At 40.6% G+C, this 288,358-nt stretch overlaps 5 protein-coding genes across 9 annotated transcripts; 2 read left to right on the top strand and 3 right to left on the bottom strand.

The window, feature by feature from the left end:
* Positions 1-7,061: 7,061 nt before the first annotated feature.
* On the bottom strand, positions 7,062-31,157 carry narf (nuclear prelamin A recognition factor). 3 transcript variants are annotated; one of them, XM_072558435.1, is made up of 13 exons: positions 31,045-31,157; positions 30,447-30,503; positions 30,094-30,193; positions 29,860-29,940; positions 29,636-29,779; positions 26,141-26,273; positions 25,296-25,430; positions 20,422-20,540; positions 19,028-19,157; positions 13,469-13,541; positions 13,240-13,377; positions 12,576-12,733; positions 7,062-9,476 (listed from the first exon to the last, which is right to left on the bottom strand). In XM_072558435.1, the coding sequence occupies exons 3-13, from the start codon at positions 30,118-30,120 to the stop codon at positions 9,235-9,237; spliced, it is 1,380 nt and encodes a 459-aa protein (XP_072414536.1). In that variant the 5' UTR covers positions 30,121-30,193; positions 30,447-30,503; positions 31,045-31,157; the 3' UTR covers positions 7,062-9,234. The 3 variants fall into 3 exon arrangements, with proteins under 3 accessions (XP_072414536.1, XP_072414534.1, XP_072414535.1); XM_072558433.1 differs by lacking the exon at positions 31,045-31,157 and adding an exon at positions 30,606-30,777; XM_072558434.1 differs by lacking the exon at positions 31,045-31,157 and having other exon boundaries at positions 30,447-30,599.
* A 36-nt stretch (positions 31,158-31,193) lies between these two features.
* cybc1 (cytochrome b-245 chaperone 1) lies at positions 31,194-62,327 on the top strand. The gene is made up of 7 exons (XM_072558437.1): positions 31,194-31,325; positions 43,700-43,851; positions 44,358-44,399; positions 45,610-45,683; positions 47,298-47,394; positions 53,020-53,164; positions 60,348-62,327. Exons 2-7 carry the CDS (start codon positions 43,764-43,766, stop codon positions 60,493-60,495), a joined length of 594 nt encoding a protein of 197 aa, XP_072414538.1. The 5' UTR covers positions 31,194-31,325; positions 43,700-43,763; the 3' UTR covers positions 60,496-62,327.
* A 6,796-nt stretch (positions 62,328-69,123) lies between these two features.
* On the bottom strand, positions 69,124-93,201 carry LOC140463944 (hexosaminidase D-like). 3 transcript variants are annotated; one of them, XM_072558429.1, is made up of 13 exons: positions 93,062-93,201; positions 91,748-91,907; positions 88,001-88,110; positions 83,854-83,941; positions 83,177-83,341; positions 82,865-83,048; positions 79,611-79,682; positions 76,937-77,138; positions 74,508-74,590; positions 73,574-73,649; positions 70,954-71,058; positions 70,349-70,438; positions 69,124-70,192 (listed from the first exon to the last, which is right to left on the bottom strand). In XM_072558429.1, exons 2-13 carry the CDS (start codon positions 91,880-91,882, stop codon positions 70,018-70,020), a joined length of 1,485 nt encoding a protein of 494 aa, XP_072414530.1. In that variant the 5' UTR covers positions 91,883-91,907; positions 93,062-93,201; the 3' UTR covers positions 69,124-70,017. The 3 variants fall into 3 exon arrangements, with proteins under 3 accessions (XP_072414530.1, XP_072414532.1, XP_072414533.1); XM_072558431.1 differs by lacking the exon at positions 93,062-93,201 and adding an exon at positions 92,768-92,889; XM_072558432.1 differs by lacking the exon at positions 93,062-93,201 and adding an exon at positions 92,611-92,652.
* On the top strand, positions 92,798-242,483 carry ogfod3 (2-oxoglutarate and iron dependent oxygenase domain containing 3). The gene is made up of 9 exons (XM_072558436.1): positions 92,798-92,943; positions 102,311-102,525; positions 137,746-137,821; positions 151,734-151,776; positions 165,374-165,438; positions 165,902-165,958; positions 180,596-180,749; positions 203,158-203,281; positions 241,623-242,483. The coding sequence occupies exons 1-9, from the start codon at positions 92,858-92,860 to the stop codon at positions 241,757-241,759; spliced, it is 957 nt and encodes a 318-aa protein (XP_072414537.1). The 5' UTR covers positions 92,798-92,857; the 3' UTR covers positions 241,760-242,483.
* A 40,468-nt stretch (positions 242,484-282,951) lies between these two features.
* Positions 282,952-285,858, bottom strand: LOC140464220 (urotensin-2 receptor). Its single transcript, XM_072559067.1, has 2 exons — positions 284,654-285,858; positions 282,952-283,072 (listed from the first exon to the last, which is right to left on the bottom strand). The coding sequence occupies exon 1, from the start codon at positions 285,809-285,811 to the stop codon at positions 284,696-284,698; it is 1,116 nt and encodes a 371-aa protein (XP_072415168.1). The 5' UTR covers positions 285,812-285,858; the 3' UTR covers positions 282,952-283,072; positions 284,654-284,695.
* Between the last annotated feature and the right edge of the window lie 2,500 nt (positions 285,859-288,358).

A 288,358-nucleotide genomic window follows, 5' to 3' on the forward strand; every position in this document is an offset into this window, starting at 1 on the left:
GTTGTCAGTTCCAGCTGTCCGCTGCAGTGGCTGGTATATTGGGTCCAGGTCGTTGTGTTTGTTGATAGAATCTGTGGATGAGTGCCATGCCTCTAGGAATTCCCTGGCTGTTCTCTGTTTGGCTTGTCCTATAATAGTAGTGTTTTCCCAGTCGAACTCATGTTGCTTGTCATCCGCATGTGTGGCTGCTAAGGGTCGTGTCGTTTCGTGGCTAGTTGGTGTTCATGGATGTGGATCATTAGCTGTCTTCCTGTTTGTCCTATGTAGTGTTTTGTGCAGTCCGTGCATGGGATTTTGTACACTACATTGGTTTTGCTCATGCTGGCTATCGGGTCCTTCGTTCTGGTGAGTTGTTGTCTGAGAGTGGCTGTTGGTTTGTGTGCTGTTATGAGTCCTAGTGGTCGCAGTAGTCTGGCTGTCAGTTCAGAAATGTTCTTTCTGTATGGTAACGTGGCTAGTCCTTTGGGTTGTGGCATGTCTTTCCCTTAGGCATCTGTTGATGAAATTGCTGATGTCAGCTGGAACTGACAACCGGAAGCGGCAGAGACAAACCACTATAAATGCTGGAGGAAACACCACAGAAGCGCTTCACATGAGGCTCCCAAGCACTGAGGATGTCACCTAGACAGGGGACGAAACGTCTGCAACACAAATTCCCAGCTCAGCGAACAGAACCACAACAACTGGATTGGATAGACAAGAAAAGTATGTATTCAGCACCAGCAAGACTGCAGCAGAAATTACTCTTGATGCTTCAAAGTTATAATTTCACTCTCTATTACAAGCCAGGAGGAGAAATGGTTTGAACTGATAGTCTTTTGTGATTGGTGCCATAGGAAAAAAAAGAGATAAAAGATTTACAGGCAAAGGTCCTTCACTTAGTGAATGAAACACCATCAAAATGGAATCAAATTAGAGATGAGATCGGTAAAGAAGAAGAGTTACAGATATCCTCGGCAAGTGATCTCGGGGTGAGCTAACAAGATGAAGAAAACACAGCTAGCAATACTGCAGAGATGATATTTCACTTAGAGATGGTTCCAGAATAGTCATGTCCAAAGTGATACAAGAAGAGTTTCTCCAGAGAAACATGGAGACCACATGAGAATGGTGCAGTGGAAATTCAGAGCCTGTTCACTGGAAAGAATTCTACAATGTTATTGAAAGAATGGTGTCCACATGTAACGTATGCTGAAAATAGAAATATATACATCAGCGAAAGATGACAGCTACTGATGTACCACTGAGACCATGCCATACAGTGTAATTTGATTTAATCATACGTAACTAAGAATTGTATCTCATCATTACAGACTACTACTAAACATTCCCTTTTATCTGGAAGATTAAATACTTGAGAGCAGCAACCATCATCTCAACTCACTGGGCAGGGGATTCCTGAAAGGATAATATGGATGCCCATTCATCACCAGGGAGTTAATTGAATTTGCTAAATAGTACAGATTCAACATCATCATCTCATCACCACGTTGTTAGAATGAAGTTAAAAATCACACACCACCAGGTTATAGTCCAACAGGTTTAAGTGGAAGCACACTAGCTTTCGGAGCGACACTCGTTCATCAGGTGATTGTGGAGGGCTCGATCCTAACACAGAATTTATAGCAAAAATTTGCAGTCTGATGTAACTGAAATTATACATTGAAAAATTGATTATCTGTTAAGCCTAACCCTGAAACCTGAAAGGCTTAACAGACAATCAATTTTTCAATGTATAATTTCAGTTACATCAGACTACAAATTTTTGTTATAAATTCTGTGTTATGATCAAGCCCTCCACAATCACCTGATGAAGGAGCGGCACTCCGAAAGCTAGTGCTTCCAATTAAACCTGTTGGACTATAACCTGGTGGTGTGTGATTTTTAACTTTGTACACCCCAGTCCAACACCGGCATCTCCAAATCATTGTTAGAATGACAATTCCATACAGTCAAGAGAATTGTTTTGAAATGCTAAGAGATAAAGGAAGAGCAAAATGTGGACTGATTCCCATTTTTTTTGACACATCTCAGGCTAATATAAAGTAGCTTTCAGAGTAGTTTAATGGAAAAAAAGTATGAGATAGCACTCCGAACAAAGACACTTTCTCCAAATGATTGGGAGGACAGTAAGACAACTCACTGATGCATAGATATAGGAGGTCAACGCTTCAGGAAGCATGCCAAACCTGTCCCCATTCTGTTGGAAGACAACCTTTATGCATGCAGGATTCAAGCATGAAAATGTGGAACCCAGCAACAGCTATTAACAAAGATCATAAACCATTGAGACTGAAACCCAGTTAGCTGAGAAGGAACAAAGTTCATGTTCCACCTACACCTCAACTTTGCAAGCAGAAAACCAGGAACATTATGAATCAGTGAGATAACATCAACAACAACACCAAGTGACACAAAATTAGCAACATCCATCACGACTCCTCTGGCATGAGGAGCAACAACATTGCTTGTGTTACATGCCAGCTCATCACTGAGACTGATGAATACCGGATGCAGAGTGATACAATGAATATTTATATTTCTAAGAAAAGAATGCAAGATATAAAAGGCTCTTCAATCTATTTAGAAAATTCAGTTGCCAATCTTCTCTGGTTAAGAAAACAAAGTTAATGATTAGATCAGTAGTATCATTAAGAGGAATTATCTATTTTTTAAAAGAAAGTGGAATGTTATATTGTTATGTTCATTGTAAAGACCTAGGAATTAATTATTGTTATATCCTATGGTACTGCATTCACTGTTGAGTCATATGCTGAGTGACAATATCTCAGTCTATCACTCACTTGCAGAGCTGAAAGAAATACATTAAATCAAATAATAGTAATCTGATTATTTCTAATTTATGGGATCAGAAGACATAACACTGAGAATGCTCTTGTTCACATAACTCCACTATTCTGCAAAGTGCCAATTCAAACCAGAGATATAATTTATTCCCTTTCATAGTTTGATTTTAGTTAGAAGGCATAACAAATGTAACTGTTCTTGATTAAATAAATCCAAAGAGGATTAAACATTGCCCCAGAAATTTCTGTTCAATATTGTGACCACCATAACTTTAAGTGCTGCAGACATGCAGTGTGTTAACAGGGTTTGCACTGACTTCATAAAGTTATGATTCCACTACTTATCAGCTGAATATGCCTACTTATATTGTATTAAAGTGTTTCCATGTAACACAGGTCTCAACTTCATCTCTGATGTTTTGGCAGGTGGGTAGGTTTGGAACTTCAGTTGGGGATGCACTGTGCTAAATCTCATCTTTCTACTGTCCAGTTTCGTTGAGAGGGTGTGCCTGCCATTGTGAGCAGACACAGTGAAAAAATGCAATAAAGGAAGTGCATTTTCTGCTGCTTCCCTTCATTAAGTCTTTAAACATTAGATACTGAAATATCAGTTAGCCCTTGATGGCCGGTATTCAAGGACTGATGGAAAAGCAAACTGTATATGTTTACTCATCATCCATCATTTCCTAGCCTCGTCATTTGCTATCTTTAAGACCAAAATCATGAGAATGGTCTAATTTCCTGAAATTGTTATGGACTCTTTGGCAATCTCATGGAAAGTATTATGGTGAGGTGAGGGAAGCCGGATGGATTGTAGCATTGTTAAACCAATACCTCAATTAATAATGCGTCCAGTTAACCTTGCTAATAATCAGTTTTCAATTATTAAACATTAAACAATTTGTTTATAATGGGCATGATTGGATGCCTTTGCTGTTTTGAGATTTATTCCGAAAATAGCCACCTTGTTCATACCGGGGATAGATCAGTTCAAACATAGAAGATAATAGGCAGTATATATTCCCTAGATATGGAATCATTGTTAGGAAAAAATACCATTCTTTATCCTGTGTGGTTCAAATAACCAAAGACAAGTTCAAGTGTAGGCAAGAAAGAAGCTCATCCAGCTAAGCAAATAACATTTCAAAAATTCAGAGTATTCAGCATAAATTTATAATTCTCAACTTCGTGTGGCCCCCATGTCATCTCAATCCTAATCTGTGGATTAGTTTCCATAACAACTAAATAGATTTCTCTGAATTTTCAAATTGCCTTGAGTATATCCTTGCTCTGTTTAGCAATGAATAATCTGCTTTCACAGACTGTTATTGCTACAAAATGGAAAAGAGGAAATTGGAGGTGTAATAAAAACAAATTGTACAGAATTCCAACTTTAAAGTACTTGCAAGAGGCAATAATTAAACTCATGAAAAAGTGTAATGGATTGTCTCTTTTGGGCTTGTGGGTGTGAAGCTACTCTGTACCCATATGCCTTTGGCACTGGAGTGTCTACCAAGAACAGTTATAGCTGTTTGAATTCCCTTTGGTGCATCCAGGGCAGTTTTCAGGAACTTGCCCATATACTAAAAGATTAGTTTTCATTTCATTTTCAACTCTCACACTTTGCAGCGAGGAGTTGCACAGAAAGAGGAAGATAGACATGGAAGAGCTTTAGCACTTCAGTTCAAATTCTCGAGTTCAAAAACGTAAGCAGGGCTATTATGTCCACAATTTGGGTAATGTTGGTCTTCATGTCAAATTCTTTCTGAAAGTCCTCCAGATACATGACTCCAGCTGACCTCCCTGTTCCTTGCAAGTGGAGCATTATTATTGTTGTACCTAATGCCTTAAGCAAAATGCCCATTGTTTACAGCTTCATGGTATATTTATTTGGATCAAAATAAGCTTTTTAAAAAAAAATTACTTTTTTTTTGATCAGATGACCACTACTCCACCTCTCATCCTTACTTTGATCCTGCATTTTGGACATATGGTCAGGCACAACCTGTTCCATGTGGGTCATTCCCAGTATCATGTCAACATCTTTTTGAGGAAGGAGGGCAAGCCCAGTCTGAAGTACTTCTTGCTCCTTTAGCTTTTCCTTCTCATGCCGAGGTCAAAGTTTTGCTAATTAGCCCATATTAAGATAACTACACTCCTCCTTTCATTTGTCCTTAGTACACTATTCTTATCAGGAGTCTACAAAGAAACCCAGCTCTCCTTTGACAAAAAGCATAAATGGCTTGAGTTAATGGACTATCAAAAAGGTGCTCAGTGACCTCTTAGGTCCCCACTCCTGCTTTGTAATGACTTATGTTTAGTTTGAGATCCCTTTCTTGTGGGAACTGTTTTCTTCCAGTTTATGATAATATCCTTACTCCCTTCAGGAAACAGAGCTCTCCTCTTTTATCCAACAGCCATCCATTAAATGTCCTGATAATGTTATCTCATTACTAATCCAACAAACCATGAAACTAGCATGCCACCATCTTGTGTTCCTTCATACACAGATTCATTCGTTGGTTTGAATGCTCAAATTGGCCCTGTATTTTCTGTTCTGAAAGTGATTACTGGTTCAGATGGTGACGTATACTTACCAACCTGTCACTTAACATTAATGCTCAAACTAGGAACAGTAATTAAAGTTAGAGAATCCTGTTGACGCCAATTGCTGCGCTAAAGCAGACAACACTTCTGTCTGCATGGCTGAAGCCAAGGTTTATATCAGTGCGAGGCTACCCGAAGAATCTTTCGCAGCTTTCTACACATAAATTATGATTTTCAATCTCATGCAGGCTGCTGTTACCACAAACTTCAACCTTACATCTGCTAGATTCCATTGCAACTCAACCATTTGTCTGGATTCCCAGTTCTCATCTACTGGCTCTATATAGCAATGAGCCATATAGTTACATAGGCTGTTCTGTTACAATGTGGGAGAAATCAAGTCTAATTACAGCACTTTCAAAGCAATCTTGCACTTTAATTTTAACCATACTAATCCCCTCATTCCTACTTCAGGATCTTAGAATATCAGGAGCCCATTTGGCTCATTGTCTCTATTGTAGCACTCTGAAGGAATTAAACATTTTATTTTTAAAACTAAAAATTCTGATTAATAAACTGCATTGAACAGGATGGAAGACATATTTGAAGTGTAGACCCGATATCCGTATCATTTAAAGAAATTAACAATAAGTAATTACTGTATCTGGGTTCAAGTTCTGTGAAATGAATAATGTGCTGCAATATGCTGGGCCGACTGTTTTTGGAAGCAAAGGTTTCAGTGGTTTTCACTGCCTGAACTAAGACACTTAGAAGAAAAGCCTGTGGATGCTACAAATCGGAAATAAAATTGAAAATGCTGGAAAAAACTCAGCAAGTGGAGCAATTGCAGAAAAAGCAAGATTGTTTCAGGACTGTGATATATTCGGATTAAAAGCTACAGACCCAACTTAGATTTAACCACACAGCTGGTTCCTGCTCAGTATTCTCAATTACCAAAAAACACTGTCATTTAAATGGACCGCGTATGGAATTCGCTGAAATTTCACTCCATTTTTATAATACTACACATTCTGAAAAAAGTTGAAGAGTGTGGTGCTAGAAAAGCACAGCTAGTCAGCCAGCAGGTGAGGAACAGGAGAGTCAACGTTTCGAGCATAATCCCTTCATCAGGGCTGTGAGAGTGGAACTGAGAGATAAATATATCTCAGCCCTCTTTCACCCCCACAGTCCTAATGAAGGGTTTGTGCTCAAAACATAAACTCTCCTGCTCCTCGGATGCTGTCTGACCAGCTGGGCTTTTCCAGCACCACACATTTTGATCCTATGTAATCAGTGACAAGTAAGCCTGCCAATGAGTGTTTGGCCTCAAATCAGCTTGGTCATTGGAACTGAAATGTGCCTTTAAAAGGTGTCAAGCATTGCGTAAAGTCACATCTTTGTAATTGAGTAAGTGGACATATAGCCACAAGGATGGAAACTTGGATGTTTTGGGCTGAGCACCCATCACCATTCCAACTTATGGAAGCTGCCAGGAAAACAAGTTTGCATCAGATTCAGACCGAACCTTAAGAAGTGTGGGTCTAATCTATTGTATTTTATTGCATGATATTCTTGAAAGTCAACTCATACCAGAGCTGCAGCCAGGTGAGGAGTCTTTATCATAAAGCAGGAATGTGTTTATTTTCACGTGTTGTTTTACACAAGTTTACTTATACTAAGCATATTAAAAAATGCAACTACAGTTAATTTTCAAATTAAAATTTACAAATGAAAATCCATAAGTTTTATCACTTGGTAGCAAGACATGTACAACCTGCATGAGTTGAGCTCAGAGAATGTTACAGTGTTCACAGTCATATTTAAGTTGGGGTACATACGGTTACAGCTCCAACTATAATATTTAGCCGCAAAAGAAGAAATATGTCTGATATACTGAAGTGTCTGATTCAATTTCTTAACATTAGCACCAGTACAAGACTTCCCTGTTTTAATGCTCAGTTTCAAGGACAGAATGAGTTTATGGTAAAAGGCTAATGGTTGTAAACTCATTATAATGAATAACAAATCAATGGCATACATAAAACATCAATTTCTTTTCATAGGAATGTGGGGTTAGGTGGACAGATAAGTGTCTTATTTTCCTAAAAGGATGAAGCAAGTCATTTCAATTAAAAGTGACTCTAATATTAAAGTGGTCATATTTTAGGTTGAAGCAGTGCATTGCAAAAGCTATCATTTGTTAATATTCAACAACTGAAACCAAATTGCAACATTGCCTACTTTTAATAGCATATAGAGTCAGATGTACAGCATGAAAACAGACCTTTTGGTCCAACCCGTCTATGCTGACCAGATATCCCAACCGCCAGCACCTGGCCAATATCCCTCCAAACCCTTCCTATTTGAACAGCCATCCAAATGCCTTTTAAATGGTGTAGTTGTTCCAGCCTCCACTACTTCCTCTGGCAGCTCATTCCATACACATACCACCCTCTGCGTGAAAAAGTTGCCCTTAGGTCTCTTTTATATATTTCCATCTCACTCTAAGCCTATACCCTCTAGTTCCAGACTCCCTGACCCCAGGGAAAAGACTTTATCATAGAGGTTTACAAAATTGAGGGGCATGGAGTGGATAAATAGACAAACATTTTTGCCTCTGTTTCAGATATGCCCAATTTACTGGCATGTTAGATTAACGATTGTTATGGTAAGATGGTATGTTGATTATTATACCTTTTCTAATCAGAATTAGGAAGTGCAAGGAAGGCAGTGCAGAATTCACTGAAGCATTGTTTTTCATACCTGCCATATAAACAGGCATTAGAAACAGAACAATAGTATAAACAGAAATAGTTCATTTTATAGACTCAAGGCAAACTGAAAACATTTGAATTAGAAAAGATGAAAACAGGGAAAAAAAACACTTTACAAAGACAAACTTCTTTCATGAAAGAGCAGAAATTACTACAGTCATTCAAAACTGCTTTAATGAAGGTAATTGAAACACTACTCATTTTTGTTCCATTAAATATAAATAAATGTACTTGTTAGCATGTAAAGTGCTAGTCTGTTTGGAATATGCACCATTTCAAATGAGTTGGATAGATTTGAAGACTACATTCAATTGAGTCAGACTATTGCTAATGGAGTAGGTATTAAAACTTCAGAAATGCATCTTTACAATTGACATTATATAAAAAAAGGTCTACTACAGGAACACACAGGACTCTAAGATAAAAGAGTTTACCTTAAATCAACTGAATTTGAAAACAAATTCCAATAACTGAGTTACCCAGCTTAGATTTGCATTGTAATAAACAGACATCTTAACCACAGAAAAAGTCCTGAATGTTTTCAACTGTGAAGTGCTCTGTATTTGTAATTAAATATTTGGTGTGCACATTTCTTTTCATAGTTTCAAGGTTGAGCATCAATTTAGTTCCTTCAGTTCTAGACAACTCCCCCTTCTCAAAACCAGACAAATAAAACATTGAAATTGTATAATCTGTAAAGAGGCATTCTAAGGATGAAGAGCATCTGAAGAACTCTTCAAGTACTATGTTTACATCACTGATGATCCCTAATTTCTCCTTGAGAAAAACACAATTATGTATTATATTCTGGCCAAGTAATGGCTATATTCATATGGAAGCAAGCACAAAGAATGGTTACATCCATCAAGTGGCTTCAAAGACAAGCATATCCCAAAGATATCCATGAAGAACAAAGTCCTGGATAATTACATATTTTATGTCTGCATTCCTTACCATGAGAAAAGTGTTACATTTAGTATCTCAGTGGCTAAAGGTTTGTGGTTTAAATTGCACCTTTATTAGTACAAACCGTACCAACGTTCCCTGGAGAAATTCTGAATCCTGAACTGGGATTACAAAAATCTTATGGTCCAGAACCACACGGCCTACCACTTGATATCTATGCTATTTGACATTTCACTCAATGCATGGTACTGTCTATGCAGGACCTCTTGAACTTTAGTGGAATTTCTTCCCTCCAACCATTCCTGATAGAGCATTTGGACATGCATGTTAGTTTCTGGGACTTGGACAGGCTGACTGGTGTACACAGCCTCCATCTGGTGCAGCAAGTCCTTATCCATCTTCCTATCCTCTGTCATCGCTTGACCTTTTCCATTGAGGCATCCTTTTGAGTCAACCAAAGAAATAAAAGAATAGCGATGTTAGCAAGCAGTGAAAGCATGGCTTTGATTTTCAAAGAAAAATCGTTTAGCCAAAACCAAAAACATCTTCAATGTCAGATCAATCTCTAATTTCTTAATTAATTTGTTCATAAGCACCCAAATGTTTGAAAAATTTGATTGTTTAGTAGTTCCACTTCCAGTGGAGTCAATATTAAATGCAAAATTGAGAGGAAGAGGACAGTGAATGATAAAAGAAGAAAGGAGACAGGAAATAAAAGGCGGCAACTCCCTGAGCAGTGGGGAGGGTAGGTTGAACGGATAAATATTTCCACAATAGCCTTAAATGATTATGTAGGCAGTGACACAGAGCTGACACTGGCCCCAGTGAGAAGAAAGTTTGTATCAATCATTAAGATGAACATAAATTAAGGTTCCAAAAAAAAAGCTTTTAATCATTACTCCAAGTCTATGGAGAAACAAATCAAGTTGCCATTACAAATGACTTCATATAGAAGTTCTGTTCATGCACATAAAGAGATACTGAACCTAATTAGAATTTGTAATTTCAACTTCACTGCCTTTTTGCTTTAAAATCACAATGCTGCTTAACATTACATATAGGCAGACTGAAATACAGCTGTTCTAAGTTGACACTTTTCACATCAATTTTGCCACAGGGAGAGCGCAGTTAAGACCTTTTAATGATGCTTGAAGGGAAATATTTAAGTAATCCTTTGCTAGCTGCACAAGCTGTTAGTTTTAAATTTCATTTAAAGTTAAATGGGAAATGGATTGAATCCAGCACAAGATAAAAAGACCAGGATGAAAATCCCAAAGTGAAACTAAATGCTATTTAAAAAAAGGTGAAACCCACAACAAAACCCATTTCTAATCAAAACATTGACAGGTCCATTCACATTTTCAAAAACAAGTTTATTTATCTTTATTTGTTCTAGGAATGGGCATCACTGGCTCATCAGTATTTATCTGAGAAGTGGCTGGCCATGAGAAGGTGGCAGTGGGCCATATTCCTGAACAACTGCAGCTTTAGGGGTGGGTCCACCCACAGCACTATTGGAGAGTTTAGAATTTCATCCCAGTGGGGACACAGTGAAAGTACACCCATATAATTCCAAGTCAGCTGTTATGTGGCTTGGAGGGGAACTTGCAAGTCGCGGTGTGCCCTCATGTCTGTTGCTCTGCTCCTTCCAAGTGATAGAGATTTTGGATTTGGAAGGTGCTGTTGAAGCAGCCTTGCTGAGTGCATCCTACCAATGGTGCATGCTGCTGCCTGTGTGGTGGTAAAGGGAGTGAATGTTGAAGACGCTGGATGGATTTCTGATCAAGCCTGAAGCTTTTCCTGGATAATGTCAAGCCTCAAGTGGTGCTAAGATCTACATGCGGGTTCAACGACAACTGACACTCCAGTGCAGCAATTTTGATAGTTTTGCACCATCAGATACCATTTTGCATGAACAATTTAATCCCCTTCACATTTCACAAGTTGCGCATTGCATTGATATTCACATTGAGCAATGAAAAAAAAGCCAGAGCCACTCAACAACATAGACAATGGGGAGAAGCACAGAAAAAGAAAGTCCCATTTTCTCACCAAATGGAATGAGCAGCAAGTTGGGATTCTTACAATTGAGCGTGAAAGGCCTATTTCATGCATGAACATATTCATTGTCATCTTGCTTCATTGATATACAGCTTCCCATTCTCCCACCCCCAGATAGGAAACAGACAGTGATAATTCCCAATGTTAAATGCAGGGCAGGAGCTCACTTTGTTCCTCTGGCTTTCTCTTGGAGCCAGGTACCAACATCTCGGAGCACATTCCATGGACAGCACTCCCACCAAGCACCAGCACTTCCCTGTTTGCAAAGAGGGAGTGCCAGTTTCTCTGCCCAACAAGTTTGGGGTAATTGACAGGATCTGGGCAGAAATGGACCACCAGCACTTGGCCAGCTGCTCTGCTGAGCTTTAAGATGGTGCTGATGATACCTGGAACGCAGTGGCGAATACTCCCACTTGTGGCATTGGGGGCAGGGGGAGGGTTAAAGGAGTGAAATTCCAGAGGCATGGTGCATTGGTAATGTGGTGAGTTTGGGCAGGGTGGATGAGGTGAGGTGAAGTGAGGACAGAAATCTTGCTAGAGCTCAAAGCAAAACCCTCCAGGGGATTAAAAAAAAAAGTTAATTTCTGATAAGATAAGATATCACAGAGATCTAGTAGCCTTTAGAGTAAAGAATTATGAGATGGCTTCAGAAGTATGCAAATCTGCATAATGTGAAGGCAGCAAAACCATTATCAAATGCTTATTGTGCAATGAAAACAGTTATACAATTTATAAATAATTGATGCTAATGCATGGCCCAAGTTATGTGCAAGTTTATACAGTGAAGATAGACAGGGCATTCAATTCTTGGAAAGATTAAAAGGGAAAGTGCAATCTTGCTCCTGTAGTTCATACTTTTGCAATCCAGTATTTCTGTCTCGAATGCATTCGACAGCAGGGACAGTGGCTGATATTTCCATCAAGAGATTAGTGCTGAATGGCAGAAGAACCTGGCTGAAATTATCCAAGTCAGCAAAAGTCTATGATATCAAAAATTTGGGAACATCTGTTGTGCATTGCTGCTGTTAAAACCAATATTAACATGAAATTTGAAATTATATGCACTCTCTCAAAAACCAATTAGTGAATAGCTCAACCAGCCAAAAACAGCACAATTTAATTGTTAAGGATAACTCAGTTACCTGCTAATTACTTGTAATTTATTCTTATCTGCCTTTTCCTTCATCCATTATTAGAATATTCTGATGGGTTATTTATTTAATCAATCCTCTGCTTCCTCCATTAGATAAAATGATTCAGGGATGTTTAGGGGTTTTTGATCTGACCAGCACTGTTATCATCATATTCCAATTTGTCCACTTTAATTATTCAACTTCACACAAATTCTTACTCCCCACTAATAACTGCAATAATTCCTCAATTTTCAGCAACTTCTCCCACGCACTGGAAGTGGGTTACAAGCCACTGACTGCAGTCGCTAAAGCATTACATTGAAAGGCTGGAAGTCAAAAACCATTACCTCCTGGACATGCAAGAACTTCAACAAAGTGATAAGGAAACTTCCCTTTCTTCAGTTTGTAAACCATATTTTGAATGTTCCTGAATCCATAGGTAGCTGCAAATCGTAAAACAATCTCACCATCCTTTTCCAAAGCGACTTCCTGAAAGTCTTTATTCCTAAACCAGGATAAAGAAAAGTCATTTGCTTGTACAAAACCTGCATGTGAGCAAGACGACAGATTTGTGTCACCTTTCTTTTGCCTTCAAGAGGTTCAAATACAGTTGTTTTTATAAATCCATAACTGCACAGATGTGGGAAAACTGGACTCTTATTTTCTCGTGTGTATTGGCAGCAAGCAAGTGCGTAGAGTCTCGGCCTGTGTTTAAGTTTATGGTCCTTTAGCTCAGAAATACATCAAGAGTAATTAGATGCTCAAAAATACTATTTTGATGCTGATAGGATACATGTGCACAATACAACATCATAACCTCACTCAAGTATTTTAAATAACAGCTGAAATGCAAAGGGGAAAATACTGTCAAAAGATTGGCTTTTTCTCTGGTTTGAATACAGAATCCTTGACACATTTGCCAAGCCATTAAAATGAAAGCAATCTGACACTCTGGATAATAAATCACAATAGACCGAACATTTCAGAAAGTTTCTAAAAGGCTAAACCTACCTGAGTGTCTTGTATGTGATTTCTTTGACCTCGACCCCAAATATTTCTTTAGCAGCATATTTAAAAATGTGTTCAAGAAAGCCATCAGATCCTCTCCCATCATGCCTTGCAATGCACACATCACCAATTTCTTCAAATCTTTGCCAGATAAATTAAAGAAATTTGTGTTTATTTAAAAATATAGAAAACATTAACATGTTAAAAGTAAAATTAAAAATGAAGATCTTACATATTGTCTAAAGGTGCTGGCTCCACATTTGTCAAGAGGAGACCTTTTTGTTCCATCATTTGCATTATCTCACCTGAAAAAGATTAACATACAATTCTTTTGATAAGCACTTAAATCATTTCTGAAGAACAGAACCCACTGTTTTGTCTCCAGCTTAAAAACAGAAAAAATAGAAAGTTGGCACAGGGGGTCGTCATATGACCCATTGAGCCTGCAGTATGATCAGGGCTGATCCTGCAATCTCAGAATCCCATTCTGAATCTCCACCCCTCCACATACCCCTTGTTCCCTTTAGCTGCAAGGGCCATGTCCAGCACCCTCTTGAATTGGCCCTAAATTTTGGTAATTTCAAAGGTTCACAACAGAGTGAACAAATTCTTCCTCATCTTGGTGCTGAATGGCTTACCCCTTATGTTTTGACTGAATCACAGTCAGAGAGATGTACAGCACATCCCGTCCATATCCCAACCCAATCTAGTCCCACCTGCCAGCAACTGGCCTATTCCCCTCCAAACCCTTCCTATTCATATACCCATCCAGATATCTTTTAAATGTTGCAATTGTACTAGTCTCCACCACTTCCTCTTGCAGCTCATTCCATACAGGCACCACCCTGTGAGTGAAAAGGCTGCCCTTTGAGGCCCTTTTATATCTTTTCCCCTCTCACCCTAAACCTATGCTCTCTAGTTCTGGACTCCCTCACCCCAGGGAAAGACTGTCTTTTTATTCTATCCATGTTCCTCAATTTTGTAAACCTTGATAAGGTCACCCCTCAGCCTCCAATACTCCAGGGAAAGCAGCCCCAGCCTGTTCAGACTCTCCCTAAAGCTCAAATTCTCCAATCCTGCAACATTCTTATAAATCTTTTCTGAACCCTTTCAAGTTTCACAACATCTTCCGATAGGAAGGAGACCAGAACTGCATGCAATATTGCAACAGCGGCCTAACCAATGTCCTGTACAGCCTCAACAGGACCTCCTAACACCTGTACTCAATATCTTGACCAATAAAGGAAAGCATACCAAACACCTCCTTCATTATCCTATTTACCTGCGACTCCACTTTCAAGGAAGTATGAACCTGCACTCCAAGGTTTTTGTCCAGCAACACTCCCTAGGACCTTACCATTAAGTGTATAAGTCCTGCTAAGATTTGCTTTCCCAAAATGCAGCACCTTACATTTATTTGAATTAAGTGTCATCTGCCACTCCACAGCCAATTTGAGCAAGATCCTGTTGTAATAAGGTAACCTTCTTCGCTGTCCACTACACCTCCAAATATTGGTGTCATCTGCAAACTTACTAACTCTACCTCTTATGCTCACATCCAAATCATTTATGTAAATGACAAAAAGTAGTGCACCCAGCACCAATCCTTATGGTCCATTGGTCACAGGCTTCCAAATCTGAAAAACAATCCTCCTCCATCACCCATCTTCTACCTTTGAGCCAGTTCTGTATCCAAATGGCTAGATCTCCCTGTATTCCATGAGATCTAACCTTGCTAACCAGTTTCCCACGGGGAACCTTGTTGTATGACTTACAGAAGTCACTTATAGGTCACATCCTACCACACTGATCTCAATCCTCTTTGTGACTTCTTCAATAACCTCAATCAAGTTTGAGAGTCATGATTGCCCATGCACAAAGCCTGCTGACTATCCCGAATCAGTCCTCACCTTTCCAAATACATGTACATCCTGTCCCTCTGGATTCCCTCCAACAACTTGCCCACCACTGAGGTCAGGCTCACTGGTCTATAGTTCCCTGGCTTGTCCTTACCACCTTTCTTAAACAGTGGCACCATGTTAGCCAACCTCCAGTCTTCCAGCACCTCACCTGTGATGAATGATACAAATATCTCAGCAAGAGGCCCAGCAATCACTTCCCTATCTTCCCACAGAGTTTAGGGTATACCTGATCAGGTCCTGGGGATTTATCTACCTTTAACCGTTTCAAGACATCCAACACTTCCTCCTCTAAATGTGGAGATTTTAGAAGATGTCACCATCTATTTCCCTTCATACTGTGTCTTCCATGCCCTTTTCCATAGTAAACATTGACGCAAAATACTCGTTTAGTATCTCCCCCATTTCCTGCAGCTCCACACAACGGCCACCTTGCTGATCTTTGAGGGGCCCTATTCTCTCCCTAGTTACCCTTTTGTCCTTAATGTATTAGTAAAAATCCTTTGGATTCTCTTTAATTCTATTTGCCAAAGCTATCTCATGTCTCCTTTTTGCCCTCCTAATTTCCCTCTTAAGTGTACCCCTACTTTCTTTATAATCTAAGGATTCACTCGATCTATTTTGTCTATACCTGACATATGCTTCCTTTTTCTTAACCAAATCCTCAATTCTTTAGTCATACAGCATTCCCTATATCGTTCCTTTCACCCTGAAAAAGAATATACTTTCTCTGGATGCTTGTTATCTTATTTCCGAAGGCTTCCCATTTTTCATCTGTCCCTTTACCTGTGAATATTTGCCCCATCAGCTTTTGAAAGTTCATGCCTAATACTGTCAAAATTGGCTTTTCTCCAATTTAGAAAAATCAATTTTTAGATATAGTCTAACCTTTTCTACCACTATTTTAAAACTAATAGAATTATGGTCGCTGGTCCCAAAGTGCTCCTGCACTGACACCTCAGTCACCTGCCCTGCCTGATTTTCCAAACAGTAAGTCAAGTTTTGCACCTTCTCTAGTAGGTACATCCACATACTGAGTCAAAGTGTTCTTGTACACAGTTAAATCCCTCACCACCTAAACCTTTAACACTACGTTCTTATAGATTTTCTAAACATTGGAAACATTCGTCCCTCATCTAGCCAGTCCAGGTGTGTTTTTATGAGCTGCCCCCTACCATTCCTCTGAATGCCAGCAAATACAAGCCCAGTCAATCCAGTCTTCCCTCTAGTCAGTCCTGCTATCCTAGGAATCATGTGGAACCTTGGCAAAAGACTTTTGGAAGCCCAGATAGACAACATATACTGATTCACCACTGTCTACTACAGATTGGCCTCCAGCAAGTTGTAGGAGTTATGAAAGCCAATCTATTTGGTTAGATGTAATTTTGGAAATGACAAATAATTTGTGACAAACAACCCATGAGTAGAGCCATCACCTACCATGGTAACAGATGATTTAAATTTGCGTATGAGTCACTTATTTTTAGTTTCAAAATTAAAAGCTGCAAATTTAAATGTAGCGACAATTTGAGAGCAGTTATGTTAATGTTGCCACCAGAGAAAATAATGCAATTCCATGGATGATTCCAGTTGTTCTGACATCCCACCCAATTTCTACATGTCCAGGCTGACTCCAACAACTCTCCAGCTGTACGTGCTCTTTTTCCTCCAACTTTCCATTACTTTAGGTTTATTTCCCCATACTTTAGTTTTCAAAAATTTTCTTCAGCATTTTACACTCATCTCACCCAATTGTGCTCTTAACTTCAACTCTGGCCTCCTCCACTGTCAAAAAAGAAGAAATGTTCCTTAAAACCAAACTTCTCTCATGTCTTTTAAACAGAGCATAAAACTCATTGGTTTTTGAGGGAAAGAGTGATCATTCACTATTTTTATTTTGGAAACTGTACAAAATAACCAGCACAATGAATGGTACATTAAACCACAAAAGTTTCAACAATTTCTTCTCACAAAGTTAAAGATCACAACATCAGGTTACAGTCCAACAAGTTTATTTGGAGGCACTCGCTTTTGAAATGCTGCTTCATCAGGTGGTCCTTTGAAAGCGACTGCCTCCAATTAAACCTGTTGGACTATAACCTAGTGTTGTGTGATCTTTAAACTTTGTCCACCCCAGTCCAACACCAGCCCATCCAAGTCAGTCATTCTTTTTCACAAGTTGCTATCACTTAAACTTTTATTGCAGCCGAGTTTTCTCACTTATTTCTCTTTTCGGAAGCACCTCATTTCCAAAGAAGGTTGCACATATGTCGCAAGTCAGAAATTTTCAATACTTTCCTAGTGACAACTTGAATCCCTATCTCCAGTTTTGACAACCCACCCTCGCTGCCTGCGACCGCACCCTACGTGCTATCAGACCCCGCCTAAACAGCACCATATAGACCAAGCGGTGTGCATGATTACTATATGCTCTCAAGCAACAAAACTGACATATTTATAACCTGTTTCTCTTGTAATGCACATTATAATTTTCAACTTATGAGAAAGCCATGGCAGATGCATTACTAAATATAAAGTCTACAAAACCATAAGAGCTGTAAGTGTGTACTTAAAGTAAAACAGTTATAGTTGGAAAGTGAAAATCACATCCATCATGAAATGCTGGACTCAATATCTTTAAACTCTATGAACTTACCAATTGCACTTAAAAATAACCAAATACTTAGTCTGACTACTGGTTAGACTCTGAATAAAAGTCTTAGTGTGGATGTACTTAGTGTATAATTAAAAGTAATTAGCTCCATGTCATGTTGTTATCAGGTGCAGACCAAAATGCATAGAGCCCCACCTAATCAGCAGAAAATATGTTTGCGAGACATGGTACAAATTGAATTACATGCAATTGGAAGCGCTAAAACAGACGAGGCATAGTCAATATGGCTTCATATGTGGGAAAGTGTGTCAGATTAGGTCGGGTGAAGTAATCATAGAAGCAGACCCTTTGGTTCAACATTTCCATGTTGAGCAGGTTTCTCAAACGAAATCAGTCCCATTTGCCTGCACTTCACCCATATCACTCATCCTTTCCTATTCACGTATCTGTCCAAATGTCTTTTAAGTGTTGTAACTCTACGTGCATTTACTATTTCCCCTGGATCTACATTCCATATACACCAACCTGTGTGCCCTTCAAGTCCCTTTTAAACCTTTTCCTCTCACCTGAAAAATGTTAGCTGAAAATGCGCAGCAGGTCAGGCAGCATCCAAGGAACAGGAGAATCGACGTTTCAGGCATCAGCCCTTCTTGAAGAAGGGCTAATGCCCGAAACGTCGATTCTCCTGTTCCTTGGATGCTGCCTGACCTGCTGCGCTTTTCCAGCAACACATTTTCAGCTCTGATCTCCAGCATCTGCAGTCCTCACTTTCTCCTTAAAAATGTTACCCTACCTGAGGAAGAAAACCGTTGCTATTCGTCTTGTATATGTTCCTAATGATTGTATAAACCTCTAGGTTACCCTTCAACATCATACACTTCGTGAAATTAAAAAAAGTCCATCTCTCCCTGTAACTCAAACCCTCCAGTCTCAGCAATATTCTGGTATATCTTTTCTGAATCCTCTCCAATCTGGCAGACACTACCAAAAAAAAAGTAAAAAAAGTGTTTAATATATTATAAATACTGTAAATCTGAAACTAGTTAACCCAGAAAATTCCAAAATTTCTAAAGGGACAAACATTTTGCATAACATTTCATCAACTCATTCTCCACTTAATTACACCTTATTGTTTTCCCTTGTTTATATATTGACCTATCCATTTTCTGTTTCTGAGAAACAATTAATATTTTTCCATTTTTTTTTTTTACAAAGGGTTAGAAATTAAGCTTCCAAAAAACTATTGTGATAACGTTACCTGAAGTTAATACACAGTCAACACCTTGTATTTTGTAAATATTGCTGTAAAAGTCTTCTCCAAGTGCCTCCAATTTTTTATCATAACAAGGGGTTATAACTAGATGGAAGATCTTATCTGGGGTGAGATGCTGCAAAAAAAAAATTAAAAAGTTCAAAATAACTCAGTTCTGCTCTGTTGCCATGTACTGAAATGTTGATATATACCAACAGCTGTTAAACATGTACAGAATGCATGCTGAATTATTTGTCTCACTGTACATAGGCTGAGCTCCAAGTTAAAAACAATTAAATTAACATGTCAATTATCATTGTTAATATTTTCTACCTGCATTCAACCAACATTATTCAGAAAGAAACTTACAGCACGGAGACCATTTACAACTTTTGCAAAATCATTGCACGATTACAGAATTAGGTGGTGGCCATTTGGCTCATCAAACCTGTGCCAGCTTTCTGATGAAGGAACTCATCTAGGTGATACGCTTGACTTTTTCCTGTAGCTCTGCAATTTCCTTTTAAAAGGAAAATTGATCCTGCACCACTATATACACAGGCAATGAATTCCATAACTGAATTATTCGCTGTGCAAAGACTTGTCACGCTGCTATTACATCTCATGCCAACTACATTTGCTCTGACCATCTGGCTCTCAATCCTTTCACCAACTGGAAAGGATTCTCCACATTTTATCCTCAAAAAAAAAAAAAGGTGGTAGATATTTCTTTTGGCTCTAATTGCAAAGCGTTACATTCAGAATTTACTGTATAAAAACAAGACTAGTGGCAGTGCATACTGGGAAAAAAATCATGATTGAATAGTCAGACTAATGAGTTGCTGTTATCCAGCATTTTGATAATTCATTTTGTGTTTAGTGGGAAATAATGATCCATTACAGCTCTAATGCCTGCCTTTTCTCAACAAAAGTTCGTCAGTTGAAACCTTTCAACTGCTGGAAAGTACAGTGATTCAACCCTTCAGCTGATTATGATTGGTGCAAATGGACTGCCATCCATGGGAGCTCAGCAGCGTGCCATGAGCAATGCAGGTAACGAAGGTTGTTAGTCTTATAATAGTCTTGGTTGTCAAAAAGGTGCACAGCTCCGTAAGGGAATAGCAAAGCAGTTTCATACTGCACACGAAATCAAAAATGACTCATGGCCTGAAAGCAGTGAAATGTTGACCAACACAGTTGTCATTCTGTGCCAGAGCTCCATCACAGCAACTCAAGATGACTAAAGGTCAGTATGCACGTTGTGTTGTTTTTAAACATGTAGTTTCAATTGCGTGAGTGATATTGACCAGGACAAGAACAGGAGAAACCAAATGCAAACACTATGATTAACAGTGGTCAAGGTTAACAATATTAAACAAATAATGTCTTTACTCCCTTACCTGCTTTTTGGCAAAATAGTCCTTTATCAGTGAGCCCATGACCTGCTGTGGGGATTTAGCAGTGCAGATGTGGGGAAGTACAAGGCTGCCTAGGGCTTTTTCAGCATAGCGAATCCAGCCTGCAAAAGATTAGGAATACACTTGTTACATCAACAGCCACAGCGGTTTGTCAGATCAGTTTCCAAGGGGGGCACTTTAGCTCAGTTGGCTGGATGGCTGGTTTGCGATACAAAGTGATGTCAATTGTATGGATTAAATTCCCAGAATATTCAAGGTTACTATGAAAAATTCTCCTTCTTGACCCTCCCGTTAAATCTCTAAAAAACCAGCCCTATGACCTTGTAAAACAACGGTGACATTATCAGTTTCTAGTATCTCAGTCATGGTTGCAATATTCAGTGATTAATTGGAAAAGGCATTACTGATGCTCAAATATGGTTTTATATTGGCTGCTGACAAGTTATATATGGATGTGTCATATATTACTGTCTAGTAGTCCTGACAATTTTAACTGTCATTGTCTTAGATTGGAATTCCTGGGAAAGCTGGGAGTTATCTGGCAACCTCCCTGCTCCCTTGATATTTAGGAGGTGAAAAGTCTCCTGCAGACTGCTGGGATTGCCTGGTGCTTCAAAAGACCGAAACAAAGCTCCCCCAACATAGATATTTAAACATTCTTCAGGGAAAAAAAAATGCTTATTTTAAATGTGTAAGTCACACTGAAACTGAAAGACAATTGTAAAAGATCATAAAAGACAAAAGCCGAGTTGGAAAAAAATGGAGTCACTCCATTAGTAGGCATAAAATGACAAAATTAATTATCTATAATGAAGGAATTAAAATTTTGATTCCCTCTAAGCACTTCAATTCTTGTAGTACAATTGACCAGTTTAACAATTTCTTTCCAGCTTTCCTTAGTGTTTTGGCTCCAACCAAACAGTATGAGACCTGCATTGCAAACTACAGTCATGCTCTTTGGATATGTTATTATAACAAGAGTTATTGAGCAACACAAGCAATCATATGATGCTTAAACATTTAATAAAAATTAAAGTGATGCTGAACACCACAGGATATTTAAAGCAGAACTGAAATTTGTAATGCCTGTAAGTGTTAAGCATTGGTATGTATGCGATGAGCATAATCTCAAACAGTTCTTCTCAGTCAGCCCCTTCATCCATGAACGACTTGCTTCCACTCTGGTTCAATGCATTCTGATAGTCTGTAGATTGCAAACTGGACTGTCAAGTGATGTTTGAAGGGCTGGGTAGATGAATGTATTGGAATTTTACACCTCTCTCCAATACCTCAACTTCATCTCTACACACAATGAAACACAGGCTTGGGCATGGTCAAATGGCCAGGTGAGATGACTGGTAACATTGCTCCACTAAAATATTAGTGTGGCTTGTCTGTGACCACATACAGGCATGTGCATGGTCACAGGGTCACTTATGTCTCCCACCTTCATCCCACAACCTCCCCCTCCTACCGTCAGATTTTCTCCCTCCCCCTCAATATCACATCCAAGATTTTTGCTACAGTAGGCCTCACATAAAGCCTCCAACTCTTCCCCCTCAAATAGCACCTTGAAGTTCCTCACCCCAATTGTCCCTGAAGTCTTACCAATCCCCAGCCCTTTGCTCTAGTTCCAGGTCCCCGGCTGTCACACCCCTGCTCAGAACGCTTCTCTCGCCTCATGGTGCCCTTGCTGCAACAGCCAGCCACTTACCCTCAGATCTCAATACATTGAAATATGAAAACACTGATCCTAATACAAAAGGAGTTCTCTTAAAAACTGACTTCTTTGCAAATTTGTATCATAGTACAAACCAACCCAAACTTGATATTTTATTCAAGTGGAGATAGCATTTTTGTTTTAAAAGAAAAGTTGACTTTAAATATACTTGCTCACCAGACAGCTACTCTTGGTGTCAGAGATGAGCTGTACTGGATCTTTGTATTAAGATAGGAGTATTCCGAGATGGTATGTAATATATAGCTACTGATAGGTGGTTTCTGTCAGAGCAAAATGTTGAAAGAAAGACAATGTAAAAACTAAAACAATCTACTGCCTGGCCGATGATTTCTGGCAGTGTTTTGGTCCAGAGGCAGAGTGTTTTACTGAAAATGCAACATACCTCCATCAGAAAGCAAATAAGACCAAACGACTTTAGCCTAAATTACTGTTGCAATTCTGAAGTACAGCAAAGTACTTAATTTCTGACAGGGAAGTGAATTCTCCTTTAGTGTGCCATTTTATAGGAACACATTAAGGTGTTAAAAGAGGGGTAGCTGTATTTCCCTTCCCTCAACTGATTCTTCATAATTAGGAATGGCCAGGACTTTCAAACAGTACATTAAAAGTGTACGACTGTAATATTCGAGACACAGACCTCACTGAGGACACAGCTTATAAGCTGTAGCACAGCCATGTCATACTGCTTTCAACCTAATTGTTTTTCCTTTCACTCGTAGCGGTGTATCATAGAATGCCTACAGTGTGGAAACAGGCCTTTCGGCCCAACAAGTCCACCTTGACCCTCCAAAGAATAGCCCACCCAGACCCACTCCCCTAACTTATTATCCTATATTCACCTGAGTAATGCACCCGACCTAGCCGAGTCATGGTTCAGTTGATCAAAACTGTGCAGGAATGAGAAAACAAAATCCCACTTAAAAGGTAACATGATGGAATTGGTCTGTCAATTTGATTTTAAAAAACAATAATTATTGTAAAAGAAATCTTACTCTGTTATTCCCCCCACCCCAAAGTAAAAGATGCACACCATTTAAAGTACATTCTAATTGAGTGTTTCCATTTTAACAGAGCTCAAGAATCTGACTGCTACTCACCACCTGTTTGGATTCCCCTCTTCCCTCGCTGACCTACCATTTGCTACCCATCTCCAACCATCCTGCTCCCTTTTTCCCCATTGGCAGTTCCTCATGTTGTCTTGTGTTGTCTAGCTATGAGTGAGGGTTTGGATGATGAAGAGCATGAGTGAGATGACCAACCATGAGAAAGAGAGAGAGAGCAGCAAGGAGGGTTCCTGAAGGATGAAGTGAGTTAGTGGGAGGGCCAAGATGTCAGAAGGTATGGCAGATTGAGAACGTTGGGAAGGAACAGAATGTAAGTCATGACATGTGACAACTGAGTGGGTCAGACTGAAGCAGCAAATAAAGAGAGGCAACAAATGAGGGGCTGATTGGGAAGGTGGTAAGTGGGAGGGTTGGTAAGCAGTCGGTAAATTGAAAAAAGAAAAATTTTCTGGGTAAGTTAAGTTCACGATCGTTAAAGAGCCTTTCACTGTAAAATTACAGGCCAGGAAATGTAACCATTTCTGTTGGGGAACTGATTTCCACTTATCATGCCATTTCTTTTCAGAACACATTATGAGTGCCAAGGGGGATAGCTGTAATTCCCCTTCCTCAAGCAATTATTCATAGTAATGTCCAGCTCTTTGTGTGTTTGATCTTGCTTTGTTACATTTGAGAAATTTTGTCTTAAAATAATCAAGCTACATATATTTGAATCTTTCAGTGGACTAGGAGTCAGTGAATTACTATAGAGGCGAGAGGGAGCGGGAGCTTTAACACAGGACAATTAGTGACAAGGGGCCACACTTGTATTTACAGAGGGTGAAAGGGACTCTGATAAAAATTTCTTTCTGCACAGAGTTGTTACATTGTGAAGACCATTGTGAAAATTAGATTAATACTTGAAGCAGTGAAAAAGGAGAGAATCTGGAAAGGGGGTGGAACAAGGAGATCGGTTTTAGATTGCATAACAAAAATCTGGCAAATGAATTGAGTAGGCCCTTTGTTTGTGCAAGTTTCTATTATATTAGTTTAACACTTACTAAATAGGCCTTGGCAATAAATGGCAGATATTTTCCCCAAGAGCTTCAATTTGTATATTGAAATGGAAAATGAATAGTTCAGTAACAAGGTTCAAAATTAAACAGTACAAGCCATCATTTCCTTATAAGCTAAAAGGGTGTCACCCCATCAATAATGAACGATCACTATAGATATTAAAGTTATAAAACATACTGTCAAATTTTAAATGCATCTTGCCTGAAAATATACCCAATAGACACTAAACAAGTCTCATACCTCAGTGAACAGTGGAGGCTGTACCTTTATATATATTCAACTGAGTTGACATTTTTGATTGACCAAGACTCAAAAGGTAGTGAGAGGATTGGAAAATATAGTTACGATCTTAGTCAGATCAGCCATGATCTTTGTGAATGGCAGTGCAGATTTACAGGCCTGTTCATGTTAAGTATGCCATATTAGTCACCAGGACAAATTTCAAAACTTTTATATTTGAGGACCAAAATTAAATGTATACAGTGGGCAGAGGACAGAAGGATAGGGAACATGAATATACAGAAATTGCATTGATGACCACTGCAATAGAATGGGGCTTTCAATTGGAAAAAGGTCACCAAATGAATTACATAAAGTATATTCTAGTCGTAATGGAGATTGACTTAAAACTGTGATTAATGTACACTCAGGCAACCAGTGTTTATACTGATAACAAGGTGGCATATGTTGCAGACCTACTATAAAACAAAATCTATATCAGCACTATTTGTTAATTCAATTCTGAGACAGTTTGTCATTTTATAGGTGTATGGTCAAACCCTAAAAAAAAAATACATGTTTTAACAGAAATGAAACCTATAAGTTTCAAAACAGGTTGTAACTCATTGGCATCAGTGACTGTTTCTTTTATAAATGCAAAAGTCATTGATACATGGCAGAGAAATTAGGTGAAACCAGCAGTTTGAAGTTCAGTCATTTGGCTGTTACCTCAGCAGCTAAGGTAAAATTTAGTATAAAATACTGAAGTGGCTTACCTGGGCAAGCAGAGGCAAACATTGGTAAAGCATGTTGGTCTTGGCTTCTCTGGTAAAACCGCTGAACAAATTCTCTCTGGCTCTCGAGAAGACTGAAGTCAGCTGCCAATGTCATATTAAAGACATAATGGACTCCTGAAAAGCCAAGCATTTAATATTGATGGAGAGACAGTCAATCCATTTCTCAGCAACATAGTCTTCGGAACGTTTAGTTGAATACTTTGCTGCTATGCTGAAGCAGTTATGTAACAATTGGCTAGAAATATATCATCTTTACGTTCTCCACTCATATGGATTTGTTCACCAGTGTGAATACAAAGCATGGGAATGGCAGTTTAAAGGAAGATCCATTAATATCTGTCGGAGAGGCCTGTGACTACACTTTGAAAACCAAGGAGAGACTGAAATGCTAATAAAAAAGAGGCAACTTCACCTTAAAACTAGCTTAAGTACAGAAATTCAAATTACAGAGAGAGTGTACCAAATAGCAATGCTGTTGATCATTTAAACTGCTACAGAATTTTGTGGTGTATTGCTTTAAAATCAGTGCTTAAAGCAAAAAGTAAAAATAACTTGTTGACAACTGACAGTGAAATATTACATCATAAGATCAAAGGTAATGTTGAGACGTGGACATTTTTGCAAAGAATGTTTGTAAATTATTCATAGCACACAAAAATATCACAGATTTAAACTCTCAGGTTTGTTTTACTTAACCCAAAAAGAATTTATAATTTGCACTTCAAAATCAAAGCACAGATCTACATTAACGTCCACTTTGATCAGCTGATGGATGCAACATCAAAGACAAAAAGAACAAAACTATTAAGAACAATTTGACTTACCAAGGCCTTTCAAGAATCCAGAAAGTCTTTGGATTACATCAGTAACATTTATACAATGTTTAGCAGCAAAATAGGGCACCGACTGAGGGGAAATTGAAACTACCAGCACTTTGTGTTTGAACACATCACATCTCTACAAATAAAAGGACATATCCATTAGTCAAACCCATTAAATCAATAAGTAGCTATTTATACTTAAAGAGCAGCTTCAATTGCATCCCACAGGCTCAAAATGTGCATCAGGAGGTGGTTTGGGAAACTGCTGTCCACAGCATTAAAAAGAAGTGGAGTCTTTCAACAGCAAAATCATGGATAAAGCTTCCAGTAGCAGAGGCAGGGTGGTGATGGGGAGCAGTGGACCGGAGCAGCTGAAAGGCATGTCATAATGTGGAAGTAAAAATAACAGACAGGATCTGGGATCTGCAGCTCAGACTTTGGCAGATATCTACTGATTCAGACGAGAAGAAAATGGGTCAACAGTGCACAGATTTAGAAATATTTAATATTAACTGAAGTAGAAATTTGGTTAAAATGAAGTCAGGTTACATTTCTAAAACCTCAGGGTTGGCTCACCTCTGTGGGGCACTGCAAGTATCATTATATGATGCCTCTGAAATAGGCCCATCTATGATGCCCTTCACAGATAGTTTACTGACTCTCAAACCTCAGACCTGGGTGACAAAGAAGTCAGCTGCCAGATAATGTAACTCAGAAGTCATCAACTTTAGAGGGGGGGGGGGGAAGAAAACTGAACAAAAGTAATCTGCCATATTTGTGGCAGAATTGGAGGAGCTAATTTCAGCAGGACTGGAACAAGAAAAAATGTTCCACACAGCCCACAAGATACAGGTATCACTAATATTTATATAGGTAAATTCTTACCACCTTGATGTCACAAATAATGAATTTGGCATCTGGGAAGCAAAGACACATCTGGATGAAACTATAGAAAATTGTATTGGAATCAATTCATTGTAGGATCATATCCCAGACAGCACTTTCAAATCGGCAACCACTACCTCCAAGAACAACCAGGGTAGCAGATACAGGAGAACACCACTGTCTGCAATTTCTCCTTTAAAGCCATATAGCATCTTGACTTGCAACTATATCATTGTCCATTCAAGGTCATTGAATCAAAATCCTGGAACCTTCCTCTAACAGCGCTGTGGCTGCACCTACACCAAAAAAAACTGATCAACTTCAAGAGTGCAGAGGGATGGCCAATAAATAATTGCATTGATGGTGATGCTCACAACCCATGAATGAATTAAAAAAACCACAAGTTAACAAATCAACATTAATTGCAATCAAGATCTAGAGTACCTGTTCTGATGATATTTGACTGTACTAAGCAGGTATGCCACAAGGTAGGTTACAAGTGATGCATTGCAGTTTAAAGATCCATATGACCCAAAAGAGGCATACAATAGTAGTTTACTTGAAACCAACCTAAAACGAGCCCACTTACTTTATACTTAAGATTCACAAAATTCAAAACATCAACATATAATGCCCTTCAAATTCCAACATTCTGCAATTATCAGGAAAATCAATACAGTCTTTATAGTATTAGTTTGGGTAAATCTATTCAACTCATTTGCAATCCACGAATAGCACGCTAAAGAGTTGCAATAATTAAAGGTTGCATCTAACATTCAAAACATCTATTATGCACAGCTAGGACAACCAAATCAATTAATGTTATCGTCTCATAGGTACAGAGATAAAAAAAAGTTTAAAAAAAGGGGCGTTTAATTCAACTGAATGGTAAATCCCAATGGATGTTTTAATTTATTAATTTTACTGATTAAAATTCTGTAAAACAAAACAAACAGTTGAAATAAAATCCCAGTAGAAAGTAAAGTTTGAATTCTTGTTTTTAGTTTTGATTCAGATGCTGACCTATATAGCTTTCAATCCTCTTTGATGGTTCACCTGTTAATTCCCTCTAACAGTGAGTGAGTAAATATTACATTGACTTGTGCCCCATGGACATGAGAAGCTCTATCGTTTTCAACTTGATCACATTAACCTTTGAAGACAACCCACAATCTATGTAAATAAGTCGCCTGCAAAAAAACAGATTGTAATCTGTACCAATGATATAGGCAAAAATTTAACTACATTCAGACCTTTGTTAGTGGATCTGGTATAGTGAATGATACAATCACCTTTGCTCCATCAGCTCAGAGGAAGATTGGGTTGAGGGGAAACATGCAAGACATGTTGCCAGGCAGACACATGTGCACATTATATAAAAGGTCAAGCATTGAAAATGGAATTGATAATACCCAAATAAAAAGACTTCAAATAATTTTGTTGCTTAGTTGCAACATATATTACTGATTCCTTTGCAAATTTTTGATCCTTCAGTACACTTGAACTTGAACAGTGGAGTTGTACCACAGCATCCAAATACAGACATTGAAATTACCAGTTATTGAAGGATAAACTATGTTTTTGCCTGTACAACATGGGAAAGTAAATTTGGGACAAACACTGTAGCACAAATTGCTCATTTTTTCATAATACGGACATGGAAAATGATCAGCTATGTAAAAAAAAGGAGTCAATTTCTCAAATTGGCCAATGAAATTGCAATACCCTTTCTGAAACTGCTTCCTTATAAACCATCTGAAACCAGCCCAAATTTAACCATCATAAATTCTTACTGCAGGAAGTATATAAAAAGGTCACTTCTGCCTGACACTGTACTTTAGAAGTTAGATGTGCACTCTGGTAATTCTCAAGCATTAAATCGCTATCAAGACATTTGAAAAGACTATGGCCTGGAAGTCAGTGGTGTATTCTACTGCAATCGCAACTGAACACAGTTGGATTTTTTGCCCTTACTCCCAATTCAAGAAAGTTTTGAAGTGTGGAGTGATGATGGTAGTACAACAAGGGCAAAGAGGAAACTGGGATCTTTACAAATGATGTAATTAATAGACTTTTTTTCTCTCTTCCTTGTTTGAGAGAGTGTGTGTACAATGGGCAAACAAATAGGGTGAACTAATGTTAAAATACAAGCATGAATAAAATACAAAAAGATTGGGAGAAAATACAGAAAGTGACAGTAACACCACAAATATTTAAAACCATTGCAGGTAATTTACTAGCTAGAGGAGGCTACACAAAAAGTTAATTGTTCCTTTTCCAAATATTGAGGTTGAATATTATAGAAGGAATATAAGTTTTACAAAAAGGGGTCGTCAGACGATACAATACCAGCCATGACTTCCTAGAGCAGATTAAACTGTATTTACAAATACAGCAACTGCTTGAAATACACAGCGAGATTAATACATTAACGTTCACCAAGTTGCAATGACTGGCAACTCACCATCACTGCCTTCTGACAAAGTGCTGGATTTTTCATCCCAGATCAGTAAAAGGTACACACACATTCAAACCCGCCTATGTTTTGTCAACAAAGTCTGGCCCAACCTGCGCAAGACGGAGTTTAAGGGGCCGAACGGCGTTTGGTTTTACCTGGTTCAGGCTGAGGACGGAGAGAAACTCCTCCTGACACTGTCGGGCAATCTGCAGACTTTCTGCTGATGTTACACAATTATCACACGCCAAGCAGTCACTAAGAAATATTTTGGCATTTGCTAGTTTGTGAAATTCACTTTCCTGTAAGTAAAGAAAATGCATTTAGAAATCACGTATATTCTCGCCCATAAAAATATTCACTTCTCCCTGGGTGGCCTCACCTCATCATTGTCGCTGATGGGGCTTTTCCAGTCGTTGACCAGACTTTCGTTTTCTGTATTTTTCTGCTTTTTAGTGCATTTCTACATGAAAACATTAAGAATTCAGCGTCACATCCAATAATTCATACAAAAAAATCCCTTAAAAACGACTCCTATCAGCATTATCTCAACTCAGTCAAAAAGCTAAGGGGTCGGGGGAAACAAATTAGCCAAGGACAAAAGGATTTTTCTTACATTTTTAGTACATTTATCACACTTCATGTCTACAGAGGGGCCTGTTCCTCAGTGTTTTCGCTCCACCTCAACGCGGACGTAGCCGGAGTCGGCTTCAAACCTGCGGATACACAAAGAGAGAGAGACTCCGTTGAAGTTGGACAGCACACACGCGGGATTTCCCAGAGCTCGGAGCTGGGGCCACACAGACCAGAACAACCTCCCCAAAAACCCACCAAAAAATGCAGCAACTACCCCGATACGGTCCTCCCTTGTCAAGGGCTGTGACCATTCCCCGCGCACACAAAACCACACAGCAGTCCGGCAAATATTACCAATCAGACCCACGAAGGACACAAAAAAAATGACATTACCTTCGCGTGTGGAGGTCTCGCGAATTATTCCAGTTGACCGTGTCCACAGATTACAGCCTGCAGGAGGTAAACACCAGAAATTAAAGATCGTACCGGCATGTCAGAAGGAAGCGATGGCTGTTAAAATGTCATTTTTCCACCCTCCGTTCAGTTACTAACCCCTCCCTAAGCGCAGTGTCACCGTCTCCGGCACAGCCCCCGTTCTGAGGAAGTCTGTCTGTCTGTCTGCCGCAGTTAGACTGGTACCTCCTCCCCTTCGCAGCGGCATTGCGAACCTGACAAACAGCACGTATTGGCCACACAGCGTATCGGGGTGGGGGGAGGCTTCAGCTCCACTTACTTCCGCATGTCTCCCCCACCACTCCACTCCACTCCACACCACACCCTGCAGTTAGACTCTATACCCCCCTCTGTCTGTCTGACCCAACTTCAAGAAAACAATTTTCAGGTCGACCTCTCAGCTTTTGTTTCACTTTTTCTAGGAAAAAAAAGGCATGAAGTTAAAAGAATGTAGAGTGAACTCGACCTCAGTGTGTCCGCTTCACAAAAAAGTGAGGCACCCTCATCCCACTGAGTTTTACACTTCCCCAACTCTGACCTGTTATAAATTCACTGTAACTCCCACTTGTTAATTACTGAGTAGGAACTCTAATCCTGAAGATGGGGTGAAAGAGAGCTTTTGTAAAGCTTGCGTTTGGCGATCATTCCAGGGGGCTTGGAGATTTAATTTGAAACCACCCCTCCATTGGACAAAAGGCTGACGGAAGCTGAGCCAATGAAAAGTCACAAATCTCCAACAAGGAAGAGGAATAACACATTCACCAAGTTCCACGCCCTCCCAGTGAATGAATGCGTTGAGTAGGAGCTGCAGAACGCGTGGTATGGCTTTTGTTCATTTTTTTAAAATACAAAACGATCTCCAAAATCAGGATTCTAAGTTAGCACTGTAAAAGTATGTCGCTGTTGCTTTAGATGTGTATTTCCATCGAAAACTGATCTTGAAACCGTTTGCGCATCATTGAAGAAGTTCCGTATACATTTGAATTATAAACGTTTTTCTTTCTTTGTTCCCAAACGTGATTTAAAACACCATTGGTTTACCGTCAACATTTACATATTTGTCTTTAAGGAAATCTTCACTGTAAATTGTGGAGTACCAGGCGTAACATAAGTTTCGTTCAATACCTCAGTTGTTGGCACACATCTCAAGTCGATGCTCTGATTTCAGACTTCTTCCTTGATACCAACAGCCCTTTCGAAATCACCAGATCGACATAATTCAGTCAGAACAGACCAGGAAAGAGACATCGCAATGAACACAGATATAACTCAACTGTTTGGTCTTTTAGAATCAAGGCCAGAGACCATAAGCGCCCCTAAGGCAGGTTGCATTCTTGGAAGTGAAATTGCACATTGATTGCCATCGTCAAACATGCAGTACCTTCAACTCAACATGTTGTTAATATTATCTTGTTTGAAACTAGTTTAAGTAATTTCATTCATCAAATTGGCTTATGACTATGTAGTGTCATAATACTGTGAATGATCCCTGGAAACCCTTAGATTTTACTGATCTGCTGTTTACCAGTAATATTTACACCATTAGTCATGTTTACACCATTGATCATTATTTCAACAGAAAACCATAAATTGCTGTTTGGTGAAAATGAAAGCCTCATGATGAACACTGTAGCCAAGAATCATTAAAAATTATAATGTATTATTCCAAGCAAGGGTGATTAGAATTAAGAACCGAATTGAGATATCTGGTATATAGGAGTATCTTGTTAGTATCTTATTAGTAATTGGTATCTTATTAGTATTCAGTACTTGTAGAATGTGATCCATGCTATAAAAGGTGCAATGTAAGTTACGAGTGCTTTGATGGGTTAGAGAAACAAAATGGTTAGAGAGATGGACATTCCTGGTTAGACATGAATTGTCAAAGAATTGTTTTGGTATGAGCTAATCATCCATTGGGAAATTTCCAAATGTTGAAAATGCAATCTTTTCCAGTCAGTTGTAATACAATTTAAAAATAATAGACTTGTCTTTGTATCTCATATTTTACATCTGAGTAAATGGAATGAGTACCAGGATGGACAGTTGAGAAAGAACATAGAGTCAAGAAGGGCAGTTCAGGGACTAAATTGCAGAGTGCACAACCTATGTGTCTGAAAACTGAGAAATAATTAGGTGGGGTTGTGATGTACTTAGGTGGGTACCACAGGATCAGAGTCAGAAGGCTGTAGAGATGACTTGGTAAAAGGATTGATAGACATTGTACGAGTAGTAAAGCAACGCTATGGTGGTAATAGTTAATGAGAGCAATAGTTTTAGACTTGGTGCATTGGGGGACAGGAAGCTAATGCAGAACAGCAAGGATAGGGATTGAGGAGCAAATTGTTATCAAATGTGATTACAGTTATTCTTATATGTAAGGCGTTTGTTTGATTTTCGGACTATTTAAATGATAAAAAGAGTTGTAACAGAGATTTGATAGAGCTGTTCAAAATCAAGACCAGTGAGCATGACATCAGTAGTAGGCAAGTTTTTGGAGTGGATCCTGAGGGACAGGATCTATATACATTTGGAAAGGCAAGGACTGATTAGGGATAGTCAACATGGCTTTGTGCATGGGAAATCACATCTCACTGACTTGATTGAGTTTTTTGAAGAAGTAATGAAGAGGAGTGATGAAGGTAGAGCAATGTAAGTTGTCTGTATGAACTTCAGTAAGGTGTTCAACAAGGTTCTGCATGATAGACTAGTTAATAAGATTAGAACACATGGAATACAGGGAGAACCAGGCAGTTGGATACAAAATTGGCTCGAAGACAAAGGATGGTGGTGAAGGGTTGCTGTTCAGACTGGAGGCCTGTGACCAGTGGTGTGCCGCAAGGATCAGTGCTGGGTCCACTGCTTTTCGTCACTTATATAAATGTTTTGGATGGGAACGTAGGAGGTATGATTAGTAAGTTTGGAGATTACACCAAAATGGGAGGTGTAGTGGATAGCGAAAGAGGTTACTTCAGAGTACAATGGGACCTTGGTCAGATGGGCCGAATGGCTGAGGAGTAGCATATGGAGTTTAATTTAAATAAATATGAAGTGCTCCATTTTGGAAGGGCAAATCAGGGTGGGACTTATACACTTAATGGTAAGGTCCTGGGGAATGTTGCTGAACAAATAAACCTTGGAGTGCAGGCTCATAGCTCCTTGAAAATGGAGTTGTAGGTGGATAGGATAGTGAAGTAGGTATTTGGTATGCTTTCCTTTATTGGTCAGTGCATTGTGTATAGGAGTTAGGAGGTCATTTTGTGGCTGTACAGTACGTTGGTTAGGCCAGTTTTGGAATCCTGTGTTCAATACTGGTCTTGCTGTTATAGGATGTTGTTAAATTTGAAAGGGTTCAGAAAAGATTTACAAGGACTTTGCCAGGGTTGGAGAGTTTGAGCTATAGGGAGAGGCTGAATAGGCTGGGGGTATTTTCCCTGGAGTGTTGATGCTGATGGGGACCTTATTGAAGTTTGTAATATCATGAGGGACAAGGACAGGGTGAATAGTCATGGTCTTTTCCCTAGGGTAGGAGAGTTCAAAACTAGAGGGCATAGGTTTGAGAGGAAAGACTTAAAATGGACCAAAGGGGCAACTTTTTCATGCAGACGGCTCTGTATGTATGGAATGAGCTATCAGAGGAAGTGATGGAGGCTGGTACATTTACAACATTGAAAAGGCATTTGGATGGGTATATAAATAGAAAGGGTTCAGAGGGATACAGTCAGTTCTGCTCTAACATGTGTTTTTTCAACATGAATTGGATTTAATGCAATTGAAGAATTTGAACTGTTATTTGTAGAATGCGAATTTTCCTTAGCTGCATTGGTTAGATTTTTTGTGTTAGATTCCAGCCACATTAGTTTAAATGGCGAGGGTATTGTGCGATTTTCTTATAATGTGAGATTGCGCAAGAATGTAAGTATTGCGTTATATCAGAACAGACTGTATAGGTCAAATGCTGACAAATGGGATGATAATTTAGAATATCTGGTCGGCATGGACAAGTTGGATGAAGGGTCTGTTTCTGTGCTGTACCTTTCTGTGTCTATGAGAGGGTTGGACAGTGGAGGGAAAGTGACTGTTCCTTTTGGTCAGAGGATTTGATGTGCTGAAGGACCTCTTCTGTACTCGTTGACTCATATGACATCAAATTGAAGTTGTTTGGCAAAAGAACCAAAGGCTACATGGGGACAAGCATCTTACTCTGAGTTTATGATCTTGAACATACTACCTGAAAGGAGTAGCAAATTTCAAAAGTGAATTAGATAAGTACATGAAGGAAAAGGTTTGCAGGGTGAGAGACATGGAATAGGAGTGGGATTAACTAGATTGCTATTATCAAGAATTGGTACAGAGTAGACTGCTGAGTGATTTCCTTATATCCTTTGGAATAATTCTCTGATTTTCTTCCATGATTCTATAATATAAGTGATTCAAACAGACTGGAACCTGCAGAGAAAGTTAGAGTATTTAGCACCTGAAACTGGGAAATAATGCAAGAGAGTCACTGCATGCAAACAAAGTCATCTTTTTTGTGTTAGATTGCAACAATTTACCATTCTCATTCTAAACAGGTAACTGGATGAATTTCTGTGTGTTATGTGTTTGGATAGATATCTTAATTTGTTGTATCTTTCATGAAATCATTTTGCTTAATAACTCGGATTTAAACTGAATGTGGTGCTGTGATGTTTGTATTATTCACTGGATGAAGAGATTGTGGAGTTCAAGTATAGTTTCAGTTACTTAAAGAAATTAACAAAAAACATAGGCAAATGTTCAAGTCAGGAATTAATGTTCTCAATATTAGCAAATGAATTCTTGGTGTACTGGTATAAGATTTCTTCATCCTTCACTAGAATGTAAGCATAAACACCTTCATTTTAAACTATCTATAGCCTCTGCAAGGCATTTTGTATAAACATGCTAAATGCCTATCTCCTAATATCACCAACATTAGCTTCTAGGCTTCAATGTTAAACAAACTAAAATTAAAACCCTCGCCAACTGAAGAAGGAAAAAAAATCTTTATTTATTCCTGGAGCTTTGACTGATGCTATAGAACATTTTGATTAATGCTACAGAACATATAGACCAAATGCAGTAGTGGTCACAATAACTGCACTCAGTTACTAAATATTACATATATTATTTATGCCCTTTATTGGTTTAATTATGCATTTATATCGATAGATAGCTGACAATGAATACTGGCAATTATTTCATTAAAAATTAAAACTCTTGACCAATTTATTTGACAATTGTATCTTTGAAGATAATTGTGCAACTTAAGATAGTAAACCTAAATTGAAGCACGTGACCATGTGGGTGACACAGTGGCACAGTGGTTAGCACTGCAGCTTCACAGCACCAGAGACCCGGCTTCGATTCTAGCCTTGGGCGACAGTCTGTGTGGAGTTTGCACGTTCTACCCATGTCTGCGTGGGTTTCCTCAGGTGCTCCGGTTTCCTCCCACAATCCAAAGATATGGAGGTTAGATGGATTGGCAGTGCTAAACTGCCCATAGCATTAGGCAGGGGAAACGTAGAGAATGTCTAGGTGGGTTACTCTTTGGAGGGTCGGTATGGACTTGCTGGCCCAAATGGCTTGTTTCTACACTGTAGGGATTCTAAGCACCAGCTGGAGCATCACATTGCATCAACTGGAACTGTAGTAATGAGAAAGCTTGTAGCTTTTCATGTGACACATTTGCTACAGGATATGCAGGAAGCGCTTGACCATTGTTGTTGGTGGAGGGCATTTGTTCTGAAGAATTAAATATATGTTCTTAGTGTGAATGGATTGTTGTAAATAAGGTGATAACATTTGATCTCTTGTGGAATGTGTGGCAGCACTTCCTTTTGACCCTGAGGACTGAAAGCTGCGCATATTCAACAGTTGGATGTTGGTTAACTGAACTTCTGATTTATATTGAAGACTCTTAACAAAACTCATACTCCATAGGAAAATAACTTGCAATTTAATAAGCTGAGTGGAATATGCACGTAATAGAACAATCTGATACATTTTCGTTATACCACAATGAGCAGATTTGAATTTATGAAGCTCAACTCTTGACTATTCTGGAATGTGAATGTCTCATTACCAATACAGGCTAGGGCTAGGAAAACACAAAGGCTGAAACTAGATAGTAAGAAAGTTGGAAGATGTTCAGATGTGTGAGTGTGAGCGAGAGGGAGAGAAAGAGAGAAAACATTCTTCTGTAAATTACATTCACTGACCTAAGGGTTCAAGGGACTGTGTGTGTGTGTGTGTGTGTGTGTGTGTGTGTGTGTGTGTGTGTGTGTGTGTGTGTGTGTGAGAGAGAGGGAGAGATAGGATGGAAGCTGTGGAAAGGTTAACTCTTTGTGGTCTGATTTGAGTGTAGAGTCAAGAGTGTGGTGTTGGAAGATCACAGCAAGTCATGCAGCATCCAAGGAGCAGGAAAATCGATGTTTCAGGCAGAAGTCCTTCATCAGGAATGAGGCTGGGAGCCTTGGGGGTGGAGAGATAAATGGGAGGGGAGTGGGCTGGGGGGAGGGTAGCTGAGAATGCAATAAGTGGATGGAGGTGGGGGTAATGGTGATAGGTCGGAAGGTAGGGTGGAGCGGACAGATGGGAAGGAAGATGGACAGATGGGACAGGTCATGAGGACGATGCTGAGCTGGAAGGTTGGAACTGGGGTAAGGTGGGGGGAGGGTAAATGAGGAAACTGGTGAAATCTGCATTGATACCATTGGATTGGAGGCGGAAGATGAGGCATTCTTCCTCCAGGTATCGGATGGTAAGGAAGTGGCAATGGAGGAGGCCCAGGACCTGCATGTCCTCGGCAGAGTGGGAGGGGGAATTGAAGTGTTTGGCCACGGGGCGGTGGGGTTGGTTGGTGCAGGTGGCCTGGATTGCATGTTTGTGTGTTGTTCCCTGGAGCTCAAGATCTGGGAATGTTATGAATTTAATTTGTATTCTGGGAATCTAAGATGATTTTGTTTTTAAAAGCATTTTGTAGAACAATGGGCATGTTAGCTGAGCAAGGTTACCTATGACCTTTTTGACATAGTTTAGATCAGTCTCTCATTATGATGTCCTGTTAAAAGGGAGCTTACCTAGTTAAGGCATTTGGCCATTTGGCCACTTGGCCTGGCTTGATCAGGTTTCCCACTTCAATGTGAATGTAGCTTAATTGGTCAAGCGTACTCAGACTTGTCAACGAGTGTCTCTTCCTCTACAAACATTTGCCATTTTATTGTTGCTTATCTGATTAAGGACATGTGTCTTTGTAATCCCAGTACCAATTTCTGGATAAAGACAGCTGGTTTGCAGCAGTAAGGAGTGTAGCCTGAGAGCTCTCTTTGGGATAAGAGCTGAAGCCGCGACTCTGTTAATGGTTTTAGAATCTTAGCTCAAGTCTGGCTTGTAGGTATCTATGCTATAGCGTAACATTGATGCCATTGGTAAATAAAGGTAATAATTTAAACAAAACTGTCTTAAGAGTTTTACATTCCAGACTGCCAAAGAGTACGGTCTCTGGGACGAACTAAGAGAGGCCATTAGGGATTCCCTGAGCTGTCTCAAATAGATACTTTAACAATAACTGGCAGAAAATAATTTCCTGAATCTTGCATGAAGCTGTACTTGTCCTATTAGGGAAAAGTAACAGAAAAGGGCATAGGCTTAGGGTGAGAGGGGAAAGATATAAAAGAGACCAAAGGACAGAGATGATGAATATGTCACTGAGGAGCTGGTGCAGGGGGCACAGATTCACAGGGTCTGTTTCTGTGCTATATGACTCTATTTGGTCCAATCACTATTTGTTGTTGCCATAGTCCCAGAGGACTATAGGACCAAACTCTCATCAGAGACAACTGGTAGTGTTTTTTACTTGAGAGTCACCACGCCCCAGGTGAAGGGAGAGGATGAGGAGGAGAATCCTTAGCCAACAAAAATTGGAGGTGTAGTGGACAGCGAAGAAGGTTCCCTCAGATTACAACAGGATCTTGACCAGATAGGCCAATGGGCTGAGAAGTGGCAGATGGAGTTTAATTCAGATAAATGTGAGGTGCTGCATTTTGGGAAAGCAAATCTTAGCTGGACTTATACACTTAATGGTAAGGTCCTAGGGAGTGTTGCTAAACAAAGAGACCTTGACGTGCAGGTTCATAACACCTTGTAATAGAGTCGCAGGTAGGTAGGATAGTGAAGAAGGCATTTGGTATGCTTTCGTTTATTGGTCAGAGTATTGAGTACAGGAGTTGGGAGGTCATGTTGCAGCTGTACAGGACATTATTTAGGCCACTGTTGGAACATTAACGTGCAATTCTGGTCTCCTTATCGGAAAGATGTTGTGAAACTTGAAAGGGTTCAGAAAAGATTTACAAGGATGTTGCCAGGGTGGAGGATTTGAGCTATAGGGAGAGGCTGAACAGGCTGGGGCTGTTTTCCCTGGAGTGTTGGAGGTTGAGGGGTGACCCTGTAGAGGTTTACAAAATTATGAGGGGCATGGATAGGATAAATAGACAAAGTCTTTTCCCTGGGGTGAGGAAGTCCAGAACTAATGGGCATAGGTTTAGGATGAGAGGGGAAAGATATAAAAGAGACCTACGGGGCAACATTTTCACACAGAGGGTGGTATGTGTATGAAATGACCTGCCAGAGGAAGTGGTGGACACTGGTACAATTGCAACATTTAAAAGGCATTTGGATGGGTATATGAATAGGAAGGGGTTGGAGGGATATGGGCCGGGTGCTGGCAGGTGAGACTAGATTGGGTTGGGATATCTGGTCGTCATGGACAGGTTGGACCGAAGGGTCTGTTCTATGCTGTACGTCTGTATGACTCTATGACCCTAAATGGATCAGTTGCATGACTGATGCATCTTTTCTTTATTGGAAGCCATCTTTTTAGAACTCCACACCCTGTTTTCTCTACTCTTATCTCCTAAGTGTGAGGAACTCTCTATTTGACAATGATGTCTATTAAAGACTTTGTTTCCATTAAAACTGAAACCATCTGATCAGCTGCCTGTGCTACTTCCCTTCCTGTCCCTCGTTCACCAGACCAAACTTTCCGCTGAAGCTCACCCCACCCTAACTGTGAGTGTGTATCTTTTGTTTTTACAAACTCCCAAAAGGCCCTCTCAAAGTTCATTTTTTCCAAGAGTCCCTATTGCTGTTATACTACTGTCCACCCAACTTCCCTTTCTGGTTCCTTGTTAACACATATTGTCAACAATTCTCTTTCAGATATTGTCCCTCACGCTTCATATCTGCTGACATCATCTCTCTCCTTGAAAGCCAGTCCTTGACCTCTCCATCCTTGCAAGTTACTGCTCAATCATCAATTTCTCTATGAAGTTCTTCAACTTGTTGTCACCTCCGAATTCTTTGCCCATCTTTCTCAGAAGTCTATATTTGAATCCTTCTTATCAGACTTCCACTCTTTCCATAGCTGCAAAGACAAATGACATCCAATGTGACTGTGATGAAGGTACACTATTGTTCCTTGCCGTTCCCCACCTGTCTGCAGCTTTTGACATAATTCATCTCACCATCCTTCTTCCAGTCCTCTCCCCTGTGACTAGTTGGGTAAGAATGGTTTTGCTTGGTTTTCTTTCTTATCAATCTAATCATATCAAGATTTTTAACCGGCATTGGTTCCTCTTCTCATTCTTACCTCGTTCCTTACTGTTTTTCATCAACATGTTGCCCCTCAATGGCATCATCTGCACGTCTTGCATTATTTTTCACATGTTTGCCAACAACACACAGCTTTACCTCAAGAGGCTGCTTGTTGATGATCAGAATTCCATCCTATTAATTACTAGGAAGTTTGAAGCTGTTGTTTTTGGTGTCCACAACAAACTCTGTTTTCAAGCTGCTGACTTTATCCCTCTTCCTGGCAACTGCCTGAGGATGAATCTGATTGTTTAGAATCTTGGTGTTAAACTTGATTCAGTGGACTAGGCAATGTCTGGGATCCTGTTCCTGGGCTTGTCCTCTTTGTCCATTTTTTTTCTTTTTCATTTTTCTTCTTCCCCTTTTTTTTTCTTAAACTTACCTGATGAAGAGAGGCTCTTCGGTGTGAAGTTGACTTCGATGGACTCCCAGCGGCAGTGGTGTCTCAGAGGCAGCGTGGCTTCAAAGTTGGTCAGTGGGCCTGTGAAGTCTGGAGTGGAACTCTCTCTTCCATGTGGAATGGCCCCTGGCAGCGGCATGGGGTGGGCTGGGAAGCCCGGAACGGGACTGTGGCAGCGGAGAAGGAAAATTGGACTGTCTTTACATTTCTTTCGATTATTTTATTCCAAGTTAATGTGAATGGCGCCTATGTATGGCGACAGTACATACTTTTCATGTCACAATACATGTGACACTAAATGATTCAATTCTATAAGAATTGGGTCTCATATTCTTGCCATCACTAAGACTGTGTAATGTCACCTCTGTAACATTGCCCAGTTCCACCTTGCTTTCTCACCTGAACCCTCAACATCAGTTCCATAGCCAAGAAAGCCCAGCTGTGTCTTTACTTACTGCACAGGCTACCGCCACCACCACCACACCCCCCCCCCAATCCTCACCACATTCTACAGAGGTTTCATTGAGAGTACCCGGAGCTGCTGCATCACTGCCTAGTTCGGGAATTGCAATGTCTCTGATTGTAAGACCCTACAACAGATAGTGAGGATAACTGAGAAGATCATCGTGGTTTCTCTTCCCTCCATTACAGACCGTATACTCCACACACAGCATCTGAAAGCTAAAAGTATTGTGGAAGACCCTACACACCCCTCACTCAAACTCTTCTCCCTCCTGGCATCTGGCAGAAGATCTGGCATTCGGTCTCTCATGGCTAGAATGTGCAACAGTTTCTTCCCACAAACCATCAGACTCCTTAACAGAGAATAACCAGACTCTTTCCCTCCTGGAACCTTTTGCACAACTTCGAATTGCTGCGAGAAAAATGTCTGGTATTTATCATTCTTCTATGACTCTGTAATTTGCGTGTTTTGCACTTCTTATGCACTTTATTCCATGTACGATTGTGTAGTTTGTGCTGTCCATGTAACACCCCCGGTACTGGAGGAAAACTGGCTTGTGTTTACTGTATGGGTATGGGTAGACATGACAAATAAAAAGCTTTTCGTTTCTCTCTCTCTGTCAAATTAGCGAGGTTAGATCTCATGGAATACAGAGAGAGCTAGCCATTTGGATACAGAACTGGCTGAAAGTTAGAAGACAGAGGGTGGTGGTGGAGGGTTGTTTTTCAGACAGGAGGCCTGTGACCAGTGGAGTGCCACAAGGATCAGTGCTGAGTCCACTACTTTTTGTCATTTACATAAATGATTTGGATGTGAGCATAAGAGGTACAGTTATAAGTGTCCAGATGACACCAAAATTGGAGGTGTAGTGGACAGCGAAGAGGGTTACCTCAGATTACAATGGGATGAGAAATGGCAGATGGACTTTAATTTAGATAAATGCAAGGTTTTGGGAAAGCAAATCTTTGCAGGACTTACACATTTACACATTTAATGGTAAGGGGAGTGTTGCTGAACAAAGAGACCTTGGAGTGCAGGTTCATAGTTCTTTGAAAGTAGAGAGACAGGTAGATAGGATAGTGAAGAAGGCATTTGGTTTGTCTTCCTTTATTGGTCAGAGCACTGAGTATAGGATCTGGGAGGTTTAGAGAACATTGGTTAGGCCACTGTTGGAGTATTGTGCGCTATTCTGGTCTCCTTCCTGTCTGAATCATGTTGTGAAACTTGAAAGGGTTCAGAAAAGATTTACAAGGATGTTGCCAGGCTTGAAGATTTGAGCTATAGGGAGAGGCTAAATAGGCTGGGGCTGTTTTTGTTGGAGTGTCGAAGGCTGAGGGGTGACCGTATAGAGGTTTATAAAACCTTGAGGGGCATGGATAGGATAAATAGACAAAGTCTTTTCCCTGGGGTAGGGGAGTCCAGAGTTAGAGGGCATAGGTTTAGAGTGAGGGGGATATAAAAGGGACCAAAGGGGCAATGTTTTCACGTAGAGGGTGATGTGTGTCGCCATGTTGACTATCCCTAATCAGTCCTTGCCTTTCCAAATACATGTACATCCTGTCCCTCAGGATTGCCTCCAACACCTTGTCCACCACTGATTTCAGGCTCACTGATGTTCCCTGGTGTTTCCTTACCACCTTTCTTAAATAATGGCACCACATTAGCAAACCTCCAGTATTCTGGCAGGAAATAGTGTAGAGACAGAAATTTAGAGAGAATGACAAAAAGCATGTTGGAGGCAAGGAGCAAGATTGTAATCAATGAAATAATACAAGAGTTGCAGAATGTTTTTGATCAGGTTGCAAGGTTGCAAGAAGGGAACCATTATTTAAACAAAAATAACTTGTGGAGACGAGCAATGTGCCAGGAGATCCATTAGTGCCTCTAGAAAGAACTATAAAGCACAATGTTTCAAACAGCAGAGAGTCAGTCTGTGCAAGAAATAAAACACGTGAATGTTAATACAGTTTGTGAATCTGATTTCAGGATGCTTTGTAATTTAGATGGAGAAATAAGGTCGAAGAGAAGCAAATTATATTAATGAATGTAAGGTTTTCTCAAAGTATAAACTTCTTTTCTTGATTGATTAATTCACTTATTAACACTAGTATATACCTCTCAGTAGCTCACTGAGCATGTATAGATCTACGTTTTTGGAGTAGAGGTGGAATGATTCTCCAATGTAATATAAACAGTTTCTATAAAAATAACATCATTTGGATGGGTAGAAAATTAATGTGAAACTACTGAGTTGAACTGGCTGCATAATTGGTAAGTACCGCAGCAGGAGATAAATTGCATTGATTTGAGAATTGATATTTTATTTTACATTTTCTATATAATCTCTTAGTACAATGTGTTTTTTTCCTCTAAGTAATTTTTTTAAAGAAAATATTGTTTTAGAACTAGACTTACTGGTATGGATGCTTTCAGAAGGTACCGAATGATGTTAAATATATGAACTGTTATGATTAGTGGCTTATTGGAAGCATACCCCAATCATTTCTCAAAATGCAAAACGTTTTGGATTATTTAATATTGCTATTGTATGAGATTTTGCATCACTTGTGGAGACCTGTAACGATTGTTGCAATTGGTGTTTGTCATATTTTCTTTCTAATTAATCACTGGACTGTGATTTTGTTTTTTTTATTGCAGGTTCATTTGAATACATCTTATAAACATTTGTCATCTATACTTCTGAGTTCTGCTTTTCGTAGGAATGGCATACATGGTTATTGATGAGCAAACAGATTCAATCCTTCATCTTAAAAGATCTCCTGGTATTAGGTCCTGGTCTGTCTTAGTTGGTAAGTCTTTGAATTAATTGTAGGCACACTCATTTCTGCTTCTTCAGAGTATGGGTTCAAGACCCACAAAGTGAATCCATGCTGTGTTATTGGGTGGTGTTGACTACGATACATTTCAACCAGAATCTGATTTTTCTCTTCTGGTGGTTTGCATAAGCGTTAAGGATTTCACGTGCTTACTCAAAGAAGGGGAGAGAGTTTTCTGGGTGTCCTGATCAACACTTCTTTCTTAATACCATTTTTTCTTAGAAAAAAATCATTTGATAATTGTCTTATTGTGGAATATTGTTGGTTCAGTGCAAGTGACATTTTCCTTTAAATATTAAACAGAATTCATTGTGGGGAATATTTTTGAGATGTTTTTCTCTAAAGTATTTATTTATATTGGGCTGTAATGAGGAAATATGAGGTGATTTAACATAAGTTACTTAAATACACCATTACCATGCTTTATAAGTTCACAACAAAAAGTAGTTAACACTGAAATTCTGTTTTCAATTCTGTAGGAATTGGTTCGATTGGTCTAGCTGCTGCTTACTATAGTACAGGTAAGAATATTCAGAGCACAATTGTTCCACATTCTTCTGATTGTTGTAGCTCCTTTTACTGATTTAAAACAAAAAGCATGTATTTTCAACAACTTGCAATTATCTCTAAACAAAAGTAAGCTAAAAAAATTAGGTCAATGCACATAAATGCTAGTAGGAATTCACACAATTATAGCTGTAAGCTTAAGCAAAATAAAAAAAGATGCAGAAATGTGAAATAAAAAAGAGTAATGAACCTAAAGCAGGAAGAAACCTGATGTTTCACAAATATAACATTTCAAAATATTGGTTTCAGGGAGTAAAGGAAGTGAACATTGGAATTCTAATGAGTTAATATTAAAACCTCTTTGGCTTTGGTGGGCAAGATCTAACTCGATTTTTTTTGCACTAATTTAAATGCAGAAAAATCTTGGAAATTCTTTTTAAGTAAGCACTCTGGCTTACCTGCTTTTCTGATATTCCTTGTGCCCAAATTGTCAAACATGACTGAGTACATGTCCAGGATGATCTCAACTCACTTGTATTTTCAAATTTGCAGTTTATTATAATCACAAAAATGGTAAACTCCATACATGCAGTGTCAAAATATTGTTGGTGGGACGAATCAATCAATCACTGCTTGAGAAGATGCAGTTTTTAAAACTTTTTTTCTCTCCTGCCACCTCCAGCTTAAGAATTATGAAGCAGTGACAGTGCTAGATTGTCTATCTCTGAATACCTTTTAAAAAAATCAGTCTATTTGGGTTTACAATTCATTATTATATAAATAGTTTACATTTGGCAAAATTAGCCACTATGGTCAGTGTACCAGTAGGGCAGGAGTTTCTGATATTGATTAGGTTTTTGAGTGAAGTGGTTTACAGATTAGATAGTTTCTATTGAGAGAAAGCAGGAAGCAGAAATAGATGGTGAGTCTCTCTGGACTAATATTGGAATCTCCAAATGGTGGCAGAACAGTATAAATGGGACAGGACTCCTGTAAAGAATACTGGCCTAAACTTGATAACGTTATCTCAAGAAAAAACACAGATCTGCACCTAGACGTGAGGTTTCATGAATGAAAATATATTAATATGAGTTGCAACTGGCATACTAAATTGTGAAATCAAGGCAATCAGGGTGCTATGACTGAACTTTTGACTGATTTGTTCTTATAAGTGTGGGGTAGTTATGAGTGAATTAATCATACTTGTGTACTTATTGTTTTCAGACAGTTGGGGATGGAAGTTATTCTATGTTGTGGGCTGTTTATTTGTGGCTGTTCAAAACTTGGAAGACTGGGAGGTAGGCAAGTAGCTATCTACATAAAATTTGCTTTCAGTAGTAGTGATATTACAATGGCATGAATCCGTGTTAATAAATGATTTGTTTGGCTACTTATGAATTATGGAATGTGATTAAGTGTTTTATACTCATTTAAAAATGTTTCAAGAAAAGCTGCACTGTAGAAGTCTAACATGGTGTTAAACTCACTTCCCAACTTTTGAGGTGTCCATCAAGCTTGTTCCCGCTTCCTCAAGTTGTGGGCTTAATGACAGCTACTGTGCTGGCAGTCAGTCCATTGGATTCAAATGCATTGAGCTGTTCCAAGTTACTGTCCAAGAATTGTTACTGGAAAATCTTAACTCCACCATCTCTTTAACCAGTTTATGGGGGTACACTGCTGTATTGCTGGCCTAGTAATCCAGAAATCTAGATTGATAGGAGTTTGAATTCTACATCGCTTTAAAAACTGAATTCGGTTGAAATACAGCTGGGATGTTGTGGGGAAAAGAAAAGTGGTTCACTAATTGTCTTCATGGAAGGAAACCTGTCCTTATCCATTCTACTCTTTATGTAATTACAGCCCCAGAACAACATAATTCTCTGGTAATTGTGTTCTAAAGTGACCTAACCAGTCTGAGTTCAGTAGTCCATCTTCTCAGTAGCCAGGGACGGAGGAGTAGTACTGACCTTGTCAGTGATCCCCAAATGCTGAGAACTATTAGAAAATCTCAGAATGTATTATGGAAGAGAAACTCTGCTGGCCAGAATCTTTCTCTAGAACAATCCTTAAATTTAAAAGCTTGGAGTGTTGTGTTCATTAAACATCATGTTAACTGAATTAAAGAATGGCAGAGTGGCATAGTGGGTAGCACTGCTGCCTCACAGCGCCAGGGATGCGAGTTCGATTCCATCCTTGGCTGACTGTGCAAACTCCACACTGACATTCTCCTAGTTTCTGCGTGGGTTTCCTCCCACAGTCCAAAATGTGGAAGGTTGGGTGGATTGGTCATGCTAAATTGGCCATCATGTCCAGGGAATGTTCCATGGGAAATAGTGGGATTGGGTAGCGGGGTCGATCTGGGTGTGATGCTCTTCAGAGGGACGGTTCGACTCGATGGGCTGATTGGCCTGCATCCACATTGTGCAGATACTATGAATTCCACAGGAGGAAGATGTTCGTGTAGAGATTATTGACACATTTATAAGGCCAAACAACCTTAATGTGATTTCAAGTTTTTAAGCCTTTGTAAATCTGCCTCTTTGAGTAATGTTGGTCAATGTTTGACTCCTACCAGCCCTCAACTGAGTTTCTGTCTGCCAACTTAACATTTGGCAGTAGATGGGAGATGTTGAAATCTTCTTTAGTAATGGCAAAAAACAACAAATAAACAGGAAAAGCTTGAATGCTTTTACAGTTCCTGATTATGTGTACTAACAATATATTAAAATAACCCACAAAAGCTTAATAAAGAAAACTTAAACTCTGGGCAAAGCTTTATAAACCTTGATATATGAAATGAGAATTACAGATTAGCATGTTGTGAAACACTTATTTATTGGTAGGAACAAGAAGTATAAACTGAAATGTTATGTATTTTCATTCATTTTAAAGGTAGTTTTTCTGTTTTTTAGGAAGTTAGATTTGACAAGAATAAAGGGAATGCAGTTCTGAAAAATTTTAATCTTTATACAAGGATATTAACCATGTGGAGTAAAAGTCCAGAACAAGGTAAAGTGTAAATTTGTATTTCCTGCTTCACAAAATCATTCAGGTTGACTTTGGGGTGCCATGGTAAGCATGATGGGAGAAAGCTTAAACCAAAGCATACTGTTTGCAATGGATAACTATTTTTAGTACCAAATAGAAATCAATTTTTAATTCCTCCTAAATTGACACTATCACATGGTTTGGCTGAGATCAACAAATCAACATTTTCAAACTCACACTATCACTCAGATTAGGATTAAGGTTAAAGCGAAGATTTGACCTTTAATGAAAAGGTGAGCTTCCTAACATGAACCTTCGTGTGTGGAAAACTAATCTCATTCCCACCTGGATAGATGATCACTTGATAGCATGAGAGACGTGGTGCTGAACTTTGTTATTATATACTTGTCAGGATAAATGCAAGAATGCCAAGTTTCAAATGGTGACAACAATTTATGCTACAGGAGAAAAGGGTGATGATTGATTGGCAAATTGACTCAGATTTATGGTGTTTTCCGATGGGAAAGAAACAAGGGGCTACAGGGTCACTAAGCTCCAGAGTAATTTATAAAGAAAGGTGTAGGCTTGAAAATATTATTTTCATAGCAGAGAATAGGGACCTGTGTATGAATTCAGGTTGCCTCTCGCAAGTGTAAATGATTGGCAACATTAGCTTGACCGATTATCATAAATTCATTGTTAATGTAGCTATTAACACACTTGGGACTGTTCAACAAGTGCTGCCCAATCACAGAGTCCTACCTAACATTCAGGCAATGCATGGGTTCCAGGTTTCATTCTGGAGATTGTTCACAAACTGATTTGCACGGATGTCAGATCACAATGCAGGACAATATAAAGGTGCAATTCAAAGTGCATGAAATGTTCATATTGTCTGATCTTTTAAGTTACACCCCTGAATGAGATCATGTTCATAAATACAAGTGATCATAAGGTGGAGGCTCATAAATTGGGTACCATAAGACCATAAGACCATAAGACATAGGAGTGGAAGTAATGCCATTCGGCCCATCGAGTCCACTCTGCCATTCAATCATGGCTGATGGGCATTTCAACTCCACTTACTTGCATTCTCCCCGTAGCCCTTAATTCCTTGTGACATCAAGAATTTATCAATTTCTGCCTTGAAGACATTTAGCGTCCCAACTCTCCACTGCACTCTGCGGCACTGAATTCCACAGGCTCACCACTCTCTGGCTGAAGAAATGTCTCCGCATTTCTGTTCTGAATTTACCCCCTCTAATTCTAAGGCTGTGTCAACGGGTCCTAGTCTCCTCACCTAACGGAAACAATTTCCTAACGTCCATGTATTATCTTGTAAGTTTCTATTAGCTCTCCCCATAATCTTCTAAACTCCAATGAATACAATCCCAGGATCCTCAGCCGTTCCTCGTATGTTAGACCTATCACTCCAGGGATCATCCGTGTGAATCTCCGCTGGACACGCTCCAGTGCCAGTATGTCCTTCCTAAGGTGTGGGGACCAAAACTGGACACAGTACTCCAAATGGGGCCTAACCAGAGCTTTATAAAGTCTCAGTAGCACAACGGTGCTTTTATATTCCAACCCTCTTGAGATAATTGACAACATTGCATTCGCTTTCTTAATCACGGACTCAACCTGCATGTTTACCTTTAGAGAATCCTCGACTAGTACTTCCAGATCCCTTTGTACTTTGGATTTATGAATTTTCTCACCATTTAGAAAGTAGTCCATGCTTGTATTCTTTTTTCCAAAGTGCAAGACCTCGCATTTGCTCACATTGAATTCCATTAGCCATTTCCTGGACCACTCTCTCAAACTCTCTAGATCCTTCTGCAGCCTCCCCACTTTCTTAGTACTACCTGCCTGTCCACCTACCTTCGTATCATCGGCAAACTTCGCTAGAATGCCCCCAGTCCCTTCATCCAGATCATTAATATATAACGTGAACAGCTGCGGACCCAACACTGAACCCTGCGGGACACCGCTTGTCACTGGCTGCCATTCCAAAAAAGAACCTTTTATCCCAACTCTCTGCCTTCTGTCAGACAGCCAATCCTCAATCCATCCCAGTAGCTCACCTCGAATACCATGGGTCCTCACCTTGCTCAGCAGCCTCCCGTGTGGCACCTTATCAAAGGCCTTTTGGAAATCTAGATAGACCACATCCACTGGGTTTCCCTGGTCTAACCTACTTGTCACCTCTTCAAAGAATTCCAATAGGTTTGTTAGGCACGACCTCCCCTTACTAAATCCATTTTGACTTGTTCTAATCTGACCCTGCTCTTCCAAGAATTTAGAAACCTCATCCTCAATGATGGATTCTAGAATTTTACCAACAACCGAAGTTAGGCTAATTGGCCTATAATTTTCTATCTTTTGTCTTGAACAAGGGGATTACAACAGCGATCTTCCAATCATCCCGGACTTTCCCTGACTCCAGTGACTTTTGAAAGATCTCAACCAACACCTCCGTTATTTCCTCAGCCACCTCCCTCAGAACTCTAGGATGTAGCCCATCGGGGCTAGGAGATTTATCAATTTTAAGACCTTTTAGCTTTTCTAGCACTTTCTCTTTTGTAATGGCAACCATACTCAACTCAGCCCCCTGACTTCCTTTAATTGTTGGGATATTACTCATGTCTTCCACTGTGAACATTGATGCAAAGTACTTATTAAGTTCTCCAGCTATTTCCTTATCTCCCATCACTAAGCTTCCAGCATCAGTTTGAAGTGGCCAATGTCTACTTTTGCCTGTCGTTTGTTTCTTATGTATTGAAAGAAACTTTTGCTATCATTTCTAATATTACTGGCTAGCCTACCTTCATATTTGATCCTCTCCTTCCTTATTTCTCTCTTTCTTATCCTCTGTTTGTTTTTGTAGCCTTTCCAATCTTCTGATTTTCCCACTGCTTGTGGCCACTTTATAGGATCTCTCTTTTTCTTTAATACATTTCCTGACTTCCTTTGTCAGCCATGGCTGTCTAATCCCTCCCTGGATAATCTTTCTTTTCTTGGGGATGAACTTCTGTACAGTGTCCTCAATTATACCCACAAACTCCTGCTATTTTTGCTCTACTGTCTTCCCGGTTAGCCTCTGCTTCCAGTCTATTTTAGTCAGTTCCTCTCTCATGCCTTCATAATTACCTTTATTTAACTGTAACACCATTACATCCGATTTTGCCTTCTCTCTTTCAAACTGCAGACTGAACTCTACCATATTATGATCGCTGCTTCCTAAGTGTTCCCTTACTTTAAGATTTTTTATAAAGTCTGGTTCATTACATAGCACTAGGCCCAGAATAGCCTGCTCCCTTGTGGGCTCCATGACAAGCTGTTCCAAAAAGCCATCCTGTAAGCATTCCATGAATTCCCTTTCTTTGGATCCACTGGCAACATTATTTACCCAGTCCACCTGCATATTGAAGTCTCCCATGATCACCGTGACCTTGCCTTTCTGACATGCCTTCTCTATTTCCCGGTACATGTTGCGCCCCTGGTCCTGACCACTGTTAGGATGTCTGTACATAACTCCCATTATGTTTTTTTTTGCCTTTGTGGTTCCTCAATTCCACTCACACAGACTCCACATCATTCGACTCCACGTCATTCAGTGCCATAGATTTAATTTTGTTCTTCACTAACAAGGCAACCCCGCCCCCTCTGCCCACCTCCCTGTCTTTTTGATAAATTGAAAATCTTTGGATGTTTAACTGCCAGTCCTGACCCCCCTGTAACCACGTCTTTGTGATGCCTACCACATCATAATCATTCACGATGATCTGTGCCATTAGTTCATCTGCTTTGTTACGAATGCTATGAGCATTCAGGTAAAGTGCCTTAATGCTAACTTTCTTATCATTAGAGATATTGGAAGTCATAAGATGTCCTAAGTTATCGTTCCTTTTGGCTGCATTCCCAATCTGCCTTAAGTTTAGATTCACCTGCACACATGCAATCCTGCTGCTTATCTTTCCATTTAACTCCATACTCCCTGTCGCTTTCACTTTCCCTTCCCCCCAACTCAGAAGTTTAAAGTCCTACTGACCACCCTATTTATCCTCTTTGCTAGAACATTGGTACCTGATCGATTCAGGTGGAGACCGTCCCAACGGTACAGATCCCTCCGGTTCCAAAACTGATGCCAATGCCCCATGAAATGGAATCCCTCTTTCCCACACCAATCCCTTAGCCATGTGTTTACTTCCCTAATTTTCTTATCCTTATGCCAATTGGCACGTGGCTCAGGCAGTAATCCGGAGATTATGATCCTTGAGGACCTGTACTTCAATTTCCTTCCTAGTGCTTGATAATCCCCAAACAGGTCCTCCACCCTAGCTTTGCCTATGTTGTTAGTCCCAACGTGGACCACAACAACTGGATCCTCCCCCTCCCGCTCCAATATCCTTTTAAGTTGGTTGGAGATGTCCCGCACCCTGGCACTGGGCAGGCAACACACCATGCGGGACTGCCGATCCAGCTTGCAAAGGATACTATCTGTCCCCCTGATTATAGAATCCCCTATAACAACTACTTGTCATTTTGCTCCCCCCCCCCCGCTCCCGTCTTGAATGGCCTTCTGCACACCATGGTGCCGTTGCCAGCTGGCTCATCCGTACAGGGAGCAAGAATCTCATACCTGTACACCCTGTAGCTATTTTGTTTTGGGTTTTGCCAAGCTAGCTAGTTGAGTATGGTCTGTGCACTACCTGTATAAACAACCGAAAAAACATGCCATATTCATTCAATCAATCAGTCATTGGGAAGAACAGCATATCTGCTGGCTTTGCACTGCTTCTGAACTTCAGGCATAACATCACTCAGTTTTGTGGTAGGCAGTACATCTTTTAGACTGATAGCATCCTCTTAGTGGAAAATATCCCTGTGTATCTGTTGCACATTGACATTGTGAAATGGCTTCCTTAACCTTTTTGTTCCCATTTTTGAGGTTCTTCGCCTTTCCAGTGTAACCATCGCCACTCTATGTATTTTTCAGATCTGAAAGTGGCAGTCTTTGGTCCATTCGAGAACTTGCATTAGACACAAGGGAAGGCAATGCAGTGCTAGTGTGATTGGACTAATAATCTAAAACCCGAAGCTACAATATTTTGGAGACATTGACTCAAATCCATCATCGTGAATAGTGAAATTTGAATTTGACAAAAATCTAGAATTAAAAAAAGCTGGTTTAAAGACAATGAAATACCTACTTGCTGATTGTCATACAGGCCTATCTGTATCACTAATATCCTGTAGAGAATGAAATTTGCTGTCCTTACTTGGTCTGGCCTACATGTGACTCCAGACTCGGAGCAAGGTGTTTGGCTCTTACTTGTCCTTTGAAATGGCCTAGCGAGCCAATAAATTCCACAACAATTAGTGATGGGCTGGCCTAGCCAATGATAAACACACCTCATGAATAAAAAAAAACTGAATAATGATGTGATTAGGTTTGCCACAGTCTTGCAGAACAGCTTTCACATGTTCTATTTCTCCATTACGGCTTCTACATCTTCAAGTATAGAGTTGTGCTACCATTCTTCTCTTCTTGTTAAGATGTGTTCATTGCAATGTTGATTTGATGATCTTGTGTAATACTTGTTCTGCTCATTGCATTCGAGTGACTGTGTGTTCCATTTATAGTGGTGGCACAGCTTCAGCATATTCGTGCCGTTACTGTAGATGAGGAGAGAGTCCGCTATTTGGGAAAAGGATACCTTGTGGTACTGCGGTTTGCGACTGGGTTTTCACACCCAATTACTCAAAGTGCTGTGTTAAGTAATCGAAGGTAAGTAATTAAATTTTTAACTATCTTGATAAGGTTTGTTTTCTTTTATGTATGTTAACCTGATTTATAATAACTTTCTGGAGTTGTAGAATTACTGTACTGTTTGTATTTTACTTAATGTTATGGAAATTAATCAACAAATTCATTTCATGGATAAATTGTTACTGCTTAATTGCATTTTTGTTTTTCCAACACCAGCATGTCCAATGGTACAACTGACAAACATAGTCCACTGAGGCTAATTAAATAAATTGCATGTCTTTTAAAATCTGACAAAATGAAGATTGTGATACAACTCTATTTGGTTTGGTTTTATATAAAAATAAAGTAAATCACCATGTGAGGGAGGAAAGGAGAGAAGGATATGCTAAGGGAGTTAACTTAAGAGGAGTGAAGTGAACAACCATAAACCAGGGTGCAGACCAGATAGATGGTATATTGCCTCACCTATAGTGTCTATATATCTGTTGTATCAATGTTGTCAGATCTGCTCTTTCTAGCAGTTTCTGATTTTGCTTTCTGATTTCCAGCATCCACAGTTCTTTTGGTTATTTTTTAAAAAACATTGCTCATTGGTTTTGACTGCAAACTGTGACAAAAAATATCAGCCAATTAGGGGGCTGCAGGGAAGGTAAATTTTCCTGTTAAATACGTACCTCGAGAATAGGCAAAGCGAAAGAGCAACAGGAATGGGCGCAGACACAGGGACTGGTGGGTAAGTGAACTGATATATTCAGGCTATGGCTAAACCTGAGACACTACACTGTCCTCTAATCAAATTCAACCTGTGTAGAGGGTTGGTAAGGTCAGTTTTTTTTCAATCTCACTTGGTAATTTTGCGCAGAGGGGATGGAGGCAGTTGCATGCTCTTCTTGCAGGATGTGGGCGGTAAGGGTCACCACTGGTATCCCTGCTGACTTCACCTGTGAGAAGTGCACCCAACTCCAGCTCCTCACAGACTGCATTAGGGAACTGGAGCTGGATGAACTTCAGATCATTCGGGAGGCTGGGAGTAATTATAGGGAGGTAGTCACACTTAAGTTACAGGACAAAGGTAGGTAGGTGACCGTTTGGAGAGGGAAAGGGAATAGGCAGACAATGCAGGGAGCCCTTGTGGCTGTTACCCTCAAAAAGAAGTTGTTAGGGAGGGGTCCTACCAAGGGAAAGCCACAGTGGCCAGGTTTCTGGCACTGAGACTGGGTCTGTGGCTCAGAAGGGGAGGGAGAATAGGAGAGCGATAGTGATAGGAGGCTCAATGGTGAGAGGAGCAGACAGGAGATTCTATGTTCGCGAATGAGACTCCTGGGCGGTATGTTGCCTCCTGGGTGCCAGAGTCATGGATCGAGTCTACAGGATTCTTAAGGGGGAGGGAGAGCAACCAGAAGTCATGGTATACGTTGGTAACATAGATGAGGAATGGGTTGAGGATCTGAAAAGTGAATATAGGGAGTTAGGTTGGAAGCTAAAAGGCAGGACGAGCAGAATAGTAATCTCAGGATTGCTACTGGTTCTATGGGGTAGTGAGGCTAGGAACAGGGAGTGAGTGCAGATGAACACATGGCTGCAAGGCTGGTGTCGAAGGGACGGCTTCAGATATGTGGATCATTGGGATACCTTCTGGGGAAAGGACGAGTTGCACCTGAACTAGAGGGGGCACCACTATCCTGGGTGGGAGGTTTGCTCGAGCTCTTTGGGAGGGTTTAAACTAGATGGCAGGGGTGTGGGAAGCGGAGCTACAGATCAGATGATGGAATAGGTAGTGAAAAGCCAGATACAGCGTGCTCAGAGTCTGAGGAGGGATAGACAGTTGATAGGGCAAAGTACAGTCAGTGTGATGGGTTGAAGGGTGTCTATTTTAACGCAAGGAATGTCAGGAATAGGGGTGATGAACTTAGACCATGGATCAGTCCTTGGAACTATGACATTGTGGCCATTATGGAGACTTGGATGTCACAGCGGCAGGAACAGTTGTTGGATGTTCCAGGGTTTAGATTTTTTTTTAGATTAGATTAGATTACTTATAATCTTCGGCCCAACAAGTCCACACCGAACCTCTGAAGAGCAACCCACCAGACCCATTCTCCTACATTTACCCCTTCACCTAACACCACGGGCAATTTAGCATGGCCAATTCACCTAACTTGCACATCTTTGGACTGTGGGAGGAAACCGGAGCACCCGGAGGAAACCCAAGCAGACACTGGCAGAACGTGCAAACTCCACACAGACAGTTGCCTGAGGTGGGAATTGAACCCAGGTCTCTGGCACTGTGAGGCAGCAGTGCTAACCACTGTGCCACCGTGCCGCTCACTTATTGGGGATGGGGGAGGTAAGAGGTGGAGGAGTAGTATTGTTAATTAGTGAGTGCGTCACAGCTGCAGAAAGGGAGGTTGTCGAGCAGGGTTTGTCTACAGAGTTAGTATGGGTGGAGGTCAGAAACAGGAAGGGAGCAATCACTTTATTGGGAGTTTTCTATAGACTCTCCAGTAGCAACAGAGACCCTGAGGAGCCATTTGGGAGGCAGATTTTGGAAAGGTGCAGAAGTAACAGGGTTGTTGTCATGGGTGACTTTAAATCTTCCTAATATTGATTGGAACCTCCTTACTTCAAATAGTTTGGATGGAGCAGTTTTCATCAGATGTGCCCAGGAAGGATTCCTGACTCAAATGTAGATCGGCTGACTAGAGGGGAGGCCGTATTGGATTTGGTGCTCGGCAATGATCCAGAGCAGGTGTTAGAAATCTCAGTGGGAGAGCATTTTGATGATAGTGATCACAACTCCCTGACCATTACTACAGTCATGGAGAGAGATAGGAGCAGATGGTATGGGGGGACGGTGTGGAATTACAATGCTATTAGGCAGGAACTGGGGTGCCTCAATTGGGAACAGATGTTCACAGGGAAATGCACAACAGAAATGTGGAGGTTGTTTAGGGAACACTTGCTGATACTGCTGGATAGGTTTGTCCCACTGAGGCAAGGAAGGGATGGTAAGTTGAAAGAACTGTGGGTGACAAGTGATGTGGAACATCTGGTCAAAGAGGAATAAGGAAGCTTATTTAAGGTTGAGGAGGCAAGGATCATACAGGGCTTTAGAGGTTACAAGGTAGCCAGGTAAGAACTGAAAAATAGACTTAGGAGAGCTAGAAGGGGGCAAAGAACAAAGAACCTTACTGCATAGGAACAGGCCCTTCGGCCTTCCAAGCCTGCGCCGAACCAAATCCTCTATCTAAACCTGCAGCCTATTTTCTAAGGTTTGTGTCTCTTTGTTCCCTGCCCATTCATGTATCTGTGTAGATACATCTTAAATGACATCAGCGTTCTCACCCCCACCACCTCTGCTGGCAACGCCTTCCAGGCACCCTCTGTGTGAAGAACTTTCCCTGTATATCTCCCCTAAACTTTTCCCCTCTTACTTTGAACTCATGACCCCTAGTAATTGAGTTCCACACTCTGAGAAAAAGTTTCTTGCAATCCACCCTGTTTATACCTCCCATGATTTTGTAGGTACCAATCAGGTATCCCCCTCAATCGCCTTCTTTCCAATGAAAAAAATCCTAATCTATTCAACCTCTCCTCATTGCTGGCACCCTCCATACCAGGCAACATCCTGGTGAACCTCCTTTGCACCCTGTCTAAAGCATCCACATCCTTTTGGTAATGCGGCGACCAGAAGTGTACATTGTATTCTAAATGTGGTCGAACCAAAGTCCTATACAACTGTAACATGACCTGCCAACTCTTATACTCAATACCTCATCCGATGAAGGAAAGCATGCAGTATGCCTTCTTGATCACTCTACTGACCTGCATTGCAACCTTCAGAGAACAATGGGCCTGAACAGCCAGATCTCTCTGTATATCAATTTTCCCCAGGACTTTACCATTTACAGTATAGTTTGCTCTTGAATTGCATCACCCCGCATTTGTCAGGATTGAATTCCATCTGCCATTTCTCTGCCCAACTCTCCAATCTATCTGTATTCTGCTGTACTCTCTGACAGTCCCCTTCACTATCTGCTACTCCAACAATCGTAGTGTCATCTGCAAACTTGCTAATGAGGCAACCTACACTTTCCTCCAAATCATTTATGTATATCACAAACAACAGTGGTCCCAGCACAAATCCCTGTGGGACACCATTGGTTACAGGTCTCCATTTTGAGAAGCTCCCTTCCACTACTAGTCTCTGTCTTCTGTTGCCCAACCAGTTCTCTATCCACCTAGGCAGAACACCCTGGACCCCATGCAATTTCACCTTCTTAATCAGCCGGTAGGAACTTTATCAAACACCTTACTGAAGTCCATGTATATGACATCTACATCCCTTCCCTCATCAATTAACTTTGTCACCTCTTCAAAGAATTCTATTAAGTTTGTCAGACATGATCTTCCCTGCACAAAACCATGCTGTCTATCACTGATAAGCCCATTTTCTCCTAAATGGGTATATATCCTTTGCCTTAGGGGCATTCTAGGATTTAGCAGGGAGGATTAAGGAAAACTGCGAGGCATTCTACACTCATGTGAGCAACAAGAGGATGGCCAGAGTGGGGATAGGGCCGATCGGGGATGGTGGAGGGAACTTGCGCCTGGAGTTGGAGGAAGCAGTGGAGGTCCTTATTGAATAATTTGCTTCAGTATTCACTACTGAGAGGGACATTGACGTTTCTGACGTCAGCGTGAAATAGATTGATATGCTAGAACAAGTTGATGTTAAGAAGGAGGATGTCCTGAAAGTTTTGAAAAACATAAGGATAGATAAGTCCCCTGGGCCAGACGCGATATACACAAGGTTATGACAGGAAGTGAGGGAAGAGATTGCTGTGTCTTTGTGTCCTCACTGTTGACTGGAGTAGTGCCAGATGATTGGAGGGTGGAAAATGTTTTTCCCCGGTTCAAGAAAGGGACTAGGGATAATCCTGGGAACTACAGACCAGTCAGTCTTGTGTCAGTCATGAGCAAATTATTGCAGAACACTCTGAGAGATAGGATTTATGATTACTTGGAAAACCATAGTTTGATTAGAGATAGTCAGCATGGCTTTGTGAGGGGCAGGTCATGCCTCACAAACCTTATTGAATTCTTTGAGGATGTGACAAAACACTTTGAAGGTAGAGCAATGGATGTGGATCCCCATGATAGGTTCATTCAGAAAGTAAGGAGGCATGGGATACAGGGAAACCTGTCTGTCTGGATACAGAATTGTCAGACCCCTAGAAGACAGAGGGTGGTAGTTGATGTAAAGTATTCAACCTGGACCTCAGTGACCAGTAGGGTTCCACAGGGATCGGTTCTGGGACCTGTGCTCTTTGTGATTTTTATAAATGACTTGGATGAGGAAGTGGAAGTGGAAGGATTGGGCTAATAAGTGGCAGATGGAGTTTAACCTGGAAAAGTGTGAAGTGATTCACTTTGGAAGGTTGAATTTGAATGCCGAATATAGGGTTAAAGGCAGGATTCTTGATAGTGTGGAGGAACAGAGGGATCTTGGAGTCCATACCCATAGATTGCTCAAAATTGCCACCCAGTTGATTGGGTTGTCAAGAAGGCATATGGTATGTTGGCTTTCATGAGCCGGGGATTGAGTTTAAGAGCCATGGGTTTATGCTGCAGCTCTATAGAGCCCTGGTAGACCACCCTTGGCATATTGTGTTCAGTTCTGGTTGCCTCATTATAGAAAGAATGTGGAAGCTTCAGAGAGGGTGCAGAGGACATTTATCAGGATGCTGCCTGGACTGGAGGCATACCTTCTGAAGGAAGGTTGAGGGAGCTCAGCCTTTTCTCATTGGAGTGCAGAAAGGTGAGAGACGAGGTGTACAAGATGATGAGAGGAATCGATAGAATGAATAGTCAGAGACTTTTTCCAAGGACAGAAATGGCTATCATAAAGAGGCATAACTTTAAGGTGATTGGATGAAGGTTTAGGGGAGATGTCAGAGTGGTAGGTGTGTGGAATGCACTCTCAGCGGTTGTAGTAGAGTCAGATATATTAGGGACATTTAAGTGACACTTGGTAGGCACATAGATGATTGTAAAATGAAGGGTATGTAGATTAGTTTGATCTTAGAGTAGGATAAAAGGTTGGCACAACATCAACGGCCAAAGGGCCTGTACTGTTCTATATTCTACTGATAATGGAAATAGGAGCAAAATACTGCAGATGCTGAAGATCTGAAATGAATGCAGAAAGTGCTCAGTTGACTTGGTAGCATATGTGGAGAGAGAAATAATGTCAGACATGCTGAGCTTTACTAATATTCTCTGTTTTTATTGACCATGTAATCATGCCACCAAGGTACTGTTTCTCAACCTCACCCTCAGCTTAAACCACCACTAGTCATGTCTGTAATGAGACCGTGGCACTATGATCCTCCGAACTATGGTGACTTTACTTTCATAGAATGTTCAATGAGCTAACAAGCGTAAAATCTGATGTTTATACTACATTGGCTGGGGGTGGGAATAGAATAACATTTTGTTTATATGTCCAGGTTTTCCCCATTAAACACCATTTGCGTTTTGACACTGATTACTCAATAAAATATTGAAGTCACCAGTGCAGAAATATATCTGTTTATGTCTTTCAATGAGCATCATTTCAGAACTGATTCCAAAAATTAAAAATTGATGATGTTCTGGCTTCACGATCATTCACACCTTTGCATTACTGTGAAAGTATCAGCCTGGACCCCAGTGCTTGCCCATCCCATTCATCAGAGGAAATAGGAAAGAAAACTTCAGTTGTCCTTATGCATCTTTTATCTGAACACAGAGCCTGAGAAATCTGGCAGCAAACCCTTCAGCAAAACATAAAACTAAGAGGCAAAGATGACGCACATAATTGATTTTACAAGAGTAAAATGAACAGAGTGGTCTGGTAAAAGAAGAAAAGTAAGCATTTTAGCTTATACGGTATTTTGAAGCATTTCCATTCAATGAATTATTTTGAAGAATAAAGATTTTACCGTCTTGCGAAATTTCAGTTCACATTTGAGGGATGTCCGTTAATGACTCCATCTACAACATGTCTCATTTGCAGTTGATGTTACGTAGTGATATGACTTTGAGATTATGCAGGTGTGGGAGAAAGGATGAAAATGGACTGTGTCATTCCAAATATATTGTTTGACATGGTGTGTGCAATTCTAACTTGCCTCACGTTTTTCCTTTCCTTTCACAGTGACGTTGATGCTGTAGCACAACTTATAACTAACTTCCTAAACCTTAACAAACCATCCTTTGAAGATAAACTGAGATTGTCTCCAGACAGTAGTGATGGCACTGGCAGTGACAATGAAAAGAACGAAAGATTATCATCAGGAAATTAAGCACAGCGCCAAAAGGAAACAAGGGCTTTTAAAAATGAGTGAACATTTGAAGAACATTGAAGAGTCGGCCTTAAACAAACTAGTTGTGAAACAGCACAGGCATCAATGTCCAACTCTTAATAAGGTCTGCATGGCCAATTTCTTTCCTAACATAATCCACTTGCTTTAGCAGAATGCTACTTTGATCAAATGCACAAAACAAACAAGCTTTAAAAGACAATAGCTCGTTACGTTGGAAATATTGAATGGAGAATCTTCATTTCAGTTGTGTCTGTCCTTAAAACTTTGTTCTGTTTATAATCCTTTTCAATTCATTTTGGGTTTTCTTCTAAAGCAGAATTTATTCAACTGATTTTACATAAAGTGAAAGAATGCAATGAAAAAAGTGCAGCTGTTTTATATACTTCAGTAAAGCCAAAACATAGACACAGTGTTGTTAGTGTTCAAATGCTGAGATCTTTTGTAGTGTTTCAAAAAGTGTGTTTTGTACACAATTGTCTTATGAGGTTACTATCTTTAACAGAGATGGACAGATTAGTAAAAGCATGTTTCAATGCTGAACATCATGTGCAGCTGTAACTTAATTTTGTAAGGGATAGAGATGTGATACTGGCAGATTATTCAAGGTTTCGGGTATTGGCCTGCTGAAAAGATCAGAGGCTGACAATTTTACACTGAGCACCTCATCACCAAAGCCCGTGCATCGTCTAAAATGCACAATTCAGGAATATGATGGAACACTCTCTTAAACAGTGCAGTTCCACCAATGCTTGAGGAGCTTGACAACATCCAGACAAAGCTGTTTTGTTAATTGGTACCCCATCAATAACATCAAACATTGATTCCCTCCACCATTCCAGTAGCAGCAATGTGTATCATCATCAGGGTCACAGCAGCAACTTGTCAGGCCGTCTTCAGCAGCACCTTCCAAACCCATGATCTCTACGACCCAGAAGGACAAAGCTAGCAAATGCATAAGGAGACCACCGCTAACAAATTCCCTTCGAAGCCCCATACCATCCTGACTTGGATTTATGTAGTTGTTTCTTCACAGGTGCTGAGTCAATATCTTGGAACTCCCTTAGTGTAAGTGTACCTTCACCACGTGGACTGCAGCCAATGAGGAAGGTAGCTGATCACTACTTTCAAAGGCAACTAGGGACAGGCAATAAATGATAACTTTGTTAGTGATGCCATGTGTCATGAGGAAACAAGAAATTAAACATACTGTAAATTACATCTCTCTGAGAAGGGGATGGAGACAGTGAAATCTTGGTTTGATTAATCTTTTAAGTGTCAAAAATGGCCTAATCTATCCCTTTGGCAGAGATATGAGTTATGATCTTAAATAGGTACATTGGGTTTCACATTGTATGCACATGCTGGTTCTATTCATGTTGGGAGTGGTGTAAATTAATCATGTTTGAATTTGTGTCACTATTTTCAGGTCATTGAAAACCTGGAGTGTACAGAATTGAGGAATGGAGCCAGCTGCTCTGAAACTCAATGAGTTTGCATGCTGATAGGACAGTTGTATGTTAGTATTCTGGCTTATTGGGAGATGGAGGAGTCTGAAAGGCCCAGTTGACTCTGGGACTCGACTCACCTCCCGACATTTCAATCAAATGTGATTGAATCAATTGAATTGAAAAAGCTACAATAATAAGGAACCATTTCATACTATTTGCCAATGCGTGTAAATGATCCTGGCATGGAAAAGAAATAGCTGAAAGCCATTTGCATTATAAAGTACTGGGCTATTTTCACTGTCATTCTGATTAATCAATGTGTATATCTGTTACTTTTTATTAAAGCTATCTCAGTAAGGATCCTATCAGGCTCAAGTGTACTTATTTGTGGGTGGCACGGTGGTTCAGTGATTAGCACTGTTGCCTCCCAGCACCAAGGACCCGGTTTGATTGCAGCCTGGGTGATTGTGCAAACTCCACACAGACAGACATTCTCCCTGTGCTTGTGTGAGTTCACGTTCTCTTACCAAAGTCCAAAGATGTGCAGGTTAAGTATATTGGCCATGCTAAATTAGATTAGATTAGATTACTTACAATGTGGAAACAGGCCCTTCGGCCCAACAAGTCCACACCGCCCCGCCGAAGCGCAATCCACCCATACCCTTACATCTACCCCTTACCTAACACTACGGGCAATTTTAGCATGGCCAATTCACCTGACCTGCACATCTTTGGAGTGTGGGAGGAAACCGGAGCACCCGGAGGAAACCCACGCAGACACGGGGAGAATGTGCAAACTCCACACAGAGAGTCACCTGAGGCAGGAATTGAACCCGGGTCTCTGGCGCTGTGAGGCAGCAGTGCTAACCACTGTGCCACTGTGCCGCCCATAATTGCCCATAGTGTCCTGGGATGTGCAAGTTAGGTACATTAGCTATGGGAAATGCAGGGTAATGGGGTTAGGGTGAGGGAGCTGGGTTTGGGTGGGATGCTGCTTGGAGAGTTGGTGCAGACCTGATAGGCTGAATGGCTTCTTGCTGCATGGTAGGGAGTTTAAGAATCTAAAGTTTAGATCAACAAAGTTTCTTTTTAAAGCAAAGTGACATTCTGTTTTTAATGTACATTCCTGACACAAGTACTGTAAATGGTCAAGCAAGTTGCATATTCTGGCTATAGTTTATTAAAGGATTGCTCAGAGATTTGTTGGATATAATTTTGGTTTGCAGGGTATAACGCGAAAGCAGTAAATGGTTGCTATGTTCCATTTTATTGAAGCTGCTTCCACGCCCACCCATCAACAATCAAACCCTGAGTCACTATTTCTCTCTTTTTCCATATCCATCCCTTTCCACACCCATTCCTGATTATTGTTCCATCCTCATTCCTCCCTGCTTCCCTTTCTTGGGCCAATCATTCCTGCCCACCCAATGAACTGACCACTACCTGGTCTTGACTCCTTGCTTGCTATGTCGTGAAAGACCAATTATTCACTATTTTTTAAAAAAAAGTACATTACAGCAAGAACAAAACCAAATTGCTGAAGAAACTCAGCAGACAAAATGGGCTGAATGGCCACCTCCTACACCATAAAATGTCCAAGATTAAACCACATTATGATTAATGTAAACTCCATCATAAAAGGTGAACTTTAGCAGAGTTTAATGTGTGCCTTATACTCTGCACCAATTACTTTATTTTTACATTAAGGATTCTTCTTTTGCATATAGAATCATAGAATCATAGAGATGTACAGCATGGAAACAGACCCTTCAGTCCAACCCGTCCATACCGACCAGATATCCCAATCCAATCTAGTCCCACCTGCCAGCACCCGGCCCATATCCCTCCAAACCCTTCCTATTCATATACCCATCCAAATGCCTCTTAAATGTTGCAATTGTACCAGCCTCCACCACTTCCTCTGGCAGCTCATTCCATACACGTACCACCCTCTGCGTGAAAAAGTTGCCCCTTAGGTCTCTCCCCTCTCACACTAAACCTATGCCCTCTAGTTCTGGACTCCCCGACCCCAGGGAAAAGACTTTGTCTATTTATCCTATCCATGCCCCTCTTGATTTTGTAAACCACTATAAGGTCACCCCTCAGCCTCCGATGCTTCAGGGAAAACAGCCCCAGCCTGTTCAGCCTCTCCCTGTAGCTCAAATCCTCCAACCCTGACAACATCCTTGTCAATCTTTTCTGAACCCTTTCAAGTTTCACAACATTTTTCCAATAGGAAGTAGACCAGAATTCCATGCAATATTCCAACAGTGGCCTAACCAATGTCCTGTACAGCCGCAACATGACCTCCCAATTCCTGAACTCAGTGCTCTGACCAATAAAGGAAAGCATACCAAATGCCTTCTTCACTATCCTATCTACCTGCGACTCCACTTTCAAGGAGCTATGAACCTGCACTTCAAGGTCTCTTTGTTCAGCAACACTCCCTAGGACCTTACCATTAAGTGTAGAAGTCCTGCTAAGATTATGGTCCAAATTCATATGGCATGGTGACTCAGTGGTCAGCACTGTTGCCTCACAGTGCCAGTGACTTGGTTCTACTCATGGGCAACTGTCTGTGTGGGATTTGCACATTCTCCCTGTGGCTGTTAGGATTTCCTCTGGGTGTTCCGGTTTCCTCCCACAGTCCAAAGATGTGCAGGTTAGGGGGATTGGCCATGCTAAATTGCCCATACTGTTCAGTCGATGTTGTTGAGGACAATACTGAGAAACAGGCTACAATACTAGATGGGATTGAGGTTCACAAGGAATTCTGGAATGTGTGAAAATAGATAAATCGCTTGGGCTGGATGGGATTTATCCAATGATTCTCTGGGGAACCAGGGAGATGATTACTGAACCTTTGGCTTTGATCTTTATGTCATCATTGTCTACAGGAGTAATACCAGAAGACTGGAAGATAGCAAATATGGTTCCCCTGTTCAAGAGGGGGAGTAGAAACAACCCTGGCAATTATAGCCCAGTGAGCCTTACTTCTGTTGTCGGTAAAGTGTTGGAAAAGGTTATAAGAGATCAGATTTATAATCATCTCGAGAGGAATAAGTTGATTAGGGATAATCAACCCGGTTTTGTGAGGGGTAGGTCATGCTTCATAAACCTTATTGAGTTCTTTGAGAATGTGAGAAAACAGGTGGATGAGGGTAAAGCTGTTGATGTGGTATACATGGATTTCAGTAAGGCATTTGAAAAGGTTCTCCATGGTCTGCTACTACCCATAATATGGAGGCATGGGATTGAAGGTGATTTAGCGGTTTGGATCAGAAATTGACAAGCTGAAAGAAGACAGAGGGTGATAGTTGATGGAAAATGTTCATCCTGAGGTTCAGTTACTACTGGTGTACCGCAAGGATCTGTATTGGGTCCACTGCTGTTTGTCATCTTTATAAATGACCTGATGAGGGCAAGAAGGATAGGTTAGTAAATTTGTGGATGATAGTGCAGTTGTGGATAGTGCCGAAGGATATTGTAGGTTACAGAGGGACATAGATAAACTGCAGAGCTGGGCTGAGAGGTGGCAAATGGAGTTCAATGTAGAAAAGTGTGAGGTGATTCACTTTGGAAGGAGTAACAGGAATGTAGAGTACTGGACGAATAGTAAGATTCTTGGTAGTGTAGGTGTACATAAATCCCTCAAAAGTTGCCACCCAGGTTGATAGGGCTGTTATGAAGTCATATGGTGTGTTAGCTTTTACTGGAAGAGGGATCAAGGTTTGGAACCATGAGGTATAAACCTCTGGTGCAGCCGCACTTGGAATATTGTGTGCAGTTCTGGTCACTATATTATAGGCAGGATGTGGAAGCTTTGGAAAGAGTTCAGAGATTTACTAGCTTATTGCCTGGTATGGAGAGAAGGTCTTATAAGGAAAAGTTGAGAGTCTTGAGGCTGTTTTCTTTAGAGAGAATGTTGAGAGGTGACTTACTTGAGATATATAAGATAATCAGAGGGTTAGAGCGGGTGGACAATGAGAGCTTTTTTCCTAGGATGGTGATGGCAAGACAAGGAGGCATAGCTTCAAATTGAGGGGTGATAGAGGTAGGATAGATGTCAGAGGCAGTTTCTTTGCTCAGAAAGGAGTAGATGCGTGGAACGCCCTGCCTGCAACAGTGGTAGACTCGTCAACTTTATGGGCATTTAAATGGTCATTGGATAGGCATATGGATGAGAATGAAATAGTGTAGATTAGATGGGCTTCAGATTGGTTTCACAGGGCAGTACTACATCGAGGGCTGAAGGGCCTCTCCTGCACTGTAATGTTCTATATGTATAGGTTAGGTGGATTAGTCATGGGTAATTCATAGTTACAGGAATGGGATGGGTCAGTGGACTCAATGGGCTGAATGGCCTGCTTCCACACTCTTGGAATTCTATGATTTTATGTTAATGGGGATATTTTTCAAGCTTCACTTACAATGAAGGCTGGTGTGCATCCATACAATTTAAAGGCAGGCAATTGCCTGTTGCTCACCATCACACAGACTGCATTAGTTCAAGGTGGTGGTCCACCACCATAGCCTTCTCAAAGCAACAAGTGTCGCCTCTGCAGCATCATCCATTTACTAATAAATTAGAAAAGAATCCTTGAAGAACACAAAAACACAGATTGGAGACCGAATACCTCAGGTTCCAAGTTCTCACATTGCTCTGCACCAATTTGGAGATGTATCCAGAGGAGGCCAAATACCATTGCCATGGCAAAACAATTTCTTACGTATTTCCCAGCAGCCATTTTCAAATGAGAAGGGTGTTAGATCCCCTTTATTTCCAAAAGACTGCAACAAAATGATACAGAATCCTCAACATACAGAGGTACTAGAAAAATAAAAATTGAAAATAATAGAAAAAGTTTTTGAATTGCATGTAAATAAATAATGCTCTATGAATATGTGTGTGTGTGTGTTCAGTTTCCCTAGCTTTCTCCATTTTGCTTCAATTGGGCAAATAAGACCTATTACCTTAAAAATGATTAATCAGAAAACATTTCTTGGTATTTTACCTATCATTTCAATGTAGAAACTTGTCAGATATTACCAACTTTGAATTTTGCACAAAATAACCTGCACCAACATAAACTGTCACCCTTCAGATTACAGGAGTAGTTTGTGTCTATGAAATAGAATTTCATTGTCGAGACATATGATGGAAATGTAAAACAATTCCGTTCAATAGTTGAGTTCTGACAACTTATGTTAGTCCACAAATTCTGATCAGCTTCAGAAACTCTTTTTATGACACTGATCAGACTAAAAAATACACATTTACCTCCTGATGAGCTCTACCCAGGAATTTCCCTTTCTGAAAAAGAAGAGACCAATCCAGAAAACATCACAGCTAGTAGTGGATTGGAGCTGGCGTGGAAACCACATCCTTTGCAGTAGTGTTAACTGCCCTGATATTGTGTCGTTTAAATGCCCTGCAGCCACTTTGACAGCTGACAGCCAGAGTACTGTGAGAAGGAAATTTACTGATTTTTTTTGTTTCATGGGATGTTGGCTGGCGAAGCCAGCGTTTACTGCCCATCCCTTATGGCCGTTGAGCAGAGTGGCTTGCTCGGCCATTTCAGTGGGCAGTAAAGAGTCTAACACGTTGCTTAGAGTCTGGAGTCCCAGGTAGCCAGAGCAAGTAGCAACAACACATTTCCTTTCTGAAAGGACGTTAGTGAATTAAACTGGGGGTTTGGGGTGAGGGGGGTTGGTCTGAGAGTGGCAGATGTATTAGGCTGTAGATTGGTAGGTCTATGTGGATTTAAAAACTGGAAGAGTTGCAGATGCTGTAAATAAGCAACAAAACTGCTGGAACAGCTCAGTATGTCTGGCAGCATCTGTGGATAGAAAACAGAGATAATGTTTTGGCTTGAGTGACCCTTCCTCAGAACTGATGGTAGGTTAGATTAGATTAGATTACTTACAGTGTGGAAACAGGCCCTCCGGCCCAACAAGTCCACCCCGCCCCGCCGAAGCATAACCCACCCATACCCCTACATCTACATCTACATCTACATCTACCCCTTACCTAACACTATGGGCAATTTAGCGTGGCCAATTCACCTGGCCTGCACATCTTTGGACTGTGGGAGGAAACCGGAGCACCCGGAGGAAACCCACGCAGACACGGGGAGAACGTGCAAACTCCACACAGTCAGTCGCCTGAGGCGGGAGGTTGTAAAATGTCAGTTTATATGCAGAAGATAGGGTGGGGGAGGGGATAAGGAGCAAATGCTAGGTGGGGATAGAGCACAAATAGAGAGAAGAACAGCTGGACAGAAAAAGTAGTGGGTAAGCACCTAACTCTGATTTCGTTCCCTCCTTATCGCCTCACCCCACACTATCTTCATATAAACAAACATTTTTCTAGCTACCTTCAGTTCCGAGGAAGAGTAATTCAACCTGAAATGTTAACTCTGATTTCTCTCTACAGATACTGCCAGATCTGCTGAGCTTTTCTATACATTTCTGTGAAGGTTTAAGGTGGGTTAGGAGGCCAGCTGGATTGGGGGTAGGGCTGCACAGGGCAGTCAATACAGAGTAGTATTCCAGATGGCAGGTGGATGAGGGGGTAGAGTGACATGTGGGCGAGTATTACAGTAAAATGGGTGAGGGATTCCAGCATGTTCAGGGTGGATGGAGTATCAAGTCAAGTAGGTCTTGTCTGGGTGAGATGGGCACATGTTGCATTGAGAGGGGTCAGGGTGTTGGGGGTGGTATCGTTTTAGGGGCGTTGTGTCCCACAGGGTCTGGTCAGGGTTGGAGGGTGTCAGGTCTTGGGGTAGCTGGGTTCAGAGTGTAGTTGGGGGTTGCTGGTGAGTTAGGGTGAAGTTTATTAGACACTGAAGAGCTTTAGTAAGCTTTTTAATCCTCTAACATTTTTGGGGTAACTATTTAGTTTAAGTGAGTTGGAACCCTCTGGAATCTCGAAGGGACTTTCTTAGAGAGTGACAGACACAGTGAGTGCCTCTTGGAAATTTCATTTCCCCAGGCAGTTCCCTCAAAGTCAGCTCCATCAGGATTTCCAAAAAGTCCCAGTTCACAGCTCGCGCCTACCCTGTGGGAAAGACTATCTGATCACCAAAGCAATCTTGCCTATTTTGACCTATCTACACGGAATTATTATGAGAAGTAAAATAATGTTTTTTTTAAAAAAGAAATTGCATAAATGCTTTTAATAATGTTACATTAGTACAGTGTCTACATCAACATTTTAATGACAGTTTTTACAACTGCAAGTCACTCTCTGTTGCTGTATTTCACATTTATACTTAAAAGAGTTAATCCATTTCTAAATAAGCCAAAGAAATTAACTCTTCACTGATCTAGAGTGTTTGATAAACCTAATTATTAGTGATTTAGTTTTACACTATTCAAAAAAAAGGGCAAAATAATTGAAATTTTTAGGAATCAGTATTGACTGAGGTCAGCCATAGTGTTCTAAAATGGCAATGTTGCCTTAAATAGCCAAATGGCCTTTTGCTGTTCTCACTCACGTTCTTCTGAGATTACCAAATTGCCCATTGCTGAACAATAGTCTGTGCTGCTAAGGCTAGACATTACTGTCTGAGGGTTGAGTTGTGGATTAGATTAGATTACTTACTTACAGTGTGGAAACAGGCCCTTCGGCCCAACAAGTCCACACCGACCCACCGAAGCGCAACCCGCCCAGACCTGTTCCCCTACATTTATCCCTTCACCTAACACTACGGGCAATTTAGCATGGCCAATTCACCTAACCTGCACATATTTGGCTGTGGGAGGAAACCGGAGCACTCGGAAGAAACCCACAGAGTACAGCTTTAGTTGGTATTAAAGCTTCAATGCAGGACTCTCTGTCTCAAAAGAGATAAAGTAGCTAGGATGGATTGTAAACAATATGGATGCGATGGGTTTGAAGAACTAAGTATTTTGTTCTTGTTTCAAGCTAAATCTCCTGTCCTTGTTCATTACCTTGAATAAAGCTAACTATAAACCAAAGGAGGTCATGCATTCAAATTAACAACTTCAATGTGATGATCCTTAAAAATCAATCAATATAATTACATTTTTATTTCAAATGTCCTGATGCCAAAGCTTCATCCATGTCTTTCACAAACAGTTGCAACTTTGTCACGTTGGGGTAAACATGTTCTTCTAGCCACTCTTCCACAGTATCTGGGTAATAGATTTTCTCCAGCGCTGCACTCAGCTCACTTACAGCAGTCTTCCAATGTGCATGTACCCTAGAAGGTGGTCATTAGCCATTAGTAGCCATCACTGCAATCACATTTATCAGGTAACAGTTTTGCTGCAATTTCAGATTAATAACCATAACCCAATAGTTAGAATTTCAAGATTTTTGATGAATATGCAAAGTAGCAAACTTCATGCAAACATACCTTCTGACTTCTCCTTCAAAATGCCGAACTATAATGGGATGAACAAACTTCCTCTTTCTGTGATAATTACTGAACCATCCTTTTATGTATCTAATTCAGAAAAAGTAGGAGGGTTGAAGGATATTGTGTACTTTTTGTCATTATGTTTTCATGTCACTATATTATAAGCAGTTGCAAACTGAGGACCCAGCATCCAGATCATCAGAGGAGATCTTGGGCAAAAGAATTTGGAAGAAGGATGTGTGAAAAAACTATCCCAAAGGGTGACACCATGACGTGGAACAGACCTCAACATTTGTTTTCAAACAAGGCAGCTGGACAGCTACATTTTCCTGGGTTAGGCTGCAGCAAGAGTATAGCCCCAGTCTCGTGATACACCAGTGGAGGCTCCAGGCTCCAGTTTTTGCATGCAGATAAATTATTCATAAACTTGGTCAGGGTCAGAAGGTATTCTAGTGATGGACAAAAGTTCCACCTCCCTGAGGAGTCCACCCTTAAACTCACAAGGGAAGTAAAATGCTACACTTTGACAGAAAAAAAAATGATGTGTTTTCACTGTCAATATTATACAATTTTAAAAAAAGATCAAAAGGTCCAACCCTTACATATTTTCTTCAAGGAGTTTATCAATAGACTCCTGCATGAAGGTGATTATCTGAGTCACATGGTTGAATACATCACTGCCTGGAAAACTGCCAGCATCTTCGGTACTGAAAGAGAAATACAAAACCTTGCAATATATTTAATTGTTTAACTGGCTCTTGTTGCTGTTTTTGTCAAGTCTTATTTCTTTACAATAAATTTGTCCTGATTCTCATCAATATTGCATTGTATTAATCTGATGCAGCAACAGTATAGGAATATAATTACTGTACCAAACAAAGATTTTGATTCTTGTATAGCAGGTCCTTGTCTCTCTATAGAAATCAATGCAACATGCTCCATCATAAAAAAGTTTAAAGAAATTGGCCAATTTTACTGGGCGGAAGACTAGTTTTGTACCTTTGTTCAGTTCCAACACCATTAAATGTCTTTCACATTCTAAAGGTTAGAGATTTTTCTCGTGTGTGTGATGCCATCCATCAGAAAAATGGCTGTCCACAGTCAGTAGATCTGAAGTGGCACTCTGTCCCCTCATGTAATCCAGCTTCAGAGAACTTCTGGCCAGTCAGAGGCCCGTCTCCAGTCATGAGCAGCACCAGCTGGTACTACACTGTGGGTCTGAGGAGATAAGCTGAGCTGGGTTCGAAAATTGCATGTGCACGGAGGTCATGTTAGCCCCTGGCAAGGGTGAGAGACAGGGCTGGAGTTCAAGGAGGGCTGGCGCTAACCTGGTGAGCATTAACACTTGGGGAGGGCCCAGTGTATGCATTAAATAAGGCTTTCTAGCACACCCTCCCTGACTGACACAGCATGCACAGAGTAACATGCCATATGGGTTTCGCTGCCACAAGGTAATTGCTGGAAGTGGAAAGCTAAGACCCTTCAGTGGGCAGTGATTAAGTGTGTCCCCACTGGCTCACTGGTGACCAGTGGTGGATCTGCCACTTTCTTGGTTTTCTGTGCCACCTCCACAGCCACCACATTCATACCTGCCAAGTGGAACTGTAAATCTAGCCCTTTACCACATTAATCCACATTATTTTAATCACTACAAACTCATAACAACATACTGAACTAAAGTCTAATCATGAGAACAGAAATCCAATTTTGGTTTTAATAATAATTAGCATTTTAAGACACCTTGGAGTGCATGTTCATAGCTCCTTGAAAGTAGAGTCACAGGTAAATAGGATAGTGAAGAAGGTGTTTGGTATGCTTTCTAGGTCACAGTATTGAGTACAAGAGTTGGGAGGTCATGTTGCAGCTGTACAGGACATTGGTTAGGCCACTTTTGGAATATTGCATGCAATCCTGGTCTCCTTTTATACGAAGGATGTTGTGAAACTTGAAAGGCTTCAGAAAGGATTTACAAGGATGTTGCCAGGGTTGGAGGATTTGAGCTATCAGAGAGGTTGAGTAGGCTGGGACTGTTTTCCCTGGAGCGTCGGAGGCTGAGAGGTGACCTTATAAAGGCTTATAAAATCATGAAGGGCCTGGATAGCGCAAATAGACAAGGTCTTTTCCCTAGGATGGGGGAGTCCGGAACTAGAGGGTATAGGTTTAGGGTGAGAGGGGAAAGATAAAAGAGACCTAAGGGGCAACCTTTTCACATAAAGGATTGTGCATGTATGGAATGAGCTGCCAGAGGAAGTGGTGCAGGCTGGTACACTTGCAGCGTTTAAAAGGCATTTGGATGGGTATGTGAATAGGAAGGGTTTGGAGGGATATGGGCCGGGTGCTGGCAGGTGGGACTAGATTGGGATGGGATATCTGATCGGCGTGGACAAGTTGTTTCCGTACTGTACATCTCTATGATTCCATGACTCAATGACTTTTAAAGATTTGCTGCATCTGCGATACCACAAAATATTCTATTCATATTTCGGTTATCACCTCTGTATTGACATCTTTCTGCATGAGACATCTTTTCCATTCTCACTCTCTGGGTTGCTTCCCATGTACTTTAATATTTCTCTGAATGAGGCAACTGTCGGACTCCATTCTAAAACAGTTAATGGATTCACTTAACCAGCAGTTTGTAGCTATTCAAATGAAAGAGTTTCAAGCACTGTTCCAGGTTAAAACAACTTTCATTTAGGTCTAAGCTTTTCCTGTAAATACCAGAAAGTTATAAATTCTAACCATCATCCATGCTGAGATGTTTTTATTAGCTCCCTTTCAACTCCTTTTGTGATTGACTTGAACTTGTGCTCTATTGCTAATATGTTACTGACCAGTGAGACTAATCTATCGCTACACCAATCTATCTTTTCATAAGCCTTCAGAACCAAAAACCATCCTATTGAGTCATCTCTTAATAATGTTAGTCCAAATTAAAAGACTCCAACTCATAATTGCATCTCCTGTTTGATGTAAGATCATAGTAAATCTACAATTTCTTTTAAATCTTTCTCATAATAGATGTCTGCACATTAGCCTGTTTGAATTTGCTAAAGCATTAATAAATAATGTGGATTTAATTTCAAACTAAAACCAGATGAAATATATGACTTTTCATACAAATAATGTATGTATTATTGCTTCTAACAGTTAATCATTCACATTTTGTTACTGTATTTGAAATACAACAGAGTATTCAAATGAAGTCTGTTGGCCAGTTACCTTATGAAGTTAACTCTCAATGTTTTGAATCCAAGACATTTTTTCACAAAGTCCTCTTCCTTTTCAGAGAATACACCTGATTTGAAACACAGAGGTAATTTTTTTTTGGAAGTACCAAATGAAGAAATTTTGAGCAGCCTTCCAGGTTCAAACAATTTGATCTGAGTCTGAATTAATTCTACAACCACTCCTTTCTCCTAAAAGTCTGTTTGCAGAATAGTTAAGGTATAACAAAAATCTCCTTGTGTAACCACTTAAAAGAAAGTGGAGAGCATTTTTAATTTTGACCACATGTGGTATAGTTTTCACAAAATCTACCTCTGCAAGTCTACTGACCTGTTTTCTCAGTTCACCTGATGCAGCTTTGTCTTCATATATTCATTGTTACAGTACGTTTCTTGTCCAAACATACTCCCACCCTTACTGCTGCTCAATATGTACCTCAAATTTAAGGTGGTCCTACAGCAAGGACGATAGTGCTAAGTTGAAAATGTCTGATATGGAATGCATATTGTTGATGGCTATCTCAAGAATTTATTTCACTTTACAAAGTAGCCAGGATTGAAATAGCACTGGTAGTTGGTGGGACTGGCAACTCTTGTAAGTTTATTTAAAGGCATTAAAATCTGTACAAGATAATAGAGAATTACTGGTCCACAGCTTATGTTTGCAACTCAGATAAATGTACTCTTGAACTGAGCTTTACCTGAGCTGTTTATTCTGAACAAAGAACCAGGAATTATATCATGATAAACAGAAGTCATTCTGAATGATCCATATTTGATCATTTATCCTTGGAAAGCAAATCATTCCCTGTGTAGAAATCTGCAGACAATTGCAGATTAGATGGTAAGGTCTCCATAATGAAGTAGCTCAGAAAGCCACTGGTTACTTAAAAGATCTTTGTACATACATTTTTATGAATATGCCTTACCGTTTTTCAGAGCTTGCAGACAAACAGCCAAGGATGGAAGTCCCACAGGAAGTAGCTCACACAAAACGGAGAAATGATCATATCTTGCAAAGCAAAACAATGAAAATATGGAAGGAATTACTTTTTTTGTCTCTATTTTGTTTTTCAATCTTATTGTGATGAACTTAATGTCTCCATTTACCGAATGGAGGGTGTGAGGCAACAATGTCACGTTGGTGGGAGCCCTGAGGAGATTAAATCCCATTCAAGCATTTACCTGTCATCTATCATGGCTCTTAGGGCCTTCTCTTGAGCTCCCAGCCTCATTCTTGATGAAGGGCCTTTGCCCGAAACATCGATTTCCCTGCTCCTCGGTTCTGCCTGATCTGCTGTGCTTTTCCAGCACCATATTCTTGACTTCAGGAAGAGGGTCTCACGTCCAAGAGTACATGGCTAGCAGCTCATCAGAGCCAGCACATCCGCTGGAATGGCAGCCACTGCTATGACCACAGGAAGCCCTGAACCAAGAGTGAGGCTGAAGGCAATAGCAAAGCAGCAAATGGGAACGGCCTCACCAGGCAAAAGTGAGGACTGCAGATGCTGGAACTCAGAGTTTAGATCCTGCTTCTCGGATGCTGCCTGACCTGCTATGCTTATCCAGCACTTCTCTTATCTAGACTCATGGCTTCACCAGGGTCAGTCAGGCAAGACCCAGCAAGGGTGAGATGGGAGTGGTGAAAAGGGCAGGGTGTCTTTGTCACTGACACAGCTATCTGTTGGGACAATCAAATTATCTTTTACTGTGTCTTAAATCTCTTAATTTCTGCCTTGAAAAATATAGCCAGTTTTGCCAATTGCCTGCATTAAGATTCTTCACTTAAAAATAGCAAACTTCTGCATCAGTCTGAATAAATCACCAGAAATAGAACAAAAATAGAACTAGAATTTATGTGTTGTTAAGATCTCAGCTGATATTACTATCGAACAAGTCAGATACCAACTGAAATCTAGCTTAATTGATTTTTTTTTGTTTTAATGAGGTGATCGTTCACTGAAACACAAACATGCAATGCTATTGATCTGATTTCAAAAATAAACCTAGTTTATTACACACAAAAAAATAAACCAAACTAGTGACATATAATGTATGTATAAAAATTTCAAAACACACAGTAAAATACAATTCCATTAATCCCCATAGTATTTCTTTATAGTAATCACATGATAGAAAATCCCCCTTTCTATCACATTTATAGAGCTTGAACTAATTGTGACTCCAATTCCCAATTTTGAGATTGTAATGGTCTCTTCTTAAAATGAATCTTTAACTTTCTCAGCTTCAAATAACCCCTTCAGAATTTTAACCAAATTTTAACCGCTCTGAAAATTTCAAACTAAATTCCTTCTATTGAGTTAACCTATCTCTGAACAGTGCTGAACTAACTTGCTTCTTTAGAAGCAATTGCTTTATACATTCAGCTCCAGCCAAGACCTCTGTAAATCAGAAACAATAGGACTTTCGTCACGCTATGGGTGTTTGTAAAACTCTCCCAAGTTAAACAAAACCCTATTACAGTCCATAAAATCATTCATTCTCTGTTTTAAACATGTTGTCATGGCTACATAAATACACGGCAATAATAAACCCCTTCACAGACACAGACCAAACCCACATGCCACAATTTCAAAATCCAAACTCTAAGATAAATGTTCCTCAATTGTATATAATTCGCACAACTTACACCACAACATAGACAGATTTTCAATTTCTTGGAAACATCAGAATTATTTCACAGGGTCAAGAACTAATAAAAATGATCCATAAATCATGAAATGTGATGAGATGAATGTGGATAACAGCAATACTATGCTCTTGCAAATTGCTATTATCTCTAACTTCAAATGCTTTCTTTTTGTATAACTGTAAAACACACAATAATCTGAGTATAAATTTGGTTCTTCAGATGACCAAAACTGCATACATTTTATGCAGAAGACAGCACTGATGCAACTTTACCATTTGAAAGTTGAAAGTTGAACTATTTATAATATTCAGGTTAATATCTTTGTTTCTTTTATTATTTCATGGGACATGGGCATTGCTGGCAAGGCCAGCATTTGTTGCCCTTTTCTAATTGCCACAACTGAGTGACTTGGTTGGCAGTTAAGAGCCAAGCATTTTGAAATAGTAGAGAGCAGAATTATGTACAAATATATTCATCGATATTCTACCATGGAATTTCAATCAAAATGTATTTGTTAAACTAGTGTTTTCTCTTCAGATTCATTACATCCTTTAACATTGTTTGGCAGAATAAAGATAATCACAAATCAATTAAAATGATTAAACTGAACCACAGCAAAACACAAAGATGGTAAGTGTACTTGTTAGACTGTGGTGAATACATAGCAACAATGGCATATTTATGAACCTTTTCTACTTCACATACCTCTGCCAACCGGTGAGTGCTATCCCATGCAACTGTATTGAATCCCTTGGAAGAGCTTCTGTCACTTTCAGCCACTGCAGGTGATTAGCCAAGTGATAGTTAATGGGTGTTAGAGACTGGGCTGCCCCAGTGGCTCCTTTAAATGCACTTGCAAACCACATAACAGAAAATCCGGAATGTTGGTACTTTTGAATTTGAAGCACTAAGTGAATATAAACAGAATATCATTGGTGTATGAGACATAACTTGTCCTATTTTATTTACATAGATGAAAATCAATTTTCAAAATCTTTAAGCATGAAATCTAATTGGGGGAAAGCTGTTCTCAACCTATTAACAGGCAATATGTTGGACAATGATTTCAGATACTGCTGGGTGACTGACATTTCTTATTACAAATTAGTTGTCATTATTACAAGTGCCATCAGAAATCACATCTCCAAGGGGTTCATTTATTTTCAAAATCAGCAAAAATGCACCAGTAAAGTGCACAAAATGTTAAACTGCATTAAACATGATAAACGTAATTTCAACTTTTCACTTTAATGATATGTCAAAGCGGAAAATACTCAGCAGGTCTGGCATTATCAGTAGAGAAACAAACAGCTACAATTTCACGTTGACGACCTTTCATCAGAATTGGAAAAAGTCAGAGATGTCACATGTTTTTGAACAAGTAGAGAGATTCAGTAAAGGTTAGTGTAGGGAAAGAAGAAAACTGACCTTTTAAAAAAAAAGATAAGTGCCTATCAAAAGGGGCAAAAATGTAAGCACTGTTTCTCTCACTAGTCCTAGTCTTAGAGTTATACAGCAGGGACAGTAGGGATACAGATCCTTTGGTCCAACTTGCCCGTGCTGACCAGATAGCCTAAACCAATCTAGTTCCATTTGCCAGCATTTGGCCCATATCCCTCTAAACCCTGCCTATTCATATATCCAACCAGATGCCTTTTCAATGTTGTAATTGTACCAGCCTCCATTACTTCCTCTGGCAGCTCATTCCATACATACACCCACTCTGTGTGAAAACGTTGCCCCTTAGGACCCTTTTAAATATTTCCCCTCTCACCACCTCCTTTGGCAGGTTGTTCCATAGACGCACCATCCTTTGCACGAAAAGCTGCCCTTCAGATCCCTTTGAAATCTTTCCCCTCTCACCTTAAACCTGTGCCCTCTAGTTTTGGACTCCTTTGCCCAAGGTAAAAGAGCTTATCTATGCCCCTCATGATTTTATAAACTTCATTAAAGGTCACCCCTCAGTCTCTGACCCTCCAGGGGGAGAAAAGTCCCAACCTGTTCAGCCTCTCCCTATAGATCAAACCCTCATATCCCAGCAACATCCTTGTAAATCTTTTCTGAACCATTTTAAGTTTAACATCTTTGCTATAGCAGGGAGACCAGAATTGAATGCAGTATACTAAAAATAGCCTAACCAATGTTCTGCACAGCTGCAACATGGCATCACATCCCGTATAGACAATGCACTGACCAATAAAAGCAAACATGCCAAACACCTTCAGTAGGGTGGCACAGTGCTTAGCACTGCTGCCTCACAGCACCAGGGTCCCAGGTTCAATTCCAGCCTTGGACAACTGTGTGGAGTTTGCACGTTCTCCTCGTGTCTGCGTGGATTTCTGCTGGGTGCTCTGGTTTCCGTACACAGTCCAAAGATGTGCAGGTCAGGTGAATTGGCCATGCTAAAATTGCCCCTAGTGTTAGGTGCATTAGTCAGAGGGAAATGGGTCTGGATGGGTTACTCTTCGGAGGGTCGGTGCGGACTTGTTGGGCCGAACGGCCTGTTTCCACACTGTAGGGAATCTAATCTGCCCTGTCGACTGCAACTCCACTTTCAAGGAATTATGCACTAAAGCTGCTGCTGAGGATTTCCAGCATTTTGTGAGTTTATGCCAGGTTTCCAGTGCTTGCAGTATTTTGCTCTTGAAAACAGTAACTGTGGAAGCAGTCTGTAGAAATAGTTGGTATTTACTTGTGTAGAAAATCAATGCAATGCTCTCGGTGGAAGCCTTTTTATAATCGGTAAGAAAACATATTTAAAAATATAAATAATATAGCTATCCTAAATCAGTTTGGTTTTGATAAGTTGTCACCTGACACATTCTGACAAGATACGAAGTTCAGAGAATGCGTTGTCTTATCCGATGCATGACTTTACTTACTTATAAGTAAGATTTGCACAGCTTGACTTTATTTAGTACTAGGTGAAAGTAAGGACTGCAGATGCTGGAGATTGGAGTCAAGATTAGAGTGGTGTTGGAAAAGCACAACAGGTCAGGCAGTATCCGAGGAGCAGGAAAATCGATGTTTTGGGTAATAGCTGTTCATCCTGATGAAGGTCTTTTGCCCAAAACAACGATTTTCCTGCTCCTTGGATGCTGCCTGACCTGCTGTGCGTTTCCAGCACCACTTTAGTCTTTATTTTGTACTACCCCTTTTCATTAGCATCATAGATAATAAGTCACTCACTTAAACTTAAATATAAATTTACAACTTCCCAATTTTGAACTACTTCTGTGAAAATAAATGTCGCAATATACTAAAATGCCCAGTTCATGCCACTGCCTTTACTCAATCCTGAAAAATGCCAAGAAACTCTTGCCTAATTTCACACCGCTATGATTAGTTATAGATATTGAAAACAAAACCATTTACTTACTCATGCCGTCAACATCAAGATTAGCATTATATTCCCAAATCATCAGCTCAACAAACTGACTCAACATGGATTCTAAATGGGATAGAAAGGAATAAGGTTTGCATTAAAAGGAAAACTAAAATAATTCAGAAAAAAATAAATTTAAATTAAGAGTGTAGATTTCCACTGATGAGCTGAGACAGACACAGAGTAAATATAAACTTCAGAACAGCAGGATTGCATTAAGATGGGCCAGATGGTAATGTCACTGGAGTTGTAAAGCTCTGAGAACGGTGGTTCAGAGCTCACCATGGAAGATGGTGATGTTTGAATTCAATTAGTAAATCTGGAATTCAAACATCTCGTGTAATGATAACCGTGAAACCATTGTGGAAGTTGCATGTCATACACTCACCACTCTTTGAGTGAAGAAATTTCTCCTTATCTCAGTCTTAAATGGCTTACCCCTTTTCCTTACAATGTGACCCTTGGTTCTGGACTCTCTGGTCTGCAGCAATACCCTTCTTGTGTTTGCTCTGTCCAGTCCTGTTAAAGTTTTGCAGGTTTTTTGAAACACCTCCTCATTTTTCCGAACTCCAGTCAAAAAAGTCCTAGAGCCTAGAAACCTAATATTTTGGTTGAAACTTTAAATTAAGACCCTATTGATCTCAGGTGATGTAAAAGATTCCATGTTACAAATTTGAAGGTGATCTCTATCCCTGAATCAACATTACAAACACAGATTATCTAGTCGTTATGACATTGGTGTTTGTGGGAGTTAGCATCTTTTTTTGCTCTGGAGAAATGGTCTTATACCAGGTTTCATACCAAAACAGGCATTTTCTTGAAAATAAAAACTGAAATGCTATTTTAACTTTCTTTAAGCAGCTCAAACACAGGTTATAGTTAACACTGAGTTAAATTGATATCCTCGTGTATGAATTCTGAAACTGTAAAAACGTATACGAGACAATGAACCAAACAGAAAACCAATGACAAAATATTACAGGACGAGCAAACTGGGCAAAAGATGATGACACAGCACAGTATGTCAGTCAAAAATGTGAAAGGAAAGCTTACAGAATAAAATGTGAGGAATGTTGTGGATTAGATGTAATGTACCAAGAAAAGTCAGCCGATTCCTAGTGATTATGTTGGAAATTTTTCACTCCAGAGGAATTGCACATTTGTTTCCATCCTTGTGGTATTGCAACAGCAACACATAAACATCTCTGCCACACTCAAAGAAGGCAAAAGTCTGCTCAAAAAAGTGTGACTCTTGCCTCTGAGTCAGAAAGTTTGGTTTCAAGTTCCATTCCAGAGATTTCTGCATAGAAATAGAGAAAGTAGGAGAAGGAATAGACCATTGTCCCCTCGAGGCTGCTTCGTCATTCAATATGATCATCCAACTCTGTACCACGTTCCCGTTTTTCTTCCCACATCCTCTGGTCCCTTTAGCTCTAAGAAGTATATCTATCTCCTCTTTGAAACAATTCAAGATTTATCATCAATTGCTTTGTGGCGGAGAATGCCATCGGCTCACCACTCACTGAGTGAAGAAGTTTCTCCTTATCTCAGTCTTAAATGGCTTACCCCTTTTCCTTACAATGTGACCCTTGGTTCTGGACTCTCTGGTCTGCAGCAATACCCTTCTTGTGTTTGCTCTGTCCAGTCCTGTTAAAGTTTTGCAGGTTTTGTGACACACCTCCTCATTTTTCTGAACTCCAGTCAATAAAGTCCTATAGCCTAGAAATCTAATATTTTGGTTGAAACTTTAAATCGAGGCCCTATTTGATCTCAGGTGATGTAAAAGATTCCATGCTACAAATTTGAAGGTGATCTCTATCCCTAAATCAACATTAGAAACACAGATTATCTAGTTGTTTCGACATTGGAGTTTGTGAGAGTTAGCAGTGTACACATTTATTGCCACTTTTTTTACTTTACAACAATGACTACACTTCTAACATAATTAATTCTTGGTAAAATGATTTGGGATATCCTCAGGGTTTTAAAAAATACTGGGAAATGCAAGTCTTTCTCCTTCTTTTAAAGTCAGAGCAAAAAATAATGTATTTAAAGTGATGGCAAAAACACCCAAATAGTAATAATGGAGGAGCATAAGCCTCTGGCATCCTTCCATCTTGACATTGGTTTGTGCTTTGATGGTTAACTTTTAATCATTACTTCATGTATCACAGGGGCGCCATGCCGGCATGGCCATCTCTCCTGCACTAGCTATAGATGGAGTCACATTGCTGTGAAGGTATGGATTTCACTGGCATCTTTTTATTCTGGGCCACCTTCTCAGCTCGATGAACTTTCCATTTCTCTTTGTTTGGCCTTCAGTGTTGTCGTACAGTTGTGTCACTGTTGCCATCTCCATTTCTCACACATGCAGGAATCTTTGTAGAAGTACCTACATCGACTCCGTGCCAGCTTACCATATAGAATGTCTTTGGGTATGCAGCCATCTTCCACCGAATATGACCAAGTCATTATAGCCATCATTGGCTTAGTATTGAGTGTGCTGATGAAATTAGCACACTCCAGGATCTTTGAGTTGGTGACTGGGACTTATAAAATGATGCTGTGTCAAATGTATCCTGTTTGGTCTTTTCTTCTGTCTAGCATATGTTGTCCAGGTCTCACGACTGTAGAGCAGTGCTCCGAGGATTCAGCTATCTCGCAGTTCAGGATTTTCTGTCAAGTGGCTATCTTTGGACTCTTACTTACACAATCTGGACATAATTGATGCAATGCACGTGTTGATTTCAGCAACAAATGTCAGATCATTTGTTACTGCAGGTCCATTAACACTGACTGTTAGTAGTACAACAATATTTTGGACCATGGCATTAGTCTTCCTCATGTTTGTGTAGGGTTTGGTTTGACCATCAACATGAAAGTTGATTTATTCACAGCTTAAAGGTGTTCCTTGACATGGAATGCTGGTGTGGTATCATTGGCATAGCACAACTCTCTGATGTATCTGGCACATTTGTGTCTTGGATCACAGGTGGGAAAGTCTGAACAACTTTTTGTTGGTTCTGCTATATAAATGGGAACTCTCTGTAGACAAACTGGTTAGGTATGACAGCAATAAAGAAGGGAACATTGTTTTGAATCTATCGTGGGGTTTCAATGTTTCAACTGATCTACACCACGTGCATCGTGCTGGGAATCAGGTCATCTGAAAAGCTGACCTTAAAGCAAAGTGTATTTTGCCTTTTATAGTTTTAGTTTAAATGGAGTCATTGCAAAAGTGACAATACCTTTAAGTTTCTCTTCATTGATGTTCCGGAGCATGTCATCCCAAATGATGGGTTTCACATTAGGGTAGCTAGTGACAATGTAATTTGCAACTGCTTTCACATGAGACAGAAATAGGCTGTCCGCAGTAGTTTCAGTTCGTGCAAATAATTGCTTAGATTCTTCACTTTCACCAAGGTAATAAACCTAAAAATAACATAGAAATGAACAATTTTTATCTTAAGAAAGGTAAACACCACATAATTAACTTAACCTCCAAGGACAAACAATATTTTTGCAAACTACACAGCAAACCTTCCACCTAATTGTAGTACCTCATCTGATCCAATGTGCAGCCATTTTGAGTCTTTATGTATTGCCATGATCTGGTCAATCATGGATTCTACTACTTCCATTGACTCCTTCTTATGAGGAATGAGACTGTTAGGAAATCCTTTCATTTCGCGAAGATGGGAAAACATTTTATGTTTCAGCACAAACTGTAAGAACAAGGTTTAAAAGTAAAGTATCAATCAGTGGTAATTCAACTTATCAAAATAACAAGACATTCCAGATCTAATATCCAGAAGTCTCTCATGGGTTATTTTATTCTCCAGTAGTTAAGTGGATATGAATTCCAAGTCCCAAACTGACAGAGTACAACTACATTGAAATACATCAAGGATGATTCACATTTTGGAGCACAGGATTTCACAATACATATTAAAAAAAGGTTTAACCAGAGGTTAGACTAACATACCATACATAAGGCATGAACGAACACTGCAAAATTATGCAAAGTGTTAGATACAAAATGAAACAAATTTTATCAGTTATCTAAGTTCTAAGGAAATGCACAGATGACTTAAGTCACATACTAATTAATGTGTTCTTATGCATTCAATTGTGAGGCAGCATTATTTACAGTAAAGTTATTCGTCCATCCTCTTTGGAAATTTCTTGAGATTTAGCCTCATGTGGCCTTTCCTCTTTAGTTTGTTTCTAAACTCACCTCCATGTGGCCAATGGTTTGCACTAATGGAATTACTTCAAAATGAAGCACTCTGGCAAGATTCAAGATTTCTTTGATTTCTGACGGACTGCAATGAGAAAAATAAATCATTATTGACCATCAACACAAACTGCAGCTCTGAATATGCCTTCAATTCCTGGCACCTCTATGGATAATTGATTAGATTAGACTCCCTACAGTGTGGAAACAGGCCACTTGGCCCAAGTCCACACCGATCCTCCGAAGAGTAACCCACCCAGACGCATTTCCCTCTGACTAATGCACCCAACACTATGGGCAATTCAGCATGGCCAATTCACCTGACCTGCACATCTTTGGATTGTGGGAGGAAACCAGATCACCCAGAGGAAACCCACGCAGACACAGGGAGAACATGCAAACTCCATGCAGACAGTCGCCCAAGGCAGGAATTGAACCCGGGTCTCTGGTGCTGTGAGGCAGCAGTGCTAAGTAATGAGCCACCGTGCCGCCCATGAATTTTGTCATATGTTAAGTGGGAGAAGAAACCAACCAAAGCAACTATCACACTCAATGAATCCACGCAGATGCTGCAGGATGAGGCACTTAGATGGGCCATTAATTGGCTACTTCAGGGTCTCAATAGACTGTGGATATGTGTACTGCCCACCACTTCCCCATTCCCCCCTTAAAAGGGGAGATGGATTACGCAGTGCAGGCTATGTGCTGCACTTCTCAAGAGTCCTCAGCTTCAAACTTGCCAATGAGGGACCACAGATATTCCTTGTTGCAATTTTAATGGTGACAACTCAGTCTGGAAATGGTCAGCAAATTACATATATGTTGCCTGATATTCCCTTCCCTATGTTAAAATCCATCATTCCTCAGCTCATCTGTTCAGATCTTATGAGCACGAATCGAGTCATAGAGATATACAGCACAGAAACAGCTGCTTCAGTCCAACCCGTCCATCCTGACCAGATATCCTAAATTAATCTCGTCCCATTTGCCAGCACTTGGCCGATATCCCTCTAAACTATTCCTATTCGTATACCCATCCAGATGCCTTTTAAATATTGTAACCTTACCAGCCTCAGCCACTTCGTCTGGCAGCTCATTCCATTATATACACCATCCTCTGGGTAAAAAAGTTGGCCCTTTTAAACCTTTCCCCCTCACCCTAAACCTATGCCCTCTAGTTCTGAACTCCTCCAACCCAGGCTTTCTCTATTTACCCTATCCATGCCCCTCATGATTTTATAAACTTCTGTAAGGTCACCCTTCAGCCTCGGATATTCCAGGGAAAACAGCCCCAGCCTTTTCAGCCTCTCCCTACAGCTTAAATCTTCGAACCCTGGCAACATTCTTATAAATATTTTCTGATAATTCTTTTGTTCAGTATCTGCCCACAAAGTTTAATGTGACTACAAATTACTGATAGCAGGCCCCATAACATTTAGAAAACAATTGAATAGCAAGAGACGCTGAATAAAGTCCTGCTAAATTTCAACAGATCTTTTCTCTGACATCACTACCATTTGCTTTCTGTTGTTAAATCAGCCTGTAAATCAATAAGCTTATGTGCCAATAACGACATTAATCCTTACTTACTTTGTAATCTAATTTTTAGACCATTGTGAAAAGCTTTCAGAAAATCCTAACTGATTATATTCATTGCATTGTCCTTGTGAACAACTTAAGTTGCCATCTGACGTATTCTCATAACATCTGACCCATATAATTTTCTGTCTACTTTAGCATGGACACCATCCAGTAAAGTACTTCTGAACATTTTCATACAACTGTTGTAGTATCATACAATGCCTTAAGGAAGCTTGGAATAAGTCATTGCAAATAGTGAACCAACCTGGAATAGGTTCAGTCAGAAGGTGGGTTTCAGGAATGGCCGTAAGTGAGGAAGAAGGCGAAGAGGAAAAAAAAATTAGGGATGAAATTGCAGAGCATAGCAGCTAAACATCACAATTTACAATTTCTGATGGTACTTCAATTGGGTGGGGATGTTCAAAAGAGTGTTGGTGAAATGGGAAGTTCTCAAAATGTGATAAAGTTGGAGATGGTTATGGAGACAGGGAAAAATAGGCCATGGAGCATTTAAAACACAGTTTAGGCTTATACTGAGTCAAGTCTGATGTGTTTTTGTTTTGGGCAGGCTGTCAGCTGTTTTTTAAAATTTTGTCTGTTGATCAGTTTTTGCTTGTTTTCTTAGCTGGCACATACAAGAGCTCCAACTAGCATTTATTAATAGCGGAACATATATAGCTAACATTGTACTAACATTCAGGACAGGGATTGGGTGGGGTGTGTATGTATGTGTGTGAGAAAATTCCAACGCCAAAGAATATAGGGGCACATATCACAGGAATTGATTAAAGCAGAGATAATGGACGAGAATTTCACAATCAAGGTGAGACATCCCAAAATGCTGGAACTGCATTTCTGGATGAAGCACTGCTGATGATTCAGCCTGAGGCCCACTGAAGGTATTACCTAGTGTAGTGACGAAACATCTGGAAATGAACCTTCCAGCTCAGCGAGCAAACCTGTATCCAGAACCTCAACCTGAGCTACAAATCTTCTCAAAACTCGGTATGTCTTGGTTTCTAGGAATCTTTTCCTGTCATATTAACGTTTTAGGCCCTCTAGCCCAAACCCTTGCATATCCTCATTTATATCCCCCCTGACTCCTTCAACCATCCATGCTAGTTCAGGCCAAACCTTGATTCTTCCCATTCAAGCATTACGGCATCTCATACTGGCTGTACCAACTTATGCCTGACAACCCTCAGACCCACTCTGAGTCCCAACTACCATTTTTAAAGGGCCATAGAGTGAGGAAGTCTGTAAAACCCTGGGTGAAATAACTCCAATGAAGGCCAGTTTCCTAACACCAAGTCATCCTTTATTTACACGTGCATAGTACATGACCTGATCCAGCTAGCTCAAAATGATCTGCTTGAGCGAACAGAACCCCTGACACTTCTGTTTATATCTGTCAGCCGAGACTCCCTGATTGGAAATGTTAACTTGGTCCAGTCAAGGAACTCATATTCTGAGGTCCACCTAGCTGACCTTGTTCCAGTTAGTACACTGAACATCATGGTAGAAGTTGCATTTAGTTTAACAATGACATTATATTAGGAAAGGTTTTAAACATTTTAACACTTAGATTACAATGCAGCAAGCATTTGTCATCACAACGTTTGGTTTTCTACTGAAATCAATTGTTAGCGTAGCTATTAATGAACACTGGATTGTTTAAAGTCATATCTTACTGTAAATATTCTGTTTTGGATTTTGCAAGTGTATCCTGGTGGCGGACGGTTTCTAATGTTTATGAGCAGCTGGTGGAGCATACCATTTGATGTGGTCAGTGAACCACTGGGATGAGTAGCCTATGATATTCATACGTGATAGTACTCAGTTGTATTAAAGGCAGAACATCTCCTAAGTTGGCTGTTTCATGCTACTACTCTCCACTGGCTTCACAGGTAGTGTTTTCCACCAACAAGATACTGTTGTCAGTAGAAAAAGACAACCAATTTAAGATAATAAGGCAAGCTTGTAAATTGGCTTATTAATGCTAGTTAAAGGAATTCATAAAGAGGGCTCTGTTGTCTGCAAGCAAATAGGATATCTTTAAACTGTATACACTTCTTTGATTATTGGGAGCTTGGAGAGTTTATATTAGCCTGTTGTTTTCTTCCTTACAATGTATTACCCAATCAAAATCAACTTGCCTTTTCTCCGTCGTACAGGTGGTTTGATTTTTAGCATTCCTGTACTGTTCTGGTTTTCAAAAATATTTTATTGCTTCTTTTTTATTCCATCTACTTACAATGAGGACAAATATATCACAGTGCACAAATAAATTTAACAATGCTTAAGCAAGAAGAATCCATGGTCTTCACTGTTAATTCTGCAAATGGAATTCTACAATAACATTCATCACCCAAGAAACCACTGATTAGTTCCCCAAAAAGGACCATAGTGGGAAGTAGGTTTATGCAACCAGAGAGTAAACAGCATTCCAATGAACCAGGAAACTGTGGAGCAAGAAGTAATTAAAATTCCATCGCACCTTATGAATTAGAAGAAAAACAAAGTAACTTAGAGTAGTCATATATTAATTCACTTATGAAAACTTCACCTGTAGGCATTTGGGGACCGTAACACCCGCAGCTTTCCCTCATATGGAAACATATCTTCATACTCCAGTAGAATACCATCTGCACCAAGGTGAGAAAGCAGAGGCAAGATCTACAACAGAAAATTGAAATATAGCTATTTCAATTCAAATTTCAGAAGCTCATAGAATCACAGAGCACAGAGAAACCATTTGACCCATTGTAATTGTGCTAGCTCCTTAGAAGGCAGACTACATCAAGTTACAATTTTATGAAACAAAACTTTTCAGTAATGAAAGGTGATCTTTAATATTGTGAGAAAAGCAGGTCAAAGGATCAAAGTTAAATTACTAAGTGTGTTTTTAAAGAATTACATGTTAAAAATCTACACGACCTCATAATCAGATGTGCATACACGTGTAAGTCACCTGTTTCAGGGGTGATACGAAAGGAAATCTGCCATTCTTACCTGGTCTAGCCTACATGTGACTCCAGATCTATAGCAATGTGATTGATGCTTTAGTTCCATCTGGGCAACAGGGATGGGCAATTAATGTTGACCATGCTAGCAATGCCCACATCCCCTGAATGAATAAAACTAAACATGCAAATTACTTAATCTCTTTACTATCCATTGTGGTGAGGTTAAATTGCAAAGGTTGAAACTTAACAGCTCTGTTACAAGATGTACAGAATAGACATAATATTCGCCCTCACATTAATCAGAAAATATCTAGATAGTAAACTTTAAGTTAATTTTTTTTGTAAGGCAATTTTAACTCACTAACGGCTTCAGAATAACAAGTCATAAGTGCAAGAACTCTGCTCATTAAGTACAAAGGAAGTTAATGGAATCCATTTGATTACAATTTATTTCAATAATATGTAATCTCTTCCTTTAACGTATCAAAACATATCATTGGTTGCAAAGTTTAACTTATTGCATGAATTGACTTGGGGCTATGTAAACAACATGAATTGGGATTACACTGTACTTTTGTAATTTTCAAGTTTGCCACATTAATCACAAGAATCTTAGAAATTGACAACAGTGAACAGTGTTACCTAGTCGAGTTTGCCTGTGTCGACTTAGACTTTGAGTTACTAAGTTACTGCCCAGTAGAAATAATTTCCCATGATTATAAAAAAACAAACAGAACAAGGAACAGTACAGCACAAGGTCCACCAAAACTGTGCCGACTCATGATGCCTTTTTAAACTAAAAACCTTTTGCCTACTTATCCATATATCTGTCAAAATACCTGCTAAACATTGCTATTCTATCGACCTCCACCACTCTTCCGGCAACACATTTCAGGCACTTACCACCCTCCATGTAAAAGAAATTGCCTTTCACATCTCCTTTAAACTTACTGCCTTGTACCTTAAACCTATGTCCCCTAATAATTGACATTTCTACACTGGGAAAAGAAACTCAGACTATCCATTCCTCTCATAATTTTGGAAACTTCTATCAAGGAAACTCCCGTCCTTCAACATTGAAGTGAAAACAAACCAAGTTTGTCCAATTTCTTCTCATAGCTAATAGCTTCCAAACCAGGCAACATCCTGATAAACTGTTTCTGGAGACTCTCCAAAGCCTCCACAATCTTCTGGCAGTGTGACAACCAGAACTGTTTGCAATATTCCAGATGTGGCCTAACTAAAGTTCTCTACAGCTGCAACATGACTTGCCAATTTTCATACTTTATATCCCGACCAATGAAGGCAAATGTGCCATATGCTTTATCCACTGTGTTGCCACTTTCAGGGAACTGTGGATCTAGATCCTTCTGTATGTTGATGTAACTAAGGCTTCTGCATTTACTGTATATTCCCTTCCTACATCAGATCTTCCAAAATGCATCACTTCACATTTATCTGGAATAACTCTACTTGCCATTTCTCTGCCCAAGTCTCAGTCTATCTATATCCTGCTGTATCCTCTAGTCATCTTGCTCGCTATCCCCATCCTCACCAATCTTCGTCATCCATGAAATTACTAATCAGGCCACCTACATTGTCCTTCAAATCACATTCAGATACATATCGCAAATGACTGAGGTCCCAACACTGATCCCTGCAGAACACCACTGAGGAAAAACTCCCTTCTATTGCTACTCTCTGTCTTCTATGACTAAGCCAGTTCTGTATCCATTTTACCAGCTTTTGTATCAGCCTGTCATGAGGAACCTGTCAAAGGCCGTGCTAAAGTTGGTATAGATAGCCATTACCCAGCCCTCAATCATTTTTGTCACTTCCTCAAAAACTGAACCAAGTTTGTGAGACATGACCTTCCCCTCAAAAAGCCATGCTGACCATTGCTCATAAGTCCATACATTTTCAAATGTGAGTAAATCTTATTGCTAACAATCTTCACCAATAATTTCTCTACCACTGACGTAAGGCTCACTGGCCTGTAATTTCCTGGATTATCCCTTTTGCCCTTCTTAAATAAAGGAACAACATTGGCTATTCTTCAGTTCTCTCAAACCTCTCCTGTGACTAAAGATGACACAAAGATTTTGTACAAGGCCCAGCAATTTCTTTACAACCTCCCTCAGCACTCTGGGATAGATCCCAACAGTTTCTGGGTCTTACCTTCCTTAAAGCCTTTCAAGTTACCCAACACCTTTGATATCAACATGCTGTAGAACATCAACATATCCCTTCCAAGACTCACCATCCTCCATGTCCCTCTCCTTTGTGAATACCGAGGCAAAGTATTCATTAAGGACTTCACCCATTTCCTCCAGCTCCACGCTTAAATTTCCTCCTTTGTCCTTGAGTACACCTACCTTTCCCTAATTACCCTCTTGCACCTTATATATGTATAAAATGCCTTGTGATATTCCTTAATCCTGTTTGCCAAAGACATTTCATGACCTCTTTTAGCCCTCCTATGTCTTTGTTTGAGTTCTTTCCTGCTATCTTTGTATTGATGGAAGGCTCTGTCTGTCTTCAGTTTCCTAAACCTTATGCATCTCCTTTTTTTCTTTCTGTATAAACTCTCAATTTCTCTTGCCATCCTTATCCTTCATTTTCACAGGAACATACTAGTCCTGAACTCTAATCAACTGGCCTTTCAAAGATTCCTATATGCCAGCTGTGGATTTACCATCAAATAGCTGCCGCCAATTCACCAGTTCCGATCTAATATTGTTGTAATTATCCTTCTCCCAATTCAGTACTTTAATCTGATGACTATTTTATCCTTATCCATAAGAAACTTAAAACTTGGAGGGTTATGGTTCCTGCTCCCAAAATGCTCCCCCACTGAAATGTCAATCACCTAACTAGGCACATTCCCCAAAACCAGATCTAGTATGGCTCCTTCCCTAGTTTGTATGTTGTTTATAACATCAAAACCTCATAAACTTAAACACTTCTTTTGAACATTCTCTTAATGATCAATGGACATAGCTCCACGTTCACAAGGGTCTATCCACATTATTGAAGTTTCTCATTCCAGCTGGTAAATATTTCTCCTGCATAGTCTCATTGGCAATGCCATCCTCTGAGACACAGAATTGGATAATATATGTTAATTACAACATAATGAATGCTTTATTAACATTTTTCCATGCTAAAATATCAATAATTATAGTTAACTATTCAGGCAAATGTTTGTTTAAAATTTGATTTAAAAAAATCAGTCTTCAGTTTCGTTACTGAAACCATTTTGCAAGTTAGAGTGACTTTAATTTTGTTGTAAAGTATAATCTCTGAGAAGAAATATTAAAATGCCACTATTGTGACTCATAAATCACCTCTAATAGATAGGAGACCCTGGGTGGTGCTCCTTTCAAATCTAGATGTACCAGTTTCAAACCTGTCTGTGGAGGTTTAAGTGTACTCATCCCATTGTCTGCCTCCATTGGCTTGTCTCCAAGACTATCAGCCATTCTTTAAACATACAAAGTCTGTGGCCTGTGAGAGAAAATAATGACACAGCAGAATTATTCTGTTTTTATATAAGTATTTGTGACATTTTTAAAAACCCATTCAGAAATACCTAAATTTGCCTGTGGCAATGTATTTTGTACGTAAGTATTGGCCATAAGAGTGTAGCAGAACCATTCAGTAATTTTGATGTCAGTTATAACTTGCACAAAACAAATTTCAATACAACCACAATCAAATTGAAACTAGTGCAGTAGATTCACCATGACTGTTGTGCTCAGAGACAAGATATCTCTGTATAGTAAGGTGGTTAGGTGCAACATACAGTCAGTCTTGACAAAGATTCTCAATGGAAAAGTGGGGCCTATTTTAAAACTGATCCCAATACTGGATGCAAAATACGCAGAGAGATTGTAGAAATTATATCAAACTGGTCATACGAAAGTCTGACTCGTTTCGAGGATTATGCCACAGGATGTCCCACTTGCGCCGAAAGATCTCCCAGATTGGACAGTAGGACTGGCATCTTCTAACTTGTGTAAGCTTGGGGCAAGAACACCTGAACACCCAAACAAAGGCTGCCCTGAATAGTTCACAAGTTAGTCTATTGACAGATATTATTTTTACCCAACAGTAAGGCAAACATTACTCCACCCTCTCTGATGAGGTGCCACAATTTTGTTTTACTTTGATTTTATTTTGCAATCCCAGTTGTTCTGCCCAAATTTACCCAGTTCCAAACCCCAGGCTGAAAACTTGCATTCTGGATTGGCAAGATTAAAGGGTCACTGCTCAGTCCTGATACATTCATAAAGCAGTCGCTTTGCAGAGGGGGGAAGTGCTACATTCATTCGGATGCAAAACTGAGCCTAGGTTCCAGCTCTTGCCTGAGATCTCCCCTGCAGCTGCTCGATTGCTTGTGGCTGCTGCTGGCGGTGTGGGCAGTGCATTCACCCACATCTCCTCCCCAATGCACCATGTCGGCCCTGAAGAGAGCAACCTCCAAGAAGGCGGAAGAGAAAAGCAGCAGCGGCGGCCTATTAAAGGATCCAGGCCGCCTGAGGTAGGAGACAGCCTGGGTACTGCAGCCGCAGGAGAGGGACTGGGACCGGGGACCGAGGACCGAGATGTTGCTTTTGCGGCCGAGCGCCGGAGCTGCTACTCCTTGTACAGTTACATACCGAGCGCTGCTGCTCCTTGTAGATACAGACTGTACAGTATTCATGTGGTACAACACTACTCTACAGAGTGCAGGCAGGCAGAGGTAGTAGTAGCAGTGAGTATTCAAACACTCTGCAATACTGACGACTTAAGGGGCAGCACTGAGTATTCAAACACTAATACTGAACATTGAAACACTGCAGTATTGAGTATTCAAACTCTGCATAATACTGAACATTGAAATACTGCAGTGCTGAGTATTCAAACACTAATACTGAACATTGAAATACTGCAGTGCTGAGTATTCAAACACTATAATACTGAACATTGAAACACTCTGCAGTATTGAGTATTCAAACACTGTAATACTGAACATTGAAACACTCTGCAGTACTGCATATTCAAACACTATAATACTGAACATCCAAGCACTGTATTATACTGAACATTCAAACACTGCATAATACTGAACATTTAAACACTATAATACTGAACATTCAAACACTGCATAATGCTGAATATTCAAACACTATAATACTGAGCATTCAAACACTGCATAATGCTGAATATTCAAACACTATAATACTGAGCATTCAAAGACTGTATAATAGTGAACATTCAAACTCTGTATAAAACTGAATATTCAAACACTATAATACTGAACATTGAAACATTGCATAATACTGAATATTCAAACATTGCAGTACTGAACATTCAAACACTGTATAATCCTGAATATTCAAACACTGTATAATACTGAACATTCAAACACTGTATTTAGATTAGATTAGATTAGATTACATTACGGTGTGGAAACAGGCCCTTCGGCCTAACAAGTCCACACCGACCCGCCGAAGCGCAACCCACCCATACCCCTATATTTACCCCTTACCTAACACTACGGGCAATTTAGCATGGCCAATTCACCTGACCTGCACATCTTTGGACTGTGGGAGGAAACCAGAGCACCCGGAGGAAACCCACGCAGACATGGGGAGAATGTGCAAACTCCACACAGACTGAGGTGGGAATTGAACCCGAGTCTCTGGCGCTGTGAGGCAGCAGTGCTAACCACTGTGCCGCCCACAAAATCAGAATTTCACTATCTGCTGTAGTGGGACTCGAACTCACCCCAGATCATCAGCTTGTAGACTACTAACCCACAGACATGATCACTATACCACCACCGCCCAATGTATTATACTTAACATTCAAACACAGTATAGTACTGAACATTCAAATTCTGTATAATGCTGAATATTCAAATACTGTATAATACTGAACATTTAAACACTTTCATACTGAACATTCAAATACTGTATAATACTGAACATTCAAACTCTGTATAATGCTGAACATTCAAACACTGCAATACTGAACATTCAAACACTGTATAATACTGAACATTTAAACACTATAATACTGAACATTCAAATACTGTATAATACTGAACATTCAAACAGTGCAGTACTGAACATTCAAACTCTATATAATACTGAACATCCAAACACTGCATAATACTGAACATTCAAATACTGTATAAGATTAGATTCCCTACAGTGTTGAAACAGGCCCTTCGGCCCAACAAGTCCACACTGACCCTCCGAAGAGAAACTGACCCAGACCCATTTCCCTCTGACTAAAGCACCTAACACTATTCTAAATTGCCCAATTCACCTGGCCTGCACACCTTTGGACTGTGGGAGGAAACCGGACCACCCGGAGGAATCTCATGCAGACACGGGGAGAATGTACAAACTCCACACAGACAGTCACCCAAGGCTGGAATCGAACCTGGATCCCTGGCACTGTGAGGCAGCAGTGCTAACCACTGAGCCACTGTGCAGCCCCAAATACTGAACATTCAAACACTATAATACTGAACGTTCAACCTCTGTATAATAGTGAATATTCAAACACAATAATACTGAACATTCAAACACACTGCAGTACTGAATATTGAAACAGTGAATAGTACTGAACATTCAAACACTGTATAATACTGAACATTGACATACCCTGCAATACTGAATATTCAAATGGTGTGCAATGGGAATGGATGACTTAATCTGTAGTATGAACATCCTTTTTCCTCCAGCACTCCAACCACCTCACTATTGCATATATGCTGTCCCCTCAACACTTCAAATCAACTCTGATGAAAAGTGATTTAGACTCAAAATGCTGGCTTGCTGTTTGTCCACAGATGATGCCTGACTCATTGTGATTTTCAGCATTTTTTTCAGTGAAGCTTCAAAACTGGACAACACTGGGGATACAAATATTGCACAATACTGAGGATTTAGACACTGGGTAGTACTGGGGATACAAACAGGATCTAAAACTGAGCAGCAGTGAAAGAACAAATACTAGGATTCAAATACTGAGCAGCACAAAGGTCATTGGACTTGAAACGTTAACTTTGATTTCTCTCCACAGATGGTGTCAGACCTGCTGAGTTTTTCCTCACAATTTCTGCTTTTGTTTATGACTACCAGCATCTACAGTTCTTTGGAGAAAATGCTGGAAAATGTCAGCAGGTCTGGCAGCATCTGTAAGGAGAGAAAAGAGCTGATGTTTCGAGTCTAACTGACCCTTTGTCAAAGCTTTGACAAAGGGTCAGTTAGACTAGAAATGTCAGCTGTTTTCTCTCCTTACAGATGCTGCCAGACCTGCTGATATTTTCCAGCATTTTCTCTTTTGGTTTCAAATTCCAGCATCTGCAGTAATTTGCTTTTATCTACAGTTCTTTTGTTTTGTTATACTTGGGATTTAAAGACTGGGGATTCAAGCACTGATTAGTACTGAGGTTGATGATTAATGGAAGTGATGATTAATTCAACAAACCTCTCTGGTTCTGCTTTAGAAAAGTCACACCCATGCCCTTTGCTGGAGAATCTTCTGCCAGACTGGTCAATAGACTCTTGGGTTTGCTGTCTATGTGATATGAATAGGCATCTATTAATCCTGAGGTGAAATCTTATCGTCAGCCGGTCTTTAAGAATCTTTTCTGGATCTTTCTGATCGTCCACAGAAAAAAATGAGTGTTATTACTGTAAGGGCCCTGTTTAATGATGGCCTCCTCAGTACCCTTTCCTCAGGATCAATTTGATCTGTAAATTAGAACTGCATAAACTGTTTGAACAAATATAATTCAGTAAAGGTACCACTGTGATTTGTCTATTGCATAATAAGGTTTCTGCTATTTGTGACCCCACATTAAAAGTGTTGGGACTATATCTTTAATTCAGTGTAAATTATAACAGTGGTCTTGACTTTGTGCCAATGGATTTTAAGAACAGATTAAGCAGCTGGTGTTCTGACAAAGGTTGTAACTTTTGTATCAACTCTCAGGAAAGAATAGCATTTTTGGCTTTCTGTTCTCTGTCAGCATAAAGGTTGGCTTCAGCATGTTTTTTTTATTGAGGCTGCTTTAAAATTTATTTTGCCTCAAAATAACTTAAATTCCAATGAAAAGAAATTAACTTTATCTTCTTTGTTAATGCTATATCTTCAGAGTATAGCAGTCTGTACTCATAGAAATTGATGCTGGTTAAAGGGGTGAAGAAACTGTACTTTTGTCCAAAGCTGTCGATTGGTTAGACTTCATTTATAGTCGTACAGCCTGAAAAAGGGAAAAGTACCCTTTGGTCTGACTAGTCCATGCTAACCAAACTAAACTAGTCCCACTTAACTATAATTGACCCATATCCATCCTAATGTTTCCTATACACTTACTTATCCAAATGTCTTTTCAATGTTGTAACTGTACCTCCATCCACCACTTTCTCTGGCAGTTCATGCCACACACGATCTACTCTCTGTGTAAAAAATGTTGCCCCACATTGTCCTTTTAAAATCTTTTTCCTCTCACCTTAAAAATATGCCCCCCTTCCCCACCCTATGGAAAAGACCCTTGCTGTTAATCCTATTTATATCCCTCATGACTTTATAAAGTCACCTCATGCTCCAGTGAAAAAGTTCCAGCCTATTTTCATAACTCAAACCCTCCATTCCCGGCAACAGCCTGGTAAATCTTTTCTGAATCCTCTCCAATTTAGTAATATCCTTCCTTTGGAAGTTATGCCACCAAGGGATTGGAGTATTTTATGGATAAATACCACTGCTCATGATAATGATGATTCCTGATGTGGCTCTTGCTACGCTGTCTCTTGTAACATAAGAAACTAAGCATGAGTAGCATGGTATTGAAAGATTCAACAGACGTTTACAACGCCTCAAGTATTTACACATTACATTCACAGGAACATCACCTGGGGAAACGGCAGGAGAGTGGACATGAGGAATGTTTGATCAGCCATGATCCTACTGAATGGCGGAACAGGCTCCAGAGGCCAAAAGGCCTACTCCTGTTCTTATGTTTGATGGGTGTATGGACTCCCATTAAGCTATTTGGTTATGGTTCCATCAGCATGTCATGTTTCAAGTGATCCTAAATAAGACAGTCTTTGAGAACTCTTTGCTGTCTGGTCACATGACACATTTCAATGCTAATATTATGAGTATGTTCCTTAGAGGAATATTGCATGCTGATTGTGAGACATAACATAATGGTCATCGCTCAAAACACTCCTCACAGCTCAGAGCACCACTTTAGAGGAGTTAATACTAGTGATTTTATCACTACACTATTAATTGAGAGACCCAGGTAATGTTCTAGAGGACATGGTTTAAATCCCGCCATGCTATATGGTAGAATTTGAATTCAATAAAAATCTGTAAATAAGAGTCCAGTGATGACCTTGAAGACTGTTGTCAACTGTCAGGCAAAACACATCTGATTCACTGAAGTCTTTTAGGAAAGGAAACTGGATTAGTGGTGCTGGAAGAGCACAGCAGTTCAGGCAGCATCCAATGAGCAGCGAAATCAACGTTTCGGGCAAAAGCCCTTCATCCTGATGAAGGGCTTTTGCCCGAAACGTTGATTTCGCTGCTCGTTGGATGCTGCCTGAACTGCTGTGCTCTTCCAGCACCACTAATCCAGTATTTGGTTTTCAGCATCTGCAGTCATTGTTTTTACCTAGGAAAGGAAACTGCCATCCTTACCTGGTATGACCTACATGTGACTCCAGACCTACAGCAATGTGGTAGATTCTAAACTGCCTTTAGGGCAATAAATGCTGGCCTAGCCAGTGATGCCCACATCCTATGAATTATTATTTTTAAAAATACTGCTAAACATACAGCACATCCTGTTGTAGTAACAGGGGCCATAATACTTGCAGCTGACACAGCTGTCAGTGTTGTGATGACAGTTGGGCAGAAATGAAAAGCTTTCATTTACACAGAAAATGTCACAATCAGCGGAGGTCCCAAAGACCCCTCCAACCAGTGGAATACCTTCTAAGTATTGTCACTCTTAGAACATAGGAAATGAAGTAGCCTATTAGCACACAGCAAGCCCACACACAGCAAAGTGTTGTGATCAATCAGTTTTTGTGATGTTAATTGAGGTAAAAATGTTCATGAGTACGCTGGCGATAACTCTCCTGTTGTTTTTTTTAACATTAGATTAGATTCCTTACAGTGTGGAAACAGGCCTTTTGGCCCAACAAGTCCACACCGACCCTCCGAAGAGTAACCCACCCCCCTCTGACTAATGCACCTAACAGCTATGGTCAATTTAGCATGGCCAATTCACCTGACCTGCACATCTTTGGAATGTGGGAGGAAACCGGGGTACCCGGATCTTCAAAGTAGTCCCATGGGATCATGGATGGCTGTCTGAAAAGTCAAAAGAGGCCTCTGGTTAATCCCTCCTCTGAAAGAGCAGTGTTTCCTTAGTTGGTTTTTGTGCTCAAGTCCTGGAGTATGACCTAATTCACCACCTTTTGACTCAGGAGTTGAAACAGCCCCTTCTTTTCTGAGGCAGTCCTTATGATTGAAGATGGCTTTCTTCCACTCCAGTATGGTGGGTCCTGAGATAACTAAATGGGTGAATCTGCAAACCCTACAGGTGCTGCATCTGAGTCAAACAATACTGTTGCAAATTTCAGCATATTTGGGAGGAAAGGTGATGCTTATAGTCCAGCACCGCAAGTTGGCACAAGTAGTGGAGGCATTAGAACAGGTCCAGTGGGAGATGTATTTTTAAGAACAGTACATACTGTTGAATTCAAATAATGAGTTAATGTGAAAACAAATTAAGTTGTTGATTTGGTTCCTCATCACAAGTTACACAAAGCTCTGAAATTTGCAGATGACACCAAATTGAGTGGTTATATTTGTGTTTCATTTATTTATTTGTGTCAGAAATATTCAGGAATATAACAACTCCTGATTAGTTGAACATAAAATAATCTTATATTATTATTACAATTTCGCAATGGCTGGCAAAGCAGCCACTTAAGACTTACATGATTAAACTTCGTGTTTTTCAAATTGTTTATCTTTGTCTTCTGTTCAAAAACAGGATATTTTAATCTTCAAATATTTTGTGTTGTGTTTCCAAACTCCATTCTTTGGTGGCATCAGTTTAAAGTGACATGCACCAAACTTGCAAATTTAAACCATGCTTGTTCTCACAATTAAACCACGGCAGTCTTTGTGACTTTATGCACGCACATATTCAAGAAAGAAAAGACTGGTGTAACTACTGTAGAGGAGGACTACAACAAGGTACAAAAATACAGCATTGGAGTTTCAATGACCATAATTGACTGGGTTCAGTTCCAGTGGGTATAATTTGGGAGGAAGCCACATATGTCTGGACAAATATGATGTTTAATGGAGTTCATGAGCAAAGAGATTTGGGGAAGGAGACACTAAAATAATTAAAAGTCACACTACAGGCTAATAAAGTCATTAAAATCTATAGTGGTTTTTTTCCCAAATGGCATTAATTATTTTTCTTTAGAAGTATGTTTACTTTGCTTTCAGTTAGATTTACCAAACATAAAAACAGATAAATTCAACCCCTCAAGTAGACCATTCAGCCCTTCAAGTCTACATTCGGCTGATCTGACGGTGCCATCGTCTCTCATTTTTCTGATGACCTCCACCACCTTCCAACCCAAAGTCCTTCAACTCTCTTGTTGGCCAAGAATATTTCTATTCCTACTTTAAAAATATCCAATGACCCTGCTTTCTGTATTCCGCGGGGAAGAGAATTCTACAAACCTATGACCCCTCCCCTCCGAGAGAAAAAATTCTAATGTCTACTTTAAATGATTCATTATTATTTTACACTTTGTCCCCGAGTTCTTGGTAAACTTCCTTTTAGCATCTTATCTTCACCAATCCCCACAGTATCAAATGTTTCAATGAGACTACCTTTCATTCTTCTAAACTCCATTGGATACAAGCCCAACCTGTCCAGCCTTTCCTCATCAGCTAAACCTCTTGATCCAGAAATCAATTGAGCGAACATTCTATTCACTTCTTCTAATGCAATTATGTCATTTCTTAATGAAGGCCAGCAGATTTATGCATTACCGAAAATGTAATCATGCCAATGCTCTGTACAGCAGTAGAAAACCTCTCTATTTATTTCTCTTTGCAATAAACAACAACATTTCATTTGACTTCCTAATCACCTGCTGTACCTGTGTACTAAGTTTTAGTGATTCATGTACATGGGAACCCACTTCTGCAGTTTCTCTCCATTTAAAAGGTTTGTTGTTTTTCAATTGTTCCTATCAAAGTAGACAAGCTCACATTTTTCCACATTATACTCTTATTATATGCACACTGATTTAACCTATCTGTGTCCCTTTGCATGTCCTCTTCAGAACTTGTTTTCCTACTTATTTCTGTGTCATTCTGAAATGTATATAATTAGTCCCTTATTCTAAGTGATTGATATGGATTTTAAATTGTTGAGGCTTCCATTCATTATATTCGTGCCAAACTGATAATGGACACATTTATGCCTACTCTCTCTTTCCTGTTTGCTAACCAGTCCTCTAACTGTGCTGATATATAAATTCAATACAAAGAACTCTTATTCTGTGGTAACTTATGAAGTGATAACTCATCAGATGACTTCTGGAAATCCAAGTAAACCTCCTTTATTGATATTCCTTGTTAGTTCCTCAAAGAATGCTAATAACTCCATCCAGAATGATTTCCTTTTCACAAAAGCTGTGTTGGCTGTGTCAGGTTGCATTGAGATTTTTGAAATGCCTGGTTTGTAACTTCCTTAATGATAGACTGCAGCATCTTCCCTGTGTCAGAAGATATGTCAATGCAAATCTTTCAATGTGATTGGCTGCGTATTCTACTTGATGACATCATTATTCCTGGATGTCTCAAGCTCCCCTTCACTTGGCACCAGATTCAAATGCACACAGCAAAATGTGACATCCACAGTACAGAAATTAGGAGAAAGTGAGGACTTCGGATGCTGGAGATCAGAGCTGAAAAATGTGTTGCTGGAAAAGCTCAGCAGGTCAGGCAGCATCCAAGGAGCAGGAGAATCGACGTTTCGGGCATAAGCCCTTCTTCAGCACAGTACAGAAATTGCTCATTTTGGGCTTCTTGCCTTATGTCAGCAGAAATCTGGATGAAGGTGTTTGCGCTTTTGGAGAGTCCAAAGTGGGCAAAAGGATAGGATAGTCAGTAATAAATCCAACAAGGATATTGAGGAATCTTCTTGCCCAGAAAGTAATAAGAGTGTAGAATTTGATATGACACAGCATAGTTGAGAGGAGCAACAACAATCCCTTCATGAAACAGCTAAGAAGGGACATATCAGGTTCTGCCAGTAGGGCCGGGTGAAATAGAGTGAGGAGAGTCTTCAGGGTGGCCTTGGATTCCTGCAGACCTTTTAAAGTGGTAGAAGTTCTTGAGTTAGCCCAAATCTCAGTTCCGTCAGGTGCAGCTCTGATGTGATGATCACATAAGCTGATATTTAGGGAAATGGAGTGGGAGGCTGATAATGCCCCACATCCATTTCATTTACATCTTATTTTTCGGAGTCTGCAGGTACTGTTGGCTGCTGTTCTTGTTTTCAGTCTCCCTTTAGCTTCCTGCTTGCCCCAACTTTTTCGTCTTTCCCATAAACTTCCAAAAATCACACTCCGTTCCTTCTTATGGATCTTACTGATGCTTGTCCTTTCATCTTTCTCTCTTACCCTGCTTCACGTACCCCCCATTTTTGCCTCCTTGTCTCTCCCTTTTGTTACAGATGATGAATAAAATGAATTTATGTTAACAGTATACACAGTTGATTGTTACATAGGGACTAGTAACTTGGAAAGGGAATAACAGAAGTTTATCGATGCATTCAATGTTTCTTCTAATTACAGTGTGAGAAAGAACAAGTCCAAGCAAGCGACTTGGTGGAAGTGGTTAATAATTCTGACATCTACCACGTTTACTGCTTTTTGTGTGGTTTTGCTTTGGGATTATCTGCACGAGGATGATTTTAAAGAAGTGCTTGCACGCCAGGCTGATGTTTTGGATAGAATATTTTTTGAGATACCATGCTCCAAAGATTATGAAAACTACAAGCGATTTGCAGGTACATTATTCAATGACAAAGTTCCATTTTCAATTTAATTGCATAGTCTTTGTGAGACCAAATCAATTTAATTGTATGTTGTTCATGTGACCAAGGCAAAAACAGCTCAAATATTTGCAATGGTTAATGTTGTGTGCTTTCAGTTATTAAGTCTCCCACATTGAGCAAATGTACATTATCATGACATAAAGCTGGCCTTCGCTATAATAAGATACTTATGGCTTGACCAAGTAGTTTGTTGCAGCTGGATGCACTGTATAATTAGAATCTCATATGTATTCAATTCAAATACAGTTTCTGTGGATTCATGATATCATAGTGCTTGAAGAAAATGTAATTTGGAATGTTAAAACACTCAACTGCATTGTGAAATTAAAAGCTAATTTTAATGACATCCATAAATCATTCAAGTGAAAAGATCAAGAATTTAAATCTCGTCTCAAAGATACTGAAAATTATGGTTTTGCCATTCTCAATTTGAATTCATTGCTCCTTCCAATTGTTACAGCAGGATGAGAGAGAAATGTTAAAGCCCCTTTTATGCTTCCTGGCTGTAATGAATATCATGTTTGAAAAACAAGATGTGTGTGTTTCTTATTCTCTGGATGTGTGGACAATTTGAATAATAAGCAGCCAGCTTTTGGTGGGTTTTAAATAAAGACTATTCATTCGCACATTGATTCTGAAAATCTGCTGCTAAGTCATTCACTTACTTATGATACCCACAACACACAAGGAAAATGCAGTGAACCAGAATAGTGCACTTTTTTCCAAGATATAAAGAAAAGAACAATTCGTAATTGATGTAGTTGACTAGTTTTGAAAATAAAATGGTGCAGGAGATCTGACTGTAATTAGGGGAAATTCAATACTTGTATATATTCCTATATCCTCAACGACTGTCTTTTGCAGCCCGTCATTGTCCATTTTAAGAACAACAGCCACTTCCAAAAGACTGCATAGCAGCACAAGTTTATGCTTAAAAGGTCTGGATATGCCATCCCTTTATAGGAAATGACACAATATTGATTTCATTTACCAGCAGAATCCCTTAGAGATGCTCACAGTGAGTCAAATATGCTGTTTTCTAACTGTAAGATACTTGTGCCCTCTAAGAATAACATCAGTGCCCATTGATTTATAGCAATTTAATACAACAATTTAATTTTATTTTGGATGCTTGAGTGCTTTAGATTAAATTCCAGGGCCCTATCCAGTTCTCTGTGAGAGGAAGGCTGTTTTCATAGTGTGTCATCCTTTTTCTGTAAATTCATTGTTATTCCTTACCCAAGTTTAAAAAATGGAGAAAATACTGCAGTTTTGTTTTTTATATTTAGTAAGTCTAGGAATATGGAGATTAGCTGGGTTGGAAATGATTCTGTGGTCTTGATAGTGAATGATCCTGGGTTGAGTTTGAAATAGTGCAATTTATCAGAGTGTGGGGAGCATGGCCCCTCAGTAGGACGTCACTTTGGTGATTCTGAAGGGGTTTACAGGAAGGGAGAAATCACTGGGTTTGACATCACTGTTGGGGGGGTTGTTTGTTAGGTTGGAATAGGGGCAGGAAGGAACGTGGTACTCATTCCTGGTGCCTGTCTGTGTTGTGGGGGCAGTGAATTATTTTAGTCTGGTATCTCTACAAACTTTATATTTAGTGATTATGATTGCTTCTTGACATGAATCTTTATTTCACCATGTGTCTCTCATTTACTCTTCTCTATCCAGGTCTCTTCGTATCTGTGCTGAAAATGTGTTGCTGGAAAAGCGCAGCAGGAACAAAGTCAGGATTCCTGAAGAAGGACTCATGCCCGAAACGTCGATTCTCCTGCTCCTTGGATGCTGCCTGCCCTGCTGCGCTTTTCCAGCAACACATTTTCAGCTCTGATCTCCAGCATCTGCAGTCCTCACTTCCTCTTTGTATCTGTCTCTTGATCTCCCAGGTGTCAGTACTTAGAGTATTTATAGTGTCTTTGAATAAGCACATATGATAAAGGTGGATTATTATTTCAATTAATCTTTAAGATTCAATATGTTAATTAAAGGAAAAGTTGTAGCAGGGTGACAAGTGATTATAAATTGGTGGCCATTCTAGAAAACTGTCATTATAATTTAAATAGGAATCTAATGGAATTCAGTCTGAGGGCAGATGTGACAGAGATGGAGGTTGCTTGGATAATTCATCTTTGGGATGAAATGGTTTCTCAGGCCCCATTTTGATGCTTTTGGGAGGTACTTGATGAAAGGAGTGTGGAAGTCGGTGTGATTGTCCTAGTTAGTGATGAGGGGAGGAAGAATTGGTATACAAGCTGCAATTTACCTGCACAGTGGGGAGGATCTAAAAGTAAAGATTGCTTATTATGGAAGGAGGGGCTTGGACTAATCAGGGTTGAAATGCATATAGAGGTAAAAGAATGTGATGCTGTTGGGGTTGAATGGGGGAGGTGGTTCTGTTTATTGTTGAAATGCTATTTGGGTGGGAATTGGAAATAGAGGAGTATTAGATTATGAAACAAAAACAAAAATAGCTGGAGAGACTTAGCAGGTCTGACAGCAACTGTAGAGAGAGAGTAGAGTTAACATTTTGGTCCAGTAATCCTTTTTTAGGAAGAACAGTTCATAATTGATGGGATTGGCTCGTTTAAAAAGAAAATGGTTCAGGCCTGATGAAAGGAGGGGTTTTCCACTTCTGTAGTTTAGGTGAATTCAACAGGCAAAGTTGTAATGTTCTGATAATCTCGATGACTCTCTTTTGTAGTTCATTATTGTTCATTTTTAAGAACAAAAGCCAGTTCCAAAAATTTGCAAACCAACACAATTATATGCTTAAAAGTTATGGATATGACATGCCTTTATAGGATATTGGATGGGATCAGAGGCTTCATAGTCTCTGGAAAGTAAGATGCAGTGACTCAGGTGCAAATGCAAATTCATGAGTACAAGATTGTAAGATGTTGTTAGCACAGCTGGGAGCTCTGTTATGGTGCAATAATGTTTTTAAAAATGAACTAACCCAGTCGTGAAACATTTGCCTTCAAGGCAAGAAATTTAGGTTTTGAGTTTAAATCTCAATCTAGTTTTTAGCTGCATAATCTGGACTGGCATCAAGTGTATTGTCAAACATGCCATGCTTCAGATGAGACCTTAAGTCAAGGTCCCATTTTTCTGATTGGATTTACGTAAAAGATTGCGTGGTATTATTGAAAGAAGTTCACAGCGTTCTGGTCCACATTTATCTCCCATTCAAAACCATTGAAGCAGGCGAAGCAGTCACTTATCTCATTTGCTGTTTCGAGGACCTTGATGTAGGCAAATTGACTGCTGTATACCACCCATGACAATCTTACAAAACTCCCTGGCCGTGGAGCACTTTCAGATGTCCTTGGTCTGTGAAGGTTACAATACAAAGTGAAAAGATTGGTCTTTGTAGCTGCTAGACCTTGGTAAGTTAGGTTGTTCCACAGTGACACTATTTGAACAGAGTTTGCAACTGCATGCAGGCTAAAGATGTGAAATTTTGCATGAACATATTCCATTATGCATCAGATATTATTACAACAAATATTTGAGAATAGTTAGTTTAATGCCGTATTGGTCTGTTTTCAATGGAATGTTGTGGCTGATTTTGATTTTAACATGGATTAGATAGAGAGTAATAGAATCACAGAGTGGTTACAACACAGCAGGAGACCATTTGGCCCATTATGTCTGTGTTGATTCTCTGAAGGAGTAATTCATCTTCCAGTATTCCTCTCCCTTCTCTCTGCAGATCATCTTAGGGGCAGGATTAGGCCATTTGGCCCTTCAGGGAGGGTAGCCTGGTGGCTCAGTGGTTAGCACTTCTGCCTCCCAGCACCAGGGATCCGGGTTCAATTTCAGCCTTGGGCAACTGTCTGTGTGGAGTTTCCACATTCTCCCTGTGTCCTCGTGGGTTTCCTCCGGGTGCTCCAGTTTCCCCCCACTGTCCGAAGATGTGCAGGTTATATGAATTGGCCATACTAACTTGTCCATAGTGTTCAGGGATGTGTAAGTTAGGTGGATTAGCCATGGGAAATGCAGAGTTACAGGGATAGGTTAGGGGGATAGTTCTGGGAGGGATGTTGTTTGGAGAGTCAGTGTGGAATTGTTGGGCCTGTTTCCACACTGGGAGGATTCTATGATTCTATAGCTGCTCAACCATCTGATAGGCAATCAGCCACGATCATATGTCAAAGCCATATTTCCACTTTCTCTCCCTCACCTCTTGATGCCTTTAAAATTGATCTACTTTTTTGATTATATCCAGTGACTTGGGCTCCACTATCTTCTGTGGTAGAAAATGCCACAGGTTCACTACCCTTTGAGTGAAGAAATTATTCCTCATCTCAGTCCTAAATGGCCTACCCCATATCCTGAGGCTGTGACCCCTGATTCTAGACTCCCCAGCCAGAGAAGACATCCTCCCTGCATCTCGTCTGTCCAGCCCTATCAGACCCTTATACCTTTCAAACTGATTCCCTGCATCCTTGTAACTTTCGTGAATGTAGGCCCAGTTGAACCAATCTTTACTCACAGGACAATCCTACCATCCCTGGTATCAGCCAAGTGAACCTTCATTGTACTCCCTCTGAAGCAAGTGTATCCTTTCTCAGGTAGGGAGACCAAAACTGCTGTCAATATTCTGGGTGTGGTCTCCACGACAGTCATTACTTGTCCTTCATAATATGGCGGTCTTTCAGTATATCTACCCTTCCTTTGAGTCCAGCTTGTGCCTTGTTCTCTCCATACCACCAATGTCATGTGCTGTCTAAAATCAATCCCATTTTGATTGCTGCTGTTGCTATTTCCCTCTCTTCTTCCAAAAGCTCCTTTTTAAAGTTGTTCCCTATCATTTTACTTTTAGCTCCAAATTTCTTTGTTCTTCTCCTTGGTGTACATTTGTGCCCTTTGCACAAATAGTAGTCGTTCGAGACATCTTCCTAATACTGTAAAAATGTAACCATTGTTGATGATTGAAGCAGATGGAGGAGTTTCATCAGAGACAAGCAGGGAAAGTAGAAAGCTTGTCAATTCTAGCACACCTTTCCCTTAGCTCAGTGGCTGTTCAAAATGTTTGAAATTAAAAAATCACGTAACACCAGGCTATAGTGCAACAGGTTTATTTGGAAGCACTGGCTTTCGGAGCGCTGCTCCTTCACCTAGTGAAGCTACCTGATGAAGGGGCAGCGCTCTGAAAGCTAGTACTTCCAAATAAACCTGTTGTGATATAACCTGGTGTTGTGTGATTTTTAACTTTGTCCACCCCAGTCCAACACTGGCACCAACTCAAAAGCCATTTCTAGATATTCTGCAGCAAATGCCTTTTCATTTACAACAGAACCACTGCGGTCATGTAGTATTTAATTTCTCCCCCGTTAGCTCCCCTCTGGGTCCAGTATGTCTTGTAATAAAAATTATTGGTATTAGAAGCCTCAAAGTATTGCACAGCAAATATCAACAGCTATAACCAGATTGAATAAACAGAAAACATAGTTGTTGCAAGATACTATAATCCCAGAAATAAGCAGGTTTTCCTCATCATGTTCAGAAATTAAAGGCAATCTGGTTTTGTAGCTTTTTTTACGAATGAAGAGTATCTACCCTGAAAATCGAACATCTCAATCCCTCTATGCATTGAATATAATGTTACAATTTGAATTTTATTTCCCTGCAGCTAAACAATTGCATTGTACGGTATGACACCAGTAACTGAAAATATGTTTGTACATAAATATCCTAATATTTTGATTTACTAACAAAGTGGTTATTAATTAATGCAAACCTTTCTTTAAACTTCAGGTCAGTTTGCAAAAGTTCTCCCTGTTGTCCCTTGGATCTCTGATGTTGTGAAGAAATAACAAAGCGATAGATTAGAAAGTGTCCACACGGTGGGGTTATTGCGCTTTTTTTTCACAACAGCGCTTCTCTAGCTATAGATTTGAACTATTGATCTAACGAGATGAACCTGTTGAACAAAAAAATTGTGGAAAATCTAGAGAAAAGAGGAAGAGTATTCGATGCACAGCAGTACATTTACTGCTGTATAGATATTTAAGGATAGAAGCTTTCGTTCCTGAGTGTAAACATTACAAAGAATGGTTGTGATTGGTGGTGAAAAGTGAGTGGCCAATGGCTGTGGCTAACACTCAGAATCATAGAATACCAATTGTGTGGAAGCAGGCCATTTGGGCCATCAAGTCCATGCCAACGCTCTGAAGAACATCCCAACCCCTACCCTATCCCTCGGACCCTGCATTTCCCATGGCTAACCCACCTAGATCTCACATCTTTGGACAATATGGGCAATTTAGGACAGCCAATCCACCTAATCTGCACATCTTTGAACTGTGGGAGGAAACTGGAGCACCTGGTGCAAACCCATGTAGAAAAGTGCAAACTCCACACAGGCAGCCATTCAAGGGTGGACTTGAACCTGGGTCACTGGTGCAGTGAGGCACCGTGCTAACCACTGAGCCACTGTGCTTTGAGGCATACATGTACTATGCTTATACAAGAAGCTATTTGGCGTTTTGATAAAGACATCAAATTAAATCTTTTCATCTTGCAAGTATCAGGGCTAGCATACAAGGAACCAGATTTGGAAATGGAACACCAATTTATACAGTATGAGAAGAGAGTGCTGATTATTTTTCTTCTATTCCTTTGTGGGTTGTGACATCACTGGTTGGCCAACTACTTCTACCCATTCCCAGGTGATTTGACAAGGTAGTACTGAGTTCCCTTCATGAACCACTGCTGTCCTTTTACTATGGGTAAATCAACATTGCCCTTAGGAAGGGAGTCCCAGAATTTTAATCCAGTGTCAGTGAAGGAGAGCAATATATTTCCAAATCGGGATTGCAACTGGCTTCAAGGAGAACTTACAGGTGTTGGTGTAGGCATGTATCTGCTGTCTTTGTCCTGGGTGGTGTCAAGCTTTTGAGTGTTGTTGGAGCTGCAGCTATCAGGAAAGTCAAAAGTATTTTATTACACTTCTGAAATGTGCCTTGTAGATGATGGACAGGTTTTGGGGATCAGGAGATCAGTTATTCACTGTAGGGTTCCGAGCCTCCGACTTTCTCTTATATTGATGTGGATATATGGCTCGTTCAGTTCACTTTCTGGTCAGTGGTGACACCCAGGGTATTTAGAGTGGAAGATTCAGTAATGGTTGGGCTATCGTTGGCATGTATATTGTAGTTGAATATTTTTCTTCTATAAAGTTCTTTAACATATTGTCACTTGTCAAATGCATGTATATCTTCCTACAAATGTTCTGTTAACATTACACCAATGGTGGTTTTGCCTCTGCTACAAAATTGAAATCACCTTACACAATGTCACTTAACATGGTATATGAATTTGACCATGATGCATTATTGATCTTCATTGTCCTTATTCTCTCTGCTGTCTCCAACTGGATTAGCATGACACCTTCTGTTTTTTTTAAGGCTTTCTCTATTACCTAGTTCCTTAATTGCTCTTGCCTGGATCATCTCTTGTCTATAAAGCCATGGCTTCCTATCTCCAGATACTTTCTGTTACACTCCATCCATCAACACTCCCCTATACTTCCCTTTCAGTGTCCCCCAAAGCTTGGTCTAATCCTCTTTTGTATTTAAATACTGCTTGACAACATTATTTGCATGAGTGAATGACATCAAGATCTACCATCTAATCACCTTTCTCCACCATTGTCTTAGTATTGCCATGCCGCTTGTCCAAAATCCAGTGTTGGATGAATCACAATTTCCTTCAGCTTAAACATGGTTAAAATCAAAGCCATCAACTTTGGTGCTTGTCACCAACTTCAAAACTTTGCCACCAATTCCACAGCTACTGTCTCAGTTTGGACTAGATTCCTGGCCTTGTATTTTAATTATTACAATAACTGCACCCTTCCATATCTGTAATGTTGTTTGCCTCTGCTCATCTGAGACCACAACTCCTATCCATTTCCTTGTCACCTTCAGATGGTGCTCGCCTTCAATTCACCAATGCGCAGACACAGTCTTGGAAGTCCTGCTCACCCATCCTCTCTGTCCTTGCTGCCTTTCAGTCAGCCAGCGCCTCAACTTTTACTTAAATCCCTTCATGGCCCATTCCTTCCATATCTCTGACTCATTTCCAGCACTACAACCTTCCCAACTCTCCAAAACTGTGACTCTGATCGCTATCATGGTTGCAGCATTGACAGCTGTCATTCAGCGACTGTCAAATCCAACTGTTTGAAATTCTCTTCTAAAACCTCCCCACGTTGCCATCTCTTTTTTTTTCCGTCTCCTTCTTAAAGGCAATCTTTAAAACTTCCCTCCTTGACCAAGGTTGTGACAGTCCCTAATACATGCTTCTTGGACATTTTTGATGACCCCATTGTGAAGAGCTTTGAGACACATTTTAATGTTAAAAATTGAGATATAATACATGCAAGTTGTTGTTTTAATATTTGAAAATGAAGTTTTATGCCAAATAAATGCAACTGTTTTTCAGCTAAACAATTTTCTGGGACCTATCAAAAACTTTACAGAATATTAATATAAAAGATTGTACATAATATGAGCCATTTGATTTGTCTTGTCCTAATGTGAGGCAGCCTAACAGTTTGTAGAAAAACAAACATATTACAGGGTATTATAATTCCAGTTCAACCAGGAAGAACGCAAGTATTGTGTTCACTGACGTCAAAGTGAATTTGGCCTTTAAGGACACTCTATATATAGAGCATGTGGCGTGAAAAGAAACAAATATTGATTCCTGTTGCTTTTAAGTGAGAAACATAAGAGAAAGGCCAGGTCCCCGTTGCAGACCACAACTGACATGGAAAATGTTGTCACGAAGCCAAATTGAATCAAGAAGCAAGGCTTAAGTGACATAAAGCTTGGGTTTTAAAAACCTTTTGATTATAAAACGAAGAAAAGACTGATCAATGAAAAGAGTTTGGTTGTCTTGAGGTCCACAGAAAGAATTAACGAATTTGAGCACAAAACAATGTACTGCTGAGTTTATCACAATAAAGATGAACTGTGTATGTTTAGAGCTCCTGGGGATGAACACTCTCTGTAAGCAAGGGAAATCTAAACGGAGGATATGTTTTAGTCTGCTTACAGACTGAATTAATTTATAGTTCAACACTCTGGAAGAAAGCTGAATGTGCCGTGTTATGTTAAAATTCTGGATTGTGAAAGATCCCATATGTTTACATTTTTCATTTTTGTTAAAATTGTGTGTTTTCTACATATGCTTGGTAAACATTTGGATTATAAGAAGTAGGGGAGTCCAAAACTAGAGGGGATAGGTTTCAGGTGAGAGGGTAAAGATTTAAAAGGGACCCAAGGAGAGGGTGGTGCGCGTATGGAATGAGCTGCCAGAGGAAGTGGTGGAGGCTGGTACAATGACAACATTTAAAAGGCGTCTGGATGGGTATATGAAGAGGAAGTGTTTATAGGGATGGGGCCAAATGCTGGCAAATGGAACGAGATTAGTTGAAAATATCTAGTTGGTATGCTCAAGTTGGACCGAAGGCTCTGTTCCCATGCTTTACATCTCTATAGCTCTATCTCCAGTTCAATACTTGCACTCTCTGGCTGTAGAGAGGGTAAAGGTATCAGCTCCTACTTGACATTAGTAATATTTTAATATATTTTCACAGATCCCGTTTTCCTGTAGTATTTTGTCTCTGTTCCTATTAAATTGTTTTTGCTATTTCTTTAATGTGTCAGGATGGTTCTCTTAAACCGTGTTGAGGTTAATTGGGTTTGTGTGTTCTTGATTACACCATCAAGGAAAATCTCTTGGATGGTTTCCTTTCTGTCATATTTCAGTTATTTTCTTTCAGCTGGACAATTCTAATTTAGAACCAAGTATGAAAATAGCAGCAACTTTTTTCATTGAGGTAGAAAAATAAAGTGAAATAACGGCAAGTCAACATTACATTTTGCTTCCTTTTGGGAATATACGTGGCATCAGTTTGTCCTTCTTTGGGAAGTCTGCTAATGTCACACTCTGTCTGGACTGCAAAGCAGTGTCTTGGGTGTCACTTTAAACCTGCAATCATTGACTTCCAACTGAGCCAAGGCTGAGACTTTTGGGCAGTAATTGCAATCTAATGCTCTGTTTGAATACTTATTGTGGAAGTATCTCTCTCGATTGAATAGAATAGAATTAAGATTATTGTCATGTGTGCTCAAGTTTTAAAAAAAAGAACAGGGAAAAATATACAATGTCACCAACACACAGTGTCATCTTAGGTACAAAATTCCTAGGTACAAATCTTATGTACAAAAATAGAGAGAAAACAGCCAAAAAAGGTTACACTACATTATAGGTATACATGGTATAAGTATCAATTAGGAAATTAATAAATAAAGCTGAAAAGATACACATTTCAGCCTTTCTGTAAGGGCTTCCACATGATCTGACTGGCCTCTATTGGTTCCCAACCAATAGCCATCTTCGCTTCGAGCCCGCTGGCCGCTCCTGATTGATTCCCGGCCTGCCGGCCGCCATTCCCATTTTGTCCCCACCCCACCCCCCTCGATTTGGTCTCGGCCCATTGGCCGCCCCTGAATCTGCCAACCACTGTCCCCACTTCTCTGAGGATGTTTAAAAAAGATGCTGTGCCCACTAGGAGGGGATAGGTTTGTTCTTTTATGGGATGCTCACCATATTACTCCCACAATATAACCTTTTCCAAGGTATAGTACTGTTACATGTGAAGGAGGCAATTTCTGGGAGACAAAAAAAGAAGCCTGAAGGTGTCTACTAGAGTAAAGTTGCATGTTTTACATATCTGCTTTTCCACAGACTGTTTTTTTTAAGAACTTGGCATCAAATAGGAAGCTAAATTTAAAGCTGTCTGTGGAGGAAATGAATGTTGGTTTCTGCTTGCTGTCAGATATCATCACTTAGCTCATCCGGTGCACATAACCTTCAAGTTACCTTCCTCACTTCAGTGTGTCTGCCACTGAGATTTTGCTTTTCTTTGCTGCCACTTTTGCAATTTGTTTCTGCAGAATAGCATGAGCCAAATTCTTCTGGGATCAGAATTAATGACATCAATAGAATGTCCCTGGCCATTGTGGAAGATTGTATTTACCTGTGGTTCTTCTTTTATGGATTAAATTAACAAAAGAAAATCTATTGTACTTTTAGAAGGAGTTGGATTGATAATATTAGACATTTTTACAGCAGTATGGTTAGCATGTCATAGCTAATATGACAACATTAGACTGAACTGCGTTTGAACCAGATTATTTTTGCAGCTATTTGTTTATTATACATAAATTCAAAACAGAATTATTCAAAAATTGTGATACAGAAATTTTGATTGAGTATTTCAGAATTGCCTGAGCATCCCACTGTCCACCTACATCACACCGTCTGCTGCTGTTATGAAAACTGAAAGATCTGTGTCTTAACCCCATTCTTTAATCTATAAGTTACAGCTTGAAAGTTTTTCACTGATATCGCCACATCTTGGCTTATTATTTGGAGGGGGAGGTTTCTACTACTGGAGTGTGAGAAGGTATTACCTCCTAACTGGTTAAGCTCTCGTTTTGAAATCATGTCTCCTGTATGTGGAATTTGTGCGTCTTCACTGGGGACATTTCCATTCTATTTACAACATAATGCGGCCAAGTATGATTTATGAGCAAGAGTGGTCTGGTGCTGTCCTCTAACACCTGTGTACATCATTGACTGATTAATGTCAAATAGGATTAGCAGTGTCTAGGGGCATTCATTTCACTGGGATGTTTACAAAAGATTAATGAGGTGCCACAATTGATGTGGCCCTTTTAAACATTCCTTTCTGCTGTAGATGATGTTAGCTTTGATTTATACTGCCCCTGATGTAATTGTGTTCAGTTCTCACAAACAGTGGGCTCTCTGAGTATCTCTAGTCTTTGCAGAGGGCAAGAAATTAGAGTAGGAGCAGGGCAGAGCAGAGGAGATTTACCAGGATGCTGCCTGGATTGGAGGGTTTATCTTATGAAGAGAGGTTGAGTGAGCTAGGGCTTTTCACGCTGGAGAGAAGAATGAACATTTCTCCCCTCCCCCACCCGAATGGAAAGTTGATGGTAAAATAATGGATCAGAATGAAGTCCACCCCGTAGCCATTGCATGCTGAGTGCAGGCCAAACTGTGGAATTGTGGAACTTCCACCCCTCGTTCATGGGGAGTCCTGCATTCTATGCTCTCGCTGAGTGATGGGTGCTGTCAGTACTACAGGAATTAACCCAGTGAGGATCATACAACATAGCACAAACAGTACAGCACAGTACAGGCCCTTCGGCCCACAGTGTTGTGAAGAGCATTTATCTTAATATAAGGTCAACCTAACCTACACACCCCTCACTGCTGTCCATGTGCTTGGCCAGCAGTCACTTAAATTACCCTAATGTCTGACTCTACTACCACAGCTGGCAGTGCATTTCATGCACCCACCACTCTCTGTGTAAAGAACCTACCTCTGACATCTCAATACCTTCCTCCAATCATCTTAAAATTATGACCCCCCCGTAACATCCATTTCTGTCCTGGGGAAACGCCTCTGGCTATCTGCTCTATCTATGCCTATCATTACCTCGTACACGTCTATGAAGTCTCCTCTCTTCATTCTTCTCTCCAGCGTGAAAAGCCCTTGCCAGCTCAATCTTTCTTCATAAGACAAGCCCTCCAATCCAGGCAGCATCCTGGTAAATCTTCTCTGCACCCTCTCTAAAGCATCTACATCCTTCCTATAATGAGGTGACCAGAACTGGATACAATATTCCAAGTGTGGTCTAACCAGGGTTTTATAGATCTGCAGCAAAACCTCATGGCTCTTAAACTCAATCCCCTGTTAATGAGTGCCAGCACACTATATGCCTTCTTAACAACCCTATCAACTTGGGTGGCAACTTTGAAGGATCTAGTTATGTGGACCCTAAGATCCCTCTAATCCTCCACATCGCCAAGAATTCTGTCTTGAACCCTGTATTCAGCATCCAAATTCAACCTTCCAAAATAAATCACTTCGCACTTATCCAGGTTGAACTCCATCTGCCATTTCTCAGCCCAGATCTGCATCCTGTCAATGTCTTGTAGCCTGCAACAGCATTCGACACTATCTACAACACCGCCGACCTTTGTGTCATCGGCAAATTTACTAACCCACCCTTCCACTTCCTCATCTAAAATCATTTATAAAAACTACAAAGAGCACAGAGGCCCAAGAACAGATCACCGTGGGATACAACTGGTCACTGATCTACAGGCAGAATACTTTCCTTCCACTACCACTTGCTGTCTTCATTTGGCCAGCTAATTCTGTATCCAGACAGCCAAATTTCCCTGTATCCCATACCTCCTAAGTTTCTGAGTGAGCCTACCATGGGGAACCATATCAAATGCCTTACTGAAATCCATATACACCACATCTCCACGGCTCGACCTTCAGCAATTTTGCTTGTCACATCCTCAAAGAACTTAATAAGGTTTGTGAGGCATGACCTGCCCCTCACAAAGCCGTGCTAACTATCTTTAATTGAGCTATGTTTTTCCAAATAGGATTTATGACTATCTCTCAGAATCCTTTCCAGTACCTTGCTTACCTATTCTCTTTCTTGAACAGAGGAACAACATAAGCCTCCTTCCAGTCATCCAGTACTAATCCCATGGAGAGTGAGGATGCAAAGATTGTTGCCAGAGATTCAGCAATCTCATTTCTCACTTCCCCTAGTAACCTTTGATATATCTGGTCTGGCCCTGGAGACTTATCTATCTTGATGCTTCCCAGAATTTCCAGCACATCCACTTCCTTAATATCAATCTACTCAAGCCTGTTAACCTGGTCCACGGTGTTCTCACTATCTAAAGATCTCCCTCTCTAGTGAATACTGAAGCAAAAAAACTCATTTGGGGCCTCCCCTACCTCTTTAGACTCCATGCACAAGTTCCCTCCGCTATCCTTGATCAGCTCTACCCTCTCTCTGATCATTCTCCTATTCCTCATTTAAGTGTAGAACGCCTTTGGATATTTCCTAATCCTTCCTGCCAAGGCTTTTTGTGCCTCATCCGAGCTCTCTTCAGTCCATTTTTGAGTTCTATCCTAGCCACCCTGTAATCCTCTAAAGCTGTGCCAGGTCCTTGCTTCCTCAACTTTAAGTAAGCTTCCTTCTTCCTCTTGACGAGAAGCTCCTCTTCTCTTGTCATCCAAGGCTCCTTCACCTTACCATACCTTGCCTGTCTCAGTGGGACAAAGTTATCCAACACTTGCAACAAGTGCTCCTTAAACAGCCTCCTCGTTTCTGTTGTGTATTTCCCATAAAACAATTGATCCCACAGCTCCTGTCTAATAGCAGTGTAATTTCCCCGCCCTCAATTAAGTACCTTCCCATACTGTCTGTTCCTATCCCTCTCCAGCGCTATGGTAAATATGAGGCAGTTGTGGTAATTGTCACCGAAATGCTCTCCCACTGAGAGATCTGACAGCTGGCCAGGCTCCTTGCCAAACACCAAATCCAATATGGCCTCTCCCTAGTTGGCCTATCAACGTATTGAGTCAGCAATCCTTCCTAGACACACCTGACAAAACTGGTTCTATCCAGATCATCTGCACTTAAGAGATTCTAATCAATATTGGGGACGTTAAAGTCATCTGTAACAACAACTCTGTCATATCTGCACTTTTCCAAGATCTGCTGTCCAATATGTTCTTCCATCTCTCTGTTATTATTTGGGGGGGGTCAACAGAAAACACCCAATAAAGTGACTGCTCCTTTCCTGTTACTGACTTCCACCCATGCTGACTCAGTAAACAAACCCTCCTCAACAACCTCCTTTTCTGTAGCTGTGATGCACTCTAATTAACAATGCGACTCCCCCTCCTCTTTCACACCCTCCCTTTTCTTTTGAAAAGATCGAAACCCTTGAACATCCAGCAACCATTCCTGCCCCTGTGAGATCCATGTTTCAGTATGGCCACAACATTTCAGCTCCAAGTACTGATCCATGCTCTAAATTTATCACTGTTATTCATGACATGCCTTAATTGAAACAGACACATTTTAACCCATCCTTTTGCCCTATCAACTGTATGTCCTTCCTGACAGACACTCTGCATTGTATTTCTCTCTGCTCAACAACTACCCTCTCCTCTGATCTGTAGCTCTGGTTCGCATTCCCCTGTCAAACTAATTCAAACCCTATTTCCAAGGATCTGGAGTTGGGTGTACTTCCCGCAGATGAAATCAGTGGGAACACTAGTGGTGACCCTTGCTTCCTACATCCTACAGGAGGAGCAGGCAACTATTCTAACATCCATTCCCACTGTTCTGAATTCCTAAAGAGACTATTGAAACCGAATCGGTGCACAGAACCTTTTCTTTTGTTGGCCTAAGAATGTAAGTCATAGAGTCATAGAGCATGGAAACACATCCTTCAGTCCAACCATGCCGAACATAATCCCAAACTTAACTAATCCCACCTATCCGCTCCTGGCCAACATTCCTGTTCATGTACTTATCCAAGTATCTTTTAAATGTTGTAATTGTGCCTATATTACCACTTCCTCAAGTGATATAGTTTGTGGTCTTATACATGTTAGCCCATGTGGGATCTATCATAGAGGATCAGATGCATGTTAGATCAGATATCTTGAAGCTTTTTTACCATACTAATTATTTACAAGTCTGTGATATCATAGACTTACACACACAAACTGGGTTCTGTGTTTGCTGGTGTTACGGTACATTACATACACATAACTGACTGACTGCCCTGACTTCATTACACACACACAGTGATAGAAGGCAAGGTGGATATCTTTTTACCTGAACCCCACATATTTTGATGTTGTGTAAGTACCTTGAAGGGACAAGCCTGTTGGATCTGTAATCTGAGCTCTAATACACCAGCACATTCCGGGACTTTGGGGTGGTGAGGGATCCAAGATAGTGGGGAGGCAGTCTCAGATCCAGGTTATGTTGGGCTAGTGGTGTGGAAGAAGGTTGGTTGGATCTTAATGCACTCAGGATACCTTCTTTCCCACCTTTGTTAATGCAGGCATTGAGACTTGGCCTGCCCATTGTTGTCTGACTGTACATCTCAGGCACATTTTGTGCATATTATTGAGCTTTAAATGAGCTTAGTTGCTCCTTAATGATTTATTTCCATATGGTCATGGGTTCCAGTTTTGGCACCCACCCAACCACCATCTACATTATGGGGGTGGGGTCAGCTCGAGAGTGGGCAGGAAGATGGTGAGCTGGCATACGTGTCCCCACATGAAAACACACCCAGCAGGAACATTAATATCCAAAATCTGGTTTCCTTTGGTAAAGGAATAGAGTCTGAGTGAGAATGCCTGAAAGCATGAAGCCTGATCAGGAGTATTCACTGGTGTTGGTAAGGAAGAGGTAAATAGGAAGAAGGGCTCGAGGGAGAGAGTTGGCTGGCTGACTGGAGCTGGGGAATAATATGAGAATCTAAGCATTCCAGAAAATGGCTGAAGTGCACAAGGTTCGTAGAAGAAAGACAGGAGATGCTATTTTGAAAGGTCTGGGGGAGAGAGAGAGAGAGAGAGAGAGAGAATGGGAAACCTTAAAACCTGAAACTCTGAGTAGAGGAGTATGTATAATGTTTGATAAAATTAATTAGTAAGATGAGCCTATAAGCAAATTATGACAGATGCTGGAAACCTGGAATAAAAATACAAAATACTGAAAACACTCTGGTAGGGAGGGAAACGTCAGTTCAACATGTCAGGCTGACAACTTTTCAACAAAACACTGTCCTGATTTAAGGAGTGTTTGCAGTGTTTTCTCATTTCAGTCGGAAGAAGTTGTTTGTGACCAGTTAGTACACATGGTTCTACAGGCCTCACAATGTGCTGAAAAGAGAACTCCGAATGCAAACAGACAGATTTTTAAAAATAATATCAAAAATGGACATAAAGTGAACCCAGGTCATTCTGGTATAACGTGCGTTTCATCAACATGAATTGGCTATAGAGTGAGTGATGGATTTATGGGCGCTGTTTGGACACTGCAAACTTCCTGCTGAACTGTTGCAATCTTCTACAGTATGATTTTCTACAGCGGTTTTCCATAGCGCAGTTATCGATAGAGCAAGGTTGCAGAGGAACGTAACTTTCGCGTTATACCAGAACAACCTGTACATGAAAATAAATTTAACACAGATATTTGAAAGCACTAATGGAGAAAATTTTAAATAGTCTGTCCAGCAGGATAGTGGAGGCAAAACAATGGAACTTTTAAAAAGTGCAGCTGGAGATTATGCTGAAAGAGTTTTTGTGTCAGGGGAATGATGCTTGTTGAGTTGTATGAAGTGTTCTTGTCCCTGACTTCTGTCACACATACATTAGCTGTTTAAAAAATAGTTTGTTCTATTGAAGAAAAAACATGACCTGACATTTTGATTTATTTATTTTTATAAGTAACTGACAGGAATAAGGATACTGCTGTTTGTTATAGTCATAAATGATAAATCTGCCAAGTCTTTCAATTATAGTTGTCTTTCTATGATATTTTCACTTTTTTTCCATTCTAACTGTTTTTCAACTAAATCATTTGAATAGTGAATGTGAGGCGGGGGGGGGATAAGTGGCAGCCAGAAGGACAAAGTATCACGTGTTGCCGTAAATCTGAAATGTCTTCTCAATAAATGAAGTACAAACAGTTTTTAATGTTTGAACATGTTGCCAATTATCTTTAGTGCAAAGAATTTAATCTGGAATTCCACTAAATATAAGGCAAAATGTCAGGCACATTGAAAGACTAGTGTTGCAGCAGATGCTGTTTGAAAGGAGGGGGACTGACTGCTGTGGGTAAACTGATAAATGTTCAGTTGGATTAGTGGAACACGCAGGCTGTTTTGGGAAATAGGCCAATCCCAGAATGTGGACTTGCCAGTCCTTGAAGAACTTTGATAATTTGATGATCTGAAAGAGAAAATATGTGTGGATTTTGGTCTTGGTTACAATAGTTTATGTATGTAGCTGAGACTACAGAAACTCTTCTGTGTTTTAATGCTCTTCACATAGACTCTATCACAGCTTTATTGGAAATGATACTGGGGGTGGAATCTTCCTAGCTCTGAGGGATGTGAACATTGGTAAGAACATTGGGGAAATCACTTGCAATGGCAAGCGAGCCTCCTGTGGATGTTGAGAGCAATAAAGTCCCATTTTCCAATCAAGTCTTGAATAGTGAGAAGTGACTCTCACTAATGAGCAACAAGAGGCCTATTTGCATCAATTAAAATATTATTGTTACCTAATCTTGCCTCATTAATTTCAGTTTCCCATTCTTCTTCCATCCATTGACAAGAAACTAGATGATGTGGAAGTCAGAGTGATTATTGAGCGATTCTAGTTCACCTCTTGCTCCTTCAGACCTCCACCTTGGACACCCAGCACCAGCATCTCAGGGCATACCTTATGGGCTTATGGGCCATGACTGCTGACAACCCACATACATGGCCCGTGGCATCTGATTGGACCAGCTTTGACCGTATCATCGTGGACATCTCCAAACGATGTGGTCCTGCAGTTCAGTGTCGCACTTGGGAGATCATCAGCACGTACCCTTAAAATGAATACTACCAGACACCAATTCATGGAATTAACCAGGCAGAATTTCAGCCCTGCTCACTTAATGTGCACTAAGTGTGTGAACACTTCGATGCTCACACCATCCCTGACTCCTTCCCCCCCTTCCTTTTTGTGTGTTGCTCCCTTAACCAGAATGTGAATGTTCACAGCCCTTCAGTCAAGAGATGGCTAAAAAGGGAAGTCAGAATTCAGGCAGGCAGACTTTTTAAAAAAAAAATCAAAAATATACATTAAGTGAACCCACTTATAGCACAGACACAAAGCCAGGCAACTACTTCTTGTGATTGTCAGCAGTCATTGGTCAAGGGGCTGGACATGTTGCAGTATGGCACCATGCTACATCAGTCTTACAACTACAGCCTCGCCTAGCAGCCTATGCAGAGTACACACTTCAGGTCAATCGGATGAATGGCCAAAATCTAAGGGGAGTCATACTCAGTCCATGGAAGAACCTCTTGTCAGTGAGAGGATCCTAGTACAGTCAGTCTGATATCAGTCCAGGGGCTTTAACATGGTTAGTTGAGCTATTGGACAGACATGGTGACTCATAACTGTGCACTGCAAATGGAAAATTGCTGTTACCACAAATGGAGTGGATAGAGTCAGTGTTTTCTCATTCTGTCTGAGCATGCAGGCTGTATTTGTGAGCAACGTTAGGCCGTTCAAGAGACAATTGCATTAATCAGGCGCATCCACAATACAGACTGAGGTCTTCTGGAATCATAGCACTGTGTGTGTGAAATGCACACAATGTCCGACTGTGTAGAATACAAATCCTGGCCACAAATAATCCTGACCATGACACAGTGGTACACACTGATTCCCTTTCACCTTGAGCTGTCGTTACTTTCCAACATGCTCTTTCCTGCAATGATGTCTGTCTTGGGTATTGTGGGGCTGGTAGGAGAGGGACTCAACACACATCAGCACCTACTGTTTCTTTGTGAAGTAATTGGTGCTGCATTAATCAGAGTAAGGTCCAATGTCAAAGTACAATATAGAGGCATTCCATGGCCCTCTTTGACAGGGTACTCTACGTCCCACTCTGAGGAGCAGAATTTAGACTGCCATTTGTGAGCTGTCAGCATTCACATCACCCACATTATTAAGAACCTATTCTGCTGCCTCTATTCCCTCACACAGGTTCATTGTAAGCAAGAATGAGAGACCCAGATACTGCTGGGGTTATTGTTGCTGTTACTACAATGAAGGTACAGAGAAATATACAAGGGACAGAAGCCTCAGGAAATCCAGCGCCAGCAGCATCCTTCAGTAGCGTCCAGTGGAAGTCACAGCAGAAAGTACCCTCAGGATGCTGATTAGGTACAAGAGGGGCAGACTCTTTTGTCCTTGATGCCATTTCCTCTGATGAGTGAGGTACAGTGTCACCACAGGCTGTCAGAGAACTCTGCCGGCTGGAGGAGTGGGAACTGAGGAATCAGTGGCCATTCTTTCCCAACGAGTGTCAAGGTGACAACTGAACTTTTGAAGTTTAGGAGCACTGGGGACTTTCAGTCCCACAAATGTATCAAGGGTATTACTGTTACAATGTGTGCCAGACCAGGCCACTTCACCTCGTTTCTCCATGACAAGTTCAGTGCTGCAGCCCGGGCAAAAGGCAACATCACTGTGCAGGACATGATAGACTGTACACATCTCACATTATAACGTAGCTAAGTTCAATAGAAAAGGGTTCTGTTCCATCAATGTGCAATTGATGTGTGATCATTGCTATCACATCTTAGAGGTCTGAGTCAGCTACCCTGGGAGCTAGCGTGATGTTGATAGCTATGAAGAACTCATCTTCCTGATTTGGTTCAAAGAGCGTAACTGGGAGACATGGACTATCCTCCGTGACCATGGCTGTTAAGTCTGTTAGGCAATGCCTGATTGAACCATGAGAAATGCTGGACTATACTGGGCATGAGGGAAAGAGTAGCTCTGATTTTGATAGAGTTGTAAGATGGGATCTGGCTTAGCTGTACGGCTAGATCATTGTGCACTTGCAGACATCCTGAGAAGCATTGGTTTATTGTTCTTCTAGCGTTATATACATAGTTGGGGTGGTGGTGGGGTAGAAGATGTGTGCTCCCAACTGCCAACTCTTGACCAAGTGCATGGCTGAGCTTGAAAGATGGCACCAGTGCCAGGGTAGCTAGGATATTCCAGCAGTAATTATTTGGGATTAGATTAGATTACTTACAGTGTGGAAACAGGCCCTTCGGCCCAACAAGTCCACACCGACCCGCCGAAGCGCAATCCACCCATACCCCTATATTTACCCCTTACCTAACACTAGGGGCAATTTAGCATGGCCAATTCACCTGACCTGCACATCTTTGGACTGTGGGAGGAAACCGGAGCACCCGGAGGAAACCCATGCAGACGCAGGGAGAATGTGCAAACTCCACACAGTCAGTCGCCTTAGGTGGGAATTGAACCCGAGTCTCTGGCGCTGTGAGGCAGCAGTGTTAACCACTGTGCCACCATGCCGCCCTCAAGTTCTTCCATTCATAAGGAGTGGAAACCACTGCTTAGAGACTTGGTCTATTAATAATGAGGCATAGTTTGGAAGAAACCACTGCAAAACTCACTAGGCCTCGCAGAGAGAAACCTACCATGAAACTCACCAGAAGTTATGTTTAGCTGATTTCTGGCAAGATTCAGCCCTGGGAGTCAGAAAGTAACAAACAGACCACCAGATACATGCTAATCAGGAATAAGTATAGAAAGTGCTGTGGATAAATAAAAACTAATTACTATTGATCTCATATATAAATCAGTTTTTGAAGCCACCAAAACTTCTTCCTAAAATATGGGACAACTTATACGCTATGTATAAACTGTGAACTGCCAGTATGGGCGGTCACAATATTGAAATGTACAAAAGAAGCTGGTATATAATTTTAAATTGGTACAGCATGTTTGTTGAATAAAGTAATTGTACAAAAATATCTTCAACCACAATCAAAGATTTTTAAAATCATTGTTCTTTTTATTTACGATCCAATGCAGAGAGTTTATTGAGTTCATTGTGAGTCACTTTGGCCTGGCACCGTTGCAAGGATCCCACTATCAATCAAATGTGACACTTGCGTTTGCAGTGCTATCTCTTTACAAGTAAATGTTTCTCTCTGCTTTCATTAAAGTGAATTCTTTGTGCATACTTTTGAACAATCATGGAACTTGGTGTACCGATAGCATCACACGATCTGATAAACAACACAAAATATCTAGTAGGGTAGCATGCAAGCCTACACTTGTTGTGAAGGGCTTTCACCCTGTCACCCATCCACCTATTCCATTCACTGTGAACAAGATCCTTAAATGGCTTGTTGCAGTGTCTGTCTAAAATTTGAACCATGACCATTACACATCAGGGAATAACTACAGTGTGGATGTTATGTTGTTGCAAGCACTTCTTGATCTTATCAATAACATGAGAGCTGAACATGCCTCACATTAAGAAGCTGCGCTCTTTATGTAGGCCACCAGGAAACCTATTCACACACTAAATGTAACCTGTAACTTTACCCCAGACTCAACCATCCATCCACTGTCATAGACATGCACAAAACCACCCTTGGGGACTTGGTTTTCGACTTTTGAAAATTGCTATATGGTTTTAATTTTGTTCCTTTGACCATGCTAGTATTGCTGTCAATCTCATCTTTGTACATCTCATTTTTTTCACTTGAACATGTTTTGAACCATTCTAGTCTGCAGTTTGGATGCTGTGCACTTGGAGATCCATGGGATTTCATCTAGGCTATACTCAAATGACTTACAGGTGTCTTAGCTGCTGTCTGGCAATGAGTTACTGGGAACCGGTAATACTGGTGACATTGATGAAAGACTCCGAAAAAAGTAATCATGAACTTTTGCCATAAAACCAGACTACTTAATTTCGTAAATCAGTTATACTAACTAGCTGTTGGTAATTACTCATATCCAATTCTAACTTTTTCTAATTACACTGGAATCGTTTTCTCACATTTTAATTAAAATTAGATTTATCTATTCTCCATTGTTGTAATTCTTTCATTGTAATTTTTTAAAAATGAAGGAGCAATATACCTGAAATGAATCTCCGTGTGGAATTTTCTGTATGGGTAATAAAATTAAAGTGAGGTGTATGAAATTGTGCTGGATTAAAGGTTTGCTTAGACCCACTAACCTGTGTATATACACATTGCATTTCTGGGAACAATGTTCCCATTCCCATGATTTTTAAGGACCCATTCTAATCCGTTCCTCTCAAGATCAGATTCATTTGATCTGGTTTCTATTCTCAAACCAGTTTGTTACTGACACTGACCTCCTTTGATCAACCTAGTTATTTAACAAGATAGCAAATGTTACAACATTTAGCATGAAATCAGCTTCGTAGTTCAGAGAATTGATTTCTGTTCCTCACACAGTGTGCCAGGCCATTGTATATTCTTTGGGAATAGTATCTTAAAATCATGCTCATCATCTTCACAACACTGCTTATACTGTTTGCTTAATCCCACTATATTGGGAAAGTAATGTCTGTGTTTCTGGGTGAACAATTGAAATATTTCTCTCTGCACAGATGCTGAACCTAGTGAGGTTTTTTCAATATTTTCTGTTTTTATTTCGGATCAACAGTACTTTGTTTTTATTTTCTTGATTCAATTGACTGGTTTCAACATCTTTCAATGAAATAGCAATTTCAATTCAGATGATTTTGTTTAATTCACATTGATCTCCTGAACTGGCCTCTAACTATGGTTCAGATCATCACTGTCACCTTTTTAGGTCGACATTTCTTCCTTTTTTAAAAAGTACATTAGTCCCTAAAGGTCTCACCTATTAAAATCAGTTTATGGAAGTTGAAAGTCGATAATCCATATTTTACCAGTTTGTCATAATTATTTTAAATCCCTTTTTAGTGACAAACCATCTGAACCATATTTTAAAATAATTAAATTCCGTGTTGTGTGGATTGTATTTTTCATCTAATTATAAGAGCTACAATTTCACTGTAATTAATGCAAGCCAGATTTGCATTTTCATAAAACCGTTGAGGCTGAATAAATAGATTTTCAACTACCTAAGAATTTTTTAAAATCTGCCAATTCAAAATTTTTTTTCTGATCATAATTAAACTTTCTCATGACTATTTGTCAGTCCCTGAATGGCAATGTTGGGAAATGTGACCTGACCTTGCTTTGGATTCCAGTGAAAATTCTGTCTCCTGACAGGGCACATATGTCAGCTATGGGCAGAGTGACAAGTTATATAAATTCTGTGGCATTTTTTTTTTAAACAGCTGAGGAGATGCCAAAAACAGTGTGTGTGTGTGTGTGTGTGTGTGTGTGTGTGTGTGTGTGTGTGTGTGTGTGTGTGTGTGTGTGTGTATACGCGCGCAGACTAGGCCAGGGGAACAGCGAATGGGTTCCTATGGGGGATCCATTCCATTGTTTAGAGGTAGTTGAAACCGAAGATTGTGACCTTCAGACTCTGGGTAATTCAGGTACTTAAGAGCAGAGAATGGGGGTTCCTGGTAGCAGAGTTACTGTTGGTTGCAAGCTGCAGCAGTCAAAGGTCAGGGGAAGTCCTGAGGAGCTGAGAAGGTAGCACAGAGCCACTAAATCTGTGTTGGGGAGAGAGAGGAGCAACCAAAGAAGATGTCTCTCTGCAGCTAAAGTTCTACAATTGGCTCAGAGGTGGCTCATTGAAGTCCCAAAAACCATTTGGTAATTGAGAGTGGGTGAAGGAAGCCCACCAACCATATTTGTTTGGTGCAGTTGAGAAACTTGCACCGTGAGTGCTTGTTGGAATGTAGCTTTGAGAATCCAGGTCCTGGTAGAAAGAGGTTTAACCACCAGGAGGTCAGTAGACATTGATGCAGTCTGTGATCGAACAACTTTAAGCGAATCTCTTTGACTGTGAAGAACTGGGATGCCTTGTGAAGGAGACTACTATTTAATGAGATTTGATGACCTGCTGTATGTCTGTGATTCAGAGGAATCCACAAGATCTGCCTTGGCCATGTCTGCTCTTTACTGTGCTCTGAAGGATGTTTGACTATATTTTGTTTGTTAGCACTTATTTAACTCATTAAGTTTGGATGTGAGAGTATAAATTCTATACATATATAGTAGAAGTGGATAGTTTTGCTATTACAACCTTGTACAACAAAGTTTTTTTTTCAATGGAATATTGTTGTTTTATTCTCTTAGTGAGTATCTGTGATCTCAAACTTTGTCTACTTTAAACAATAAGAATTACTGGTCCCTAATCAGATAATAACATTTATTTGGGGATCTCATCAAGGATCACAACAATGTCAATCGTATGTTTAAATTGGGGATGGGGGTGGGGGTGGAATACCAGAGGAATGCACATTATCTATATGCCAAAATATTTTGGGGGCCAAATCCTCTTAGCTATCTCCAAGTCTCACTACCATTTGTAGTTATGGTATTACAGTAATCTGTGGCTTTAGCTTGGAATCCACTACATTTTCCATTAGCAACAAAGCAAATCTGCTTTCTCACTTTTAGTTGTTTTACAACTTTTTCATATCCTGACTTGGTTGATCTCATAGTGTTGCTGTGTGGTGTTGCTGATTTCAGATAATACCTTCACTTTCAACTATACCTGTGCAAACATGATAGGCTGAATGGACAATTTTGGTGGTATACATGTCTACGAGCGTAAGTTTTGCCTCATTCTTTTTTCACAACAATGACTGCTTCATCATTTCAAAGTTGTAACTTTGTTGTGACTGCAGTAAATATGGACAATCAAATATTAACTTCCATTATCTGATTGTTATACCGGAGACCTTCCATTGACTAAAATGTGTTTTGAAGAAGGACAAATATTGACTTAAATGGTTGCCATGATCATATGATCATGACAGATTGAGGTGAGTCCAGGAGACTAATGTGCAATAAACAAAATCAACTGCATTGAAATTACCATTTCATCTAAAGACATTGAAACCAGGCAACTGAGTCAGTGTCCAGAAATTTGCATGATAAGTGCACATGTTCAACACCAAAGGTTAACTGCAGCTGTTCAACTTGGAAAGACAGTGGAGTCAGATTTGTGTGTATACAATTTATCCATATTTTTGTAGGTGCTTTTGAGTAGCAGAGTAGTGGGAAGGGAAATTAATTTATAAAAACAAGAACTGGCAGCTCACTAACTCTCTCACCAACTTAGAGGACACAATTAGGTGAAAAAGCAAATGAGGAAAACTGACATTCAACAAAAACTGAAAGATATTTAAAACCCTTACCTCTTCACCTCTGCTGATGATACAAGTTAGCAATAAAGACAACTGTAGTCTTAGATTAAAAATCTCAAGGACTCTAAGAACATTAAAACTGTGTAGCCTCTATTCTTCCCATCCATATCAAACACCCTCTCCTTTTTAAACTTGATAGTATTTGTTTATGTGTTACAATTTTTCTCAGGGTTAGTAAGTAACAAATTTCCTCTTCCTTTTACTCAAGAAAACCTTGTAATTGGCTCCTTAATTTTGACCAATACAGTGTTTGACTTGAAGTGCTGCATGCTGCATGCTCAAAATAATTCGGGATATTTTTTGTAACTAAACAAGATGGGGTTAAAAAGAGGAGACCTGAGTTAGAGACAGTAAGGATTGCAGATGCTGAAGCTAGGGTAAGTAGATGTTGAGCTGGAGAAGCACAGCAGATCAGACAGCATCGGAGAAGCAGGAAAGTCGACGTTTCAGGCCGAGAACCTTCATCAGGACTGGGGAAGAGGAAAGGAGCACAAATTAATAGAGCAAGAGACCCGTTGAGCTCTCTTCAGAAGGAGGAGGAAAACTTCCAGACCTGAGTTACCTCTCTTCACATGGTGATGACAATTCACAATCAACAACGCAAATCCTTCCTTGTAGCTCCAAGGTATTATAGGATGTAACTGAGTCTTTCAGTTTTAAAGTAATGCTTTCCATTGTTTCATCATTAACATCAAGTTCAGCTGCTAACTGCTTTGATAGCTCTTGTTCAGGTTCAGTCTGCAGGTATAATTCAGACAACTTTAATTTGTTAAACTACCATTAATCATTTGTTGTCAGTCTGTTCCGTTGTCCCAATTTCCCACCATTACCCTAAATTTTGTATGTAAATTTGTTTCCATGATTTAAACTTACACAGTTACCCAGAAGATGCAGGGTTAACATTGCTTCTTTTGTTCCAACAATTCATTCTCCTGTTGTGTAAAATCTCCTTATTGAGCCTTTCCAAGATTATATCGATGATTGATAGAATAGAAAAATTTATGAAACTCTTTTCTAGTTAGCTCATAGATTCTGAGACCTAACTTTCATTAATGTTTTGTTCATTGTCAAATTTCTAATATCTCCAGTTTGTGTATGGGTTTGTTAACAAAGTTTCACTACTCCTCATATGCTTGTGAGATAATTTGCAATATAAATCATTACAGCGTCTGCTATTAGCCTTAAAATGTTTTAGTCTTTGTGGTCATACCTTACTTCCAAAGTTCTTTCATGAACAAAATCTATTTCAGCTTTTTTTTTGTGATATTATCCATTGACATAATTACCTTTCCATTCGCAAATTCCACAAAAATCTTGGTTTTTCGTCTAAATATTTTCCTGAGAACAGCTTCTGAGAACCTCACTTCGCAATATATAACCATGAGTCTGTACATCTGAAAGAGGAGTATACTTCTAATGCTTTCCCCATGATCACACTGGCCATCCAAATTTCTTTTGGCCATTGTAGCAAATTGTAACAAGTTGCAATAATTTCCCAGGCACTGCTAACTCCATTTCAATTCTTTCTTCAGTGAATCTAATCGCTGGATGAATATCCCTTACCAAATCTAAAACTGAGATGATGTTTGTTTTGCCACAATATTTCCCTGACACTCCCTGGTCATGTAATCAATGCTTCTATCAGTCAAGTTTAAATGACCTTGATTAATTTTCTCCAGAGAATTCAAAATTTTCTTTTCTTAGTTTTTTTCCTTTCCATCTCTTTCTCTTCAAAACTCCAGTTACAGTCTTTTAATCTGTTTATTTTATTCTCCCTTTCCAATTTAAATTTTGTCAGTTTTGTTTTGAATTCCAGTTATTTAATTTGCAACTGAATTTGAACTAACTCGACAACAGATCGGTTTCTCTTCTTCAAGGTTCAGGTGTTCAGCTAAAACTTCATTAATCTCTACTTTTTTAATGTCTGCTTTCAATTCTACTCCCAAGTCCTCTGTGAACATCTTTAAATGATCTTTAATAACAATAGCAAGACATGCACAGACAGGTCACTCGTCTCCAGAAATGCTTGAGCAATAAAAATAGCCATGCTGATTTTTAAAGCAAGTGTGAAATCTTGTCTGTTTAAATTTTGGCAAATACCAGTGGCTTGTTCCCAGCATCGGGATTTGTACCCTGCAAGAGCCCTGAATTTTTACCATTTCTGTAGAAGCCAATAACTTTTAAGAAGAGGTTTGCATTGACGTAAAAGGTTGCAAGGCAAGACTATTACAGTAGCAGACAAACTAAAACCAATATTTAGTAAATTCTAATGTTAGTGGTCAACTTTTAGTTTTTTACATGACCAATAAATTTGCACCACATGTATACATCAAGGCTCTCTCTCAGCACAAACAAATGACAGAATCTTCTACCCTGTCCTATGGAAAGCTTGAAGGTGAGATGGGTATTTAATTAATTGAAGTGACATATCTGAACCCTACTGCCTCCCTGACTTATCCTGAATTAAATAACCCAGCCATTGAGACCATTAACTAGTCATTGACTGGCTATTTCAGGGTCTCATTCCTCCAGTGTTTGTACTAACTCAGTTGTAGGCCTGCTGTATTCCTGATGAAAGGCTTTTGCCCGAAACGTCGATTTTACTGCTCCTTGGATGCTGCCTGAACTGCTGTGCTTTTCCAGCACCACTAATCCAGAATGTGCAGAATGCATAACAAGTGAACCATGTGTGGCCAGTTTGTCATCTCTGCAGGGAATGTAAGGTGACTGAACGTAATGGCAGCAAAGTTGTACATAGTACTCCAGGTGCTGGCTAATCAAGGTTCTATACAATTGAAGCAAGATTTAATTATTCCTGTACTCAAATCCTCCTGTGATAAAGACGAACATATGACTAGCCTTTCTAATTTCTTGCCACCTGCATGATAGCCATCAGTGACTTATTGACAATGATATTCTAGTCTCTTGACAATTACACTTTCTAATCTCTTACCATTTATAAAATACTCTGCACATCTGTTCCTCCTATCAAAGTGAATAAACTCACATTTTTCCACATTATATTCTTCAACGCTTCATTCTTGTCAGCTCACTAGGTCTGTTTAATTCCTCTTGAAGCCACTTTTTATCTTCCTCACAGCATGCATTCTCATCTGGTTTTGTGTCATCTGTAAATTTGGAAATACTAATTTGGTCCCTATATCCAGAGTATTGATATATTTTGAACAGCTTGGGCCTCAAGTACCAATCCTTATGTTCCTCCACTAGTCACAGCCAGTCAATTAGAGAAACACCTATTTATTCCTAATCTGTTTTCTACATGTTAGCCAACCCTTAATCCATGTCCATATATTATATCACACATGCTTTAATTTTGCTGAACATCCTCCTGTCGGGAAGTTTATCAAAATCTTTCTGAAAATCTAAGTATGTTTCATCCATTGACTCTTCCTGAACATTTGTGTTAGTAACACCCTCAGGTGAAACACAATTTCTCATTCACAAATCCATGCTGATGATTCCCAATCTGATCATTATTATCCAAGTGTCCATTTATCAAATCATTTATAATAGATTCAAGCATTTTCCTTACTACTGATGTAAGGTTATGTTTAGATACTTGTTTTAACCAAATGCAGTCAAAGTCTGTATGACTTCCATAGAGTAGAAATATAAATTATCTTCTAGAGAGCAAAATTAAAACAGAGCTGTAATTGTCTTTGTGAAAATAAGAAATGAGATTGAGTGCTATTTGACAGCATGGAATAGAATTTTACTTGGCAGGGTTAACAAGTCTCAAAACCTGAATTGCTTCTCAAATATGTCATATTGCAGATCTTTGCAACTATAAAACATTATTGTGGAAATAAAAATATAAAAATGTTTTTTTTTGTCTCCTTAGTTATTTAGCAAAAGCTATTGGCACTTCATAAAATTGCATTGTGTTAATCAAAATAATATGATCTTTCTTATAAAGAAGTGCGATGCCACCTAGCATTTAGTCTATTGCTGTTTTATTCTACATAGCAGCTAATTAGAATCTGTGCACGGCATCCTGAGGGAAATCAGAACGTTAATTAAGGAAGTAAATCATGCTATGTTGTGGAACCTAGTCTTATTTGGATTTGTTAATTATTCTTTTATGTTGATATGTGCTTGCTACACAAACTTGGTATGTGTGGGGCTCATGATCTGATTATCAGGAGAAAACATAATTAAAATGGTGTTTTGGGTTTTCACACAATGTTCAACTTTGCAAGCATTAACTAGGATCACCTTTGTGTGAATGAATTAGACAGGGTGAAATTTTTAAATTACATCTGGGAGAGCTTTTTGTGCAGTTGGTTGCCTTCTGGAGATGAGGCAGTGCAAGGCCTCATTTTAGGGAATGAAGCTGGTCAAATGGTTGGAGTTTCAGTGAGTGAGCAGTTTGGGAAAGGTGACCATAACTCTGTAAGTTTCAAAGTCATGATGGAAAGGGATAAAGATAACTTCTGCACGAAGTGACTGAATTAGGGGAAGGCAAATGTCAATACCATTAGACAGGATCTGGCAAACATAGGCTGGAAGCAGCTACTTGCATTTGAAAAGTGGGAGTGATTTAAAAGTAGTATGTTGAGAATTCAGGGCCGGCGTATTCCTTTAAGAGTGAAGGGCAAGGGCAGGTAGTCCAGGGAACCTTGGATAAAGTGAGGACTGCAAATGCAGGAGATCAGAGTCTAGTGTGGTGCTGGAAAAGCAGAGCAGGTTGGGCAGCATCCGAGGAGCAGGAGAATCGACGTTTCCGGCAAGAGCCCTTCATCAGGAATGAGGCTGAGGCAGGGAACCTTGGATATCAAGGGATATCAAGGGTTTGATGAAGAAAAAGGAGAAAGCAAGTGTTAGGTTCAGTGCATTAAAAACAGGAGAGGAACTTCAAAGTATGGAGAGTGTAGGAGGGGCTTTGAAAAAGAAATTAGGAGGTCAAAGAGGAACCAGGAAATATCTTTGTCAGATAAGATTGAGGAAAACTCTGAGGCATTTTATAAATACATTAAGAGCCAGAAGGTTACCATGGAATGAGTGGGGGCTATTAGAGACCAAAGGGTCAATCTGTGTGTGGAGCCAGAGGACATGGATATGCTCTGAAATGAATCTTTGTCATCTATGTTCATAAAGGAGAAAGACATTATTGCTGGGAATTTCATTTGGCATGGTAAGGTTCCAGAAGATATGAGGATAAATAAATCAAAAATCGCACAACACCAGGTTATAGTCCAATAGGTTTATTTGGAAGCAATAGCTTTCAGAGTGTTACATAAGAACAAGCTTATATTCCCCAACCACCTGATGAAGGAACAGTGCTCCAAAAGCTCGTGCTTCCAATAAACCTGTTGGACTATAACCTGGTGTTGTGTAACTTTTAACTTTGTACACCCCAGTCCAACACTGGCATCTCCAAATCATGGTGGTTTTGTGATTGGAAGCCTGCTGTCTGTATTGTATGTTAATGATTTGGATGTGAACGTAGAAGGCATAGTTAGTAAGTTTGATGTGTGAATGAATTCTGTTTAGTAGGTCTCATAAGGAAAGGATATATACAATATATAGTAGGTCCTTAGGGAGAACTGAAGCACAAAGGAACTTTGGTGTACAAATCCATAGATGCCTGAAGGTGTCAGAGCATTTAGACAGTTACATTGTAGCTATAAATTAAATTGTACGTATTGTAATTATTAATTGTTAACAAAGTGACGATTTTTTAACAAAAACTTAATTTTAAATTTCATTGTTTTTTGAAAGCTGAAATTTAAGTGAAGGAATATGTTTGAATTTTTAACAGCCCAATATTTCTGTCAGACGTCTCACTTGTTTAGCTGTGCGAACGTAGGCCAGTATCCTCAACCTCACCACATAGCGCAGGCCCTCAATCCTGAAATTAGTCTGAAAATCCTTCGCTGCACAGTCTTTGGGAAGTATACCATGCTTTGCTCAATGTGCCCAGTCCTCTGGTCACGGCCACTTTGTGAAAAATCCTGAGTTTTTCTAATCAAACTTATATTCTGCAGTTGAATCACCCGAATGAGGATGATGTCAGGTTTCAAGTGGTTGATTATATTGGGTGACCGTATAGTCAGGTGCACAAACAGATGTTTCTGCTGCTTGTCAGTGAGACATTAGGTTGGTGTGTTGTTTCCCTGGTGCCAGGGTCAAGGATGTCTCTGAGAGGGGGCAGAATATTGTGAAAAGACAGAGTGACCAGCAGGAGGTCATTGTGCATGTTGGTACCAATGATATAGGTAGAGAAAGGGATGATGTCCTGCAGAGCGAATGCAGGAAACTAGGAAGGAGATTAAAACCAGGATCTCAAGGGTAATAATATCTAGACTACTATTGGTGCCATGTGCTAATGAGAGGAGGAATAGAAGGACAGAGCAGATGAATATGTCGCTGAGGAGCTGGTGCAGGGGGCACAGATTCACAGGGTCTGTTTCTGACTCTCTTTGGTCCATTTGCTATTTGTTGTTGCCGTAGGCCCAGAGGACTGTAGGATTAAACTGTCATCAGAGACAACTGGTAGTGTTTTTACTTGAGAGTCACCATGCCCCAGGTGAAGGGAGGGGATAAGGAGGAGAATCCTTAGCCAACAAAAATTGGAGGTGTAGTGGACAGCGAAGTAGGTTCCCTCAGATTACAACATGATCTTGACCAGATGGGCCAATGGGCTGAGTAGTGGCAGATGGAGTTTAATTCAGATAAATGTGAGGTGCTGCATTTTGGGAAAGCAAATCTTAACTGGACTTATACACTTAATGGTAAGGTCCTAGGGAGTGTCGCTGAACAAAGAGACCTTGGTGTGCAGGTTCATAGCTCCTTGAAATAGAGTCGCAGATAGATAGGATAGTGAAGAAGGTGTTTGGTATGCTTTCGTTTATTGGTCAGAGTATTGAGTACAGGAGTTGGGAGGTCATGTTGAGGCTGTACAGGACATTGGTTAGGCCACTGTTGGAACATTGCGTGCAATTCTGGTCTCCTTATCGGAAAGATGTTGTGAAACTTGAAAGGGTTCAGAAAAGATTTACAAGGATGTTGCCAGAGTGGAGGATTTGAGCTATAGGGAGAGGCTGAACAGGCTGGGCTGTTTTCCCTGGAGCGTCGGAGGTTGAGGGGTGACCTTATAGAGGTTAACAAAATTATGAGGGGCATGGATAGGATAAATAGACAAAGTCTTTTCCCTGGGATCAGGCAGCCCAGAACTAATGGGCATAGGTTTAGGGTGAGAGGGGAAAGATATAAAAGAGACCTAAGGGGCAACGTTTTCACACAGATGGGGTACGTGTATGGAATGAGCTGCCAGAGGAAGTGGTGCAGGCTGGTACAATTACAATTACAACATTTAAAAGGCATTTGGATGGTTATATGAATAGGAAGGGTTTGGAAGGATATGAGCCAGGTGCTGGCAGGTGGGTCTAGATTGGGTTGGGATATCCTGTCGGCATGGACTGGTTGGACCAAAGGGTCTGTTTCCATGCTGTACATCTCTATGACTTTGTGACGGGACTCAAATCCAGGCTGTTGTCATCAGTCTGCATTGCAAATCAGGCTTTCAATTAAATGAGCTAACTGAACTCCCTTGTAACAGGTAACCAATAAATAAGTAAGTTTATATTTGATACATGCAGTAGTCACTAAGCATCAATTAAATAACATGCTATCCCCACCTTTGAAAGTAGGGTATTGTGATATGTGCTTTCTTTAACATTGGGGCTTTCTGTTGGCTACTTAAAGTTAAATTGTTATCAAATTCTTTATATGCAAGTTTGTAACTTCTCTCAAAGTGCTTATTTCAAGGACTGTTACCACATCGAATTCCTGGGTTATGTCCTTTATGCTTCATGATGAGTCACTATACTTATTATTTATTTCATTTAACAAGTACAGATCTTATTCGCACATTCCAATAATGTTACTTGTTAATTGCATAGTCTTGAAAGTGAGAAAGAATACTTGTTCAAGGATTTGACCTATTGTATCAGGGTTAGGTTAATAAAAGAACAACAACTTCTCAATTGAATAAGCGGAACACCAGCACCAGCTGTAATAAATGTGTACCTTGTACAGTATTTACTAACAGATCAAGTCAAAAGGTAAAAACTGATTGCATAACACACACAGTAATTTGAGTGGACAAAACAGTGAAAGCCGTTTCTGAACGTAATTTCAGAAACTGTGATTAGTGAACACAGTTTTTGATTATTCTGATTTTGTTTCACCTTTAATTATAGGGAAGTAACATTTTGCAGCTAATATCTATGAAATGAGCAATTACGTCCCATTTAATAGGAGAGCTGTCAGACTTGCTCCCTGCACAAGGTAGTGAAGGAAAATAAGAGTGATCTATGTGATGTTGTTCTCACCATTTCATCTGCAGCAGACATCTAAGTCTCCCACTGATTTGCTAAGAATAACCATTGAATGGTCCTTGTGAAAATACAGCCTCACCTTCACAGTAAGGAAACCTCCCTACATGTAATGTGGCAGTACGACCCAACAACTGTGGGACCTAGCTTGAATCTAGTAATCTAAATCTAGGCATTCATTTCACCAGCAACAGCAGCTTTATATATCTTCACAATATGTAGCCTCATGATCAAGACATCTCTTTACCTTCCGTTACATGAAGTGGGGAGATCAAACCTAATAGGCATATAGAGAAAGGAACGTAAAACTTTAGTATTTTCACAACCACAGGACATGCCAAATTGTTGCACAGCTAATGAAAGAAAGTTGTTTTTATATAGTGCCTTTTTATGGTTAAGCTTCAAAATGTAAAACTTAACATAAGAGACCAACTAATCTTTCCTGAGAAAGCAAGTGAGGAAAATTTTTAAAAATTTGAAAGCTGTGCTTTGCTAACTTGTTGTACACAACTTTTTCTTTTGTTTTGGAAGTAAAACTGCAGCCACAACTCTCAGAAGACAAATGCTCAACTGAAAACATTTTGCCTCAAGGACATGTGCAACCAAGAATGGGTGGAAATAATGCCTGATTAGTTGAAGTTTCAAATTCAGGCTGTCAGAATTGTTCAGGCTAACTTTGCAATTGGAGTTAATGAGAATAAACTCCAATTGAAGTGATTTCTCCTGTGAAATGCTTCAAATCCAATGATGCAAAATCCTTTGAAATAACCAACTAACACTCTTTATTTCGAAGAGTAGAAGCACCTACTCTTTGGAATAAAGAGTATTTTTAAGTCTAATTAAATTGCAAACTAAGAAAATGATTGTGACTCATATATAATCTGCCAATTGAACCACTTTGCATTGAGATTTTCTGTTTCGATTGTCAACCTTTTTCTGTTTCACAGCTTGTACTCCGACAAAATGCGGGAGGGCGGTGACGGATGCAGTGGTTAATCGAGAAGAGGCAGAGAAGATGTTACGGTACAGGATTTTAACTTTACAAATGACTGATAAAATCCCTGTGATGATTACTGAATAAAATAATGGAAAAACCATGAAGATAGTAAAGATTGGTAAAATTATGTACAATGCATGGAAAGCATGAGTACTTAAGTTGTTATAAAGGAGGCTTGGTGGAGAGGGAAGAAATTGAATACATTAAGATATGGATGGCTGACATAGGAAGAGGGTGCACCTTTTAGCCCACTGAACCCGTTATGTCATTCAATAAGGTTATGACTGATTAGTGAATTAATTCAGTATATCTGCCTTTGGCCATTGACCTCAATATCATTGATAAACAAAAAAATTATTAGATTTCAAATTAGCAATTAACTTAGCATCAATTGCATTGTCAGAAAATAGTTCCAAGCTTCAACAACCCTTTCTGAGGAGAAGTATTTTTTTAATATCATTTCTGAAAGGTGTAGCTCCAAATTTCTGGACGGTGCCCACTCTTTCTAATTTCCTCAACCAGCAGAGATATTTTTCCTCATGTCACCTTATCATTTTCCTTAACATCTTTAAAACTTCAACCAAATGACCCCTTACTAATTTCAAGGGTAAATAGCACTAGTTTGTGTAATCTCTTATCATAACTCTGAGTATCATTTTGTTAAATATATTCTGCATATCGTGAAAGGTCAATACAATCGTTCTAAAGAATGGTACTGCTCCCAGTACCTTGCATGTGCTCCAAAGAGGATTTTGGAAAGTTATAGCGTTATGTTTGCCGCTTTGTATTCTAGTCTTTGAGATAGTCAACATTCTTGACACTTCTAAAACAAAAATATTTTCCATCCATCATGATCTCTGTACATGCCAGCTTCCTCCTGGAATTCTTTGGATCACCACTGTTTCTAGTCTTTCAGCATTTAAAAAATATCCTGTTCTATCAATTTTAAACCACACTTGGCTGACATTGCATTTGCTACAGTGAAATTCCTTTGATATTCCTTTGCCCATTTACTGAATCTATTAATGTTCCTCTGTCATTTTTTGCTTCTATATATGCTGCTATTATGTCAATGACAAAACTGGATATGTGGCTTTTGGTCCTATCATCTAAATTGTTAATGAAGACAGTGAATAGTTGAGGCCCGACACAGCTCCTTGTTGGGGCACCCTGAATCACTTTGTGCCAGTTGGAGTTCCTGCCCTTTATTCCCATACACAAGTTTCTTCTGTTCACCCAGTTAGCCTGGGGTCAAAAAATTTACATTCATTTCCATGCACTTCAATTTTTGTTCACAGTCTCTTATGAGGAACTTTTGTTAAATGCCACTCGGAGGTTATTGCAAAATAATACGTGTGGACAGTTTCTTGTTTATTTCAGTTACCTTTTTCAAAAGCTTCAATCACGTTCATCTGACATGACTACCCTTTAAAAATCCATTCTGGCTCCCTCTGGTCAGCTGAAAAATTTCAAGAAATTCAGTTACCCATTCTTAGACATTGATTCTTCTAGCAATTTTATGACAGTGGACATTATGTTAACCATTCTATAATTCCCTAGTTTCCAACTTCCATCTTTTATAAATAACAGTGTCAATGTAATTTTGTACTCCACGGTAACTGTTCCCATATAAAGAGAACTTTGGCCGATTGGATTTAATTTTGGATTGCAGTTTTCTCATCTATATACGTTAAGATCCCGGGTTGGAAGCCATTTGGCATGGGGAAGTAGCGCTTTTATTTCGTGCTGTTGTTTTCTTCATTATCAAAATTTTGTTGAGTCCTATCCGTAATTCTGTGTTCTTTTTTCTTGGAATGTATCCTTTCCAAATAGGGTCCAGTAGAAAGTGAGGACTGCAGATGCTGGAGATCAGAGTTGAGATTGTGGTGCTGGAAAAGCACAGCAGGTCAGGTAGCATCCGAGGAGCAGGAGAATCAACATGTTGGGCACAAGCCCTTCATCAGAATTCCTGATGAAGGAAAGGAGTTTGAGATGTTCGTGGTGTTGTTAGGATTTATAACTAGGTGGAGATCAGTGTTGAGCCAGCAGAAGATGGTCAGTTTAAGAGTTCATAAGGATCTAGAGAAGGTCTTAATTCCTTCCTTAAATAATTATAACGATAAGTAAGTCAAAACTCCCTGAGGTTTCTGACTATAACACAGAGTTTGGGACTTTTCAGGGGGTCCTAGATGCTGGGTAACCCAGTCAGAAGAGTTAGTCCACGTCATTTATTCATTGGAAACAGGATGGATTTCTTTTATTAAAAGCCTTAAATACTGGGGGAAAAGGCATCGACTCTAATGAAATCTGATTTGAATTATGTCTTGTTTACTTTGTGAGATTTATAATGTGGTTTATTTGTGGAATTGAGTACTGATCTTTCGGCAAATAAGTGGAATTGAATCTCAGCTTTGAGTAACATTTGTTTGCAATTACCCTTAAATGAATTTAGAGAGGGAGGAATCAAGAGTGCTCTGAAGTATATGCAATACTTGGTGCATTGGGCTTACATGGTCATACATTGTGCATAAAGTGCCTTGAATTTGGTGTGAAAATGGAATTGATAAACAACTTTGGACATTCCAGTTTTGTGAAGTAGATTAAATTAGATTAGATTAGGTTACTTGCAGTGTGGAAACAGACCCTTTGGCCCAACAAGTCCATACTGACCCGCTGAAGCGCAACCCACCCAGATCCATACCCCTTCACCTAACACTATGGGCAGTTTAGCATGGCCAATTCACTTGACCTGCACATTTTTGGACTGTGGGAGGAAACCGGAGCACCCGGAGGAAACCCACGCAGACACGGGGACAATGCGCAAAGTCCACACAGACAGTCGCCTGAGATGGGAATTGAACCCAGGTCTCTGGCGCTGTGAGACAGCAGTGCCACCGTACCACACAGTTTTGAATGAAGACAATTGTTCAGGCCACTTGCCTTCATCCTATACGGAATACTATCAATGCCAATAGTTTTTATGCACGGTCTGTTGTACACTTTGCTTGCAATTAATGATAATTTTCTCAGTAAATAGTTGCTTAGAAAATATTCAAAGAAACCCTATCCTAAATTAGATCTTTCCCCTCTTGTTCAGCTTCCCTGCCATTTCCAGAAGTATTAATTTGGGTGAGGCTCTCATATCCTGATTGCTGCTTCATGTGGAAAATTTGGTGAATCTTTATTAAGATACTGCTGCTTTCCAAACTGGATTTGATATTATTTATCATTTTTTCTCATCTGAGGATATGGATTTGACACCGGATCTGATATCAGGATATACGGCAAGGACCTAATTACTGAGTTTGTCTTTTTCATTTGCATTTTAAACATAGCAGCCCAATAATGAACAAAATGTATTCTCTTCTTGAACCTCCATGATTTGGCTATATTTCAGAAACATTTTATTTGGCTTTTAAGCAGTGTTCTTAAAATTCTATCATAACATCAGAGAGAGCTCAGGAGTGTTATGGTGGAAGGTTGTTTTTCAGACTGGAGGCCTGTGAGCAGCAGTGTTCTGCAGGGATCAGTGCTGAACCCTCTGTTGTTTGTTATTTATAAAAATGATTTTGATGAGAATGTAGTGAACATGGTTAGTCAGTTTGCGAATGACACCAAAATTGATCGTACAGTGGACAATGAAGACAGTTGTCTAAGAGAACAATGGGATCTTGATCAGCTGGGTCAATGGGGTGGCAGATGGAATTTAATTTAAATAAATGCGAAGTGTTGCATTTTAGTAATGGCAGTGTGTTGCCTTCTCTAGAGATTTTAAAAGGGACCTGTGGATCAACTTTTAAACAAGTTACAGATAACTCCGATCAAAATGTTATACATGAATTTGCCCAGATGTCAATACCAAATACCTCAATACCAAAGCAGTCAAATCAATACGTACACAAGCCAGTACAAAAGCATAACAGTCCCACTTTATTAGAAACAAAATTACAATAATCCTAATACTAAACATACGTTCACTAATCCAATTTGGCCCCATAAGGATACAATACTTCCCAGGTCTCTTGTAAATCTACGCAGTTGCTGTCTCTGTGACTCTGTGTCTGGGTCTGTGAAGCTGCTTTCTTCCTCTCTGTCTCTCTTTCTTTGGATGGTTCAGCTGGTCATTGCCCCTTGCCATGCTGGTCTCCTCGGAAGACTGCAGACAATTCCAGAGACTCTGAGTATGGTTCCAAGAGAGTGGTCTGCAGGTGAACCCATGTTTTTATACCTTTTAGATGGTTTTCTGGAACTTTCTATAGTTCTGGCCAATCAGGGAGATACACTTAATAGTTTGAAACAAAAGTCAGTAATTTAAATGGCATGCAACTGTCAGTTTCTTTGTGCAGCAGGACTAGATGCTTCTTTTTCTGTGCTGTCCTTTGTTTAGTGAGTACGTTTTGGAGGTGTCTGTCCAGGACAACTGTTGCCTTTTATATTATACTAAGGTCATTAATATCTGGCTGCTGTGTTTGCACCTTGTCAGTGTGTGGGTTTCTGTGATTTCAGAGTTTCACTTGGCCAATGTTCCCATAATCCCTTGCTGTTTTCCCAAATCAGTATCTGTATTTTAGCAGCTTTCTAGCTGTTCAAGGTATTTTTGAACAGAGATACCCAGGAGTTCAGATAAATAGTTTCTTGAAAGTGGCATCACAGGTAGACAGGTTGGTGAAGAAGACATTAATTGATCAGAGCATTGAGTAATGGAATTGAGACTTTGTTGCGGCTGTACAGGACATTGGTGAGCTCTCTTTTGGAGTACAACATACAGTTGTCATTACCCTGCTATAGAAAGGATATTATTAAATTGTGGAGGGTGCAGAAAAGACTTACAATGATGTTACAGGGATTGGAGGGTTTCAGTTACAGGGAGAGCCTGTATGAGCTGACTGTTTTCCCTGGAGTGTATGAGGTTGAGGGGTGACTTTGTAGAGGTTTATAAAACCATGAGGGGCATAGATAAGTTGAATACCAAAGGCCTTTTCCATAGGGGAGGTGAGTTCAAAACTAGAAACATAGGTTGACAGGGAGAGGAGAAAGATTTAAAAGGGACCTGAGGATCAACCGTTTCACACAGAGGATGATACATATATGGAATGAACTACAAGAGGAAGTGGTAGATGCAGGTACAGTTACAACATTTATAAAAAATTTGGACAGGTACATGAATAGGAGGAACTTAAGGGATATGGGCCAAACACAGGTAAATGGGACTAGTTTAGTTTGGGAAACCTGGTCGGTATGGACAAGCTGGGCCAAAGGGTCTGTTTCCATGCTCTATGACTCTCCAACTTCTTACAGAGTGATCTAACCCGTCCATGCTGACCAGATATCCCAACCCAATCTAGTCCCAGCTGCCAGCACCCGGCCCATATTCCTCCAAACCCTTCCTATTCATATACCCATCCAGTTGCCTTTTAAATGCTGTAATTGTACCAGCCTCCACCACTTCCTCTGGCAGCTCATTCCATACACGCACCACCCTGTGTGTGAAAACGTTGCCCCTTAGGTCTCTTTTATATCTTTCCCCTCTCACCCTAAACCTATGCCCTCTCGTTCTGGACTCCCACCACCCCAGGGAAAAGACTTTGTCAATTTATCCTTTCCATGCCCCTCATGATTTTATAAACTTCCATAAGGTCACCCCTCAGCCTCAGACTCTCCAGGGAAAACAGCCCCAGCCTGTTCGGCCTCTTCCTATAGCTCAAATCCTCCAACTCTGGCATCATCCTTGTAAATCTTTTCTGAACCCTTTCATGTTTCACAACATCTTTCCGATAGGAAGGAGACCAGAATTGCATGCAGTATTCCAACAGTGATCTAACCAATGTCCTGTACAGCCGCAACATGACCTCTCAACTCCTGTACTCAGTACTCCGACCAATAAAGGAAAGCATACCAAACGCCTTCTTCACTATCCTATCTACCTGTGACTCCACTTTCAAGGAGCTATGAACCTGCACTCCAAGGTCTCTTTGTTCAGCAACACTCCCTAGGACCTTACCATTAAGTGTATAAATCCAGCTAAGATTTGCTTTCCCAAAACGCAGCGCCTCGCATTTATCTGAATTAAACTCCATCTGCCACTTCTTAGCCCATTGGCCCATCTGATCACGATCCTGTTGTAATCTGAGGTAACCTTCTTTGCTGTCCACTACACCCCCAATTTTGGTGTCATCTGCAAACTTACTAACTATACCTCTTATGCTCGCATCCAAATCATTTATATAAAAGACGGAAAGTAGAGGACGCAGCACCAATTGTTGTGGTACACCACTGGTCACAGGCCTCCAGTCTGAAAAACAACCCGCCACCACCACCACCTTCGAGGTGGTCTTATATCTTTGAACCAGTTCTGTATCCAAATGGCTAGCTCTCTCTGTATTCCGTGAGATCTAACCTTGCTAATCAGCCTCCCATGGGGAACCTTGTTGAATGCCTTACTGAAGTACATATAGATCACATCTACTGTTTTGCCCTCATCAATCTTCTTTGTTACTTCTTCAAAAAACTCACTCAAGTTAGTGAGACATGATTTCCCATGCACAAAGCCATATTGACTATCCCTAATCAGTCCTTGCCTTTCCAAATACATGTGCATCCTGTCCCTCAGGATTCCCTCCAACAACTTGCCCACCACTGAGGTCAGGCTCACCGGTCTATAGTTCCCTGGCTTGTCCTTACCACCTTTCTTAAGCAGTGGCACCACGTTAGCCAACCTCCAGTTTTCCAGCACCTCACCTGTGACTATTGATGATACAAATATTTCAGTAAGAGGCCCAGCAAACACCTCCCTCGCTTCCCACAGAGTTGTAGGGTAGATTTGAGAGGGGGTGGGGGAGGAGAGGTCGGGAAAAAAATTGCAGGTCAAGAAGGCGGTGCTGAGTCTGAGGGTTGGGACTGAGATAAGGTGGGGGGAGGGGAAATGAGGAAGCTGGAGAAATCTGCATTCATCCCTTGTGGTTGGAGGGTTCCTAGGCGGAAGATGAGGTGCTCTTCCTCCAGCCGTCATGTTGCCATGGTCTGGTGATGGAGGAGGCCAAGGACCTGCATGTCCTTGGCAGACTGGGAGGGGGAGTTAAAGTGTTCAGCCACGGGGCGGTTGGGTTGGTTGGTGCGGGTGTCCCAGATGTGTTCTCTGAAACGTTCCGCAAGTAGGCGGCCTGTCTCCCCAATGTAGAGGAGGCCATATCGGGTGCAGCAGATGCAGGAGATGTGTGTGGAGGTGCAGGTGAATTTGTGATGGATATGGAAGGATCCCTTGGGGCCTTGGAGGGAAGTGAGGGGGAGGTGTGGGCGCAAGTTTTGCATTTCTTGCGGTTGCAGGGGAAGGTGCCGGAAGTGGAGGTTGGGTTGGTGGGGGGTGTGGACCTGACGAGGGAGTCGCGGAGGGAGTGGTCTTTCCGGAACGCTGATAGGGGAGGGGAGGGAAATATATCCTTGGTGGTGGGGTGTGTTTGAAGGTGTTGGAAATGACGAAGGATGATCCGATTTATCTGGAGGTTGGTGGGGTGGTAGGTGAGGACCAGTGGGGTTCTGTCCTGGTGGCGATTGGAGGGGCAGGGTTCAAGGCGGAGGAGAGGGAAGTGGAGGAGATGCGGTGGAGAGCATTGTCAACCACGTCTGAGGGGAAATTGCGGTCTTTGAAGAAGGAGGCCATCTGGGTTGTTCAGTATTGGAATTGGCCCTCCTGGGAGCACATGCAGTGGAGGCGAAGGAATTGGGAATATGGGATGGCATTTTTACAGGGAGCAGGGTGTGAGGAGGTGTAATTTAGGTAGCTGTGGGAGTCGGTCGTTTTATAGTAAATGTCCGTGTTGAGTCGGTCGCCTGAGATAGAAATGGAGAAGTCTAGGAAGGGGAGGGAGGAGTCTGAGATGGTCCAGGTAAATTTGAGGTCGGGGTGGAAGGTGTTAGTAAAGTGGATGAACTGTTCCACCTCCTCGTGGGAGCACGAGGTAGCGCCGATACAGTCGTCAATGTAGCGGAGGAAAAGGTGGGGGGTGGTGCCAGTGTAGCTGCGGAAGATGGACTGTTCCACATATCCGACGAAGAGGCAGACGTAGCTGGGGCCTATGCGGGTGCCCATGGCTACTCCTTTGGTTTGGAGGAAGTGGGAAGATTGGAAAGAGAAGTTGTACAGACTGAGGACCAGTTCAGTCAGTCGAAGAGGAGTGTCAGTGGAAGGGTACTGGTTGGGTCGGTGGGAAAGGAAGAAGTGGAGGGCTTTTGAGGCCTTCGTGATGGGGATTGGAGGTGTATAGGGACTGGATGTCCATGGTGAAGATAAGGCGTTGGGGGTCGGGGAAACAAAAATCATGGAGGAGGTGGAGGTAGTGGGTGGTGTCCTGAACGTAGATGGGGAGTTCTTGGACTAAGGGGGCCAGGACCGTGTCGAGGTATCTCAACCTTGTAAGGAATAGTTGTGTAAAATTTGCTTCAAGGGTTTAGTAATTTGAATTTTTCATTTTATTTCGTATACATTTCACTCTGGGCTGTAACAGGTATGTGCTGCTCATGTAGGTGATTGTGATCATAGTGTTGTTTCTCTGTGATTGCTAACTGGAGCAGACAGACAACTTTTTTGACCCAGGATTTCTCTGTTCATGTTGTGACTTCTAAGGCAGCATTTCTGACAGCATGCTGACTCATATATAAATTACTGTAATATGTTGAGTTTGCGGCTATATTAGAGAAAGTAAATTACTCCAATTATGGAGCGCTATCAGCCAAAGGCAGAAATACACTTTCATGAGCCTTTTATGAAAAGAGTGTGAATGGGAGTTGACCTGTCTGCATTCTGCAGTGCCAATGAAGTGTGAGGCTCTGCAATAAGTGAGAGAGATGTGAATTCCAGCAAGGAAGTTTGTTATGTTTTTCGAGAATTGTTTCATACAGCCCTTTCCGCATATGTAGACGTGTGTTCTTTATGTCTAACACAAAGGCAAAGATGAAGAAACATGGAGAACTTTGATTAATGTTTTTCATTAAAGTTGAAGTCACTGTAGTCTTCCCAGACCATCGGGCTGTTGTCTCATTAGAAGCAGATGACTAGTGGTGGTTATAAGCTGAGGGTGACCACACTTCAGGCAAGAGGAGAGGTTAAGATGGAGAATCCTTTATGGTAACTTCAGACAATGTGGGAATTGAACCCATGCAGTTGGTGTCACTGTTTCGCAAACCTACCTATCCAGCCATCAATGGTAGAACAAAACCCTTTGCAGGCAGACAAATTAGTACAGGTTATAACTGGCAGGAGACTCATCATCAGGGAACTGCAAGAGTATCATCTTAACTGGTTATGGTTAAATTAGGTCACTATCCTCAAGGAGTCTATCTTGTATCCTTTATAAAGGTAACTTTGTATGATAAATGTGGATAATGTAATATCATGTCTGTGTGAATGCTGTTGATACCTAAGCAAATATCTTGCTTATGCCTTAGAATATGGGTAATTTCTTTAGGTCACTTTTCATTAAAGCTGAATCATCAAACACTTCAAATGTGTCATAAAAATGCATTTTGATCCATTAGAAAATAAAATTTACAGTATTAAGCAAGAGAGTTCACTTCCTCCTTAAGTCAGTCACTGCCAAAAATGCACTTTTATGTGTCGTATTAAATCATGCCACTGAAGAATTATTGGATATAGTTTCATGTCTCACTGAATTCCATTGTAATTCCTTTTAGTTTATTTTACTTGTCATTTTTGAGGCCATTGGGTTTCAGACTTCACTAAGCAGTCTAAACTGGTGAATGTGATCCCAAAACACTCATCATCGTCCTAAAATTGACAGTAATAAAATAGAATTTAACTCCGTTGCCTTGAAGCAGCTGACCCAGCCTTTATTCATGATTGTTCTTCAACTATATGTTGTTTTTGTTCTGTTAGACTTTTAGGGCAGTGTCAGTTCTTTTTGAAGCCTTTTGTTAGGACATAATTTTACTACTGATAGTTCAGTTGACGTGAGACCTGGTTAAAAACGATACTTGTACTTTTATCCATTGACTTGTAGATTGATGATGGGTTTGACTTAAAATTGACATTTCACAAAAATCTTATTAATAATGCAGAGAACTTGACAATTTGTCATAGCCTAAACTTAGCATCTTTAGCATTGCGTTTAAAAATATTCTAAAATAACCGCATCTTCTGAATGAGCTGAAAGTGGTTGTATTTGATGGAAGATGCACTGTCTCCCAGATTTCATTTAATTATTTCAGTTTGATCTTAATAAATATATACTATTAGCCAATCTTCAGTAGCACTGAGGATGCTCTGACCATCATTAGATGCAATTCTACAAATGGACAACATTAACTAAATAATTCTGTATAGCTTGGATGAATAGGAATTAGGAGAGGAGTAATTTCTTTAGATTATGCATTGAACACATCGCTATAAAAAGTATACTTTCTATCTTTTTTTTGCTGTGAGCCTTCTGTGGTACAGTATCACAATTGCTATGTTCCAGAACTATTAATGCTGGACTAGTAATCATGGGAATTTGAGTTAAAATCTCACCAAAGGTTTTTAAAAATGTCTGCAAAATCGAGTGTTTCTATCTGTAAACGTGACTGTGAAGCTGTTGCAAGATTATTAAACCTAACAAGTTAACTTCGCTCTTGAGGGAGAGAAGCCTATTGTCTGTATATGACTCCTTCAGTGGTTAGCACTGCTGCCTCACAGCGCCAGAGACCTGGGTTCAATTCCCGCCTCAGGCGACTGACTGTGTGGAATTTGCACATTCTCCCCGTGTCTGCGTGGGTTTCCTCCGGGTGCTCCGGTTTCCTCCCACAGTCCAAAGGTGTGCAGGTCAGGTTAATTGGCCATGCTAAATTGCCCGTAGTGTTAGGTAAGGGGTAGATGTAAGGGTATGGGTGGGTTGCGCTTCGGCGGGTCGGTGTGGACTTGTTGGGCCGAAGGGCCTGTTTCCACGCTGTAAGTAATCTAATCTAAACCTTCACAGCAATGGATTTGACCTATTTTGTTGAATTGAATAGGGAGAATCTGTGTATATTTTCTTTCTGACTGCAAAGACTGTTGTCGTGTATCTAGCTTCCAGCACATGCAAGGATGCCACACTGCGTGCCCAAATGACAATCCTGAAGTGGTTGTCAGTGAAATTCTTCACATCCTCAAATTGGTTCATGAAATCTAACCTCCTACCCTTTGTGTATTTCTGATACGGCGTTTGTACATTTGCTGTTTGTGAATATGCAGCTACTTGTCAAGTGCGAAGAAATTTTTGCCAGGCTCCATCCTGTGCTCAAATTCGCATTTGAAATAGGCCAGTTGAATGAGCTGTGTTTCCTTGATGTGCCTTGTGAGAAATTGGATTGGGAAGTTCTCAACCACTGTCTATCTTCACTGGTTAGTACAGCATTGGGATACCTACAGTTCCACACGCTATGAGATTGACCTTATTGACAACTTATTTTATTCACTATGGGACATTGATGCTGAAATATGGCACATCAAAGCCATCCTGTTGTATAATGGCGACCCTGACCAGATCACTTAAAGAGTCATAGACATGTACAGCATGGAAACAGACCCTCAGGTTTAACTCGTCCATGCCGACCAGATATCCCAACTCAATCTAGTCTCACCTGCCAGCGCCTGGCCGATATCCCTCCAACCCCTTCCTATTCATATACCCATTCAGATGCCTTTTAAATGTTGCAATTGTACCAGCCTCCACCACTTCCTCTGGCAGCAAATTCCACACATGCACCACCCCACTTCGGTCTCTTTTATATCTTACCCCTCTCACCCTAAACCTGTGCCCTCTAGTTCTGAGCTCCCCCACTCCAGGGAAAAGACTTTGTCTATTTATCCAATCCATGCCTCTCATAATTTTTTAAAATCTATAAGGTCACCTCTCAGCCTCCAACGCTCCAGGGAAAACAATCCCAGCCTATTCACCTTCTCCCTATAGCTCAAATCCTCCAACCCTGGCAACATCCTTGTAAATCTTTTCTGAACCCTTTCAAGTTTCACAACATCTTCCCAATAGGAAGGAAACCAAAGTTGCACGCAATATTCCAACAGTGGCCTAACCAATGTCCTGTGCAGCCTCAACATGACCTCCCAACTCCTGTAGTCAATACTCTGACCGATGAAGAAAAGTATACCAAACGCCTTCTTCACTATCCTATCTACCTGCGACTCCACTTTCAAGGGGCTATGAACCTGCACTCCAAGGTCTCTTTGATCAGCAACACTCCCCAGCACCTTACCATAAAGTGTATAAGTCCAGCTAAGATTTGCTTTCCCTAAACGCAACATCTAGCATTTAGTTAAATTAAACTCCATCTGCCACTCCTCAACCCATTGGCCCATGTAATCAAGATCCCGTTGTAACCTGAGGTAACCTTCTTTGCTGTCCACTACACCTCCAATTTTGGTGTCATCTGCAAACTTACTAACTCTACCTCTTATGTTCACATCCAAATCATTTATATAAATAATGAAACGTAGTGGACCCAGCACTGATCCTTGCGGCACTCCACTGGTCACACGCCTCCAGTCTGAAAAACAACCCTCCACCACTATTCTCTGTCTTCTATGTTATGAGTCAGTTCTGTATCCAAATGGCCAGGTCTTCCTGTATTCCATGAGATCTAACCTTGCTAACCAGTCTCTGATGGGGAACTTTGTCGAAGGCCGCCTTGACGTCCATATGGATCACGTCCATCGCTCTTCCCTCATCAATCCTCTTTGTTACTTCTTCAAAAAACTCAATCAAATTAGTGAGACATGATTTCCCACGCACAAAGCCATGTTGACTATCCATAATCAGTCCTTGCCTTTCCAAATACATGTACATCCTGTCCCTCAGGATTCCCTCCAACAACTTGCGCACCACCGACGTCAGGCTCACTGATCTATAGTTCCCTGCCATGTCCTTACCACCTTTCTTAAACAGTGGCACCATGTTAGCCAACCGCTCTTCTTGCTGTATATCACTCAAACACGTGATATGGCCTAAAGCCATCACTTTTGCTCCTAAAAACTGCCCTGTCTATTTCAAATTGCCCTGTTTCTCAAAGGATTGAGCAACAGATGATGCTAGTTGTATAACACTGCTACTATGCAGCAGCTATCTGAGTGATGTTCACCATTAATAGAATGCTGTCTCCAAGACAAAAAGACAATCTGCCTATTGCATACATAATAATGTGGTATATGAGTTTCAGTGACATTGTGATGAATGTGGGCCATACAGTCATACGTTCAAAATATGGTGGATCATATCAAACAGCATGTCCCTTTGGCTATTTGTAAGCAAGGTACTGACTGTATCCAACTAGCCCATGTTTGCAGAACTCGCAACACAATGTCCATCATTCGGTGTGATTGTGCAATTGGATAACATTCACTAAGTAATTATCAATGTGCGAAGAATTACACAGGCAATCAATTTGGAATGGCCGTTAATCTGCATTCCAGATTGTGGGAATGTAGTCACTTGTTGACTAGGACAAGCATATCTTGTCTAGTGCAGGTCAGTTTTGAAGGATGTAACTCCAGCGGAACCAATTTCCACAGCAAATTCTTAGCTCCCTTGAAAAACCTTTTGTTTCCACACACTTAGTCTAGAAATTTCAAGCTTATTATCTCGGATTTAGTGTTTTTCTTCATTATTTGATGGGGCTATTTTATCAGGGCATATATTCAGTATTCTGTTTTCTACCACAGATTAATTAAAAATGGAGTTGCAAAGAAGTAGTGGATTACATCTCTTTTGTACATTTGTTGAAGAATTGTTAAAGAAACATGAGCCTTACATAAGTCTTGCCCTTGACTCCATTGAATGTCGTACTGACCACACAGAATGAACTAATGTAAATCTGTCAATAGATATGTACACCCAGCCAGCATTCCCATGATTTTAAGAGCACTTTGTGAACTCAGACCTTATTTTCTGTTTACAGTATAGCAAAGAAAGGGCTGTCCTTGGGAGGATCAGATGGCGGGGTAAGTGATTTGTTTTTAAACTTTTCATGCTTAAGTAACAATTAAGACTACATCCCGACTTTATGCTATGGTATTCTGTGATTTGTTGAGGGTATTTTTACTTGGATGCCAAGTTCAAAGTTTTTTATTCCAGATTCTACACACAAACACAGGAGCCTGAAATATTAGCTCAAGATTCTGTGTGTTGGATGTAAATAAGATACACTTAGTTGGGTTTTCTGGCATGGAGCATTGAAAATCATGTCCTGCTACATAAACTATTTTCCCCATCTTTCACTTGAGTAATTTGTAACTCAAAGGAATGAACCTGTGTTGGTTTTCATGTTGGTGCAATGGCTATGAGGAGCCAAGGAGATAATTGGGGGTTCATGAGTTGACATAAGTTGACAAGAAGATAACATACAGCTTAGAGGTGGCCATGGGAATGTGTGGGAGATGTGGGTCATGAGATGGCACAAGATTGTCTTGGGCACAGAGCAAACCATTGAGATGATTGAGGAACATGTGTTGCTATGGAATGGATGAATGGCAATTGGGCATGAGTGACTTGGAGGGTTTGAGGAGCCAGTGGGGTGGATTAGCATGGATCAGGCATAGGGAGTAATAAGGGTGAGGAGTGTGTGCTTGAAGACCTAATACTTTTAAAGGCAACTGAAATAAAGTGCTCGAGAACTGAGATGTGACTTTTAACCAACTAATGTTGGCACATGGCACCCATTTTGGCCCCATCTGGGGGTGGTAGACCTGACTGTCTGTCTCCAAAACCTGCCATCCAGGAATAAAAACTGTGCCATTTCAGAGCATTTCCTGAGGTGGTTGTGCTGAGCCAAGAAATTTTCTGATTTGAGCCAACCTGCTTTGAAAGTGAAGGTCAGGCCCAGTGATTCAGGTCTACGGTATATCATCACAATACTGTTTGCTCTATTTCTCTTTTTACAGTTGCTCTTTAATCTGCTGAGCAGTATTCCTGCTCATTTGTTTTCTACTGCATGGACTTCTGAGGTACCTGTGTGGCAGAATTAAAGTCACTGTTGCAAACGAGGACCCTTGGAGTAGTTACACACACTGCAGCTTAGAATGAGCATGTGCTGGTCAGCATATTCTGTTTTTATCATTCTGAACCTCGTATATATGTCAGTGAAGACAGAGTGCTCCACTTATATGGCTGTGAAATATAATAAGATACAAACAAAAAAGCCCTCGAGAGAACCTCCTATAGGATGAAATGATGCAGAACATTTTTGTGGAATAACCTAATCAACAACAGTTATCTTGTCAGCATGAACAGCACCTCAATATTCATTGGTCCCAAGGACCAATTGAAGAAATGAGATCCAAATGAGCACTCACTTCGGTCAGATCCAAAGTAACATCACTTAACAGAATGAGTCCAAAGCATGTGCTATTCAGCAGTGGTCTCAGACTGGTGTTGTACCACATTGCTGCTTTGTGGGCTACAACTGATGACAAAGGTTCATTAGACCTTCTCCTTCTCTTTCTCTTCCATGTTATAGAGTCATAGTCATGCAGCATGGAAATGTCATTAAGTCTTTGCTTCCAATGGTAATTTTCACTCTCCTGGCAATTTGAGAGTAATGTGTCCTTCTCAGTTTTGCACTGTACTCAACATGAATAGATAATCAACTTATTACTTCTCTCCCATACATAAGTCATTCCAGGCTGTGCCTCCGAGATCCTTCTTCTCTTCCCTTAGCATTCATTATGATAGTTGTGGCTGTCATCATTGGGTGAACCTATAAGCATGCTGGCGCTGAAAGAAATCAAACTTAGGATTGACTCCACTTCCTCTTCATATTTAAGGCTGTCATTCCCAGAGAGTGGTACGGGTATGGAATGAGCTGCCAGAGGATGTGGTGGAGGCTGGTACAATTGCAACATTTAAAAGGCATTTGGATGGGTATATGAATAGGAAGGGTTTGGAGGGATATGGGCCGGGTGCTGGCAGGTGGGACTAGATTGGGTTGGGATATCTGGTCGGTATGGACGGGTTGGACCGAAGGGTCTGTTCCATACTGTACATCTCCATGACTATGACTCTATGTCCCTTCCTCCTTCAGTGAACCTCTACTCCTATTGCCTCTCTCCTGTGACCTCTCTGGATGTAGTTTTCATTCACTATCCAAATTAACTCTCCTGTACCCTTAACCTTGCTGAGTTGAACAGTTTTGTACCAGCTCTCTTTAAGGAAATGAGGGTGGGAGCTATGTCAGATTGGTACTTGGGGGAGTAAATGAGGACAAGGACATTAAAGGGAGAGAGGAGAAAGACTAGTGTGAATATATCTATGACTGTAGAAGTATGATGGCAAATAAAATGTCAAAATTAAGAGTCTGAAAGTGTAGTTGTATGTGATTCAGGGGAGATTTTGTTTTCAGGGTAGGAGTAGAAAGAAAAGGATTGGATATAAGTGGAGGGCTCCGTGTAGAGAAAATAAAATGTTCCAAAATGGGCTTGTCGGTGACTGAGCCATTTGGTGTGGAGAGGGCATAGAATGCACTGTTGAGGCAATGACTGCGGAAATTGAATTTATATGGAAGAGGTTTTATGATTTAATTATGTAACACAAAGTAAATTACTCATTCTTTCATATTGTCCGGTGAAGGTGTTGAAACATAATGAATGGGAATACATTAGCTATTAAATAACAATCAATGTTTAATGATGATTATATGTGGAATATTTGATCTATTTCAATTTCGACCCTAACCATTCCTAATTTAGTTGTGATGCAAGCAAGGTTAACTGGTGAGAACCAGAATCAAACTGGAATATGTAGGAAGTCTATTCAGTGTAAATTTAATTTGTCAGTATCACTTTGTTCAAATATCTTTTTGAGAAACCTTATTCAACTCATAATGATAAGGTGATGTTACCGTTGGATGTGAGCCATTCTCAATCCTATGACAGGCTTTGCATGGGACCACATCTGGAATATTGTGTTCATTTTGCCCCCACTGCTTCCAAAGGAAAAGAAATCTGAATGTGACTGATTGGTTAGGTTTGAATGGAGACATGAGGCCAAATGAGCCAGATCTTCTGAGTGCATTGGGAATGTAGCTCTCACCCACCAGTGTAATGGTTTCTCTGAAGTGGAACGAGGCATGGGTAGCCAATCTACTCCTAGGAGGTTCAGTAATAAAGATTGAAGCTATGGATTTAATGTGCTTATTATTTAAACTGTGGCCAGGTTGGAGTCCTGGGCCTAAGGCAGCTGCAGTCAAGTGAGAACAAGTTCAAGGAAAATACAGATGCCTTCTCTGTACTCCTTATGGGTCAAGAGGAGCAGGAATGCTCCCCTTTGGTCAGATGTCCCTCTCGGGTCAGGAACTGGATCTACCTTGCACTGCACTCTCCTCCCAGGTGCCCCCCTCAGACAGAAAAGCAAGACAACAATAAGCTCCACAACATTCTGGACAACTGGCATGGTTTGAACAATTTTAATTTGCCAAGAGTAGAGAGGCTGCAGATCCAGAAACACAATTTTATAGCCTCCAGGAGTCAACATTATATTTAACAGCTTTAAACCATGAACATTGTTCTTCATTTTGATACTTACCCCTCTTGTTCCCCAAATGCCACCATCACCCCATAACCCAACCTCCACTGCTTATATTTAACTTATGAAGGCAATACAAATGTGATTCTGATGTTAAAGAATGTGATATATGAATAGAAAATGCTAGATAAATGCAGTCAGTCTGATAGCTTCTGTGTACAGAGAAGCAGGGTTAATGTTTCAAGTACAACGACTCTGCTTCAGAGCTGAAGAGATTTATAAGTCATGGATTTTATGCTGTTGAAAAGTTGAGAGGAGTGTAGGTCTGGGAAAGCTTAAGGGAGATTGGACCTCAAAGGTTTCATAGAAAAAAAGGCAAAGGGTGTGAGAATGATTGTAGAGAAGATAATTTTTTGGAGTTTAGAGAAATGAGAGGCAAGGTAGATGCAGAAAAGTTGTTTCCTGTTGTAGAAGATTCTAGGACCAGACAGCCTAATATCAAAATAAGAGGTTGCACATTTAAGACTGAATTGACGAGGAATTTCTACTCTCAGCTGTTCATAAATCTGTGGAATTTTCACCACAAAGGGGTGTTGAGGCTAGGGATCATTAAGTATATTCAAGGCTGAGATATACAGATATTTTCAAAATGGTAATGGAATCAAAGCTAATGGGGAAAGAGACAGAAAAGTAGAGTTCAGGAATTTTAGATCAGACATGATCTCTTTGAATGATGGTGCAGACTCAATGGCAAATGGCTTAATTCTGCCCCTATGTCTTAAATATGCACTGCAGCAACACACCATTTTCCAAATGGAGTCTCTCCTGAATTCATACTTGTTATGAAATGGAGCTATATTGTGCACTTGGGGGAGTCATTGGGTTTGCTCACTTCTTTATTGGAATGTTGATTCATTTTTGTTTGCTCTGGCATCGGCATTGTCTCTATAGCTGGAAAAAGCAGAACTTATGAATATATTGGAAGGGTTGATAAAATGTATTTCATTTTGTAAATAAAATTCAGATGCTTTCAAGAAAACATGAGGAACCAGATGAAGTGAAATAGACTGATGGTCCTTTGAAATAACTTTTCAAGTTCTAGTCAGTTTTCCTAATGAGAAAATATAACGTTAACTGGGCCATATAATCATACTCATACAGCATGGAAACAGACCCTTCGGTCCAACCAGTTCATGCCGAACATAAACCCAAACTCAGTTAGCCCCACCTGTCTGCTCCTGACTCAATCTCTCCAAAACTTTCCTATCCATGTACTTATCCAAATGTCTTTTAAATGTTGCAATTGTACTCACGTCCACCACTTCCTCAGGAAGTTCATTCCACCCTCTGTGTAAAAACATTGCCCCTATGTGTTTTCTAAATCTCTCTCCTCTCACCTTAAAAATGTGCTGCCTCGACATGATATTCCTCATCTGAGGGAAAAGACAACTATCATTACCCCCTCTGTACTCCTCATGATTTTATAAACTTCTCTAAGATTACCTCTCAACTCCCTATGCTCCAGTGAAGCCTATCCAGCCTTCCTTTATAACTCAAACCTTTCACACTCAACAATATACTCAGTAAATCTCTTCTGAACTCTCTACAGCTTCATAATATCCTTCCTATAACTGGGCAACCAGAACTGGACGCAGTATTCCGAAGAGGCCTCACCTATGTCCTGTACAACCTCAACATGACATTCCAACTCCTATATTCAAAGGACTTGGAATCAGTTTAGATAAGTTGGCTGGATTGTTGGTTTACAGAGCAGTGTGATGCCAGCAGCATAGATTCAATTCCCATCACCGGTTTGAGGTTATGAAGGGCTGTCCTTCTCAAGCTCTTTCCTCGCCTGAGGTCTGGTGGCCCTCAGGTTAAATTACCACCAGTTGCTTCTCTCTAATAAGAGAGCAACCCCTATGGTCTGGTAAGACTATGACGACACAACAACAATTCAAAGGACTGAGCAATGATAGAAATGCGTTGAGTTATATTTATTTGACAGAGGTTTATATTGTGTGCCACCCACTAACCCACCTCCATGCTCTTCTAAAACTTCACTCCATTTCCAAACCCCCTTCTCCCCAAGAAGTTAAGACTAAAAGACTGAGTGCAGTCAGAGGGAAACCAATGCTTACTCTATCCTGACCATCGCATGGATTAAGCCAATTAGCTGTTTGTTTTAATTTTCTAGTTGTCCCTCAAGATTGACAATGGGAAATCAAATTGCAAATTTGTGCCAGAACCTGGGAGACTCCAATTACATGTATTTTTTAAAAATGTGTGCCAGAAAATGTTAACTCATTGCAAACATGTAGTAATTTTAAATATGGGTTTCACAGCATGAACATTGGTATTATTCTTTCCTAATGTATCCTAGATAAATCATCTTTATAACAGAACAATCCGTGCTTTGAGATGGAAATGAAATATTTTCTGAGAAAAATATTTGTCTCAAATCCTAGTATAAAAATGTCACAAGTTATCAGAAAATTCATCTGCTTGAGGGGGATGTCAATAAACTTTTGAACTCACATTTTTAACACTGAAGGAAAGCATAAAGTGCTGGAGAAGCTCAATGGATCTGCCAGCTTCTATGGAGAGAGTGACAGAGTTACCATTTTGAGTCCAATGATTCTTCTTTAGAATTGAAGAGAGGTGGAAAAATCATGGGTTTTATACTGTTGAAAAGTGGGGTTGGGCAAGTGGAAACAAAGGGCAGGTCAGAGAAGAGTTAAGGGAGAATGAATGTCAAAGGTGTCACAGGACAAAAGACAAAGGGAGTGAGAATGGTTTTGGGAGAAGGCAAGGTATTGATGCAGAGTAGGTGCAATAAACAGGATACAAATGGAATCTGACTGAAAGCAAAACCTTGAAAAGCATGATAAGGTAGTAGAGGGTAGGGGGACAGGTGGTGGCTTTTGGAGGAAGAGTGGGAATTAACATTTTTTTTAATCAAAAGGAGAGAAGTTCATTGTCAGAAATCATTGAGCTTAATGTTGAGTCCTGAAGGCTCTGAAGTGTCTAACTGGCAGATTTTGCATTGGACTTCACTCTAATATGCAGCAGGCCTCGGACAGAACAGTGAGCATAAGGGCAAGGTTGCAGTGACAAGTCACTGTAACGTTGTGGTCATACTTGTGGACTAAGCAGAAGTGTTCCAGAAAGCAGGCATCCATCTGCGTTTGGTTTCCGCAATGAGGAAGAGACTGCATTTTGAGCAGTGAAGGCAGTAAACTAGAAATGCAAGTAAATTGCTGCTTCACCTGGAAGAAATGTCTGAACTTTGTTCAGTGAGGAAGGAGGAGGTGAAAGGGCACCTTCCGTGATTGAATGAGGAGATGCTGTGGGGTAGGTATGAGACAGTGGGGATGGTGAAGGAGTGAACCAGTATATTGTGGAGGGAACAGTTCCTATGGAATTGTGACAGAGGAGGAGAAGATAATTTTGATACTGGCATTATAGGGCGGGTGATAGTGGAGGATATTCCTTTTAATGTGGGGGTGGGGAGAGTGGGCAGTGAGGACACACAAATCTCTATTCTGATGCTGGCAGGGAAAGGAAGGCGCGAGAGTGCAAGAGCAGGAAATGGAATCATAGAATAAAATCGTAGAATCCCTGCAGTGTGGAAGCAGGCCATTCGGCCCATCAAGTCCTCACTAACTGTCTGAGGGTTCCCACTCAGACCCACCCCATCCCTGTGATTCCTCATTTCTCATGACTAACCCACCTAGCCTGCACACTATGGGCAATTTGGCACGGCCAGTCCACCCAACCTTCACATCTTTTGACTGTGGGAGGAAGTAGGAGCACCCGGAGGACACCCATGCAGCCACAGAGAATGTGCAAACTTCACATACGCAATTGCCTTGAACTGGAATTGAACCCTGGTCCTGGTGACACAGCAGTGCTAACCACTGAGCCACTGTGCTGCCCATGGATTGGTTGCGGTTGTTGGCTCTGTTGGCCATGATAGGGTGCAATCCTCAGTTGAGAAAGGGGTACCTGACCTATTCTTATACTCGAAACATTAACTCTTGTTTCTCTCTGCACAGATGCTACCATACTTGGTGAGTTTCTCCAGCTTTGAGTTTTACTTCAGTATTTCAAAAAAAGTGAGCCCCATCATGGCATTGAATTTATCTGTAATTGTTCTGTTGATGTTATTTTTTATATCCTGCACACAACAATTTTATTATTCCTATTGAGTGCTTTTCGTGTTGCAATTAGGGGTTACAAGTGCTTGTAAATTTAAGTACAACAAATAAATGGGCCATTGATGCAACCTTGGAAATTGTTGTCAAGCTCACACCCTTGAAGATCTCACTCATAAAATTCCACTCAAGTAGCTTGCATTTGGCTGTCAGAGATAAAAGCTGCTGCGTTGTTAAACCTTTCTACATTATCCAGTTTTTGTTCTGTTTTTATTAAAGAGATCAGAAACATTTCAATACTGTTCCAGTCTTGATCAGTGAACAAATCAAATTGCAGTCTGTACAATGTGAAAAATGTTATGTCAGTGTTAGAAAGAAAATACTTTTTTCTAACACTGACATAACATTTTTCACATTTCATTTACCCTGCCTCATTTTCTAATGAAAAAGTCAGATAATTTCTTGTCTTTTTTATCATTCCTGTTTTATTACATTGCATGCATCAGTTTCATTTAAATTAAACTTAATATGTTTACAGTAGATATTCTCCTGAATGTGATTGGAAGGTAAACATGATTGAAATTGTCGAAGATGAATAGTATAATTAAACATTTCACTGCTGTTTCATATCCCTCAGATCAGTTGTGTTTGTTTTTTTAACATCCTACAGTCATGTTAAATTAGAAATGATTAGTAAAGGTTCTCTTCTTTCCCTCCCTCCCTCTGAATCCATAATGCCAGTCTTGGAGAGGATAGGTTCTGTGCCAAGATGTCTTTGTAGATTCTTTAAATAATATCATTATAAATTCTTTTTTGGATAGACTTCAGTAATGCAGAAATGTCTGTTTATAGAATTTATTTAGTTGTGTATGTAGAATTGCAGAGACTGGGTAAACCATTGGGCAATTTAATCATGTAATTGAAATTGGTATTTAAAAGTGCTGATGGTGTTTTCCAATTCTCTAAAGTATTGTTACAAATAGGAAATGTTTTTCTGAATCCATTGAACAAAGTTAAGTATTTAAGCAATAACAAAACGGTTCCAAATAAATGGATGCATTGATGTTCATTTTTCATTACCTTAGAGGCTTTAAACACAAGTTAAAACACATAACTAATTTCAAGCACTTTATATAAGCAGGGATATAATACCAGGTTCATGAAATCATTGAAGCAGCAGAGTTCTATGAAAACCCATGATTGTATTGTCTCGAGTGGAACTACAGCAGCCCTGTTTGGATTGTTAAAATAAATCGACCATTGCTGTCATAGCTTTATAGGAAATGATTGATACTGCCTCAAAGAAGACCATCTGAATATGAATATTGACTAACTTGCATTCATTTCTCATGTGATACCTGTCCCACAGGTGTGAGTCTGCTATCTTGTCACCAAGGCTAATCAGTCAGATCACAGTAGCACATACAACCAGGTGCTCCTAACCTAAAAAATGGAGGACTATTATGCACAATCAGGCACATCCCTACTGTGTTTTATAAGAGTAATTTGGTTGTTTGATTTGGAATTATAATCCAGTAAGTGCCTTGTGCATAATGGGCCAATACATCTGAACATCTGCCTAATATAACCTTTGTCAACCTTTGCAATTGTGTCTTAACTCAGAAATTGGTACAAATGGAGGCTTCAATATGCATCATCACAATGGAGAAATCTAATCTTATTTTGTGTTTGCTTCCTGAGCTATACTGGAACCAATGCTGGAATAATTTTACAGCAGACTGATGGAATGGCTCCAGACCTTAAAATAGCCTTGTCCAAATATAGAGACATGAGCGAGCTGTACACCAGAAGTGTGATGAAAGTGTCTGTACTTGACCTTAAGGCAGCAGGTGATTGAGTGTGACGTCAAGGAGCCCAAGCAAAACTGGAACAATTGGTATCAGGGGGCAAACTTGCTGCTGGTTGGAGTCATACCTGACACAAAGGAAGATGGTTGTGGTTATTGGAGGCAAGTCATTGCAGCTCCAGGACATTTCTGAAGGAGTTCCTCAGGGTAGTATCTGAGGCCATTCCATCTTCAGCTGCTTCATCAATGACTTTCCCTGTGTCATAAGGTCAGATGTGGAGATGTTCACCATTGATTGCACAATGTTCATGGGAAGGTAATGGCCTCTTAGTATTATTGCTGGTTTGTTAATCCAGAGACCCAGGTAATGTTCTGGGAATCCGGTTTGAATCCTGCCATGCAAGATGGTGGAATATGAATTCTATTGAAATCTGGAAATAAGAGTCTAACAGTGACCACAAATCCATTGGTGATGTTTGGGAAAAACCCACCTCATTCATTAATGTCCTTGAGGGAAGGAAATTGCCATCTTTACCTGGTCTGGCCTACATGTGACTCTAGACCCATAGAAATGTGGTTGACTCTTAATTACCTTCCTCCAATTAGGTGATTAACCAGTGGCACCCTTATCCCAAACAAAAAGCTCCTGAGACTGTATCACCTGGTTTTAAACTTCTCAACCAAGGGAAACAACCTCCTTGCATCTAATCTGTATATCTGTTAGAATGTTAAAGTTTCAATTGGATTCCACCTCATTCTTCGAAATTCTAATGAAACACAGTCATTCAAACAAAGAGAAATAATTGCCAGTTCTTCTTTCTTGTCTCCCAGTTGCCCGATAGGAGAAAGTGAGGACGACAGATGCTGGAGATCAGAGTCGCGATCAGGATGCTACCTGACCTGCTATGTCTTTCCAGCAACACACATTCCACTCCCAGTTACCCAGTGTTGTACTCTGACCTTATGGATAGTAATTATAGCTGACAAAGTTTTAAAATGTTTATATACTGATGAGAGATGCCTCAATTAAAATATCAAGCTTCATGTCCCACATGATGTATCAAACAAAGTAAACAAGATATGTAATCCTGTGAGTGACCAATTTCACTGTGCAACTTTGGAATCACAAATGCGCCTCCATTTAATTACTTTTCATACATGACCTTTCAAAATGATTGCAGTCTATGTGTTGTTTAACTGCTACCCTCCTGAATAATATAATATCTCCAGCAATAGTGCAGTAAATAGGAATCTTACAAAGCAGGTTGGTCAACACTTGCAAGAGAAGCATGTTAAACAGGCAGGTTCTACAATAAATGGGCGATTGGCTTATACCATTTATGTCACCTCAGGGCCATTCAACGGTAACAACACACACGTTTAAATTGCATACTAATGTAGACAGATGTACCAACGATTTTTATAGTGGGAAAATTGGACAAAAATGTGTAGCAGTGTGGTTACTGAAACAGCAATGGGCCCAAACAACATAAAATAAGTGACTAACCATTGATTTTTAATTTGTACTTGTTGAAAGAAGAACATTGTTCTCCAAGATGAGACATAAAAGCAATGAGCTACTTTTCAGTAACTTGATGTGCTGCATTCCCGACCTGTTGAAGAACTTATCTGATTTCTATTTCATTGAATTTGCTTTCTGTAGATCAGGCAAAGGAGAGAAACATGGATTAATTCTCTTAACTCTTGCTAAAACACCCATATCAGGATGAGGCTGGCCTCTGATTTAGACCAAAGTTGAATAGCACTCAGATACTTTAAGACTAACTTTCATACTCAGTTCTTGGGTAACAACTGGTTGGAATGAACTTTGTTGAATGTTGCATGTTCTTCCCTCTGGTGAAATGGAATATAGCTGCATTCTTCAGTGGGTGGGCTTCGGCTTTTCCAGCTAGCCTGGTCGTGAGGTTTTAAATGAACCCTTCTTGTGTCCGGCTTGACACTGGAAGAATGGCTGAGAGGACAGAGTGTGGAGAACAAATGATGCTTGTAGCTAATGATGGGACATAAGTTTGAATGAGAGCGAAAACTGAAAACAACGTGAATGCTAGCAAATGAAACCAAATGTTTTCATGTAGATAAATAGAACTAAAGGGAAGTGAATGCTCAAGATTACTGTAAGGAATTTGGAAGAAGCTATGTGTCTTTTGAAGAAATGAAGGGAAGAAAATGAGACTATAAAGTCAAAAATAACCAGCTGAGCAATTTATTTTAAAATAGACGTTGAATGAAATAACATGAAATAATACTTATTATTCTAGTGTCATCACTGATGCTGCCTGAGCTGCAAAATGGTTTATACTTCTTGTTCGTTTTTGGTTTATTTATGATTATCTGTACTGTTTCAGGTAAAAGAAAGCATATTCCTTTTCAAGGCAAAAAAGATCAGAAATATTTGTTGATGATGAAATGCACAATGTTAAAATTAGATTTGAAACTGAATACACTTCAGATATATTATCAGGATATGGAAAATAAGTGTGTTTTATGTTGTATCTCTAGTGCCCTGTTCTACTTGTGGAGTTCTTGCATTATTTAATCTCTGGTTTTCAAATTTACTAGCAGAGTTCCAGAAGTTTTGGAATTCTGTTGACAAGAGCCTGATAATATCTCACTGCTGGATATTCAACTAAACGTGCAAAGACTATATTCTTTTTGCTCTATTTGTACATGGAATTAAGAATCATGTTGGACACCAACGTATTATTTGGTATTTAAACAGAGAGCCTCCTTGATTTTTTTGGCTAGCAAAGTTGTACACATTCTGATCTACTTCAGATACATGCTGGTCTTGCAGTTTCTTAGAATGGTTTGATTGGCATACGGCTAGCATTTCAGTGTCAGTGGACACTGTCAATTGACAGTAACTTTAGGAGCTTTAGCTAACTTATAGACAAAAGCACAACATACTGAGAAACTTCAGTTCGTCGATCTGTGGAGCAAACTGGTAGGAACACTTTATCAACCTGAAATACTTGTTTCTGTGTTTTCTCTGACCTGTTTAATGTTTCTGGAAGATTTTAGGTAAGGGCTGGATTGTATGTGGTGGTGATGTTGGGGGCAGCCCTGGCTCCAGCTGCAAAACTAGGGACTAATCACTTCAAAATGGCTTTGGAAGCCACCACTAGATTGTATGCACTCAGGCAGTCTGCTGGCTTCCTGTGGGAGGAAGTTCCGCCTCTGAGTTTCTAGCTGATCAAGAGCTAGCAGATCTTCAGGCCCCATAGCGCCACTGGGAGCTGTGGCCATTGCCGGGACTGTCAGTCCCTGACAAGGAGCCATGAAGAAGGCTGGTCTGGAAGTCGTATAGCCAATGCCAGAACCAAGCAGGCAGACCCTGGTGTGGGGAGAGGGAGTGATGAGTGGAAGTCCGAGGAGGCTGCGAGGAAGAAGAAGAAAGATAGGAGTTTCAAGTGGGTAATCCTTTCCTCTGTGGGAGTCCTTTCTGGGGCACAAAACTTTGAACATGTGGGAACCACCTTTCCTGAACTTGCAGCCAGACTATCAGATGTAACCTTGTTTTGTAAGATGGGCATCTCTTCTCACCACTTTAATTTGCTCAAGGGTTTATGGCTTGGCTGACATCTCTCTATCACTGGTAAAACACCAGCAATGATATAGGGGATGGCATCATCCCACTCTGACCTGTCCTTTTTTGAGAGAAACATACATTTCTGGCTTATGTTTCAGATTTCCAACATCAAAAGCAGCTTTCTCTTTACATTTTCAAATGTTAAACGTTTGTTTCAACCATGGATCTTAATTTCAATATTAATTTTATGAGCTTATTAAACATTATTTTAATGAGCTTTATTTCTATCCTGTAATCTACACGAATTAACAAACTGATTTGATTATTTCCTTTTTTATGCATGTTCACAAATTAACCTTGAGCAGGCAAATCAGTGTTAAATGTCTGGCAGGACTATATGAAATGTTCTGGTCATGAATAAATAGAAATTAATCAAATTTCAGTGACAGCAGTATATTTTTCAGTAGATACCATTTGTTGGTAAATGACTCCATGTTTAAAGGGAGGGACAAATTTTGTTGTGGTTTTTCAAGTCATCAACTGTTGTAATATCTCTCTACTTTCAGGCCTCCATTCTAGATTTGCACTCTGGAGCACTATCAATGGGGAAACAATTTGTTAATATCTATAGGTAAGATCTGCTGTTTGCACTCCGCTCAATTCTTCATGTGTTCTCGCTGATAGTTTCAGCAAGCTAAAGGGCTGAGCTAATCCTGATCAAGGTGTCACTAGACATTTACCCGAGATTCATGTCTCATATGATAGTGAACAGAACTGGAAATTGGTTGTGTCCTGTCGTGAACTCAGAGGGAAGGTTATGTATGAAGAGTCCATCACAATGTTAAAGAAAGATACTGATATGCAAAATTGTTAAGCAACAGATAGCATTCCTAACTGGAACTTTTATTGTTTTAGAGATATAAAGCCAAAGACCATTCAATAGAGTGATAAGTAGTAACTTTAATCAGTGATATGCAGGCTGGGAGGAGAAATTGGGTGCTGTGAGGCTCTTTAAAATGATTAAACGCTTTTAACGGAAGAGAGCATGTAGGTTAGGATATTTGCCTGCTGTTAATTTAAAATTATATTTGCAGGTACTTTGGAGAGCAAATAAAGGATATATTTGATAAAGAAGACTTCGCACTCTACAGGTAACACGCCTGAAATATCCTGATTACTTACGTGAGTAGCAAGAATGACGATGTACATGGTTATTCCTTAACTAATATCTCTCTCCTCTCATTCTTTCTCGTTCCCTCCTCTCAGTCATATCTTGACCACTTTGAGACTGTGTATACTGATCATTGCCTTATGTAGAGTCATAGAGACATAGAGATGTACAACACGGAAACAGACCTTTCGGTCCAACCCGTTCATGAGGACAAGATATCCCAACCCAATCTAGTCCCACCTGCCAGCACTTGGCCCATATCCCTCCAAACCCCTTCCTATTCATTTACCCATCCAAATGTCTTTTAAATGTTGCAATTGTACTAGCCTAATTTTCAAAAAGGATAAAAAAAATCTGTGCATCTCTTGCTTTTTAAAAAATATTGTCTCTCTCTCGGCCTTGAGCAAGGTTATAAGGCCCATTGAATTTTGAGCAATTGCAGTGGGTAGCAGTAATTTCAATTTTCAATAGCTGTCAGACTAATCCTGATCTATTCCCTGAGCCTTATTGATTGTTCCCTACTCACATCTTAAAAATAGGAAAAAAAATGAATGGCTTTAAATGTTGATATATCACTGCTTTCAGATGGCATGCAACTCATTGAAGTAGTTTGTTGTTGATTAGATTACCTATAGTGTGGAAACAGGCCATTGATAAACAACTTTTTCTCAGTTCCTCCCTTCTATTGAAATATTTAATTTCTGACTTTGTATTGATACTCGTGGCCAGTGTTGTTTTACATTTTGCTTTTTATTCATCTGAAACTCCCATTGACCTTCAGCTGCTTGTTTGAGCTTTACTGTTGTGTTGAGATCAATACAGTACCATTATGCAGGCCCTGACTCTAGCTGATTCTCTGTTAAGAAATGGTAATTGTGGCTTTAACATTGGTGTCCCGCTCTGTTGGCCATTCATGTAAGTAATATTCCAGAAAAAGTCAATTCAAAATCAACTTCCCAGATCAATTTTATAATAATAACTATATGAAAATTCTTATCTTGTAATAGCAGGAGGAGAAAATGATGCCAATCATAGTGTTTATATCGACCTTTGAAGTCTTGAAAAGACCTTTGGATAAACAGGGTCTGAGAATAAAATGTGAACCACCTGGTTTTGAAGTACTCTGACACATTTTAATCAAATATTAACATATTCTACAAGGATGCCATTAATTGCAGTCAAAGTGCTTTAAAACTGTCAGACTCATTGTCTTCAGTGCCCAGTGCAAAAAGTACATTCAATTAATTCCTAGTTGTTTCAGTGATGGTTGCATTGTAAGACTCCTACTCCTGATCAGATTCGGAGCTTTCGTTTTCAGAATCATTTCTTCACATTGAATCACTTTCCTCTTCATCCATTAAGTTAGATGCTGTGCAGTTTGTGAACAATTTGATGATATGGTGAATTCAGTGCATCCCACGATTTGATGATGAAGCCACACAAAACATCTAGTTGGACAATTATATGTATTTTCACTCTGTGTGAAAGATCTTTTCTTTGTCGATTTATCCATTTGGTGCAAAAATGATCCTTGTATAAGAAACAGGAGCAGAAGTAGACCATTCCGCAGGTGTGTCCATTCCACCAATCAATGAGATCATGGCTGATCTCCTAATTCTCAGCTCCGTTTTCCTCTGGCTTGTTGAGGCACATGTCTAGAGAATGTTAGAGCACTTGGTGTTACTACAATATGGATATTCATTCTTCACAGGTGTCTCTTCAGCTCAATGGTTCTTTGGGATTTGAACATATTCCACACTGAGGAGTTGCTTTTATTGACCCATATCTCCACTCCACCCTCATTCATCCAACCATTGTTAGGAACATGCACCGAAACACTTGCAGGGAACTTGATGACTGGCATTGTTTTACTTTTTTAAATTACCACAGGCTTTAAATTTGTTCCATTGGCCACATGTCATACCATTGTGAATCTTGCCTCCTTATGTCCTTCTTGTCCTTGTGTCCAATTCACTAGAACTGTTTTGAACCTATCCATTTTGTAGTTTGATAACTGGACATATTAAAATCGATGGATATTTTATCCATGTCGCCAATGTGACATAATGGATGCTTGCGTTTTTTTCTGGTGTCTGATGATGAACCTCTGCGAGCTGGTCATTTTGTCATCAAGGTCTTTGTGTGGCTTCCAAGCCGCACCTCCCTCTGCTCGGCAGTTTTGTTTCATAAGGTAGTGACACAAGCCAGCTGTTACTCTGAAATTGTTTCTGAACCCAAAGTATGTTTTTATCATTAGTAAGTACATATGCATTGCATTTCAGCAGACAATGTAACCACCCCAGCAATTTTCAAGGACCTATTCTGATCCATGCTTCACAAGTTCAGAGCGATAGGAGGTTGCTGTTCTTTATTGGTCTTGTTCATCTTTTTTAGGGCCGATTCTTTCTTCGTATTTTGCGTCAATTTTTCACAAACACTTGAATTTTCTATGAAATACAGAAATGGTAAGACTTTGGATGTTCAGCATTATTTATTATTCATATTTTGGTTGATGCTACTCATGTTGTTGTTGCCTGTTGCTTACCTCGCAAAAAAATCCCTTACTTTGTGAAATTGTCTGGTTTATCAAAGTATGTATCCCGACCCAGCACCATACTTCTCTCCAAATGCCAAAAGGTCATGAGAGAGTTAGTGAATGGTTGTACAATTATACAAATTTATACAGACTAAGATTGAAACGGGTCCTTTCAAAATATTTAACTGGACATTACACTTAAAAAATTCAGCACACCCTGGACCGCACTTAGAAAAGGCCTCCCATACTGAGAAATAATTGTAGATACTACAGCATTTAGCTTTTATTAAAACAGGACAGCTCCATTTGTTTCAAGGTGCTGTGTGCTGTAGAAACATTTCATCTCAAAATAACCTTCACTAATAAACTCAGATGGGGAGGATAATAGCAACTAAAGTGAAGAAGGAAATTTAGTGCTAAAAAAGTATACTATTTAAATCTAATACACTGCCATCGATGTACAAAATTAGTAATGTCGAGCCATCAAGTGATTCCATTAAGTATAGGAAGCAGGAACAGGAGGAGACTATATGAATATTGAATATTGTCAGCAACGCAATATACACCACCCTCTGGTGAATGGAATTCCAAAGATCCAAAGCCCTACTTCTGAAGAAATATTTCCTCGTCTCAGCCCTAAAATATTGACCCAGAGACTGTGCCACTATGCTTTAGACTTCCCATCTAGGGAAAGCTACCTGTCAATATCTGTCCTGTCAAGCTGCTCCTGAATCTGGTATATTTCAGTGAGGTCTCCTTCATTCTTCTAAACAGTGGAGAGTTAAGTTCCAATTTAATCAACCTTTCATCACAGGATAATCCTTTAATCCCAGGAACAAATTCAGTGAATCTTTGCAGTACTGTCCCTAAGTTTTATCCTTTCTGAGCTATGGGGATGATGAACAATACTGCTGGTATGGTTTCACTAAAGTTACAAAAAAAGTGGAGTAATGCTTCCTTATCTTGAATTAAAATTTACCTGCAATAAAGACCAGCATGTCACTTCCCCTCTTATCGATAACTCTGTATTCCTTGCACAAGCATTTCCAATTCTCTGAATATCAACATCTAAAAGTTTAGTAAATCTTTTTCAAAAAAATCTGCTTCTTCAACTTGACTTTTTCCCACAATTTGCACCAATTATAACATTGTTGTCCACTCAAACCTGCCTAGATTCCTTGTGTCCTCTTCAAATCTTGTATTCCAGCTGAGTTTTGTATTATCTGCAGGCATGGGTAAATTAATCTTGGACCCTTCATCTAATGTAGATTGAAAGTAGTTGGAGCCGATGTTGGATAGAGCCTTTCAACATGAAATTATCCCCTTAATTGCTACCCTTTGCTCCCTGTTCATTCACCTATTGTCCATGAATGTGAACTTATTCCTCCTAATTCCATGAGCCCTTGAACGCCTTCTGGTAATCCAACAATGCTGCATTGACTAATTTCTGTTCAACTCCTCTAAACGTTATATCCTCAAGAAACCTGAATGAATTTGTCAAACATGGTTCCCTGTTTAGAAAACCACAAAGCTGATCCTACTATTACATCCTAACTCATTGTTTTATAATAGATTCCAGCATTTTGCTAATGAGTGATCTCAAGCTCACTGGCCTCTAGGTTCCTGTTCTCCATTTCCTTCTTTTTCTGGATACTAGTGATACACTTGTAAGCTTCCACTCTGCTGGGAAAGGAGAGTGTTTTGGAAAATTGTAACGAGTGCATCCACTCTGTTCCCAGCTAACTCTTCTGAATACTAAGATAGAGGCCATTTGATTCAGCAGGTTTGTTAGCTTTTAGTCTTTTAAGTTTATTGAATACATTTTCTTTATTGATATTAATTACTTTAAGTTCTTGATGATAGTACAAACTTAAATATTGCTAAAAACATAATAGAATAGATTTTTAAAAATGTTATACCTATCAGAATAAGGAAACCATTTCAAACAAGAGACACCATTTATACAGATTGAGAGGAGGGTGCTGATAGGTTGGACTATCATTGGCACAGCGATGCAGCAGAACTATTAATTGTCTATTTTAAATTCTCGGAGCTGACAGGTCGATTCTGATTGGTCAGGGTATTGCCATGGGAATGCAGTTTGGCTGTCTCTATGACCCCTTAACTAAAATGTATGTACAAATTAGATCAGATTCCCTACAGTGTGGAAACAGGCCATTTAGCCCAACAAGTCCACACGACCCTCCAAAGTAACCCACCCAGACCCATTCCCCTACATTTACCCCGACTAATGCACCTAGCACTATGGGCAATTTAGCATGGCCAAATCACCTGATCTGCACATCTTTGGATTGTGGGAGGAAACTGGAGCACCCGGAGGAAACCCATGCAGACACGGAGAGAATGTGCAAACTGCACACAGTCGCCCAAGACTGGAATTGAACCCGGGTCCCTGGTACTGTGAAGCAGCATTGCTGACCACTGAGCCACCGTGGCACCCTAGCCACTGTGCCGCTCTGAGATGGATTTTTTGCCAACATAAAACAGGTTCCTGCGGATTTATATATGTAGCTATATGCTACAGGCATGGTTGATGACCTTAAACTGGTCTTCAAGGTAATTCTTAGAGCTATCCGCATTATTTAATACAAAATTTCCAACAGCAGAATCACATCTAATAGTGGATACTCATTTCTAAGGCTTGCAAGCAAGGACTCGTTGAAAATGATAAGCTGGTTGCCATGTGATTGGTTAACAGGAAGTACTATTTCATGCTGTCCACCTGCTGTTGGGATGTATGGTATACATATCTGGCATCATACCAGCACTGAAACAGAAATACCATATTACTGATTTATGTGATAGGTTTAAAAAAAAACTCTTTTAGATTTTACAGCAGCACTTTGTCAGTGGAGGAAACTGCTCATGGATTGACTGGGAAGTGGTAGCATGAGACAGCGAGCACTTCTTTTTAACATTTTTGAAACAGCTTCCCCTCCCAGTAACATGAGATAGACTGGACACTTCTCAGGGCAAAATGTACAACGATATATCATGAGTGATGATTTGATCGAGGTATTCTTTATCACACAGGATAGATTAGATTAGATGATTAGATTCCTTACAGTATGGAAGTCCACACTAACTCTCCGAAGAGTAACCTACCCAGACCCATTTCCCTCTGACTAATGCACCTAATGCTTTGAGCAATTTAGCATGGCCAATTCACCTGACCTGCACATCTTTGGACTGTGAGAGGAAACCAGAGGAAACCCATGCAGACACAGGGAGAATATGCAAACTCCACACAGACAGTCACCAGAGGCTGGAATTGAACCCGGGTCCCTGGTGCTGTGAGACAGCAGTGCTAACTACTGTGCTGCCCCAATAGTTGTGAAATGCTGTATCTCTATATTAAGCACACAAAGTGACCCTCTTCTCTTTTTGTACAAAATTATGTCTCTTGTTTCATGTCTGTTTCTTGCATCCCAGTTCTGATGAATACAGGATGAAAAGCTTCAGTTTCTTGTCTCCACTTAGCACATTGGAGATCTTTCAGTTCCTCACTCTGATTAACCTCCTGAGGGTTATCTGTCCTTCTAGTATGTAATTTGTGAGGCATCATACTTGTAAATTCTTAAGTCAAGTATCAAAATAAGAAGAAAATAAATTTTTCATGAGTGTTGTTGTGGTTCTGTTCGCCGAGCTGGGAATTTGTGTTGCAAACGTTTTGTCCCCTGTGGGCAGCACGGTGGCACAGTGGTTAGCACTGCTGCCTCACAGCGCCAGAGACCCGGGTTCAATTCCCGCCTCAGGCGACTGACTGTGTGGAGTTTGCACGTTCTCCCCGTGTCTGCGTGGGTTTCCTCCGGGTGCTCCGGTTTCCTCCCACAGTCCAAACATGTGCAGGTCAGGTGAATTGGCCATGCTAAATTGCCCATAGTGTTAGGTAAGGGGTAGATCTAGATGTAGATGTAGGGGTATGGGTGGGTTACGCTTCGGCGGAGCGGTGTGGACTTGTTGGGCCGAAGGGCCTGTTTCCACACTATAAGTAATCTAATCTAATCTAATCTGTCTAGGTGGCATGCTCAGTGCTTGGGAGCCTCCTGTGAAGCGCTTCGGTGATGTTTCCTCTGGTATTTATAGTGGTTTGTCTCTGCCGCTTCCGGAGGAAACATCACCGAAGCGCTTCACAGGAGGCTCCCAAGCACTGAGCATGTCACCTAGACAGGGGACGAAACGTTTGCAACACAAATTCCCAGCTCGGCGAACAGAACCACAACCACGAGCACCCGAGCTACAAATCTTCTCCCAAACTTTTCATGAGTGTGCTAATATCTCTGGGTTTGTGCACATTACTGTAAAGTAATGGTGCTGGATCACTGCTGATTAAAGGTATGGAAGGTCGGAAGTGTTGCTATTCTCTGGGATTCAACTCTGTAATGGAAAATTTCTATTACATTTATTGGCAATACTAGAAGTTTGCCACAATATTTTGTAACATTTTATGAATCTGGTTAGCATCAAACACAGCTTCAAAAACATTTGCTCAGTGGCTTATTTTACATTCCAAATGAACTGGATCCATGTAAAATCATGCCAGAAAGCTGCCTCTACATGTTTCCAAAATCAATTTAAAATACAAATTTTGTACTTGTTTGCAAGTCTTTCTTTTCAATAGCTTCAAAACAAAGTTTTCTGTTGTTAACAGTGTGTAAAGGAATTAGGTTCCAATACTTGACAGTCAAGTTGCACTAAATTTTTGAAATGAACAAATATCCTGTAAACTGTGCAAGTCAAACTAGTATGATGTAAATTCTGTGGCTAAAACAACACTTTTTCATATGCATTTTTTTTAATTTCAAAAATATACTTTATTCATAAAATGATTTGATGGTCTGTACATTGGATCATGCCATACATATGTCCACATTTACAAACACAGATTCGGCTTTATCCTTGTCCTTTACAATCCTGTGCATTTTTCAATCTTGTACATATACATATATTTGGCTGAGGCATCAGCAGAGCCCAAAAAAAAACGTCCGCGTGGGCCCCCTGTTCTTCTTTAGGCAGGCCGATCTTACACGGTGGTCTTTCCCCACCGCGCCTTGGCGGCAGCTGCCCCAAGCTTCAGCGCGTCCCTCAACACGTAGTCTTGGACCTTGGAATGTGCCAGTCTGCAACACTCAGTCGGGGTCAACTCCTTCAGCTGGAAGATCAACAGGTTTCGGACCGCCCAGAGAGCGTCCTTCACCGAGTTGATGATCCTCCAGGCGCAGTTAATGTTCGTCTCGGTGTGAGTCCCGGGGAACAGGCCGTAGAGCACGGAGTCCCGCGTCACGGCGCTGCTCGGGATGAACCTCGACAAGCACCACTGCATTCCTCTCCAGACTTCCTCTGCATAGGCACATTCCAGAAGGAGGTGTGTGACAGTCTCGTCCCCCCCGCAGCCACTTCGAGGGCAGCGTGCGGTGCGGCAGAGAGTCCGGGCGTGCATAAAGGATCTCACAGGCAGAGCCCTTCTCACCACCAGCCAAGCCACGTCTTGGAGCTTGTTGGAAAGTTCTGGCGATGAGGCATTCTGCCAAATGGCTTTGACAGTCTGCTCAGGGAACCGCTCGACAGGATCCGCCCTCTCCTTTTCCCGAAGGGTCTCAAGGACACTACGTGCTGACCACTTCCTGATGGACTTGTGGTCAAAGGTGTTTTTCCTCATAAATTTCTCCACGAAGGACAGGTGATACGGAACGGTCCAACTACTCGGAGCGTTCCGCGGCAGCGAGGCCAGGCCCATCCTTCGCAACACTGGGGACAGGTAGAACCTCAGTACGTAGTGACACTTGGTGTTTGCGTACCGGGGATCCACGCACAGCTTGATGCAGCCACACACAAAGGTGGCCATCAGGGTGAGGGTGGCATTGGGCGTGTTTTTTCCCCCATTGCACCGGTCTTTGTACATAGAGTCTCTTCGGACCCGGTCCATCTTTGATCTCCAAATGAATTGGAAGATGGCCCGGGTGACTGCGGCGGCACAGGTCCTGGGGATAGGCCAGACCTGTGCCAGATATAGCAATACTGAGAGTACCTCACACCTGATGACCAGGTTTTTTCCCGCGATGGAGAGCGACCGTTGCCCCCATCTGCCTAGTTTCTGCCTCATCTTCCTGATCCGCTCCTCCCAGGTCTTGGCGCACGCCCCAGCCCCCCCGAACCAAATGCCCAGCACCTTCAGGTGGTCAGTCCTGACGGTGAAGGGGATAGAGGATTGGTCGGCCCAGTTCCCGAAGAGCATGGCCTCGCTCTTGCCTCGGTTTACCTTGGCCCCCGAGGCCCGTTCGAACTGGTCGCAGATGCACACGAGTCTGTGCACGGACAGCGGATCCGAGCAGAAAACAGCGACGTCATCCATGTACAGGGAGGCCTTAACCTGCAGGCCCCTGCTGCCAGGAATAGTCACCCCTCTCAGGCTCGCATCCTTCCTGATGGATTCGGCAAATGGCTCTATGCAACACACAAACAAGGCGGGTGAGAGGGGGCATCCCTGCCTGACTCCAGATCTTACAGGGAAGCTATCTGATTCCCACCCATTGATTGAGACTGCACTGACAATGTTGGTGTAGAGCAGTCTGATCCAATTTCCGATTCCCTCCCCAAAGCCCATTTTGGAGAGGACATCCCTCATATATGTATGCGATATCCTGTCAAAGGCTTTCTCCTGGTCCAGGCTGATGAGGCAGGTGTCCACCCCCCTGTCCTGCACGTAGGCGATCGTATCCCTGAGGAGTGCAAGACTCTCAGAGATCTTCCTGCCCGGTACAGCACAGGTTTGGTCCGGGTGGATCACTGATCCCAGAGCAGACCTGACCCGGTTGGCGATGACCTTTGACAAGATTTTGTAGTCTGCATTTAACAGAGAGATCGGTCTCCAATTTCTAATTTCCTCCCTCTCCCCCTTCCGCTTGTAGACGAGGGTGATGATGCCTTTCCTCATGGATTCACTCATGGTACCTGCCCGAAGCATACTGACATACACCTCCAGTAGGTCCTGGCCGATCAAGTCCCAAAGAGCGGAATAAACCTCGACCGGTAAGCCGTCGCTTCCGGGAGTTTTATTCTTTTAAGCTTTTACATAAAGGACTGAGACACTTTGAGTCTTCAGTCTATTTCACCATTCTGTTAAATCATGACCTTTTTAAACGCTAGTTACCACTGACTCATCTTTTGTTCATACCACAGATCTCAAGATTCTGTCCAGCTCAGTCATGAACAATTTGTTTGGGCAGTGTAGTGATTGTAATGAGGTCAGCCAGATGGACATCATAGAAAATGAGTTCCCTAATTGGGACTGTTAATCTGGTCCAATCAGGGAGCGTTGGCTGACAGGGAAGAACAGGAGTAGATGAATAAAGATTGCTGCACTTTGTGTCCTTTCACTGTGTCTCACGCCTGCACACACACACCATGGGTGCAGGGGATAAAAAATAAGCACTACCGCACTTAGGTGGTAGTGTGGGGGTTAAACTGAGAAAAAAAATAGAAAAAAGATAAAAAGGACTGTTCCATTTTGTAAAAAAAAAAGAACAGGAGTAGATGAATAAAGATTGCTGCACTTTGTGTCCTTTCACTGTGTCTCACACCTGCACACACACACCATGGGTGCTCGGGAAAAAAAAAATAAGAAAAAGAAAAAAAAAAGAAATATAACCAGATTAGACCCTCTTCCGGGGTTACGTTAGAGCCCGGGTGTCCTTGGAGAAGGAGCACGCGGTGTCCACCAACACCCTGGAGTCGTTCAGGGAGAGGTGGGCGCCGCAGGGAGTGGAGTGTATTATTTCCCCGTCCAACTCTATTTTGATTTAGTCCCTACCCTCCCCTCCACTGTTTTGATCACACAGCATTGCCCTGTGGTTTGAAGGGCAGTGCTTGTCACTGGCCACTTGGGAGTTTGTCCTGTCTTCCTGGTGGTGGAAATTGAATAAAGATTCGTACACTTTGTGTCTTTCACTGTGTCTCACACCTGCACACACACACCATGGGTGCTGGGGAAAAAATAAGCACTACCGCAGTTAGGCGGTAGTGTGGGGGTTAAATTTAGAAAAAAAACAAAAAAAAAAGAAAAAAGATAAAAGAAAAAAAAAGAGAAGAAAAAAAAAAGAACAGGAGTAGATGAATAAAGATTGCTGCACTTTGTGTCCTTTCACTGTGTCTCACACCTGCACACACACGCCATGGCTGCTCGGGAAAAAAAAAATAAGAAAAAGAAAAAAAATATATATAACCAGATTAGACCCTCTTCCGGGGTTACGTTAGAGCCCGGGTGTCCTTGGAGAAGGAGCACGCGGTGTAAAAAAAAAAGAACAGGAGTAGATGAATAAAGATTGCTGCACTTTGTGTCTTTTCACTGTGTCTCACACCTGCACACACGCACCATGGGTGCTGGTGAAAAATAAGCACTACTGCAGTTAGGCGGTATTGTGGGGTAAATAAAAGAAAAGAGAACAGGAGTAGATGAATAAAGATTGGTGCACTTTGTGTCCTTCACTGTGTTTTACACCTGCACACACACACCATGGGTGCTGGGGAAAAAAAATAAGCACTACCGCACTTAGAAAAAAAAAATCAGGAGATTCTCCCTCCAACTCTATTTTGATTTAGTCCCTACCCCCCCCCCCCCCCCTTCACTGTTTTGATCTCACAGCATTGCCCTCTGGTTTGAAGGGCAGTGCTTGTCACTGACCACTCGGGTGTTTTAAGAAAAGACAAAAGAGAAAAGAAAAAGATAAAAAAAAAAGAACAGGAGTAGATGAATAAAGATTGCTGCACTTTGTGTCTTTTCACTGTGTCTCACACCTGCACACACGCACCATGGGTGCTGGTGAAAAATAAGCACTACTGCAGTTAGGCGGTAGTGTGGGGTAAATAAAAGAAAAGAGAACAGGAGTAGATGAATAAAGATTCGTGCACTTTGTGTCTTTCACTGTGTTTCACACCTGCACACGCACACGCACACACCATGCGTGCTGGGGAAAAAAATAAGCACTACCGCAGTTAGGCGGTAGTGTGGGGGAAGAAGAAGAAAAGAAAAAAGAAAAAAAAGAACAGGAGTAGATGAATTAAGATTGATGCACTTTGTGTCTTTCACTTTGTCTCACACCTGCACACACACACACCATGGGTGCTGGGGAAAAAATAAGCACTACCGCTGTTAGGCGGTAGTGTGGGAGTTAAATTAAAAAAAGGGAGTGGAGAGAGTTGGATCAGTGTGTGACTAAAAAAAAAATTAACGGGATTTCACTGCTTTAAAAAAAAGAAAAAAAATATAGCTAGGAGATCGCAGCATGGACCCTTGGTTTTGAAGGGCCACTGCTTGTCACTAGCCACTTGGGTGTTTTGCCTATCTTGGGAATTGGATCAGTGTGAGATTGTGTGTCTGTGCACACGTGCAAGGACTCTCCTCCTTGAAGGGGACTGTCCCTGTTGCTGCTTGGGGCCTGCCTCACTGCTGCTGCCTGGGACTTGCCTTGGGGCCCCTCCCCAGGACCTCCACCACTGCTGCTGTTGCCTGAGAAAAGAAAAAGAAAAAAAAAGAACAGGAGTAGAGCCTCCTCCTAGGTGGTGCATCCTGGCGATGTATTTTTTCCACCAAGTGCGTAACCTCAACTACGACACGCAGCTCCTGTTCGTTGACCGTGACGGTTTGGAGGTCGCCCTCAAGAAGCTGCCTGTCTTTTACCAGGACCCGATCACTGTTTGGAACATGGTCGAATCGCGTCGCGCCTACCCTCCGGCTGGAGTAGCGGCTGTCGTCAGGGAGCCGTTGCTCAGGAATCCGCACCTCCGTACTCACGGGTTCGAGTGGCTGTTGGAGGGGAGGGCCGTGGCGGCGAGGGCGACCAGGGTCGGGGACGTGCTGGGTGCCGGGGGCCTGGGCTGGACGCTGCCGCAGGACATAGCGAGCAGGGCAGCGGTAGATGTCTGGTACATGGCCGCCACCATCCGACGCCTTAAAACGGCGGTGCTCGGACCCGACGTAGTGCACCAGTTGGAAGACGCTCAGGTGTGCGGTGGGATACCGTCCGCGCTCACCCCAGCCCGGATGGAATTTCACATTGGCCCCAAGGTCCTGTACTTCCCGCAGGAGCCTGTGCCCCACAACCTGAGCCGCCTCCGGAATTTTAATTTTGTCACGTTCAAGGATGTGAAAAGAAGGGCCCTGTATAGACTGCTGCTGCACACTGTCCACCTCTTCTCCCTCATCCACCGTCCGGACACGCCTTGGCGTGTCCATTTGCCACCGGGCGGTGGGGATCCCCAGTGGAGGGCTCTCTACGTGGGAGTCTTCCCCCTTTCTCTCGGGGATCTGGGGTGGAGGGTGATGCACGCAGCAGTCCCCTGCAACCGCAGATTGCGGTGGTTCACGGTCTCCCAGCCCAACTGCTTGTTCTGTGGCGCTGTGGAATCCATGGACCATGTCTATATTGGGTGTGGGCGTTTGCACTCCATTTTTGATTTTCTTAAAACCTTCTCCTCTGCTTTTGGTTGCACTTCAGTTCCACTCTCCTGATCTTCGGGCACCCAGTACGGAGGAGGGAGGGCAGGTCCGAAGACCTCCTCGTGGGTCTGCTCCTGGGCCTGGCCAAACTGGCCATCAACAGGTCCAGGCAGCAGGCCATGGAGGGGGTCGTTAGGGCTGACTGCCTGCCCCTCTTCCGTGGTTACGTTAGAGCTCGGGTGTCCTTGCAGAAGGAGCACGCGGTGTCCACCAACACCCTGGAGTCGTTCAGGGAGAGGTGGGCGCCGCAGGGAGTGGAGTGCATTATTTCCCCCTCCAACTCTATTTTGATTTAGTCCCTACCCTCCCCTTCACTGTTTTGATCACACAGCATTGCCCTTTGATGTGAAGGGCAGTGCTTGTCACTGGCCACTCGGGTGTTTTTCCTATCTTCCTGGTGGTGGAAATTGAATAAAGATTCGTGCACTTTGTGTCTCTCAATGTGTCTCCTACCTGCACACACACACCATGGGTACTGGGGAAAAAAATAATAAGCACTACCGCAGTTAGGTGGTAGTGTGAGGGCTAAATATATTAAAAAAAACAGGAGTTGTGTTTTTGGGCAAAATAAAAAGAGAAAAAAAAAGATCAGGAGTATCTTGGCCACTCGGGTGTTTTCCTATCTTCCTGGTGGTGGAAATTGAATAAAGATCTGTACACCTTGTGTCTCTCACTGTGTCTCACCTGCACACACACACCATGGGTGCTCGGGAAGAAAAAATAAGCACTACCGCAGTTAGGCAGTACTGTGGGGTTATGAGGAAAAAAAAACAACCAGGAGAGGACTGCAGGGAGTGGAGTGTATTATTCCCCCCTCCAACTTTATTTTGATTTAATCCCTGTCCTCCACTTCACTGGTTGATCACACAGCATTGCCCTTTGATGTGAAGGGCACTGCTTGTCACTGGCCACTCGGGGGTTTTCCTTTTAAAAAAAAGAAAAAAAATGAACAGGAGTATCTTGGCCACTCGGGTGTTTTTCCTTTCTTCCTGGTGATGGAAATTGAATAAAGGTTCATACACTTTGTGTCTCTCACTGTGTCTCACACCTGCACACACACAACATGGGTGCTGGGGAAAATAAGCACTACCGCAGTTAGGTGGTAGTGTGGGGGTGAAAATGAAAAAAAAAGAACTGGAGTGTCAGACATAAAAAAAGGGAAAAAAAAACAGGAGTATCTGACATTCTGTTCACTCTGAGAACTGGATCAGGCTCAAGGACACTCCATGTGTAAATAAAGGGTGACTTAGTGACGGGATACTGGCCTCTGTGGAGTTATTTCAGCCAGCACCTATAGTTCTTGGTGACAGATTTCCGCTATACTGTGTACTATGTGAAAACAGTTGAAATATTTAGTATATGATGACGCTGATAAATTTTAACTTGCTTCATCTGATTGTTATACAGGACACCTTTCATAGACTGAAATGGTTTGTAAAAAGGAAGAAATTGGGACCTAAAATGGCTGCAGTGGTCACCTTAGTTTTAGATGAAAATTAGATTTTAATTTCAAAGATTCCAAACTTAATGATTTTAATTAATTATGAATTGATTATTTTTTGCAGTGATGTGCGAGGGCGTATTCAGCAAGTAATAGCTGAATCATTCGGGATTAATCCAACTCGTCTGCACCTCACAAAGCCCACCTTTTTCTCAAGGATGAACAATACTGAAGCCAAGACAATGCACGATGAGTATTGGCATCCTCACATTGATAAGGTAGTGGATGATCTGTTGATTTGTAATGAAAAGCTTACCAATTTAGAATTGAATAGTGCTTTCATATTTCAGCCTCTGTGAAATGTGCTGTGCAGTACATCCTGTTCTTTAGGTTGCAGTGTTGTGCACACAAGAAAGGTTTGTTCATGAGTGAATGATGGCATAATGAATGCTGTACAATTGGTAAAGTGATAGTCTGTTTCAATACAATGCCTTTTATATTTAAACTGTTGGAAACTCATTGAAAATAGTACAACAAATATCTCAGAATTGAGCTGTTAGTCAGAAATAACTTGATTTTTACTTAGATCCAAGCTAAGCACAGGAAAACGTAATGATGCTTATTGTTTCCTTTAAAATTTCGCTGTTGTGACCAATTTGATTTTGCAGTGCAGTATTTTTGAAAGAAGGTGCACATACATTATATAGGAACATGGGAATTAAGAACTGGAGTAGATAATTCAACTCTCCAAACCTGCTCTGACACTTAGCTCCACTTGAGATCAGGATCAAGTTAGCCATTACTTATTATGGAACAAGTCCTGCACTGTATCTTTCTGGCTTCGTGTATGCTTTAGGTATGCAACTGAACAGGAACTTTGTTGATGCCAAAATATTGTGCTTGATGGTGGTGGTCAAACTGCTAACAAGTAATATTATTTTATAGCTCTTCAGATTACTGACAGAAGCCCTGTTTAGCAGCATATCACAGTTTTGCTATAATGTAATATACTGGGCTATCTAATTGATGTTTCTTCTAGTGAGTTGCTTGTTATCATAGAATACCTACAGCATGGAAATAGGCCATTCAGCCCACTGAGTCCACACTGATCCTCCAAAGAGCATCCTCAGCAGAAACACCCCCTACCCTAACCCTGTAACCCTGCATTTCCCGTGGCTAATCAACCTAGCCTGCACATTCCTGGACATTATGGCAATTTAGCATGGCCAATCCACCTAACCCGCACATCTTTGGACTATGGGAGGAAACTGGAGCACCTGGAGGAAACCCACACAGACATGGGGAGAGTATGCAATCTCCAAACAGACAGTTGCTCGAGGGTAAAATCGAACCTGGCACTGTGATGGAACAGTGCTAACCACTGAGCCACCTATAAGCCACTGTGCCACCCATGTTTGCTATTTTTACAGTATCACAAGCACAATAGATTTTTTTTTAGATTACTTACAGTATGGAAACAGGCCCTTCAGCCCAACAAGTCAACACTGACCCGCCAAATTGTCACATGTACTGAGATATAGTGGAAAGTAATTTTTTTGTGCTGAAGGCAGACCGCACTGCACAAAGTGCATCAGGTAATGGAACAGAGTGTGCAATACAGTGTTACAGCTGGAGAGAACGTGCGGAAAGAATGATCAACATTAACATTTGAGAGGTCTGTTCAAAAGTCTGGAACAAACTATGGTTACAATGCTGTGTGTGACTGGGATCTTTTTCAGTCCTACAAGCACAGTGGCTATGTGCAATTGTTATTAAGTTCGCTACCCATAGGGAGGGCCTCAACCAGGACCTTGGGTTCATGTCACATTATAGGTGATCACCATTGCACCACACACACACACACGGACACAGGTGCACACAGACACCCACACACACACTCCCACACATGCACTCCCTCACAGACTTAAGACACTCTGCACTCACTACACATACACACACTTTCTCACACTCACAACCCCCACCCCAGACAGACACACACACACACACACATAGACAGACAAAGACCCACATGCACACATATATTTTGTGGGGTGAATTTGTATTTGCAGAGTTACATTGCACTTTGCTCAAAAACTGCATACATTCATGTAGAACTCTGAGCTCAAAAACTGCATGAATTTATGTAAAACTCTGTTATCTCACTTTTTAGATTAGAATCAATCTAAACATCAGGTCATAGACAGAGAACACAGGGGGCTAACACCTTCAACATATTGTCTAGCTATCACCATTGTTAACAGCTAACCCAAGAATGCAACTTAAAAAAAAGAGTTTTGTGATTTACACATGAAAGAAGTGAAACTATCACTGTATTCTAACAGATGAAAGGCTTAACAGACAATCAATTTTTCAATGTATAATTTCAGTTACATCACACTGCAAATTTTTGCTATAAATTCTGTGTTACGATCGAGCCCTCCACTATCACCTGATGAAGGAGCGTCGCTCCGAAAGCTAGTGTGCTTCCAATTAAACCTGTTGGACCTGGTGCTGTGTGATTTTTAATGCTATTAAGATGAGTGGAGTCAATTGAATTGAAAAGGGAAATGAACAAATAAATACATGATAGTTAATGCTATTACTGCAGTTGAAAATGTTGACTATGTAACTTGCATTAATTAAACCAAATTCTTGCCTCAAATGATAAAATCACAGTGAGACTACAGTGTAATTTTCAATTGTGCTAATGATCGAAGTATTCCAGATTTTAAATGCCTTACTTAGGAAAGATCTATTAATTTGATATGTTCCACCATAGACAATCCTGGTTTAAAATGAAAACATATGAATATCATACACTTGGGAAAAGGATGTTCCCAGTCAATGGCAATCTATTAGAAACTTGCCATATTGGCTATATTCACTAAGGTGAAGGGACCTGTTAAGCAGGCTGAGGAGCTGGCGCTCTTCCCTGCCTCTGCAGCCCTCCCAGCACTGGTTCATGGCTCTCAAACTGCAGTGAAGCTACATCCTGCAGGAAAAGCCTAAACTCCTGGCCAAAGCTACACCTCCGTTAGGAATGCAGTTTGTGAACTACATAACAGCCTGTATCACAGTCTATGTCCTGTGGAAGAAATTCCAGACTTCATCTTCAGCAGCGGATAACTGTGTACCTGAATAGTTTCAATTCCCACAGCTAAGGCTGAGGAAGAATAATGCTTAATTTAGAGGCTGAAACATATTAAGATTTGGGTTTAGGAATTGGAAGCAGCCAGGCCAGGATTAATGCTGGGAGCAGGTAATATGTGAAACCTGCTTTGGTAAAGAATAAGAGGCGAGAGTTCATTTCCAGGGCCTTGGGCCATTTGTGGAGTAAGCTTGTCTCATAGTTCTGTTGCATCAGCTATTACAATGGTGGCTGGGACATGGCAATTGTAAAAGGTCTTCTAGGCTCAGAATTGGCTGTGTGTACCTCTTGAAATAGTATGGCACTAAGTACTTAAGGTTGGGCATATTCATGAACCCTTGGTAAGGTAAAGAGAAATATTTCTGACTGATGTTGAAGCATGGAACTTTGCCACTAAAATGTGTGCCTTTTGGATACATGTTGTTGGAGAGACATTTTTGGTGAATGCTTATGGCAGAGCTCACTAGGAACCAGGCAATTCAGGATTTGCTGATGTGTAATAAGGCAGACTTGATTAGGGAGCCACAATATGAGAGAATTCATCCTGCAGTTTTTGAGAGGGGAGAAGCTGGAATCAAATATAATGGTATTACAATTGACTAAAGGTAATTACAAAGATGTGAGGGAGAAGCTGGCCAAACTTGACTAAAAGGGAGCCTTGCAGGAACAATGGTGGAGTAGCCATGGCACAAGTAATTCAGGAGGCGTAGCATCTTGGAGAAGGATGAGGCAAGCATGGCTGACAAGGGAAATCAGGAACAGCATAAAAGCAAAAGATAAAGTATAAACATTCGTGCAGAGTAGAAGCCAGAGGATTGGGAAGCTGCTAAAAACCAGTAGAGGGTAACTAAAAATGCAATAATGGGGAAGAAGATGTAAAATGAGATTAAGATAGCTAGTAATCTGAAAGAATATTGCAAGAGATTTGTTTTAGGTATCTAAAAGGCAAGAGAGGCAAGAATGGACTTTGAATTGCTGGAAAATAAGGCTGGAGAAGTAGAGAGATATCAAAGAAATGGTGGATGAACCAAACAGGTACTTTGCATCTTTCTTCATGGAGGAAGATACCGATAGTACACCGGAACTTTGAGACAGTCAGGTGAGCGAGTTTGGTAGCTATCACTAAGGTAAAGGTATTAGGTGACTGTAGATAAATCTGAGGAGCTGAGGAGATTGTGGAGGCATCTTTCAGGAATCATGAGCACTAGGGAGGTCCCAGAGGACTGAAAAGTGGTTAATGTAAACCCTGTTTAAGAAGAGAGGGAGGCAGAAGGCAGGAAATTATCGGCCGGTTAGCCTGATCTCGGCTGTTGGCAAGATTTTGGAGTCCGTTGTTAAGGATGAGATTGCGGAGGACTTCAAAGTGCATGGTAAAATAGGGCTGAATCAACACAGCTTCATCAAGGGGAGGTCATGCCTGACAAATCTGTTAGACTTTTTGGAAGAAATAGCGAGCATGCTGTCCCAAAGGAGAATTTATGGACGTGATCTATTTGGATTTCCAGAAGGCCTTTGACAAAGATGTTGTACTGAGACTGGGAAATAAGAGCCCTTGGTGTTAGGGGCAAGGTATTGGCATGGATAAGAGGATTGGTTGATTGGCAGAAAGCAGAGAGTTGGTGGGCGGCACAGCGGCTCAGTGGTTAGCGCTGCTGCCTCACAGCACCAGGGTCCCAGGTTCGATTCCAACCTTGGGTGACTGTCTGTGTGGAGTTTGCATATTCTCCCCGTGTCTGTGTGGGTTTCCTCTGGGTGCTCCATTTTCCTCCCACAGTCCAAAGATGTGCAGGTCAGGTGAATTGGCCATGCTAAATTGCCCATTAGTCAGAGGGAAATGGGTCTGGGTAGTTAATCTTTGGAGGATTAGTGTGGACTCGTTGGGCTGAAGGGCCTGTTTCCACGCTGTAGGGAATCTAATCTAATCTAGTCAGGAGAAAGGGATCGTTATCAGGACGGCAGCTGGTGTTCCGTAAGTGTATTTAAGACAGAGATAGATGCGTCTTGATTAGTAAGAGGATCATCGGTTGCAGGAGAAGGTGGGAGAATGTGGTTGAGAAGCATGTCAGCCAGGATTGAATGGCTGAGCAAACTTGATAGACCAAATGTCTACATTCTGTTCCTCTATCTTATGGTCTTACGTTTACTCTGACTGCTGACTTCCAAATAATAAAAAGCTGTAGGTTTCTTCAGTTCTCATTGTACTTGTCTGGACAAATTACCCTTAAATGCATTGAAAGTTATTATTTGTGATCTATATTAAATGTAGTATCAAGGACCTCTCATGATAGTTTCCTACTGTCCGTAAGATAACTACTTCACTCAGTAAGCAGTACTTTTGTACACACTTTAACAAGCAATTTTTTCATTTTATAGTCTTATTTGGACATTGTGGTAGGATTGTGGATTTATATCAATTATCTTAAATAGAAATGCTAAATTTCTTTTATTTGTATTCATTTTTGACTGGGGTGATGAGCTTTCCTTGAAAAGTTGTGTTGGAAGAAAACTTAAATGCAGGGCTTCCATTTTTACTGTAAAAGAAATAGCACATTAAAATTAATTCTGATAAATAAGTTTATATTTTTAAGTTCAAACTGCAGTTATCGGGTCATAGAGATGTACAGCACGGGAACAGACTCTTCGCTCCAACTCGTCCATGCCGACCAGATATCCCAACCCGAATCTATTCCCACCTGCCAGCACCTGGTCCATATCCCTCCAAACCCTTCCTATGCATAGACCCATCCAAATGCCTTTTAAATGTTGCGATTGTACTAGCCTCCACCACTTGCTCTGGCAGCTCTGCGTGAAAATGTTGCCCCTTAGGTCTCTTTTATATATTTACTCCTCACCCTAAACCTATGGCCTCTCGTTCTAAGCTCCCCCACCCCAGGGAAAATACTTTATCTATTTATCTATTTATCCTATCCATGTCCCTCATAATTTTATAAACCTCTACAAGGTCACCCCTCAGCCTCCGATGCTCCAGGGAAAACAGGCCCAGCCTTTTCAACCTCTCCCTATAGCTCAAATCCTCCAACCCTGGCAGCATCCTTGTAAATCTTTTCTGAACCCTTTCAAGTTTCACAACATTCTTCCGATAGGAAGGAGACCAGAATTACATGCAATATTCCAAAAGTGGCCTAAACAATGTCCTGTACAACCGCAACATGACCTTCCACCGAATGTACTCAGTACTCTGACCAATAAAAGAAAGCATACCAAACACCACCTTCACTATCCTATCTACCTGCGACTCCACTTTCAAGGAGCTATGAATCTGCACTCCAAGGTCTCTTTGTTCAGCAACATCCACGAGAACCTTACCATTAAGTGTATAAGTCCTGTTAAGATTTGCTTTCCCAAAATGCCGCACCTCACATTTGTCTGAATTAAACTACATCTGCCACTTCTCAGCCCATTGGCCCATCTGATCAAGATCCTGTTGTAATCTGAGATAACCCTCTTCACTGTCCACTACACCTCCAATTTTGGTGTCATCAACAAACTTACTAACTGTACCTCTTATGCTCGCATCCAAATCATTTATATAAATGATGAAAAGTAGAGGACCCAGCATCGATCCTTGTGACACTCCACTGATCACAGGACTCCTGTCTGAAAAACAACCCTCCACCACCACCCTCTGTCTTCTACTTTTGAGCCAGTTCTGTTTCCAAATGGCTAGTTCTCCCTGTATTCCATGAGATCTAACCTTGCTAACCCGCCTCAGGAGACTGACTGTGTGGAGTTTGCACATTCTCCCCGTGTCTGCGTGGGTTTCCTCCGGGTGCTCCGGTTTCCTCCCACAGTCCAAAGATGTGCACGTCAGGTGAATTGGCCACGCTAAATTGCCCGTAGTGTGAAGTAAGGGGTAAATGTAGGGGTATGGGTGGGTTGCGCTTCGGCGGGTCGGTGTGGACTTGTTGGGCCGAAGGGCCTGTTTCCACAATGTAATGTAATCTAATCTAACCAGTCTCCCTTGGGGAACCTTATCTGAACGCACCTACTTTGGTACTTACAGAATTGCTGCCTTGTGCTTTGCCTTTTTACATATTGCTAATTCATTCATTCAAAATGTACATCCTCGCAGTACTTCTGCCTTGCCTTGCCTTTTAGCACTGACATAAAGCTAGGCAGGTGTCATGTTTGTCAGCAATGACCAGTGATGGATAAGGAGATGTTTCTTTATGACCCTGTACTACCTCAGTATTACACCTACCGCATGTCCGGCAAACATCCTGCCTGTACTTCAACCAAATAATCATGTCTGAAAGTTTGAGGGGGATAGTCCTCAGTCAAGTCCAAGGGTTTTGTTGTCAGTCAGAGGGTACTAGGTTTGTCAGAGTTGAGGGCTCACTTTCTCCCTGCATATCATTACAGTCCCGGGAGTGTGCCACCATCAGTCCTGCAGATCCATACACCCAGTCCAGAGATTAACGGTAGGTCAGTCTGGAGCTGCACAGAGGTTAGTCAGGGGTCTGGTCACTCTGGTCACTTTCCAATTTGATCAGCAGGATAGACCAGGTCAGTCCTTGGCCGTCTGTTCACTGAAAGTCAAGGGGTTTATCAGGGGCCACTTCTGTGGTGGGAATGAGAGCAGTCAGATGTGGGGATAGGAGACACCATGCTGAAATACAGAACAGACAATAATTATTAATAAGGGCACCTCCATTTATAAAGGTGGGATGATAGACCACGATGAGGAGTGGTGGTCATTGACAATCATGTCCCTAACCTCTCTGTCACCTTTCGCTCCCACTAATGGCTAGAGCAATGGAATGCAGGTGTCTATCATATATCCTGCCGACAGAGTGTTTGCACGTGACTGTGCATGTCAGTGTCTCAGTCAAACCAACCTACTGCTCCTCTCTCTCTTTGTGCATTCTGAATGGACTGCAGCATAGGGTACTCTGTTGCCTGGGTCTGAGGAGGTGCTGGGTCTCCAGCAGTCCTCCGACTGCCAGCACTCTGGGCATTTCTCCCTTGCCCAGATATTGGTGTGTGTTCACCATCAGGTACTCCTGACACTCTTCTAGATGGGTGAAAGTGAGGACTTCAGATGCTGGAGATTAGACAGTGTGGTGCTGGAAAAGCACAGCAGGTCAGGCAGCATCCGAAGAGCAGGAGAATGAATCGATGTTTCGGGCAAAAGCTGTGAGCTGAGGGGGTGGTGAGATAAATGGGAGGGAGTTGGGGCTGGGGGGAAAGGTAGCTGAGAGGTGGTAGGTAGATGGAGGTGGGGTACTGGTGATAGGTCAGAGAGGAGGGTAGAGCGGATAGATGGGTAAGAAGATGGACAGGTAGGACAGGTCATGAGGGCGGTGCCGAGTTGGAAGGTTGGAACTGGGATAAGGTAGGAGGAGGGCAAGTGAGGAAACTGATGAAGTCCACATTGATGCCGTGAGATTGGAGGTTCCTGAGGCAGAAGATGAGGCGTTCTTCCTCCAGGCGTTGGGTAGTAAGGGAGTGGCGATGGAGGAGGCCCAGGACCTGTATGTCCTTGGCAGAGTTGAAGTGTTTGGCCACGGGGCGGTGGGGGTGGTTGGTGCAGGTGACCAGGAGATTTCTATGAAGCGTTCTGCAAGTAGGCATCCAGTCTCCCCAATGTAGAGGAGACCACATCAGGAGCAACAGATGCAGTCAATGACATGTGTGGATGTGCAGGTGAAGCTTTGATGATTGTGGAAGGCTCCTTTGGGGCCTTGAATAGAAGTGAGGGGGGAGGTTTTGCAATTCCTGCGGTGGCAGAGGAAGGTGCTGGGAGGGAAGGGTAGGTTGGTGTGAGGCATGGACCTGACCAGGTAGTCGTGGAGAGAACAGTCTTTATGGAAAGTGGATAGGCGTGGGGAGGAAACATATCTCTGCTGGGGTCCGTTTATAGGTGGCGGACATGGCGGAGGATGATGCGTTGTATATGGAGGTTGGTGGGGTAGAAGGTGAGGATTAGGGGGGTTTTGTCCTTGTTACAGTTGAAGGGGTGAGGCTCGAGGGGGGAGGTGTGGGAAGTGGATGAGATGCACTGGAGTGCATCATTGACCATGTGGAAGGGGAAATTGCGGTCTTTAAAGTGGTGCTGATACAGTCATCACTGTCGCAGATGAAAAGGTGGGGAATGGTGCCAGTGTAACTGTGGAAGATGGACATAACTGACAAAGAGTCAGGCATAGTTGGGGCCCATGCAGGGTGGCCCACCTCCATCTACCTATCGCACACTCAGCTACCTTTCCCCCCAGCCCCACCCTCTCCCATTTATCTCACCACCCCATCCGCTCAGAGCCTCATTCCTGATGAAGGACTTTTGCCCGAAACATCAATTCTCTTGCTCCTTGGATGCTGCCTGACCTGCTGTGCTTTTCCAGCAACACACTCTCAACTCTCTTCGAGATAGAGCCATAGTATCAGAATCTGAATTGGTGGAGGCGCAAGAACCCTCCTTTTCAGTGAGTCCTCTCTGGGATCTGTGGCTACTCCCTCCTGTGAATGAGTGGATGCTGCCTGAGGTGCTGGTCTCTTCAGGGTGGAGACCATGTGGATCCCTCTGAGACAAGGAGTGAGATTGAGGGAGATAGACATTGTTGGTACAGCTGTTAGTCATGGTGTAGTGATAGTGGGGTATCCTGAGTGTATGAGTAAGAAGCAGAGATAGTATGCAGAGATATTGGTGTTTGTGGTGGTGGTGGTGAGGGTGGGTACGGGCTGCTGGCATGTGGTGAGACTGAATGAGGCAATATGCAATAGTGAAAGTGGTAGACCATGAGTCTTGGTGGAAGATGGAGGCAGCAGTAGAACCTAGCAAAATCTAAATCAATGGGTATCAGGGACAAACACATGCTGCTTTGAGTCTTATCCAGCACATAGGTATTTGGTTATGGAGATCAGTCATTTCAGCACTGGGACATCTCTGCAGAAATTACTCAAGTCGTGTCCTCACTCTAGCTATCTTCAGTTGCTTCATCAGTGACCTTGTCTCTGTTATTAGGTCAGAAGGGGGATGTTTGTCAATGATTGCACAATGTTCAGTACTGTACACGACGCTTGATACTGAAGCAGTCTGTGTTCAGATGCAACATGATCTGGACAATATCCAAGTAACATGCATGCAACACAGATGCCAGACAATGACCATCTCCTATAAGAGACAAGCTAATCACTACCCCTTGATATTACCATCACTGATGATGCCACGATAGACATCCTAACAGTTACCATTGACCAGACACTCAACTGGACTCACCACCTAAATACAATGGTTATGGATGTAGGTCAGAAGTCAGGAATACTGTGGCAAGTAACACACCTCCTGACTCCCCAAAGCCTATCCACCATCTACAAGCCACAAGTCAGGGGTGGGATGGGATAATCCCCACTTACCCGAATGAGTGCAGTTCCATCAACAGTCAAGAAGCTTGACACCATCTAGGATAATGCAGCATGCTTTAATGGTATCACATCCTCAAACATCCTCTCCCTCCACCACCGACGCTGTTTCACAGCAGTTTGTATCATCTACAAGATGCCCTGCAGAAATTCACCAAAGATCCTGAGACAGCACCTTCCAAACCTACAACTGCTTCCATCTAGAAGGACAAGGGCAGCAGATGCATGGAAACACCACTACCTTCAAATTCCTTTCCAAGCCACTCATGATCCTGACTAGGAAAAATATCATTGTTACTTCACTGTTGCTGGATCAAAATCTTGGCATTCCCTCCATAAAGGCATTGTGGATCTACCAATGACACTGGGACTACAGTGGTTCAAAACATCAACTCACTACCCCTTCTCAAGGGCAACTAGGTATGGGCAATAAATGCTGGCCAAATAATTACACCCCAGTCCCATGAATGAATTAAGAAAGTAGAGTTGGAGTGAGTGTAAGGTAGCAGTGCGAGGTTAGTGGCACTTTCCCTGGGGGAGTGCAGAACATCATTAAACATCTTCCAGCATTGCTGGGCATTTATCTGAACAGACCAAACTAGTATATCGTCAACTTCAGACCAGGCTGGCAGGCTCTGGTAACTGGGTCTCCTGTGGCTGTCCTGAGGAAAGGATACCCGTCCTGTCCACTTCCCTTGCCATTTACCAGGCCTTTGTTGGGGAAGCAACGGATCAACTTCCCTTTCTTAGCCATATATTTTAGACTCGTGCAGCAGCACACTGAGAAAAGCAGCTCCATTTCTCAGTGTTTGACCTGGTACACAGCAGGGATTTTAAATATGGCACCAATAGTGCAAATCTTAGAAGATTCTAGCAGTGGCAAGGACTTTTGTTGTTAGTGAGTGAAAGATAGAATAAAAGCATGGCCTTACATATATTGTATATTCATAATAGGAGAGGAGTGGAAATTTTCACAAGAAAACTTGCAAGATTTCGTAGAGAAACCCTCCACAAGCACTTAGCTGGTTTTGTTAAATTTCAGCTTCTGCTATTTGAAAATTTGGTTATTCAAGTTGCTTCATATTGTCCTGCATATGTCGTACATGTCAATGCTGGAAGTTAGTGTGTTGGTTGGAGAAATGGTAACGTATATATAGCATTCAATATCTATGGGTTATGTGCAATTTTTAATTGGTAACAGCAGAGGCACTGACCCTTAAGAAACATGTGGAAATATCATTGCCCAGGGTAAATGGGATCACGAGAGGCAATCTTCTCTGTGATTGCTGCTTATCAAATAAGCTTCTTCTTTAATTTTCAAACAAAACAGAATATGGAAGCTCTCCTTGGTTTTGTTAGTGGGTAACATTAGCTTTTGAAAATCTGATCAGGTTAACTGTAAATGTTAAATATGCAGCCTTATCATTTAATCTCTTTATTGCTGAAGACGAAAATTCCAAATGTTCTAGCCATTTGAGGTTTCCTTGAAAGTACACCTACAAGCTGATTGCATTTCGCAGTAGTTTTATCTGTATATTAGTGTCAAAGATATAATTATGATTCAGCGATTTGAGCTTATAAGTATTTTTTGGACTGTTCAGTTTAATTCTAATTGCTAAGTGGTGTCCTGGAAGGTGAACTCATAATTATAATTTCCCAAATGTTTTATGTGCTATTTGCAATTATTCTCTCTTGATCACTGAAATTATTCAGTTGTTAGCCGTGGTTCAATTTATATGTAAATCTCAAGGGTTTGTAATCAGATTCCATTTGCAGGCTTTGAATTGTGTTTCATTCTGGTTTGTTCTCAAGCCCTAATAAATACACTGTCGACTTAGACAGGCTGGTGAGACTGCTGTTTGATCTGTGCCAGGCATTTAAACAACTTTTCATTTTTGAGGACTCTTTAAGCTTGCTTTGGGGATACCTTTTGGTATTCAGGAACTCATTTTTTCATTCTTTTGTGAGGTGATGTAGACATATTGTGACACCATCTTCTGTAATGGGGAAGATATATGGAAAATTTGGACTCGCACAGAAGCAGAATCAGAAGAGTTCATCAAAATTCCAACAATCTCTTAAACTCAAACAGCATCGTACAAAGAAGACATTAATTTCCTAGATGCCTCAGGAACAATTTTTCATGAAATAAAACAGTTCAATCTTAATTGGCATGGTGTTCATGGCAATTGTATCCATTACATTTCCCCCATATTGTAGCTGTGGATGTCCTTCACTTTAGTTTAGAGACTCCACAATTAATTTGCAACAAATTCATGACCTTGATTTTCTTACTCCCAGTTAGATGAGTATTCCTTTGTTGAAAGGTTTAGAACTGCTTTCTCACCTTGGTGACCACACACTCTTGTCTCAGATGATTTCTTCCCTTTGCAGCATCTCTCTCCAATTTGCATATTCTTTGTATGCTTTTCAGTGTCTCTCCTCCATTTTTGAGCCCTACTCCACCCTTTGAAACCCCTCTCCCCTCTTTGTAGTTATTTACTGATAGGTATTTATGTAATAAACATGAAAAAGTTATTAGTTAAAAGATAGATTAAAGATCAATAAGAAAAAGAGAGCAGTCACCATGATAATATGTTGGCTAATGTGGTGCCTATTTCAAAAGGCTGTAAGGAAAAGCCAGGGAACTATAGACTGGTGAACCTTACATCAATGGAGGATAAATTGTTGGAAGGTTTTCTGAGGGACAGGGTCTATATGCATTTGGAAAGGCAAAGACTGATTAAGAATTGTCAACATTGCTTTGTGCATGGGGAATAGTGTCTCACTGACTTGATTGAGTTATTTTGAAAAGAAGATTGATGAAGGCAGAACGGTTAACATTGTCTGCATGGACTACACCAAAGTGTTCAATAAGATTCTGCATGTAGACTGGTATATTATGTGGAGTCTGGGGGTACTAGCCAATTGGATACAAAATTTGCTTGATGGTTAGAGATTGAGGGTGATGTTAGGGGGTTGCTTTTTGGACTGGAGGCCTATGACCAGTGATGTGCCACAAGGCTTGGTGCTGGGTTCACTGCTTTTCACCATTTGTTTAAATGATCTGCATGTGAATATAGGAGGTATGGTTAGTAAGTTTTCAGGTGACACCATAACTGGTGATTTAGTGGATTGAGGGAGATTATCTCAGTGTACAATGGGGCCTTGATCAAAGGGCCAATGGGCCAAGGAGTGGCAGATGGAGAATAATTTAGGTAAATATGAAGTATTGAATTTTGGTGAGGCAAACCAAGGTAGGACTTATACAGTTAATACTGGGGTCCTGGAGAGTGTTGCCGTACAAAGAGATCTAGGGGTGCAGGTGCAAAGTTCCTTGAAAGAGGCGTCACAGATAAGGCAGGGTGGTGTTTGGCATGTTTGGACCTCATTGGTCAGAACATTGAGTATAGGATTTGGGATCAGGATTAGAGTAGTGCTGTAAAAGCACAGCAGGTCAGGCAGCATCTGAAGAGCAGGAAAATCGATGTTTCAGGCAAAAGCCCTTCATCAGAAATGCTCATTCCCGATTGGTAATGAAGGGCTTTTGCCCGAAACGTCGATTTTTTTTTTCCCTGCTCCTCAGATGCTGCCTGACCTGCTGTGCTTTTCCAGCACCACTCTAATCTTGACTCTAATCTCCAGCATCTGCAGTACCCACTCCTCCCTAGGAGCTCAGATGTCATGCTGTGGCTGTGCAGGATATTGGTGAGGTCAATTTAAAAATCTGTGTTTAATTCTGGTCGCCCTTCTATCAGAAGGATATTGTTATACTTGAGAGGGTACAGAAAAGATTGACAAAGATGTTGCTGTGACTAAGGGGCTTGAGCTAGAGGGAGAGGCTGAATGGCAAGGGTCTTTTTCCCAGGGTGGGAGAGTGGACATTGGGTGAACGAGAGGACATTGGTTTCAGATAAGAGAGGAACGTTTTAAAAAGGATTTCAGGGGTTTACTTTTTCAAGGAGAGAGTGGTGAGTGTATGGAGGAAGTGGTGGAGGTGGGCACAATTACAATATTTAAATGGCATTAAATCACAAGATTTAAAAGGCATCTGGATGGGTGTATGATTTGGGAGGGCTTAGTGGGATATGGGCCAAATGCTGGCAAATGGGACTAGGTCAAATTGGAATGTCTGATGATGCGAATAAGTTGGACTGCAGCATCTATTTGCATACTGAATGTCTCTCTGATTATGTGCTTGTTTCTTTTTGACATTTCTCTTTCTGATGTGAATGGGTTGAAACCTGAAGTAAGATTCAGCAGCTGTTTTAGCTTCTATAGTTGAATCTTTTGGGTAGGCATGTCAATTCTGCTACTGTGTCCAAAAGGCACTCAGTGTCCAGATTACCTGCCCTCATGGTCACATACAATCCATCTCCCCTCTGCTGACATAAAGCCAATAGGAACGTAGAGGGGCACAGGGCGGGCTCTTCCAGTTTTTTGTTAGCTTTAGCAGCTCCTGCTGCTCTGGATGGTTAGTTTTTTGAACTGTTCTAGGAGATTGGTGTTACTCCCAGCTCCCAGGGTCTCCTATTCCTCATTGCTTCTTACGTGATTTCTCCTTTGTCCTTTTTGTCAGCACCCCCTGGCCCAATTGCCTTCCTTCCCACAGAAGTGACACTTCCCTGGGCATTTGTCTTGTGTCTTCTCAGGGTTACTGGGGGGTCTGTTTCATTTGTCCTGCCTGAAGGGCTCACAACTCGACACCCATACCTTGTTTGAGCTGGTGGGCTCAGTCCACCAGACTGAGTCCACCAGCTCACAACTCCAAGGAGGAAGCTTCTTACCCTCAAAGAACTGTCAGTGACTGTTTGGTTAAAGAACTGTCAGTGACTGGTTTAGACGATGTCCCCAGCAATCCTGCCCAATGATGCCAAGTTGTGGCATCGTGTCTATCTGATCTGCTTGCATAATTAAGAAGTGTTAGTCCTTTTGTCTTTTAGGTTAGTAAAAATACTAGGCCTATGTGCTCTAAATAGGTAGAGCATAAATTGGGCCAGTCCAAATTGATGTAGGAAGGCTAGTGCTGGGAGATAAGGAAATAGCTGAAGAACTTCATTAATACTTTGTGCCAGTTTTCACAGTGGAAGACATGAGTAATATCCCAACAATTAAGGAGAGTCAAGAGGCATAGTTGAGAATGATAACCATTACAAAAGAGAAAGTGCTAGAAAAGCTAAAAGGTCTAAAAATTGATAGATCGCTTGGCCCTGATGGGCTACATCCTAGAGTGCTGAGGGAGGTGGCTGAAGAAATAGCGGAGGCATTGGTTGTAATCTTTCAAAAATCACTAGAGTCAGGAATAGTCCCAGATGATTGGAAAATCACTGTTGCAACCCCCTTGTTCAAGAAAGGATCAAGACAAAAGATGGAAAGTTAGAAGCCGATTAGTCTAACCTCAGTTGTAGGTAAAATCTAGAATCCATCATTAAGGATGAGATTTCTAAATTCTTGGAAGTGCAGGGTCGGATTAGAACAAGTCAGCATGGATTTAGTTAAGGGGAGGTCATGCCTGACAAACCTGTTAGAATTCCTTGAAGAGGTAACAAATGGGTTAGACCAGGAAACACAGTGGATGTTGTCTACCTAGACTTCCAAAAGGCCTTTGATAAGGTGCCTCACGGGAAGCTGCTGAGTAAGGTGAGGGCCCATGGTGTTCGAGGTGAGCTCCTGGCATGGATTGAGGATTGGCTATCTAGCCGAAGGCAGAGGGTTGGGATAAAACGTTCTTTATCAAAATGGCAGCTAGTGACAAGTGGTGTCCCACAGGGTTCAGTGTTGGGGCTGCAGCTGTTCACTTTAAGGGATTGGGGGCATTCTGGCGAAGTTCGCCAATGATACAAAGTTAGGTGGACAGGCAGGTAGTTCTGAGGAGGTGGGGAGGCTGCAGAAAGATTTAGACAGTTTAGGAGAGTGGTCCAAGAAATGGCTGATGAAATTCAATGTGAGCAAATGTGAGGTCTTGCACTTGGGAAAAAAAGAATGCAGGCATGGACTATTTTCTAAACGGTGAGAACATTTATAGAGCCCAAGTACAAAGGGATCTGGGAGTGCTAGTCCAGGATTCTCTAAAGTTGACTTGCAGGTTGAGTCCATGGTTAAGAAAGCAAATGTAATGTTGTCATTTATCTCAAGAGAGTTGGAATGTAAAAGCAGCAATGTGCAACTGAATTCTATAAAGCTTTGATTAGGCTCCATTTAGAATACTGTGTCCAGTTTTGGGCCTTGCACCTCACGAAGGACATACTGGCACTGGAGCATGTCCAGTGGAGATTCACATGGATGATCCCTGGAATGGTAGGCCTAACATATGAAGAACGGCTGAGGATCCTGGGATTGTATTCATTAGAGTTTAGAAAATTGAGGGGAGATCTAATAGAAACTTACAAGATAATGCATTGCTTAGAAAAGGTGGACACTGGGAATTTGTTTCCGTCAGGCAGGAATGCTAGGATCTGTGGGCACAGCCTTAGAATTAGAGGGGGTCAATTTAAAATGGAAATGAGGAAACCAGAGAGCGATGGGCCTGTGGAATTCATTACTACAGAGCGCAGTGGAGGCTGGGATGTTAAATGTCTTCAGGGCAGAGATTGATAAATTCTTAGTCTTGCAAAGAATTAAGGGATACAGGGAGGGTGTGAGTAAGTGGCTTTGAAATGTTCGTCAGCCATGAATGAATGGCAGAGTGGACTCAATGGGCTGAATGGCCTTACTTCCACTCCTATATGTTATGGTTTTATAAATAAGTTAGAAATTGTACCTGTACTTATTAAAAGAACAAAGGATATTAACCTGATTACTGCGGTTGGGTTGTGAAATTTGTTAACTATTTGCCGGTATGAGTTTCATTCATTCATGTAATTTCATGGAAGCGCTGTTTTGTCAGTTAGCTTATTTAGGGATACTAGCCCAGTTTAAAGGTATTGAACAGGTACTTACTAATCGGGGAATCTATTCAGGTCCAGGAGATGGTTGGTAAGGGCTAATTAATATTATAATGTTTTGTGGAGACTTGATGGGGATGGTATTGTTCTGTATGTGGAGGCAAATGTTGCTTGTAGTCAGGGCTGATCAGGTGTGAAAATGCAGTAAAATATAGTGTGCTGGTGACTGAGTTAATAAAGATGACCTGTAACACAATATCTGAAATGGAGTTGAAACCTGAAGTAAGATTCAGCAGCTAAGTTAGCTTCTATAGTTGAATACTTAGTTTTTGTTTGTATGGTAGATCCACAGGAGCAACAGGAATTTGGAGAGGTATCTTGTTCCTCATTGCTTCTGCAAATACAGTCCTTACAGATTGTTGGGGCTTCTTTTGGTAGAATAGCTATTGATTTCTGAAAGTCTTCATCCTTGTATGCTCCTTGCTGTCCAAAATCCTCTCTGATGGTGTCTCTCAAGATTTTTCAGAGTGGTTTTGCACAAAATGCTTTCAAATCTTGTCTTTATTACACACAAAGGAAAATTGCTGCTATGTTAATTCAGTGAGGCATTGTTCCATTGGTCAAAAGAGTTTATTGTGCTACTATCCTTTTCTGTCACTTGTTCTCCTGGGAACTTTGAATTCTCACACCTTTAGAAGGACCTAATGTATTTTTCAAGATTAATCAAGTTCTAAATGTCCATCTTTGTGATTGATACCAAGATGACACAGTTTTATAGGCTTTAAACCCTTCCAGCAGAATGGGAGTGCTACCTTGAAAACATTTCGTGCATTTTAAAGTAAAAATGCTATCCTGTCTATTTTCTTCCCCCAAGTCTGTAAAATTAAAACCACACAGTCGTGACAATGTGTGAGAGAGAAAGCGAATAGGTGAGGACTGAATGGGTTCGCAAAGAGGTCACAGTGACAGAACACTCATCCAGATGCCAACCACTGTCAACGCTCGCACTTTGAAATTTGTAGATGTCATGTAGTGTTGTATATCAAAAGCTAACAAGAAAAAGGTGCTAAAACTGGCTAAAATACCGGCAATTGATGTTAAACTATATTATCTTATGCTAGAAAAGTAATGTATTTTTAGTTTTGATATAAGCAAAATTGCAGGGTTCTTCTGCCTCTTTTTTTCACAATGCTATATTAAATATTATCCCGAAACCTTGTTTGAAGTAGTTGCAGAGAAATGGACACAGTGAACCTCAAAGACATGGAGAGGTATTTTAAACTGAGAAGTTCCCTAACAGTTCTGATCAATCCTGCAGAACCACATCCAGGTTGACAGTAGTAGGAGAGAATTCAAGGTAAATCAGGAAGTTGGTGCTGATACCAAGTTTGTTTTTCAAAACTTGCAAATTGTTGGACTTCTTTCAAATCATTCTTAAAATTAACTGAAGTTATATTATTTTCATAAAGGAGGAGCTGAAAATGCCTTGGATAATCCCTTTCTCAAAACAGATTAAGTGATCATTTATCTCACTGCTGTTTGTGGCACTGTCTGTTTCATTACATGAAGTCACTACATTACAAATTAATTGTTTTGAAGTGTTTTTAGATGTTATTGAGAGATGTGATGAGATGTGTTGAAAATATAAGATTTCCTTTTCTTTTAAGGATGTGTATTTTATGTGAATGTTTAGCCCTTGATTCCCTTATCAATGCAGGAATTGTAACTGTTGGGATTGCACAGCTGTGTTGAACATATTGAAATGAGTCACTAATGGCACATCTGCTTGGGCACCAGCTGTTTCCTTTTAAATGTCTCTTCCTCTCAACTGTCTTCTTCCAATCTCTCAATCAGGAAGCAGTGAGTAGAACCTTATTGCTCCTTCAAAATAAAATGTTTCAAGCATGTATTATTCTTTAGTTTGCTCCATTGCATCCTAACGTGTTCTTCATGATTGCAAATTTGACATTTTTGTAAGTTTGCCAAAGGTTCTAACAGATTGTTATCTTTGGGTAAATATTCCTGCTTTTTCTTTTGCACACAGCTGACTTCCCAGCATGAAATCCATTTGCTACTGCCATGGGCCATTCTTGTTTCTAATGCTTTTGATGCTTATCTTTCTCTGTTCCTCATTTCTACAAAACAGATAAAACCCTTTCTACATTGATTCTAAAGGCAAATGAAAATGAATTCTTTATAGAATTCCCATATTTCAGAGAGGAAAATTTGTGATCCAATTTCAGAAGCATTTGAATCAGAGATGCTTTGAAGTCAAAATAATGTATCTTCTGTCTAGGCAAAGGTGAGAGTGATGCATTGTTTCTGAACATGAAACTTCTGAACATGAAACTTCTGAACATGAAACATGAACATGACTTCTGAACAGGTCAAACCTGAATTCAAAAATCTGAGATGCAAGGGAGGGTTTTATTGAACAGACTGTAGCTTGTTTTATAACGTTTTATTTATGGGATGGGAGTGTCCTGGGTGAGACCTACATTTATTGTCCATGTTTATTTGCCCTTCAGGAGAAGGTAACAAACTGCCTTCTTGAATGACTGCAGTCCATGTAGTGCATGTGCACCCACAGAGTTATTAGAGTTCAAGGATTTGACTCAGAGACTATGAAAGAACAACAGCAATATAGTCCGAAATCAGGATGGTGTATGACTTGGAGAAGAAGTTGCAGGTCACTGTGTTCACATACAACATCTACCCTTATTCTTCAAGATGGTAACGTTTATGGGTTTGGAAGGCAATCTTGAAGAAGACTTGACAAGTTGCCACTTGGATCTTGTAGAAACTGGAGTTAATGGTGCCGGTGTGGCAGAAGTGAAAGTTTCATGTGGTGAATAGTTTGATGATCAAGCAGTCTATTATTTTCTTAGATGTTGTTGGGAGTTATCCTGACTTGTGCTTTATCGATGGGGAATGGATTTTTTGGTATTCAGGATGTGGTGCAGAATTCCCAGCTTCAGACTTGCTCTTGTAGCCCAGTATTTATTTGGTTGGTCCAGTTCAGTTTCTGCTCAATGGTAATCCCAGGGTATTGATAGTAGGATATTACGTGATGGTAATCCTGATGGATATCAAGGAGAGGTGGTTAGCCTCTGTCTTGTTGGAAATAGTCATTGCCTGGCAGTTGTGTCGTTCAAATGCTACTTGTGACTCATTAACACATACCTGAATATCATCCAAGTATCGCTGCATGTGGACAAGAACTGTTTCATTACCTAAAGAATCGCAAATGGTGCTGAACATTGTGAAATCATCAGTGAACATCTCTGTTTCTGACTTTTTGATGGTGGGAAAATCATTGATGAAGCAACTGGAGATGGCTAGGCTTTAAACAATATCCTGAGTAAATCCTGCAGCAATGTCCTGGAGCAGAGATGACTGGTCTCCAAAGACTGCAACTGTCATTCTTTGTGCCAGGTATGACTCCAGTGTGTAGGAATTCTTCCCTGCTTCCCACTGGTTTCAATTTTGTTGAAATCCTTCATACCACATCCAAGTGAACACTTCCTTGATATCGAGGGCTGTCACTCTCCCCTCTCCTCTAGACATGAGCTAATTCGTCCATGTTTGAACAAACTTATAATGGGGTTTGGAGCTGGTGGTTCCTGGCAGGCCACAAGCACATCATTGAGTTGGTTATTATTGAGAGGTTGCAGCTATAAGTACTGCCAACAGTGCTCTCCATCACTTTTTTGGATGTTCATTTAGGTTTGTATCTCTACTGCTATTTTCTAGAGTCCCACAGCTGTGCCCTTATGTAAAAGATCACTGATTTTAGTGGTGTGTTTATCTCTGATGTTATCAGTGTGCTGTCATAACCTCAGTTGTAATAAATCATTTTATTATCTTCATTTAAAAAAAAAGTAAAAGGAACGAAGGCTCTAAATTAATAACTCAGTGTATCTGCCAGAAAAACAGACAGAGAAATTTGACAAGACTGCATGTGATGATACAATGACTTTAAGAGGTGTATTTTTTCTGTTTTTTTAAAATGAAGAAGGATTGGGACAGAGGCACTGGGCAGTCTGCTTGAAAAAACATAAGGTAACCAGATTGTGAGGCCCTGGGGTGCTTCCTAAATCAGAACAATAGAAGCAGCCTGAATTGGGTGGGGGTGGGGGGGGGGGGGGGGGGGGTCAAGCTCCCGCAGAACCAGGATTTTTAGTTTTAGTTTTTCAGTAGCAGATGCCATGGTCTTGAAGCTGGGTTTGGAAGCTGCCAGGCATTTCTTCCTGCTACTGTCTCCGAGTTTTCACTTGATGTTTTTCCTTCTGGACTTGAGAATTACATGTGAGACGGTCTATTTTACTAAATTTGCCTTTGCCAGAGGTGTGTTTAAGGAAGGTTACTATATTGAAACAGCTACTGTTTAGTACTTAAATAATCTGCTATTCTGTTAAGTTTTCTAGTAGAGTTAAGTTAATCCAACTCTTTCTTTTGTTGTATTTTAACTATAGTGTATGAATAAAGTGTGTTCTACTTCCAGACTGGTAGTTTGACCAATCAATTGCATCTGGAATGCCATGCCTGGCGCTTGCCTTTAAAATAAGAAAGAGTTATGGTCACGGTGATCTTCTTTATGTATTTTGAGGGTGTTTGGTCTTGTCCATAACTCTGCAATAATCATTCAGTTCATAATATTGCAGTTCATAAAGCATTCTTTCCAGGCTGATTTTGTTTTTATTGTGTAATATCAAATATATTATATGAATATTGAAGTATTGTTTCCCTATATTGCACACATCTTTTACACTCAAAAATTGAAAACATGGTTACCTGACCATGCCAGTTCTACAACTGCCACATGTTTAGATTCAAATAATGCCGATAATGTACAAAGAAGAACGTGCATTCATATTACATTAAATTGCTTGTCTAATAAACTGGAAAGACCTAGGTGCCTCAAAATGCTCCACAGTAGCTCTTGTAAAGTGGACCAATGCAGAAGGGCAGATTTCACTCAGTAAAATCCTATAAACAGCAGTGAAATGACGAATGACAATTCAGTCTTTACCTGGGCAATTCTTCAAAAAGTTATTTTACTGCAAACAGTTTTATAAAAAAGAATGTTCATATTATGACTATCACATTGCAGGGGATGAACATTTATGCTGTTGCACACAGTTTGTTGACAGTTTGACAGATGAGCTGAAAACACTTCCAACTCATGACACCAGATAAAGTTAAATGATGTTTTCTTCCCAGGAATTCAAACAGGACTGAGAATTGACGAGTTTTTGTGGTGTTTTTTCCCAGGTGACATATGGATCATTTGACTACACTTCACTACTGTACCTCTCTGACTACAGGACTGACTTTGGTGGTGGACGATTTGTGTTCGTTGATGAACTTGCCAACCGAACTGTGGAGCCTCGGCTAGGTATAAATTTTCTCAACTCTTACAACCTATGTAAAATCCTTTAAAATTTGTGTTTTGGACTTTATGGTCTTCACCTTCCATTACTGAAGAATTGAATATTTTAACATATTTTTTTCAACATCCGTGTTGTTCAGCTCAAGTCCTATCAAACCTACTGTGGAAAACTTCCTATACTTTCCCTCACTCAGCTAACTTAAATAATCCTAAGTTCAAAACAGTATCGCTGTTCGATTAATGTTTATTTGTACATTTTCCACATTTTAATGAGAATTGTACTTTTATGTTGTTGGGTCCTGTTTAGTTGAAAGTGAAGTAAAATTGATCAAGATCACTTCATCCTGTCAGATGGATTCAAATCCAGGTTGTGGAAGTAAAATAATTGTTTTTGGTCAGCTTTCTCTTCTAGTGACATCCCCTGAAACTGTCAGAGTGTACAGTATTGTTGGAACTTTATGGGATTGGGTGGTGTGGTGGGGGGATGATGCACAGGACAAGTTGATCTATCCATACAATGGCTGCAACAGAGGGTTAACACTGACAGTGACTTTGGTTTTTTGGAACATGGAGCAAAGGTTGTGAAGAAGGCAAGTTGGAATCAGATCCTCCATGCTCCTTAACAGTGACAGAATGCCATCTATCTGGCAAGCCAATGCCGCAGCATCTTTCTTGTATGCCCATCAGTGCTTCCCCTTTGACTCCCTATTGAAGTCTTCATCTGAATCTCCTGTAGCAGAACTCATCTGGGTCATAGCCATGCAGTCAGCTGGGGCAAAAAACTCTATATTAGCCTCCAAGGTATATTCAATGGCAGTATCTGAACTGATCTGTGTGAGTGTCCGATCTGTAGAGTTTCTGGTCTCCTTCCTATCAGAAAGATGTTGTGAAACTTGAAAGGGTTCAGAAAAGATTTACAAGGATGTTGCCAGGGTTGGAGGATTTGAGCTATAGGGAGAGGCTGAACAGGCTGGGGCTGTTTTCTCTGGAGGCTGAGGAGTGATCTTATAGAGGTTTATAAAATTATGAGGGGCATGGATAGGATAAATAGACAAAATCTTTTTTTTGGGGTGGGGGTGTCCAGAACAAGAGGGCATAGGTTTAGGGTCAGAGGGGAAAGATATAAAAGGGACCTAAGAGGCAACTTTTTCATGCAGAGGGTGGTACGTGTATGGAATGAGCTGCCAGAGGAAGTGGTGGAGGCTGGTGCGATTGCAACATTTAAAAGGCATTTGGATGGGTATTTGAATAGGAAGGGTTTGGAGGGATATGGGCCGGTGGCAGCAGGTGGGACTAGATTGGGTTGGGATATCTGGTCAGCATGGACTGGTTGGACCGGAAAATCTGTTTCCATGCTGTACATCTCTATGACTCTCACTCTGTCTCTGTCTGTCTGTCTGTCTGTCTGTCTGTCTGTCTGTCTGTCTCTCTCTCTCTCTCTGTCTCTGTCTCTGTCTCTCTCTGTCTCTCTCTGTCTCTCTCTCTCTGTCTCTCTCTCTCTCTCTCTCTCTCTCTCTCTCTCTCTCTCTCTCTCTCACTGTCTCTGTCTCTGTCTCTCATTCGGCTGCCGTGTTGGGCCGTTGGCAGTTCTTGGGTGTCTGAAATCTGGCACTCGGAAGGAGACGGTCGCTACTTATTGGAGGGTGGTTGGTTGGGAAGCCAGAGGTCCATGGATTCTGCATCAGCAACTTGTTGATCATGTCAGATAGCGGGATGAAGCTGGCCACTAGTTCACAGGGAACACAAGACAAGATCTTGCCATCGTTGTTAATGTTCACAGCAATTTTCGGATGCTTATAGGTTCTGTCACAGTCAGCACCATGATAGAATCATGCAATGATTACAGCCTGTCTGTACTAGCTTCTAGTAAGAGCTGCTCAAGTGACCAAATACCTTGCCTTTTTCTTTGGACTTGCAAATCTTTTTGCTTCAGAAATTATCCAATTTCTTTTTGAATACCATGTTTTAATTTTCCTCAACCACAATCCCAGGCAGTGTACTCCAGATCCAACCCATTAGCTGTGTAAAATATGTTTCCCCATGATGTGGGCAGCAACTCCTTCATCGGCCTCTGGAGATGCAGACTTGGCTCTGCCTTCTCCTATTTTCCTGCAAGAGAAAGGGAAGAAGGTCAGTGAGTGCATTGCACAGTAATTGGGTGATGTGCCTTCTGCAACTGGACAAGAGGTGAGTGTGAGGCTTGCTGCTTTGATTGTTTACGTGACTGGATTAAGGAGTCAGTCCTGAGTATCAGGGAGTGCTCCTACTGGAGTGACTGGTCCTGTAATGTATTGAGCAGCATGAAAGTTTGTGATGTAGAGATGGACAAAGTCAGAAGACACATTACACCAGGTTATAGTCCAACACGTTTATTTGAAATTGTAAGCTTTCAGAGCACTGCTCCTTCATCAGGTGAAGTGACGGGAAGTACACAGTCACAGAATTTATGTGCAGAGAGATAATAGCAAGGTAGTTAATCAAGGCCATCCCTCTGCCCCTACTTCTCGCCTTCAAACAGCATCGAAGAGTGTGGTGCTGGAAAAGCACAGCTGGTCAGGCAGAGAGTCAACGTTTCGGGCATAGCCCTTCATTGGGAATGAGGCCTCCTTCCTGATGAAGGGCTTATGCTCAAAATGTCGATTCTCCTGATCCTATGTCCAACATCTGCAGTCCTCACTTCCTCCTAGCCTTCAAACAGCTGCCTAACCTCAAACAGACCATCGTTCACGGCAAACTACCCAGCCTTCAGGAGATCAGTGACTACAAAACCCCACAACTCTGCCACTGCAACCTCTGCCAGACGTGTTAGATCATCGACACAGATACTACCATTACATGTGGGAACAAAACCCACCAAGTACACAGCAGGTCTTCAAGTGACTTGGCCAACATTGTTTATCTCATACTGCAGGCAAGATGCCCCGAGGTATGGTATATCAGCAAGACCAAGCAGATGCTACGCCAATTGATGAACTGACACAGCACAACAATCACCAAACAAGAATGTTCCCTCCCAGCTTCGGAGCACTTCAGCCGCCAAGGATATCCGGCTTCTGATTTTCTGATCCTCCAAGATACACAACAATGCAGAGCTGTTGAGCAGAAACTGATAGCCAAGTTCTGCCCCATGAAGACGGCCTCAACTGTATTGGGTTCTTGTCACGCAACATATGGCCCCACCACACTTCTGTATCCGTAAAATCTTCCTTACTGTACTGTTTTGACACCAGCACTTTGATAAATTGCTATGGTCACTCTACCTTAATTAGTTTGTACAGTTTTGGATTACTTGTTACCTTCATTAGACCCTCATCAGGTGACTCAGATCTATCATGTTAGTCCAGCCATTTGGTTTGTCTCCAGGACCATCCTATTTTTGATTTTCTTTGTAAATTTGGTTAGATTATAGGTCATCCCTTCACTTGTTCAGCTGTTGATACTTTACTCACACCTTTTGACACTTCTGATCACCTGCAAAGACTTGTTCTTCAGCCTGTTGACGCTCCACTCACACCATTGTATTTATCATTTGGCACTCTTCCTTACCTGGAATTAGCTTGTCATTATCTCTCTGCATATACATTTTGTGCCTGTGTGCTTCCCCCCTACTTCACCTGTTGAAGGAGCAGTGCTCCTAAAACTTGTGATTTCAAATAAACCTGTTGGACTATAACCTGGTGTCGTGAGACTTCTGACTTTGTCCACCCCAGACCAACACTGGTACCTCCACATCATGGATAAAAAGGTGAGTAGATGTCTTATGAAGAGACATTCACTGACATTGTCCACTCACCTGAAGGCAATTGAACTTCTTTTCCACAATTGCCAGGTTATTAACTCTGAAGGTGTCTTCATGCACTGACATGTCTGAGGTGAGGCTGTGAACTGATCTTATGGCCTCCTCACAGAACAGGGCATCTCTCCTCCTGCCAACCTTCAACACAAACATTCCTACCATTATGGAATCCTCTTTCTCCCCTGGTGTTCATTGCATGCTAATTTACATTGCAGCAATATTTTTGTGTAAATTGCCATTAAGGTATGGCCTACCTTGAAGCTGAGTAGGGTATTGGTACCGTATTCTCAACAAAACAATGCTGCTGGAGCCTCCTGTTGAGTTCAGAGACTGCAGGCAATCTGGAGGTGCAGACAATGCCTTGGGACCGAGTTGCTCCATTGTTGTCATTATTTGCGTGGTGGAAATTTATTATATGTGTGGGTTTTCTGTGATTTACGGGGGGGTTAGTGTTCTTGAGAATAGACACTTTCTGGTCGAACAAAGAGTAGATAAATGTAATTTATTGAATTGATGTCATTGATGATACAAAGCGTATTGACAGGACACTATCTTCTGTCCAACTCGCCATGATATCATTGTAATGGGTGATGCTTATTACACGCTATCAAATATTAACCCTTACAGACCCATATCCAGCTGTAATAGGGAATGGAAGAGGGGGAGCACGCACCAAGTTTTTACATTGTCACCCTTGATCTGCATGGCTAGTAGGTTACAAGTTGTCATGCCTCCCTTGCAAAAAACTCAAAGGCTATTTGCTTTCCAACCTGCAGCCTTTCAGGAAGGATTGTAGCAAGTTCCTCAGAGCAGCCAGTCTGTGTGTTCTTTATCCTCAACACTAGACAAACAGGAAAATTGTAGAATTTTTCACCTCGGCTACAATAAGCTAGCTGAACGCTTGGAACCCTGTACACCAGATGACAATTAGCAACACCATCTTTATTAACTTCAGCTGCTCAGGGATAGCAAAGGCATTCTAAATAAGCTTGTCACCTGTGAGTCAGATACCATCCTTGTAATCTGATTCTCAGAACCTTGGTAATTCAATCCAGTTTATATTGATATTTCCTAATTACTTTCTGTTTGGATTTTGTTGGTTTGAAATGGCTGTTTTGCTGTCAATGCTACTTCAATGGATACTATATAAGAACAGCAATTCCACTATTATTAGTAGCTTGGAGTACATACAAATGAATGGTAAGGTGCTTTTAATACCTGACACTCCACAATATGACGGAGTATGAGGTGAGGCTGTGAACTATCTTTTGGCCTCCTCACAGAACAGGGCATCTCTCCTCCTGCCAACCTCCAACACAAACATTCCTACCATTACGGAATCCTCTGGCTGTTGCTGTTCCAGTTGAACTTTGTGGCTTAAAGATGTTCTCCCTTCGAATGTATGTTCAGTTAAAATCCTTCAGCTGCTGTTGGACAAAGTATTACTTCCATTCATTCATTCTTGTTATCATATAATTTCCCTGTGTACCACACTGACTCTCATCTACTAAAAGAAAAATATTGTGATTAAACACTTTTTGTGGTAGCTATTGTTGTATTTAGCCATTCTTTGTTTGAATCTATTAATCCTGTGTTATAGAGTCATAAAGCTGTACAGCACGGAAACAGACACTTCGTTCCAACTCATCCATGCTGATCGAATATATTAAGTCAATTTAGTCCCATTTACCAGCATTTAGCCCATATCCTTTAAAACCCTTCCTATTCATGTACCCATCCAAACCCCTTTTAAATGTTACAATTGTACCAGTCTCCCACCACTTCCTCTGGCAGTTCATTCCACACGTGCACCACCTTTTGTGTGAAAAGGTTGCCCTTAGATCCCTTTTAAATCTTTTCCCTCTCACCCTAAACCTATGCCCTCTAGTTCTGGACTACCCCAACCCAGGGAAAAGATCTTGGTTATTGAGCCTATCCATACCCCTCATGATTTTATAAATTTCTATAAGATCACCCCCCTTAGCCTCCAACGCTCCAGGGAAAACAGCCCTAACCTATTCAGCCTGTCCCTATAACTCAAATTCTCCAACCCTGGTGCCATACTTGTAAATCTTTCAAGTTTCACAACATCCTTCCTTTAGCTGGAGACCAGAATTCAATGCAGTATTCTAAAAATGGTCTAACCAATGTCCTGTCCAGCCACAACATAACCTCCCAACTCCTATACTCAATACTCTGACCAATAAAGGAAAGCATACCAAATGCCTTCTTCACTATCCTATCCACCTATGATTTTACTTTCAAGACTATGAACCTGCACTCCAAGGTCTCTTTGTCCAGCAATACTACCTTACTATTAAGTGTATAAGTCCTGCCCTGATTTTCCTTTTCAAAATGTAGCACCTCACATTTATTTAAATTAAACTCCATTTGCTACATCTTGGCCCATTGGCCCATCTGACCAAGGTCCCATTGTACTCTGAGGTAACCTTCTTCTCTGTCCACTACGCCACCAATCTTGGTGTCATTTGCAAACTTACTAACTATGCCTCCAATATTCACATCCAAATAATTTGTTTAATAACAAAGAGAGTGGACCCAGCACTGATCCATGTGGCACACTGCTGATCACAGGCCTCCAGTCTGAAAAGCAGCCCTCCAGTACCACCCTCTGACTCTTACCTTGGAGAACGTTCTGAATCCAAATGGCTTGTTCTTCCTATATTCCACATGATCTAACCTTGTTAACTAGTCTACCATGCGGAACTTTGTCAAATGTCTTACTGAAGTCCATCTGGATCAAATCCCCCTCTCTGTCTTCATCAATCTTCTTTGTTACTTCTTCAAAAAACTCAATCAAGTAGCTTTACAGTGAATGAATAATTCAATTCATGAAGGTCTAATATTTGCACTGTTTAGCTAAAAGTGTAAATGTATAACCATCCTAGCACATTAGTTATGGGCATACAAGGCTGCAGGCACAATAAATTTACTGTCATTATTAGATTAAGATTCAGAGTAGTGCATTGGAAGTGTGTAAATATTGCTGAACATAAGAATCAAAATCAGAATCTATCTTAAAGGTGTTTTTGAACAAATAAAACACATTTAATCCTGTCTGAGTTGTAGTGGAAATAGGGTGAGTAGACAATTAAAATGCTAAAGTGAATTTAACCAGTGATGCCCTACTCCCTATCCTTAGCCATCCATTGTAATGCAGTCTGGTAGAAAAACCTGTCAGAGAGCTGTGGAGTGAGTGTGGGGGTGTGAATATCTGTGGAAGAGTGGGCATGAATCTTTCATTAATATGAAAGTTAGGTTTTGGTTCCATCCTCTAAGTAAGTTTGCTTTTTAACAAATAAAAGGTATTACAAGTGTTACAATATGCTTTATTGTATATATTGGAGGTAAGTGAAAAGGCCACTCAGTTGAGCACCATTCTGTGTCAAAACAGCATTATTACAATTCTGCATGCAGCCCTTCCTTAAGGCTGCTTGATGCTCCATAATGACTACATCGAAAAATAATTCATTTTATTACAGGCTTCTATCTCACTGAGTGGTCTTGAGGCCAATCTATACACAACAAGCTGCTTGGAAAATTGTACTCACATTTTGACAGTTAAGAGAAATTCCATGACAGCAGCTGATGAAATCTACAATACTCTAACAACTTGTGAAAGCTCCTTCAACAGCTCCTTGCAAACCCACACCTGGCAACCTCCACAATTTAAAATGACAAAGGCAGTAGGTATATGTGAACACCACCACCTGCAAATTCCCCTACACTCACACATCAGCTTGACTTGGACATTTGTCATTGCTCCTTCAGTCATTGCTCCAGGAATTCGCGCCCTAACAGCACTGAGGGTGTGCCTATACCATAAGAGCAGCAGCAACCAAGGACAGCTCACTACTCTCGTTTGTATGAGTAATTAGAATAAACCAATAAGTATTGGCTTAGCCATTGATGGTCACATCTCATGAAAAAGTAGATAAAAATAAATCAGCCCAATGTTCTTATTAAACAGCTCACAATATTCCTGAGAAACTGTAAATTCAAACCATTGCCAATTATTAATTGATTCATTAAAATATCTGGATCTGCATCTTCTCTCATCCAGGCACTACCAGTGTTTTCAGTACTGCTGCTACAGATTATCACCACAATACTGTTTAGTCTTCTCAGGGAGAATTATTCAAGTCTATGTTTGGCTTCCTCTTTCCACTCACATGAGGGACAGCCTGTCAGTCACACCTTAAAGAGTTGGAGCTGCCTCTGCCCATCCTCAGTTCCTATTCCTCTCATCTCTACATCGCCAAATCTCAGTCAGCCTCTTGTCCTTACCCACCTCCCTACATCTTCCCAATACTGACCAGTAACATGCTGTATATACTTCAGTTCAGGGTTTTTGAGCTCAATGAGAACAATTCCACATACAAGTGGAAACCATATGCTTTCAGCTCCTATCGTTTCCCTTGGCTACTGAATCTCAGTGACATTATCAAAAATGTCTTTTGGTTGCATTATTTGATACTTTTCCTTTCCAAACCACAGACTGAGCAGAGTTAATAAAAAGTCTCAGCATTTTCGTTGTCTTAGCATAATGTGCAAAGTCAGCAACCTATTTTAGCTCATCTTTTCAGAGAACTCCAGTATCCACCTTCATCCAGGTGGATGCAACACTCTTCCTGGGTGTCCACACTACATTGACTATGCTTTGTTTCAAATAAAGCTTTGTGGGAATAGTCCTTAGGTTGGCTTTTAACAATATGAACTATATTCGTCTGACCTACAGCCAGGGTTCTGTTTGAAGAATTGACATGACCACTTCTGAAGAAAGGTCACTGGACAGAAAGTGTTAACTCTGCTTTCTATCTACAGGTGCTGCCAGATCTGCTGAGTTTCTCCAGCAATTTCAGCTCTTGTTTCAGTATTCCAACATCTTCAGGTTTTTTTTTGTCGTGACCTTTGATTTGGATCTACACGATTAGTACATGGTTCTAAAATTAACAATTTTAAAAATAAATTTTGACAAATATTAACCACTATTTTTAATACAAGTCCCATTGAAAATACAAATACCTTATATTCCTCTTAGTTTGAAATATTTGAGCTCTTGTGATATTGGGAAATTCCTGTTCTGTTTATTGTTTGCTTCAAGAATCAATAAATTCTGCTTTATAGTGGTTTATGAAACCAATTTCTGAGACCCAAGTGATATAGAAAATGTCTCCCAGAAGGTTCTAACAACCAGGCTAAAATTTAGTTCAGAAAATTGAATGAGATATGGTGAGATTGATGAAAATCATGAAGGTGTAGCTTATGAGGTCGGAGCAATGTCAGGAAGAAAGAAGATACCAGCCTAGAATGAACGTGTCCAGAGAATGGTCTTAGACCCAACACTAGTGAGCTGCACTTAAGAGAATTTCAGGACTAAATCTCTCTCCCCTCACCTTAAAAATGTGCCCCCCTAAAAAAACATGAGGCAGATTTTTCACCCAGAGTGGGGTGTGTGTGGAATGAACTTCCTGAGGAAGTGGTGGATGTGGGTACAATTACAACTTTTAAAAAACATTTGGATGGAAACATGAATAGGGAAGGTTAGGAGGGATATGGGCCCCAGGAGCAGACAGGTAGGATTAATTTAATTTAGGATTATGTTTGGCATGGGCTGGTTGGACTGAAGGGTCTGTTTCCGTGCTGTATGACTATATAACTCTATAACCTACCATGTAGCAATGCAAATAAAAAGTGTAAAGGGGTTTGAAGAGCCTTACTCCGAGCAAATGAGCAAGCAGCCTTAAAGATAGTCTGTGGGTTTCTGCTCATATACTAAGATACTCTAGACCAGAATCACAATACGCAGGTAGCAGTGTTGGTTTAAACCACAAGATAAAGCAGTTTTCACTAAAGAATCGTATTTCAGTCCTGTGGTATGGGTACATCTATTATTTGCTAATAAAATACTGTGGCAATTTCTGACTCCTTACCCTCCATTTCTCTCTGTACCCATCAATCCTTAATTTAACGTGTCTTAAGTCGATCTTAAGTCAGTATTCAGAAAGAATGGTAGAAAGAAGGTTTAAGATTTTTGTTTATTTCTTGATATTAATTTCCATATGTAACCTGAAAGAAATACCCAGTACTCTGAGCATTACTGAGCGCAAGAAAGAATTCTACAAAATATAATTTTAAAAAGTTCCAATGGGCATTTCAAACTATCCAAAAGATGGCTTATTATAGTATGTAATGCTTTCTTACATGTGGAACAGCTTTGCTGGTCAAGAGTAAAACATTTATGTACATTTTAGTGATGAAGATTACTTCCTGATATGTAAATAATGTGTGATGCTCCTTTGCAGTGACTACTTGGCATTGGAAGACAGAGACTCAGTACAACATTCATTTTGTGCTTGCTCCTACCCTTAGTTATTATTTTTTCTTTGCTGCATTATTAGCTGAATAGTATTGCAATTTAGGAATAATGGTTCCCATGTACATTTGTAGTCATGTGATGTGTGTTTGGACATCAATATTGACAAGCAAAAACTGGGGTAATATTTCATTTCCCCATGTTGGTGAATTGTTTTATCTGCAACCATTAAAGGACTAAAGACTGTGGAAGCAGGCCATTTGGCCCATTGAATCCACACCGACCCTCCAAATAGCATCCCACCCACACCCATCCTCCATTCCCTATCCCTATAACTCTGCATTTCCCATGGCTAAATTCCCTAAACTGCACACCTCTGGACACTGCAGGGAAATTCAGCATGGCCAATCCACCTACCCTGCACATCTTTGGACCGTGGGAGGAAACCGGCACAAAGGAATGGTCTGTTTGTCCCAGCATGCCATATACCTGCTGGCTGTGCAGCCACACAGTTCTGAGAGACCATGGATGACTGTGCATAAAGTAAATACAAAAATGTAGAGTCAGCACACTTTGAAAAGATTGCTTTCCTCATGTTTCTGATACCTCATCTCATTTACTGGTCTTGTTCTTTCCAATTCCAATTCCAATTCCAATTCCTATTCTTGCTATGTATTTGCTGTTTTGCATTAGTTTTGTTGTGCTAGTTTTCTGTGGTTCATAATCTTTCTTTCAGCCCAGATTGTTCTGAATTGAAGCATGGTAGGCAATTCAAATGTAAAATTGTTAACTACTCAATGAGAGATTTGTCTAATTCTTCTGAGCTAATTTCTGGCGAGCTCTGGAGTTTTGCCCTAAGTTTTAGTGCAATTGTGGTTAACTTTCAGAGCTTCGTACGTGATGGAATGAGTTTGATTGTCACTGTTTTAGACATTGTTTAGATTGCCACATTCACATTGTCCAGGTACCAATGAAGTCAACAACTACAACCAGCATGCTCTAGTCTCACCTTTCCATTGCAGTGCTGATGTTTATGCACCTCACAACTACCTTCTACTCTATTTACTTAATTTCATTCTCAGTCTACCTTTTTCTCCTCAGGCTTCCTCTTAAATGTGTCTATGCTATTTAACTCATCATGTAATGGTGTTTTGAGTTCTTCTCTCTAATTGAAGAATTTTTTCCTTAATTCCTTATCAAATTCCATCTACTCCCTGTGTAAAATTGATAAAGTCATCCAGCATTCAGTCCAACTAGTCCACACTGATCATGTTCCCAAACTAAACTAGTCCCACCTACCTGTACTTTGTCCTTGTCCCTCCAAATCTTTCATATTTATGTACTTATCCAAATGTCTTTTAAATGTAATTGCACCTGCATCCACCACTTCATTCCACACACGAACCACTCACTATGTGAAAAAGTTGCCCTTCGTGTCTTTTTTTTTAAAAACTTCCTCCTCTCTCCTTAAAAATATGCCCACTAGTTTTGAACTTTCCCATTTTAGGGAAAAGGCCCTTGCTATTCAGCTTATCTAGGCCTCTCATGATTTTGTAAACTTCTATCGGGTCATCCCTCAACCTCCCTCAGTGAAAAAAATCCCAGCATATCCAGCCTATTCTAATAGCCTTTTATTTTCATTCTCTCCAACATCCTGGTAAATCTTTTCTGAACCCTCTCCAATGTTATAATGTCCTTCCTATAAGATGGCAACCGGAACTGCACACAGTTTTACAGAAGAGGCCTCACCAATGTTCTGTACAACCTAAACATGGCATCCCGACACCTATACTCAAAACTCTGAGCAATGAAGGCAAGCATGCTAAATGTCTTCTTAACTACCCTGTCTACCAATGCTGAGATATGGCAAAGCAAAACTTTCCTGCATGATAAGAGCAACTCCAATCAAATGACCGCTTATTGTATTTTGTGAAAATTCACGACAGGGTCCATGGCTAGCCCTTTTGGCCCTGAATGGTGCTTAGTCCATCTCCATTTACCCTGGAAAGGGAAAGTGTCTCAAAAGTGAAGTGAGCAGGTGAAACTAGCTGTCTGATGTTGCTACTTTGCAATAAACCTGCAAGTGATTTTCTCCACTAAAAAGGTGCTGCCATCAAACGAAAAAGACATTTTGCCAACCACAAAAATAAGAATTGTGATCTATGAGTTTCAGTACCATTGTTGTGCTAGTTAGGTAGGAAGGCTGTACATCTCAATGTCTGGCTGACCATATCAAATAATTCAGTTCATTGACAATATGCAATGGAGAGCATGTTGGTTGTACTTGAACAGCTCATGCTCACAAGCCTCAGAACACTATGTCCACCATTAGATGTGATTCTGCTGTTAAACAACAATTATTAAATAGAAAAACAAAAACAAACAATTACTGGAAAAACTCATCGGTCTTGCAGCATCTGTAGGGAGAAATCAAAGTTAAAGTTTCAGGTCCGGTGATCCTTTTTTCAGAAAGATCTGAAACACATCAGACAACACCTTTTTTTTCCCATGCTATATAAACTGGAATTTCTTTATCAAGTCTGGTTTCTTGCAACCTGGTCCTAATGATTGCAACGCGAAAAGCTTTGCTTCTTATAGCAATGCTCACATTCTGCACAATCCACATCTTAGTCTCCTGATTTCTAGGGAAAAAAAATTCACCTATTCAATCTTTGTTGATAGTTATACCATATCATTCCCAGTGTTATCCTTGGCAATCTTTGCATATTTTCCAGTGTTCTTATATCCTTTTTGTAGTATGGAGACCAAAACTGCAGTCAGAGCATTATTTGTGATCTGACCAATGTATTATATATGTTTTAAGTAACCTTTGCCTTTGAGTTCTGCTCCTGTGTAAATAAACTCCAATATTTCCTTTGTACATTTTACAGCTTTGTTAACCTGTGTTTGACCCACTTCTTTAATGATTTAAATACTTGTACTTCCAAGTCCTATCCACTTGCAATCTGTATAGCACAGACTCTGCCAAAAATAAGCTTTCACTTTATTCTTCCTACCAAGTCATTTACCTACTTATTGTGCAAGTTTGTTAATGCTTTATTTTTTTTCTTGAAACATTGCAAACTTATCTGTATGGAAATTTGTTTGACATTGAAACATCAATTCTCCATACATCTTGCTCTACTTTGTCGCAGTTCTCCTCAGTATTAATGGTACTGCCCACTTTGTTGTGATTCAAAACTTTTGATGTTGCACTTCTGATTTCCACGTCCAAATAATTTTCACAAATCCTCTATAGCAAAGGTCCTGCAAAATATTTCTGTTATACACCCATTTCCCAACCTCCAACAGTCTGAGTAATATTTGTCCCTGTATTATAGCCACTTTGCTATCCATTTTTAAAATTTCATCCAAATCCACATACTTCAACTACAATGACATGCTTTTACAATGTGGTTTCTTGTTGAAGGCCTCCTGAGAAGTCTATGAGTACTACATCTCCTGCATTACTCATTGTACGCTTTCTTTTACTACTTCAAATAATTCAATAATGTTGATCCAGCACGATCCTTGTTGATTGTTCTTTGTTATGTTTTTATATCTTTCCCATTCCTCACTCACTAGGTCAACTATGGTTCCCTGAATGGAACTGGATATTTGTTTAAACAAATAAATTTGCATCATTTTATTTTCTGGAGCTTTCAAAAAACCTACCACTTTGTACAGTTTGACATTTCACTGCAAAGCCAGACACTTCTGAAGGTTTTGAAGCTACTAACTTATCAGGAGCCATGGGGTAAAGAAAAGATAATGAGTAACTGCTGCCCACAGAAATTGTAGAAATTTCCTAGCGTATGTTTTGATTGAAATATGAAATAAATGAAGTTGCTATTGAAATGTCCACAGTACAAGTGAAGCTTGAGCCTATTCATAGTGTATTTTGGAAATAAATATCAGCAAGCACTATAATATTTCCATTCACTGTTAATATTAAAATGCATTTTGTCACAATAGGCTTGATGAAATCAAGACTCTTACTGATCAAGCGTTTTGTTCTTCATAAGCTATAGGTATAAATATGATTAGATGACAATAAATTATGAACAAAAAATAAGTTCACTTGTCCTCACGAGTCTAATTTTACTGTTCTAACTAATCCCAAATTAATATCTCTGTCCACAATAAAATGCCTCATGGCCAGGATTCTCAAGCTGACTTGCTTTTAAAATTGATTCTTTCTAAGTAAAGCTTTTGACAGAAATATTTATTACTATGCTGTAAATGTATGAGCACATATCCTGTTTTTAACCTGTGGTATAATAAGCTGTCTATTTCAGTGTTTAGATGCAATAGTTTTTTCTTCTTTTTTACTCCAGATCTTTACATTGTCTAGAGAATAAAAATTGACCAAACCTGCAAATGAATTCTTTAATTATGAATTTAGCATATTCTCGAGGCCAGAATCTATTTGGTGATTTCACAGGCAACTGTGAGGCAGTCAGTTCCAGTAATCTTTAAAGCAATCATCAGTAACTAAAAATGAACTACATATAGTTAAAAATCACACAATACCAGGTTATAGTCCAAAAGGTCTATTTACCTGATGAAGGAGCAGAGCACCCAAAGCTTGTTCTTCCAACTAAACCTGTTGGACTATAACCTGGTGTTGTGATTTTTAACTTTGTCCACCCAGTCCAACACCAGCACCTCCACATCATAACTACATATAGGTGTTGAGGAAGTGTTTACCCAGGCAGAGGCAATATTGTAAGATCCTCATGACATGTGACATACAATGAAAGAAGAAAGAACCTACATTTCTAACACTTAAGTGTGAATTTGTTACATTAAATTGTATTGCGAAAGATTTTATGTGCCGTCAGCATTCTGGTAATGTCACCTCTATTTTAAACTATGGTTAGTTTAGCCCAACTTTTGTAATCTGTCAAATGCATTTTCTTTTCTTCACTCATAAATAAGAAATTATGTTGTTCTTGCAAGAGCAACATCATTCACTGTTATTCAAACATAGAAAAACCTGCTGATTTAACTTATTGGAAATGAACAATTTGTGTCCTCATCATAAATATCATCCTTCAAAATTTACTAAGAATTGAATTCCTTTGGGTGTAGATGAGGAAAGTTTTTGAGATGACATGTCTGAATCGAAATGATTTTAACAGGATTGTTTGAATGACCATGAATCAATCTTCTCAGCATAATTAATTAATTAATTTCCAGAATAATTACTTCAATGAGGCAAATGCTTTATTATTTTGTAACAGTGGGGCTGCTTCTACCTTGTCATAACATAAAATCTGCTAATTTATAATTGTTGTCACAGCAAAATCATTTTTAAAAAATGAAATGCAGAGCTGCAGATGCTGAAAACCTGAAACCAGAAGTGAAATTTCTGGAGAATCTCAGCAGATCTGGCAGCATCTGTGCAGTGAAAGCAAAGTTAATGTTTCAGGTCCAATCACCCTTATTCAGAATGGGTCCATTTTTATTAAACACTTTTCAGGAATTTTCTTCCTTTGCATTAGACTGTTAAATGCGTTGGTTTTATACAGATTTGTAATCTTACGTGATGTATACAGAGGACACTGGCATATCTCTGAGTTGAGATTTTTTTTTAAAATCCAGATTTACTGTGCTACTCCAACCCAGAATATGTTATTGTCTTTTAATGCAATCCAGCTTTTCTGTTGTGTTAGGAAACCTGAATTCTAAGCTGGAAATGGAGCAGTGAATTCTATCAGTTGCTTAGTAGCCTGCAGTTTCTGCGAATACAGTATGTTTTCCCTGTGTTTCTGTGCTCAGTTTAGTTTATGGTTGACTTTTTTTTAACAATTCAATTTTCTTTTACCCTTTTATTTTCTTTCTCCCTTTTATTTTCTTTCTCATCTCAGTCATATTTTGTCATTCTCATGCCTTTTTTGGTATTATCTACTTATTTCCATCTACCGGGTTTTTTCAGTCCTAATATTTTCTGATTTGTTTTTGTTCTCCCTTGCTGTGCCTGTGGACTGGATTTTAACTTAGTGACATGCTTAGGTTGGAGTGAGACTGGGTAGGGTGAGGGTATTCCACTAGTTGCGAGAACTCTAGAAATCTCTGCAGCCTATCTATTATTAACTTGTTAAACCCAGCCACTGCGTTATCATATGATCTCTGGACCTCTTGACTTGTTAGCATCCAGGGGCATGACAGGGTTTCAACTCCAGTATTTAAAGGTGATGTGCCAAGCATGTAATATGCAAAGCTGGCAGGACAAGGAGAGAGAGCTGATAATAAGCCATGCAACATTCAAAGAGTCATAAATAGGGCCATAGAGTACAAGAGCAGGGAGATTATGCTCAGCTTATATAAGGCACGAGTTAGACCTCAGAACTGTACACAGTACTATAGCTGAATGCCTCACTATCAGAAGGATGCGAATGTATTGGAACGACTGCAGAAGAGGTTTACAAGAGTGGTTTGAGGGATGAGACTGGTCAGTTATGAGGAAAGGTTGGAGATGTTGGGATTGCTTTTTTTGGACAGGACAAGGCTGAGAGGAAATCAGATAGAAGTTTACAAATTCATGTGGATCTGGATGGAATGGATACAGAGAAACTGTTCCCACTTGGAAACATGTTGAGAACCAAAGGGCACAGTTTTAAAGTGTTATGCAAATGAAGGAAATATACAGGAAGAAAAATAATTCCACAAAGTGATTTGTAAAGGTATGGAATGCATTGCTTGAAGTATGGTGGTGGCAGGCTCAATTGAGGCATGCAAGAGAACACTGGATGATTATTTAAATAGAAGCAATGAGCAGAGCTATATGGAAAAGACTGGATCTTAGAAAATAGGCTGAATAGCCTCTTTCTGTGCCATTGTGGTTCTGTGATCTTGATGGGAGAAAGAAGCTGAGTTTGAATTTGTGCAAGATTGTAGCAGGAGTATGGGGCCACACTTGTGGATGTAATAAACGTAATATTTCAGTGACCCAAACAGGGAAGGTGTTCCCTCAAAGGTATGTGTCTGTGAGCGTCCAGCCCTTCTGATGTTCCGCACATGGTGATCAGTGTAATTTTCTTTGTCAGTCATGACATTGACTTCTAGTTCTGGAAGTCACTGCCACACATAGGCTTCAGAGGCTAGCACAGCTAGTAAGAAAATTAGAGGCAATGCTGGAGGTAAGAGTACAGTCATTTACATCCAGATGTGACCATCACTCCTCATACCACCTCCTTAAGCCTACTTCAGTACGTCACTGTTTACACCAACTTACCTATGGACACATCCATCCCTCACCGTATCCATCCACCACTGATACTCCCCTCATTTTTTTTTCCAATGTCATAGAGTCATAGGGATGTACAGCACAGAAACAGACTGTTCGGTCCAACCCATCCATGCCAACCAGATGTCTCAACCCAATCTAGTCCCACCTGCCACACCCTGCCCATATCCCTCCAAACCCTTCCTATTCATATACCCATCCAGATGCCTTTTAAATGTTACAATTGTACCAGCCTCCACCACTTCCTCTGGCAGCTCATCCCATACATGTACCACCCTCTGTGTGAAAATATTGCCCCCTAGGTCTCTTTTATATCTTTCCCCTCTCACCCTAAACCTGTGCCTATGTCATACCAATCTCCCCTAGGTCCCGGGCTATTTCCCTCTGGAAAAAGAATGCTTGCCACCAACTGACAGAAGCCTTGACTCTGCTGAAACACTGACATTTCACAACAGTGAGGACCCTTATCCTCTGCCAGTGCATCCTCTGTGACAGATAGGGCTTCCCATGACATGTTCCTTTGCTGATTCAATCTCTTTTGAAGAGTCACAGGTCTATGAACAGGATGGAATACTGATATCGCTGCTCCTGATGTTGCTAGGGTGTGCAACTGATGGTCATGTGGGCTCTCTTCTGAGGTCCTGAGTAAATGTCGCACGTGCTGATGTGATGGATGAGAACTCCAAATGAACTGACTCTTAAGAAGTGGGTAAAATAACCTCTCAGGACAAATACTCTGAAGAAAGCTTTTTACACAAGCCGGTCAGAAAGCAGCTGTGCATTGGCATATTTCCCAGTCTTAGTTTCTAACCCTTCAATTGACATTGCCTCTTCACTTTGGTGAGTTCAAGGAAGCCCTGGAAACCAGTGAAGCCAGAGTTAAACTCCAAAACATATGTCAGCATCATTATAATCAGTGGGAGATTGTGACATAGCGGTATTGTCAATAGTCCGTAACCTAGAGACCAAGCCTTATGATCTAGAATCGTAGTTTCAGATCCCAAAATGACAGTTGGTGGAATTTAAGCTTGTTTAATATATCTGGAATATAAAGCTGATCTCAGCAATGGTAAACGTTTTTATAAAGTACTGTCTATCATCTAATATTCTAAAAAAAAACCCACTGGTTCACTAATATCCTTTTGGGAAGTACATCGCCTGGTCTGGCCTACATGTGACTCCCTATGGAAAATAAGGTCATTGACCCTCTAAAATGGCCTCGCAAACCATTTGGATCTAGGGCAATTAAGGATGGGTAACAAATGCTAGCCTTGCTATCGTCACCCTTGGCACATGGAAGAATAATGATTGAAAATATTTTGAAATTGATATATTGTCCTGATGAAGGGCTTATGCCCGAAACATCAATTCTTCTTCTCCTCGGATGCTGCTTGATCTGCTGTGCTTTCCCAATGCCACACTCTTGACTCTGATCTCACTTTCTCCATATTGTCATAATAGACCTGATCTAAAAGTTGAAGTTCTAAATTGGAGAAAGGCCAATTTTGACCATATTAGGCAAGAACCTTCAAAAACTGATTGGGCGCAGATGTTCGCAGGTAAAGGAATGGCTCGAAAATGGGAAGCCTTCAGAAATGAGATAACGAGAGTCCAGAGAAAGTATATTCCTGTCAGGGTGAAAGGAAAGACTGGTAGGTATAGGGAATACTGGATGATGAAAGAAATTGATGGTTTGGTTAAGAAAAAGAGGGAAACATATGTCAAGTGTAGACAGGATAGATTGAGTGAATCCTTAGAAGAGTATAAAGGAAGTAGGAGTATACTTAAGAGGGAAATCAGGAGGGCAAAAAAGGGACATGAGATAGCATTGGCAAATAGAATTAAGGAGAATCCAAAGGGCTTTTACAAATACCTTAAGGATGAAACGGTAACTAGAGAGAGAATAGGGCCTCTCAAACATCAGCAAGGCAGCCTTTGTGTGGAGCCACAGGGGGTGGGGCAGATATTAAACAAGTATTTTGCATCAGTGTTAACTATGGAAAAGGACATGGAAGATATAGAATGTAGGAAATAGATGGTGACATTTTGAAAAATGTCAATATTACAGAGGAGCAGGTGCTGGATGTCATGAAACGCATAAAAGTGGATAAATCCCCAGGACCTGATCAGGTATACCCTAGAACTCTGTGGGAAGCTAGAGAATTGATTGCTGGGCCTGTTACTGAGATATTTGTATCATCGATAGTCACAGGCGAAGTGCCGGAAGACTGGAGGTTGGTTAAAGTGGTGCCACTGTTTAAGAAGGGCAGTAAGGACAAGCCAGGGAACTATAGACCGGTGAGCCTGACCTCGGTGGTGGGCAAGTTGTTGGAAGGAATCCTGAGGAACAGGATGTACATATATTTGGAAAGGCAAGGACTGATTCGGGATAGTCATCATGGTTTTGTGCATGGGAAATCATGTCTCGCAAGCTTGACTGTGTTTTTTGAAGAAGTAACAAAGAGGATTGATGAGGGCAGAGCAGTAGATGTGATCTACATGGATTTCAGGAACGTGTTCGACAAGGTTCCCCATGGGAGACTGGTTAGCAAGGTTAGATCTCATGGAATACAGGGAGAACTCGCCATTTGGATACAGAAGTGGCTCAAAGGTAGAAGACAGAGGGTGGTGGTGGAGGGTTGTTTTTCAGACAGGAGTCCTGTGACCAGTGGAGTGGCACAAGGATCGGTGCTGGGTCCACTATTTTTCATCATTTATATAAATGATTTGGTTGTGAGCATAAGAGGTGTGGTTAGTAAGTTTGCAGATGATACCAAAATTGGAGGTGTAATGGATGGTGAAGAAGGTTACCTCAGATTACAACGCGCTCTGGACCAGATGGGCCAGTGGGCTGAGAAGTGGCAGATGGAGTTTAATTTAGATAGATGCAAGGTGCTGCATTTTAGGAAAGCATATCTTAGCAGGACTTATACACTTAATGGTAAGGTCCTGGGGAGTGTTGCTGAACAAAGTGACCTTAGAGTGCATGTTCATTGCTCCTTGAAAGTGGAGTCACAGGTAAATAGGATAGTGAAGAAGGCACTTGGTTATGCTTTCCTTTATTGGTCAGAGTATTGAGTACAGGAGTTGGGAGGTCATGTTGCGGCTATACAGGACATTGGTTCGGCCACTGTTGGAATATTGCGTGCAATTCTAGTCTCCTTCCTATTGGAAAGAGGGTTGAAAGGGTTGAGAAAAGATTTACAAGGATGTTGCCAGGGTTGGAGGATTTGAGCTATAGGGAGAGGTTGAATCAGCTAGGGCTTTTTTCTCTGGAGCCATCGGACACTGAGGGGTGACCTTATAGTGGTTTATAAAATCATGAGGTGCATTGATAGGATAAATAGACAGTCTTTTCCCTGGGGTGGAGGAGCTCAGAACTAGAGGCCATATGTTTAGGGTGAGAGGGAAAGACATAAAAGAGACCTAAGGGGCAACTTTTTCATGCAGAGGATGGTATATGTATGGAATGAGCTGCTAGAGGAAGTGATGGAGGCTAGTGCAACTGCAACATTTAAAAGGCATCTGGATGGGTATATGAACAGGAAGGGTTTGGCGGGATATGCGCCAGGTGCTGGCAGGTTGGACTGGATTGGGTTGGGATATCTGGTCGGCGTGGATTGAAGGGTCTGTTTCTGTGCTGTACATCTTTATGACTCTAACTGTCTTATTTGCCCACAACCTAACGTCCTTCTGCTAAATCAATTCAGATCAAGATGCTAGAGTTGCCAAGTACTATTTTCTTTAGTTCTGAATGTGTAATAGTACTGTTACCAATGGGAATTGTATTCTGATATATCGCAGCATTTCACAATGCTGATCAATGTAAGGATCAATTATCACTTGCAAAGTAGAAACCTGTGATCAACCATTGCAATAAAAGCATATCTGAATTAAAATTCAAGCATCTATTTATTGAAACTAAAAGGACAGTTTTTTTAAAAATTTCAAAGCAAATAGCTTTTTTTATTCACTCATGGGTGTTGCTGACTACCAATCCTTTGTTCCCTTTGAGAAGGTGGGGGGGGTGAACTGCCTTCTTGAACTGCTGTAGTCCATGTGCTTTAGGTAGACTCTCAATGCCATTAGGGAGGGATTTCCAAGATTTTGATGCAGTGATAGTGAAGGAATGACAATATATTTTCCAAGTGAGGATGATGAGTGACTTGGAGGGTAACTTGTAGCCAGTGGTATTCTCATGTATCTGCTTGTCCTTTGAGATGCAAGTAATTGTGAGTTTCAAAGGTGCTGTCTGAGGATCTTTGTTGAGCTTCTACAGTGCATCTTCTCGAAATACACAGTGCTGGTACTGAGTGTTGGGGGTGGATGGCGTGGATGCTTGTGGATTTGGTGCGAATCAAGTGGAATGTTTTGTCCTGAATGGTGTCAATCTGCTTGAGTGTTGTTGGAGCTGCAGTGGCAAATATTCCATTTCATTCCTGACTTGTGGCTTTCAGATGGTGAGTAGGTATTGTGGAGACAGGAGGTGAGTTACTCACCACAGAATTCCTAGCCTCTGTTTACTCTGTACTCACAATGTTTACAAGTCTGGGTATTGTCCAGATCTCATTGCATTTGAACATTGACTGCTTTAAATAACTTGAAAATGTGTTGCTGGAAAAGCGCAGCAGGTCAGGCAACATCCAAGGAACAGGAGAATCGATGTTTCGGGCATAAGCCCTTCTTCAGGAAACAGGCTTATGCCCAAAACGTCGATTCTCCTGTTCCTTGGATGCTGCCTGACCTGCTGCGTTTTTCCAGCAACACATTTTCAGCTCTGATCTCCAGCATCTGCAGTCCTCACTTTCTCCTGCTTTAAATAACTTGCCAGACAAAAAAAGTTCCAAAAGCAAATGGCTATATTTTCAGGGGGCTCCCCATTTGGGACTGGTATTTCCTTGTGTTTCACAACACATTTGCTGGGCCTGTCAACCCTGGCTGATTACGGGATTAGTTCAACCTCACAAATTTTGCAGGGGAATTTAAAGACCATCTGCCACAATAGAATTGGTAAAGGTGGGCTGGTTATCCACACCCACACCCCCATGCCATGCTGGCTACACTTGCCAGAAATGGGAATAAGGGTGAACATCTTAGAATTGGATCCTAACAGCCATTTTTAAAGGGCCCCGAGTCATCCAAACACTTTGGGAGAATATAAGACACTATTATAACCTTCAGTGAGGATTATATTGGGCAATGACAGTTTCAAGTATGTGTGAAACCTGATTTATGTGAGAGTAAAGCAATTATGTCAATGTTATCCATAGGCAATGAAGTAAATACATTTATCTTGACGTTTTGGTATGATATGCCAAGGAGCTGAAATCATCCTCTGGCAGACAGTAGAGAACTGGGGTGAGCAATGGATTGTGCTTGTCCTATCTGTCTCCTGTCATTACTTCTGCTTTTGAATGGGAAAGGTGATCAGACATTTTATGTAGCATGAATAAATCAGGATGGCGTAATTTGTGAATTTTAAAAGATACCTTCAGCCGTGGCGTAGTGCTAGGTTTTCACGTATGTGACATAAAAGTTAACAGAAAGCACAAATCTATGCCGCTTATGCTTTCAATGTTTGAATACTCCTGCAAATGCAACTATATTCCTTTTAAACATTTTGATTTTTACCACTGATAATGGAAAAATTTGACCTTTTTTTGTTGACAAAAAACACAAGATCTAAGCTGTAAATTACCTGTGGAAATGAGTTTTAATGTATTTCTAACCTTGATTATCATCAAAGTGATTGTAATTATAAATGGTCGCAGTTTAATTCACGTTTTTCTAATAAAACGTTTGCCTCCCTCATCCAAATAGATTTGAAATGTAGTTTATCATTGGGTGGAAAAGCCCTCATGTTGTACACATGATGTAGTCTCTGGACTGGGGAAAATGTTTTTACTGTCAAGTAGATCAAAGGTGCAGACTTAATCAAATTAGGAACCAATAGCAGTTATACTCATAGAGATCCACAGTACAGAACACGACCCTTCAGCCCATCATATCTGTGCTGGTCAAAAGCAATCACCTAACTATTCTAAATCCCATTTTCCAGCATTTGGCCCATGGCCTTTTATGCCTTAGGTTCCTGATGAAGGACTTTTGCCTGAAACGTTGATTCTCCTACTCCTCGGATGCTGCCTGGCCTGCTGTGCTTTTCCAGCACCACACTTTTTGAGTCTGATCTCCAGCATCTGCAGTCCTCACTTTCTCCTAGCATTTGGCCCATGGCCTTTTAATACTCGGCATTGCAAGTGCACATCTGATTATTTCTACAATGTTATGAGGGCTTCGGTCTCTCCACTCTTACAGGCAGTGAGCTCCAGATTCCTACTGCAGTGATACATGAGTAATTCTATTTTGTGAAACCGATTAAATTATAATTTTAAGAGGTAAAGGGAAATCAGTAACACTGCTGATTCATTCAGCAACTGCTTTTCTAGTACTATTTGATATTTGTTTTGTGAATTTGAAGAGTTCTTCGCTTGGATGTTGTCGGGTATGGAAGCTTTGAGTTATACAGAAAGCCTGGGACCTTTTTCACTAGAGCATAGGAGATTGAGAGATTTAAAAAAGACATGGGGGCAAATTTTCTCGACAAAGTGGTATGTGTGTGGATGGAACTTCCTAAGGATTTGGTGGATGTGGGGACAATTTCAATGTTAAAGACATTTGTTTAAAATACATGAGTAGGAAGGGTTTGGAGGTGTATGGGCCAGGATCAGGCGGGTGAGATTAGTTTAGTTTGGAATTATGTTTGACCTGGACTGGTTGAACCGAAGGGTCTGTTTCTGTGCTCTATGACTCTGTGACTCTCTTTGCTCTGTTTTCATTTTCTTCCCCACCCCGCTACCCCCCCTCCCAAGTCTCCTCATCCATATTTTCCAAAGTATGTCTCATGTTCACGGCACAGTCTGACATTCCCACATACTAGTTTCCTCTAAGAAAAAAGTCTGACATTTATGTAAGTGATTTATCATAGTCCCTAAAGGGTTCAAAGTGTTTCACATGCAGTTAATTTATTTTGAAATGAAAGCAATCCACAAAACATCAATCCAATGAAGAGCAAATTAATTTGCCTTTGGCAAAGATGGTTGAGGGAGATGTCAATTGAATGCCAGAGAATTTTCTGTTTTTTTTAGGAGAGATTCATGGGACCTTTAACACCCATCTTAGCCACTGTAACAAAAAGACAAGCCCCCCTCTGTTTTAACGTTCAGCCAAAGGACAGTAACCATGCTGTATTCCTTCCATTAGGCAGTGGTATTTTAGGATTATATCCCCTTATCTTAGACTGTAAGTGTATGCTCATAGCCTCTTGTGCTTTATTTTAAGGCAACAGTTTAAACAGTTTTAATAGGGAAAAATAAAGAATTTCTTTAAAAAGACTGACTGGCCACTGTGATGTGGCATGTTGAGGCACAACAGAGAAAGAGCCCGCCCTTTTGTGTGCTTATATCTTTCTGGAAGGGACAAATGCAAATAGTACAACTGATTCCAAATGCAAGAAACATTTGAACTTCTGAGAATGCAGAATTGAAACTGGGTCAGAATAAAAATAAAATGACAAACGAAAGGTGAATATTCTCAAAACTTACAGGCACAAGATATACCCATTGGAGCTGAGGTGGGTAGTTTTACCTATTCTGCCATTTGAACGTTTTGCAATTTGTCCATAAAACCTATCAGTAAATGTCTATTCTAAAATATTGCACATTCCTCTGCGTTAAGTGCATTGCCATTTTGCATCTGCAATATTATGGAGCAAGAATCACAAAGATGTTCTTTGGGCAAAAAAAGTCCATTCCTGACTCATCACCACTGTGGGTGACCCACTGTGTGTACTATCACCGCCCAGGGTGACCCTGTGTGTGTACCATCACCGCCCGGGGTGACCCTGTGTGTACCATCACCGTCCTGGGTGACCCTGTGTGTGTACCATCACCGTCCTGGGTGACCCTGTGTGTGTACCATCACCGCCCGGGGTGACCCTGTGTGTACCATCACCGTCCTGGGTGACCCTGTGTGTGTACCATCACCGCCCGGGGTGACCCTGTGTGTACCATCACCGTCCTGGGTGACCCTGTGTGTGTACCATCACCGTCCTGGGTGACCCTGTGTGTGTACCATCACCGCCCAGGGTGACCCTGCGTGTGTACCATCACCGCCCGGGGTGACCCTGCGTGTGTACCATCACCGCCCGGGGTGACCCTGTGTGTGTACCATTACCGCCCTGGGTGACCCTGTGTGTGTACCATTACCGCCCGGGGTGACTCTGTGTGTACCATCACTGCCCGGGGTGACCCTGTGTGTACCATCACCGTCCTGGGTGACCCTGTGTGTGTACCATCACCGCCCGGGTTGACTCTGTGTACCATCACTGCCCGGGGTGACCCTGTGTGTGTACCATTTACGCCCGGGGTGACTCTGTGTACCATCACTGCCCGGGGTGACCCTGTGTGTACCATCACTGCCCGGGGTGACCCTGTGTGTGTACCATCAACACCCGGGGTGACCCTGTGTGTGTACCATCACCACCCGGGGTGACCCTGTGTGTGTACTATCACAATAGACAATAGGTGCAGGAGTAGGCCATTCTGCCCTTCGAGCCTGCATCACCATTCAATATGATCATGGCTGATCATCCTTAATCAGTATCCTGTTCCTGCCTCACCTCCATAACCCTTGATTCCACTATCCTTGAGAGCTCTATCCAACTCTTTCTTAAATGAATCCAGAGACTGGGCCTCCACTGCCCACTGAGGCAGAGCATTCCACACAGCCACCACTCTCTGGGTGAAGATGTCTCTCCTCATCTCTGTCCTAAATGGTCTACCCTGTATTTTTATGCTGTGTCCTCTGGTTCGGCACTCACCTATCAGCGGAAACATGTTTCCTGCCGCCAGAGTGTCCAATCCTTTAATAATCTTATATGTCTCAATCAGATCCTCTCTCAGTCTTCTAAACTCAAGGGTATACAAGCCTTGTTGCTCCAGTCTTTCAGTGTAAGGTAATCCTGCCATTCCGGGAATTGACCTCGTAAACCCAAGCTGCACTCCCTCAATAGCCAGAATGTCTTTCCTCAAATTTGGAGACCAAAACGGCACACAGTACTCGAGGTGTGGTCTCACGAGGACCCTGTACAGCTGCAGAAGAACGTCTTTGCTTCAATACTCAATCCCTCTTGTTATGAATGCCAGCATGCTATTAGCCTTCTTCACTACCTGCTGTACCTGCATGCTTACCTTCATTGACTGGTGTACAAGAACACCCAGATCTCTCTGTACTGCCCCTTTACCTAAATTGATTCCATTCGGGTAGTAATCTGCCTTCCTGTTCTTGCCACCAAAATGGATAACCATACATTTATCCATATTAAACTGCATCTGCCATGCATCTGACCACTCACCTAATTTGTCCAGGTCACCCTGTAATCTCCTAACATCCTCATCACATTTCACCCTGCCACCCAGCTTTGTATCATCAGCAAATTTGATAATGTTATTGCTAATATCATCTTCTATATCATTAACATATATTGTAAAAAGCTGCGATCCCAATACTAATCCCTGTGGTACCCCACTGGTCACTGCCTGCCATTCCGAAATGGAGCCGTTTATCACTACTCTTTGTTTCCTGTCAGCCAAGCAATTTTCAATCCAAGTTAGTACTTTGCCCCAATACCATGCGCCCTCATTTTGCTCACTAACCTCCTATGTGGGACTTTATCAAAAGCTTTCTGAAAGTCCAGGTACACTACATCTACTGGATCTCCCTCATCCATCTTTAGAGTTACAGCCTCAAAAAATTCCAGAAGATTAGTCAAGCATGATTTCCCCTTCATAAATCCATACTGACTCTGACTTATCCTGTTACTACTATCCAGATGTGCCGTAATTTCATCCTTTATAACTGACTCCAGCATCTTTCGCACCACTGAGGTCAGACTAACTGGTCTATAATTTCCTGCTTTCTCTCTCCCACCTTTCTTAAAAAGTGGTATAACATTAGCCACCCTCCAATCCGCAGGAACTGATGCCGAATCTATCGAACTCTGGAAAATAGTCACCAACGCATCCACGATTTCCCGAGCCACCTCCTTCAGTGCCCTGGGATGTAGACCATCAGGCCCCGGGGACTTATCAACCTTCAGACCTAACAGTCTCTCCAACACCAAATCCTGGCAAATATAAATTCCCTTAAGTTCAGGTCCTTCAGCCACTGTTACTTCAGGGAGATTGCTTGTGTCTTCCCCAGTGAACACAGATCTGAAGTACCAATTTAATTCTTCTGCCATTTCTTTGTTCCCCGTAATATATTCCCCTGTTTCTGTCTTCAAGGGCCCAATTTTAGTCTTAACCATTTTTTTGCCTTTCACATACCTAAAAAAGCTTTTACTATCCTCCTTTATATTATTGGCCAGTTTACCTTCGTACCTCATTTTTTCTCTGCGTATTACCTTCTTAGTAATCCTCTGTTGTTCTTTAAAAGCTTCCCAGTCCTCCGTTTTCCCACTTATCTTTGCTATGTTATACTTTTTCTCTTTTAACTTTATATGTTTCTTAACTTCCCTCATCAGCCACGGCCCCCATGCCTCCTCCTAGGATCTTTCTTCCTGTTTAGAATGAACTGATCCCGCAACTTCTGCATTATACACAGAAATATCCGCCATTGTTCCTCCAATGTCATCCCTGCTAAGGTATTGCACCATTGAACTTTGGCCAGCTCCTCCCTCATAGCTCCATAGTTCCCTTTATTCAACAGAAGTATTGTCACTTCCGACTGTACCCTCTCCCTCTCAAATTGCAGATTGAAGCTTATTGTATTATAGTCACTACTTCCCAATGGCTCCTTCACTTCGAGGTCCCTGACCAATTCTGGTTCGTTGCACAATACCAGATCCAGAATTGCCTTCTCCCTGGTCGGCTCCAGCACCAGCTGTTCTAAGAATCCATCTCTGAGGCACTCCACAAAGTCTCTTTCTTGAGGTCCAATACCATCCTGATTCTCCCAGTCTACCTGCATGTTGAAATCCCCCATAACAACTGTAGTAACATCTTTGCGACAGGCCAATTTTAGCTCCTAATTCAACTTACGTCCAACATCCAGACTACTGTTTGGGGGCCTGTAGATGACTCCCAAGAGGGTCTTTTTACCCTTAGTATTTCTCAGCTCTATCCACACTGACTCTAAATTCCCTGATTCTAGGTCCCCCCGCGCAAGGGACAGAATATCATCCTTTACCAACATGGCCACCCCACCCCCTCTGCCCATCAGTCTCTCCTTACGATAGCATGTGTAGCCTTGAATATTCATTTCCCAGGCCCTGTCCTCTTGAAGCCACGTCTCAGTTATCCCCACAATATCGTATCTGCCAATTTTCAAAAGAGCCTCAAGCTCATCCATCCTATTTCTAATGCTTCATGCATTCATGTATAGTTTTAATTTGTTACTGCCCTCACCCTTCCCATCAACCCCTATTTCACTCAACCTTACAGCATGATCCCTTTCTGAGTTTTCTGCCTCATTGATACATTTGTCTTTCTTGAGTTCTCTTGTTCTAACTTTCCCTTCAATTTCCTTCTTAAACCTCCAGTTTGTCCCCCCCCCCCCCCCCCCGCTAATTAGTTTAAACATAGCTGTGTTGGAGTAGCAAACCTGCCTGCCAGAATGTTGGTCCCTAACCTATTAAGGTGCAAACCATCTCTCTTGTAGAATTTATGCTTACCACAAAATATACCCCAGTGATCTAAGAATTTAAATCCTTGCTTTCTGCACCAGTTCCCCAGCCACAGGTTCAAGTCCATTATCTCCCTGTTTCTGGCCTCACCAGCCCGAGGAACTGGAAGCAAACCAGAGATAACCACCTTGGACGGTACACGACCCTGTGTGTGTACCGTCACCGCCTGGGGTGACCCTGTGTGTACCATCACCGCCCAGGGTGACCCTGTGTGTGTACCATCATCACCCGAGGTGACCCGGTGTATGTACCATCACAAGCCAGGGTGTCCCTGTGTATGTACCATTACTTCCTGGGGTGACCCTGTGCGTGTACCATCACTTCCCAGGGTGACCCTGTGTGTAACATCACTGCCCTGGGTGACCCTGTGTGTACCATCAATGTGTGTTAACTCTGAGTAATTCTCCTGAATGAATTAAAGATAAAGTTGTTGGATTTGGAACCCAGAATCTTGCCAAAAGGGGGCAGGATCTTCAGCACCCAGTGGAAATGTGGGCGGGAGAATGCTTAATTGGGCTGGAGGCCCGATATCTGTTTCCAAATGTCAGCTTAAAGTTTTCATCGTTAAACTACCAAAAACATTCAGTCAGATCTGCCTCACATCCTCTGCTGCTGGAGTTACATTCACAGTTCCCACTCCTGTTTGGCAGGACATGTGTGCACAAGCCTAACTCGATATGCAAGGTGTGTGCATGCTGGGGTAGACTTCTTCCTGGAAACTCTGAGTGGGCGCCTCTTCATTAAGGTGACTCCTTCATAACGATGTCCTTTTGCTTAAACTGTTCTGGTCTGAGAGAGGCAGACGGGCCCGCCCATCATGTGAAGTAACTTGCTGCATGTCAGTGCTATGCTACCAGAATATGACCCTGAGCCTACTCTCAGTGGGTTTTGGGTGAATGCCTCTGTACTGGTGGGGGGTTGGGACGAACACCTCGATAGCGCATTCTCCATCTCAATGGCAAAGGACAGGTAATAAATGCTGGCCCAGCTGGTGATGCCCACGTTCCACAAGTGAATATAAAAAAAGATTCTTAAAAGGATTTGGACTCTTTGTTCTTAGAGGTGTTACTTCATGTGGTGCTACAATAGGACCTGGGTGTGGAGCTTCTTCTGGGAGTGGGAGTGGGATTTACAGGTTGCGAATAAACAGGAGATAAACATAAAGATTTGTTAGTCTCATGAACTGCTGTCCTTGCTGCTCCATGTGTAGTTGTGGATAGCAGAGTGGAGGGTTTCTCACAAGATGAGTGTCATCTCAAATTCCCTTTCAGGACAGGCATGGTCCCTTTGCTCTCCTTCCAGTAGCCTGCTCCTCAAAGGGGGATTGCGAGGATATTTCCTCTTGTGGGAGAATCTAGAACTGGAGGTCATAGTGTAAAATTAAGAAGGTATCCATTTAAAACAGAGATGAGGAAACCTCTTCTCTGAGAGGTTTGAGAGTCTTTGGAATTCCCTTTGTCAAAAGATAGTGGATGCAGAATATTTAATTATTTTTAAGGCAGAGGTGGATAGATCCCTGATTATCAAAGGGCTGAAAGATAATTGGGGATATGCTGGAATGGAGAGTTGATGTGAATCAGTTAAACCACGCTCTTTATTGAGCAGAGTGGACTATTCACAAATGTGTAAGTCCTCCTGGTTGTGTTGAGCCACCATGGTGCTGATGTTGCATGAGCTGCTACGTTGGAGCTCCTTCTATGTTTTCACTATGAATCCTAACAGATGCTCGAGGGTCAGTACTCATTACTTACCGTGGGACGTGCTGCCCGAGAAAGTGATGGAGGCAAATGGAATTGAACCAGGAGACGTTTAGATTATGATTGGATTTTATTTAAAAATGAAGAATGTCAGGGATTTTGGGAGAAACGGGGGAATGGCACTGAGTGAATTGCTCATTCGGAGAGTTGGTGCAGTCATGATAGACCAAATGATGGACTCTTGTGCTGTGACAGCTGTGTGATAAAGCCAACTTGAGGACTGATAAAGTAAATGGCACGTGAGCATTCCCTCTTTGACATTATAAGACGCTTTATCAATTTAGAGAGAGGAGCAGAATACCAGTATGGAGCAGACTTATGAAGTATAGAAAGTTATCATTCTACTGTTACACAATTACTAACACCAGTACAATTAAATGAAATTAGCTGCACCAAAGTCATTCCAGTTCTTATTCTAGCTTTTCCAATTAACTCTGAGATGGGAGGAAAAGGTTGAACTGAGCAGAATTGAGTGATCTACTTCTGAAATAGATGAAGTGGGTTCAGGAGTCATATTTTTCTGAACCTCCTTGAAATTGGATAATTTCTGGATTTCACGTTCTTTGGAGCTGACATATTTTCCTCCAGTACATTTATTGGATGGAAGTATTCTTGCTCCACGGTTCTTCTTTATTAACAGAGAACTAACCTTTTTGGTGTTTAGTGTTTCTATTTACTTCTCTATAACATCATAACGTGAGGTGACAAGTTTATCTTCACACATCAGAAGGGAATGGAAATGAAGTTAATTAATTCTAATCATATTGGAAATACTGTAAAGGGACTGGCTCCCTAAGCTTCATTTCTTAAACTGCTGTTGGGGGATGCATATCTTCTTTAGTAAACAGGAAGACTTGAATTCTGGACTAAACATTTGTGCTGCACTCCATAGGAAAGTGCATTCTTTCCTTTTTCTCTTGAAAACTATGGTAAGAACACTTATGACTGATTTTAGTTTTGTATAACACAATGCATCTGTTTAACTCAAAATATTGCAAAACAGAACTGCATCTGTATATTTATTTGTGGAGTTTGGCAGCAAATTATCTTCCTTTTTAAAGTGCCTTTACTTAACTCTGCACGGATGGTGCATTAATATATTGGATGAACTGCACAAAAACCCTCCATTCTTGATCCGACAAAGTTGTGTTTACTATTTTCAAAACTGATTTCGAAATTCACCACTTTAGGGTTTTATTTTGAAGTGAAGTTGTTGGGATACTGGAATGCTATTTCAGACGGTAATTCCACCCCCAACTCTGCCTGTTAACCCTGTTTAATGAAAATTACCTCTAGGACCAATATGGATGCTCCAGCAGGTAAAAGCTGAGGAATGATCATGCAGCACTTATTGCTAACTCAGAAATGTTACAAACAATTGCTAATATTACAGGCAAGACTCAAAATTGTAACAGGTGAGATCAAGCATCTTTTTACAGCAAAACCTAAACATTTACTTCTCATAGGTCTCCATTTCACTTTTAGAAAACATACAATATAAACATGTTTAGATTCCAGTTTCTTCATTTTCTTCAAAAGGCTGGCAGTTTCTGTGGAGTTGCAGCCCGGGAAACAAAAAAGCCAACAAATTTCATTTTTCACTTCCATACCTGGTCACCCAAGGAAGCAGCGAAAATGTTTAAAATTCTGAGCACTGCTTCAAATCACCAAATATGCTCTCTAAATTATACTGCAAAACAGTTTGCCATTAACAAATGCAAATCTCACTAAATTTCAAACATAATTGTTCAGGAGCTGTGTGCAAATCAAATTATTTTCTTTGCCCGGTTAAAGAAAATAACCAGGACTTCCCATAGCCAAGGTGTAATGATACAAAATAAATTGGTGCACTTGGTGAAATACTGACATCAATTGCTTTATTTGGTAATTTTATTGTTTAAAACAAATCACCCATCAAAAGAGAATTGAATAAATACTTAAAGAAGAAAGCATTGCAAGATGTAGGGAAAGAGCAACGGTATAGAACCAAATGAAAAGACCCAGTGCAAAAATGACTTCCTTTTGAACTTGAAATTTTATGATGCTTTGTACAAAAAGAACAGAGAATCATGGTTTCTTTAAAATCTTGATGTTCTATTATTGTTAGTGATGTTTGTAACCACAATACAATACTGCAAAATCAATCATATATTTAATATTTGAACTGTTCTATATAATATTTTTTTCCTATTTAAATTGTACTTATATAATCCTTGACTCTGAAAATCAGTGTTGATCAGTAAACCTAATAGAGTGGTAACACTAGGTGGCAGTGAGAGGATATCTGATAAACTGCAATGAAAAATTGATATGTATCTTCCTAAGTCTATGATGATGGTAAGTAAAGGTAAATGGGCACAGATTCAAGATTTTAACTATATTACAATGTTACTATATTACAATGTTGGAGATTATACTTGATTACTTGAGATCATTTAATTTTTAAAAGGACGAAAATAAATTCATAAGGTTTTCCATTCCTTTGAAAAAAAGTATCTTAAAGGAACTGAGTTTTCTGTAAGCATTTGGTGTTTAGTTTGCCAAGTATTCTTAATCTTCAGATATTTTACCAAAATGAGGGATTAATTGTATGGGATGCCTGTGTCTTTAACAGACTTTTGATGTATCCATGGATCTTTGCCTTCAATTCCTCTTCATTGTTGTTGGCAAGAACTGTATTTTATTGTGTTCCAATTTCTTCCATAAATGAGCTCAGAATTTTCTGGAGGACAAGGTTACGAGCTCAGAAATCAATCTTTAAAAATGTGATGTTTTGTAAGTTTTCAGTTTAATTCCTGTCAAAGCCCCTTGATTACAGGATGGCCTGACCCAAGCTCTGACTAGTTATTCTAACCTCTTTCCAAAATACATAAATTTTTTTCAAATATTCAAGAAAAATTGAAAAAAAAGAGGTGGGAACTGGACAATAAGCCAGTTAAAGATTTAGGGTGTAGGTTTGCTCGCTGAGCTGTAGGTTTGATATCCAGACGTTTCATTACCTGGCTAGGTAACATCATCAGTGGCGACCTCCAAGTGAAGTGAAGCTGTTGTCTCCTGCTTTCTATTTATATCTTTCTCCTGGATGGGATTCCTGGGATTTGTGGTGATGTCATTTCCTGTTCGTTTTCTGAAGGATTGATAGATGCCATCTAGATCTATGTGTTTGTTTATGGCGTTGTGGTTGGAGTGCCAGGCCTCTAGGAATTCTCTGGCATGTCTGTTGTCCCAGTCGAAATGTTGGTTTTTTTCATCCGTGTGTAGGGCTACAACGGAGAGAGGGTTGTGTCTTTTTGTGGCTAGCTGGTGCTCGTGTATCCTGGTGGCTAACTTTCTTTCTGTTTGTCCTACGTAGTGTTTGTGGCAGTCCTTGCATGGAATTTTGTAGATGACGTTGGTTTTGTCCATGGGTTGTACTGGGTCTTTTAAGTTTGTTAGTTTTTGTTTGAGAGTGTTGGTGGGTTTGTGTGCTACTAGGATTCAGAGGGGTCTTTGATGTATGGTAAGGTGGTTCGGGTTTCTGGCTGTATTTGGTCTGCTTGTCGTGGTTTGTTCTTGAGGAATCTGCGCACTGTATTTTTTGAGTATCCGTTCTTCTTGAATACGTTGTATAGGTGGTTCTCCTCTGTTTTCCGAAGTTCATCTGTGCTGCAGTGTGTGGTGGCTCGTTGGAATAGTGTTCTGATACAGTTTTGTTTGTGTGTGTTGGGATGGTTGCTGGTGTAGATAAGTATTTGGTCAGTGTTTGTCGGTTTTCTGTATACGCAGGTTTGTAGTTCTCCGTTGTCCATTCTTTCGACTGTGACGTCCAGGAATGCAAATTTGTTGTCGGTTTCTTCCTCCTTGGTGTGAGGGTGTTGTTGATGATGTTAAATGTCTCTTCTATCTTGTTTCGTTTTGTGATGACAAAGGTGTCATCTACGTAACTGACCCAGATTTTTGGTTTGATGGTTGGTAAGGCTGATTGTTCTAGTCTTTGCATTACTGCTTCTGCTATGAATCCTGATAGCGGAGATCCCACGGGTGTGCCGTTGGTTTGTTTGTAGACTATGTTATTGAAGGTGAAGTGGATGGTGAGGCACAGTTCCACTAGCTTCATGATGTTTTCGTTGGTAATGTGATTGGCGGTGTTTGGTGTGTGAGTGATGGTCTGTTCTAAAAATGTGGTAAGTGTTTCCTTTGCCAGATCGATGTTCATGGAGGTGAACAATGCTGTTACGTCGAATGAGATCACTGTTTAAAGATGTTGTGCAATTTGCATTAACAGTAGTAGAATGTAGCTTTAGATCCATAACTTATAATCCATGAGCACTTTAACTTTCACAAATTGAAGTGAGAAAAATTCTATTGTTGTGCATCTCTTGGTTGTCAGCAGGGACAATTTTTATGTACTTCTCTTGGTGGAAGAATTGATAACATGGAGATCATTTGATCTACTTACTTGCTCATTTCTTCACAAATATGTACAAGTGTGATTTTAAAAAAAGGTAATATTTTACAGAGGAATTGAAATGGTTTGGTCTTGACTGGGAGAAATCTGGTGTAAGAAAATCTTTTCTGAAAGGAATAGTCATTGCCTGAAGAATGCATGAGAAATGGAGGCAGCTTTTAATCAGACATAAAGAGCACATCGAATATTGGGTGACTGACTGCTTTGCTGTATGCATTTATGATGATTTTCTAGTATTAGGTCAACATTCTATAAGTACTTACACGTGATAAACAGCATGAATAGTTCATGCGTACATTGCTCAAGACCTTTTTCAACAACACTTGTAAATTCTACTCAGGGCTCATGATCAATACAAGCACAGAAGTAACACAAAGCAGTTAAGATTATTCATCAGAAATGTTTACACCTCGTTTTCCTAAAATGACTTTAGGAAAATAAATTAAATTTGTTGACACCAGTATCCTCAGACTACATTGTGCCATTTCCACATAACATGAAATGAATAAAAAAGCCAAGCCAGTCCTTGTCCTATCAGAGTTTGAAAGAATAAGTAAGAAACGTGGCAGTGTAACAATAAAACCTTTTGCATATTCAACTCAGTAAACAAACTGCGCTGAGCCTGTTTTGTACTCTGGAATGTATTTTATTCTCAAAACGCATGGAGTATATCGTTAATCTGCAGAATAAAGTGCATAAACCTGGCAATTGACACTGTTTGATGGAGGCTCAGCAGGGTTGATAATGTGTAGACTTTCCATCATGATGGAATTAAGACAGGAGATGAATAGTTTGATCTTTTCCTAACTTTCAATATCAAAGTTATATCCAGGACATGGGCCAAAATATACGTTTAGACTTTCGCTGTTTTACTAAAATTGTTCAGATTGTTACTAATTTCCAATGACAAAACAAAATTAAATTAAGAGTTTGAAGAATTAGGAGAAGATCCATTTGAGCAGCTGCCTCTCTGTTCAGCAGTTCAACTGTTCAAAATAAAATCAAATTAACTTTTTTGTCAAGAACAGGTACCTTGCCGAGACACCTGTTTCAATCACAATGCATAATAATATTATGAAGTTTTATATTATGGATTACATTTACTTCTAGAATCAAAGGTCACTGTTCATTAACTTTGCTTCATACTCCATTTTGTGCTTTGAATAACCCTGCATTTGGTCTACATTCATGTAACTTTATAAAGTCGGTCCTTCTTTTACTGACTAAAAATATGTACAAGAGTTTTGGAGATTTGAACTCTAGTCCTGCTAATATTAATTCATATTATATCTGTTAAAGTGTCAACTTTTATTAAAATTTAATATGCCTTTATCTCTGTATTGTAGACTAGATATAACTTGAAAAATTATATGAGTATGTTAAATATAAATTCATTGAAATTTTAAAAATCCCTTATTCCAAAGGTTATTTAAAGTAAACAGCACTTGTACTGCCAGTTTTCTGTTAATTGTTCATATCAGAAGTGAGATTATTGTTATAAATTCCAGGACTGGCCAGTTTATTTTTTCTTGTTCTAATCTTCTGTTATCTTTAAAAGTATTAGGCATAAAACATCATCTGCAAGCTCTTAACATGACTGACTGAAGAAAAAAGAAAGTAGCTGTTTGTAAAATAGGCACAGTCCTTAGTGCATTTTGAGGGTGTATGCATGCTATATGAAAAAACTGTTGTTGTGAGGTGCAGAATGCAATGTTTAAGCTTTCAAACCACTTAATGACAAAATGCAGCCCAAAGTGGTATTCAATTTCCTATATTCATCTATTGATACTTCTATAATATGTACTGACAAAAACGCTGAGGTCACGTTCATGAAACTACAATGACTTTGCATTGAAGATATCTCGACAGTTACTAGATTGAACTGTGCATTGGAGAGGAATATCATGATGCTTTGGAACTAATGACAAGTGGAGTGTACCTGCTTTAATGCAGGGAAGGGTAGAATCCAATTTGTGTTCAATACAGCTCAACATCCAGAAATAGGGTACATCACCATGTACTCATGATTTTTTTCAGTGATGTTTGTTGGATAATAAATATTGGCAAGGTCACTTGGAGAACTCTCCATCTCTTTAACTCATGGCGTGGGATATTTTATCATTTAGCTGGGAAAGTGAAGGTGAGGATGTGCTGACTGTGGGGGAAGGTTGGTTAACCATCTCATTAGTGGAGCAGTGTTTCTTTAGTACTTCACCAGCATGCTATCTCGGATTATGTCTCCAACTGTGACTTTTGGTTTGAACCACGGCCTTCTGCCTCAGTGCTGCCACTGAACCAAGGCTAGCACTGTATTCAATAGGGTTGAAGTTTCCGAACTTGACCCCTTGCTGAGTTGATATTCTCCAATACCCATGATGTCTGTAGGTAGCACAACAGTCCTTTGCATTGAAATACCAATATTTGTTATAACAGGTGCATTATTTTACCACATTTTAAATGTGTACTGCAGTTTTCTGTGGTCAAACCACTGGTAAGCAATATAGTTCCTTGTCTTCCTCTGAAGATAATGGAGGGGCAAGTTACTTACCTATTGTCCTTATTCTATATAATTGTTTAGCATCAGTGCAACTCTAGTCCTTTCTATGCGTGGCCTGTTGGAATGATTTTAGTCATTTTAATTTGATATAACTTTTCTGTATTGTTATTGGTATGTGGCTGTGGTTTTGTTCAAGCAGACACAATCGTACACTAGTTAACATGAACTAAAACACAGTCAAAAGAATGTAATCTTTGAGAGATTTTCAATTTTCAGCCTTCTTTGGATATGTGTCTTAGGAAACAATCAAACCGTTAAACATATTTTCACCTGTAGTTAAATAGTTCAAGGTGACATGTATTCTCCAGTAGTACTTTGTAAAATAAAACCTGACATTTTCTGGATATATTGATGTTTGAATGATGATGATAGCAGCAGTATTTTCAGTGTGGTTTTAAATGTAAACATATGTCTTACGACTTTATCTGAGTTAATTGTTGCATCTTTTCATGCTGCAGGTCGCGTTTCTTTCTTCACATCTGGTTCAGAAAATCTTCATTACGTGGAAAAGGTAGAGTGGGGTACAAGATATGCCATCACAGTGTCATTCAGCTGTGACCCTGCCCATGCCATTGAAGATCCTTCTTTATCATAGACTGATTGGGGCCTTGAAGAACAACTCCTAGAAATAAACTGCCAAAAACAAAAACAAGTAAATCAATTATACACTCAAAATCATCGAGTTTTAAGTTAGATTGAAAATCAAATATGGAGGAAGTACTACACTATTGAAAATTGGCTTGGATCCATGGTCATAGAGCTTTAACTGTGTTCCTGAACTAGTTTCTATTTAAAGGTGTTTTTTTATTAATGTTATAATGCTGAGTGTCACTGTCAAATTATATCAACACCAAATGTCTTTATGCAATTATGATATGACAGCGAAACATGACATTTAACATTGCTGTTCAATTGATATTCATGAGTTTGTTGAAAGTGTTAACTGGCTAAGTATTATCTGGTAGTCTATTGCTGTTGGAACCACATTGTGGACTTTTGTTAAGCTATTTCAATTCTTTAATCAGGGTATCAGGTATTTGTTTTTTCAAATTAAGCGTGGTCACCTTTCAGATGTTTATTCATTAAAAATGACATCAGGTTGTCATTCCAAATCTATTGTGAAGCCTTCAGGTCAGGATCAGTTCCTGCAACAAGTGCCATATTTGACCTCTGTCAGTGTTTGTGCCAGAGTAGATTTGCTGAATGAATCTGAGAGAATAATTAATGAGTGTTTAGTGTCTAATGTTTGACACTCTACTTAATTAATTCAAGTTTCCCTATATGAAACAAACCCATGTTAAATAAATCTTTTCAAACAATCCTGCCAACAGCCTGAGCAATTATGTTCTTTATTGAAAAGTATTTAACTCTTCATTTACCACATGATAATAAATAGGTAGTGGCCCCTTCATACTGTTCTCTTTCCCTAATTCTGTCTATACAAGAATAACATCAGAATAATCTATCCAGGCAGTTACATAGTTTCTATATTTAAGAATCACAGCAGCAGTGTAGTTATTGTCTCACTAAATTTTTAAAAACTCATTCATGGGATGTGGACATCGCTGGCTAGGCCAACATTTATAGACAGTCCCTAGTTGCCAATGAAAAGTTGGTGATTAGTTGCCTTCTTGAGCTGCTGCTTAAGGTAGAACCACAATGCTGTAAGGGAGAAAATCAAGTCAGGATGGTAAGTGGGGGGGGGGGAATTTGCAAATGATGGCATTCCCATGGATCTGATGCCCTTATCCTTCCAGATGGAAGTAGTTGTGGGTTTGGAAGCTGCTGTCTAAGGAGCCTTGGTGAATTTCTGTAGCGCCCATTGCTGTGACTGAGTGTTGGTGGTGGAAGAAGTGGATGTGAGGCTAGTCAACAGACTGCTTTGTCCTGGATGGTGTCAAACTACTTGTGTGTTGTTGGAGCTGCACCCATCCAGGTAAATGAGTATTCCATCACACTCCTGACTTATGCTTTGTAGATGGAGGATAGGCAGAAGTGATATTCATTTCAAGGAAAGGAACAATTCCACTTTGGTGCCCAAGCATTTCTAGCTCAGATAACGCTGGAACAGAATTTCTTCAATGTGACATACAAAGCACACCTGTTGGATAAGTTAATAATCTACACTTCCATGACAAGTTCAACCATGGATAGTAATTTGATAGTAACATGAGAGTAAGGGGCTGGACTCTGGTCTACTAAGAACCAGGTAGAAGCTGACTTATTAATTTCATATCAGATATTTTAAAGCACCAGAAAAGATTTTCATCTGAAATTTAGCAAAGTAAGAAATTCCCTCCTTAAAATCTTTAAAGATATTAATACCTTGATCATCAACAACTCCATTGGATACACAATGGCATTTGAAGAGCCTTTAACTCCTAACCTACTGGTTTCTCCTGTTGTTAAAATGCCCCAGTTACCCGACATCCACACATATTGAATGTTTTAACTAACTGAATTAATTTGGCATCCAACCTTTTTACATGTTGTATATATTGGTACCATTTTTGAAATTTGGTACTTTTTTGCATCTGTCCTGATGAATGCAAAATGAAATGCTTTTGATGATATTCATTGAACTCTTTATTCAGAGGTTCTTTTATGCTGAACTTGAAGTATTAAACTTCACTTATTCTAAATACATTTGTGTTGAATTCAACCAAATATTAAGCAGGTAAGAAAATTTCAATTTCATAGCTTGTATTTTCTTCGAAGAGAAAATTTATTCAAGAAATTAGGTTTGTTGATTCTGAATATTTAGCTTCAATTTCACTACTTTGATTTAAGTTCAAATCAAGCATCAGCTTTAAAAGATTAATTTATTTGCTTAGTTTTGTAATTATTACTTTGTGTAGTCATGCAAAGACTCCAGCAGTTAAAAAACACTTAATAGCAAGAAAATATAGCTCTTCAAAATACTTTCTCTCTTTAGTTTAAACTCTCAGTTATTTGTGAAAAAAAGTAAAATAAGAATTTCGAGAAGCCACCTTGTCCAGTTAAATGGAAATATATCCAGGATTGATTCCAGAATCAAGATGGGTTACCATTTAAAACCGAAAACAAACATAACAAATGTTTTAATTGGTTGTAAGAATTTAACTTTTAACAGTTGTAAAAAGCAGATTAAGTAATTATTTATAAAAGTGAGATGTCATGGAAACCAAATGTTTTTGCAATATATGTGATAGTTTATTAAACACATATACTAGTCTAAACTTCATTTCTTCCCACTGGCAGCATAGATAGTTGTTACCCTGTCAAAAATGTAACTGCTTAGTAGAAACACTGAAAAATTCAGCAACATGCAAATACTTAGTGAAGCACAATTATTTGAGATGAAAATGAACCCAGCAGACAAGTGTTCTAAAACAAAAATACTGTGCTATTTTCAGTTTTAGTATGACTTACTCACTATCCTTAAATTGGGGCTAGCTAAAATCTCTATAGATTCCAAAAATGAAAATGATAACCAAGATCATCTCCAGAGTTTGATAAACAGCAGAGCAAGGATAAAATTATGCATTGGATAAGCTAATGAAATCTGTCCTCAAATGAAGATACATTTCAACACTCAATAAAGATTCATCGCCAGAGCCAGCAAACAACTAACAATCTAACTACCTTCTCTACAAGTGGAACAATAGATCTTTCTGATGGTTGACGAAATTACAAATGTAAGGAAGTCCTGCTACAAATATGGGTATCTGTGTTAAAAGTAAGAAAATATAGTAGAAGGTAAGTCGTGATTCTACTGAGTGGCAGAAAGGGATTCACTGACCGATCTCATCTCCTATTTTGTGCATTCAGCTGTCAGTTAAATACTGGGATCATCAAACAACTTTTATGGACTGCCAATTCTCAGAATAGTCGGGGCCCAATTATTCTCAAACATCAGCCTAGACTGGGCCGTCCTATAGTGGAATAATAATAGGAATGTTCCTAGGCTTTAAAGTATAAGTTGCCTTTGGAAAAGGTTTAGTGGTCTTTAGTCATTTGTTATAGCACAAGTTTTCAAATACATTCTCAAATATGAAAGCAGCATGTGCGTATGCAGCAAGACCTGTGAAACATTGGCTTGGACTGATAAATAACACGTAACAATCAGGTCACACAAGTGCCAGACAAAGACAGTCTCCAAAAGGGAGAATGTAACCATGACCTGTGACCTGTGGCATTATTATCAATGAATCTCCCACTATCAATGTTCTGGGTGCTTCCATTGACATGTCATTAAATTGAACCAGCCAAATAAATATTCTGGCTACAAGAGCAGGTCTGAGGCTAGAAACTTTCCAAAGCCTCTTCAACATCTATAAACCCCAAATCAGTAGTGTTTTGGAATGCTGTCCACTTAATTGGATGTGTGGTTCCAACAATACTTGAGAAGCTCAACACCAAGCAGACAAAGCTACTCACTTGACCAGAACCTCGCCCACATCTTCAATATTTACTCTTTTCACCACTGACACACATCAGTAGCAGCAGTTTGTAGCATAGGATATATAATAAATTATGTTAACAGTACCTTCCAAACCCACAGTCACTACACGTAGAAGGACAAGTGCAGCAGATAAATGGGATTACCACGACCTGCAGGAACCCATCAGGCTGTACTCTGACTCAGAAATATTGGAATTTATTTCCTAAGAGCACTGTGGGTGTACCTACACCAGATGACCTGAAGTAGTTTCTGGAGGTAGCTGACCACTGCTTTTTCAAGGGCATTAAGGATGGGCAACATATGCTGACATTACCAGCAATGCCACATCTTTTAAAAGGATAAAGTGAAATATTGTGTTGCTCATTTAGCTATTAACTGCAAGTTTGAATCACTTCAGTTGAAGGTCTTTATGGAGATTAAAATATGCTACCAATTTTGAGTCTTCATCTTATTGTGTTTCTACCTTCAGTTTTCAATTTCCATCAATTTTTATCTTCAACTGTATTTGAAAGAATATGTTCCTGATGCTAATATACAAAACGAGTGGTATGATTTGCTTCAGAGGTTTGACTTCAAGGTTATCTTTAGTTATCCGCTTTCTAGCAGTTGACACGTTTCTACTCCTTTAACTAAAAATAACAACACTCCAGTGAGTTGTCTTACACTGAGTCTACACTTTGGAATAAATAAAGTTATGTGCATAAAGGAGAAATGGGATTTGGCAATAACCTTTCAAATGTATCACCATTTTCAATTAATTAAACCTCCCCTAATACTTCATAATTTGTTAATTCTTGCTGGCTGAATGTTTCAGATTTTGAGTCAAGGAATACTTAACAAGCTTTCCATGATTAATTCCACAAACAGCCTGTCACAGGAGGAAACAAATTATGTCACTCAGGCATTTGAACGTTTCATAAAAATCCACCTGACAGCAGATCCTCCATTCTCCTTCCACGTTTATGGATTAAAGCAAATAATGCAGAAAACAACACACACGGTACTTAATGATTCATCATCTCCTCAGCTGTAATCTTGTCATTTGCTTCCTGTTATGGCAGGGAACCTGTCATTACAAAATTGATGCTAGTTTTCATAAAATGGAAAGAACATTTAAGAAATAATTAAACCCCATATTTTACACTTGAAAAGCATGAATCAGGCATAATCGATAAGTCTTTCACTGTTGAATAACATGATACAACAGTTCTGTTTTAATAAATCAACCAAGGTTAATTCTGTAAAGTTTATTTTTGGGTTACATTCTATTGTAAGATAAAATACTTCAAAAGATACTAGAAATGTTTAGTTTGAAGGATTCTGGAGGAAAGTTACACGCATTGTACAAATCTATATTGGTTTAAAAATTGCACAATAGAGTTGTTTTACTTTGCATCCAATTATTACACAGATGCAAAGGATTAAATGGGTTTTAAATAATATAGGTGAAAGATAATTGGAATTTGCTTTGCTACACGCCATCTTCAGATTCAAATTAATCAACTCCAAATTGTGTTTCATATATTGACCTTTCGAAACTTGAAGCCAAGTGTCTGAAGGATGCACGAGTCTGGTTGGTGAGTGGAACCTGGGAATCCAAGTAAGTCAAGACATTCTTTATTGAGAGGAAATGAAGTCATTTAAATTAAATGCAATAATACCCTTTTATTTACTGACAGACTGTTCAATCAGTCCAGAAATCAGATATTCTGCAACAATTACAACTTTTTTTTAATAAGTATGATCTTGTCGTGGCTATTAATTTAAAAAAACATTCTTTGAAGCACAAATTTGAGTGCAATCCAAAGGGACCTGAAACATAACAATTACGGAAGTGAACAAAAATCAACTTGATTAATTGATGACTTTCATGCTGTGTAAATGGTCTTATCTCCATTTTGGTGATACTTTGCCCTTTAGTTTTGATATTCACATTGATACACAGGTCAGGGATATCTATGCTGGGTCTGAATACAGCCAACAATATAATTCAGTACTACTCCAATTACATAGAACTCTGACCATGTCTCATTTGAACAATTGTGTTCAATTTTGAGTGTCTAATGTTACAGGATCAACTAATCTCAGAGAAAGCGAATTCACTCAGATGATATCTGCAATAGACCAACTTGACTCTAATATGAAATTGAATCATCTTGAACTATATCCACTGAGGATGGGAATTTTAAGCGAGATTGCTTTAAGGTCATTGAATACAGCTAGTGAATGATTTTCCTCTAGTCAAAGAATCAAGAACAAACAGCCTTAGATCTAAGATTTTGATTCAAGGTAGTTGGATGCGAATTCAGAAAATACCTGTTCCTGACATGTTAGATCATAACAATGATAATTGTGCAAAAAGGCAAAGCAGAATTAACTGAAGTAAGGAAATAAATGAAAAATGTACATGGAGGAGGGTTTATTAAAGGTTTGGGAATAGTCTGAGAACGTATGATTAAATCCTTTGATGCCATGGTTAATTAAATAGGTAGGGAAGGCTTGATGGTCCAAAAGGTTCTATGTATAATTACCATCCAATGTTTTGCCTGCTACCCAAATAGCACTTTTTGATTCCCACTATCATAGCCTCATAGAGTGCACTATAACTTGTGCCCTATTATGGGTTATCTAGTAAAACCTGAATAAGCTTAATTTACTCAGGAGCCTTCATAGTTGACAGAAAAATGGGATTTTCATGTCATTGTTCTCAAGGAGGTCTGAATGTAAGTCTCAAATATGGAGGACAATGTGCTTGTCCTCTGTAATAGATTTTTTTGAAAAATATTTTTTTTTTTAAAATGTTGAAGCTGTCCCATTGATATTGTACCAAATACATTCCATGGTGTGACTCAGGACCATACAAAGAAAATGGTGTCATGGTTGATTTCTGATCCCAGCTCAGCAAACCAGTCTCCACCAAGAAACTGTTCTCAGGAAGGGGGGTGGGGAAGTGGGAGAAGGAGGAGGAACAAATATCACCCTACGTTTATGCCTCTCTTTGCAATAAACCAATACCAATTACGTGTGTGTGTGTGTGTGTGTGTGTGTGTGTGTGTGTGTGTGTTGACTGGACATTTTCCTGTATTTTCAAGGTCACCCTTTAGTTCCTCACCTTTTGAGTGAGGAATTAAAAGGCTGATGATGCCTCAGTGAAAATGAACTGGTCACTAGCAGAGAGGAATAAGCTCTAAGAAAATAAGAGGACAGTGGAGGAGAGAGAGAGAGAACCTGCACAGTTGCTGCCTTTGCTGTTTTTGAATTCATGTGTCGCTGGACATCGAAGTGCATCTGGAAAATTAACAAACAGTGAATTTCACAACTAATCTTGGAGGAACCGGTTTGGGGGAAGTTCACAACACAGAATCAGATAAGTTAATTGTTGTTTTAAGTCTGTCCAAGAGAAAGGCCGTATTAGTGAGTACAGTGGGTTCTTTCTTGATTGTATGTTTTTGGAGATAAGTCTCTTGATTAAACTTAAAATATAAGCCATAGCTATTAATTTAACCTGGGCAGTGTTTGTAGAGGAATAAGATGGTGTTATTTTCTGGGGCTGTAGATTGTGAAGGAGCAAAAATGGCCTTTGCAGTGATATGTACTTCTTGTCAGATGTGGGAGTTTAAAGAAAGTTTAAGGGTTACTGCGGATTATATCTGCCATAAATACTGCTGGATGTGAATCTTATCAGATCGAGTGGAGAGACAGATAGAAGCAATGAGGAATTTGCAACAGCAACAGTATGTGATGGATAGCAGTTATAGAAGGGGGGAAGTCTCAGATACAGTCACATAGATGGGTTAACTCCAGGAAGGGTAAGAGAGGTCGGCAGCTAGTGCAGGAGTCTTTTGTGGATATACCCATTTCAAACAGGTATGCAGTTTTGGAAAATGATGGATTCTCAGGGGAACATAGCACGAACAGCCAAGTTTCTGGTATTGAGACTGGCTCTAATGCAACGAGGGGTACGTCGACTTCCAAGAGATCAATTGTGTTAGGGGATTCTGTAGTCAGAGGTACAGACATTTCTGTGGCCAGCAGAGAAAAAGCAGAATAGTGTGTTGTTTCCCTGGTGCCAGGATCAAGGACGTCTCAGAGAGAGTGCAGAATGTTCTCATGAGGGAGTGGGGCCAGCAAGAGGTCATTGTCCACATTGGAACCCAACGACATAGGAAGGGGAAAGGTTCAGATTCTGAAGGGAGATTACAGAGAGTTAGGCAGAAATTTAAAAAGGAGGTCCTCAAGGGTAGTAATATCTGGACTACTCCCAGTGTTACGACAAGTGAGGACAGGAATAGGAGGATAGAGTAGATGAATGCATGGCTGAGGAGCTGGTGTATGGGAGAAGGATTCACATTTTTGGATCATTGGAATCTCTTTTGGGGTAGAAGTGACATGTACAAGAAGGACGGATTGCACCTAAATTGGAAGGGGACTAATATACTGGCAGGGAGATTTGCTGGAACTGCTTGGGAGGATTTAAACTATGTGGTGGGGGAGTGGGACCCAGGGAGATAGTGTGGAAAGAGATCAATCTGAGACTGGTACAGTTGAGAACAGAAGTGAATCAAACAGTCAGGGCAGGCAGGGACAAGGTAGGACTAATAAATTAAACTGCATTTATTTCAATGCAAGGTGCCTAACAGGGAAGGCAGATGAACTCAGGGCATGGTTAGGAACATGGGACTGGGATATCATAACAATTACAGAAACATGGCTCAGGGGTGGGCAGGACTGGCAGCTTAATGTTTCAGGATACAAATGCTGCAGGAAAGATAGAAAGGGAGGCAAGAGAAGAGGGGGAGTGGCATTTTTGATAAGGGATAGCATTACAACTGTGCTGAGGGAGGATATTCCCGGAAATACATCCAGGGAAGTTATTTGGGTGGAACTGAGAAATAAGAAAGGGATGATCACCTTATTGGGTATTACAGACCCCCTAACAGTCAGAGAGAAATTGAGAAGCAAACTTGTAAGGAGATCTTAGAGCATGGATCAGTACCTGGTGCTATGATGTTGTGGCCAAAACAGAGACATGGGTTTCTCAGGGGCAGGAATGGCTGCTGGATGTTCCAGGGTTTAGAGCATTTAAAAAAAATAGAGAGGGGGGAAAAAAGAGGAGGGGGTGTAGCACTACTAATCAGAGAGGGTATCACAGCTACAGAAGCTTCCATTGTCGAGGAAGATCTGCCTAGCGAGTCAGTATGGGTGGAAATTAGGAACAGCAAGAGAACAGTCACCTCGTTAAGGGTTTACTACAGGCCCCCCAATAGCAGCAGGGAGATGGAAGAAAGCATAGGTCAGCAGAATTTGGAAAAGTGTGGACATAGTAGGGTTGTTGTAATGGGGGACTTTAACTTTCCCAATATTGATTGGAACCTCCTTCTAGCAGAAGGTTTGAATGCAGCTGTTTTTGTAAGGTGTGATCAGGAGGGTTTCCTAACTCAGTACGTTGACAGGCCGACGAGGGGAGAGGCCATTCTAGACTTAGTGCTCGGAAGCGAGCCGGGGCAGGTATCAGATCTTGTGGTGGGACAGCATTTTGGTGATAGTGACCACAACTGCCTCTCATTCTACATAGCTATGGAGAAGGAGAGGATTAGGCAAAATGGGAGGATATTTAATTGGGGAAGAGGAAACTATGATGCGATTAGACATGAGTTAGGAAGCATGGACTGGGAGCAATTGTTCCATGGTAAAGGCACAATAGACATGTGGAGACTGTTTAAGGAACAGTTGTTGCGAGTGATGAATAAATATGTCCCTCTGAGACAGGCAAGAAGGGGTAAGATAAAGGAGCCTTGGATGACAAGAGCGGTGGAGCTTCTCGTCAAAAGGAAGAAGGTAGCTGACATAAGGTGGAGGAAGCTAGGGTCTTGCTCAGCTCTAGAGGATTACAGGCAGGCGAGGAAGGATCTCAAAAATGGTCTGAGGAGAGCCAGGACGGGGCATGAGAAAGGCTTGGCAGAACGGATTAGGGAGAACACTAAGGCATTTTACACTTATGTGAGGAATAAGAGAATGGTCAAAGAAAGAGTAGGGTCTGAGGAGGTAGGGGAAACCCTAAATGAGTTTTTTGCTTCTGTCTTTACGAAAGAAACAAACTTTGTAGTGAATGAAACCTTTGAAGAGCAGGTGTGTATGCTGGAATGGATAGAGATAGAGGAAGCTGATGTGCTGAAAATTTTGTCAAACATTAAGATTGACAAGTCGCCAGGCCTGGACCTGATTTTTCCTCGGCTGCTTTGGGAAACGAGAAATCTAATTGCTTCGCCACTTGCGAAGATCTTTGCATCCTCACTCTCCACTGGAGTCGTACCTGAGGACTGGAGAGAGGCAAATGTAATTCCTCTCTTCAAGAAAGGAAATAGGGAAATCCCCAGCAATTACAGACCAGTAAGTCTCACGTCTGTCGTCTGCAAGGTGTTAGAAAGGATTCTGAGGGATAGGATTTATGACCATCTGGAAGAGCATGGCCTATTAAATGCAGTCAACACGGCTTTGTGAGGGGCAGATCATGCCTCACAAACCTTATTGAGTTCTTTGAGGATGTGACTGGAAAGGTTGATGAGGGTCGAGCTGTGGATGTGGTGTATACGGACTTCAGCAAGGCATTTGATAAGGTTCCCCATGGTAGGCTCATTCAGAAGGTCAGGAGGAATGGGATACAGGGGAACTTAGCTGTCTGGATACAGAATTGGCTGGCCAACAGAAGACAGCAAGTGGTAGTAGAAGGAAAATATTCTGCCTGGAAGTCTGTGGTGAGTGGTGTTCCACAGGGCTCTCTCCTTGGGCCTCTACTGTTTGTAATTTTTATTAATGACTTGGATGAGGGGATTGAAGGATGGGTCAGCAAGTTTGCAGACGACACAAAGGTTGGAGGTGTTGTTGACAGTATAGAGGGCTGTTGTAGGTTGCAGCGGGACATTGACAGGATGCAGAGATGGGCTGAGAGGTGGCAGATGGAGTTCAACCTGGATAAATGCGAGGTGTTGCATTTTGGAAGGTCAAATTTGAAAGCTGAGTACAGGATTAAGGAGAGGATTCTTGGCAGTGTGGAGGAACAGAGGGATTTTGGTGTGCAGGTACATAATCCCTTAAAATGGTCACCCAAGCGGACAGGGTTGTTAAGAAAGCATATGTTGTTTTGGCTTGCATTAACAGGGGGATTGAGTTTAAGAGTCATGAGATCTTGTTGCAGCTCTGTAAAACTTTGGTTAGACCGCACTTGGAATACTGTGTCCAGTTCTGGTCGCCCTATTATAGGAAAGATGTGGATGCCTTGGAGAGGGTTCAGAGGAGGTTTACCAGGATGCTGCCTGGACTGGAGGGCTTATCTTATGAAGAGAGGTTGACTGAGCTCGGACTTTTTTCATTGGAGAAAAGGAGGAGGAGAGGGGATCATAATTGAGGTATACAAGATAATGAGAGATATAGATAGTCTCTGGCTATCGACTATTTCCTAGGGCAGAAATGACTAACACGAGGGGTCATAGTTTTAAGCTGGTTGGAGGAAAGTATAGAGGGGATGTCAGAGGCGGGTTCTTTACACAGAGAGTTGTGAGAGCATGGAATGCGTTGCCAGCAGCAGTTGTGGAAGCAAGGTCATTGGGGACATTTAAGACACTACTGGACATGCATATGGTCACAGAAATTTGAGGGTGCATACATGAGAATCAGTGATCGGCACAACATCGTGGGCTGAAGGGCCTGTTCTGTGCTGTACTGTTCTATGTTCTATCTCAGCTATCTGTAAGAATAATAGGATAATTATGGTAGGGGATTTTAACTTTCTAAATATCGACTGGGACTGCCATAATGTTAAAGGTTTAGATGGAGAGGAATTTCTTAAGTGTATACAAGACAATTTTCTGATTCAATGTACCTACTAGAGAAGGTGCAAAACTTGACCTACTCTTGGGAAATAAGGCAGGGCAGGTGACTGAGGTGTCAATGGAGGAGCACTTTGGGGCCAGTGACCATAATTCTATTTGTTTTAAAATTGTGATTGAAAAGGGTAGACCAGATCTAAAAGTTGAAGTTCTAAATTGGAGAAAGGCCAATATTGATGGTATTAGGCAAGAACTTTCGAAAGCTGACTGAAGGCAGATGTTCGCAGGTAAAGGGATGATTGGAAAATGGGAAGCGTTCAGAAATGAGATAACAAGAATCCAGTGAAAGTATATTCCTGTCAGGGTGAAAGGGAAGGCTGGTACGTATAGGGGATGCTGAATGACTAAAGAAATGGAGGGTTTGGTTAAGAAAATGAAGGAAGCATATGTCAGGTATTGACAGGATAGATCAAGTGAATCCTTAGAAGAGTATAAAGGAAATAAGAGGGAAATCAGGAGGGCAAAAAAGGGGCATTGGTAAATAGAATTAAGCAGAATCCAAAGGGTTTTTATAAATATATTAAAGACAAAAGGGTTACTAGGGAGAGAATAGGGCCCCTCAAAGATCAGCAAGGTGGCCTTTGTGTGGAGCCACAGAAAATGAGGGAGATACTAAATGAAAGTTTTTGCATCAGTATTTACTGTGGAAAATGATATGGAAGATTTAGAATACAGGGAAATAGATGGTGACATCTTGAAAAATGTCCATATTACACAGGAGGAAGTGCTAGATGTCTTGAAATGTCTTGAAATAAATCCCCAGGACCTGATCACGTGTACCTGAGAACTCTGTGGGAAGCTAGGGAGGTGATTACTGGGCCTCTTACTGAAATAGTTCTATCATCGTTAGTCACAGGTGAGGTGCTGAAAAACTGGAGGTTAGCTAACGTGGTGCCACTGTTTAAGAAAGGTGGTAAGGACAAGCCAAGGAACTATAGACTGGTGAGCCTGACCTCAGTGGTGGGCAAGTTGTTGGAGGGAATCCTGAGGGACAGGATGTACATGTATTTGGAAAGGCAAGGACTGATTAGGGATAGTCAACATGGCTTTGTGCGTGGGAAATCATGTCTCACAAACTTGATTGAGTTTTTTGAAGAAGTAACAAAGAGGATTGATGAGGGCAGAAGCAGTAGATGTGATCTATATGTACTTCAGTAAGGCGTTCGACAAGGTTCCCCATGGGAGACTGATTAGCAAGGTTAGATCTCATGGAATACAGGGAGAACTAGCCATTTGGATACAGAACTGACTCAAAGGTAGAAGACAGAGGGTAGTGGTGGGGGAGGGTTGTTTTTCAGACTGGAGGCTTGTTACCAGTGGAGTGCCACAAGAATCAGTGCTGGGTCCTCTACTTTTTGTCATTTTGTCATAAATGATTTGGATGCGACCATATGAGGTACAATTCGTAAGTTTGCAGATGACACCAAAGTTGGAGGTGTTGTGGACAGCGAAGAGGGTTACCTCAGATTGCAACAGGATCTGGATCAGATGGGCCAATGGGCTGAGAAGTGGCAGATGGAGTTTAATTCAGATAAATGCGAGGTGCTGCATTTTGAGAAAGCAAATCTTAGCAGGACTTATACGCTTAATGGTAAGGTCCTAGGGAGTGTTGCTGAACAAAGACACCTTGGAGTGCAGGTTCATAGCTCCTTGAAAGTGGAGTCACAGGTAGATAGGATAGTGAAGAAGGCGTTTGGTATGCTTTTGTTTATTGGTCAGAGTATTGAGTACAGGAGTTGGGAGGTCATGTTGCGGCTGTACAGGACATTGGTTAGGCCACTGTTGGAATATTGCGTGCAATTCTGGTCACCTTCCTACTAGAAAAATATTGTGAAACTTGAAAGGTTCAGAAAAGATTTACAAGAATGTTGCCAGGATTGGAGGATTTGAGCTATAGGGAGAGCTTGAACAGGCTGGGGCTGTTTTCCCTGGAGCATCGGAGGCTGAGTTATACAAATTATGAGGGGCATGAATAGGAAAATAGACAAAATCTTTTTCCTGGGATTGGGAAGTCCAGAACTAGAGGGCATAGGTTTAAGGTGAGAGGGGAAAGATTTTTCACGCAGAGGGTGGTACGTGTATGGAATGAGCTGCCAGAGGATGTGGTGGAGGCTGGTACAATTACAATATTTAAGAGGCATTTGGATGGGTATATGAATAGGAAGGGTTTGGAGGGATATGGGCTTGGGTGCTGGCAGGTGGAACTAGATTGGGTTGGGATATCTGGTCAGCGTGGACAGGTTAGACCGAAGGGTTTGTTTCCATGCTGTACATCTCCAAGGCTCTATGACTCTAAATGCTACTTCCAGAGCAATTCTTCAGCTGTTTCTCTTAGTTTTGCTCTCCATGGGGTTGATGTATGGATGGTGGCTGGCAGGGTGTGATGCAAGTGGTGGTCATGGGTCCAATTAGGAGTCAACAGGAGAAAGAGGTAACGAGCAATAACGCATATTGTAAACAATGGAACAATACAGCCATAAAAAAATGAAGAAATAAAATGCCCTCTGAGGAACTGATGGAAGAAAATACAGATTTCCTCAAAGCCAATAGCTGATAAAATTCACAAATTAAGTAGTCATTTCAGAATCTGTATATTAAAGGGAAAAGATAATTATAGGAGATATTCTTTCAATGCAAAGTATTATATTCCTCTTCTGATTTTTCACTGCGTATATTCTGCCCTGTAGACAAAACTTTGCATTTGATTTCATTTCTTTCTCCTGTCATTTCAAGTCATCCTCACGGCAGCAAGTTGGCCTATTAGCAATGGGAGTGCCAGAGAGCAGCTGTGAATTGCAAACTCTGAGATTCCCCTGGGAGCAGCAATTCTAAAGCTTTAGGCAGTGTGTGCAATTCGGTACTTCAGATTAACTAATTGAATAGTAATGTCTTGTATAATAAAATAGAAAATATAAAAGCTTTCTGAATAAACAAATGCATCCATTAATATTAATATTTCTAAATTTGAACATAAAGATAGTGGTTGTGAGTTCTCAAATTTAATGACAAGACATGATCTGTCAAAAAAAAATGGCATGTAAACATCAATTCAAAATGAAAATGTTTGGTTTTAATTCACTTGTGGGACATGGCAATCACTGGATTGGCCAGCATTTATTACCTGACCCTAACTGCCCTTGAGAAGGATGTGCTGAGCTGCCTTCTTGAATCGCTGCAGCCCATATGCTCTAGGTAGACTCACCATGCCCTTAGAGAGGGAACTCCAGGATTTTGACCCGGTGACACTGAAGGAATAGCGATGAATTTCCAAGTGAGGATAGTGTGTAGCTTGGATGGGAACTTGTACGTGGTGGTGTTCCCATGTATCTGCTGTCCTTGTCCTTGTAGATGGAAGTGGTTCTGGGTTTAGGAAGGTGCTGTTTAAGGCCCTTTGGCAATATTAAACTAACTGGCCTGTAGTTTCCTCCTTTCTAGCACCCTGGTCAACATAAAGTGCTCAAATACATAATCTCATTTTACGTGTTAAAATTATTGACATTTTATCGATTCAGTGGAGTATTTTATGTATTTGGTTTTACATGTGATACATTTTATCTTATGTCCTTGCAGTCACTGATAGGAAATTGCATTCTTAAGAGGTTGTTTAATGGTATTGTGTTTACTGTTTTGTTCATTAAAACAAACTGAGATGTTTCAGGAGAGTGAAGTTATATAGTCTTTTTAATATTAAGATGGTTTTAATATTAGCATGGTTTTCAACTATTAAATTTAATAGTTAGAACTCTGTTTATTTGTATTTCAGTAACTCACTTCAACTTTTTAGTAATCCTCTTGATATAAAACTTTAAAATTATTAACTCATCATTCATCACTCTGTTCTGATTGTAAAGTGTCAAGTTTGAATTTAGACACATTGAACAATGTTTCTTAGTTGGAAATGGCAGATGGCTGTAACATTTTTTATAAAGTAAATTATATAAAAGTTGCATGTTATATCAAAGTTGTAACTCGTCATTTTGTGTATTAACTATAAGTGTGAAATTTTCAGTTCCATCTATGTTAAGATTTGCCTTAGTTGATTACTTTCCCTCTTAAAAAAATGTGATTTATTTAGAGAGGTTTCAGGGAAGAGAACTTTGGGTTTCCAGTTGTCAAAAATTCTGCAAAGCTGATATTCTTTTCATTGTAGATAATGCTAAAGGAGCCTTTCTAAAAAAAACATGAATGGGTACTGCAAATTTCTATTATAATGCGGCAAACTTTTATCACTATAAAACTAAAAGGCATGAAAGTCCTTGAACCAGATTTGAGATTAGAAACCATGATGTGGACGTAGGATCTTCTCCACTTTGAGCAGGCAGTTAGTGGTGTCGATGGTCGCCGTTTGGAGCTGAGGTGTCACCTTTTCTTATAAAACCTTAAGTTATCTCGAGAAGGTGACCTAAAAGAAGTCCTGAGACTTACATATTACTGAACTAAAACCTGCAAACCATTCTAAAAGATAAGAGACTTAGCAACAATCCAGGCTTGTTCAATATATTATTTCAGTTACATGACACTGTAATCTTTTGCTAAAAATTCTGTTATCTCATGGTCTTAATCTCCACAACCACCTGACAAAGGAGCAGTGCCCCGAAAGCTAGTGCTTCCAAATAAACTTGTTGGATTATAACCTGGTGTTTTATGATTTTTAACTTTGAGATTGGAAAGACAGTTCTGTTTCATGGATTCATTGAGTAAGTTCTCAGATAAAACAATGAATTGCTGTCCTGTGGGTGAATTCTTCACAACTGGTTAGGACTTGATCTGAAGGGTGATTTTCATTAGTTCTTCTATTCAAATGGTGATGACTTCTCAGAAATAAACAAGTATTCTTGACACATTTAGCCCTGGACTTTCACTGAGTTGTTGAGACTGTTTTATATCCAGAATGTTCCTCAGATCCTGATGTTCCATGCCATTTCTGGCAAGAAACCATTTTTGCCTTGTTATGCCATACCCTTGGCACCTTTTATAGATAAATTTCTGAACTCCTTCTAGCTATTCAGTCGGGCCTCTTCTCCCTGTTACACCAGAGTGAGGCTTCCAGTGCTGTTCTTCGTAGTCTCTCCACTCAACGATCAGAGTATAATTAAATTGACTTTCAGCACTATTGCTCTGGCAACTCCACGGTCTCTGAAGAAGCAAGAATTATAGAGATTTGAACAAGCATTCTGTTTGGTAGTAAATCTGGAAATAGTCTTTCCCTAAGCTTGCTGTTTTTAGTCTCATCTCTCGGCATCTCTCTGGAGTGACAGTATGTATCCAGATGAATCCACTGCCCCTTTTTGTGCGTCAATAAGTGAAAACTGGCAAAATTGCTTTCTATGGGGTTTGATCATGGCCTTTGTCCCCATAAGACCCAAATCATGTGGATCATTCAACAGGCAGAATTCAATATGATTTACCAAACCTTACTCTAAGACATTGTATTTCACCTTAATTTAAAAGAGATAGTTTAAACCATAACCGTACTACAATGTTTTGCATTTGTAACAATGGCAGGACTCAAATATCTGGATATTTCAGTGGTAGACAGTGTTTCTGGTGTAATGGAAGAATGTGATTAAGTAATATCATAAACAATATCAATAGCTGTGTACTGTACAAGGGAACGTAGGACAATAGTATTTTCAAAGAAGATGATATAATTTCTATGACCTGGAATACTTTGGAGAAATGGTGTTGCAGTACTGAACAAGGCAATGCAACCACAGTAATGGACATATTTTAGTTGGAGTTGAGAATGCGTTGCTGGAAAAGCACAGCACATCAGGCAGTATCCGAGGAGCAGGAGAATCAATGTTTTGGGCCGAAGCCCTTCATCAGGAGATCTTCCCAAAACATTGATTCTCCTGCTTCTCGGATACTGCCTGACCTGCTGTGCTTTTCCAGCAACACACACTCAACTCTGATCTACAGCATCTGTAGACCTCACTTTCTCCATATTTTAGTTGGATGCATTTTAATTTAAGCAACTCAGTTTAAAGTATTTTTGTTCAATGACAATGAGTTGGTTATCATAGAATCCCTACAATGTGCGAACAGGGTATTTGGCTCAACAAGACAACACCGACCCTTCAAAGAATAACCCACCCAGACACATTCCCTGACCCTATTACTCTACATTTACCCCGATCATTCCTGATCTCTATGGGCAGTTTACCATGGCCAATTCACCTAACCTGCACATCTTTGGATTGTGGGAGCAAGCCAGAGGAAATCCACACAGAGACGGGAGAATGTGCAAACTTCTCACAGATAGTCACAGGCTGGAATCGAACCTGGGTCCCTGGTGCTGTTAGGTAGTAGTGCTAACCACTGGGCTACCATGCCAAGTTACATTGTCACCTGAACATATTTCACTATATTTAATACCTATTAGTAGTTCATAATGATCAAGGGAAAAATTATTGTGTAACTGTGATCAGATCACAGGAGTGTCAGCTTTTGCAACTATCTAACAGGTTTGGATAAGAGTGGGGACTGTGGAATGGATGAGTGAAATGACCATGGCACCAAGGTGGAGGAAACTATCCAAATGGGTGGATACAATGAGGATGTAGTGGGAGTGGGTGACAGCAGAGCCAAGGCAATTGACAAAGTTTCCTGCAGCAAAGAGTGTGAGCCCAGATGACTGTGTTGTTTCGAGAGTGTGGTGCTGGAAAAGCACAGAAGTCAGGTATCATCCAAGGAGCAGGAGAATTGATGTTCTGGTCCAGAGCCCTTCATCAGGACTGTGTTGTTTGCTTGGTGCCAGGGTTCAAGAAATCTGCTCAGGACTGGAGAAGAGTGGAAGAGTGAAGATCCAGCTGTTGTCATCCATGTAGCCACCAATGACATAGGTGCGTAACCCAAATGAGGAGCTGGACATTAAATGACGAAGCAGACCTCAAAGGTAACAACTTCTGATTACCTGAGCCATTGCAAATTAGCATGGGGTAAACAAAGTTAAAGAGATGAATGCATGGCTGAAAGATTGGCAGAAGTGTTTCAGTTTGCAAGGCACTGGCACCAGTACTACAGAAAGTGGAATCTATGTCAATCTGATGGTCTAGACCTGATGGTCTTACGAACGATGTAATTCAGGATCTAGAGTGGAGTTAAAGTAAAAAGTTGGGGGCAAGAGTCCACATTTGGGATGTTGTGGTGAATCAAAGAGTGAGAAAATGCAATAGAGGAAAGAGTTAATACGGGATATGATAAACTGACAATGACTGGAAAGGACAGAGAATGCAGATCTAAGAGCAAATCAGCAGATATGACTAGAAGTTTAAAAAAAGATTTAAAAAAACAAAATTTAAGGCACTGTGCTTGAATGCATGGAACATTCAAAACAAAACAGACAAATTAGTAATATCTATTGGTAAGTAAGTATTACTTAGTGGCTGTAACTGAGACGTGGCTGCAGCATGGCCTAGATTGGGACTTGAGTATTGAAGTGTATGTGACATTGAGGAAGGGCAGGAAGCTAGGAATGGGTGTAGGAATGGCTTTGTTAATTAAAGATCAGATTAGCTCAATAGAGACGGATGGCAGTATTTCAAGAAAACAGGATATAGAAGCAATTTAGGTAGAGATGAGGAATGATAAAGGCAAGAGGTCACTTGTGGGAGTTGTGTACAGGCCCTAACAATAATCACATGGTAGAACAGAATATCAAGGAAGAAATGATGAGAGCTTGTCAAAAGGTACACCAATTATCATGGGAGATTCTTTTCACAGAGATTGGAAATTTCAGATGGGGGAGAAAACAGTGTAGATGAGCAATTCATTGATGATTTCAGGACAATTTCTTACACCAGCATGCAATGCAACCCACCCCAGAGAACAGGTTATAACCGACCTGTTTTTGACCAATGAATTAATATTAATTGCTGACCTCCTTGTGTAAGTGGCCCTGAGTAGCAGCAGCCAGAATATGAAGGTTGTGTTTAAGTGTGACTGGCAAGTTAGGTTAAAGGATGGCTGAATACAGAGGCAATGGTAAACCATTCAGGGGATATTCCAAAAAGTGCAGAATAGATATATTCCCACAAATAAGACATTTTCGAAGGGGTGGACCTGTCATCTGTGATTAACTAAAAAAATGTTAAAGATATATAACTGGGGTGGCATAGTGGTTAGTGCTGCTGCCTCATAGCACCAGGGACCTGGGTTCAATTCCTGCCTTGAGCAACTGTCTGTGTGGATTTTGCACATTCTCCCCATGTCTTGGTGCTCCAGTTTCCACCCACATGGTCAGTAAATTGTCAAAGGATGCAACAGGATACAGATCAGCTGAAAGGCTGAGCTGAGTTGGCACATGGAGATTAATCTGGATAGGTGTGAAGTGATGCATTTTGGGGGAGGTCAAACGCAAGAGGAAAGTGTATTGTAAATGGCAGACCCTGAAGAGCATTGTTTATACAAAGGGAACTTGGGATGCAACTCCATAGCTCCCTGAAAGTGGCAACACTGTGGATCAGGTAAAAAAACAAGGGACATGACATGTTTCCCTTCATTGGTGCAGGTATTAAGTATAAAAGTTGGCAAGTCATGTTGCAGATATCTAAGACTTTAGTTAGACTACATTTGGAGTAACGTGTGTAATTCTGGTTGCTGCATTATAGGAAGAATGTGAAAGTTTTGGAGAGAATGCAAAAGAGATTTACCAGGATATTGCCGGGATTGGAATTTATTGGCTATAAGAAGAAGTTGAAAAACTTGAATTGTTTTTGCTAGAGCATTGAAGGTCTGAGGGGTGACCTGATAACAGTATATAAAATTATGAGGCATGGATAGGGTGGCTAGTCAGAGCCTATTTCCCAGGGTAGAAATATCAACCACTATTGGGCATGAGAAGGAAAAGGTTTAAAGGAGATGTGCAAGGAAAATTTTTGACTCAGAGGGTGGTAGGTGCCTACAACCCATCATCAAGGGGAGGTGGTAAAAATAGAGACAATAGCAATGTTTAGGAGGTATTTATACAAAAACATGGACAGACAGGGATTAAAGGGGTATGGATCATATGCAGACAGGTGGGATTAGTTTATGACATCATGGTTGAAACAGACATGGCAGGTCAAAGGGCCTGTTCCTGTGCTGTTACATACCATGTTCTATATTCTCTATATTCCGAACTATTGGTCCTATAGAAAATGAGTCTGGGGAACAATTAATGGGGGAGTAAAGAGACAGCAAAAAAAGTGAACAAATATTTTGCATGTGTCTTCATTAGATAGGACACAAGTAGCATCTTGAAAAATGTTGTAAATTAGGAACAGAATGGGAGAGAGAAACTCAAGTGAATTACAATTACCAGTTAGTCAGTATTGAGTCAATAGTTGGAATGGTGAGTTGACACTAGACTCTTAAAAGAAGTAGCCAGTCAAATACTTGATGTGTTGGTTTTAATTTTCCAAACCTCATTAGATTCAGGCAAGGTTCTTTTAGATTGGAAAATAACTCTAGTAACTAAGGGAGTGAGGCAGAACACAGGATTCTACAGCTTAATGTCTGTCATAGCTTCTAAAATAATTTCAATTTATTAAAGATGTTATAGAAGACACTTGGATAAGTTCAACACAATCAGGCAGAGCCAACATGTCTTTTCCCCCAAAGGAAAGTCATATTTGACTAACTTATTGGAGTTATTTCAAGAAGATAAAAGGGAACCAATGGATGTATTGCATTTAGATTCCATGAGGCATTTGATAATGTGCCTCTTCAAAGGTTCTTGCATAAACAAAGCCTGATGTTGTAGAGATAATTTAAAGGAATGAATAAAAGACTGGCTGGTTTACAGGAAGCAGAGCTTATGAATTAGTGACTCTTCCTCAAACTGACAGGATGTCATGAATGGTGCCACAAGGGTTGGTACTGGGGCATTCTGATTAACAGGCACACAATCAAACAAGAAACAACTAAACATATTTCCCCTTTACAAACTAAAGGATGTTATTTTATGTTAAACCACCCTAAACAATAAACATATGTACATTGAAAGGTTTCTTGGAAAAAAACTTTGAGGACTTTGAACTTTCAGAACAGTCTTGGAACAAATATATTCTTTGAGATACAAAGGCTTATGAGGATGGTGCTCAGTCCATAAATTTGAGCTGGTAGTTACACATAATCCCATCCATGAGGCTGATAATCAACAAGACTATGCTCATTGGAAAATAAAACATATTTTCATAAATATTGTGCTCAGAATATGCTCATCTGCTTGCTGTCAAGAATCTTATATTCTGCTTCATTTTGTTAGCTATCCATTGGTATCATACAGCCACTTCATCTGTTTTAGTCAGGGTAGAGATGATACACACCCAATCTCCAACTTCAAATCATGCTGTCCTTGTGTGAGCTTATTTGCTGAAGTGTGCTTTTGTTTTACCTTCTTGCTTTTCTGTGACATATTCACTGACAAGCAGTGTAGACTTGATATTGGTGAGCAGTGTGTTTAAGTTGGAGCTTATCCTAAGTTTGGCCAGTGTCTTTCACCTCATGGTGTGGCATAGATAGATATGTGCAAAGTAAGATATGAATGGCTCCAATACTTTCTTCTCCAACATGCTAGCTCTATCCTTGATCACCTTGTTGAATCATTGATGCCACCACTCAATTTAAGATTTTATTGTAATGTCTGATGTGGGTACATTTCCTAATTTAATAAGAACACCATAAAATGACTTGAAGCAAGCTGAAGTCTATTCTGTGCGGTAATAGTCTCTGGCAAACCCCATTTTGTAAACAACTTGCCCAGGAATGTCAGTTTCCAGAGCAGAAGTTGTGAAATTTATTGTAATTTCTACTCATTTGCCCCGAAGTCCATGAACAACAAGCAAACAAATGCCATTTGCTCTTGTCCATGAACATCATTTATTTTTAATCATTCACAGGATGTGGGCTTTACTGGCTGGGCCAGCATTTATTGTCCATCTATAGTCACCCTTGAAGAGATGCTGGTGAGCTGCCTTCTTGGACCATTGCAGTCCATTTGGTATAGGGACACCCACAGTGCCATTAGAACAGGAATTCCAGGAATTTGACCCAATGACAGTGAAAAAACACGAAGGTGTTGTGGGTTTTGAAGGTGCTGTTGAATTTCTGCATTGCATCCTGCCCATTGGTGTGACAATGAATCACAACCCGATAGAAGGAGTGAATACCTGTAGTGCCAATCACGTGGGCTACTTTGTCTATGATACTGTCAAATTTCTCACATTACTGAAACTGCACCCATCCAGGCAAGTGGCAAATATTCAATCACACTCTTGACTTGTACCTTGTGGACAGACCTTGAGTAGACAGGAGGTGAATTACTTGCCAGAGGATTCCCAGTTTCCAATCTGCTCTTATAGCCAGTGTCCTGACATGGCTAGTCAGTTTTAACTATCTGAAGAGTTGCAAATAGTGATGCATATTATGTAATGATATGTGTGTATCCCTATTTGTGATGTTATGATGGAGGGAAGGTTATTGGTGAAGCAGCTGTAAATGGTTGGTCCTAGGATATGACTCAGAGGAACTCCCGTGGAGATATCCTGGAGCTGAAATGATTGACTTCCAATAACCATAACCTTCTGATTTGATTTGATTTATTGCTGTCACATGTACCTAAGTACAGTGAAAAGCTTTTTTTGTTTTGCGAACAGTACAGGCAGATCATAACAAACAAGGACATGCAGATCATAGGGTGCTTAGACAGAGTTAGACAGACAAGATTATAACTCCACAGGAGGTGCACAAAGCAAGACCAACATTAGGTTTGAAATTAGACAGGTCCATTTAGCAGTCTGAGAACCGTTTGGAATATGCTATTCTTGAACCTGTTTGTGTGTGTTCATGCTTCTGTATCTTCTGCATCTTCCTTTGTGCTGGGTATGACTCCAACAAGTAGAGACTTTTCTTCCTGATTCTCATTGATTTCAGTTTGGGCTTTTTCATGCCACACCTAGCTGAAGTATCAAGAGCTGTCACTCTCACTTCATCTCTGGAATTCAGCTCCTTTGACCATGTTTGAACCAAGGTGCATTGAGCTCAGGAGTTGAGTGGCCATGGCAGAACCCAAACCACTGAGCAGGTTATTGCTGAGCAAATGCTGCTTGACAGCACTGTTGATCGCCAGACCATGGCAACACGACGCCTGGAGGAAGAGCGCCTTATCTTCCACCTAGTAACCCTCCAACCACAAGGGGTGAATGCAGATTTCTCCAGCTTTCTCATTTCCCCTTCCCCCCCCCCCCCCCCCCCAACCCTTATCTCAGTCCCAACTCTTGGACTCAGCACCGCCTTCTTGACTTGCAATCTTCTTCCTGACCTCTTCACCCCCACCCCCTCTCCGGCCTATCACCCTCACCTTAACCTCCTTCCACCTATGGCATTCCCAACGCCCCTCCCCCAAGTCCCTCCTCCCTACCTTTTATCTTAGCCTGCTTGGCACACCCTCCTCATTCCTGAAGAAGGGCTTATGCCCGATACATCGATTCTCCTGCTCCTTTGATGCTGCCTGACCTGCTGCGCTTTTCCAGCAACACATTTTTCAGCACTGTTGAATGCCATTTTCCATTGCCTTAATGATCAAGAGTGGACTGATGGTAATTGGCCAGGTTGGATTGGTCCCCCTTTACAGGATGATATGCCTAGATGCCGCCAATTTAAAAGCTGCCTATCGGAAAACTGCTAAATCTAATCCATTGCTAGCAAGTGTAGGCTCAGAACTCACTTTAGTCCCAGCATTGGGGTCTTGGCATTCATTCAGAAATCCTTCCTGTTATGGTTCATACTGCATTGAAGGTATATCGTGTTTTAAAATTACTTGAAATCTCATTGAATGCTCTGGGGTCTTAATATGGTATTATGTTCATAATGTAGGCAAACACTTGCTCCTACCTGCTTTATTCTTAATGATGATATAAGCAAGTGGTATGGGGATTTGTGTGCAGATGCTTGCTGAGCTCCTGCAATCTGCTAACTCAAGTTTACAAGGTGAGAGTCATAATTCATAGACATAGTTTGAATATACATGCATTAGATATAAGTTACTTCACAAAAACCATGAATATAAATAGTTAACATTCATTCAACAGCTAATTATCCCCATCATAATTCTCCAGCTGCTGTTACAGTTTGCATCTATTGAAGCCCATCCTGAATTGGACTCTGCATTGGATTGGATTTTGCTGTGGTTTGTATTTCTGAATGTTTAAACTTTTGTCTGTGTGTGTGAACTTTTTAGCTTGGTGATATGATCATTATCTCTCCTGTGCTAATTTAAACATAACACAAAAAGCCTTGGAGAAATGCGAGTGGAAGAATTATTTGAAAAACACAACTCAGTTAGTGCTCCTTCCAGACCATGCCTTTAACTTGTATAGAAAGCAAAATCTGTGGGATAGTTTTTCTTCAAAGCACTCTCCTAGGATTCTATTTAAAAGATGATTTACAGTCTTTATTGTTTTACTTTCATTGAGGCTGACCTGTTAAGTGTTTCTCAACCCAGCAGAGAACAGAAACCACTTGAACTCTTGGTCCAGAACAGCTGCTCAAAACTGGGTCAAGCAACTTTCAAATCTGCTTTAAATTTACTTAATCTTCTGTACAGACCTGGTTAGGAAGGGGGTGGGATACACAAAATTTGCTTTTGTTTTGAGTCCAGCGTTGCTTCTGAACAGATTTTATGCAGATGTGATCAGTGGCGATGAGAAGAAAATTCTTGCTCAGGCCCCCATGTTGGGAGCTTGCAGTGAGCAGCCAATAAAGAAAGATAATTACAATTATAAAGCCTTGTAAGGCTGCAGAATTACAAACCTGAGACCTCGGTCAAGCTTGGTAGCCTATTTTATTTGCAAATCTGAAACACACAAAAAGTCAAACCTTGAACACAAATCCAACCTTGAGAGTAAGCCAACTGATTAGAATAGAGATTCAGCATAGACACAATTAGCAGAATTACCTCCTTTTGTACCAAAATCATCTTTGCTACTAGTGTCGGGAATATTTAACACCATCTGGAAACTCATAATACATAAATGAACCTCTGGGTAAGATAGCGGGAGACTTGACCACTTAAAACTACAGAAGCAGGAACAATTTGTTTTTCGGGGTTGATAAATTAAGATTGGCTGAATGGCTACCTGTATTTGAATTAGCTGTGGTTAACTTCATGGCATCACAGTCGGCATTTTGTAGCTTCGATAAGCAGCCCACCACTTTTCTGGCTCTTCTCAGACTCTGGTAAACAATCCATCTTTAAATATACTGAGGCTATTCATCTTGAGAATTTTTTTTTCACAGCCAATACCACTGAACAGAAGTGTACTAGAATTTTCACCTATTCAAAGATGCATTAATAATACCTAATTGGTCTGTCTACTGTCAGCTGAGCAACTGGAAAATCTCTCTTAATTTGGACTATCTAATGTGAGCTGAGAGTGTAGTGCTGGAAAAGCACAGCAGATCAGACAGCATCCGAGGAGTAGGAAAATCAGCATTTCTCGGGCATAAGCGCTTCATCGGGAAGGGCCTCAATTTCTCCTACTATCGAATGTGAGGTTGGTTTCAGTGGTTTGTGAAAAATTTTCAATAGAAGACTATAATTAAGACATTCAATGAAACCATTAACTGGCAAAGTTAGAGTTTTGTGACAATTTAAAAAAATCTGCTCATGACAACAATGATGTTAAATAAAGTTAAACTCGTATGAAGGAAACTACAAAGCTAATCTCTAGTCAAACTTCTGTTAATTTAGTAAGCAAAATCATTTTTGCAAAGTAACTTATTTTGGTCTACTAAAACTAGTGTCTGTGGCTTTAGTTCTTGTGAAAGTTGTTCATTAGATTGTATAGAGGCAGGTTAAAGTTCAAGGACTTTGCTGCAGAACTTTACAATGTGGAACCAGAAATCCAATTGTGGTCAGCTGAACCCAGCCAGAGTTCCACAATGTATTACTACCGAATGATTGTGCAGTTAATTACAAGTTTGATTAGTAAATTTAAAAGAAAAGTAATGGTCAGAGCTATTTGGGTGTGTGATGACCATACATATTTGAATGGTCTGTGGATGCACAAGCCAGTATACGTAGATGAGCTGTTAAGACAGAAAGTAGAATAGAGTGTGTAGAATTGTTTTATTGATTGAAAACTTTGCTTCCTTGATTACCGAGTTTGGAGTTAAGTAAATGTACGCAGGAAGTACTTGTTCTTTTGGCAAGACACTTGTAACTAACATGTGGCCAAATCAGTGTCACCACGACCAGACCTGAATCTGCAGCAGGCTTCCCTTGTTGCAATGAGTTTATCTTGTGACAAGACAAATAAATAAGGAATGAAATCCTGATCTCTGATGAAATCCCTAGCTTTGATATGTTGGTGTTTCAAACATTTTTAGAGTTGGCCTCAGAGCCTGTGACTAAGGGAGGAAAAATCAACAAGTTCCTTACTCCTGATCATATCCCAACAAGCATAATCTCAAATGTAGATGTCACCTCCACACCTGGATGTGGCTCTGGCTATGAGAGTAATATTCTAGCAGTCTCTGGGGTTTTTCACTTCAGTAAAATATTAGGGTATCTCATGAGATTTTCTCCACGATGCAGGAGGTGAAGAAACAAACTGTGTATTTGGCATTGTGCAATTAAATAGGACTTTGTTACTTAGGCTTTCTTTACTTTGTTGATATATTTGTTAAGAATGAGTTAGCTCTTCAATATCATAACCTCAGAGCGCTGCTAGTATGGGCTCCTGTTAACTCTATCTGCAACAGCAGAATCTGCTTTTCATTCATGGAAATGCTGATCATTATTTTAATCCCAAAATTTATGGGTTTTTTTAATGCTATCAATAAGGAAACAAGTGTTTTAAACATCATCAAGTCAAAGGGGGAAGAACTCTAGCCTTAGTACTTCACAATTTTATTTTTAGTCAATTCTAAATCAAAAATCTATCCACGATCTCAAAACTATGGAACTGCTTAGGTGAATCATGCCTGTAATGTTATGTTTTTGAAACTTAAGCTCGATGTTACCCAAGATATATTCCCTGATTTAAACACCATTTTTAAAAATCATTTTCAGTGTGTGTAACCCTTCTCCTGGTTTCAAAGACAGTTGAAATGCAATTACTAAATGCAATTTCGAAGATATTTCAGTGATCACTAACCAACATTGAAAATGGTAATTAGGAAAGACTTAAGGTGGTGGCTATTATTATATTTACTGTGATAAAATGGTTAGCTTTTAGTTATTAGCATTACTATCTGTACATGTTAGCTTAAGATGATTTTTAATTATTTACATTCGCTCCCAAAACTGAGGCCAAATTGTGTGCTAACAATAAAACTGAACAGTGATGTATATCTAGATTGTCACCATTTGAAAATGTCATTAGTATATGATGCAAAGAGTTGATGTTTGAAATGTTTCAAAAAGATGTACAAAAAAGTTTGAAATTCCCATAAAACAAATTCTGTATCTCCTGCTTCATTCCTGATATCCAGTTTGTAAGGTTTACAGTTACTAAAGCATCCATTTGTGGAGTAACAAGCTGAGGCAAACTACAAAGACATCATGGAAAAAAAGAGGAATTCAATTTGTCCATTGAATAAATGCTAAAATGTTTTTCTTCAGCAGTCAAGAAAATGGGCTTATCTTATCTATTTTCCAATTTATTCTCTGTGATTTTTGCTACATCAAGAAGGAAAGTGAGATTACATTGACCTTTCATGTCTGTTAATTCTAGTCGCATTTGATATTGGACAAGAAAGTCTAGGAGAAGGTATAAGGCAACACCTGAGCAAGAGGTTAATATCTTCAGGCAAAGATGGGATTTCTTGGACGAAGAAAGAATTCCAAAACTGGCTTATTATGCTCGGATCTATTTCTTCTATGCAAGAACTTCCAGAAATTGTTCTTTCTCAACTTACTTGTTATGCAGAGCTTTGAAGAGAGAGCATTTATTTTGTAGCCCTGCAGGGACCAGCTTAATATCTTGTCTTCACCTCAAACCATACTTTGCCTTGCTCCCAAAGTGTTCTGATATTCTGAAAATATTCAAAGACATAATTCTATTTCCAATGATCTAATCATCATTTAATCAGTGATTCTTTCTCTGCTTAATTTTTAAAAAAATACATAATCATAGCAGAACTTGATAGGTACTTATGTAGTTGAAAAATGTGGTGCTGGAAAAACACAGCAGGCCAGGCAGCATTGCTGTTTTTCCAGCACCACATTTTTCAACTCTGGTACTCCAGCATCTGCAGTCCTCACTTTCTCCTAGGTACTTCTGTAGCAAAACTTTATTGAATGAATCATACAGTTGGCAGGGCATATATTTTCAAGAACTCCAATGTAAGGAGGAAATTGCAAATACTCTAAAAATATATAAATAGGATTGAGTTTGGACTTTTAACTTTGGTATGTTAAGTCTATTTTATAGTGAGTCATTGCAACTTTAAATCCCTTATTCAAGATTTCTGCACTATTTTTGAAAAAGAAACATTAGATAACTAATTGTCCTCACCAATAAAAATCTCTGAATTGGATCAAGTCATAAATTGGATAAGAACCCTAGCTCATTTGATTGGGGGATCTATAAATAGTTGACCTTTAATGGCCTTATGAGGCAGAGCAAATATGTCTTGTACCCCTAAAGTGACTACTTCACATTCAACAGCTGACAAACTATTTCTGTATCATACAGAGAACCTAATCTACTATTAAAGATCATGGGAAATCTACTAGTTGGAGGAGAAACTCCGCTTTAACAAAATAATATTTAGTATTTTGTCCTTAATTTTGTTTCAAAGTGGCTATACAAATCTACACATGAACATACTCTATTCAATTTGAGAATAACTGCCCCGGACATCAAAACAGCATTTGACTGAATGCAGTAAGGAGGAAATGAGCAAAATCAAAGTCAATGGGAATTTGGGAAATCTTTCCGCCAGTTAGAGGTCATGCCTGGCATGTGGAAAATGATTGTAGTTGGTGGCTCCAAGACACCTAAGCAGTAGTTTCCTCAGGATAGTGTCCTAGGCTCAACCACCCTCAGCTGCTTCATTAATGACCTACCTCTCCATCATAATGTCACTTGTATGAAGCTCATTTTTGTCCTTTTGTCCCTGCATAGATATTGAAGCAGTTCATATCCATGTATAATGAGATCTTGTCAACTTTCAGGTTTGAGCTGATGCATTTCATGCAGTTATTAGGCCACATAAATACTGGGCAAGCACCATCTCCACCTTGAGAGAATATAAGGAGTTCTTTTGACATTCAATGGTACATCATCACTGAATCTTCCACAATCAGAAAACATCGATCCAATCATATTAATACTATGGCCATAAAGCAGATCAGAAGCTGGGAATTCCAGAGGGTGTAACCCATCTTCTGTCTACCCAAAACCTGTCCAACATTTTCAAGTCACAGGACAGGACGGTGGTGGAATAGTCTCCACTTGCTTGGATGAGAGCAGATGCAATAATACTCAAGAAGCTTGGCACCATCCAGGACAAAGCAGTCCACTTGACTGACACCCCCATCCATCACCTTAAATATTTACTTCCAACACACCTGGTGAGTATCCTTTATAAGGTGCAACACTGCAATGTGCCAATTATCTTTTGAGAGCACTTTATAAACCTGGAAGAATAAGAGCATCAGCTGCAAGGGAAACATTTATAAGTTGCCCTCTGAGATGCAATGCCATGCTGACCAGGGTGGATTTCACCATTCCTTCACTGTTGCTGGATCAAATTATGGAAATCCCTTCATAAGTTTATGCCACAGAGCACAGGGGATCACAAAGGCAGTGAGCCACCACCCTGGAAGGGCAATAGACAATAGGTGCAAGAGTAGGCCATTCTGCCCTTCGAGCCAGCACCATCATTCAATATGATCATGGCTGATTATCCTCAATCAGTATCCTGTTCCTGCCTTATCCCCATAACCCTTGATTCCACTATCCTTAAGAGCTCTATCCAACTCTTTCTTGAAAGTATCCAGAGACTTGGCCTCCACAGCCTTCTGGGGCAGAGCATTCCATACACCCACCACTCTCTGGGTGAAGAAGTTTCTCCTCAGCTCTGTTCTAAGTGGCCTACCCCTTATTTTTAAACTGTGTCCTCTGGTTCAGGACTCACCCATCAGCGGAAACATGCTTCCTGCCTCCAGAGTGTCTAATCCTTTAATAATCTTATACATCTTAGTCAGATCCCCTCTCAGCCTTCTAAACTCAAGCGTATACAAGCCCAGTCGCTCCAATCTTTCAGCGTAAGATAGTCCCACCATTCAGGGAATTGACCTCGTGAACCTATGCTGCACTCCCTCAATAGCCAGAATGTCTTTCCTCAAATTTGGAGACCAAAACTGCGCACAATATTCCAGGTGCAGTCTGCAATTTGATGTGTAACAATTGCTGGGGTTACACTTGCAAATGATACTTTTTTGAATCATTTTTGACATGTGGGATTGCTGGCTGGCCAGCATTTATTGGTCATTGCTAGGTGCCCTTGAGAAGGTGGCATTGAACTGCTGCAGTCCACCTGCTGTAAACAGACTCTCAATGCCATTTGCAAGGGAGTTCCAAGATTTTGCCCCAGCAACACTGAATGAATGAAGATATACTTCCTAGTCTGAATGGTACACAACTTGGAAGGGAATTTGCAGGTAGTGTTGTTCCCATGGATCTTTCTAGATGGTGTTAGTCATGAGTGTGTAAGATGCTGTCTAAGGAGCCTTGGTGAATTTCTATATTACAAATGATGCTGCTACTGACGTTGATAGTGGCTGTAATTGTTTTTGGATACAGAGCTAATCAAGAGGTTTGCTATGTCCTGGATGGTATCAAACTTCTTGACCATCTTTGGAGCTGCACTCATCCAGGCAAGTGGAGAGTATTCCATCCCACTCCTGACTTGTGCCTTGTGGATGGTAGACAGGCATTGTGGAATCGGGAGGTGAGTTACTTGCCGCAGGTTTCCTGCCCTCTGACCTCCTTCTGTAGTCTGTATTTGTATGGCAAGTCCAGTTCCTATATCTGGTCAAACATAACCCCCAGAAACTGGATTAGTGGTGCTGGAAGAGCACAGCAGTTCAGGCAGCATCCAACGAGCAGCGAAATCGATGTTTCAGGCAAAAGCCCTTCATCAGGAATAAAAGTGAGAGAGGGAGATTCAGTGCTATTGAATATATGTGGTGATTGTTAGATTGTCTTCTCTTGCAGGTGGCCATTGCCTGTTAATGGAGTATTTTACCCTGATTTGCATTGACTTGTTTAGCTAAGGTTCTTTGATGTGTGGCCTAACTACATATATCTGCCTTGGGCCCATATCCTTTGATCTCCTTGCTTAATAAAAAATTCTCAATCTCCAATTTAAATTTAATAATTGAATTCACATTGACAGCCATTTTAGAAGGAAAATTCCAAACCTCCACTACTCTTTGCATGTAGAAGTGCTTTCCAACATTTCTCCTGAATGGCTTGGTCCTAATTCTGAGACTATGTCCCCTGGTTTGAGAATCTTCAACCAGTTGAAGTAACTTACTGTTATCTACCTTGTCTTTCCTTCTTCATATCCTGAAGACCTCAATTAAATTACATCTTAAACTTCTAAATTCTGCACAACAAAGGCCTCATTTGTAAAATCTCTTCTTATAACTTAACTCCTAAAGTCCAGGTATTATCTTTGTAAACCTGTGTTGAACTCATTCCATAGCTAAAACATCCTTCCTGAGGTGTGGTACCCAGAACTGCACAAAGTACTCTTAAGTGGCATCTAACGAGGATTTTATGTAACTGTGGCATAATGTCTGCATCCTATACTCCAGCCCTCTCAATATGAACTTCAGCATTCCATTAACCACCTTGACCATTTTCTGCACATGTTTGTGGCATTTAAAAGAACTATGTACTTGAACCCTTAAAGTTTGATGGCTTTCCACTGTTTTTCCACTGGACTTTCTAAAAAAAAATCTTGATTTGTCCTTTTCTGGTCCAAAATGGATATCCTCAAAGTTGCTAATTATTAAAGTTCATCTCCTACAGCTTTGCCCATCCACCAAATCTATCAATATCCTGGTGAAATTTTACGCTGTTGTCAACACTGTCTACAATGCTGCCTAATTTTTGTGTCATCAGCAAATTTGGAGACTTTTGGCTTTTTATGCCATTTTCCAAGGTGTTAATGAATATTTTGAATAATTGAGGCAACAACACAGATGCCTGTAGCACATCACTGAACATATCCTGCCAATTTGAGTAAATACTCATTATTCCAACTCTCTGGTTAAATGGCAGGAAACAATTTCCTATCCATGTCTGGAATCATCAACCATCTTGCTCCCATGCTGGCATTTCCATTATTGGCCTGCTACAGTGTTTCAATGAAGCTCAATGCAAGAGAACCAACATTTTCTCACTGAGACACCTTACAGCTCCTAGGACTGAGTATTGAGTTTCCACAACTTTTGAATGACTTCTGTCCTCCAATTTTTGTTACACTTCCCTTTCCTCCCACAACTGTGTCTCATTTGTATTTTAAAATAACCACAGATGCTAGAAATCAGAAACAAAACCTGAAATCGCTGAGGAACTCAAATCTGGCAGTTTGAGATAGCACAGTTAATGTTTTCTCCTTTCATGCCTATTATTTACACCTATTTAATATATCCATCACTTCTTTACTATTATTAGCACTCCCTTGTCTTTTGCTCTAGGCACCCAAATCATCTATGCAACTGGCGTCTTATCCCCCACTATCAGCATCATAAAAACCACAATTTTCCAGCTCCTTTCAGTTCTGAAGAAGTGTCATATCAGATTCAATGTTAACTCGATTTCTTTCTCAACAAAAGCTGCCAGAGCAGGTGAGTTTCTCTAACTATTTTCGAAATAAATACAAGTCTCCACCGTCTGCCTGAGTCTGCACTGAAATCAATCCCTGAACACCAGAACAACTTTCTTTTTCAGTGTCAATTAGAGATCCCAAATACCAACATCAAACAGATTTGGGCTTCGTCAAATTCTGAATCACGTACCTGTGTGCAACATGCTGACTATCACCCTTGCAGGCAAAACACTATAAAAATGTAAATGTTAGCATGCATGTGCACTCAGAATTTCAGCTTTTACGTATATAATCTAATACTGTGGACCTGAATTATGTATTTTTTAAAATTGAAACACTGTGCTGGATTGTAGGAGAAGCTAATTGAAAACATTTTCATTGCTTCGTATTGGGTTATATTCAATGTAGTATTAATTTCTATACAAAGAAATTTTATCTGATATTCAAACCAGTTTCATGAATAAACAAAGTACATAAGCAAGTGTTTATTTTTCAAGCTACATTTGAGCTTTTAAGTTTTTTTTTGGTTTACCAGAGTATTGAGCAGAGGTCAAGCTTAATTGTTTGAATGCATATATACGTATAAAATCAAATACACATCAGCACATTGCCTATTCTCCCATTGGCTTCTGGCGTTCCTGTAAAGTGCACTTTGCAGGAGTTTTCTCTGTTCAACATTTTCAATTCAAAAAAGTGGATGGCCTTCACATTAGAAACCATACGATCATAGAAATTTAAGAGCCCAGTTGGCTATTTGGGAGGTGAAGTTGTCCTGACCCTTTGGAGGAGCATTTCACTTTGTGTCTGTAAGATTTTTGTCTAAAGGAGCTGTTTAACTCCCTTTTACAATTGTTTTGTAGAAGTGGCCTCTAGTACAGCATTCCAGATCCTCACAGCTTTAACCTTTTCTCCTCTGCCCTCAACATCTTTTGGCAATTATTGCCAACTATTAAGTGCCTTGTGATATTTTGTTGCATTAAAGATGTTTTATAAATGCAAGTTTTAAAAAAAAATCTATGATCTCTTGTTACTTGATAGTCAACAAAAGGGGTTGTTTTTCATAAAATTTATTTAACCTCTCATCAATCTTTTCTTGATTTATGAAGTCCTTTCATCTTTCCTGTGTCAGCTGTGATTCTCTCGAAAGCACTGTACTAGAGTTACAAGGTTGAGTTCAAGAACTCCAGAATTTAAACAAATAAACTTCAGTTTACCCTCCAGCACACTGCTGACACTGTGGTGCACTGTGAGGCTGCCATATTTTACCAGTTACACTAAACGGAGACCTCCATTGTTGAAAAGATACTGCAAGCTATCTTGAAGAAGACCAAAGTAGTTATTCTGGCTAATATTCATCTGTCATTGAGTCATACAGAACAGAAACAGACCCTTTGTACCAACCAGTCCATGCCAACCATAATCCCAAAGTAAACTAGTCTCACTTGCCTGTGCTTTGCCCCTTTCACTCCAAACATTTCTTATTCATGTACTTATCCGTATGTCTTAAATGTTGTAACTGTATCTGCATCACCACTTCTTCTGGCAGTTCATTCCACATGCTAACCAATCTCTGTGTAAAAAATTGTTGCCCCTCATGTCTTTTTAAAATCTTTCTCCTCTCACCTTAAAAATACTCCCCTTTGTCCTGAAATACCCGACCCTAGGAAAAAAACACCTTCCGTTCACCATATAGACTCAAGATTTTAAAATCCTCTATTAGGTCACCCTTCAAATTCGTAAGCTCCAATGAAAATGATCCCAGCATATCCAGCCTCTTCCCCATAACTCAAACCTGCCATTCCCAGAAATGTCCTGATGGATATTTCCTGAATACCCTCCAATTATTAATATCCTTCTTATAAAATGGCAACTAGAACTGGACTCAGTACTCCAGGACGAGGCCTCACCAATGTCTGGTACAACCTCAACATGATTTCCCAACTTCCATATTCAAAGATCTGACCAATCAAGGCAAGCATGCTAAATGCCATCTTAACCACCCTGTCCATGTAAGATACAAACTTCAAAGCCCCAGGCACTCTGTTCCACAATACTACCCAAGGCACTACCTTTAATTGTGTAAGTCCTGCCCTTGTTTGCTGTAAAACAAAATCCCAGCCTTTCTCAACATCAAGTATTATCCTCTCTACAGATACTGACCTGCCAGGGTTAGCAATACAAGGGTGGTTACAGTATTGCTTACAGCATTTCAGATCATTTCACAACCCTGAGGTCTTCAGGGGGCAATTAGGGGAGGGAGAGACAAGATTGTAGTGGTGATTCCTGACACACACTTCCATTTTTCTTCAGCTTTGCTGTAATGCAATGACAACAACCCAGATCTGCAATCCAGAACATCCTGCTATAGTATTAGGGGCAATAAATGAGGAAATGTTATTCTGAAGTTATTGTGTTGTCAAATCCTTCAATCATTGTTTGTGTTCTATAAAAATGAGATTACTGAATAATAAAAGCATTTTTGCTAAACAAAAGATCCCATCTCGAATTTACTATGGACAGTTCGCAAAGGCAATGATCACCAGAGGCATTCCACAGTACGCTACAGGCAACAGTCATGAACATTAATTCAAAACTAGTTTTCTGGGCCCAGCTTGTAAATGTAACCAGTGAAAGTGACTGGAATATTTACAGAACACATTCCGTGTTATGGGAAACTCCTCTCCGATCCAGCTGTCACCATGTGAAAAGTTCACAATTCTCTGAGTAATACATTACTTTACAACGACAATTGTTGCAGTTCAGGCTAATCAAGGGGAGAATCCTCATCACCACCAAGTACAAAGTCTGGAGCTCAGAGAACATGTAGGATTTAGAACTGGTATCTTGCACTCTGTGCCTATTAGTGTGGAACATAGTTTGCATTATTAACCTGTATTGCCTTAACCCGAATCGATCTTGCCATGTCATGCACATATACACAACACTCTCTGCTTCTGCACTCCTTTTACAGTTGTAATCTTTAGTCTGAACTGTCTTTTCATGTTCTTTCCACCAAAATGAATCTCTTCACATTTCTTTGCATTCACCAAGCGGTCAATATCCTGTGAAAGTAACAAGTTTATAATGTTGCTAAGTTTTGCATCACCCACAAATATTGAAATTGTGGCCTGTACCACAAGCTTAATGTGAATAAGGAGAAACAAAGATCCTAACAATGACCCATGGGAATTTCATTGTAAACTCTAGTTAAAAAAACATTTTTTGACCATAACTCATTGTTTCCTAACACCTAGCCATCCATGTTGCTTCTGTCCCTTTTATCCCAGGAGCTTTGACATTCCTCATTAGTCTGTTGTGTGAAATATCTTTTAAAAGTCTATATACACCATATCAACGTTATAGCCCTGATCAACTTTCTCTTAATTTTTTAAAATATGCCATCAATTTAGTTAAGTACAGGTTTGTTTTATGAACTCCAATTTGGTTATCCTTAATTTGAAATATTGTCCTATTATTCCCGGTAGAAATTTACACCCCATCAAATTAAACTGACCTGCCTGCACATTGCTTGAAATGTCCTTGCACCTTTTTTGAACAAGGGCATAAAGTTTTCAATTCTTAAGTTGTCTATCACCACCTCTGTATGTAACGAAATTATTGTTCATGCTTCTGTAACTTCCACTCTCACCTCCCTCTATTCTTGATTGCATCTCCTCCAGTCCTGATGCCTTTTCAACTTTAAGCACAGGTAACCTTTCCAATAAATTTCAATCCAATACCTTGTCAACTGTAAACCCTTGTAGCAATTGAATCAACTCTGTTTTGTCCATGGCTTGCATCACACCTCCTTCTTTGGTAATTTGCAACTACCTCAGCTATGCCCATTGCCTCTTTGTGTAAATCCCCTTTTCTTGTCACTAAGTCAGCCTCACTCCTCATTTTGCTATTTGTGTGCTTGTCGACGATTTTAGGATATCTTTATGTTAGCTGCCAGCCACTTTCTATACTCCCTTGTTGCTTCTATTATTTATATTTTGTTCACCACCTCTCAGGAGTCAAATTAGATTTTCAAACATATTCTATACCTGAAATGTGTCAGAAGCACACTTATTCCACTTTATCAAGCGTCATAACCTGCAGAGCTATGGACTAAATACTAGAAAGTTGGATTAGATCGAGTGGTTCATTTTTAGGCCATTAGACATGATAGGCCAGGTTGATTTTTTCTATGTTATAAACATTCTTTGTTCATTCCTATTTCTCTGTCAATCAGCTCCACCAAGTAATAACGGCTGATCATTTTTACACTGTGGTTTGTGGGGACTTGTTATGTGTAAACAACCAGCTGTGTTTCCTACAATACACCAAGTACTACATTTCAAGTGCTGTGAAGCATTTTGGAATGACCTGCGGTCATGGGAAGTCCTTTCTAAATACAAGTCTTTTTAAACCTCCAATGACCTTTCTCATTGCGACTTTCCAGTCCACGGTGCCAGAATTGTCACCAATGCTGTAGCAGAGGCTAGCCAGGCCTAATCATGATTAATAATGTGTTTTCTTAATTGTTTGATAAGATCTGGGAATTACTGGAAAGACCAGAATTTGTTGACAGTGCCCTCGACAGCAGTTCAGAGTCAAGCACATTTCTGTGGATCAGTAGTCACATATTGGTAAAGATGATAGATACCCTTCCCTTCAAAGTGATTAATAAAGCAATGGGTTTTTATAACAATCAATGAGAGTTTCATGATCACCATTACTGTTCTAGATTTCTCTATTTTCATTCTTAATCTATATCTCTATTTATAAACCCATCTATTTTAACCACTTGCATTCATCTGCCCTGCCATTTTAATGATTTGTGCAGACAGGCATTAAGATTTCTCTTCTTCTGTACTTTATAAAATCATACAATTTGTATCATGCTGGCTTTTTCTGTTAGTTCTTACAAAGTAAATTGCTTTTCATTTCTCTGCATTGATCTCCAGCTTCCATGTTTCTCTCCATTTCTGCCTATCATCCGAAGTCTATAATTATCACCATCACTTTCCTTCTTGGCCGGCGCTTATGGTTCCTTACTTCCACGCTAAAAGTGAGTCCTCAGGTGACGGAAGAGTCCAATGCATGGACAGGGAAAGAAAGCATTATATGCCTAATTGCCATGCAGTTCTTTCTCTGTCAACCCCAGACTTCAGCTTGTTGTCAAATGCGAGACTCAGTTCAGACTTTTTCCCTTCACTTGAGTTGTATTTGGTGCAGGCTTTCCTAGGTGTCAATGGGGATGTGGTACTTTATCAAGGAATCTTGGACAGTGTCCGTGAAGCATTTCTTCTGGCTTTCTTTGTCTTGTTTGTCATGCCAAAGTCTGCGTATAAAACTTGTTTTGGGAATCTTGAGCCAGGCACATGGATAATGATGCCTAACCAATGGAGCTGACTGAGTGTGGTTAGTGTTTTGAGGCTGGGACATCAGTATGAGCAAGAACATTGATGTTTTCACACTGATTCTGCCAATGCTTTTGCAGGATGTTCCAGAGGAAGCTGCCTTTTCAAGATGCCTCTGTAAGATACTGAGGTACCTGCTGTACACATTCTACACTCCTGAGCCATACAGGACTGGGGGCTCTCACTATTGCTGTGTAGGCCATGAGCTTGGTACTGGGTTTCTGGCATCATGTACCAGGTATTGGTCTTCAAACACTCTCTCTTTTCCAGCAGAAGTTTTTGCTGGCACATTTAAGGTAATGTTCAATCTCATGGGTCAATGTCTGCCGTTGTTAACAGTAGGCTCCGAGGTATGGTGAGTGTTCCACATTGTTCAAGGCCTGATTTGTGAATTTGATAACTGGGGTTTAAGAGGCATTTTGTCTTATGACTGTTTTGTGTAAGCCCACGATCTCTTGCTCTTCACTGAATATATTGACAGAGGCTTAGAACTCAGTATCCCCAATGTGCACAGAAGCAAGCATTGCCTCCGCACTGTAGTTCAATAACACAGGATGCAATGGCCTTGAAACCAGCCTGCAGGTAGTGGAGGTTAAACAGCTTCCCATTTATTCTGCAGATTAGCTCCATTCCTACAGGGAAGCATGCTAAGGTTGAGGTAGAGCACTATTGCATGGAAGATTGAGATGACCATTGGTGCATTGACACAGCCTTGATTGACCCCTGTCCCAACATGAATTATCAATTATGAATTATCTGTTGCTTAGGATCATGGCTTGCATGCCATAATGGTGCGGGCAGTGGAACATGCCAAACTTTTGCGGGCAGCCAAAATGAAGGAGGATGCTCCATAATCCCTCTTGGTTGACTGTGTGAAAGGTCTTTGCTAAGTCAAAAAAAAAAGGCAATGTACAATAGTTGGTATACTTCCCTCCCATTTCTTCAGTAACCATCACGTGGTGAAGATCATGTCTATTGTGACCCTTAGAGGATGGAGTCCACTTGGAGACTCTGGAAGGGGCTTTGCAGCCACAGAGAAAGTGATTGAGAAGGATTCTTGTGATAACCTTCCCTTTGGCTGACAACAGGGAAATTCTTTTCTCGTTATTGCAGGTGGACCTGTCACCTTCCTTGAAGATAGTCACGATTACAACATGTGAGAACTCCTGGCAGGTTTTCCTGCTTCCAAATAAGATATGATCTGACAAGTTTTATGTCATCTTTGAATATTGTAATTCTTTACAGAACAACTATCTACGTAGTTTGTGTAAACTCAATCTTTGAAAATCATTAATTCATTGCAAACCATCTCCCAGTCATCTATGCTGCTATTTTTGCTATTGATTCCATGTTTCTATTTTCTTAACAAGCCTCCTGTATGGCTCTTTGTGAAATGCCTTGTCAGAGTCCACACAAACAATATCTCCTATGCTATCTTAATCAACCTTTCTTAACCCCATTAAAGAAATTGAATCATGTTAGTCAAAATGAATTGACTTTAACAAATCCATGCTGCTTTTCCTTGATTAACCAATGTGTTTTTCAAATGATAATTTGCTTTGACCCTGAAAATGGTTTCAAATAATTTTTCTTGTGACTGCATTTAGGCTGACTGCCTCAAAGATTCCCGGTTTGTCCCTTCCCTTTTTCCTGAATAGGGATATAACATTTAGAAGACTGTAGGTTGCCACTTTGTTCCTATTTCCAACCAAGCCAGAAAGACTGTGACCAATATCTCGCTTATTTCCACACTTCTGTTTCTTTCATTAACCTAGGAAGGAGCCATTGTGGCCAGACCTACTAACTTAGCAACTTAGAGTCATGCTAATTCTATTTTACTAGCTATCAATACCCTTCCTTAATCCCTCACAAAATAATATGGTAAGGAAAACCTCTGCATCTTCACCTTCCTTTATGAAGGCTCATTTAATATTTTAACCATGCTTCATGCCTCTTCCTCATTTTAGTTCCTTAATAGAACTAATATTTCCCCTAATCAGTACTTACATTCATGTAATACAAAATGTTTTAGGGTTCAATTTAATGTTTATTCTTTTTTTTGTAATATCTGCTTTATTTGCTTTTCAATTCCCTCCCTATACTTTCCATAATAATTACTTTCTGCTTTACAACTGACTTCGTTTTCCTGTTTTACTGAAAACGTTTAGCTCTCTTGTCACCCAGGGTCTATGATCTTTGAGTACTCACCCTTTTCCTTTTAAAGCAATTTGCTTATATTTTCTGGCCTCAATCAGTAATAAAACTTGACAGTTTGGCTGGGTGATACCTTGACCAGTCTTCCTGGGGGATAATGTATTTTCTTCCTCAGCTGGAACCTGAATATAATATGCAAACGTTGCTTTTTTTAAGATGTTAGAAATAGATTTTTGACAACAGTGATAATTTGTGAGCAATCTGTACTTTAGGTAATAGGTTGCCACATTTCCTTCATGTTATTTGTATGATCAGTTAGCATATTGCTTATTTTAAAAATGTACTCTATAAGGTAGAATAAAACCATCTTCATGATAGAGTGTTTCAAAAAACTATCCCAGTAAAAAAAATTATGCTAGTTTTCCATTGAAATCATAGACCTGCATTTCAAATTATCCTTCAAATGAAAATATCATGTGGTACTTAAGCAGTAATCCTCGCCAGTCACAATACATACATTTCATTATTTTACATTGAGTATATCATATCCATTATAATTTAGTTGAATTGTGCAGAATCCTCTTCTGAATTTTAACATGGGAGTTTTCCATCAATAGCCATGATCTTTCTATTGTGTTACTTGCTGAAAGTTATAACCCAATAGTGGGTATCGTAAGAGGATATTGCGAAAACCAATACACAATATTATTTATGAATATTTTAGAAATTTTGTGCCCATGATAAAGCATAGAAAAGAAAATTACTTGAAGTGTGGACTTCCCTATTCATATAATCAGATTATTTGTGGAAATGTTTCTAAAACTGTACTATGATGGAAAAATTGTTGTGAAGCAAAATTTCCCAACTGTGATGGAAATAAAAGTTCTGAGAACACACTGTTCAAAATACTGGGACAGGACAGATAACTTGCCCTTAGCTAAAGTGAACTGTAATCATTTTAGGCAGAAAAATAACGAAGATCAAATGTGTGCAGAACAATCTTACATTTGGGTGACGTTAATCAAAATTTTACTGCAATCTGAACGTGTGATCTGTGCAAATAGTTTAAGTAGGCAGCTTTACATTATTGCAGATTAACAGCAATGAAAACACAATTTGAAATTAAGTTGTCAATTTCATTTTGTTTTTGGCTGAATTTTCTGACAGATATAAATCTTAAACAACTGATATTTTGGTTGATATTTTGCTTCGCTCCAAGTACAAAGTATTTTAAATGAGTTGATTAGTAAATGATCGAGCACAAGACAGCCCAGATATTGAGTGCATGAAAAGTCCATTTCAAAGGAAGATATATTTAGGGTGGAATTTCCTTTTCCCGGTTTTAATTGAAAGACTGTTCGCTTTAAATGGCAAAATGCCAAGTTTGGGGACTGAATGGCTTTATTTAGCATTGCTTTCATCCAATAAAGATAGGCAAGTGTTAACGAATATGTTACAGAGATATTCCCTTGAAAGTGCTAGTTCATTGATGTGGGATTTTGGATGAGTTACAGCAAAAGCTTTGATCATGTTTTAATCTTCAGAAATTGCACTTTAAAAAAAAACGGGCTGAGACCTTATTATGAGTCTTCCATGTGGTGATTTGAAACGAGATATAGACATACTTAGAAAAATAACCCTTCAAGTTCAGTGTTGCTTTTCTTTGGTATTGTATTTAGTGCCGGAGTTCTGCTTCTCTCCTGTACACCTGGATACAAGGGGCGACAACCGAGCTTGAAGTTGAATTAAAGTTGCTTACTTACCTGAGCGTTCGAGCACATTTCTATTTGTCCTTATAAACAGAGTCATTTCGACCCTTTCAAATGACCCATGGCTATTGATTCGGAGGAGTTGCTGGTCTGGTTACAGGAGGAGATGGACTTTAGGGACGGTCGCAGGCTGGCGTGCCTTTTAAAGGATGCGGATGCCGACCTTTGAAAATGCCTCTGCTTGTTTTTCATGTACTCCTTGTAGTTCTTGGTGAGCAGCGTGTACAGGAAAGGGTTAATGCAGCTGTTGCTGTAGGTCAGGCAGGTCATCAGGTAGTTGATACAAGTTACTGTCCGCCGAGTCAGCTTTAAGGATTTGCAATAGAGGCGGATGAGCTGCCAGACCCAGAAAGGCAGGAAACACGCCCAGAAAACCACCACGATGCCGAATATCATGAGGACCACTCGCTGCTTGGATGACCTGCTGTTGCCTCTCTTAGAGAGAGTGTTTCTTTGGGACTGCAGGTAGGTCCGTGCTAACTGGGTGTATAGGAAGCCGATGATCACCCCGGGCGCCACAATGCTGGTGTTGAACAGCACTGTCAGGTAAATGGTGTAGGTCTGCCCAGTCCAGGTTGGGGCGCACATTCGGCGCACAGTACCATTCTCCCTCCTGCTCTCCTGCAGATTGACCATGCTGGTCACGGGCAGCGTGAGGAACAGGCTGAGCAGCCACACCGCCCCGGCCATCGCCTTCCTGTAACCCTGAGAGCGCTTGACCATGGCCAGCGGCTTGACCACGGCCAGGTAGCGCTCGGTGCACATCACGGTCAGGGTGAAGATGCTGGCGTGCATGGTCAGCAGGTCGAGACTGAGCAGGAGCCGGCAGCCCAGGTCTCCGAAGTACCAGCTCTTGGCGAGTGAGGTGCAGACGATGAAGGGGATGGTGGAGAGGTAGAGCAGGTCCGCCAGCGCCAGGCTCACGATGTAGATGTACATGGAGGCGGCGGAGCGCATGGACTGGCACATCAGCACCAGGGTGTACACATTGCCTGCCAGGCCGGCCACACACATGAAGGAGAGCACGGTGCCGAAAGCCGAGGTGAGCATCAACTCGTCCTTCGCCCTCAGGCTGGACGGGGAGTCGGATGCTGTCAGGTTCTCCGAGCTGTTGGGATACATGTTGTCCCGGGCAGGCGGCAGCATGCACATGGCTGGAGATGGAACTTCACACAGCAGCTCTCTGCTCACTGCGTCAGACAGAGCCCTGCAGTTAACTCCTTAACTCTCTCCCTGTCCTAACTCCCAGCTCAGCTCCACACTCACCGACCGGATCCACTGGGCAGGAACACTTGGGAGGCTCTACATCTCCCTGTGGCTGACCAAACCGTTTTTAGCAGAATTCAGGTGAAGATGGCATACAGCAGAATGCAAATACTGTGTCAATTGTAGTCCATCATTTCAATAAACATAGTTTATGTATAATAAAACCATATCTGGGGTCTGTGGTTGATGTACTCATAAAATAAAGGGCGTTTGAATCATGACTGCTTAATTCATCAATTCTGAATAAGGGTCACAGGACTAGAAACGTTAATACTGCACATACCTGCTGAGATTCTCCAGCAATTTCTGTTTATTTGTCTCATCTCTGGCGGCCACAGTTCTTTGTTTTATTTTAGTGTTTAAGGCAGGGGTTTCACGAAAAATTGGAAATTGAAAGTGAGATGTAATTTTCGACAATAGTTCTCAAGATTCGCCTTTTAGGTAGAAACGCAGCCCAAACATACTTCCTTTTATGGAGATGCAGACCAACGTTCAGCCAGAGACAACGAGAAGCGCAACTCAGTCAAAGATGGAGACCAGAGACAGGTAGGGTTTAGGGCCCGTCTGCAATGCGGGGGTCAGGGGAGGCAGAAATCCACAGGAGCACAGAGTTGGAACAACAAGATCTTTCCCAGGAAGAGGCGGATAGTGTGTGTGGGGGCGGGGGTGGGGCGTGGAGGTGGTGGTTTGGTACAAAAGTACTTCGGCAGGGGTGAGGTCATGGAGGTGCGTTTAAAACCCAGAAGGACTGGAGGAATTTGAGAGCCGCAGGGAATCGGAACCATTGAAGGTCAATAATAGGTAATCTCCTCTGAGGGGCATTCCTGATGCTTTTGCCTGAAACGTCGATTTTCCTGCTCCTGGGATGCTGCCTGACCTGCTGTGCTTTTCCAGCAGCACTCTGATGGAAACTCTGCAGTCCTCACTTTCGCCTAATAAAAGGTAAGCTGCAGAGTCTTTGACATCAACTGGCCCCTCAATTCAGGGGTGTCATCTCCTCAGGGCGAAGATCGTAGGTCTTCAAGGAGAGGCTCATTCTCAATCCAATGATCTTTGGGGCACATGGGGTGTGGCACCACACATGGGGTGTGGCATCGCAAATGTTAGTGGGATCCAGGGTGCAGGGTTTGCTGCCTTTTATTTTCTCTCACTGCTTTGCCTCACCATTTTTTTCTTTACCCCCACACTAGTGCTTATATTTTCCTCAGCACCCATGTTGCATGTGCCCTGCTTCATCATCAAGGTATTTGCATGCAAAGTAAGTTAATTTGACAGGCAAGTTATTGAAAGATTGGTTATAAGGTCCTCCCAGTCATTAAGATCATACTGCCATGCTTCAAGGGGAGCTTCAAACATACTTTGTAGCTTTTTATTTGTCTTCCACTGGATTGTTGATTATGTGAGAGGCGGATGGGTAAGGGAGGATGGTGGAAGATGGATGGTGAGGGGCTTCATTGGCAGGTAAGTAGGTGGAGGTATTTGATTGGTGAGGTTGGGTCTGTAGGTTTGGTTTAGAGAGGTAGGGATGAGAGTGATGGACAGTAGTTCCACAGTGTGGAGTTGGTCAGGTCAGTTTGGAGGGGGTGATTATTCCAGGAGTTAGCAGGGTACTTGGGTGGGGGGTAGTTGTCTAGTCAATAGGACAGCCAAGTCTAGGGTTAATAGGATCAAGCTGGGAATCGTGGAATTTGGACAATCATGGGGTTCCTCAGGTCGGTGGGAGTAATTGGGTCAGATTGGGGGTTAGTTACAGGATCTGAGAGTAAGCAGATCAGATTGGGAGTGATCAGTGAAGCAGTTGGGTGGCTCATGGGGAAAAAGTAGTCGGTATCTGGGGGGTACTAAGGATAGGAATGTAGTCAGGGGCTCGGGGGGGCAGGTCAGGTTTGTTGGGTGTTGGTTGGATGATAAGTGATGCAGGGGAGTTGGGGTTTATTCGAGTGGCTGGTCCAGTCAGGAGTAGTTTGGCTTCAGTGGGATCATAGTCAGGGCTGGGTTGGAAAAGTAGTCCGGTGTTCGAGGATGTTGGAAGGTTCAATGAGGGTGTTGGGTTCTGCTTGGCTTCAGGGAAAACATTGCCACTATTTTGGACCTTAATTAATGTATGCTCACTCAGAAACTAAGAACAATAGTTGTATTTTAAGAATTGTCAGTTAATTCCATATTTTGGGAACTCCTTGTCAACATGAGAACATGAATGATGAAATCCATTATGCTACATCAGCCTTCAGACTGAAGAAAAGAGGAATTGAGAACCAGGTCTCAAACCCAAGGATTAAAGTCATTGTTGGTCAGCTAGCAGTGATGTTCACATCTTTATACATTCCAGAAACTTGGACAACCTACAGCAGGCACCTCAAACAACTGAAGAAATACCACCAACCTGTATTCTCATAATCCTGCAAATCCAGTGGCAAGACAAAGTCCAACAGC

Source organism: Chiloscyllium punctatum, chromosome 39, assembly GCF_047496795.1.
Source record: "Chiloscyllium punctatum isolate Juve2018m chromosome 39, sChiPun1.3, whole genome shotgun sequence".
Taxonomy (NCBI): domain Eukaryota; kingdom Metazoa; phylum Chordata; class Chondrichthyes; order Orectolobiformes; family Hemiscylliidae; genus Chiloscyllium; species Chiloscyllium punctatum.

Bases quoted from the DNA above. Each gene is read 5' to 3' on its own strand.
- narf (XM_072558435.1), bottom strand. From the start codon at position 30,120: ATGAAGTGTGATAAATGTACTAAAAAT. The intron at 26,274-29,635 runs GTAAAACCAAAC...TTTTATTTGTAG, and splicing joins CCGTCCTCAGCCTGAACCAG to AGATGTGATGTGTTCAAACA. The intron at 20,541-25,295 runs GTAAGCCACTTC...AATCTTTTGCAG, and splicing joins GTTTGCCTCTGCTTGCCCAG to GCTGGATTCGCTATGCTGAA.
- cybc1 (XM_072558437.1), top strand. From the start codon at position 43,764: ATGGCATACATGGTTATTGATGAGCAAACAGATTCAATCCTTCATCTT. The intron at 45,684-47,297 runs GTAGGCAAGTAG...TCTGTTTTTTAG, and splicing joins AAAACTTGGAAGACTGGGAG to GAAGTTAGATTTGACAAGAA. The intron at 47,395-53,019 runs GTAAAGTGTAAA...TTCCATTTATAG, and splicing joins GAGTAAAAGTCCAGAACAAG to TGGTGGCACAGCTTCAGCAT.
- LOC140463944 (XM_072558429.1), bottom strand. From the start codon at position 91,882: ATGGCTGATAGTCTTGGAGACAAGCCAATGGAGGCAGACAATGGGATG. The intron at 83,342-83,853 runs GTGAGTTTAGAA...TTGTTCTTACAG, and splicing joins AAACCATTGGCCACATGGAG to TTTGTGCTGAAACATAAAAT. The intron at 73,650-74,507 runs GTAAGGCATATT...GTTTCAAATCAG, and splicing joins TCTGCAAGCTCTGAAAAACG to GTGTATTCTCTGAAAAGGAA.
- ogfod3 (XM_072558436.1), top strand. From the start codon at position 92,858: ATGTCGGCCCTGAAGAGAGCAACCTCCAAGAAGGCGGAAGAGAAAAGC. The intron at 92,944-102,310 runs GTAGGAGACAGC...TTCTAATTACAG, and splicing joins AAGGATCCAGGCCGCCTGAG to TGTGAGAAAGAACAAGTCCA. The intron at 203,282-241,622 runs GTATAAATTTTC...TTCATGCTGCAG, and splicing joins AACTGTGGAGCCTCGGCTAG to GTCGCGTTTCTTTCTTCACA.
- LOC140464220 (XM_072559067.1), bottom strand. From the start codon at position 285,811: ATGTGCATGCTGCCGCCTGCCCGGGACAACATGTATCCCAACAGCTCG.